General features: G+C 40.4%; 1 long non-coding RNA gene across 1 annotated transcript; it reads right to left on the bottom strand.

The window, feature by feature from the left end:
* Window positions 1–57,015: 57,015 nt before the first annotated feature.
* On the bottom strand, window positions 57,016–184,992 carry LOC140482162 (uncharacterized). The gene is made up of 4 exons (XR_011961676.1): window positions 184,844–184,992; window positions 70,932–71,027; window positions 68,058–68,126; window positions 57,016–57,417 (listed from the first exon to the last, which is right to left on the bottom strand). It is a non-coding gene; the product is annotated as an uncharacterized lncRNA (long non-coding RNA).
* Between the last annotated feature and the right edge of the window lie 39,688 nt (window positions 184,993–224,680).

The raw sequence follows: 224,680 nt of genomic DNA, 5'->3' as shown, positions 1-224,680 counted from the left end.
TCCTCAAGGAAACCCCTATGTAATCTGATCTGGCTCGAGGCATACTCTATACTAAAATAAACCCAAATGAAAACTAGATATGTGAAAGATGCTTTTAATTTTCAATTTGTACATTATACAACAGCTTGACCTTATACAGTAAAAGATATTGAAAATGTTCGAAGTTAGCTAAGTAATCTTTTCATATTAGTGTGCTGTATTTGGACAAGTCCACCATGTTGTCAATGTGGTCAAAAGTGCTTTCTGTATCATCATGCTGAAGTGCTAAACTCTGGAGCATCTCTGTGGCTTTGCTGCTTCAGTTTAGGAAAACAAGCTGGTGAGTAATCAGGCATTCATCAGACTCTTCAGGGTCATCAGGGTAATAATCTCCCTTACTATACCTCAGAAGTATCGGAGGTCATACTGTTTTTTTAAGAGCCCACACTATGTGGATAGTGTCTTGATAGTCACAAAGCCATGTGACTTTCTGGGCTTTCCTATCACAAAGTGGTAGCTTTTTAGTGCCATCCATGTTGGCACAGACCATTACAGTGTCTCATTCCCTGCTTTGCTTTCACAGTTACACATTTCATCTTTATACATTAAAGAGGTGTCTAGTAAAAGTTGGGGGGTGGGGGGGAGTGGAAGGTGGTGGTGGTGTTGGCTGGCAGGGTCAGCCCTAGGCTTTTAGATATTAATGGTTAGAAGGTTATCAGGGGCTGTCCACGGAGTGCTGGCAAAACTGGGAAACTCAAGTCCAGGGATTGACACTCATTAGACATTGAGGGAAATATTACAGTGAAAGGAACAATTCAAGAAAGAAGGGTGGGAATTCATAGACATAGATACGTAGAAGGGATATGAGCAGGAGTAGGCTATTCGACCCCTCGAGCCTGTTCCATAATTCAATATGATCGTGGCTGATCAATACGATATACCCACTCCTCCCACCCCTATACCCCTTTAACTACAAAAGCTATATTGACGTCCTCCATGAAAACATGTAGTGTTTTAGCCTCGACGGCTTTCTGTGGTGGTGAATATCACAGGCTCACCACACTCTGGGTGAAAACATTTCTCCTCATCTCTGTCATAAAAGGTTTACCTCTTTAGACTATGCCCCTTGGTCTGGACTTCCCCATCATCAGGGACATCCTTCTTCCATCTAAACTATTTAGTCCCATTATAATTTTATAGGTCTCTATGTGACTCTCCCTTAATTCATCTGAACCCCAGTGAGTACAATAATAATCGACTCAATCTTTCCTTACATGACAGTCCTGCTATCCCAGGCACCAATCTAGTAAACCTTCATTGCACTGTCTCTGCAGAAACAGTAGAGGACATAGAAGGAGTGTATTCAAAGCTCTCTATTACTGTGGCCTCGAGATCAGTAGAGTGTAGGGCCAGCAAAATTGGAAATTGACAGAAGCCATGGACTCTGTCGATGAACTGGGGTCACTAACAGTAATGTATAGAGGCTGAATGGAAATGGGAGACTGAAGGATCATCAAGTACCTAAAAAGTGACATGAACGATGGGTGAGATAACCCTGTTTCTCAAGCAGAGCTTGAAAGTCTTTACAAGGACACGAGGTTGAAACCTTGCCATCTTCAATCCAAATTTGACTGCAATAACGATACAAAATAAGCAGAGTGGGTGGAGTCAGTTAAAGGTTTTCTTTCAGAATGGAGTAAACTTATTTAAATGAGAGGCCCTGCTAGGGCAATTATATTCATTGAATGATTCAGTCTACAATATTTAGCAACATCCAGAACACTTAGGAGCTGCAACATTCTTAAACTCAGCTGTAGGTATGGAAGGCTGTGATGTGCATTTATTTGGAACACAGTGGCCTAATGACTGAATTTTGTTCCCTCAATATAGCATGAGCATTTTAGATGTGCATTTGGATAAGATTATACACCTCCACCTCCGAGCTTATTGAGGCATGATATTGACCTTGCGAAGTTTGTATGGCTCAGGACTAGCATTAGTGAAAGGGTGTTCTCTTTCTGACATTCTCCACAAGTTATCTGCTAATGTGGACATTACTATAGCTAGAATCCTTGTGGAATTGCTTCAAATATAAATGCAACATCATAAAGCCCTTCAGAGGTTGTCTGCCAGCTTCCAGAGGAAGGTGTAAGCCTGCATCTACAGGCCTTGCTGTAATATTCTGCAGCTGTCATAAGCACCAATGATCAAACTGTCATTTGCTGGACCTGCTCTCAGAAGGACTGAGTAGTCAACTCAAACCACTGGCCATTGACTTTTTTATGCTCGCATCTCATCTCAAGAAGTGACCAGAGGGTGTGAGTGGCACCTCCCAATCCTTGACCTACAAAAGCCTCAGAGATACAACTGATGCCATTTTATTCAGATTATAGCACTTTGTGTCCTTCCCTGCAATGAGAAAAGTAATGCAGCCAACATTTAAAAGGCATCTGGATGGGTCTATTAATTGGAAGGGTTTGGAGGGATGTGGGCCAGGTGCTGGCAGGTGGGATTAGATTGGGTTGGGATATCTGGTCGGCATGGAGGGTTGGACCGAAGGGTCTGTTTCCATGCTGTACATCTCTATGACTCTGGGAGTCTCCAACATTGCTGGCTTCCCCCAGTTGAGGTGCAAAAGCCCACATTGCTTTGAGAATGTCCTTTTAAAAACCTGCTGTGTTTGTCAATTGTAAAGGCTTCCATTCCTTCAACATTCGAATTATATATGACCATCAATGCTCAATTTTAAGGCTTACACAACATATCCTGAGAGCTGCTATGATGTCTACATTATATTTTTATAAACACACGCTCCCATCTCCTCCCAACCATATGGGGATTGTTACTGGGACAGGAGGATTACTTCCTCCAAACATGGCTGATGACACCTTTACAAACTCTTCAGATCGACACTAATCAGAGGTATAGTGCTGATCGTGCATCCAGCAGGGCCAGCGTGAAGCAGACCATCAGCATTCTTAATAAGAGGTTTGAAGCCTGGAACACTTCAATGGGACCTTGCAGCATAGCCCAGAAAAGATGTGCTGCACCAGTGGAGAGCAGGCTGTGTTCTTCACAACCAGAGCTGACAAGGGGATAATAACCTATACGCAGAAGACATGAGCAATCGGCAGCAATTTCCTTAGAATAAAGATGGTGAGGACATTATCCAGGAGGGACACCTGAAAAAGCATTGCAGAGAAATGCATCATTGAGCTCAAAAAGCCAGACAAAAACTAATTGGAACCCACTTCCAGCTTGAATGAGTTGGAGTCGGACTTCCTTCAATTATGTAATTTTTCTGCTGTTTATATGGCACACCCCATTTAGTTCTAATAACGTGTACTTTGTTATTTTTACAGGCCTTGATCTTTTCTGTTGCTGAATACATGTTTTGTCATCCCTCTGATTGTATGCTTCTAGTGATCCTCCTTTCAACTATCCCCACAATACATATCCTACAGCTCGTTTGGGTGGAAACGGTCAATAAAACAGGGTAGTAATGTTGCATTTGGTTAATGTTAGGTGGTAGTGAGTTTTGAGACGATTGGTATCTCAGGTTGAGGTTCTGGATATAAGTTCACTTGCTGAGTTGGAAGGTTTGTTTTCAGATGTTGTGTCACTATGCTGGGTAACATCATCAGTGAACCTCTGGTGAAGCACTGGTGGTTTGGCCCACTTTTTATTTATGTGTTTAGGTTTCCTTGGGTTGGTGATGTGACCTTCTGTGGTGATATCATTTCCTATTATTTTTTTCTCAGGAGGTGGTAAATGGGATCCAAGTCAATGTATTTGTTGATAGAGTTCCAGTTGGAGTGCTGTGCTTCTAGGAATTCTCGCGCATGATTCTGTTTGGCTTTTCCTCGGATGGATGTGTTGTCCCAGTCGGAGTGGTGTCATTCCTCATCTGTATGTAAAGATAGTAGTGAGAGTGGATCATGTCTTTTTGTGGCTAGTTAATGATCATGTATCCTGGTGGCTAGTTTTCTGCTTGTTTGTCCAATGTACTGTTTGTTACAGTTCTTGTGAGGTATTTTGTAAATGACATTAGTTTTTCTTGTTGTCTGTGTAGGGTCTTTCAAGTTCATTAACTGCTGTTTTAGTGTGTTGGTGGGCTTGTGGGCTACCATGATGCCAAGGGATCTGAGTAGTCCTGCAGTCATTTCCAAGATGTCTTTGATGTAGGGGAGGGTGGATATGGATTCTGGATGTGTTTTGTCTGCTTATTTGGATTTGTTGCTGAGAAATCGTCGTACTGTGTTCATTGGGTACCCATTCTTTTTGAATACACTGTATATGTGATTTTCCTCTGCTCTCCTTAGCTTCTCGGCACTGCAGTGTGTGGTGGCTCATTAAAGTAATGTTCAAGGTTAGATGGTTTTAAAGCTTCACACAGCATAATAATTGAGAATTGTGCAGTGAAGTCTCTCTTGATGAGCACCAGTTTGCGAGCAATACTGAACCACTTTATTTTGACCCTTCCATCATTGAATGTTAACCAATGTTTATGAATTTCTGTACATTGCTACATTGCCCTGAAATGCTTGAGAATCTTGTAGGGCACTATTGAACCCTTAGACCGTGAAGGAAACTGGAAATATGAACAGTCTTAATGGCAATGAATCCTTTGAAAAGCTAGTAGAATGAGACTTTACCTTGAGTGATGAGTGGAATGATCACTGCAATGTGGGTGTAGTTGTGGAAGATGTGTACAGCCCAGGCCCTAGCATAATCCCTGCACATTGCATTTAGCCTCAATGTTGTCCACATTTAAGTAAAATGCTTTGGCTGCAGTCATTAATATCACGGGTCAAGGATCCCTGATGTCTGAGGCAGTAAAGAAGTCAGTTGCTTGTGAGAGATGAGTAATGCTTGGGAATCACAGCTTTATTCAGTCATGAATGCCATTCAGCTTTATGGCATGTCTGAAGAGGCTGCTCATCTCTCACGTGGGTGGGATTTAACCAGGTCTGACAACGGGAAAGATATTTTAACAAGTGCATATTTTCAAAAATGTACGATTATTTACAATGATATTTTGAAGGGACGGGAGGAAAATGCTAACTATGCCCAAATGTAGTCACAATCTGTGCAACTGAGCTGGAAGGAGTCTGCTCTGTAGTTGATCCTGGTGATTGGGCCTAGACAGCTCAGGCCTGATGAGAGCTGTTCTGGGGCCTGAAATACTGTGGGCCTTTTCACCTTTAATTCCAAACTGTGGTTTTTAAGTGAGAATTACTATAGAAGCAAAATGCCTGCAGGCCAACTCAATTAGTTGGCTGCCAAAAATTCTATATGGACCAATAGAATGTAACAGCTTAACTATCACAGAAACTCCAAACAGATTAAACTGTCATCTCTTGTGACTACAAAGATAACTGACAACCACTGCTCAATAGCAATCCACCCCTGCAAATTATGTCTCAAACTGCAGACACTTTTTCTGCTTTTCCCTTTGAAGAATACATTAGGACACTGGTTAAAAAGCCAGCTTCAACTCTTCTGGAGTGTACTAGTGGGACAGAACTTCTCTTGTGTGCCAGCCTGCTTTGAGCAGCAGCATGCTGTGATGGTCACAGTTGAAGAGCTACCCTTTAGTTATCCCTGTGTTGCAGATAAAGACCTTTCTCAATCTGAGTGCTGCAAACCAGTTAGAAAGGAAAGAGCGAAGAAAAACCCTCTGGTGTCTCAAATGCTGGAATTCGATCACATTGGCGAGGAAGCAAAACTAGAGAATCTCAACCAATCTGCAAAACTAAGGGTCATGAAACTACCAACATCAAGGAGAGGAACTGGAGTGAGGTCAAGGAGCCTTGGCAATCAAGTGCTCACTAGGTTGTGCTCCAGACTCTAATCTAGCAAGTATGGCTGCTGAGGTGAAAGCCTCTGAGTTGGTAGAGTTTGCAGATGAGCACCTAACTGGTGCACTCCTTGAAGGTTCAGTGACATCCTCCTCAGTTCTGGAAGTGGACCGAGGGTTTCTGGCACTGACCTCTTCCTGGCAGAGTGGGTGCCTGTAGAAGAGAAGGAATTAATTGCATTGACGCATAAAAGCTTGTGCAGGTTTCAAACACGTTAAAATTGATGGTAAAGGCAGGAAAGTGCAAGTTAACACTATTAACCTCCTTGGATTGCTTACGCATTGAGGTCTTCAGGTCCCCATGTGAGCAGTCACACTCTTCTCCAGCCAAATCCAGTACATTTCCCACATACAGCATGGGGTACCTCCTGACTGTACTGATCAGCCTCAACCTCCAACCACCTCCACCTACCAAACCCCACCAACCCTCTCTGTGCCCAAACTCCCAATTCAACTGCCCCCTTCCCCACCAAGCTGATCTTGGCCCTCTCAGCCTGACTGTGGGACAATAACTTCCTGAAATGAGACAAAGAGAAGAGTGAATATGATGGAAGGGGATGGGAGAGCCATTAGTGGTGATGCAGGAGTGAGTAGGAAGTACAAAGGCCTGGCAGAGTTAGGAATTTCAGAGTTTGAGGTGGGTGAGAGCCCTGGGGTGGACACCCTGCATGCAATAATAAGTGTTGTAAAGCATAGGCCTTGGCGAGGCCTGTACAGTGGCACCGTGAGAGTGAATGAGGGCTCTGAGAGTGTGAGGTAGCAGAGACATAATGGCACTTACCATTGTGGAGTGCAGAAGCTCATTGACCTTCTTTCTGCATTACTGTCTGATCCAGGCTGCTGGACTGGTCTAGGCTGGTTGACCTTTCTCCTTTGTCAGTCTGCCGGATGAAGCACTTCCTTCCTCTCCACTGCCTCCGGATCCCTGTCAGTGAAGCAGTGAGTTAACTTGCCTTTCCAATATAGGGAGTGTCCTCTGTGATCATGGTCAAGCCCCACAGTTGGAAGGCCATGTTCCTGACTTACAATGTCTGAGGTAATGTGCAGCCTGGGTTTAAACATGTCGCTGTGTGAATGCATATGACGTTATTGTCAGATGACTGTTCCTACAAGGTCCTGACCACATTTGATCTCAGTGGCAGTATTCTGACCTGAAGGACAACATCCTTCCCATCATCGTGCTGTATCGGCATATATATATGCGCACAGAAACCTGAGTGAAGGCAAGGGGTAATCCCTGCACCTGAATGATGAATCCCAAGGTACATCCATAATTGGGCACTGTGAACCACCTTCTGTTGAGGTGATTAGCAGTATTAGGTCAGTTGCCAACAAGGCAGGCCTAAAGATTGGGTTGCTGCATCTGCCTGTTATTATGTTGGTGAAAAAGGGAGGCAATAGGGGTGGAAAGGAATGAGTGGGCTGGGGAGCATCAAACCCAGCAGCTTGCATCCTTTATATGTGGGATCCTTCCATCTCTGCATTCAGCACATGTTAAGATCTTCCCTCTGATTAGGGCCTGCAGTGATCCCATTAAGAATCTTTGTTTTTCCTAAATGTGTTAAAACTGGCTCCCTCATGGCAAACAAGTTATCTTACAGCAAATATTGTGAGGCCAGTGCTTATTTCAGGAAGCGATACTGCATGCCAATTTCTTGATTTAAACCATTCTGGTGAATGGCACCCTCCTGGTGAACAATGATTGCCAATTTCCTGCCTATTGTGGCTGTTTAATACCTAAAAAAATGGTGCTGTGCTGCTCAAGTTATGGGGCTTGACCTATTGACACTTTTATGAAGGTATTTTGTCAAAGTTTAAATGCAGTTTATTCCAGATGGTATCACATCTTAATGTTACCCTAGCTGCTTATTCAGTCTTGATTGGTATTCCTGATCCAGGCTGAAGGTAGCATTTAAGTACACTATCCTGATCCAAGCATAAAATTTTCCAATTATTTAGATTTGCATCGCTCAGCACACTGAATATTGTCAGCCCAGCACATGCCAATCATCTTTTGCATAGTAACCAGTTAAATAAATTTTCACACTTTGTTTTAATTTTTATTCGCTTGTACCATATGTGATTTAAATGGGCTACAAATGTTATTTTTGGTGGTTATTTAAAATCTTGATCAATAAGCTAAAGTGCAGATTTGAACCAAAATTTAAGAATTTGGACATTATGAATTGCTCAAGAATAAACAGTCCTCTATAAATACTGGGTGGGAACTCCAGTCCTTCTGAAAACGGCGTCAGTTGTGCAATTCAAGTAAAGTTCAGATTGGCAAATTTGTAAAGCAAAGATCAAGTTGTTTGCACAGTAAACAACAAGGAAAGATATAAAAGAGACCTAAGGGGCAACTTTTTCATGCAGAGGCTGCACCCTTGGATGTACCGTGTCAAATGATGACAAAAAATTGAGTATGAGAACCCCACATTGTTTCCTCAGGTATGTCTGTAAGTTTCACTAATGCAACCCAATAAAATGGCCATCAATGGAGCTTGTACATGAATAAAATAATTTGTTGCTCTGCTACTGTGGGCAGCTTACGAGCTTAACCATTTGACCTTACTGTCTTAAGCGACGCTTCAGGAATAATCTATGCATTTTGTTTTGTTGTTTGTTTTGTCCTTCCCCACTATGAAGTAATTTAGAATATTTGTGTGTCAAAGGTGCTGTACGAAGGTTGGCGTAACCTAATTAGAACAGCGACCACATTGAATGAACCTCATTACTAATAAATGAACTTATTTTGCATCTGATTTTTATTTGTGGAATGTATGACTTTGTTAAAGATGCTATACAAGTACAAGTTATGCTGTACCTGCACTTGGACAAAAGAGGAGCAAATCTACATATTATAGAGAAAGGTGCCAAAATATTTTATGCAATCTTGGTAAAGAGTATGTGATGCTTCCTCCTGTGCTTGGTCCTGCCGATAGAGAGCCTAAGAAATTATAATGTAGGAACCCCCTTGTAATGGTGATGAATGTTATCTATCCTGAATTTAACCAAATATAGGTTAGTTATATACTATATGTAGGGACAGAGTAATAAAAAGTGTATAATATGTATGTATTAATATCATTTTTGGAACTTGGATTTCAAAATGGATGTAGGTGGGTGTTGGTTACTTTTGCAAAGAATTTTCTTTAACAATAAGTCAAATGGTCCTTCCAGAACAGTGATTTAAATCTAACATTTTGTCAGAGAGCTAGTGACTGTGGACATCATGTGATGTTAATGGAAAGATGATGATATAGTTGTGTTTGTGACAGTTAGAGTAAACGTGTAAGTCTAATAGTATTGTTCTCCGTTCAGAAGAATCTAGGACAGAGCAACGTTTTTCTCAGTTGAGAAGAAACGTGTACAGAATCATTAATTTCTCTCCTACAGGGATTTGGGGTAGGTCAGGGAACCAGCCATCTCAGCAGAAGGGTTCACTTGGTGAAATTTCCAAATGTGGAAGGATGTTTAATAATCTGTTCATTATCAGAATGGAGAAAATTTATGTTTTCAGGTTTGTGAAAAGTTCAGATTGGCAAATTTGTAAAGCAAAGATCAAATTGTTTTCACAGTAAACAACAAGGAAAGATATAAAAGAGACCTAAGGGGCAACTTTTTCATGCAGAGGCTGCACCCTTGGATCCTAGTCTCTCCTACGAATGGAAATGTCTTCTCCGTATCCGCTTTGCCCAGGCCTTTTAGTATTCTGTAAGTTTCAATGAGATCCCCCTCATCCTTCTAAACTCCTTCGAGCAGTAACCCAGAGTCCTAAACCACTCCTCAAATGACAAGCCCTTCATTCCTGAGATCATTCTTGGCAACCTCCTCTGAACCTCTTCCACTGCTAGCACATCTTTCCTTAAATATGGGGTCCAAAGCTGCTCACAATATTCTAAATGCGGTCTGACTAGAGCTTTATATTGCCTTAGCAGTACATCCGTGCTCTTGTACTCTTGGTTGAAGTTCCACCAACAACTATCCTTTATCTTTGTCATCTTTTCTATTCACTTAACAAAGTTATTTTATCAAGATGGAGGACAAGAAAAATTTCTGACTGTAAGAGCTGCTCCTTTTTTTTGAGGTATTTTAGGTGTTGGAGGTGATTTCCTCGAATTCCAGGAGCAGCAATTACTGTTTTATTTGCTGTTGCATTGTTTTGGAGCTTTGGAAAAAAAAAGTCAAAACAACAGCAGTTTAAAAGGGAGAAGAGCAGACAAAGGAAGCACATGGTGAGGTTATTGCAGGAGAGAGAGAGAGAGAAAACCTGCACAGTTACTGCCTTTGCTGTTTGAATTCGTGTATCGTTGGACATCGGAGTGCATCTGGGAAAATTAACAAACAGTGAAATTCGAAATTGATCTTGGAGGAACTGTTGGGCGAAGTTCGCAGCACAGAATCAGATAAGTTAATTGTTGTTTTAAGTCTGTCCAAAAGAAAGGCTGTATTAGTGAGTATAGTGGATTCTTTCTTGATTATATGTTTTTGGAGATAAGTCTTTTGATTAAACTTAAAGTATAAGCCATAGCTATTAATTTAACCTGGGGCAGTGTTTGTAGAGGAATAAGACAGTGTTATTTTTCTGGGTCTGTAGATTGTGAAGGAGCAAAAATGGCCTTTGCAGTGCTATGTACTTCTTGTCAGATGTGGGAGTTTAAAGAGAGTTTAAGGGTTACTGTGGATTATATCTGTCATAAATGCTTATCAGATCGAGTGGATTGGTTGGAGAGACAGATAGAAGCACTGAGGAATTTGCAACAGCAACAGTATGTGATGGATGGCAGCTATAGAAAAGGGGGAAAGTCTCAGATACAGTCACATAGATGGGTTAACTCCAGGAAGGGTAAGAGAGGTAGGCAGCTAGAGCAGGAGTCTTTTGTGGATATACCCATTTTAAACAGGTATGCTGTTTTGGAAAATGTAGGGGGTGATGGATTCTCAGGGGAACGTAGCACGAACAGCCAAGTTTCTGGTATTGTGACTGGCTCTAATGCAACGAGGGGTACGTCGGCTTCCAAGAGATCAATTGTGTTAGGGGATTCTGTAGTCAGAGGTACAGACAGACGTTTCTGTAGCCAACAGAGAAAAAGCAGAATGGTATGTTGTTTCCCTGGTGCCAGGATCAAGGATGTCTCAGAGAGGGTGCAGAATGTTCTCACGGGGGAGAGGGGCCAGCAGGAGGTCATTGTCCACATTGGAACCAACGACATTGGAAGGGAAAAGGTTGAGACTCTGAAGGGAGATTACAGAGAGTTAGGTAGAAATTTAAAAAGGAGGTCCTCAAGGGTAGTAATATCTGGATTACTCCCAGTGCTACAGGCTAGTGAGGGCAGGAATAGGAGGATAGAGCAGATGAAAGCATGGCTCAGGAGCTGGTGAATGGGAGAAGGATTCACATTTTTGGATCATTGGAATCTCTTTTGGGGTAGAAGTGACCTGTACAAGAAGGATGGATTGCATCTAAATTGGAAGGGGACTAATATACTGGCAGGGGAATTTGCTAGAACTGCTTGGGAGGATTTAAACTGGTAAGGTGGGGGGTGGGACCCAGGGAGATAGTGAGGAAAGAGATCGATCTGAGACGGGTACAGCTGAGAACAGAAGTGAGTCAAACAGTCAGGACAGGCAGGGACAAGGTAGGACAAATAAATTAAACTGCATTTATTTCAATGCAAGGGGCCTAACAGGGAAGGCAGATGAACTCAGGGCATGGTGAGGAACATGGGACTGGGATATCATAGCAATTACAGAAACATGGCTCAGGGATGGGCAGGACTGGTAGCTTAATGTTCCAGGATACAAATGCTACAGGAAGGATAGAAAGGGAGGCAAAAGAGGAGGGGGATTGGCATTTTTGATAAGGGATAGCATTACAGCTGTGCTAAGGGAGGATATTCCCAGAAATACATCCAGGGCAGTTATTTGGGTGGAACTGAGAAATAAGAAAGGGATGATCACCTTATTGGGATTATATTATTATTCCTGATGAAGGGCTTTTGCCCGAAACATCAATTTCGAAGCTACTTGGATGCTGCCTGAACTACTGTGCTCTTCCAGCACCACTAATCCAGAAATATATTATAGACCCCTCAATAGTCAGAGGGAAATTGAGAAACAAACTTGTCAGGAGATCTCATCTATCTGTAAGAATAATACCCTCTACCATAACTACCCTATTATTCTTGCAGAGGGTTTTAACTTTCCAAACATTGACTGGGACTGCCATAGCGTTAAAGGTTTAGATGGAGAAGAATTTCTTAAGTGTGTACAAGACAATTTTCTGATTCAGTATATGGATGTACCTACTAGAGAAGATGCAAAACTTGACCTACTCTTGGGAAATAAGGCAGGGCAGGTGACTGAGGTGTCAGTGGGGGAGCACTTTGGGGCCAGTAACCATAATTCTATTCGTTTTAAAATAGTGATGGAAAAGGATAGACCAGACCGAAAAGTTGAAATTCTAAATTGGAGAAAGGCCAATTTTAACGGTATTAGGCAGTCCTTTCAAGAGCTGATTGGAGGCAGATGTTTGCAGGTAAAGGGACGGCTGGAAAATGGGAAGCCTTCAGAAATGAGATAATGAGAATCCAGAGAAAGTATATTCCTGTCAGGGTGAAAGGGAAGACTGGTAGGTATAGGGAATGCTGGATGTCTAAACAAATTTAGAGTTTGGTTAAGAAAAAGAAGGAAGCATATGTCAGGTACAGACAGGATAGATTGAGTGAATCCTTCAAAGAGTATAAAGAAAGTAGGAGTATACTTAAGAGGGAAATCAGGAGGGCAAAACGGGGACATAAGATAGCTTTGGCAAATAGAATTAAGGAGAATCCAAAGGGGTTTTACAAATATATTAAGGACAAAAGGGTAACTAGGGAGAGAATAGGGCCCCTCAAAGATCAGCTAGGTGGCCTTTGTGTGGAACCACAGAAAATGGGGGTGATACTAAGTGAATATCTTGCATCAGTATTTACTGTGGAAAAGGATATGAATGAATAGGCTGTAGGGAAATAGATGGTGACATCTTGCAAAATGTCCAGATTATAGAGGAGGAAGTGCTGGATGTCTTGAAATGGTTAAAGGTGGATAAATCCCCAGGACCTGATCAGGTGTACCCGAGAACTCTGTGGGAAGCTAGAGAAGTGATTGCTGGGCCTCTTGCTGAGATATTTGTATCATCGATAGTCGCAGGTGAAGTGCCGGAAGACTGGAGGTTGGCAAACGTGGTGCCACTGTTTAAGAAGGGTGGTAAGGACAAGCCAGGGAACTATAGACCGGTGAGCCTGACTCAGTGGTGAGCAAGTTGTTGGAGGGAATCCTGAGGGACAGGATGTACATGTATTTGGAAAGGCAAGGACTGATTCGGGATAGTCAACATGGCTTTGTGCGTGGGAAATTATGTCTCACAAACTTGATTGAGTTTTTTGATGAAGTAACAAAGAAGATTGATGAGGCAGAGCAGTAGATGTGATCTATATGGACTTCAGTAAGGCGTTCGACAAGGTTCCCCATGGGACACTGATTAGCAAGGTTAGATCTCATGGAATACAGGGAGAATTAGCCATTTGGATACAGAACTGGCTCAAAGGTAGAAGACAGAGGGTGGTGGTGAAGGGTTGTTTTACAGACTGGAGGCCTGTGACCAGTGGAGTGCCACAAGGATTGGTGCTGGGCCCTCTACTTTTTGTCATTTACATAAATGATTTGGATACTACCATAAGAGGTACAGTTAGTAAGTTTGCAGATGAAACCAAAATTGGAGGTGCAGTGGGAGTGGACAGCGAAGAGGGTTACCTCAGATTACAACAGGATCTGGACCAGATGGGCCAATGGGCTGAGAAGTGGCAGATGGAGTTTAATTCAGATAAATGCGAGGTGCTGCATTTTGGGAAAGGAAATCTTAGCAGGATTTATACACTTAATGGTAAAGTCCTAGGGAGTGTTGCTGAACAAAGAGACCTTGGAGTGCAGGTTTCATAGCTCCTTGAAAGTAGAGTCACAGGTAGATAGGATAGTGAAGGAGGCGTTTGGTATGCTTTCCTTTATTGGTCAAAGTATTGAGTACAGGAGTTGGGAGGTCATGTTGCGGCTGTACAGGACATTGGTTAGGCCACTGTTGGAATATTGCATGCAATTCTGGACTCCTTCACAACTGAAAGACATTGTGAAACTTGAAGGGGTTCAGAAAAGCTTTACAAGGATGTTGCCAAGGTTGGAGGATTTGAGCTACAGGGAGAGTCTGAACAGGTTGGGGCTGTTTTCCCTGGAGCGTCGGAGGCTGAGGGGTGACCTTATAGAGGTTTACAAAGTTATGAGGGGCATGGATAGGATTAATAGACAAAGTCTTTTCCCTGGGGTCAGAGAGTCCAGAACTAGAGGGCCTAGGTTTAGAGTGAGAGGGGAAAGATATAAAAGAGACCTAAGGGGCAACTTTTTCATGCAGAGGGTGGTACGTGTATGGAATGAGCTGCCAGAGGATGTGGTGGAGGCTGGTACAATTGCAACATTTAAGAGGCATTTGGATGGGTATATGAATAGGAAGGGTTTGGAGGGGTATGGGCCGGGTGCTGGCAGGTGGGACTAGATTGGGTTGGGATATCTGGTCAGCATGGACGGGTTGGACCGAAGGGTCTGTTTCCAAGCGTACATCTCAATGACTCTATCTATGACTCTAAGTCTGCTTTTCATGTCAGTGCCACATAATAAAGAGACAATTTATAGAAACTGTTTTCTTTACAGGGTAGGCATTTAAAATATTATTTGCATGTCTATCAAAGTTTTATTGTTAGCAATTAATATTACCCTACTTTTCAAAAGATTTAGTGCTGAAATTTGCCAAAAATCAGCTACATATCAATTTCAGGGAGATTCATGGAGAGTTTTTCTCCTTGAGCTTTACAGAATTACGCAAATATCCGTTGCTTACCTCATTATGTTTACCCAACCCTCAATGGTGCTGTGCCCATGCTGTCTTGGTGGAAATACTCATGAGACACAAAACCAAAAGACCTGTAGATGCTAGAAATCTGAAACAAAAACAGAAATTGCTGGAAAATCTCAGCAGGTCTGGCAGCATCTGTGGAGAGAAATCAGAGTTAATGTTTTGGGTCCAGTGACCTTTCTTCAGAATTGAAAACAATTCTGAACAGAGCTGAACAGACATTTTCCAGCATTTTCTGCTTTTGTTTGTGGAAATACTCATCACCGCCGGGATCTCCTGGGATTTCTGCTGCCATAGTCAGATTTACAGTTCAACTGTACACCAGGTCACTCATTGCTGAATACAACTAATCCTTCTCCGTGCACATGATGGGAGGGAAACATAATGCCCAGTTCCTATGGGCACATAACTGACATGGGTGACACTTCATTGAAAGGAAATAGAAGCTCACATTCAGAAATGTATTGCTACTTTACATAACCAGCCATCTCATTGACTGTCATTGTAATTGAAACTACAAGAATGAAGCTACAGTCTACCAGTCATTAGTGCCATGTCATGTTTGAATCCTGTTGAGGGGAATGCTACTCTTTCCTAATGCCCACTGTGGCATCACATTTTGTCATTGTTCAGTGTGGGAACACCACATGTTGCAAATCATTCAAACAATTGAAAATATGAACTTTTATCAAACTACAGGAAAAGGAAAGCAAAAAACAAAAATGCTGCATTTGCTTCTTGGTAGAAACAAGGGCTGCTTGCCTTTTAAATAACAAGAAAATTGCAGTCAATAAATTATCACTTTCATCCAATACAAGTCTACTAGATGCAGGGATCAGATCAGTTTTCTATGGCGTGTGGTGCCCAATCCTACAGCATCCTATCATGGATACAGTGAATTCTTTCAGCTTATCTTTCTCCTCAGAAAACTGCTGTACCCAATTCTTTAGTGTCCATCACATCCTGGCCTTGCCTGCTTCAGTTGTGCAGTGCTAAAACCATTTCCACCCCCTCTCTTCCCAAACACAGTGTGATCCAAACATTGGAACCTTACCTTCAGGAGGTCAGCTGTCTGCTCCATTATGGCTCCAGCGGAAAAATGGCTGCAAATTATCCACACAGCCTCAATCAGGGAGTTGTGTACCAGAGTCACAAGGATTGGTTGCAGTAGTTAGCCTTTGTTTCCCAGTGACCATCCTTGTAAGGGATCCAGCCTTTCAAATGAAGCAAGAACATATGGGCTCTCAAGGATGTAGGCATGATTGGCATCTCCCATGATGCCTGGCGCTGACTTCTAAGATAGGCACCAATAATCACACAGATTTGTGTAATGACGAAGTGGAACCACTTTCTGCTGAGGAGGTCAGCTGAGTAATGTTATGGCATTAGTATAAATGTACATCCAGTGTGTAGTGGCTTACACCTGCAGGAAGCCATCTAGATTGGCAAAGCTTAATGCCCAGGCTGCAACGTAGACCTCATTGCAGGGAAATGAGATGAGGCAGTGTGATCTGGCACAAACTGCATCAGTATCAGCCTTGATACTTATGTAGGCTGAGGATTGAGCGAACCCACATAGGATCCCAGTTGATCCTTGGAAGCAGTCGGTTTCATAATAAGTTAGCACAGCTGTCACCTTGTCAACTACTGGGATCAGACAGCTGCTGACCCCTTCACGTCAAAAGTCCCACTCCAGTAGATGGCACAGTTTTGTTACAGAGTCCTGGGATATCCTCAGTCTGTGGCAGCAATGTACTATGCTCAACTGAACGCTTCATGTGGTGGCTATTTGGCAGCTACTAGACCTCGGCTTGTTTGTGTTCCTGTTCCTCCTCTATTTCTCTGCCCCTTCATTGCACCACGGCCACAGTAACTGTAAGGCTCACAATGCCATGATCAATGTGGGGAATATCAGAAACCAGCTAGATAGTTAGTATGCGAGCAGTCAGCATCCATATCACTTACAAATGATAGTCTGGCATAGTCCTTGGTACATGGAATGTATTTAGATGGACGTTTAACAAAGTAGACCTTGTTCTGATGTTTGTAGCATACAAACCAGATTGACATTAATGAAAACTTGTTCCCCACACTATTATCCAGGAAAAGCAGCATAGCATATGAGAGCATATTGGCGAATGCAGTTCAAGGAGAGAGGAAAGCAGCTTGAGCAGCCTGTGAGACCTTGATTGTTTTTGTGAACTGGGGACTGCAGGCATCACTTCATAGGTCACATGTGATTAACTCTGCTTCACAGAGATGATTATAATTAATTTGTAATGAGCAATAACATGATCAGGATTGTTTGTGACAAAGGTTTATATCCCTCACAGTTGGTCACTGCTTGCATTCCATATACAGGAAGCTATGATTATAGATGTCTTCAACCTGTACTGTGTAAGTTCCTGATTCATGCAATTGCCCTTTGAAAGGCATCTCATTGCTCATATGTAAAGCTGTTTCCTCAGACAGGGAAAGCTACTTACTCTGCCCACTCCATTATGGTGGCAGCCATTTTTCATTTCCTTGTGCATTTGTGAATCAGATGTGGATGGAAGGCAACACAGGAGTCTCCTCTGAGAGTGCAATTAACCTCCAAACTTTCATGTTCCTTTCCTCTTTGCATTTCCTGTCAACCCCATAATTCTCAGCCTCCACATACTCCCACCAAGTCTTTTATTGAAATCTTCATTTCTCAACATTGCTCCCTGGGCTGTCAGTCCACCACCATGAGCACTGTCCCCTGATCGAAGTCACGGTGTTGATGACCATAGATGACATCCCCCTCTTCCAGTAAACCATATCCTCTAATGTAGTATCATCTCCCACTCTTATATGTTGAGTTGCCTCCTTCACAATTATCATATCCTTTGCATCCCAGCATGCTGCCGATAATCCCCACCACTGACTTCTTCAACTCTCATCTGTTCTGCTGCATTGACCATCTAGCCCATTGAAACTTCTGGGTCAATGCATAAATAGGAAAATGCTGTTACCTCAAGACATCAATAAAACCCCAACTGCATTTTTACCAGGCCAGAATGTTGAAGGCATTCTCCAAGGTAAGTAGAACAGTGGAGCAAAAGAGCTCTGTATCCAACTTTGAAAGTTGAGTGATTTCCTATCCTGAACTCCCCACATTCCCTCCTCCAAGATCCACTCAAAGACCCCTCATTCTAACTTACCCTCTTTGCTAGTGTGGCATCTTTTGGTACCAACCAGCCTAGCTGCTTCCTGCCTGTTGTGAATGGGCTATTTGTACCTGAGATTCAAAATGTCTGTTTTGCCTGCTTCAACATTACTCCAATTAGTGTATTTGTGCTGGGCTCTACTTGAAGCTGCATGATCTGAGCAAACTGTAATTTGTTCTTCTGAATTTATCATTCTCTCAGATAAATATCAGGTCAATAAAGGCAAAATATTGCAGATGTTTGAAATGTGAAACAAAGATAAAGAATACTGCTAGAAACTCAGCAGGTCTGGCAACATCTTGATGGAGAAAGAAACAGAAGAGTTATACCAAACTTGAAATGTTAATTCTAAGATGGCATTAACTCTGTTTCTCTCTCCATAAATGCTAAGATATTAAGTCAAGATTGCTTTAAAGGTTAATCGAGATAGATTGTAAACTGTTGACGCCTACAATCTTCCAGTAATTGAGACAATGTGTGTGGTATGTTGTGGAACACCCACTCAAAATTATGCTGGTATCTTTGATGTAGTACTGTCAACTGCAAGTTCATTCTTTTTCCGAGGATTTGAAATTTACTACTTTTGGAGAAGAATATAATTCCTTCTGCTAAGTGTAAGGATAGTATGGCATAGACAACAATGGCCTCAGCATCGATCCCTGTGGTCACAGGTCTCTAGTCCAAAAAGCAACTCTCTACCACCACCCTGTATCTCCTACCATCAAGCCAATTTTGTATCCAACACAAACAAAAGTAGAAATTGTGGAAAAGCTCAGCAGATCTGGCACCATTGTGAAGAGAAATCAGTTAATATTTTGAGTCTAGTGACCCTTCCTCAGAACAGAGAAGATTTGTTTTCAATCTTGTATCCAATTGGCTAATCTGAACTAATCTACCATGTGGAGCTTTGTCAAAGACCTTCCTAAAGTCCATATATCTACCATTCTACCCTTGTCTATCTTCTTGGTCATATCCCAAAAAACTTAATTTAGTGAGACATGTTTTGCCATGCACAAAGCCTCATTGAGTATTCCTAATCAATCCTTGCCTTTCCAAATTGCCTGTCTCTCAGAATCCCCTCCAACAACTTACCCACCACTAGTGTCAGCCTTACCAGTCTTTAGTTCCCTCATTTTTCTTTGCAGCTTTTCTTAAATAAAGGCACAACATTAGCCAACCTCCTGCCCTTCAGCACCTCACCCATAGCTATAGATGATTAAAATTTCTCTGCTAGGGGCCGCACAGTTTCTTCCCTAGCCTCCCACAATGTCCTGGGATATATTTGATCAGGTCTCGGTGATTTATCTACTAGCCATCCGTCTCTTGGCTTTCCATTCAATGGCAAAGACACTAGCCTGAATGAAATTGGAATTTTGCAGATTGGAACCTAGGCTCACTTCAGATACAACTTTAATTGTGGCTGAAATGAAGTGCTGTGTGGGATGTTCCTTTCACTAACAAAAGAAACGTAGAAGTATTAGCAATTTTTTGAAGTAAAACAATATCCTCCAGGATTTGCAATAATATACTCTATTACTGCTGCAGGCCTTTTGACAGCATTTCCCATAAAGATCAATCTTTGAAGTGGTGTCCAACTCTCCAGGTTTATGTCTGGCTGAGATGATTATCTATTTCTGAGTGCCTTCTCTAGGCTTGCAGCTTGTTAACTGCATGTTGATTGGACAGATCTTTCTGGGCTCTACCTGCGTGAGGGATGTGACGAGATCACATGCTACATGAGCCATTATTATCAATGAGAAGTCATTGGGCAGCTTGCGTAAACATCTGGTCTTTACCACTCATTTTATATAAATCCTGCATCCTCCCTTTAGAGCCTCAGGTTGGCAGAGGATCGAGGCCTAACGTAACTGATGTCTGGGGTCACAGTGAGGCTGGTTGGAAGATAGGGCAGTGGTCGGCTCTCTGGGTGGGGGTGGGGGGGTTGGGGGGGGCTGTTGTTTCCTTCAACCTGGCAGTCCCTGGCAATACCATGAGGTGACAAGGCCCACACAGTTTGACCTGTCATGCAGATTGGTGACAGGTTTTCTTGCAGCTATGTAAATCACAAAGACAGTAGACTGAGGAACTGGGGAATGACTTCTTTCAGAAGCCCTTGGGCCTCAGTTGAAAGGACTGAATGTCCACTATAGGGCTTCTTGTCTAGAACATAATTCTATTGGAAGCAGGAAGGGTGGTTTCGTTTCAGCCACCTTTATAGATTGTCAGGCAATTGTGCATTTAGCAATCTAAGGGACAAATTAATACAGGATGGCATAGTCAGTGTGACAGATGATAAGTATCAGGTTTTCTGCAATTAATGCTTACAAGGATGGTACAGTTCCTGAGGCAATCCAAGGTCCAGAAGCTAATAGTTTGAGATAAGTCCAAGGCTCCATGCAAAAAGCAAAACAAAACAGTGCAATTTGTAGCGTGGAACCAGAACACATGCTGAAACAAAAGCCTGCCAAAAATAGTAAAAACAGATCAATGTCATTTTAAAATGCTTCAGATGTGGCCAGAACAAGGCATAGAAGAATGATGAATGTTAGTATCTAATAGGTTCTGTTAACGGATGGTGTATGCCTTGAAGTTCAAGGCAATAATGTTGGGCACTGTTTACTCAATTATACTTGGATATGTATTCTTTTATAGTCCTGAATTAAGTTATAGCGTCTCTAAGGGACTGTGTCATATTCATTTGGTTTGATTTAATCAAATTTGGATTTAAAGAAGAGTATTTATACGTAGACATTTAAATTTAAATTCTCTAAGTTTCTTTTAAAACTTTGGTGTAAGTCACATTGTCCCAAAGGAGCTGATTATTTTCTTGTTTTATTTAGCCTGATTTGGTTAATTTGGTTTCCCTGTGGCATACATGGATGTGAAGTCAAGGAAGAATCAGCCAGTGTGAAGGTGGGATTGGAGCAGACATCTAAGGTCTGTGATGAACAATAAATAGTCGCCATTTAAGTCTCAGTTTATTTTCACTAATAGGCTTGGAGGCCTCCTCACACTGATAATAGAAGATGCTGCTGAAAAGTGAGGGTTGGAGGCTAAGATTTACTTTCAGATGGGAGATAAATAAGATTTTTTTAGAAGGCTGTGATTGGAGTCTTTGAAGAAAGCTGACTGAAACCAAATATAAAATGACAGGATATGATGTTCCACTGTTCTTTTGTGAAGTGTAAGCTTATGATGAATAGAGGAATAAAGTGAATGCACAGGCACTCATTACATCTGTATCAGAGAGAAAGCAAGGGATAGCTCTGGCACTTTTGCTTTCTGCTCGAAGCAAGATCAGCTGTGAACTGTTCTCAGGATTTGAAAATGAACAACTGGACAGTGAAGAATGTTTGGATATTCTCTTAAAATGTGTGGATAAAATTGATACGAAAGATGACTTATTGTATAACTGTAAGACTTGGTAGTTTTTTTGATAAATTCAGAAAGCTAGGTGATTCTTCCAGGAAAGAATACTTTAACTGACTATGTGTGAGATTACAGCAATTTCATTTGTAAGTTCTTACATCTATACTAGCTGTCCAATAGTTGGACTGTTAGATCTCAAACATCAATAGTTTCTTGGTTTTAACCAGATTTCAAATCTAACAGAGAGACAGGTTTCTAGATCAGATGTCTGAAGCTGTAACATTTTTTTAGGATAAGTATTCATTTCTGATATGTTTAATGGCAAAAATAGTCTTAACAACTTGAACACTAAAATTGGTCGACATCCCAGATTATCAAAGGAGGTGACTGTAATATTTTTCCACTACATTTTGTAGATAAATCAACAAGAGTTAGTCAGTCAATGGTAATTTATAATAAAAACAAAAAAGTAATTATCGACAAAGTAACGATGGATAGAATGGGATTTGGAACACCAGCTAAGTTCCTCACTGACACTGGAGAAGTATGTGCCCATGAGGAACCAGGGCGCATTATGAGAATCACAATATTGTAGTAACGCATACAGAGCAGAATGTCCTTTAGTGATGGGATGTATAAGAGAAATCACACAGTGAGTGACAGAAATCTTGAAACAATGGTTCCGTATAGTAAATTAACAACTGCTTTAGCCTGTGCCAGACATGCAAACAATGTGCTTCAGATGGATGGAGGCTACACCTATGATCAATTAGATTAGATTACTTACAGTGTGGAGACAGACCCTTCGGCCCAACAAGTCCACACTGACCCGCTGAAGCCAGACCCATTCCCCTTCATTTACCCCTTCACCTAACACTACGGGCAATTTAGCATAGCCAATTTACCTAACCTGCACATTTTTGGATTGTGGGAGGAAACCAGAGCACTCGGAGGAAACCTGCGCAGACACTGGGAGAATGTGTAAACTCCACACAGAGTCACCTGAGATGGGAATTGAACCTGGGTCTCTGGCGCTGTGAGGCAGCAGTGCTAACCACTGTGCCGCCCATTATTTTATGGTAGAAATCCAAAACAAATGGAGATCATCCCCTTCTTTGGAAGTGACTGCAATTAGTTCAATTTTAGCAGAATATTTGAAAGGTATGCAGGTGGAAAAGCATTCATTAAAGTGGAGGATTCAGAAAAGATCAGGAGTGTTTTAAGGTTTCATAGCAGGCATCAGAAAATAATGTAAATTCCCCCAGGGATCTGCTGTCCTCACTTTCTCTCCCTAGGGATGTGGCATATTATAAGAGAGAAGGACAAAGGGAATGGAAAACGTATAGCTATTAATTGTGAAATGATAATCTTGCAACATAACAGCCAAACATATTCCATACTGCTTGCACATTGATAGAGCTTTAAATAGATAATCAGAACTGAAGATGCACCATGCACTTTGCAAGTACACATACTCACACCAGACCTTCATGAGATAACTGGCCAACTGAGAGTGTACCAAATGATAGTAAAGATCAGGATAAGGCCATACATTACAAAATTGGGACTAGAGTAACATATGTGCCAGAAGAAGTTAGCAAATGGAGAGAAGTCACCATACTAGGAAGGTAGGAGTAGCCACAGAGAAATACACAAAACTGGCAGCATATGCAAGCTAATAGAAAGCATTGTTTAATTCAAAAACAACAAGTGCTAGAGATCACCGGAGTCAGACAGTATCCATGGAGAGAGAGCAAGCTAACCTTTTGAGTCTAGATGACTGTTCATCAGAGCTGAAGTGAAGTGTGGAGGGGGACAGCATTTATGCTATGGTTAGGGCAGGGGGTTGGGGATGTGTGGGTGTGGTGGGATGTAGAGTGCAGGATAGAAAGGATGTTGATAGTTCAGATTAAATGATTGGAATGTGAAAGTGGCAGAACAATGGTGTGTCCAACCACCAGACTTAAAGAACAGACAGTCCCACTGGGATGGAGGGGAGGGGAGAGGACATGGTGACAGAAAATGTAACCAAGTAAAGCTAACAGAAAGGGAAGAAGTGACAGTTGAAAGTGTTGAAATCAATATTAAGTCCAGAAGGCTGCAAAGTGCCTAATCTGAAGATGAGATGTTTCTTCAGTTTGCAGTGTGATTCACTGGAACACTGCAGCATGCTGAGGCCAGACATAAGACCATAAGATCGTAAGATATAGGAGTGGAAGTAAGTCCATTCGGCTGGCTGATGGGCATTTCAACGCAACTTACCTGCAGTCTCCCCGTATCCCTTAATGGGCATATGGGCATGCGAGCAGGACACTGTGTTAAAATGACTGGCGACATGAAGTTCAGCATCAAGCTTGCACATAGACTGGAAGTGTTCTGCAAAGTGGTCACCTGGTCTGCATTTGGTTTCCCCAAGTTAGAGTAGGCCACATTGGGTAGTGAATACAATATACACAAGATTGGAGGAAGTACAGGTGAAATGCTGCTTCAGCTGGAAAGACTATTTAGGTCCTTGGATGGTGAGCAGGGAGGAGGTGAAATGGCAGGTGTTGCACCTTCAGTGGTTACATCAAAAGGTGCAGTGGGAAGGGATGGCAATGTTAGTGCTTGATGAAGGAACTAAGGTGTCACAGAGGGAATGAACCCTGTGAAACGTAGACAGGGAAGTGAGGGTCTTGTTTCACTGGTCCAATCCCACAACTCTTTATTCGGTACATCAATGATTGCTTCATGCTCCCGACAGGACCTTGAAAGATTTATTCATTTTGCCTCCAATTTCCAGAAACAGGGAGTGTGGAGAAGTTAATCAGATTCAATGAATCAAGGGATAGACACCTGCAACCTCTTTTTTTTTAATAGTACCAGCTGCTTTATTGTGAGTTTAAAGGCTTAACTATTTGGATGTTAGTCACCGGGTGAATAAGCAAACTGTAGTTGGGTTATAGGTGTGTGGGTGGATGAGCTGGGAGCATCAGGTGGTTGGGGTAAATGGACAAATGCGTAGGGTGGGTTAGTTAGCAGCTGGTTAAATGGTAGATGGGTGATGTGACAGGTTAATAAAATGAGAGGTGGCTTAGGTGGCAGGGTGGTTGAGATGGAAGTGTGTGAGGTCCAGTTGGGTGAACTTGTCAGTGGATAGTGTGATAGATGGGTGTATTAGCAGTGGTTGAGATATAAATGGGTAAGGTGGCAGATAGATAGGGTGGTAAATGAGTAAGAAGGTAGTGGGTGAGATATAGGTGGAAAAAGTGGCAAGTAAGTAAAGTGACAAATGTTGAGGTGGCAATGGGGGAGATATGGGTGGATAAGTTGGCAGATAGATGAGGTGACAGGTAGATAGGGTATTAAGTATTGGATGCTAGTTAGGAGGTCAGGGATTAGTCAAAAGGGGAGGTTCATGTGGGGCGGGGGTAATTAGTGGTCAATGTGAATGGTTATGGGATCAACTCTGGAGTTACTCAGGGACTAGTCAAGAATTTTGCTGTGTAACATTTCCTGAGCTATTATCCACACTTTACCTCCACTCCACCTAACCCCCGACCTTTCCGATCTAGGGGCAGTAGGTGAGTCTCCGTGAGTGTTCACTCGTGCAAAGAATTGGTCGTACTATTCTGTAGCAAGACTGCCATCAGGACTTGCCATGACAATGCATCTGTCCATGTGCCACTATTTAACTGAGAATCACAAGAACCCTCAAGCATGAACATATCCCATTAGTTACCAAATGATGGTAGCACATGTTATTTCATGGCAAGAAAAAGCAGTGGCATTTAGTTCCATTCCAGCAGTAATGCCAATGTGTGTGTCAGAATTTCACAGTGTCCCCCTTTTAATGTTAATTGACAATTTTTTTGTAGTGCTGAAAATGTGTTGCTGGAAAAGCGCAGCAGGTCAGGCAGCATCCAAGGAACAGGAGAATTGATGTTTCGGGCATAAGCCCTTCTTCAGGAATGAGGAAAGTGTGTCCAGCAGGCTAAGATAAAAGGTAGGGAGGAGGGACTTGGGGGAGGGGCATTGGAAATGCGATAGGTGGAACGAAGTCAAGGTGAGGGTGATAGGCCGGAGTGGGGTGGGGGCGGAGAGGTCAGGAAGAAGTTTGCAGGTTAGGAAGGCGGTGCTGAGTTCGAGGGATTTGACTGAGACAAGGTGGGGGGAGGGGAAATGAGGAAACTGGAGAAATCTGAGTTCATCCCTTGTGGTTGGAGGGTTCCTAGGCAGAAGATGAGTCGCTCTTCCTCCAGGTGTCGTGTTGCCATGGTCTGGTGATGGAGGAGGCCAAGGACCTGCATGTCCTTGGTGGAATGGGAGGGGGAGTTAAAGTGTTCAGCCACGGGGCGGTTGGGTTGGTTGGTCCAGGTGTCCCAGAGGTGTTCTCTGAAACGTTCCGCAAGTAGGCAGCCTGTCTCCCCAATATAGAGGAGGCCACATCGGGTGCAGCGGATGCAATAGATGATGTGTGTGGAGGTGCAGGTGAATTTGTGGCGGATATGGAAGGATCCCTTGGGGCCTTGGAGGGAAGTAAGGGGGGAGGTGTGGGCACAAGTTTTGCATTTCTTGCGGTTGCAGGGGAAGGTGCCGGGAGTGGAGGTTGGGTTGGTGGGGGGTGTTGACCTGACGAGGGAGTCACTGAGGGAGTGGTCTTTTCAGAACGCTGATAGGGGAGGGGAGGGAAATATATCCCTGGTGGTGGGGTCCGTTTGGAGGTGGCGGAAATGACGGCAGATGATACACTGTACATGGAGGTTGGTGGGGTGGTAGGTGAGGACCAGTGGGGTTCTGTCCTGGGTTGGAGGGGCGGGCCTCAAGGGCGGAGGAGCAGGAAGTGGAAGAGATGCGGTGGAGGGCATCATCAACCACGTCTGGGGGGAAATTGCGGTCTTTGAAGAAGGGGGCCATCTGGGTTGTACGGTTTTGGACCTGGTCCTCCTGGGAGCAGAATTTTTTTGTGTCAGAACAATATCTCTCATTTTTGTGTTTTTTATAAAAACTGTGGACTGCAAGGAGCAAGAACTGTTTTTTTTAAAAAAAAACAGCAGTTTACCAGGACTACTGTAAACTCTTTTTTTGTGTGGTTATGGGTTCCTGCAACATGCAGACAATCAGGAGCTGAGGTATTATTTACAAATGAAGTTGATTAGTTCTCAGTTAACTGAACAGGTTGGAACTGGAAACAAGCTGTAGAGACACAGCCACCCAGAGCCAAGGTAGCGACAAATGTGTGTGTTGTTGTTCTTCTCAACTGAAGTTGCTACTCTCCGCTTCAACTTGAAGAAGACCAGTTTCTTTTCCTGTGAACTTGACTTTTAAATTGATAAATTAAAAACATTTTCTAAATGAATCAGTTGTTCCATACTTCTTAAACCAATGGAAGCTTCCAGAAAAAGAAAGTTGAACACCAGAGGTCTAGCTAGCCCTCACAGGATTACCTCAGGATCAGGAAACAAAGACCACTGAACAAGACCTTACAGCTTTCCCATCTCTATTAATAATCTGTTTTCCCTATTTGTTTGGCGATGTGGATGTATGCAAAAAGAGGTTACCAAAGGATTAGAGTTTTAGTCAGTAGAGTTATATGGCAATGGTTTGTATTGGTTTGCCTGTAGCTAGTTGAATTACCTATAATAAATAATAATTATTGTCAGTACAGAAACTTGGCCCTTGCTTTCTATCAATCTTGGTCTGAAACTCTTTATATTGTGTTATTCCAGAATGGTGGTGCTGGAAGAGCACAGCAGTTCAGGCAGCATCCAACGAGCAGCGAAATGACGTTTCGGGCAAAAGCCGTATTGTGTTATTGTATACCTTTGGAGTGGGTGCGACTTGAACCCAAGCTTCCTGGCTCAGAGGTAGGGACACTACTATTGCACCACAAGAACCCTAATCACATTTCAGTACTTTTTTTTTAACCACGCTGTTCAGACATGTTATAATGCACTTCCATGGTAGATTGAACATGAACCCAGACGTTCTGGCCCACAGATAGATGTGTACTGCTGTGTCATAGGACCCATAGCACATTTCAGTAGATAGTTCATAATCAGTCTGTTCACAGCTGTTATACCACATCTCCAGAACAGATAAAGACCTGAACCCAAGCCCTACTGGATCACAGCTAGGGACACTACCTCTGCAATACAAGAGCCCTAACATACACATTTCAGTCAATATTTTCTAATCAATCTGTTTAGACATGTTATTATACACAGCTGGAATAGGTAAGACTTGAACCCAGGCCCCCCTAGCTCAGAAGCAGGGACACTAATTAACTAATCGATACACAACATGAGTTTACTTTATAACCTTCAACTATTAACATCCATTTGCAGAATCTATTAGGTACTAACAAATTCCCCTCTTTTTGCAATAAGCCATTTCAATAACATAAACAAACATCATAAGAGGAACTCAGGAAAGACAACATGATAGTACTTCATGTTAAATTATTATACAGTTGTATAAACCAATCTTTAATATACTCCATATTCCCTCCTTCATCTCTTGAAATCTCAATAAGAAGGAATCTCAATAAGATTACAGCATGGATATTTTTGTGGTCTCATTATTCATTATAACACAAAGTGTCTCGCTATAAGGACATGCATCAAATGTTTTCGACAAGCACTTCTTTTTGTAAAACAATTCAATTGCTGATGGCTTATATCTTCCCATTTTCTTTAAAAGCTTTCCTTTCTTTCCAATATATCTTTCATGCCCATGACATCACCTCTCAACATCTTTTCTGAGACACCTTTTGGTACGCCAAATTTGTCCCAGATTAAACAGTTATTAATATGACATTCGATAGGCATGTGTTTTATCACCTGCCTCTAATATAATTCCCACAAATACACAATGAATACATAGTCATATCTGTTATTTCTACCAGCTTAAGTATCTCTGCAACTAAGGAGCTTTTAACTACTGTCTTTATGTTTTTCAATTGCCAAGCTAATGGATAACATCTATCATTTTCCCTCACTAAAAATATAATGAATCTTGCTGTTTTTGAATTACCATTGGGAAGATTAGCACGTGAGAATTCAGTAAAAATGACTAATTTCATCCCTTCTGAAAATTTGAGTGTAAAGACTGTTCTAAACTTAATTTTTTCAAGGTCTTATTTGCTTTCAGCACTTACCCCAACAATAGCTTATTTTAGCATGCTTCTTAATTCCGATACATCATAGCACACACCCAGTCTAGTTAGAGCGCAGACCTGTTTAAATACTCTGCCAAGCTTCTCAACTGAGCTGCTTTTTCCTTGAAGAAAGGATCTGGCCCAATTCATAAGGATCTTAACATGTTCTAGATGAGATTGTTGATTCAGAGTTATTTTCACTTTAATCTGTAGCCCAAACCTATTTATTTATAAGTTTTAAAGCCTTCCTTCTAACTTTGAATCTCTTCAGAAGTGTGTCTTTCATAAATGCATCAAATGCCTTAGATCCTCCGCATCGACCGCATGCATTAACAAAATGCCTTCTACCCTTTCTTCCCAGCTCCAATAAAACTGTGCTGGATCTCTTTCTAGCTAAACACAACAATCTTTAAGTCAAATAGAACTAACTGGAAAATACCACAACCTTAATGCATTGTTTAGCCCCTAAATAACCTTGTTTAGCTTCCATTATTTCACCTTCTATGATTCTAACTTTTTTTGGAGACTTTAAAATTACTTTGTTGAAAATGCTCTCCTTGCAAAATTGTTGCTTTGACATCAATAGATTGACATTCAAATGAGTGTGCCACAAAAGTGCTGCACTAAACCAATATATGGCAATCCAATAATAGGGCAACTGCTCTGCCTAAGACCGCAAGAAATTATAGAGAGTTGTGGACACAACTCAGCTCATGAGAACCAGCCTTCCTTCCATTGACTCCGTTTATACTTCCTGGTGCATCAAGAAAGTAGCCAGCATAATCAAAGGACCCCCCCACCCCCACCCCCCCAACCTCCCCACCCAACCCGGTTGTAGTCTCTTCCACTGTCTTTCATTAAACAGAAGATACATAAGTTTGAAAACGCAAAACAATAGATTTAAGAACAAGTTCTTCCCCGCTGTTATCAGACTTATGATCAGGCATCTCACATATTAGCACTGATCTTTCTCTGCACCTTCATTCTCTGCATTCTGCATTCTATTCGACTATCCTTATGTACTTATGTAAGCTATTATTTGTCTGATTAGCATGAAAAACAATACTTTTCACTGTATCTCAGTACAAGTGACAACAGTGAATCAAATCAAATCAAAATATATTTTTTCCCATAGTTGGAAAGTCTTGTCTTTCTCCTTTGCTGCTATATTGTTCTTTTGATCACCAGAAGCACTTTCATTATGTATATTCATCAAACAAAACAATGCAGGAACAAATCATTGAAGATGCTGGAATCTGAACTGAAAACAACAAATGCTGGAGATCATAATGGGTCAGTCAGCATTCATAGCGTGAGAGGAAGCTAATGTTTCAAGTTGAGATGACTTTTCATCAGAGCTGAAGTGAATTGTGAAGGTGACAGCATTTATGTTCTAGTTCGGGGGGGGGGGGTGCGGCTGGTGGGAGTAGTGGGCGTCGAGTGCTGGGTGAGAAAAGCCATTGATGGTTCAGATTAAGTTGTCGGAATGTGAGAATGGCAGATTAATAGTGTGTTTAACCGCCAAAGGTGAATGAACATACAGTTCCACTGGGTTGGGGGAGGGGAAGGAGGACATGGTGACAGAGAATGTAAAAAGTAAAACTAACAGAAAGGGAAGAAGTGAGAGTTGGTTCAAATTGGGTTGAAAGGTACCATGCTGTGAAGGCCCCAGCTAAAAGTTCAACCAGCAGTCACCCTGACATTGCAAGTAAAGAACTCTTTTGCTCAGATTGCTAGCAGCCAGCAGACTATCCACTAACAAAAGGAAGCAGAAAAACAATGATTCAACTGACCTACGAAACCAAGAATCCTGAAATTGACTGTTTAGCCATCAATCTTTCACTGTTTACTGTTCACAACACTAGTGGAAACCCATATGTAAATCTTTTAATCTTTATCTCCTTCTGGACTCATGTCCTATTTCTGATCTGTCTGTATTTGCTATGCATTATAGATCATAGAGATGTACAGCTTGGAAACAGGCCCTTCAGTCCAACCCGTCCATGCTGACCAGATATCCCAACCCAATCTAGTCCCACCTGCCAGCACCTGGCCCTTATCCCTCCAAACCCTTCCTATTCATAAACCCATCCAAATGCCTCTTAAATGTTGCAATTGTACCAGCCTCCACTACTTCATCTGGCAGCTCATTCCATACACGTACCACCCTTTGCATGAAAAAAGTTGCCCCTTAGATCTCTTTTATATCTTTCCCCTCTCACCCTAAACCTATGCCCTCTAGTTCTGGATTCCCCAATCCCAGGGAAAAGACTTTGTCTATTTACCCTATTCATGCCCCTCATAATTTTGTAAACCTCTATAAGGTCACCCCTCTGCCTCCGAAGCTCCAGGGAAAAAAGCCAAGGCCTGTTCAGCATCTCCCTATAGCTCAAATCATCCAACCCTGGCAGTATCCCTGTAAACCTTTTCTGAACCCTTTCAAGTTTCCCAACATCTTTCCGATAGGAAGGAGACTAGAATTGCATGCAATATTCCAACAGTGGCCTAACCAATGTCCTGTACAGCCGTAACATGACCTCCTAACTCCTGTACTCAATACTCTGACCAATAAAAGAAAGCATACCAAACACCTTCTTCACTATCCTATCTACCTGCGACTCCACTTTCAAGGAGCTATGAACCTGCACTCCAAGGTCCCTTTGTTCAGCAACACTCCATAGGACCTTACCATTAAGTATATAAGTCCTGCTAAGATTTGCCTTCCCAAAATGCAGCACCTCGCATTTATCTGAATTAAACTCCATCTGCCACTTCTCAGCCCATTGGCCCATCTGGTCCAGATCCTGCTGAAATCTGAGGTAACCTAGTTCGCTGTCCACTACACCTCCAATTTTGGTGTCATGTGCAAACATGCTAACTCTGCCTCTTATGCTCGCATCCAAATCATTTATGCAAATTATTATTTCCTCTCTTCTTTAGACCCTAACACACTCACTTTTCTATTAACCCAAGAAAGCCTGATTAAATTGGATCCTTTTAAAACATAGGTTCATCTGTTCTGAGAGAAAGGCATCCATAGGGGAGGAATTAACCTTGTTGCTGCTAGGCCATGACATTGGTGGATAAAGAAAGAGAACCAGTTCATCACTCTTCACCATGCAATTTAATAATTTGGGGTATCAGTCTAGAACTGTAATAACTTGGGGAATTCATCCAGGAGTCTGGTCACTAACAAATGTGGGGCTTGTAGCCGCAATTTGAAGCTATAAATGAAACAAAAAGAATTTCTGCAGTTAAGCTGTCACTTTGAAACCAATTTTTGTAAAAAGAGATTGCAAAGTGCTGGATGCCTGGATGTGGGCAATCCCCTGGACTGGTGTAGGAGGTTTCCCTTGTCTAACTATCTCTGGATCCCTTCACTGATGGGTGTTGCCATAGCTGCTGGTACATAGTGCACATTACTGTACAGTAAGATGCCTGCCCCCTTGCCTGAGGACTGCTGACCAGCAAAGCAAACTACGTCATTGTTTGACGGCACTAGTTGCCGTGGCAAGGTAATGCCAGGATGCCGTGAGCTGGCATGTACCTACTTTGGTTTCCGCCATGAGCTTTTACAACGTTCAGCCTGTTTGGTGCTTTTGGGAAGATAGGAAGCTGAATATTACTGAGATAACTTGGACCCTCAACAATGTGTTCAACAAGCAATAATCTTCCTTAATTGGCAACGCGCTGTGAAAGAAGGTCTGCGATTCTCCTAACACTGACCTAGGCCTCACTGCACTACTTGTCTGATTCTACCACAACTCTTACCATAGCCCACACCACTCAGATGCTATAAAATTTCCCCCAGAGAGAAAGAGGGAAGGGAGAGAGAGAAGAAAGAGACAGAGAACAAAATGAAAAATAAGGAAAAAGCAAAGAGAAAAAGAGAGAATGTCAGGGTAGTGTTGGATTTAAATGAGACAAAATGCACTACAACTGAACTGTTATCTGCGGGAAGTTAGCTCAGGCTGTGAACATAATGAGAGAAAAGGAAGAAGTTGGCTTGCTTTTAATACATAAAGAATTAATTTGGTCTGGGAGAGAGGCATCCATAGGACAGTGATCCTTTTGTAAACTAACCTTCTTGTAACCAACCAAGGAGATGGGTGAATAAAGAAAGGCGGCTTTTTATCTGTCCTCACCTGAGAGCTTAATGTTTTGCTATGAGCCATCTGGAAATGTAATAACGATGGGAACCTTGACTGTTCTGGTCCTCACAATATTCATTCAGAGTCAGAAAGTGAGCGAAGGAAAGGGGAGGAGTAGGATTTTCAGACAATCTCCTAAAGTCAAGCATTCCACTAAGAATTGGACACCGCTGGGATGGGAGGTCCACAATATTATATTGAGGATGAAGACAGATTCTAACTTTGCATGGCTGGTGGGGAAAAGGGGCAGTGAATGAAAGATTCCTTGTTTCTGGGGTGAACAGCTTTATCTGGTTTGCAGTATGAATTTGATGTCATGGGGTTAGGAGCTGAATCAAACATCATGGATAACATCTGAATGCTGTGGGAGGTCCTCAGACATTGTTGAGTTGAGGGATGGGGGTAAACTGGACATTGCTGAGGTAGGGATTCTGATGTTGCAGTAGGGGAGATGAAGTGGACAAGGCATTCAGATAGTGTGGAAACATTGGAAAGACTTTTTCAATGGTTGAAGATGCATTTTGATATCACAGAGGTTTTTGTATGTTCTGGGAAGTTTGTGACATTATGAAAATTGTGACAGTATCATAGAATAACGTGATGGACATTTGAATATTGTGGAATTATTTACCATAAGTCCATAAGACATAGGAGCCATAAGTAGGACATTTGGCTCATTCATTCAGTTCCACTATTCAATGTGGTCATGGCTGATCTGATAAGCCTCATCTCCACATTCCTGGCTTTTTTCCATAATTTTCAGTTCCCTTACTGATCAAAATTCTGTCTGTCTCAGACTTGAGCATGCTTAATGACCCAACCTCAACAACCCTCTGTGGTAAATAATTTCACAGATTGACTACCTTCTGAGAGCAAATATTCATCCTCATTTTTGTCTTAAATGGGTGACCCCCTCACGCTGAGGTTATGCCTTCTGGTCCTTGACTCTCGCACAAGGGGAAACAAACATTCTTCATTTCCCTTGTCAAACCCCCGAAGAATCTTTTTTGTCTCAATAAGGTCTCCACTTATTCTTCTAAACACCAAAGTGTACAACCTAAACTACTTAACTATTCCTCATAGGATAGTCCCTCCATATCCAGTATCAATCTAGTGAACTTCTCAGGAGTGTCTCCAACACCAGTATAGCTTTCCTTAGATAAAGGACCAAAACTGCGAACAAGTATTCCAGCTATTGTCTGACCAGTGTTTTTTTGGTAGTTTTGGCTATTTTTATAGTCTATTCTCTTTGAAATAAGGGCCAACAGTCCATTTGCTTTCCTTATTTCCTAATGAACTTGGATGTTAGCTTTTGATAATTCACGCACAAGGATTCCAAATCCCTCAGTGCTGCAGCTATCTGCAGTTTTTCCACATTGAGTAATATTCAGCTCTTCTATTCTTCCTGCTCAAGTGCATATTGTCATATTTTTCCCACATTATATTCCATCTGCCAAGACTCTGCCTACTTGGTTAACCAGTTTATATCCCTCTGCAGACTATTTGTGTCAACATCACACTTGCCTTCCCATTTTTGTGTCATCTGCAAACTTGGCTATAAGACATTCACTTCCGTCATCTAAGTCATTAATATTGATCATTACGGAGATACCTGGACAATGTGGGAGATATTTGAAAATTGCATGAGAGATTTGGATACTGTAGGGGTTAGTCAGACATTGCAGTGTTAGTCAATTACATGGGCTTACAAAGTCAGCTGATTACGGAGGGTCTGATTGTGTGGAGCTAAGCTTCTTCACCCTGTAGGAACAGTTCTGTTCATCCTCACCCACCAGAGTACACTGGAGCCACTTATTTGATGGATTCGGCTCTTCTCATTCCTCTCAACCTTTGGATTTAACAAGTCATATAAATCTCAACCTCTCGTGTATTTAAAATCAAACTTCAAGAAAAGAGAAGATCAGTCTCCTTACAGTAGCCAATCTATCTCCTGAGGGCATGTTGGCCAATACTTCGCCAACCTCCCACATGCCCACCTCTGGCTCACTTCCATTAACACTGGAAGTGGGCAGGTTGGAGTCAGGTTTACAAATTTAAAACATCTTTCCATTGCTATAATCTTGCAACTGCTTTGAGATTGGAATCAGATTAGCACTTTCTCCACCCATAGAATGGAATGCAATAATAAAGAAGATAGCCACGTGGCCATTCTGCCTAAGCATATTATAGATTATGTAAATCCAACATCAGATATGTTCATAAAGAAATGTTAATTATGTGGATGGCGGAGGTAACTTACAACTTCAAAGACATCTGGGGAGATCTACAAAATGTAAACTCAATGCAGTCACTACATTTTTCATTTAAAACATACCTTGGTAAACCACAATAAATTCAAAAGAATAAAATTAACTATTTCTGAAAGGTTTGTAATGCAGCAGTAGTAAAATGCATATTGTTCACAAATGGGGGAAGTTCACACCACCAGGTATGACATAATTCTGTTTGTAACATATAGAAATTATGTGCATGATGTTGGCATTGGTGGTGTTAAAAAAGATGAGAAGTGACAGTTTACACATCTAGCTTCAATTAACACATTGATGGCATTTTGCCTGGCTCCTTGCAGCGATAATGCTGTTGTCAAATGTGTTTAGTGCACCAAATCTCCTGGAGCCTTCAGCGAGGCAGCAAGCTTCTGACAGATTGAAGGTTCAGAGATAGGCTATCATGACAGATGGAAGCTGGCATCGATGTTCAGCTTTTGCCTATCACTAGGGACCTGCTCCCCTTTATTCTTCAGAGCTTAGCTCGGCAACCTTACCCACTTTTGATGAAAGCAGGGGACAGCATTGTTAAATAGTGCATCTGTGTATGTTAGGCACTTTTGTTAAAGCATAAGGTAGAAGGTCTGTGAAGTGAATAGAGGCCCTCTCTGCTATCACTGCATTTTATGTCTGCTGGTATTTTGACTTAATGCTTAGATGCTGTTATGTTCTCTGATTTTTACCCTTGCTAGCCATGTTTTTCCATCTGCATACTGCAGCCCATTTGAGGTATGATAATCAGTTGATTAGGCAGTGAAGTCGTTTTCCCCGAGGCTCTTTTGTGTGCAAAATCCTCACACTCAATTGACATGTGGACATCATAAAGCTGATGAAATGCAACTGTAATGAACGAGAGGGAGCGGCATCTGCAGCAGCTGAAATGAAGGACTCTTCCCACTCGACATGCTAATTCACAAATCTGCTCTCAACTTGTACTCTCTAGGGATTGGGAATGGATATGAATCTCCACAAATGCATATTCAAATACTGCATTGGCCTATGTGCTGTGAAATTCCTGTGTGGATGGGAGATGCTAATTTCTAGACAGATTATATTGCATCAAATGCAGTAATGATCTGACAGTTCATTTGCGTGGAGCCTTATGATCAAAGTTTAATGCATGGATAGGCGCAGGTGTGCAGTAAGCACCAATGAGCTCACTCAGATAGAACCAGGGTCCACTGTCAAATTATCAGTGTTAAAAAGGCTGATGCATGAGGATATTTGAAAGACATTTAAAAAATTAATGTATTCATATTCAAAACATATTGTAACAGCAGTTCATTAGACACAGCCTACTCTACTCCCATAAAACTGACATACGACCTTTAACATTCAGGAACAGCCATACAATGAACACCCTTACCACACACTCACTCAGCAAAGATAAATGTAATTACTAATATGACTGGAATCAAATCTATTTTGATTGGGTGTTTTCAAAACTGTTGATATTTTAACGTTCAATTGTTGCTCAGAATATATTTATTTTAAAGGTTTACTTTCTGATCATGAGGAAGCATGAAATAAACCCACAAACCAAATAGTTGGAAGAATTAGTTTGAAAAAAAATAGACATCTTGAGAGGTACAATGCAACTGGCAAGTCTAATAGCCTAGCCTCACTTCTGAAGTACAATTTCACTGTTACAATTCTTGCTACATTTCTTTGTTGAACGAATAGTTACAGTTAAGATCTACAGATAACACTTCAAGAATTGAAGTCACTTTTCTGCACCAAAGGTAGCATAATTACTTTTCTTTTTTTTAACAGAAGATCATAATTTAAGAAATTATTCTGCATATTTCCAACCCTGCGTCAAAATATTGGCATTGCATTAACATTTAAAATAAGCTGCTTTTGAAATGATTACTAGTACATTTCAAGAGTGATGACAACATAAATGCTCAAAAGGTTAACCAGATAATTAGGATCAAGTTAACCCACAGTGTACTGAATAACCTTGGTTACAAGTCTCTGTAAAAGATGTTGTAAGTTTTGAAATATTTTACAATTCAGGAAATGTAGCAACAGACAATTTTTAGATATTGCCTAATAAATTGTAGCCTTGTTTAGTTTTTGATTTGAGTGTCAGTATCATTACAGAACTCAAAGAGTTACAGTCTTGCTCCACACCTTCATGATCACAGGTTCAAGCGCTGTGGAAGTGACACTCCAACAAAGATATGTGATGCGTGTAGAAAGTACAATAGCTTACTATTTGAAAGAAAAGCATTTATATTATGAACGTGACCTGTCCAATACAACAGGATCTGGGTTACACTAAGCCTGACAATGACAAGGTTTTATATCAACATCCCAACTCAGACCTCATTGTCTGGCATCACTGACTACTGATCTGCCTCAGTGCTCGCTGATGTATTTAACAAAAATCCAAAACAATTCATCGTATTGTTCCATAAAGACTGAGGTTTTAGAGAGTAACAACCAGGTTGATTGGATAACTCACGAATGATTTTAACTTGTGGCGGAGTTACTTGTTGAGCATTTTTGTTCCTTCACAGAAAGGAATCTATAATTGGAGCTGACTGTGAACTAAATAAACAGGAGAGAGATCAAAAGGAGGGCTATTTAAGCAACATAATGGCAAAAATAAAGAGAATCGTTGATCAGATTTGGTGATTCACCATGTTTTATTTTACCTGAAATGAGCTCATTCAGTCTTGATGCTTTTCTTCACAATGCGAAAGCTTCAGTGGCCAATGATGGTTTTGATGTATAAAAAGAGCAGTGTGTTTTGGAGACTAGAGTAAACATTTTTGATAAAGTGAGGGATGTTCACATGGCAAATTATTTCTGTAGATTACCATCGTCATTTTATAATTCTTATCCATTTCCAAAAATGGGGACATTGCATGTGCCTTGTGCTTGGTTTCCCTTGAACAGAAATATGATAACCCTATGTTATAATGAGGATGATGTAAATATTCTTGTTCACTCCCTCTTCCTGGTTCCATTAGTGCACTCACTTGTTTTGATAAGCTGTACATGATCGAACAGATTCAGGGAGCCATTTCCTGTAATGGGGGAAATCAAGAGTATGGGAAGATAATTAAATTAAATATAGGCTATTGGGAAGAGCGATTGGGAACAAGTTTTCCACACAAATGTTGGTGAAATCCACAATTTCCCCAGTCTTTCCCATCCCTCTCCCCCATTCCACAAAAGGCTGTGAATACATGAGAATAGAACTTTCCGATACTAAGACTGATTGATTTCTGTTAGGTTTGGGCTCAGTTAACCAAAAGCTACTTGTCTTTTTCGGCATGCTGCCAAATGTTTTCATATTCTGCTCTGGATTCTCTGTGTGCAATAACAAAATCTGAACAAAACAAAACTTTAAAATTGAGCTCTTGGTGGTTTTCAAAGCATGTTGGATCTTGGGCTTCATAAATATAAACATTAAGCACAAAAACAGGAATGTTACACCAAAACGTTGCAAAGCTCTGGTTAGATCACATGAGAATATTGCCTCTAGTTCCTGACTCCACACTTATGACAGTGCATTAGACATTTAATAGAACGAATCCAGAGATGAACCATTTTAGCTGTGAGGTTAGACTTGAGAAGCTAGGCTTGTTCTCACTGCAGTTAAGGAGAGTGAGGAGTGATCTGATATTGTACAAGGTAATGACAGGCTTAGATGAGGTAGACAAAGAAAAGCTACTCCATGAGCACTAGGGGACACAGGTTCAAAATTTTGGTCAAGAGAATGCAGAGGATATGAGGAAGAATCTTATAATGCAGTGAGTGCTAATGACCTGCAACTTACTGACACAAGAGTGGTGGAATGGAAAAAGGTCAATGATTTCAAAAGAAAATTGACTGGGCACTTAATGGAGAAATAAACCTGTATGCTGCAGTGATGATGCAGAGGAACAGGATGGCTTAGATGCCTCTACATAAACCACATCGACTTGATAGGCTAAATGTCTTTTTTCTGTGCCATGATGGCAGCATGACTTGATTTATGAAAATCAAGGGACATGGAGCCGTGAAGTTGAAATACAAAACAGCTAAGATGCATTTGAATGGTGGCGCAGGCTTGAGGGGCTGAGTAGCCTATTTTTATGTTAGGTTTTACACATATAAATTCCCCATCTTAAGAAAAATCCATAAAAGCATATCAATGGGGTGGCATTGTGGCTCAGTGGTTAGCACTACTGCCTCACAGCACCAGGGTCCTAGGTTCGATTCCAGCCTTGGGTGACTGTCTGTGTGGAGTTTGCATATTCTCCCCGTGTCTGCGTGGGTTTCCTCGTGCAGGCCAGCTGAATTGGCTGTGCCAAATTGCCCATAGAGTTCATCAAAGGGAAATGGATCTGGATGGGTTACTCTTCGGAGGGTCGGTATGGACTTGTTGGGCCGAAGGGCCTGTTTCCACACTGTAGGGAATCTATTCTTAAGGTAAATTTTTTGTAATAACAAAATCTTGAAATAATTTTATTTTAATATTTGCATGGAATTTAATGTAATGGCTGTTTGGTTATGTTTGAATTCCTTATTTAATTCTGTCACATATCTACTCACCTATGACTCATTCAGTTATAATCTATTCTTGTCTACCTTCCAAAATTATAATAACAGGCCATTCAGATCAGCGCACCATCGCCAGCCAATCTGTGAAGGGAGATTTAGTCTCCGGATTCTTCACTGTCTGGAGGCAAGTGAAATCTTAATATCTGACCAAACTGCTATTTTATTGTGAGATTTCTTGATACTAATTGAAAGGTGCCCATATAATTGATAGTCCAATAATAATCTAGATGACAAGTGTAGATTTGTCGTGTGCTGTTTAAAACATGTTGAAGGCAGAGCTTGTAGAGATCTTGAATAATGAAGTCAGTCTGTAATACACTCCCATTCCAATACCAACATCTTGGGATGTCAATAACAATGCAAGCAAGAGTCATAAATGGATGTAAACTGTTCTCATGACACAGGGTAAAAGGGCGAACAATAACATGAAAGCTAAGTGTTGTCTTGTCATAACACCTCAATATTCATCAACAGTGTCGAATTGATATCACAGATGCATTATTACATACGCTGATTAAACAAACCACAGAACAAAAGTATAATTGCCCAAAGCACCTTTCTTATAATTTACATTAAAGACTACCAGGTTTTTCTTTAAATTTAAGCTATATGTTGGTTTTTTTGGAAGTGCGTCTTGCATGGGAAAAATTGTTAAATATGTTTTGGGTATTGGTGACAAGCACAAACCAGCTTTAGGAAATCATACATTCAGGTTATGTAATGCAGTTTCAATGGCTGACTTCATTAACTTGTTTTTATTTGCTGTGTATCACTGCAGAAGCTTTACAGCCCATTAACTGGGGTCTGATGCCATTACGGTTTAACATTAATGAACTGCAATTAGCGTATGATATGTAATAATCACACACTATTTTAAGCACACATAATAAGATGCCAACAATACACATTTTTATATTATATCCTATTGCTATTGATATTAGTTTGTTACTGATTTCAATGAAATGAGATCAGTGTATTTAACCAAGCATTTCCTGGAATGTTTTCTTTGCCCAGATCAGCTGCATGTTGTAACTTTCTCCCAAAAAAGCCCAACTCTTCCCAAATTCTTAATTATGCTTGAACCCAGTTCTGCAGTTTAACAGAGTGTTTTATTTTGAAAAGCAGAACTGTTGTTAGTGAAAATAAATATTAGGTCATTGTGTTTGATTTCTTATTCCTATAAGATGCCCACTTTCTGTCACAATATTTTATTAAGACCGATTTTGAAAGTAACTGATATTTAATAAATGGCAATCTGAATGAATGAAAATGTGCAAAAAATGAAATTGGTTTCAACTGGATACTCTAGTATGTTAAGATCTGAATACTACAGATAAGAACTGAACAATTATCTAAGCTGTGTCCAATAGCTCCATTTTAATGATGTACATTTATATATATGTATGGTTCATTTATCCGAACTGACTGCATAACTGATTGAAGTATGTGTCTCCTGAGCAATTCAGGCAGGCAACTTCCTAATGCAGTTCCCAAGTGAACAACAAAACTTCGTGTTTTTTTAATGTTTGGCTGTAAAATATTACCAAGATCCTCGAGGGATTGGTGAAATATTTGTACATTTTTGGAAATGGTTAAAAAAAGCACTATTCAAAAAAATCATCCTTAAATTTTCTCTTGTGTATTGTCTTAATTTAGCAACCAATGGATTTCAGATGTGTTAATGTGACTGTTTTAAGTTGCTAACCTCTTCAAAAAATTGTTCCTCTAGATATTGCTCTTGATGTGAAGAACAATTCTAGCTTTTCTCATATTAAGTTTTCAAATATGAATATTGCAGCTGCCTTAAAATAAAATCCTGTATTATTTATTTGTTAACATGAACTGCATTATATTCATTCCTCCTAACATTCTGTTCTTTTTTGATGAATTTTGATGTTTATAAGTACATTGAGTTTCATATAGGTTTATAGTACTGGGGTCTAGTGTTTACAGTGAACACATTGAAAAATTGACTTGCTAATGGAAACTTTTATTCAGTAACCATGGGTTACTGTGTCATGTGATTTGACACCAAGTACAGACAGTGCTGATTAGTAGCATCCAGTTCTGTCCATCTCTGTGCATCAGTGAACCATCTGGTCATTTATTCACTAATAAGCCCCTAATGGCCCAAATATTCATCGGCCTGTCATTGTGACATGGCATAAAATGCCTACATCTTTCAACTTGCTTTGACATGTTGCTTGTTTCACATCAGAACGCGTCACTTACAGGAAAAGAGCTCAGAGGGTAAAAACTTGACCTAATCGGCTGTGTTAACATTGAGACAGTGTCTTTGTTATCAATTCATCTGCCTGCAATCATGTAAATTAGCCATCTTTGATTGACCTAATTTTTTTTGCAATATTTCAAAAAGTAATTTTTGTCTATCAATAATATTTTAAAAAGCAACTTAGTAATTGTTAATTTTCAGATTCAATAATTTTATTTTATGCTTGAAATAGACATAAATAAATCAGTTGTAGTAATATCAAATTATTTACTGGTATTAAAAATTGTCTTTCAACCTGTGAATGCTCTGAAACATAAGGCTAAAATTGACTGAATTGTGACATGCTATTATATGGAGGTTATGTTTTCCATCAAACTTCTCACACTAAATGGCAAGGTTGATACAACCTTAGTGTTATATTTCCAGTGCATAAGGAATTCTCTAACCATGAGTTTTCTTTTTAAAAATATGGATTTGATTTTCATATATTACATGTTTTCTTCTTTCCTTTACAGAAGACACAGAATTTGCATGTGCTCCATCATACAGCAGAAGGCAGCATCTCAGAACTGACAAAATTTTTTTCAACTTTGATCAGGGATCCAGCTCTTGAACCTGATAGTCTAGTTACGACAACAAGGTTAATCATAAATGTTTTCCTCAGTCAAAGGGACCCAGAGGTCTTGCAGGCGGGATGGAAAAGAGAACCATCCTATTATAAACACAGAGAATGCTGGAGAAATTCAGCAAGTCTGGCAGTATCTGTGGAGAGGAAAACAGAGTTAACATTTTGAGTCCCGAACTGAAAGGTGTTCGTTCAAGAGCCATCCTCTTTCCCGTGGAGCACCACAGGAGGCCATGATGCCAGATACCGTTGGCCTAGACTTAGGTTTTGTGCATCAAGAGAAATGCTTAACAGTATCAAAAGAAGGTTAATGATTTTCCATGTTCCACAAGGACAAGTGCCACCATCTCCTCTCTGCTTCCTCACACTCACTTGAGCTCTGCTAACACCCAGTAACATCACCAATGATATGGTATACAACGCTCACCAATTTATGTAGCATCTCTACTCAATGTCTCCTTTTTTTTGGTTTGTTTGTTTAGAAGGGTGGGTGATTTGGTGTGGGTTTACAAATAACGTGAGTTGGCTTACCTTCATGCACTTTGTGCAGAGGGGATTGGGCAGATTGGAGGATCTCCTTCTGGGTCTGACTAAAGGAGCCATTGGCAGGCACAAGCATTGGGTCATGGGGGATGTCGTAATTCCCAACCGCCTGTCCCTCTCCCATGACTGTGTTCATTAACTTCCAGAATGAGCATACAGTGTCCACCAGCAACCACAGGGGCTGGACTGCATCATGTTCCCCATTGAATCCATTGTGATTTAGTCCTGTTCCTTGATTCCTCCCCTTTCAGATGTTTGTTATTGTTACATTGCCCCTGATGGGCTGTATTTCTAATTCATTAATTGGGTGCTTTGTTAATTTGGTACTGGATCTACTTTTAAAAATATAGTTGAGGACTGTTGCCCTGAAAGGATGTCCCCTGTAATTTACAACTGGGTGACTGGTAAATTTGGTGATGGATTTATTTTTTAAAACAGGAGCTGGCTGCTGGCACAGGTCACAGAATGTGGAGAGAATTAACTCCTCTTTCAACGTATTTTGATTTCATCCTGTTTTCCCTCCTTTTTGATTTTTTGGTTATTGTCATACTGCCCCAGTGGACAATATTTGTAATTTACTATTGGGTGATTTGTAAATTTGGTGATGGATTTATTTCTAGATTACAAAGAGCTGAGTGCTTTAGGTGAGTGTGGTGGAGGCTGGAGAGTATTATTTCTCCCTCCCATTTTATTTTGATATTGTCCTTCCTGCTCGTTTTTCTTCATTTTTGGTTCTGGACTTATAATTCTTATTACACGGTCCTAAAGGTCAGTCTTACTTGTGTTGTGTTAGTTTGTTGATTGTGCTATTCTGTCACCCAAGAGCTGTGTGCTTGACCAGACTAAAGGAGCTATCAATTCCAAGTAAGAGATGCATACAACCTGACTGCTTGTTTCTTTTTTGTGGTTATGTCCATTCCAGGGTGTCCGAGGAGACAGAACGCTAGCGTGCTACCTACTTGATGCATTTTGAGAAGATGTGTCCCACGAAGGCTGAGGTGCATCAATGTCCCTTCCAACCCCATTTTGATTTAGCTCTCCCTTGATTCTGAACCAAGTATTGAATGGTGAGACAAGAATCCCATGAGTGAGAGTGTCTTTGCAGCCAGGTGTGTGTATTAGTATGCCATTATTGACTAATCTTGACCAATTATATGCCTTTAAAATTCTGTCACCCACTGGATAGAAACTAGATGATGACCATTTGTGATATGAAAGTCAGACAGGGTACCTGATGACATCTGCTCATTGTGTGCTTCTCTAGGTCTCCCTTCTGAGCATCACTCTCCAACTTCCCAGAGCACATTCCATGGACAGTACAGCCCCTGTCCACAGAGATTGGTATTGGATGTGTTCCAGCCTGTCCACACTTTCATGGCACATCTCCAATACTCTTATAATACTGCAGCTCAATGCTACATTTTGGAGCATACTGGTACCCACCTTTCACTGTAATGCTGGTGCCAGGACATTATGTGGGTAGGGATGGGGATCCAGCTCACAATGCAACCAGAGTGCATTCCAGGGCTTCTCTCTTGATCTCTTAACATTCACTCACTTTGAGTTTGCGTGCATGTCTGGTCTTTTTGCATATTGTCTCCTCAGCCAGAGCTTAAATACCTATTTTCCATCTGCCTTGCCTTGCCTTTTAGCACAAATATAAAGCCGGGCAGGTTGCCAGCAGTGATCAAAGAGATGGACATGTTGCTGTACAGCAGTGTGTGTCCTCAGTTTGTACCAGGTGCTATACCAACAGCAAACACAGCCAACACATTGCATGTGCTTCAACCAAATGACCATGTCTCAAAGTCTAATGAGAGTAATCCTCAGTTGGGTCAAGGATGCGGCCGTCAGTCAGGAGATGCCAACACAGAAAGTCAAGCTCAGCCTCTGAATCAGTGCAGGAGCTTGGACACGGTCAGTCGGTTGCTTGAGGCTGTTGGGGTTGTCCATAGCTTTACAGCCGCGAAGTGGGCCATGGTCAGTTCTGTGCAACCTGTCTGGGACATCACACAAGTCAGCTGGGGAGAGGCACACAGATTGGACAGAGGTCTGGTCAGTTATCAGTCAGGGCTTCATGAGGAAGTGCTGTCTGTGCTGCTGTGAGCATACTGCTGCATTGTAGAATGTTCAAGGTGCTGTTCTGACTGAAGGACATCTTCATCTTCTTACTCAGCAGAATGCTGCAGCTTCCTAACCCATCCAACCCACAACCTCAGTTTGTTCTCTAATTGTCTGGAGCAGAGATTCTGAGGATCGAGAGGCATCCTCTGTCTGGACAACACCTGTACATAACCCCAGACATGACCTTCATGGAATCCTGATGTGGGGGAGGGTGTTGGGGCTGTCATCCCCTATCCCTTATTGACCCCAATGGAAGGAGGTGTTCCATTACAGAAACACAATACAACACGGTGTTCTGACCACCATCTCTAGATGGAGTATGATTCCACTGACTGTCTCTCACCAGCACAGCATTCCATGGAGGACGGGTGATTCTGATGCTCCTGAATCCTCCCTGCATCATGAGGGTACTTGTGGCCGACAATGGGTTCACATCTGCATTGCATACCAGCCATCCAGTCAACTGAGCTAACCAACCTCTACTTAAATGCCTACTCAACAAAATCTGTACCTTTTTTGTGACCATGACACCATCCTCATGGTCACAATTCAGAAATAAAAGCGACTAGAAAACAAACATTGCAGACCAACTTCAACAAACAAACCTCCCAATATTCCATCCAGTTGTCAACTAGTATTATTTGTCTTCCATCCACTTTCTTCTTTGTTCTCTAGAGCAGAACTAACATTGTGGCTGCAGCACACCTGGTTGAAGACTGCAGAACTTCAGAAGAGATTGCAAATGATGTGGCAGAATGACCTTGAAACGGTGTGGCCCTCGAAGGCCCAGCTATGAACTGCACCACCTTGACTATGGAAGCAGCTGTCTGAGCTGTCTAGCAGACAAGAAACTACAAGGTCTTGGGGAGGATTGGGCAGCGGTGAAAAATACATTTACTGTTATCCTGAAAAGGGACACCAAGTTTGTGCTCCACAGAGACATGGCCATTTGTTTTGATCCCAGCTAATGGTAATACTGGACAAGTTAAATCCCAGAATGAATTGGGTTCATATATTCAAAAGTGTGGTGCTAGAAAAGCACAGCAGGTCAGGCAGCATCTGAGAAGCAGGAAAATCGACGTTTCGGGCAAAAGCCCTTCATCAGGCAGGGCTTTTGCTTGAAACATCGATTTTCCTGCTTCTCAGATGCTGCCTGACCTGCTGTGCTTTTCCAGCACCACACTCTCGACTCTAATCTCCAGCAGCATCAGTCTTCACTTTCGCTTGGGTACATATATTACACATTTCTTTCTGTTTACCATGGAATTCTGTCACTGAATATATTCTTAAGAGGCTGCCAATGTTCTTTTAACAAAAGAAAATTAATGTTCATTACACAAAAATGAAAAACCCAAACTGTACAATACTATATAAGAACTAATGGAATGACCTTAATACAAACATTCGAAAGAAAAATTCATGGCTTTTCTCCCAAAAATACCCTTACAGGCTCTCAGACTTCAGTGAAGAGACACCCATATTTCCACACTAAAACTTCTTTCTCAGCTGGCATTGCTATACTTAGTTTTCATTCAATCTATTTTTGTGCATTTACTTGATGCTATTTTCTTCATTTAATGTCTCTCCCCGAGACCCATAAAACAAACTGCTAATTCAGTTACATTATCATTTTACAGGAGTTCCCTGAACTCATACCTTCACGGCCTTATAGGATATCTTCCTCTCTCACATTCCCACAGTTTTATGCTTCTGGAGTGTTTCTCTCAATAACTTCAAAGCACCTCAGAACCTCATCCCATTCTTACTGTTTGGAGATTGCTACTAACAGCACCTCTGCTGTTAAGGGCCTTTTTGTCCTGAATGAACTTGCTTCTCTTTAATTTTGTTGGCTGTAAAAGACAAGTCAACAAATGCCCCAGTTGGTTTAATGGACTGTTATCTGAAATCACATGACTTATTATAAATGCTGTCTTGAACTCAACGTTCAAAACTATTTTCTGACCTTGTCAAAAAATACAAATCAGATCTTCATAGAAGTGAAAACTGAAATCTATTTTCCTTCCATTTCAGAATCATAGCTGGGGAGACAGTGATTACATCTAGATAATCCAGACTACTAGACTAACGTTGTCAGGACATGGATTTGAACCTCAATTTGGCAGATGATGAAAATGAAATTTAAAGATCTGGTATGAAATCTAGTCTAATGGCAGTCATGTAACCATTGTTGATTGTTGTATGTATCCATCTGGTTTAATGTCCTTTAGGGAAGGCAATCTGCCATCCTTACCTGGCCTGACTTACATGTGTCTCGAGACCCACAGCAATGTGAATGACTCTTAACCATTCTCTGGGTATTAAAGGATGACAAATAAATGCTGGTCCAGTCAGCAATATGCTCATTCTTAGAATGAATATAAAAATAAATAGCATTTTATGAACCTTCATGATGCATCTTTATGTGGTGGACCTTAGTAACTCTCGTAATCCGACAGAGAACAATGGTGAAACCTTGCAAGCTTCTTCGGAGATAAGTAAGTGCAGCCCTGATGGTAGCATCTCATTTTGCCTGGTGTCAGGCTGATCTTCTGCAGCAGTGAGGTATTGGATGAGCTAGTATGGAAGCTAAGACATCCGTCATCAGGAACTGCCTCATGGTCGTGTCTGCAAATGAATTGGTCACCACTTCTACAGTGGAAGGATGGATTCCAAGCTCTGTGCACAAAGTTATTGTCAGATTCATTTTTATTCCTGACAATGATGGCAGGCTTTCTGCAAGGCTCAACAATACACAGAGAAAAAGAAAGTGTAGGGAAAGAATTAAGTACATTGTGAGAGGGAGGACTCGAATTGAGGAGACAACCGTTTCCAATGGATTTATGGCCTCAGGTGTGGTAATCTCCACAGGGGTGAGGAATACCCCTGCCAGTTTTACTGATGTTGCTTATAATCACACTTTGTACTGCGAGAGAGAGAGGAACATGTGATGTTGAGTGTGGTGTAATCTGATGATGTAATGTGTCTGTTCAGGTTGAATAGCTGGCAGTGTGTACATTGTAATATGGAGATAATAAGCTATGAATATGGTGTATGAGTCGTGATCGAGATTGTTGGTAGCTGTGTAAAGAAGTTATGATGTGTTGAATTGTTTGTGAGGGTAGTCACCCAGTTAATGGGAAGTGGCATTTTAAGATGCTCTCACTGATCTTGACCACCTGATATCTGCTTCTACTATTTTCTCAGTGTTTAATGGGGATGCCTTTCTTCTCCTATCTACATCCAGCATTAAGGTTTTCATTGCTGCATTGGTGAATCTTAAAACCTGTATTTTGTCATGTTGTGACATTCCTGTGTTTTCCAGAGCACATTGTGTTCTAGAATGTCTGCCTGCCCTCTGATCCAGCCAAGGTGCATCTCCCCTTTGTTATCTACTGGGTTGATATATCTTCAGTTCTGAAGAAGGGTCACTGAACCTAATTATTAACTTGACTTCTCTCTACAGATGCTGCCAGGCCTACTGAAGTTTTCCAGTAATTTCTGTTTTTGTCCCCATTGTTACCACAAGGTGAAGAAGAGAAATTAACTTTTTTAAATTCTGTCAGCTGGCCATAACAAACACTTTTATTACTTGTTCAGTAACTTTAATGTTATGCACTAGAAAATGAAAGAGAAAATTACCAAGGTTTCCTTGAGTGAAAGAAAGATGAAATTTATTACTTACCAATCCCAAGAAAAATTAACATAACTGTGACATCAAACATGCGCAAAGGCAGGAAATAATTTTAAAAGAGAGTGTCTGGTACAGATAGTGGGAAACAATTTATTAGTATCTATAGTTTTGAGGTATTAGATTTTAAACTTGAGGCCGCAGCTGAATAGTTGTTAACTTGTATCTGCAGCAGGAGGATCTGTGGATGTTTTTAAGTATTGATGAATAGTTTTTTTTCCAAAGTTGCTTTTTCCTTGGGTTCTGTTTTCAAAATGTTGGCAGAGAAAGGGCAGGAAGTGAGAGTCTTCTAATTCTTGCTTACAAATCCATTTATAATCTCTTTCTTTGCTGTTCAAAAGGAACTGCTGAAACAGGGTCTGTTTGTTTATCATGGAGCCTGCCTTCATTATTTTTCCAAACTGAGGGATTGAATGTTGATTGTCAGCGTTTAACATTATCATGATGCTTTTAATTCTGCAGACTGACTGTAAGTAGTGTAGATATCCCAAACATGTTCTAATCTCTCAGAATGTTGTGCTCCCTGCTCAGGTACATGGTTACCCAGCACAGTTAGCTCTGATTGCATACTAAAGAAGCTAGCAAGAGTGGATCATATAACACAACCCCTGTATTTGATTTGGGTGTTCTCAAATATTAATCGCACAACATCTGAATTAAGAATTACATACTGATTCACAAAATAAAAACTGTAATCCACTATGGCCTACACTTCTATATATCTTTGCTGATGGTTACAAGACAGTGCCTAGAATTTGCTCAAAGTTGGCAGCTAGAAATAACAAGATTTATTATCTATGTCAGTTACATTTCCATGCACCCCAGCAGGTGCAGAATGTATTCAAAACTTGTTAATTGAAGATTAGGTTGCTCAATTCTATGACAGAAATTCATGAGAAGCTAACAGAATTATCTCAGTCCACTGTAGGCCTCGACCTCACATAGCTCTGTCATCAGCATTGTAATGGGAAATGATCCCAGCCAATAACTTGAGTTTTATTTAAAATTTAGTTGACATGACTCTGTAGTATAGTCAGGTAGAAACATGATTAGAATATAAAGGGATAACCTATTGCTTGGTACAAAATAAACTTGGCTTAGTGTCTGTAAAATCACCATCACTTTTACTGATAACAATGACACTTCAGTTAATCCATCTTATTCTGGTATTGAACAATATCTTGCTACTTAGTAGTGCTTTTTATGTTATAGTGCTTAACAAGGTACTCTGCAGATGCTTTCTTCCTTTTCTTTATTTTCTTGTAACTGCATAAATCAAAGACTACAGTGAAAGTTGGGAATCTATCTGTCACTAAGGCAAAGCAAGTTACCTTCCCCAAGGGTGGGGATCTGCTCTTGTTTGAACCTCAGCTGCCTTCCAGGCTCACCAATCACCTGGCTTCCAGCCCACTGCATTGTCCCAAGCCAACCACCAGTTCATTTAATCTTATTACTCAATGAAACATTTTCTGATTATGCTGATCGTATAAATTATTGTTGCCTTCTTTCCAAGAAGGTTGGGAAATAAATGAGCTCCTACTTTATTTGCCTAACCAGGATTAAGTTACCTTACTTATACAAAATCTACTCATAAGTTCAAAATTACTGGCATTATCTCCTTGCTAAGAGATTATTTGTATTTTATTTTGATTATTGTTTGGGAGACAAGGCAAACAACGTGCTGGAACTGGCACAATATCCTTGCACCTGTGCAGTGGCTTCATGATGGAAACATTGGCCTTGGGCAGCACAGGTTGGTCTTCAAAATGGGATCTTATCCTTCACATTCTATGCCGGTAAATATTAAGGTGATGAGGTCCAATTTCTATTCCACACAGTTTTTTACATTTATATCGAGCCATGGGTCTTTTTATTGCATTAAAGTACTTGTCCATGTTCTCCTGCAGTTCTTGAGAAAGTGGGAGTTGGGCTAAAATGTCATCAGTCAGGAAGGGAGACCCATTCAGGTTTAGTAAAATCAGTTTGTCTCTACCTAATGGTAATACAGTTACACAGAGATGTTGTAGAAAAAGTAATAATATATTAGAGACTTTTAAGAATAATTAATTGAATTTATAAGTGCAATATTCATACTAATTTGATCACACTGATTGAGATATATCACCATGATATCATCATGTAAAAGAGAAATAAATGATTCAAATTATTTCCACAGCCCAAGAAAATGGAGAATAATGGACTTTTGATTATTAATAATGAAAAGTTATTCATTTACATTAAAATGTATTTTCTTAATACAGAATAAAACAAAAGTTTACCTGACCTTAAAGATGGGAGCAATATGTACAAAGCTGATTTGTTCTACCTTTGATATTGTCCTTGACTTCAATTCAAGTCCAATTTTGCCTTAATGTATTTCCCAACTCTTCCTTCTGAGGAAATTACCAGCAGACTTGTATTGGTTGTTTAGGAGAGTGAACGATAACTGGCTGGTAAAAGTAATTTCTCCATTCATCACTCTAACATGTCTCTTGCTGAGTTGCTACATTGTTGTGACTTTGGTGGACTTAGATGGGGCAGAATTTGTTAGATGCAACCAGAAGGGTTTCTTGAAACATTATGTAGTTAGTCCAACTACAGATGGAGCCATACCAGACCTTGTATTGGGGTATGAGTCTGGCCAGGTGATTGAAATTTCAGAGTGGTTGCATTTTGGGAATAGTGATCCTAATTCCATAATTTTTAAGATAGTAATCATTGAAGATAAGACTAGTCCTCAGCTGAAAGAGCTAAATTGGGTGAGTATAATTACAACAGTTTTAGGCAAGAACTGGATATGTTAGATTGGAGGGGGGGGGGGGGGAGGCGGCTGTTTTGAAGATAGATCTATATCTGACATGTGGGAGTTTTTTAAAGGCCAATTGATCAGAGTTCAGGACCAGCAGTTCCCTGTAAGAATGAAAAATGAAGATGGCAAGATTTGGAAACCCTGGATAACAATACATATTGAAAGATTCGTCAAAAATAAGAAGGAAGCATATGTTAGGTTTAAGAAACTGAAATCACAAAATGCCCTTCAGGAATGTAAAGGAAGCAGGAACAAACTTAAACAAGGAATTAGGACAACAAAAAGGGGACATGAAATGCCCTTGGCAAGTAGGATTAATGAGAATGCCAAAGCATTTTAACATAATTTAGGAGCAAGAGGTTAGCTCTACTTGAGGATAAAGGAGGGAATTTATGCATGGAACCAGAGGAAGTGGACAAGGTTGTTAGTGAGTACTTTGCCCCTCCAAAGAGAAATCCACCCAGACCCATTCTCCTACCCTATACTTACCCCTGCACCTAACACTATGTGCAATTTAGCATGGCCAATTCACCTGGCCCGCACATCTTTTGGATTGTGGGGGGAAACCAGAGCACCCAGAGGAAACCCACGCAGATACGAGGAGAATGTGCAAACTCCACACAGACAGTTGCCCAAGGTTGGAATCAAACCTAGGTCCCTAGCACTGTGAGGCAGCAGTGCTAACCACTGAGCCACCGTGCCACCTGGATATCAGCCACATGCAGGCAGATGGGATGACTTCAAGTTTAGCACAGACATGGTGGGCCGAAGGGTTGGTTCCTGTGCTATACTGTTCATGTTCATGTTCAATATTCTATATTCTACATTTGCTATAATTTGTGAAGGCCTTTACCTTGGGCTGTATCTTTGATCCTTCTGATCAAGGATTACAGTGAGAACTTGCTCATAGTGAAAAAAATCAGAAAATGAAAACTGCAAAGAAAATGTGGAGGAAGAATATTTTTGGTGTAAAACAAGAGTTGAACTTTATTCTGCATCTGTTAAATAATGTGAAAATGATGAATATATTTAGCAGGTGGCAAAGGTAAAAATCTGTATTCCCTTGTCCAGCATCAAGATTCCAGGAGTGGTTTATAACCTGTTAAACAACCAGGTGCTTAAGCAAGTCACTTTGTAACCCATAGTAATGGGGCTGTCATGCAAGTGTCCAAACTCACTGCTGCATCCAAGCCATCATATGGTCATTGGGTGCCATTTTAATTTTGGCAGATGAAATGGATTTCTAAAAAAGTATGCACCAAGAACTACCTGACTGGTAAATTACTTTGCTCTTTCTTTTCCATGTTCTTTAGAAGACTTATTCCCACCTAGTAGCCTTGGACATATCTGCTAAATTTACATTGGACAGTCTGCAGATTAGACTGGTAGTTAATTGTTCCCAGGGTAGACAAAATTTAAAATTACAAACAAGCAGAGCATAATTTAATGCATAGCCTGTAGCACATCCTCACAACATGACAAAGTGCTTTGAAGTATTTTGGAACGTAGCCATACCAATTTGGAACCAATTTGAACAGAGCAAGATCCTGCAAATGGCAATGGGACAAATGACCTTTTAGTCTTATCTCTTTTATGGTTGTGGTTTAGGGATACCAGAATCGCTCTCCAGTTCTTCTACAAATAGCACTGTGTAACCTATCAGTCCTTGCTTTAACTTCTTATCCAAATAATAATACACCAATACCACAACTCTGAATTGTCAGCCTAGATCTATACTTAGGTTTCAGTAGTGATTCTTGAAATCATGAGTTTCTGAATCAAAGTTAACAGTACCAGTGAAGCCAAGGCTAATGCTATTAATATTTAAAATGAATGCCTTCTTATTCAGCCTGAGTGCTTCCACTGCAGCCTACCCAGCAGAAAATTGAGTGTTTCCAAAGTATGTCAAATTTCTGTGTGGGAGGAATTCTCTAATGCTAGAAATCAAATTTAAACTGCTTTAACGGATGGCCAGCATCAGAAAATCCAGGTCTGGATTTGGTTGTGGGATATTTCTGTTCACTACTACACCAGATACTCCAGTTACCAATGGAATATTAAAGGAGCAGTAACTGTTGTTTAAGATAATCATAAGGAGATGAATAGTTCAATTCTCTTTGGTGAACAAATTCTTTCAGAATCTCATTTTGTTACCATCAGTCAGATGTGCACATTGAGTGGAACAGTAGTATCTGGCAGCTTCTCAATGATCAAATGACATGGATCTGTGTTGGGAGATGAATGAGCTAAAAGACAGTTTAAATAAATCTAATTTGCAATTTTTACAATAGGCTAACCAGTCAACCACAAAATAAACAGGACTTATTAATTGCATAAAGGCTGTTATCTCAGGATCTGGTAAGATTCAATCAACAATTTCAGATCCAGCATCTTTGAAGTACTATTTAGCTCCATATTATAATAACTTATGTTCACTGACACACAAATAAATTCTGATTTCATTTGTCTTTTTCCACAAGAAGTATGCATATTTTAATTAAATTATCAGATATCGATACAATATTCAAAATTGCATGAATATTAATTTGATACACTTGTTTTCTTTTACTTCTCAACTTTCACCCCTCAGTTGCCCTGCAAACATTGACAAATACCTCTACTTAATCTTTTGGGGTCGAAATTGGATTTTGTTTCAGGGCATAAAATTACTGCAATAAGATCCAGCTATAGGAATGAACTTGCCTGGGTCTAAATGGTGGCTGAAATGCCTATGATCAGAGATTTCGGGTAGAACTTTGTCAAGAGTCCCCAACACTTGCTAAACTTGACATTAGGCCCTGCATCTATGTGAATGAGGGCTCTGAGCAGACATCTATTTTTGAGCCCTTCTGTGAAATTGGATGACTGGAAAGCAATGACCATCCTCAAAAGGTACATTATTTTTCTAAAAATTCCTCTGGAGCCAGACTGAGCAGAAATGTTCAGTTCGACTCTGCAGTACTTGAGACTGCAGTTCCCCATTACGGTGCCAGTTGGCCAACAGTGAATAACACCATATACTGGATTAGTGGTGCTGGAAGAGCACAGCAGTTCAGGCAGCATCCAACGAGCAGCAAAATCGACGTTTCGGGCAAAAGCCCTTCATCAGGAACAACACCAGACAATTCAAAAATCCAGTTGTGATGGAGCCTGGGGATGGTGGTTGTGGTGGGTATCATTGTATCATATGTCCAGTCAGTCCTACTTAACCTGCACATACAATTTCTTAAAGGGTACTCAGTGTCGAGAATGTGGTGCTGGAAAAGCACAGCAGTCAGGCAGCATCCGAGGAGCAGGAGAATCGATGTTTCGGGAAAAAGTCCTTCATCCTGATCTCCAGCATCTGCAGTCCTCACTTTCTCCTGCCTGACTTTCTTCAGCCCCAAACCATTTCTGGATCATCAAGGGGGAGAAATAAATACATGCCATCAGCTTCAGTGGTGATGTTTGTGGTGTGATTGTGATGGGAGATTGGCAAGCTCCACCATAAAAGGGCATTAAACTTGGGGCCTGTACAGCTCAGCTCCCCCCTGTGTGAGTTCACGAAGCTTTTGGAGAGCTAAAATTTTAAACACTTTTAAGAAGTGGTTGTACAAAACTATCAAATTTTTGCGCGTTTTGAGACAATGTTTTGTACTCTCGAGTGATTGTTTTCTTGAATGTACCTATCTATCCATGCAACCAGTTCAAACATCAGCAAGGCACTGTCCACTGCTGTGATTAACAGTATTGTTATGACCAGAGCTTGAATTTGACATCTTTTCAAAGACCTCTTCAATAACCCCTTTACCAAGCTTCACTACCAACCATTCAGGGCAAATCTCTCCTTTGTGCTTGTCAGCTCTGTAGACTGAAAGTCACTTCTGCCTGTAAAAAGTGCCTGCACTTCAGCTGTCAATCAACCCTTGCAGTGTCAGCTGAGAGCATGGCTGGAGCCTGCTGGATTAGAGGGTAGTTACCATAGCTGTCAGACTACTGACAGCCTGACACCCACTTTCAACATTTCCTTCCATTCCCTGTGTAGCATTTTAGAGCTATCTTGAAATGAAGAATACAAATCACAATTTCTCCTGCTCTGACACCTCCTCATTTCTTCATCCACAAGCAGGCCTTTGACCTTAGATAAGCAGTTTTATTATGTATGTATAAAAATAATGAGCATTTCTGTCCAAAGAGAGTTAAAATGGAGTACTTACTAATTGTAGTTTGTTGTGGAGTATGAGGTTAATATTCCTTCATGTAGTCCTGATTTTGTTTCCCCTCTTGGCCCTGACAAATCTTAATGAAAGTTTTTGAGACTTGACTGCAATAATAAGCAGACATTCACATGTCCTCTGTGTCAAGGCTTGAGCATTAAGCTTTTCTTTTTTTTTAACAACAGTTTGCATAGCCTAAAGCATCTATTAAAATCCCTTGTAAAATTCATAACATAAAGAGTGCAGTGCGGGTTATGTCTAAAGGGAGAGAGAGTAAGCTGCTTATTAGCAAAAAGTCAGAAACCCAGGGCCAATTACAGATCACAAAAAGAAGGAAAATTAAATGACAGGGGAAATAATTTTTTTAACTCAATGGGCTCAGGTGAAGAAAAAATCCAAGATGAAAAACAAAGTGTGTTCAAAACATGTAATTAAACAGAACTAGTGCAAAGCAAATGGTAACAGTGTCTCAATAAAATCTATGCAAAACAATCCTTAGCACTTGCTGGTTCGACGCATATAGACTAAATTGGTAGGATTTAGATGCAGTCCCTTAAGAAGAAAAGCAGGGCTGCAAGGAGAAAGACTGAGCTCAGGAGATGCATAAGAAATCTCTGTGTAGAATTTGAAATGCCACAAATTAGATTAAAAATTAGCCCCTTCCCCCTTGAGCTGGTGGAAGGAGAATAAAGTAGCATAAATAACACTAACATTGCTGTTCCTTTAATTATGTCCCTCACTAATCCTTTGTACAAAAGCTCAAAAGTTTTCATGGTGCCACTAAGTTCTGATTGCTGCAAAGTTGGTTTTGAATTTTCGTCTTATTACTTGAGCATTTTATAACCTTTTTTATGGTACTGTATTCAAAGTGCATGAAATAACACTGGTATCTTGAGTACTTCAGTTTACTGCACTCTTGGCACGAGTAACAGATTAAATTATTGCTCCCCATTTACACCAGACTTTCTGCATCAGGGAATAAAATAAATTGATGATTATTCAGGATGCTGGTTTCCCTGACCATGACTTTGCATTGTGGGAAACCATACAAATGTAGTCATTTTAAAAATCCCATTCTATAAGTAACAGTCATAGCTGAATTCACTGTGACTATTAATCTTTAAAAATAATCACAGAAAAATGTAACACACCTCAGCAGTAAATAGAAGAACCAAAGAGATTAAATATTTAATCTTGGTGCGCACAGATGGTTGAGTAGATGCCAGAGGGATGAAGTGAAGAGCTGCAGACAACGCAATATTGATGTATTTATATCTTTATTATTTTGATATTCTTATGCAGAACAGTTTATAAGTCCAAAGCAAGGTAAAATCACCTTAGAGCCCATATTAGCTGTTACTTTTTCCCTCTGCAAATTTTTATTGCATCTTCAAGACCTTACATTCACATGTATATTTTATCAATCTGTTGTAGATTTGATTTCACCAATTGATCACATGGAGAATGTATTACAATCTCCCAGCTTAATTGTCCCTTTGCTGAGTGCAATATGAGTTGAAGGGTTGAAGCAATTTGTCCTTGGACCATGGGGTGCTGTTTGTTCAAGGAATAGGCATTCCTGCTAATTGCCATTTTGGTTGGAATTCTTGTCCCATTGTTGCTGATCTAGATTCGTCCATGAACAGTTAGTGTTGAGTGAACTTCCAGGAACTGCTTCCAAAAAGCTTTGCACAAAAGCAAAACTCTGTGAAGGATGGAAATCTGAAAGGAAAACAGAAAATGCTAGAAATTCTTAACTGGTTAGGCAGCACCGCAGGAGAATGAAACAGAATTAAAAGGTTGAAATTTATCAGCAAAATAGGGACCCTGATATCAGGGTAAAAAGCGAGTCATGGGTCTACACTTGCCTCTAATGTAAGTAAGGAACAGAATGGGGTCTTGATACTACCAACCCAGTCACAGGTATTGACAGTTCCACAGTTTCAGCAGGGGAGAGATGGGCTCAGCTGTGACATACAGGAAAACTCAGGAGCTAGGCTGAGTACATTTTTAAAAAAAGCTTTGAACATTTCAGGATGATGGTCAGAGGCACTCTCTGGGTCAGTCTCTGGAGCCCTGAGTCTGGCCTGAGACCCCTTCATCTGTCTGTAAAGCCCTTAACTTTGTATTTTTGAGATTATTACACATTCCAAGTGAAGCTCGCCTTTATTTCACTTGTTTCTGATTTCATTTGCCACTTTTACAAGTCGTTCTGTTATAACACACGTTTTGTCAATGCAAATTCGCTGTAACATGATTGATGAACTGGGGACGCTGTTTTTAAAGTACGAACTTTTAATATGTGTTGGCTGTAATGCAATTACAAGTGGCAACACTTTCTGCACTGTTTCTGAAGTGCAATTTTTCTATTATTTGCACAAGAATGCAACCATCGCATTGTAGAAGAACTGACTGTACTAGCTTTACATGATTAGATTCTCTACAGTATGGAAACAGGCCCTTCGGCCCAACATGTCCATACCGACTCTTCAAAGAGTAACCCACCCAGACCCATTCTCCTACCCTATATTTACCCCTGATTTGGCAATTTAGCATGACCAATTCACCAAATATGCACATTTTTTGGATTGTGGGAGGAAATTGGAGCACCCAGAGGAAACTCACACAGACACGGGGAGAATGTACAAACTCCACACAGACAGTTGCCCAGGGTGGGAATCAAACCCGGGTCCCTGGTGCTGTGAGGCAGCAGTGGTAACCACTGAGCCACTGTGCCGCCCATAACATCTTTCCAATTTGAGCTACCTCTCAGATCCCAACAGCCCCCTGTCAAGCTAGTTGAAACACTCCTTAACAGCCTGAGCAAATCTACCTGAGAGGATATCATGGTATGTTAAAGTCTAACCTGTCCAGTTTGTACAGGTTCCACACACTCCAGAACTGGTCCCAATATTTAAAGGTTTGATGCCATATCTCTTACACCAATCCTTGTACCACTTCTTCAGTCGAGAAATCCTCCTATTTCTATGCACTCTAATATGTGGCACTGAGAGTAACCCTGAGTTTACTGCTTTTTAGAATTTGCTTTAAATTCAATTCCTGTCTCTGGCAACTGTCTGTGTGTGAACTTTGCACATTCTCCCTGTGTCTGTGTGGATTTCCTCCCAATGCTCCGGTTTCTCCTGACAATCCAAAGATGTGCAGGTTAGGTGAATATGCCATGCTAAATTGCCCATAGTGTTAGGTGCATTAGTCAGGGATAAACGTAGGGGCATGGGTCTGAGTAGGTTACTCTCTGGAGGGTCAGTGTGGACTTGTTGGGCCGAAGGGCCTGTTTCCATCTTATAGGGAATCTAATTTAAATTTCCCTCTTAACTTCTTAATATCTGCTTTCATGATCTCATCCTTCTTTCTACCTAAGCCTTTGGTACCAACGCGGACTAAGTTTAGAAACATTGGAAGGTAGAACCAGGAATAGTCCATTCAGCCCATCTGTCATTGCCTGCCATTTTAGATTGTTGCTGACCATTATCTTCAGTGCCATGCTCCTGCACCATCTCCAAATTCCTTAATGTCCTTCAGCTGAATCTTACATTTTTTACATTGCAAATTGCATCAGGATTTTTGCAATGTTTTCCATCATGGAACCTAGTGAATTTTATCATCATATATTCCCAAACATACATCATTAATTACCTACCCCACTTCTATAGCAGCCCAGTTTCAGCCTCGTCTTCCCACACACCCTTCCCGCAACAACTCAACATTCACTGGGTGTGCTGAAGTGGGTACTGCAGATGCTGGAGATTAGAGTCAAAATTAGAGTGGTGCTGGTAAAGCACAGCAGGTCAGGCAGCATCCGAGGAGCAGGAAAATAGACATTTTGGGCAAAAGCCCTTCATTCCTGATGAAGGGCTTTTGCCCAAGATGTCTATTTTCCTGCTCCTCGGATGCTGCCTGACCTGCTGTGGTTTTCCAGCACCACTCTAATTTTGACTCTAATCTCCACCTCCACAGTTACTGATATGTGCCCCAGACATGGTGGACAAGTAGAAATTGGTGACCCTCTTAGCGGACAGTGCCCTTCAGGTCCTACTGGACAGAGTGGTGTACTGGTAGGACTTACTCTTCTTCAAGACCAGCATTGAAGGCATGACACTAAACCATGTCAATCCAGTCTGAGGTTGCCACCCAGGTCAATGATCTTCTCTATTCGCATAAATCATAAGATCTGTACAATGTGGAAGCAGGCCATTTGGCCCATTGAGTCCACAACAGCCCTCTGAAGAGCATCCCACCTAGATCCACCCCATTTCTATAACCCTACATTTCCCATGACTTATTCACCTTGCCTGCACATTCGTGGACACTATGGGCAATTTAGCATGGCCAGTTTCACCTAAACTGCACATCTTTGGACTGTGGGAGGAAACCAGAGCACCCAGAAGAAACCAACGCAAATGCAGGGAGAATGTGCAAACTGCACACAGACGGTTGCCCAAGGGTGGAATCAAATCCGGGTCCCTGTTCAGTGAGGCAGCAGGGCTAACCACTGAGCCACTGTGCTCTGCAGCATAAGTGCCACCATCTTCGCTCCCATACCCCATATTCGCTCTATCACTGGTACTGCACCCAATTCCCACCAAGGCTCATACTCCAACGTTCTCACTATTGCATGCAACACATGCCCTTTTGCTGTCAGGCATCCCAACCCCTGACACCACTAATGCTGCATGGCCTCTGCGTTGCCTACTCACTCACTTAGGACACTTCCTCACCCACACCAATAGTAATAGCTTAGAAAGTGCCACCCACTTTAATCTCCTGTCATGCCCCTGCCTTCTCACTCTAGAAAGAAAGCAGCCCACAGTAGGGGAACCCGTCAAGATGGGTGGTTGCTGCCTGGCAATTGGAGAATTGAATATAGAGAGGTTATACAGGACATTGGTGAGATCACAGCTGAAGTATAGGGTGCAGTACTGGTCACTGTACTTATGAAAGGATGTTAATGCAATGGAAGCAGTTCCGAGAATGTTGCAGTATGAGGGAAGGCTAGCGAGGCTAGGCCTGTATGATGAGGTGTTTAGAACAGTGATTTAATTGAAACATTTAATTTAATTAAGGTCATGATTAGACTTAACCGGGTAGATGTTGAAAACATGTTTCCTCCAAAGGGCCTTTTTCTGTGATGTAAACCTTTGTGACCCTCAGACTCTTGTGGGAGAATCTAGAACTAGGCAGTTTAAGGATTAGGGCACGCACATTTAAGGCTGAGATGAGAAAAGTTTTTCTCTCTCAGAGGGTTGTGAGTCTTTGCAATTCCCTCCAAAAGGCAGTGGATGCAAAAATATTTAAATATTTTTAAGCTGAAATAAATAGATTGTTGATTTCCAGGAGTTGAAAGATTATTGGGGATATTCAAGAATATATAGTTGAGGTTAAAATCAAATCAACCACAATCTTATTGAATGGTGGAACAGGCTTGAAGGGCTGAGTGAGTCTACTCTTGTTCCTTGTTCGTACGTTTGTTTGTTCCCAAGTCTGTGGTGGTTTAGTTTGCTGCTCCTAGTTAGCTGCATCCCCCTGCTTTTGCTCCATTCATGACTAAGGTGTGCAGTTATCTTTTGCCTATAGGAAGACAGGTCAAGTGTTATTGATAGGCAGAGGGCAGATGTGTAGCGCTTAGAGTCATAGAGTCATAGGGATGTACAGCACGGAAACAGACCCTTCCATCCAAATCATCCATGCCGACCACATACCCCAACCCAGTCGAGTCCCACCTGCCAGGACCCGGTCCATATCCTTCCAAACCCTTCCCATTCACAAACCCATCCAGATGCCTTTTAAATATTGCAATTGTACCAGTGTCTACCACTTCTTCTGGCAGCTCATTCCCTACATGTATCACTCTCTGCATGAAAAAAGTTTCCCCTCTCATACTAAAGCTATGCCCTCTAGTTCTAGACTCTCCCACAGAAGGGAAAAGACTTTGTCTATTTATCCTGCCCAATCCCCTCATGATTTCATGAACCACTATAAGGTCACCCCTCAGCCTTTGACGCTCCAGGGAAAACAGCCCCAGCCTATTCAACCTCTCCCTATAGTTCAAATCCTTCAACCTGTCAACATCCTTGTAAATCTTTTCAGAACCCTTTCAAGTTTCAAAACATCCTTCCATCCAATAGGGAGAAGACCAGAACGGCACACAATATTCCAAAAGTGGCCTAACCGATATCCTGTACTCATAACATGACCTCCCAACTCTTGTATTCAATACTTTGACCAATAAAGGAAAGCATACCAAATGCCTTCTTTATTATCCAGTCTAACTGCAACTCTACTTTAAAGAACCTGTACTCCAAGGTCTCTTTGCTCTCTGCTGAAAAAGCAAGATTCAAACAGGTGAGTGGGTGCTGAATGGGAAAGGTATGTATGAAATAAGGAACGAGTCCTGAGAAAGTTTATTTATCTGCAAGAACTATCAAGTGAAGTGAGCTTGATGTAAGTATAATGAAAGCAAGGAAGTATAGTTACAATGAAACTGAAGGATCATGTGCAGAGTGGTAAATATAGTGATGGTGTAAACGGAATTGTTGAATGTACTGAAATAAAGTGTGGGTGAAAGACACTGTCATATATTTAGAGAGAGGGGGAATGAAGGAAATGAAATCTAGTGCTCACATTTGCTGCCCTAGTAAGATCATCGAAGCACTTCCTTCATCATATTCAATCCTCGGGGTAAGATTCCTGGAACAGGGAGCCTTGGAAATCTCTTTCCTATACCTGGTTGGCATTATGTTTCCCAACCACTGTCAGGGAACACCTGCTATCAACTCTGTTATACCCAAATAAACAGTCAAATTTCAGTGCTTATAACTAGGCGCCTTTATTTTTAGACCTTCTAGAATATTCTGTCAAAGAATAACAAAAGTATTTCGAGACAATCCATTGAGATATAATTACGACAGTGTGATCACTCTCATCACAGAGCCATCTCTAATTCATTTGGCAATATGTAAATACAATTCAGATCATCCTCTTTCACAAGCATCTCCAGGGAGGCTTCAGGTAATCTGACAGCTTGTTCATGACAAATTTTGAAACAAATTTCTTCTTGCAGCAATGAAACAACATAACTAGTGAGAAGCAAATACCACCTTCCTTTAGGAAGTGCATTCCCACATTCTTAATCGGCTGCAGTCAGTGTGGTGACGGTACTCCCATGTGCTGTTAAGTAGGAAATTCCAGCATGTTTACCCAGCAACAGTGAAGGAAGGTGATATAGCTCATAGTCAGGATGGTGTATATCTTGCAGTGAGTTTGGAGATGCTGTAGTGGATTCTATGGATGGTACACACTGCTGCCACTGTGCATTGATGTTGGAGAAATATAATATTTAGCATGGGGTACTGATCATGTGGGTTACTTTATCCTTGATGGTGCTGAACATTTTTGTTGTTGGAACTGCACTCATCCAGGCAAATATTCCTTCACAATCCTGACACGTAGCTGGTGGTTAGACTTTGGGGAGACAGGAGCTGAGTGACTAACCATAGAATACCAAGGGTCTCATGTGGTTTTGTAGCTGCCGTAAGCACACAGTTGGCCCAGTTAATAGCTGGTAGAAAGTCACAGCCCAAGATTGATGGTATGTGACTCAATGATGGTAATTCTATTGAATGTCAAGATGGGGTGGTGATTAAGGAGGTAGATAAACTTTCTATTTTTGGGGATGAACTTTGCCTGACACTTTTGTAGCAGCAATATTATTTTCCATGAATCAACAAAACATTGATGCTATCTAAATTTTGCTGCATGTAGGCACAGACTGATGTTTCAATACCTGTTGAGTTGTGTATAAACTGAACACTGCAAGAGAACGTAGAACATCCCCACTTCTGTCCTTATGATGGAGGGATGGTCATTTATGAAGCACTGATGATCTTTGGGCCTATGATACTATCTGAGAAATTCTTGCATCACTGTCTGAGTGTCGTCTTTCAGTTCTACAGCCATGTTCCCTTGTGTTAGGTGTAACTACAATCAGTGGAGATCTTCCCTCTTGTTTCCCATTAACTTCAATTTTACTAGAAATAAAATTGGTAAATGGGTACACAGAGGTTGGTTCAATTTGTCAGTTCATTCAAGGGCCTCATTAGCTTATTTCAGGGTAGTCTGCTACTTGAAGCTAGTTTGACTGATGAGATGTTAGCAGGTAGCATTGGCTTACTGTAAGTGTTAAGAATCAGGCACTGGGATAGGAAAAACGATGGGATGAGGGTCAGAGGCAATTGTGGATGATAAAGGATTTGGTAAGTCTTGGAGGTGCTCAAACTTTCCTGTAGGTTCCAGAAATCATTCCAAACACACAAAAAAAGTGAAACAAATTATTTTTCCATTTAGGGATATTTAAAGGATCAGGTTGGGAAAAGACCATTTGTATAGTCATAGGGTCAAGAGCACGGAAACAAACCCTTCGATCAAACTCATTATTGCAAACCAGATATCCCAAACTGATATAGTACCATTTGCCAGCATTTGACCCATGCCCCTCTAAGCCCTTCCTGTTCATGTATCCATCCAAATACCTTTTAAATGTTATAATTGTTCCAGCCTCCTCTGGCAGCTCATTTCATACACGCACCACTCTCATGAAAAGTTGCCCCTCAAATCCCTTTTATATCTTTCCCCTCTTACCTTAAACCTATGCCCTCTAGTTTTGGACTCCTCTATCCTGAGAAAAAGAACTTGCCCATTGACCCTATCCATGCCCCTCATGATTTTATAAACCTCTATAAAGGTCACCCTTCAGCCTCCGATGCTGCATGGAAAACAAGCCCAGCCTATTCAGCATCTCCCTATAGTTTAAACCTTCCAATCCAGCAACATCCTTGTAAATCTTTTCTGAACCCTTTCAGGTTTAATAACATCTGTCCTAAAGCAAATAGATCAGAATTACTTGCCTATACTATAATGGCTGTTGCCTCATGTCTAAATATCCTTTCAGTAACTACCCTGAAAGGTCCATTCAGAACTTTATATGTTTCAAAGGTTTACATCTCATTCTTCTAAAATCTAATGGGTCCAGACCCAAGATGTTCAACATTTCTTCATTAATAAGCCCTTCATCCCAAATATGAGTTGAATGAACCTTCTCTGAACTACTTCAAATTACTTATTTTTCAGCAAATAAGTCAACCAAAACTGTACACAACGTTCCAGGTATGGTCTCACCAAGGTCCTGTACAGCTACAGTAAAACTTCCCTTTTTTTATGTTGCATTTCTGTTGCAATGAGTCCTTTGATTTATACTGAAAGATTTGATTAATGCAACCAATAACCTGTTAGTTTTAGTCATTGTTGTTCTCTGTTGGTTGTGAACCTTCCATGTGACACAATAATCTCGGTCCTTTCCTCTCCTGACCACTTTCGACAGTGCACCCATTCTCCATTTTAACCACTTTCCTGCCCTGTTTCTGTCAGACAGGCAGGATTAAAATCAGCCTTGTAATCTTTAAACAAACATTAATGGCTGTTTTCACAACTAATCAGATCATTGCTTTATAATAATCTATCTACTAATTATTGTTAATTGGAGAACATATGTTTGATGCTCAGTGGGGTAGGGCTGACTGTGCTGGGGAATAAAAATGTGGTCTTTTGAGTTGGTGACAGTTTTAACTACAGACTCCTTCGAATTCAATCTGCTTTTGCACTTGATATCAAACAAAGCATGCTGTCTGAAGCCAAGTCAATAGCTGTTAAGGACTCAATTCCTGTTCAGGGGAAAAGCTTTTGCGATATCAATTTATTTGGCTTAAATTTACTTCAAGACAACAACATCTAGCTAAGAGAACATTTTGCTTTTGAAGTTATGGAGAGATTTTTACTTTGATCACTGACAGCAAAATAGCAATCAAGAACCAGTCATCTGTTTTACATGATGTCTGTTTTCATTGAAGTAATAGTAAACAAAATTGGTTCTAAGAAGCGTGGGAGAGATGGATGGGAGTGAAGTGGAGGGTGAGGGTAGGAGTTGGTTGCATAAAATTATTGACCGATGAACTATTGTTCATTTTCTGCTTGGAAGTTGAAGCTAAAATACAGCACCACCTCATCTACTTTGGGGTGTTGCTGCCCATAATGGGGCAGTCATTGGTGGACATGTAGTCAGTGAGTTAATAAACAAATAACATTGAATGATTATTCTGCACATTTGTAACAGTTGTACTTTATGATTCATAAATGCTCTATTTTCCCTTGTTGATTTTTAAAAATGGGATGTAAGCCTCACTGATAAGCCTAGCACTATTGCCAGTTTCTAATTGTCATTTGAAAAGGTGGCAGTGAAACATTTTCTCAAGCTGCTCTGTAATACACCCCAGTGCTCAGAATGAAGAGCACATCATTACAAAGAGGGAACAATGGTGACATTTCCAAGTCAGGATGGTGTGTAATAGGGTTAGGGTTTGGGATGGGGAGCTTGCATGTTGTGGCATTCCTACATGTCTGTTGCTCATGTCCTTCTAGATGGTGGGGGTTACAGGTTTGGGAGTTTTTGTTGAAGGATCCTTTGCAAGTTGTTGTAGTACATCTTGTGGCTGTCAGTGTAAGTGGTGGTGGAGATAATGAATATTTGGGATGGTTTGAAGCTTACTCACTGTTGTTGAAATATCATCCATCCAGGCAAGTGAGGAATGTTGTATCATGGTCTTCATTTGGGGCTTGCAAATAGTGGAAAGTCTTTGAAAAGTTGGTGAGTTGCCATAATAGATCCAACCTATGACTTGCTCTTGTATTCATGTGACTGGTGCAGCTAGGCTTCTGTTAATGATGACCCAGCCTTCCCCCCTAGACAACAATAATGCTTTGAGTGTGATGGGAGATTGTTTGCATCTTCGTTTGTTGAAGGTGAATATTGCCTCACACTCATATGGCACAAATATTATTTGTACCAATTGGTCTATTCCTGAATGTTGTCCAGGCCTTGCTGCACATGGACAGAATCAAGAGTGTGGTGCTGGCAAAGCACAGCAGGTCAGGCAGCATCCAAGGAGAAGGAGAATCAATGTTCCACATAACTTAGTCCCTTGCAAGGTCATTTCAGAGTTAGCAACTAACCACATTGCTGTGGGGCTGGAGTAAAATACAAGCCAGAACAAGTAACAATGACCAATTTCCTGTCCCAAAGGATGTTGGTAAATCAGAACTTTTTTATGACATTTAAGACTTTCATGGTCAACATTACCTCTTTATTTTGGAATTTTAAAATTAATTATGTTTATAATTCTCAGCTGGCAAGGAGTCATAGCTGTCAGGATAATACACCAGGTCCTTGGATTATTAGTTATCGATGTTATCCTACCCACCACCATAGTTCTTACCACTACTCTTCTAACAGCCTTGTCTGCTCAATGAACTGCAAATCCATGAGCATCAGTTCCTCTCTTGTACCTTGCCATCATGGATATTTTTCTTGCTGTAAACCTGACAATGAGTACTACCAGGATACTCCACGACAGCAAGCATCATAGTGGAGTCTGAACCTGAAGAGATGTTTGAGGTGAACAGCAATAGGAAACCTTGCTGAATTTCCCCTGTGAGTTCAGGCACATCTTAGCAGACTATTTGAATCTGCAACCTATTGCTCAATCCTCTTTATCATTTGGTTTGGGCTGTGGGCAGCCATGAGCAGTTGGCTCGGTTACTCTGGGACATTCTGACACTGGATGAATGCCATGTCATTAATTGTCAAGCACAACCATTACATTAATATTTCAAGGACCAGTCAAAGATTTTACAGCAGTCAGACTGGTGACAGTATTGCTTTGTAGCTTCTGCAACCTTGGTTGTAATATTATTTAAAGTGTTGGAAAAGAAAACAAAAAGACGCAAAGTTGCATGTTTCATCTTAATGGGAAACACAAATGTGTAAAACCACCACATTTTTAGGAGAGGCAAATGAAATGTTCACCCAGCGTCTCTTTTCTAATATAAAGGGAGTATTGGATATTTTGAGGTTTCTTACAGCAACCACTAAATTCCTGAAACCACTTGACTGTAAAATTGCTCTCTATAACTCCGCAGCTGGAATGTTATGGAAGTCTGCAGGACATAAAATAGCATGGACCCCACAGCCACATTTGATGTTGGGAAGGATGTTAGCATGAAAATGCTATTTGTGAGCCAGTAGCTGTGGTGACAATCAGTGATTTTAGTTGATTTGATGCATATGTCTTTCAAAGCACAGAACCATAGAAGGGAGACCACAGAAGAACATTTGGATGTATGCACAAATCCAGTAAAAGTCTCTCCCATCTAGGCGTACTCAGCTGATGGTGGTGTTCACCCATATTTAAAGGGACCGCCTTCTTATTTGCGGTGAAGTGCTTTGAACTTACTTTTGTTGTGGAGAAGATTTTGGAAGTACTGCAGCTTGTGTTTGGAGGTCTTCTGTTGAGCCAAAGCATCTAGGAAGAAAGAAAGAGGATTTGCTCGTTTGTGCTCACATGACCACAAGAGGTTATTGGGGTCGTAGTGAAGGTTGATACCAAGAAATATAGCTGAAATTATAGAAATGGGAAGGCTTTCTGTAGAAGGCCCTACTCATAGCAGCCTTTCAGCAGGCAATGCTAATATCCCAACCTCATCCAGGAACAATGGCTGAGACAAATCAGATTCAATAAGGAGGTATTCACTGAACAATGTAATCTTCTGCAACTAGACCCAGACCTTTACACAAAGCTGAGGATGGCACTGCCAGAGATTGTAAAGGTCAGGTTTGCATTAAATCTCAATGTGACCAGGTTAGTTGGATACTTGGTTCAAATATGGAGTTCTGCTAAATATGTGAATGGGTTTGGTAGGTGGAAAAGGTTTTGGAGATGGAATGCCAGTTTGCCATGGTAGTGATTTGAGGAGAGAGATGATGCCAACAGATTTAAAGGCAAAAGGAATAGATGACCTACCAGACATTCTCTAGTATATCATAATGATTGGATTTGGAAGGTGACAGAGGTCCTGTAGATGAGTAAAGGTGATTGGGTAAAGTTTTCTCTGAACCTGAGGAAGCAGATCCCAGGCATTGTTCCCCAAGTTCCAGTGTGATTCTGCAAATTTCCAACTCCCGAGTGAGGAAAGATGAATTGGCTTCCATTCTATACTTTTCTCCCAGCCCAGCTGAATTTAGGGTTTAAAAAGAGCCATTTAACCAGGTTGGAATTGATGGGAATCATGGGAAAACTCTCCAATGATCGGAGTCATACCTGGCACATAGGAAAACGGTTATCTTTGTTGGAAGACAGTCCTCTCAGCTCCAAGAAATCTCAGCAGGAGTTCCTCAGGTTAGTCCGGACAGCATTTCTGAGATCTTGTTGTAGGTTGCTGTTCACATCCACTGCTTCTTTCCATTGGAGAAAGTGAGAATCCATTCCCATTGTTTGATTAGGTCCCCATCATTGGATGTCACCAATTTACTTCCACTTCACCCATACAGTCATAGATTGGCTTCTGCTACTTATTGAATTGAATGCTCCCTTCTTTGAGGAGAGAAAACTGGGAGTTGTGAGTGTCATTACTGGGCTTGTGTGGTGTGAGGGAATGACAACATTTGTGGAGGATGACATTAATGTAGAGGTGTGACAGGGCAATAGCTGAGGGTCATTGTGAGTGTTCGCTGTTTGGGATGGGGATTAGAAATAAAGGAGTGAGTGTAATTTCAAGGTAAATTATTCTGAGGAGTGCTGTGCAGGTCAATACTGAAAAGGTCTGAGTGTGAATGCTCAGCAAGTGCAACTGGTACATTTTCTACTCTCCTTAGCTCATGGATCCTCATGAAGCACTGTCTCCAGGCTGGGGGAGCACACATCATTTGATAACATCTTCAGCCTCTTCATTCTGTGCTTTGGACAGCTTTCCTTACTGCAATCCTCAGATCCACAGCAGGAATCTTCAGGTTAGAGATAAAGACTCAGGGAGAATCTTTCTAGGTCTCCGCTCCATTTCCACAGTCACTGAAGCCTCATAAAATCCATGTCTATGTAATTCTTTGCATTCAATTAGAAATCTTCCTTTTGACAGAATGGGCGGCCATACTGTATGTTTTGCTTAATGGGTCAGGCAGCAAAGAGATCGGCACTAACGCTATAGATGGGTTAAAGTATCGCAGCAAAATCTGCCCATTAATAAATCAGGTTCCCAAACAGAAAATGGCTCTGCAGTGCACTACAAATCTGGGAGGTAAGAAGCAGTGGTTTAGGACAAATGAACATTTCTGGATTGTTACTGTAAATATTTCTCACTGCATGAAAATACAGCTCAAACTTCTCTTGCTTCTCCAATTATAGTCTCTTGGACCTTACTGATTTTCACTGATCCATATTGGTGACCATGCCTTTAGATGTTTTATCCCTAAGTTCTGGAATTCCTGATCCTGAACCTCGACACCATGTTTCTCTCCTATTTTAAGACAGTCCTTGAAATCTAGCTTTTTGTTCAAATTTTTGCTTCATCTTTCCTGATTTCTCATTTGGTGTGTCAAAAATTGTCAAAAAGCTTTTAATCGTATCGCTCTTGTTAAATGCCTTGGGACATTAGATATGCTGCATAATCTAAGTTGGTTCTGCATATGTGAATGACCTGGATTTGGAAACAGAAAAAGTGTGAAGAAGTTTGCAAATGATAGTAAGGTCGGAAAGGTTATGAATTGTGAAGCAGGAACAGTAACAGGTAAAAAGGACTTCCCCTAGGGTAGTTTTAAATGAGTTCTGAGCCATGAAAGTTCAGTGACATCCATGTGGTGGGGGCTGTCTGCAGATTACATCTTGGCAGATGGTGTGCAACCCAATGTTTTATCTCCCTGGTGAAGTAGGGAGTGCAAAAGCAATTGCCTTTGAATTTTTGAATTTAGATGTATCTTACACTGTGGATGTGGCTGTGGGGTCAAATGTGGATGGAAGTTAACATAGCTATCTGTTTTCTTTCTTTCACTTTTCATCTCATACTTTTCCTCATTAACAAAAACTCAAAAAGCAAAATGCTAAATCCAAATTTTGAAGAATCCAACTGACTTTCTTTATTTTCACTACTAGGTCAGGCCTTGATTCGTCTAACTCACCAATAGGGTTTTAAGAACTCACTCCCTGAACAATTCTTTTTGTTGTCCGTTGTATTTGCATAATTTGTTCAAATGACACATTCCCTTCAACAATATCAGAAAGCATGTCTAGCCTCACTTCAAAATCAAATTATAAAATAAAAGCAAAACTCCCATATACTTTGTAGCCATTTCGATGTCATTGCCCAGCGTGCTAGCAATGGATAATATGGTTTGTAGGCCCATGATAGTCACAGCAATCTGTCTCCCACATTCTCTTGCAAAAAAGAACAACAAAACAAAATCAAAACATATCATTTTATCTGGTCAGTAAACCTATGATTATGTGATTCCACAATGAGCCCAATCAGTTAAACAATCGGCCCGTCGTAACAGATTTTGGCATTTTTGAAAGGAGGTGAGAGGACTGAAGATGCAAGATCTATATTTTTAGAAGGAATGCGGTCAGTATCCACCTTGAAGAAATTTAAATTTTGATGGACTTATCTAGAACCAAATGTAATGATTTATTTTTTAGCTGGCGATAGACCTGATGTCTTGCCCCAATATTAGCTTTTAATTAATTAATTAAAATATACATTTAAATTGACTTCAGCACTTTTATGTCTAATGTGATTGTTACAGCTTCTGACAACTACTTCACTGCTGCCATTTTTCGGTTTCACATTGAACTCCCAGACAATAAACACTTGATGGCTGCTCAGAGATGACCTAACAGCATTTTCAATGTTCTGCCTGAATGTTCAAAGGGATTTATTTTCTGTCACTTAAAAAAATAGCAGGAAGTTGCTGCAGTGCTGGTATTTAAGAATATTGCCATTTAAAATACACTGAAATGTTAAGACAGTGAAAGCAAAGCTGAACAGTATTGATCTGCTCGTTGAGGGTTCTGTTAGTTCAGAGTTCCACAACTGACTTTGTTGTCTTAGAACCTTTGGAGGATGCAGCTTAGTAAGAGAATGGATGTGTTGTAGCTATAATGCACCCAAATAATACTTAACAGTGCTATCATTTTTGTTGACAATAAATAAATAAAGAGTTTGTTGAAATGCTAATTGAAGTGTTGAAGTGCTACCCTTTTAATTGGCGTAAAAATAAATGTCATGTCACAAATATGCTCAATTCATGGTTCATATATGAAAGCTATACTTTTCCAATTTTGAAAATGAGATGGCAGTATATTAATTACCATTCTACTTTATTTTACTTTAATAGGTTTTTACTGAATCATATTCTGCAATTCTGCATTGTAAATTTTCAGAGCATCATACAATTTGGACTGTTCTCCCAAGTGGGTAATAACAACTGGCTTGCAGTTTGAACAGCTTAATGGAAGAAACTGAAGACAAATAATGCTGATGCTTTCAGTGTAACTGACCCCTATTCTGTTAGGATTCCAGGATCTGCACTTGACACATCAAGGCAAGTTTTAATACAGATCAACTGAAGGACCAAACTTGCTGACCAGCCTCCTGATCCCTTTATTTATGGCGGGGCTGACAGAGAAAGTCAGCATCCAGCTGATAGAGTGAGAACAAGCCCAACCTTGGCCATAACATACTGCACCTGGCCTATGTTAGTGGAAAATAGGACTTTCATCTATCTATGGTAGCTTGCCAATTAGCCTGCATGCTCAGCAGTGCCAGAACTTAAAAGTGGACACTGCTGGTACTGCAATCAGTCCGGACAAAGGCCTGAATGGATCCCAGACACAGATAAAAAGAGAGGGTTTGGCCAACTTTGGCAGGGGGAGGGAGGAGTTGGAGGGGTGGAACATTGGGTTTTAATGTATGTGCAGGCAGAAAAGATGTGTATCCTATCTTTTGGAGGGGTGCCCCGATACACAAAAGGTTCCTCTGAAGATAGATCCCCACTTCCTTCTACAATGCTAAAATCTTGAAAAAAAATGGGTTGCCTTCTCCCATTGTCTACCTATGCCAATTATATATGGCACAGACAGGGAAGTAATAACAACATCAATTGTACTTTTAGGAAGCTCAATTGTCCCTTAATTATTTACTTGCATACGGTGGCCAGGCTGCCAATCTTATAACCCACCCACAATCCAAATAATAGGGTCAGATTGGGCAGAAGTGCAAAGATGGTAGACTGGGCACCTACCCTATTTTACATGCCCAATCAACTAAAAACATACTTGATGGGGAAATGTAATATCCAGCCCATCATGGGGTTGGGCGTCACTACCTTGAAGCCAAATATATATTTCACCACAACTCTCTACTTTTGGACAATTTCAATGTTGTGCAATGTCCCAGAAAAGACATTCATGTTTCCTGTTATTAAACTCAAAATTGTGTTAGCCTTACTACAGTTTCATCTACTTGTACTTGCATTTTAGGAAATTGTGTAATTGAACTGTTAAATCTGTATCTCTATTCACCATCATGTTTCTTTGCAATCAGTTTATGTTCCTGTTCACTTTTCCTCCCCCAAAAATGTATTGTCATGCACTTATTCAGATAAAATTTGATCTACAGACTGCTTGCTCTTTTTTTTGACGTCCTCTTGAAGTCATTCTCACTGTTTGTCAATGCCAAGCCTCGTCTATTTAGATGAGGTGGTAGAGTAACAGTAATATCATTAAACTAGCAATCCAGAACTACAGGTTAATGTTTTGGGAACATGAGTTTGAATCTCACAACGGCAGCAATGAAATTTGAATTAAATGTAAAGTCTTACAGTACTCTTGGATTTATGACATGGATTGGTAAAAAAAACATTTTGTCCTTTCGCCATCCATATCCAATCTGGCCTATAAGTGACTCCGGACCTACAATAATGTGTTTGACTCTTAACTGCCTTTGGGCAATTAGCGATAAACAGTGAATACTGGCCTAGCTAGCAATACCCAGAAATCCTACTTCTGTTTCTTATTTCATAGAAAAAAATTAACTCATAGAAAGAACTTCATGTGGGCAACTAAAAGAGAAACTTTATGGAATGACTTAAGTAGTTGACTGCTTTTATGTGGCAATGGTTGACTATTTATGGATAAATGAGCTAAAATGGACTAAATGGCACTTCTCATCTGTATCTATCATGTGATCTTATGATCTTCAAGTGGAATGTTTTCACTGTGTTAACCACTAGCCATGCATGATTTGCTTAATTTCATTTCTGATTAGTAAATAAAAATGAGTAATAGATACCTCCATTAAGCATGAAATCGCAATATAGTACCCACATTCACTAGACATATGCAAGCACACGTAATATTTTTGCTCATTATTAGTAAAGTACTGATGAACAAGCAGAGTCTAAGTGTGTTTGTTACTATTTTGGGTTCTTTACTGCTTTGGTTGTTAAATAAGTATAATTCAGTGGAGAGTATTTATTTCTGTTGTTTGAGTGTACACAAGACTTTTCTCTATTAAAATTAATGCATGCACTTAAAATAGTGCTGCCATAACTACAGCAGTATCTGGTCATCAATTTCTATTAGATAATGCTGTCTTGATGGTTGAATCAAAACTACCATCGACACCAGTTTTTTTCCCCTGAAACATCAAATGAAGAGTAGTGTGAAGGACCATACACGTGATTATACATTTGCTGATACATTCTGTATTGCATAATTTCATTATTTCCATCTGCCTTATCTAGGATTCTAACTGGTGAATTTCAGAGAAATGGAACAATTGCTTTCCTCTTGTGGTGGACATCATTAATAGACAATAGACAATAGACAATAGACAATAGATGCAGGAGTAGGCCATTCTGCCCTTCGAGCCTGCACCGCCATTCAATATGATCATGGCTGATCATTCCTAATTAGTATCCTGTTCCAGCCTTATCTCCGTACCCCTTGACTCCACTATCTTTAAGAGCTCTATCCAATTCTTTCTTAAAAGAATCCAGAGACTGGGCCTCCACTGCCCTCTGGGGCAGAGCATTCCACACAGCCACCACTCTCTGGGTGAAGTAGTTTCTCCTCATCTCTGTCCTAAATGGTCTACCCCGTATTTTTAAGTTGTGTCCTCTGGTTCGGCACTCCCCCATCAACGGAAATATGTTCCCTCCTGCCAGAGTGTCCAATCCTTTCATAAGCCTATACGTTTCAATCAGATCCCCTCTCAGTCTTCTAAACTCAAGGGTATACAAGCCCAGTCGCTTCAGTCTTTCCGTGTAAGGCAATCCTGCCATTCCAGGAATTGACCTCGTGAACCTACGCTGCACTCCCTCAATAGCCAGAATGTCTTTCCTCAAATTTGGAGACCAGAACTGTACACAGTACTCCAGGTGTGGTCTCACCAGGGCCCTGTACAGCTGCAGAAGCACCTCTTTGCTTCTATACTCAATCCCTCTTGTTATGAAGGCCAGCATGCTATTAGCCTTCTTCACGACCTGCTGTACCTGCATGCTTGCCTTCATTGACTGGTGTACAAGAACACCCAGATCTCTCTGAACAGCCCCTTTACCTAATTTGATACCATTGAGGTAGTAATCTGCCTTCCTGTTCTTGCCACCAAAGTGGATAACCAGACATTTATCCACATTAAACTGCATCTGCCATGCATCTGCCCACTCACCTAACTTGTCCAGGTCACCCTGTAATCCCCTAACATCCTCATCACATTTTACCCTACCACCTAGCTTTGTGTCATCAGCAAATTTGCTAATGTTATTGCTGATACCATCTTCTATATCATTTACATATATTGTAAAAAGCTGCGGTCCCAGCACGGATCCCTGCGGTACCCCACTGGTCACTGCCTGCCATTTCGAAATGGAGCCGTTAATCACTACCCTTTGTTTCCTATTAGCCAACCAATTCTCTATCCAATCTAGTACTTTGCCCCCAATCCCGTGCGCCCTAATTTTACTCACTAACCTCTTGTGTGGGACTTTATCAAAAGCTTTCTGAAAGTCCAGGTACACTACATCCACTGGATCTCCCTCGTCCATCTTCCGAGTTACATCCTCAAAAAATTCAAGAAGATTAGTCAAGCATGATTTCCCCTTCATAAATCCATGCTGACTCTGTCCTATCCTGTTACTATTATCCAGATGTGCCGTAATTTCATCCTTTATAATAGACTCCAGCATCTTTCCCACCACTGAGGTCAGACTAACTGGTCTATAATTTCCTGCTTTCTCCCGCCCACCCTTCTTAAAAAGTGGCACAACATTAGCCGCCCTCCAATCCTCAGGAACCAACCCCGATTCTATTGAACTCTGGAAAATAATCACCAGCGCATCCACGATTTCCCGAGCCACCTCCTTCAGTACCCTGGGATGCAGGCCATCAGGTCCCGGAGACTTATCAACCTTCAGACCTAACAGTCTCTCCAACACCAAATCCTGGCAAATAGAAATTCCCTTAAGTTCAGGTCCTTCAGCCACTGTTACCTCAGGGAGATTGCTTGTGTCTTCCCCAGTGAACACAGATCTGAAGTACTCATTTAATTCCTCTGCCATTTCTTCGTTCCCAGTAATATATTCCCCTGCTTCTGTCTTCAAGGGCCCAATTTTTGTCCTAACCATTTTTTTGCCTTGGACATACCTAAAAAAGCTTTTACTATCCTCCTTTATATTCTTGGCCAGTTTACCTTCGTACCTCATTTTTTCTCTGCGTATTTCCTTCTTACTAATCCTCTGTTGTTCTTTAAAAGCTTCCCAGTCCTCCGTTTTCCCGCTTATCTTCGCTAAGTTATACTTTTTCTCTTTTAACCTTATATGCTTCTTTACTTCCCTTGTCAGCCACGGCCGCCCATGTCTCCTCCTGGGATCTTTCTTCCTTTTAGGAATGAACTGATCCTGCATCTTCTGCATTATACACAGAAATATCTGCCATTGTTCCTCCACGGTCTTCCCTGTTAAGGTATTATACCATTGAACTTTGGCCAGTTGCTCCCTCATAGCTCCATATTTCCCTTTATTCAACTGAAATATTGTCACTTCAGATTGTACCCACTCCCTCTCAAATTGCAGATTGAAGCTTATTGTATTATGGTCACTACTTCCCAACGGCTCCTTCACTTCGAGGTCACTGACCAATTCTGGTTCGTTACACAATACCAGATCCAGAATCGCCTTATCCCTGGTCGGCTCCAGCACCAGCTGCACTAAAAATCCATCTCTGAGGCACTCCACAAAGTCTCTTTCTTGAGGCCCGATACCATCCTGATTCTCCCAGTCTACCTGCATGTTAAAATCCCCCATAACAACTGTAGTAACATCTTTGCGACAAGCCAATTTCAGCTCCTGATTCAACTTACCTCCAACATCCAGACTACTGTTTGGGGGCCTGTAGATGACTCCCATGAGGGTCTTTTTACCCTTAGTGTTTCGAAGCTCTATCCACACTGACTCTACATCCCCTGACTCTAGGTCCGCCCGCGCAAGGGACTGAATATCCTCCCTTACCAACAAGGCCACCCCACCCCCTCTGCCCGTCAGTCTATCCTTACGATAACACATGTAGCCTTGAATATTCATTTCCCAGGCCCTGTCCCCATGAAGCCACGTCTCAGTTATCCCCACAATATCGTATCTGCCAATTTCCAAAAGAGCCTCAAGCTCATCCACCTTGTGTCTAATGCTTCGTGCATTCATATATAGAATTTTTAATTTGTTACTGCTCTCACCCTTCCCCTCAACCCTTATTTCACTCAACTTTACAGCATGATGCCTTTTCCAGTTTTCTGCCTCCTTGATACAGTTGTCTTTCTTGACTTCTCTTGTTCTAACTACCCCTTCAATTTCCTTTTTAAACATCCAGCTTGTCCCCTCCCCCCCGCTACTTAGTTTAAATGTAGCGGTGTTGCAGCAGAAAACCTGCCTGCCAGAATGCCGATCCCTGTTCTATTAAGGTGCAAGCCATCTCTCTTGTAGAATTTATGGTTACCATAAAATATACCCAATCTGGTTGACCTAATAGTTCACCTCCTGGCAAACTGCTACAAAAGTAACATTACTTTCTTGGATTTAATAAATTAGTCAAATTTTGCTGATGGCAGAAAAATAATGTCATCAGCCATTCAATACGTTTACAGCTTCCCACAGATTTTCCAAGGGATTTTAGTCGAGCAAATTCCACAAGAGATCGAGGACCTGTGCAAATTCACAAGCAGCAATGTGTCTCTCCACAGCTAATTCAATGAAAGAAACATTAATGAGACACAAACACTCTCAATGGTGGTATATTTCATTCAAGCTTAATTCAATGACAGAAGGAAGTAATAGAAAGAGATAAAAGAGACAGAGAGAAAAAGAAAAATGTCTTATTCAGTTTTCTATATTTTCAAAATCTTGGATAATAATTTAAATCTGAATGAATGAGGCTCTGCACTTACAAAAATTGTTTCAGTACGAGAGAGGTTTCTCTTGGTAGTAATTAAGACTTTACCATGCCATAACATTTGCATAAAACAGAATAATTAATAAATAACATTTCATGAAGTGTTTTAACCATTCTTTTCATTATATTTCTATGACTGCATTACTCTCTTTTGGTCAACATAGACTCAATGAACCAGGAACAATGAGCCTGGTGAAGCACACACTCATTGTCCAGCACTAATTGCCCTTGTCAGGGTGCTAGGGAGCTACCTTCTTGCACTGCTGCAGTTCTTGTGATATAGTCACACCCACAGTGCTAAAGCCAAATGAATTCCAGAACTTTGACCCAGTGACTGTGAAGGAGCAGTTATATAGCTAGGTCATATACAGCAAGCCAGGATCATGGGTGGCTTGGAATGAAACTTGCAGGTGGAGGTGTTCCTATGCTTCTGGTGACCTTGTCCTCCGAGGTGATAAAGGTTGCAGGTTTGGGAAGTGTTGGGAAGTAAGCTCGGTGAGTTACTGCAGTGTATACTGTAGATGGTAATGACTGCTGCCACTGGACATCATTGGTGAAGGGAGTGAATGTTGAAGATGATGGATGGGTGCCAATCACACAGAATATTTGTCCTGGATGATGTTGACCTGGCTTTGTAGCCACAATATTTATATGACTGGTCCAGTTCTATTTCTGCCCATTGGAAACCTCCAGAAAGTTGATAGTGGGATATTCAGCAGTGATGTTCAGCAGGCTGAATATAGTTATAGTGGGATATTCAGCAGGCTGATCTGTAACTTGACGCTTATCTTAGATGTTCTCCAGACCATGCTGCACATGGAAATGGACTGCTTTAGTGTCTGAGAAATTGTGAATTGTACTGGGCATTGTGCAATCATCTGTGCACATCCACAATTCGACATCATGGTCAAAGGTCATTGATGAAGTAGCTGTACAGCCATTGATAAAGTTTAACTGTGTACATGCAAGCTCCGGAGATTTCTTTCTGATGTACAAATTAAAAATGCTGAACATTGATAGTGTTCTTCAGCATTATTTCTATTGCCAAATCCACCCATTTTTGGAAACATACTGTGGCTCCCTTCTGTCCTGGGTGAAGTATTATGGTGACTGCATTTCCAACTTCCCTTGTTTTCTTCCCTTTCATTCGGCATTAATTACACAATGAAATTGGGGCAATTTGCTGGAAGAGGTGAAAAAATTGAAATATGACAACACTATTTAGTTCAAATACAATATGAGCCAAACTAGCCTTCAAACGTTTAGGTGCCAATTTGGCTGTTGAAATGTGCACTCTAAATTTTATCACGTTGTCTTCCTTTCCTCCTCTGATATTGTCTAGCTCTTCCAGAAACCTGTGCTGTCTGTTGCTAACAGATGCAGAGTTTTATTTTTGCCATTTCCAACTATGGTTTGTGAGCAAGTTTTCTAATGTGATGGCCTGGCTGCAGTCTAAACACTTTCCAAAACAATTAACATGGGTCTAACTTTTAGCTAATCAGCAGTTCTGTATGAAGTTATCCATTTTCTCTACGGTCTTGATATTCTATACCATACTGGTACTCAGCAAGATCCTGGAAAATCTGGGGGTCATTTTTCATATCTTAGGGGCGTCATTGCCTCCAGTGTGACATCTCAGCCCTTGTCCAATTGAGAAATAGAATTATTGAGGACTAGGATGTCAAACCTGACACTGAGGTCGTGGTTTACCAGACAGCACCTGCTTATTTCTACTTGAAATAACTCCAGAAAGATCGGTATCCATCGTCAAGTCACACTTCATGTAACGTGGAGAGTTTGTGACATTGATCCAGCTCCCTCAGAGCCAGCTGTCAGACTGAACAGGATGTCTGACACTCTGAAATTTAATCTGTCAGCCAGGGCTCCCTGATTGGACCAGATTAACAGCCCCAATCAGGGAACTCATGTTCTATGAGGTCCATCTGGCTGACCTCATAAGAATCACTACACCCCCCCCCCCCCCATCAAACTGAGGACATAGGCTGGTTCATTTTACTGTAGCTCCTCCAAGGGTGTTTTTGCACCAGGTCTGCTTCTTCTGACTCTGTCTTGGATCTGGACAGCGTTTAACACGCTCTAGCTCAACTCTTGTGCCTGGAGCATCTCGAAAGAAATTCATTCTCTTCTTCAGGTGGCAAAGGCATCAAGGTAGTGACATCTGCCGTGTCTATCTCAGATTCTGAAATATCTTCCTCATTTGATGCAGAGGGAGAACCCTACAGGTTCCAGCACAGTCGGAAAGTCAGGCAAGGAGCCAGGCATGTTTTGCTGCTGACCCGTTTGTGAGTTTGCAGCTTTCATATGGTCCATAGGCTTGTTCAGGACCATCACACCTACCCGAAATTTAGATGTCACTGGACCTGACCTTGGGTCAACCATGCCTCTTACTCATGCAGGGCCATTCCTGTGGTTCCTACACCAAACTTCACCCCCTGAAGTAAGCTGTCTCTCTTGCTTAGTAGAGTCTCGTGTCCAGCACTGGTGCTCCTGATATAATTTCACCTACCCCAGGTCCAGGAAGATCAGGTTTAACCTGGTGCAGAGTCTTCTCCCCATTAACAACTCTGCTGGAGCATAAAGTAATTGCATAAGTAATTGCAATTGCATGAAGTGTCATCCTATAGTCAAACAGGAACTGGGACAATTTGGTACCTCATGAAGTTGTAGGCTGTTTCTTTAAGCCTGCCTTCAAAGTTTGGACTGCTCTTTCTGCCAGACCATTAGATGATGAATGGTATGGAGCTGAACTTATTTATTGAATGCCATTTGACTTTAGGAAATATTCTAATTCCCCGCTTATAAATGATGGTCCGTTATCTGTGACCAACACTTCTGGGAGTCAGTGTGTTGCAAAAGATGCGCCTAGTTTTTGTACCATTGTTCCAGTGTTTGATGAATAAACTCTGTGCATGTCCAGCCACTTTGAGGGGGCATCCACAATGACTAAGAACATTAAGCCTATAAAAGACCTGCATTGTTGACGTGTAACTGAGTCCATGGTTTACCCAACTATTCCCATGAATGTGGGGGAGCTGCAGGTGTTAATTTTTTGTCCTTGTTGGCACTCTGGGCACTGCCCACCAATGAGACTATGTCTGCATCCATTCCTGGCCACCAGACATCACTTCTCACCAACATTTTCATTTTGGAAACCTCTGGATGACCCTGGTAGGGTTCAGCCAGTATCTGGCAGCAACCTTTGCTTGGAACAATCACTTTTGCTCTCCATAACAATATGCCTTCTCAATTCTGGTTTCGACAGCCCTTTGTTTTCTCCCATCACCACCAGCTCTTGCAGTTTTGCTAGGGCCAGATCCTTCTGTGCCCAAAGTCTGATATTGTCAGCTATGACTAGAAATGTATCTGGAAAATTTAAAACCAATACATTCTCTTCCAGTAGTGGTACCACTGATGGTGTATCTGCCAGTGGGAAGCATCTCAAGGTATCCGTATTTGCTACTTGGCCTCCTGATAGTGTTCCAACTTGTAATTCTACACACTCAGTATTACAGCCCATTGCTGAATTCAACCTGAAGCTATGGATGGCACTACCTTGTCCTCTTTAAGTAGATGTGGCAGAGGTTTGCGCTTTGTTATTATTACAAATTTATGTCTTTAAAGATATTGGTGGAACTTCCTCACTCCAAATATGACCACCAAATGATCCTTCTCTATCTGGGTATATTAATACTCTGTATTAGCCATATTCCTGGATACATACACTATTGGGCGTTCCTCTCCATTGGGCCACTTATGAGCTAATACTACCCTGATGCCATACAGGGAGGCGCCACATGCTATTACCAGATATTGCTTGAGATGATAACTGTTTCTGCACTTTCCTGAAGACTTTGGCTTGTTTATGCAATCATTTCAAAAGCTGACCCTATTTTAAGAATTATGCAAAGTTGCCAGGATGGAGGGCAGGTTATGTATGAACTTTCTGTAATAAGTCACCAGCCCAATGAAAGACCTAAACTCCAGTATAGACATAGGACCCAGGACAACTTTGATCACCCTCACTTTGTCTCCCAAAGGGTGCAACCTAGTCTTTTCGACTCTGTAGCCCATGTAGGTCAATTTTTCTCCCTAAGATTAGATTACTTACAGTATGGAAACAGGCCCTTCGGCCCAACAAGTCCACACCGCCCCGCCGAAGCGTAACCCACCCATACCCTTACATCTACCCCTTACCTAACACTATGGGCAATTTAGCATGGCCAATTTAGCATGGCTTGCACATCTTTGGACTGTGGGAGGAAACCGGAGCACCCGGAGGAAACCCACGCAGACACGGGGAGAACGTGCAAACTCCGCACAGTCAGTCGCCTGAGGCGGGAATTGAACCCGGGTCTCAGGCGCTGTGAGGCAGCAGTGCTAACCACTGTGCCACCGTGCCATTGAATGCTTGGAAAAATAGTCTAAAGACTTTGTTCAAATTCATTAAGTGCTTCTTATCAGTCTTCCCTGTTATTAGCATGCCATCTAGATAAATGGTAATTTGGGGTAGGCTTTGGAAAATGTTTTCTATTGTCTGCTGAAAAATTGCACAGGTATTGCATTAAAGGCCATGAACTCAGGCAGCATACTTTATGGGAGAATAAACAGCCTCAAATGTCAGTCCACTGGCAACAGCAAAGGGAAAAAAAGCAGCTACAAAGCCAGAGATTAAAGAGAACCTTGAGATTAGCGAGGAAAAGAATAGTGAAAAATTGTCAAAACATTGATACATTGCAAAGCAATGGAGGCAAACTGAAACACAGATCTGGAAAATGCACAGCTGTGAGAAAAGGCCTAAAGTCACAAACTGTGGTGCAGGCAGAGGAAGAGCTCCATGGATCAGAAGAATCCAACCTACTGCTCCTCTAAACATTTTGGAACCAAGGCAGTATACCATGATGCACCCAATGGATTCAACTCAACCATCCAGTGGACAATACTCGCTAATAGCATCCTATATACCATACTGGATGCTAACTGTGGATCCTGACATTTATTTTTCAATAAAGAATCCAATATGCTGGCTACATCTATGATATCCTTTGCCATTGTTTCAACAAATTACCTTTTGGAAATGCATCTGCTCCAGAAATATTTCAGAGAACAATGTTGAACTCATTAGAAGGGATCAGTGGTGCAATATGGACAATATACTGACATATGGAACCATGAAAGAGGAACATGATCAAAGTGCCAGAACAAACCTGACAGTTGTACAGGGTGTAGGCCTAAAAATTAATAGCGAATATGAAAACTTTTTGTCCATAGAAATGACCCCAACCTTTCAGTTACTTGCTATTTGTTCCCATGCTTAATATTTCCACCCTGGGTCAAACCTCATTTTCTGTTTATGCACTTTACAGCCTTTAGAACTCAATATTGATTTCCACTAATTCAAAGCATAACCCTTCGTACATGCCTGGCTGCTTCATATCTGTGCCTTGTTGATTTCTCTCTCAACAGATTGGACCAATTTTTCCTTTTCACACTTACCATTTGCAGCCAGTTTACATCTCTATCACTCCTTTACCATCATTGCCACTCCTTTTGTCTTTTGCTTTGGACAGTCTCACTCTATTCATTCCTTCTCCCTCTCCCAACTGTATAAAATCCATCATTTTCCATCCCTTTTCAAATCCAAAAAAGGTATCACATTGGGCTCAAAACCTGATGAAAGGCTTTTGTCCGAAACGTCGATTTTCCTGCTCTTCGGATGCTGCCTGAACTGCTGTGCTTTTCCAGCACCACTCTAATCTAGACTCAAAATGATGACTGTTTTTCTGCATGGTTGATGCCAGATTACTGAGTTTCTCCAGCACTTTCTTTTTTTTAAGTCAAATGTTTGTCAAACTCACAATCAGACTTCTTGGAAACAATATGTAAGCCACTGGAATCACAGTTGATTGGGATGGCACGGTGGCTCAGTGGTTAGCACTGCTGCCTCACAGCACCAGGGTCCCAGGTTTGACTCCAGCCTCGAGGGACTGTCTGTGTGGAGTTGCACATTCTCCCTGTGTCTGCGTGGGTTTCCTCCAGGTGCTCCAGTTTCCTCCCACAGTCGGGTGAATTGGCCATGCTACATTGCCCATAGTGTTTAGGTGCATTAGTCAGAAGGAAATGGGTCTGGGTGGGTTACTCTTCGGAGGGTTCGTGTGGACTGGTTGGGTGGAAGGGCCTGTTTCCACACTGTAGGGAATCTAATCTAAAAAGAACCAATGCTTTTGAAAGGTTAAAACCTCATAATACCTTCAGAACACTTGGCACACTATGATTCACACTTACTAACTAGAACAGCACTGTGGACAGTATTATTTCAAGTGCAGTAAGATGGCAAATCTAAACCAGTCTACTGTGCCTCTAAATCACTACAGTGAAAGAACAATGTTCTACCACAATAGAAAAAGAAGCTTTAGCGGTAATCTGGGCATGTGAAAATTTTTCAAGTGGGATTATGTTTCAAAATCAAAATCAATTGTAAATCATTGATAATCCTTTGAACATGAGGAAAATTACCTAAATGCTACCCAGAATACAACAGTTCAGAATAAGACGCATGAGATAAAGATTGAATCACTGAATACGTACAAGGAGAATACTAAACCTCAGCAGACACAATCTAAAGGATATCTTAAAATGGTGCTAAACAGGATGACTTTGACCACCTCAAGCTGATTGAAGTATATTCATTCTTATTCACTCAGAATTTACCAGCTACTGAAAGGAAGTAGGAAGAGATAAGGCAATGAACAGAATGAAGAATGTCTTCAAATTTAGAAATTTTGTCTGGAAGAATGAACAGACTACGTACTGAACAATCCAACATTGTGATAATACTTGAAACAGTGCAATTACTTCACTATTATTGATGAGTTTTTAGTCTTAGACTAGACTGGTCTATAAGATTAGTTATATCAAGAATCCTACAGCTTGAGGTTCTTTAAAAAAATTCACCAAGGACATTTGGTGATTATAAAAAGTCATGTGAGGCAGCAACAATCAGTCTGGTAGCTATGTTTAACTCAGCCTTTAGAAGAAATGATTTCCGACTGTATCTTTGCGCTGTAAAACAGTCAAGAACAAAAGGAATCATTATTGTCAATGTCTTTTTTATTAAAGTGATGGGAGTGCCTGGGACAGGATTTATTCAAATGAAATGAGTGAAGTGAAAAATCATCCTTATAGCCATTACTATGGTTGAACTCAACCAATTACTAGTTTCACACCAGATATAATTACCTAATCCACCCCCCACCGCCTCCCCCCCCACCCCCCCAACCCCCCACCACCCACCAAAAATGTATTCCACACACTGGATCCTGCACTTTATACTGCCAGGAAATGGACCACAATTTGCAAATAAATAATTTCAAAATTTCACTGATTTCATTCACATTACCATTTCACCTCAGTACCCTCAAGGAAATGGATGATCTGAGAGAGGGATATGAATGTTTCAGTCATGATTCAAGAAAACAAAGACTTCAATTTTATCCTGTAGATTTTTCCACCAACACAACTACAGCTGTGTAATCGCTATTAGAAGTACCAGAAGTTGGAAGACTGAAACATGGCTTCCACCTCTGTCACACAGATTAAAACCTAACATTAGAGAGAACAACCACACAGAGTAAAAGACAGAGAGGAAGAACTAAGGAACAACTATGCTTGACACTTCAATACAGGCACAGGCCACTATAGTTACTAGAGCTGAAGCCTGGATAGACAGTATGGATAAGAGACCAAACAGGTAGGGGGTATAATAATTGACAAAACATCATAACCAAGATTGGACATGGTTGAGACAGACTATGTTGTCATAAAGCAAACCTATAATGCTTTAATTTCTTTAAACTGGTCTATAAAAGCTTGAATGTACTGCTCAGAAGATGAAAACTATACAAAAGTCCAGCCATCCAGAAGAACACTCACAATGGCAGATAAGAAAGTACAGACATCTCAAAGGAAGTTCAGAACCAGATGAGCAAGTTAATCAAAGTACCAAAGAGACAAACCCTGTGAAGTCTGGGACTTTGGGGTGTCAGGAAGAGGCATAGGAAGACCTATAGAATGTTAATATGATCTGGACAAATAATTATGTCAGAATCACTTGAGATCTAAAAGAGAGCTGAAGCTCCAACCTTGTGTTAAGAGATAATATAAGTATAGATATAGCTGTAAATAAAGATTTCTTGCACAAAAGCAGTACATTTTTGAGAGACTAAGCAGCTACATGCTCAACTATACAATGAAACAAAATGCTTGACTTTTATAACTTAAAAGTACAAGGACGACCAAATGTGTGGGAGCATCACCATCTGTGAGTTCCCCTGTGAGTCACACACCATCCTGACTTGAGACTATATTGCTGTTTCTTTCACGTGACTGCATGAAATATGTAGAAGACCCCTTACAGCACTGTATGCAAACCTACATCAGATGGACTGCAATACCCTTCAACAATGCAGCTCCCCATTATCAAGGGCATTAAGGGAACGTGGGTCTTGGTTGATCTCAGGTTGGTCTTGTCAACAATACATATTTCAAGAAGATTTTAAAAATGATAAGCTCATTAAAGCCCAATGTAGATATTTTAAAAAAACCCTATCAGTTTTGTATGGATGATGTAACTGGTAAAAAAATGGAAATGTCAAACATTGCTATAGGTAAATCACCAGGTGTATTTTAAGCATTTACTTTTGCAGCTTTTTTGCAGCTTAGTGGGCGGCACGGTGGCACAGTGGTTAGCACTGCTGCCTCACAGCGCCAGAGACCCGGGTTCAATTCCCTGTGTGGAGTTTGCACATTCTCCCCGTGTCTGTGTGGGTTTCCTCCGGGTGCTCCGGTTTCCTCCCACAGTCCAAAGATCTGCAGGTCAGGTGAATTGGCCATGTTAAATTGCCCGTAGTGTTAGGTAAGGGGTAGATGTAGGGGCATGGGTGGGTTGCGCTTCGGCAGGGCGGTGTGGACTTGTTGGGCCGAAGGGCCTGTTTCCACACTGTAAGTAATCTAATCTAATCTTTTCATTGAGGGTGTTGGGAGTGGGAGTGGGGGCTTAATAGTCTAAATTTGGATTGAAAAAGAACTGAAAACAAAACAGGGACAGTTATATTACTAGGAACAAATTGTAGGTCTCCAAACAGTTAGTTGAAAATCACACAACACCAGGTTATAGTCCAACAGGTTTAATTGGAAGCACTAGCTTTCAGAGCGTCACTCCTTCATCAGGTGATGACACTCCGAAAGCTAGTGTGCTTCCAATTAAACCTGTTGGACTATAACCTGGTGTTGTGAGATTTTTAACTTTGTACACCCCAGTCCAACACCGGCATCTCCAAATCCAAAGAGTTAGGACATAGAAGAGCAAGTATGTTATCGGGGATAAAATCAGTCTAAAAAGTACAAAGAAAACAGATGTCTTAAATGTGTTTGGACAACTCTTTTAGCCATACACAGCAATAAACAAACTCTGGACTTAGTTTTAGAGATTGAAATTGGACAGGTAGAAGGAGTATCAGTCGGGGACCTAACTGTGTGTGTATTGACTGTTATGTTTGCCTTGGCTAATTATACTTCAAGAATAATTAAATGAATGTAAAGTGCATTTTTGTACAATTTTTTTCTTTAAATCTGAAGAAGAGACCACAATTTTTATTTAGGCCTTTTATTTAGGCAGACGTTGACTGTTACAAAGTCTTCCATTTACCCATAGTTCTCATTAGGAGTGAGTCACACTTTAAAGTGTGCCAGTCCACCATCTTAATCACTAAACACCAAAAGGTGAAACACAGCAGGAAGAGAAACATTTTTTGTATCTATCTTTGAGATGCTGCTGCAGTGTCAGCTTTAAAGAGTGCGTGTTCAGCCCTTAAATGTCATCAGATAGTACATGCTGTTTACACCATATTTATCAAGAGCACTGTAAACTTTATTAGAACTAACTTTCAGAATGAGTTCAGATACATACTTCCTGCTGAGCCTCATAGATTCATAGGGCTGGGTATAACATTCTTTTGATTAAGTTGAGTTACATCAGGATTGTTGGAGGGTTTATTGCCTTGAGGCCCATTGAGTTTTCTTGTCATTGCTGATCAAACTTGTCTCAGCAATCACTGACCCTGTACCCAGCATCTTTCACTTCAGATTACTGCCCTATCGTATTACTAGCTGTTCCCAGAACAATCTGATACTCAGTGGATATCCCAGAATTCACTGGCATCCCTTGTGCTGATGCCACATCTAAACACCTGCCGTGCACTATCAGTCTGGATCAACCCCATACAGTTGCTGATATTCACCCTACACATGGCAGACAGGGGACATCAGTGCTCCCACTTATGTACACGGTCAAAGAGATCCTGCTGAAAGGGTTAATACACAGCTGGGACTTCTTCCTCCCCAGTGGAGACCAATATACATGATCATGCCAGCCTGGTCCAGGGTTGCCACCCTGGTTGTGCAGTCTCAACCGTCTGGAGGAATACGCAGCATAGTAGAAGGAAGGTCAATAACCTTGTCCAATCCTTCAGGAGAAATGCCACATCTTCTCTCCAATATCTCACCCTCATTATATCTCTGCTGCTTCACTCACCTCCCACCAAGGCTCATAGATTCGAAGATTTGTGGTACAGAAGGAGGCCATTCGACCCATCAGGTCTGTTCCTGACAGAGCTACTCAGCTGGTTCCATTCTCCAGTCCCATCTCTATAGCTCTCCAAATTCATCACTTTCAAATATATATTCAGTTCTCATTTGCAACCTCCAATGGAATCCAACTCTCCCAGGCAGCGCATTCTAAATCTTGACAACTCTCTGAGTAAAAAGAAGTTTCTCTTCATCTCATTCTTAGCTTTCTTGCTGATAGTCCTGAAATTGTGACCATTAGTTACTGACATACCAACTCATGGAAACAGAATATCCTTCTTTAACTTGTCAAAATTCTTCCTAATTTTGAACACCTTAATAAGGTACCTCTTAATCTTCTCTCCTCCTAGAAGGATAAGGCCAATTTCTCTAATGTTTCCTTGTATCTAATACCTTCTATTCCTGGTATAATTCTGATAAAACTCCTTTTAACTTTCTCCATGGCTTTAACATCCTTCCTTAAATAAGGTGCCCAGAACTAAACATAGTACTCCAAATGCGGTCTGACCAATGATTTGTAGAGGTGCTTTACAACATTTTCTCCACTCAGTCACCCACTCCAATCCCTGACACCACTGAGCCTGCACGTCCTCTTTTGTTTGGGATGCATCTACACCTGCATCAACAATTATAGCTTTGTCACCCACTTCCATCTCCCATAATACCTGCAGCTCTCTCATTCCAGGAGGAAAACAGCCCGCAGAAGAGTAGAAAGAATCAAGACAGGTGATGCGCTGCCCGTCATTCAGCTCCTCACCCCAAATGAGTAGGTTATCCTGATTCAGAGCACCTGAGTAGGGTCTGGTCTGTTATCAGAGATGCTGTTGACTGACTATGTAAGGAACTCTGATGGAAAGCTCTCCCCCTGGACTTGACTGAGGCTTTCTGACAATCAATTCAAGTCTCCTGGCCCTTGTCACCACTTCCATATCAAGAATGTTTGGAAGATTGTAGTCAATGCTGCTCCTGTCTCTACCCTAGTGTTCTCCAGCAGCTGAGGATTCAAGTGGTGACTTTTAACATTGAGCGGTGGAATTTCTTATTCATTATTATCACTGCCTCCTGTACTGCAACATTAAATTCATCCTTTTATTTTTGTAGATGCAAAGCAGTACTGCAGATCTGCCCTCTGCCTCTGCAAGATTTTCTTCTTTGTTCCTAATCAGCTCCACTATTGTTCTGGATTTCCTTTCATATTCCTGGTATTTTTTTCTCATTCTCCTTCTTTGCTGTTAAATCCTTTTCCAGTTTCCCTCTTTGCTCGCTCTAATCTGTGGCATTGTCACAGTATTTCATTCTGCATCTGATGATTGTCATAAACATTCTTTATCTCTTTTTGTTTTAAACTATTATTTCCTTTATCATTCATACCACTCCGGCTTTTGGTGCTTGTGAAGCAATGTTATTTCAACAGAAAACAAAAGAGCCATTAAATTTCATTGCTGCTGGTATAAAATTACTTGCATCAAATTTTACAACTGATTAAAGTATTAATTACAACTAAAATATTAAATCTAATATGATGTATGAATGACTGTAAATTGATATATTGACATTATTAGAATCAATGATGTTTTGTTTTGATTATCTGTTTTATGTTTAAAATCATCAAAATCTGCTTCTATTCATATCTTTCAACCAGATTAATGTCTTAAGTCTGTATATTTCCTTTAACAGTATTTTTTCTAATTAAAGCCTTCATTTTATTTACTTTCTCAATCTCTTAAAGGATATCTCATGAGTTCCCTTATATCAGTTGCTAGGAAGAATGAAAAAATGTGAGAAGAGAGTTTAGGCAGTTTCTACTCAGGGTTCAGTACAGATTCAAATACTATGTTTGGCTAACACAAAAATCCCAACAATCACCTTCTCTGGGACTGGTCTTACAAACCTATTACTTGGTTCATTTTATCACAATACTGTATGATTCATTCCCAAAACATGACTAGATCTTCCTCCTTCTCCTCCAAGCTAATAATGTTTTATCCTTTTCTTCCCCAAATACAATTACGTGCATGCCTTTCCTCTCTCCCCATATTGGATTGTGTGTCTTAATTGCCCAGCATCAATCCAATAAATGCATTATATAAAGTAATAAGAGATAAGTGTGTGGCCAAAATGGTTATATAGTTTGAACTGTGAAGGAGTTTCTGAAATAAAGAGATTAGGTGTTTTGCCTTTTTTAAAAAATCCTTAATTTTAAGGGAGAAGTAGTTATAATTGGTTTAGGTTTCTTTAATTTCTTTAAATTTGCTTTTTAGAATTTGAACGAGCCCCTTAGTAAAAAGGAGGAAGAAATTCTGAATCTGGGCTGTCATTTTAACAGCAGGGTACCTTAGTCAAATAAATTCTTGCAAGTGCATCTGCATTCAAGATATGAGGCAGCTACTTTGCTATTGCATTAATAAGTGGTGCTGTCCTAATTACCACCATTTGACAAATGTGTAAGGTACATTTTAAAATTAGTAGGTCATAACTTCCAGTGATGATCTGTAAAAGATAACATAAATAAGTATCATATATAGCCAATACTTTCAAATGATTAGGTAGTCACTCTTTCAAGTAAACCAGATAATAATATACTACCAATCCTGAATATGTGGGAGCACAGCAATAGAACCATTTAATTGCATTGTAGTTCTTTTCAGCTTTTAAAATTTTTCACACTAATGAAGTGTCATACAGAAAAAAGTTGTATTGATTTTTCCGCCACACAGCTTCAACCACAAATATGTAATTATCCCTTTTATATCTGGCAGGGGATTAAAGTAATCTATAGTGCATAGTCTTTGTTCATCCCTGATGGGTTTCATGGTACTTTTACCCTTTTCAAAATATGCTATCTTTTGATGAATGAACTTTAGACAAAATGCTGCCCTGATTTCTCATTTCTTCTAAAGCAATGTGGTGTCCAATTTGCTTTTAATGTTTTCTCAGGTTGTTGATGCTTTTTTCAAAGCAATCAGGGATAAAAACATTGGGGACTCCTTTGTAGTTCCCTCATTTTACTTGTTTCTTCCATAGTTTATGATTCCTCTGCACGAAGTTTTTTACCCACTAATTTTTACTAAGTATTTAGAAAACCGCAGCATATATGCAACAAATCAGCTTGTTCCATCACCAATGATTTTGAAGGACCATTTTGTCATTTACCTTTAGTGCTTCATTTGTGCATTTAATCTATTTTCAAATTCAGGGGAGCATCTATTTAAATATGTGCACACTATACAAGCACCAGATATTACCCAGTTGTACTCTAACTGGAACTGTGGTTTAAAAGGAATGTTATTAGTTGGTTTGTGAATTGTGAAATGACTAGTTTGCCACCTTTGAATGGCACACAAAGTACATTCATTACATGATACCCCGTGTGCTGTAGGTCAACACTTACTTTTGTGGACCAGTGAATGACAGTGCTACCTCGGTGAAGATGTTGTATATTCTCGCATGTGCATGTGCTGTTGTGATGAACATCTATTATTGCACATGAATAACTGCTCACTGTGGATAAATATATGACAGAACCTTGGGCTTATTTTCCTAGTAGAGAAGTGATAGAGGTCGATGACATCAAATCTTTGCCTTGTATGCACTTGACACACAATTCTGCCTGGTTGGAGATGTTTCTCCTTAAAAGAGAGTGAACTATTTAATAGTATTTAATGACCTGCTAGTGACACTGTCACACTGCTTCCAATTTTTCCATTCTGTTGTTACGGCTTCCAAATCACGTAAAACTTACAGTACCTAAAATTGCTATAGGTCGTCATCAGCACACCTAATGTGAAAAAATCAACAAAAATATGATGGCCTCAGCAATAATGGGAACAGGGTGCTAAGTTCATGTGTGATGATATGACTCCAATCCTATTGGGAAGTAGTACAATAAAATTTAATCAAGGTATTTGCAAGACTACATGGTAACTATCCAGTTTTTGGTTTAGAATTCCAACTTCGTTAGTGATACCATTGGGTTCCAAATGGGAACACACATGTGTGTATGGGGCATCACATTCATGCCCTAATTTTTGCTTACCACTGCCATGATTTGTAACCTGTCCAGTCCTGTTGGAAATGAAGTGGGCATCAGGTACAATTTGTATCCACACGGATTTTTGGAATTATGGCATGGCTGTGAATATCTCTCTCACACTGCCCTGAAATCTGATATGTTGCCAACCTCGATTATACCCTGCAAGGGGCCAAATAGTATTGCAAAAATAGAAACAGAAACTCAGAAGGTCTGGCAGCACCTGTAGGATGAGCAATGCCTAGAAGAACACCACGGCGCTCAGTAGTTCATCCCTAACACTCAAACCACATCTCGTTCTGACACAGCTTCCAATTAGGCCTGCTGCACATATCACTCTCTGCCACTGTACATCTGCAACAAATCAGCTGTGGCAGGTACATTACCCAATCAGATTGATGCACTAGTACTGACATTCTGTTTCTTTTTTGGAGGAGGTCACCCACAAAGGAGGGAGTTCCAAAGGACTGGCAGAGGACCAATGTGTTTGCTTTCCCTCAGCCCCTCAAAGGGATGCTGCGCTGGTTACTGGGCACCAATGCCAATGTGAGTGTTCTTTTAGCTGCCAAAGTCATAGTGGATGATGGTAAGTTACTGCCTTCTCCACTCACCACCACCAACTTCCACCCCCCGTCCCCCGAATCATGAAAGGTGTCATGACATAGAAGCTACTAATGATGGGATGAGGCTTTCCTTTGCCAATACACACTTCTTCCCTCACCCCTCCCCTCCTCCCATGATGCTTTTGTGCATTCCAATGGTTAAGAATTGCCTCAGGTAGAAAGATGAGAAGAGAAACAGACTTCTAAAGGTAAGATTCTGGATTAGTGGTGCTGGAAGAGCACAGCAGTTCAGGCAACATCCAAGAGGACAGGCATCTATAGACTCTTTGAGAGTCAGAATCTACAAGTAGTGAGGCCCAATGGACTACATCCAGGACTGGGTGATAGGTTATTATGTGTGGAATCTCCAGAGGCCAAGCTCCCAGATCAGTTCTACTGCAAACTTGATGGAACAAGAGGTCAGCAATCATGCTGTACCCCCCCCCCCCCCCCCCTTTGTCAGTACTCAGAGGTTCCTCAGGAAGGAAATGATCCTTCCACAGCATACTGACTCATGAGAAAATGAAGGAACATTAAAAAAGAGCCCTTGGGGGAGTCCCAGGTTCCACAGAACACCCATTCTCAGCATTGGCTTTATGGGCAGTAAGGTATGGTCTCTGAAACTTACTGCTTAATGTGGAGGGCCAATCAACTGCCAAATGAAACTTCATTCGATGCTTTTTTGTCCAACACTCCATCAATACACTCGCATACAAGGGACACACATTGGATCTGAAGTAGCAGGTCGGTGTCATACCAAAGGCTTTGTCTTGCAGACCAAATCCCTTGTGTTAAACATGCTCACACCAGGTTCAGGTCAGGCTCATGTTTGTGTACATTGGAATCTCACCTCAGCTCATCATGGAGTAAGATACATCTGGTAGATATTCTGCCAACATCCTCTGTCCTGGCAGAGCTTTACAGAGCCTGCTTGGTCCTGGGCAGCAGAGAAAACCTATCTGTTAGCCTCACTAGCAGAGACCCTTGTAACATATTACATGATAGAAATGAGGTGCAAGCTACATTATTATGATAGACATTGAGACTATGAGGAAGAGTTTAGTTCTTGCTCCTTCAAGATCCAAAGTTGTTGCCTTGCCCAAGTTGTTGTGACATCATTTTACTGCACAGAATCTAATACTCATCTCAGTATTGACCTTTTCAGACACTTATACTCTGATCAATCACACTTATGCTCAATCTAAAAATGCCATGCATTATTCACATTTTGCGACACGATTCGTTTTGACAGTCTCCATAGTGCAAACACATCCAAGGTGAGAACCTCATTTAGACCAACCACAGGAAAATGTTGATGAATGTGCACACTTAGACTCTGGATGTGCTCCCCTATCTTTAAGAGAGGGTCAGTTACTGGTTAGTTACATGGAGCAGTTTGGTTCCATTGGGAAACAGGGAACCCGAGAGCCCAACTGTTTCACTGTCAAAGTAGGGATCACTTCCAAAACAGCATTGCCTGACTGCTTCATAATGTAGTGTCTAGTGGCTGCTGTCTCAGCTTCCACTGTAGTATAGGCAGAGTATTCCTGGAGATTATGAAATTCCTGTCTGCTGCTATCCTGGTTTAGACTGCATCCATCACAGACAGGGTCTGCAGTCCAGCCGTCTGTTCTCCAGCAGTTTATAAAGAGTGCTGAGGTGTTGTGATATGGAAGAGGAATTGAGCCTGTGCAGGAAAAAATGTGATCTCTTTCAAGATTCATGCTCCTGCCACTGTCATTCCAACAGTGGGCAATACTACCTCTCAGTCAGCCAGCACAGACCACTGCCAGCCATGCCCAGGTGGCACAATCCTAAACACCGAGCTCAAAGTCTAGACTTGCTCCAGCTCATCCTGCAAATCTGCAGTGTCCCCAGCCTTCCACCAGACAAGCTGCAGCTTCTGTGGTAACACTGGGTAGGTGCACTAGAACAGGCAGGATCACCCAGAAGTCATTCATTAGCGAATGCACTACACCAATTAGTTCTTTTCTTTTGCCTTATTGATCTATTGCTGTATGAAATTGTCGAGTGAATGTTTCTGTGGCTATCCATTATTGAGTGATGTGGGCCACAACTTCTCTGCGATGAGGGTGAGGGGGTCATAAATGGATAAATGTAAGGGGATGGTGTCATCATACTGGGGATAGAGAAGCTCATTTCAACACAAGTGAAGCTCGCAAAATGGTCCCTCTCACACTACTGGCCTTGTTTTGTGCTCCTCTTCCTCCCAATGGGATCTTTTCATCAGACAGGAGGTAGTGAGTTTTCAGTCTTATAGAGTCATAGAGTCATACAGCATGGAAACAGACCCTTTGGTCCAACCAGTCCATGCCGAATATAAACTAATCTCACGTGCCTGCTCCTGGCCCATATCCCTCAAAACTTTTTTCTATTCATGTATCTATCCAAATGTCTTTTAAATGCTGTAATCTACCGCTTTCTGAGGAAATTCATTCCACATGTGAACCACCCTCTGTGTAAAATACATTGCTCCTTATTTCCTTTTTTTTAAATCTCTCTCCTCTCATGTTAAAAATGTGGCCCCTAGTCCCTCAGTGCAAGACTAGGGAAAAGACAATTATCATCAACTCTACCTATACCTCTCATTATGTTATAAACGTCTTTCAGATCTCCTCTCAACCTCCTATGCTTGAGTGAAAAACTCCCAGTCTATCTAGCCTTTCTTTATAACTCAAACCTTCCATGCCTGGCAACATCCTGGTAAAACTCTTCCAAACCCTCTCCATCTCAATAAAACCTTCTGATAACTGGGTGACCAGAACTGGACATAGTAGTCCAGAAGGGGCCTCACCAATGTCCTGGACAACCTCAACATGACTTCCCAATATCTATACTCAATGGTAACAAAGGTGAGAATGCCAAATGCCTTTTTAACCACCCTCTCTATATGTGACGCAAACTTCAAAGAATTATGTACCTGCACCCCTAGGTCCTTCTGTTTAATTGTTAGTTAATGAAGAACCCAGCACACCACCTTGGGACATCCTTGATGTCCACAGTAGAAATTCCCCTCAATACTTATAAGAGCAAAACCTTTACTGTGGGCAGTAGTCTTTGATACTGGTGTGTCTGGCGAAGGTGGTGGTGAAGGTGAATCAGCCCAGTGGTGAATGGTGGCGCCTGAGGATTGGTGACTCTGATGTGGTGGTGGTGCTTCTGAGTCAGCTCAGAATTCGTACATAGATGGACGTCTGTTTTTAAGCTATAGATTTTCATTTTCTCTTATTCTTAAACTATCAAAATGGCACCTGATTATGGTGACAAATGAAAGCTTTTCACTGCATTTTATTGTATTTCACTATAAAATACATGTGACAATAAATCAATCATTCATTCAATGGTGTGCTCCACCCTGTTACCAGTAGCTCTGTGACTTTCTGACATTGTGTGATGGGATAGTGGAGGAAGATCATGGGCCATGTAGTGGGGGGGGTGGCTCATGTTACTGCACAGCCATCTTGTGTTATGTCTTGAAGGCCCAAATATGGTGGGTGTTTCAGACTGTTGCAGGATATAAGCATTATGAATGCTACTGGGACAGTAGACATTCAGCAAGATGAACCTCTTGGTATTGTTATAGACTAGACCAGACTACTCAAAACATTTTTAAGCAGGCAGCCCAGACCATAACTTTGCAATTTGTTTTGGTAAGTGTACAGTGAAAATTACCCGGAGTAAGTTAGCTAGGTTGACTATCAGGTTTTAAAACAGACAAAAATTTATTCACAAAATTACACAATGAAACACAAAGAACAGAATAAAGAACCCCTCCAGAATGCAGTCTATCCAAACTCGACTTAGTTATGCTGTTCTGAACATTCACAATAGTACCAATAAGCAACTCCTCTTAAAAACAGTAAAAATGGAACAAATGCTTACAGCTTGAAGTTAGAAGGACAGAAGGAGAGAGAGTTTAACAACCTGTTTCCACACAGCTCACTGTTGAACCCCTAACTAGTTCTGGATTGAGCTGACCACTTCCCTTTCATTATACAGGTCACTTGTAAAACATGACCACTTTGGCCTGAAGTCTCATCTGTTTACATATAAACAAAAGGCCTCTCAAAATCCTTTTGCATCTGTGTACCAAACTAGTCACCTTGGAGCCAGGAGTGTTTTATGACCCCTCTGACAAAAAAACCAAGGGCACAGTATCCTTGAGTAAAGGAACAGCTTTTAGAAAAACGTAACTAGCTTTGCAACAGTATACTCACATATCAATTAGACATTGACTGAATGGTAGCAATATTATTGGACTTTAACACTGTACAATTTTCCTTCAGGCCCCAGTTTAACAACAATCTAGAGCCATGTCTATGTATCAATGTCTCTGTCTCAGATCTGCTGCAATGCTCCAGGGAGGCTCAGTACGAGCTGGAAGAACAGCATCACATCTTCTGCTCGGGGACTCCACAGCCTTTGGGACACAATACAGAGTTCAATGATTTTATAGCCTGACCACCTCCTTCCATGTATTTTCCTCACACCGTCATCTCAGGAACTTGGCATGACATGGATTGCTTTCAGCCCAACCAACCCATTTTCACTCACTCATATCATCTATCCAATTTTTCTTCTTTCCTTGCTGATTGTCAACAATTCCTTTGTCTGCCAAACATTTTTACTCTCTCTCCCTCTGTCTATGGGCTCCATCTCCACCCACCCGCTCACTGCTTCCTTCCTCCCAACCCCACTAATATCCTGTAATCAGCATAAATATGACTTTTTCCTAAATACTATCAGTTCTAAAGAAGGGGCACTGGACTTGAAACATTAACATTGTTTTCTGTCCACAGATGCTGCCAGACCTGCAGAGTTTTTCCAGCAATTTCTGCTTCTTTAGTTACTTAGCTTGCCCAATTGTAACGACTGTGTCTTTCTAGTTTCATGTCTTCTTTTAAAATATGGCATCAGAAATGAAAAAGAACTATTTTAAAATAAATGTTTGAAAGAGTGTCTGTAGTTTTGAAAGCACGTACAATGATACCCATGGCAGGCATTATAAATAGCTGTTTGAACAAGTAATAATTGAAGTTCAGATTGTAAAACAATCTTAAGTCAAGGATATGTACTGATGCAGCTCTTTTGGCTATGAGAAGTTGATTATTCTGTGGACTACTATGACAGATCTTTTGCTTGTCAACAACTATGCCATTGGTTCTCAAATGGCTGGGCAGCTTGGAGCTGGAAACAAGTTACAGTGAGAGAGAGAGAGAGAGAGAGAGAGAGAGAGAGAGAGAGAGAGAGTGAGAAAGACGCATGCAAAGGTTCAGTCAAAAACTCAGTTAAAACTTGAAGAAAACCAAATACCTTTCTTGTAGCATTTCTTGGGAACTGTAATTTTGATTTGGTGAATCAGAGATATTTTCCAAATGAATCAGTCACTCTGTACTTCTTACAAACCAATGGAAAAATCCAGAGGAAGACATCTGAACAAAAAGGTATTTGGCTGGCTAAAGTCATGTCAACATTGGAACTGGGGAGCAAAGATGACTTGACCTGACTTTCCAATTTTTATACCTCTACCAATAATTTATTTTCCATATTTGTTTGTCTGTGTCTGTGCATGCATGTGTGTGAGTGCAAGGGGGAGTTTATAATGGGGTTAGAGTTTTAATCAGTCACGCAAATAGTTTATACCTGTTTATCTATATCTAAAGTCCAATTATTTGCGATTCGTAATAACTTGTGGTAAGTACAGAAATGTGCTTTCTATCAACCTTGGTCTGAAAGTCATGTAAATTGGAGTATGTGCATACTTTATTTTAAAAGAACTTTAACATTTGCTACAATTCTGGAATAGTGGGGGTTTGATTTACAGCACTGTACCTAGTGGGTTGTAACACAATACTTCCACATCCCTTTAATTAACTGCATCAATTTAAATTTCATCTATGCACATTTTTCAGCTTCTGCCCCAAGTGTGTCTTCTGACCACCAGAACTGTGAAGAGATGTGCAAGTGGGCTGACCCATACAAGCTGAGTGCTAGAGCCATTCTGAGGAGAATTGTCACAATTCTTAATGATTTTGATACTGACTTGTGCCAGAAGACAGGATCTGTCACTCCTATGTAGATGAAGTAGATCTTTTAAAATATGACCAGCACCCCAGGAGAAGCTATGATGAATTTGAATAATTTACTCACACATGTTATTCTGTTCCAAAGACGCTCAATCATATGCTGCTGATGAGGGATCTGGCTGCTTGTGGCTTTTTTTTTGTATTCACGGTAGTTGTCCCACATCGCATTTTCCCTGCTGTTAGTAGCTGCTAAAGAAAACAGCTAACTTTTTCACATGAAGTGAAAACCTGGAGCTTTCTCCCGCAAGCAGCTACTGAAACTCGGAGTCAATTGAAAATTTCACAACTGAAACTGATAGATTTTTCTTAGGCGTGGGAATTAAAGGTTACAGAACCAAGGAAGATAAATGGATTTAAAATACAAATCAGCTTTAATAGGATCAGATACAGGCCATTCAGCCCCTTGTGCCTACTCCACCATTTTAGATCATTGACTGGTTTCACAAACTATCCCCTTAATGTCAGTGATAACTCAAAGCTATGAATCTCTGTCTTGAATTTACACAAAGGCTAAGCTACCACAGCCCTATGGAGTAGAGAATTCCAAAAATGTATCACCCATGTTCTAAATGGCTTGCATTTTATTCTGAGACTTTGCCCCTTGGTTCTAGACGCCACAGACTGGGGAAAAATCATTTTTGCATCCATTCTGTCTCCACTCAAGAATTTTGAAAGTTTCTATAAGACTACCTCTCATTTCTCAAAACTCCACAGAAGGTAAGCCCAGCGTCCTCAGTCTCTCCTTCTAGGATAGTCCTATCATTTCAGAATCAGTCCAGTGAGCCTCCACTACATTTCCTCTCTGGCAAGTATATTTGCTTAAGGAAAGGGCACCAGGACTCTACAGAATTCTTCAGGTGTAGTATCACTAGTGTTCTATATGATTTAAGCAAGACCTCTTTGATGCTTTAATCAAAATCACTTGTAATAAAGACTCACATTCCTTCTTAATTACTTGCTAAACCTAAATGCTAGCTGTCAGTGACTTATAAACAAGAACAGCTAGGTCCCTTTGAACATTAACACTTTCCCATCTCTCACTGTTTATGAAATACTCTGCTCCTCGGTTCCTCCTTCCAAAGTGGATAACTTCACATGAATCCGCATTATGTTCCGTCTGCTTTGCTTCTGCCGACTCAAGTTCCCACAAAGTTTTGTATCTTTTACACAGTTGGAAATATTACAATGACCCCCATATTCAACTCATTGATGTAGATTATCAACATCTAATTGAATGCTTACAGTGAATGTTTGAGACTTGGAATATTTCTGATGGGATTGCCTTAATTTTGTTAAGGTTACACTTGAATGAAGTATAAATCCTCATTTGTGTATGTGATATTTTGCCAGTGAATTGATTATCATTAAATTCATCTGAATGCCTGACTTCAAAAGATTTAAACTTTTAGAAGTTTTTTTACAGTTGCTTCAGAGTTGTGCCATCAAATAAGGCAAAGAATTCAAATCAGTTAGCTAAATATAGATTGTGTTATGTAAATAACATCATAGCTCAAAAATTACAGTGATATTGAAAGTGATGGGATGAAAACTAGTTTAGCAATTTAATTTGTTGTCCATTGGTGTTCTTTTAATTTTAAGCATATTAACAATCACTTCACATTACAGAACCCAAACACTGTTGTAAAGAGAGATATGTTACTGAGGGATCGTGCATCCATCAGGGCAAATGCAACGAATGTCAGATTTCAAACAATCACAAAAATTTATACCATAAGTTAAAAGGGTGCTGATTGATTGGCATATTGACTCATGGCAAAAATAATAAGAACCAACAAAGTAAAACCTGAAAGAACTGCAAATGCTGAAACTCAGAAATGAAAACAGAAATTGCTGAAAAAGCTCAGCAGGTCTGGCAGCATCTGAGGAGAGAAATCAGAGTTAATGTTTCGGGTCGAGTGATCCTACCTCAGAAATGACAAACAACTTTGGCAACATGTCTTTCTTTTCAGCAAATTAGTTGCTGCAATATCTGTTTGATATCTACTGAACTGAAATGTGTGCAGGTGATGTTTAATCCTATAAGTAATACTGTAGGCAAGAACCTGTTAATCCATTAACCACCCAACTGCAATGGCAGATTGTGGGATGACTTATCAGTTTATGGAAACTGGTATTGAAACATAGAAAAATGTCATTATATAAAAATATGATCATAATAATTCATGTTTGAAAATATTGGTCAGAGTCAGATCTTCATGGAAAACTAACAGCATTGAATAAGATACATGGAATGAGTTTCATCCTGTTGGAAAGAGCAAAATAATTGTTTGCACATAAAATAAAATTGCAAAGCTTAAGTGGATATTAAGTGCATTGCATTAAGAATAAAATGAACAGCACCACATGATAGTCTAGAGCATAGAATTTGGAGATGCAGTGAGACAGGCTTGGCATTTAGGAAAAAAGGGGTATGTGGTCTGGAAAATCAGGAGAGGGAAAATTGAATTGAATGTGTGGGAAATTAAATTGGAAAATTAAACTGCTATCCCAATTGCAATTATAATCTTCCTGCAAAAGTCCCACATTTAACATTTGAGATGAATTTCAAAATAAAAATAACAAAACCTGAATCTTTGCAAGACAATGTCCTCATAGCTTCATGATGCACATAGAAAATTGACATGAAATGGCAGCAATTCAGACAGCTCAGCAAACTAAGTCCGTTGGAGGAAAGAAGGGTTCTCTATTAAAGTCTCATTATTGAGCACTATAGATTGTACATGGTTATGAATTGACAGGGAGGAAATGTTTTTACTATTATCCTCTGTAATGTAGTGGGATCATTGCAATAAAGTCCAAGGGATTAAGAGCTCACATTCCCCTCCCTTGATATGAATAAATAAGTTGTTTTCTTGTGCCATAAACATCTCCTCCTAATATCTCACTTCTAACTGAACGAAGGCCCATAGTTCAAGATCTGTCGCAGCAAATTATTAACCTTCACATCCATTCAGGAACTGGAAGTATCAAAGTCTTTAGGATATTTCGTACAGAGTTTAAGTACTTAGGTAACAACCTATGTTACATACAGGAAAAGTAGAAATTATGTAAATTACCATGCATGCTTTCCCCGTGTCAAATCATTTTGTTCCATCTTACAACAATTTTTTAAAAAGCATGCAATGGATATTGATCATTTTATTGTTTGAAATAAATGTCATGTAAATGTTGAAGACATTTAGCAAGAAATTAAGCATGGTCAAGGATTCGTATGTTAAATATTGACAGGATATCTTGCCTATAGTTCTGACAAGTTAATTCAATGGGTGTCTGGTTGGAATTATTGGTCAGCACCCAGAAATAATATCCAGGAACAGTCCTCCCAGATTGCATCCTATATCCTAACCAACTTCAAAATGCACAAATATTTAATGCTCATATATACTGAAGGCCTTTTTTTAGATTTATTGTGAATTATGTTGGAGATGTTGGAAATGATTATCAGTAAAGTAATGGAGGCTTCAACAGTGCTAACATGGAGAACATGCTTATCAATAACCAGCTCACTGGCGCTCAGTTTGCACCTTTGAACTCATTATAGTCTTGGTTTAAACATGGACAAAACAGCTGAATTTCAGTGTCTGGCCTTGACATTAAGGCCACATTTAACTGAATAGGTCATCAAGGAACTCTAGTAAAACTGTTATTAATGCAAATCAGTGAGAAAACTCTTCTGTAGTTGGAGTCATACCTGGCACATAGGAAGATGGCTGTGGTTGTAGGAGGTCAGTCACCTCAGCTCCCAGTATCTCTGCAGGAGTTCCTCAGGAGAGTGTCCTTGGCCCAATTGTATTCCACTGCTTCATCAATTGACCTTCCTTCCATCAAGATCAGAAAATGGAATGTTTGCCGATGACTGCACAATGTTCAGCATGATTTGTTACTCCTCAGATACTGAGAAAGTCCATGACCAAATGCAGCAAGATTTGAACAACATCTATCCTTGGGTTGACAAGTGGCAAATAATGTCAGGCAATACCCCTTTCCAACAAGAGAAAGTCTAATCATCTCATTGACATTCAATGGTATCACTATCACTGAATTCCCCACTATCAATATCCTATGGGTTACCATTGACCAGAAACTCGACTAGACTGGCTATATAAGCACGGTGGCTACAAGAACAGGTCAGCAATGTGGAATCTTGCAGCAAGTAATTTTTTCACCTCTTGATTTCCCAAAGTTTGTCCATCGTCTCCAAGGCATAAGTCAGGAGTATAATGGATAACCTCCCACTTACCTGGATAAGTGCAGCTCCAACAACAATGGCTACATGGGAATACCATCACCAATATGTTCCCTTCCAGCTACTCGCCAGCTTGACTTGGACTTATATCACTGTTCTTTCAATTATCATTGGGTCAATATCCTAGAACCTCCTCACGAATGGCATTGTAGGTCTATCTACACTAAAAAGACTAGAGCAGCTCAAGAATGTGGTTCTCCACCATGTTCTCAAGAAAAACCAAAAATGAGCAGTCAATGTAGGCCCAGCCAGTGACACCCACATCCCATGATGAATAAATAGAAAATATGCAGGTAAGAGAACATGCTCATAATTAAGGACAAAACTCAACCAAGGTCAACAACAGCTTCCACCCCACTGGCCTTTTAAGATTGCTGAGTCTCTGACCCACCATGTTCCTGAAGTCAAATCCTGAAATGCTTGTATAATTGTCTTATTAATGAACTAAGTACATTTTCATTGTTAATCTTAAAAATTGAAATTGTCTTGTCTTGTGGATGAAAGTTTAAAGAGTTTAGGCCTATATCCATTGGACTTTAGAAGAATTAGAGGCGATCTCATTGAAATATATGGTAAAATCATAATACACAGATGTGGCCTCATTACTGCCCTAGATAACTAAAGCAGACCATCCTTACTTTTATGTTCAGTCACTCTGATAATAAAGGACAGCATCCCATTCACCTTCTTGGTTACTAACCTTCTGTGTTTCAAGCACTAAACACCTAAATTCCTCTGCACTTCAGAATTCTGCTGTTTGTCTCCATTTAGGTAATTCTCTGCTTTTATTCTTTCTGCAAAAGTGAACAACTTCACATTTCCCATGTTACACTCCATCTGCCAGATTTTTACCCAATCATTCATACTATCTACATCCATCTGCAAACACTTTACGTCTTCTTTACAACATACTTTCCTACACATATTGGTATCCTCTTTGACTTTAGCTACCATGCCTTCACTTCCCTTGTCTAAGTTATTGATGTAAAGTGTAAAAGCTTTGAGGTCCGAGCACAGAACTTTGCAGGATTCTACTTGTCACATCCTGCCAATCAAAGACCTATTTTTACATATTCTCTGTTTTCTGCCAACTAGCCAATCTTCTACCCGTGCTAACATGTTCCCCACTACATCATGAGCTGTCATTTTCTACATTAACCTTTGATGTGGCATCTGAAAACAACGTCTTCTGAAAATCTAAGTAGGGTGCGTTTAAATGAATTAAACATGATTTTCCTTTTATGACTCTTTCCAATTACTTGAGTCCTTCTAAGTACTCTACATCCTTTATAATGATCAATTCTAACATCTTTCAGAAGGCAGGCATAAAGTTAGTTGGCTTATAGTTTCCTGTTTTCTGCCTCCATCCCTTCTGGACTTAAGTGAATCGAAAGAATTTTTGTAACTAAACATGAACACATCCATCAGCTCAGGCAGGTGGTTTTGTTGGCATTCAACCGAGTGGATTGTGTTACGATGTTTGCAAACTGGTGTGGCTTTTTGACTTTACTATAAGATAAATGACAGCTTTTAAGTGCCACCCATTGTGGCAATGATCATGATAGTAACGCATTCCTTGCTTCATGTTTCACCATGATGTGGTCCAACTTTAAACATTTCCAAGCAATCTGGTATTCATCCATTTTAAAAATGTCCCTTGGCACAAACTGGGTGAGGTCACTTTGCAGCCAATCATCTGTCATTGCTGCTGGAGCAGCCACACCCTCATCATTTATCAGGCAGAAGGTGAAGCTATGCTTTGCCTTGTCTTCCACTGTATAAATTCCTGAATGGGCTGTACAGGGTGAATACCTGGAAGATGTTTCTCCTGTGGGGGTATCTAAAAACTGGTGGACATGGAAGCAGTCACAATCTGCTCCACCAGACCACCAGATCATTCAAATGTAAGAAACCTGTGAGGATGTGGAGTAAGCGTGCCGACCTGCTAGTAAAACTGAGACTACGCAGTTCCAAGACCCTCCCTTCCTAGCTTGCTCCTAGCAAAATGTACAATCTCTGAAGAACAAGATGGACAAGCCCAGATCACAACTCAGCTTCCAGCACTCTGCTTCACAGAAACCTGGCTCAACCTATCCATTCCCAACTGCTCACTTCAGGCTGATGGTTTTTCTATCCATCGTATGGACCATACAGCGTCCTCAGATAAGACAAAGGATGGAGGGGTTTGCTTTTTAATCAACAACTTGTGGTGCATGGACATTGCAACCCTGGGCAGCCATTGCTCCCCAAATCTTGAATTGCTCACCATCAATGGCGCCCCTTCTATCTACCATGGGAGTTTACTGCTATTATACTAACTGAAGGCAAAGATTGAGGAAGCTCTGGATGTAAGTGAGGACTGCAGATGCTGGAGATCAGAGCTGAAAAATGTGTTGCTGGAAAAGTGCAGCAGGTCAGGCAGCATCCAAGGAGCAGGAGAATCGACGTTTCGGGCATAAGCCCTTCTTCAGGAATGAGGAAGGTGTGCCAAGCAGGCTAAGATAAAAGGTAGGGAGGAGGGACTTGGGGGAGGGGTGTTGGGAATGCAATAGGTGGAAGGAGGTTAAGGTGAGGGTGATAGGCCGGTAAGGAGGTGGGGGCGGAGATGTCGGGAAGAAGATTGCAAGTCAAGAAGGCGGAGCTGAGTCTGAGGGTTGGAACTGAGATAAGGTAGGGGGAGGGGAAATGAGGAAGCTAGAGAAATCTGCATTCATCCCTTCTGGTTGGAAAGTTTCTAGGTGAAAGATGAGGTGCTCTTCCTCCAGGCGTCGTGTTGCTATGGTCTGGTGATGGAGGAGGCCAAGGACCTGCATGTCCTTGGCGGAGTGGGAGGGGGAGTTAAAGTGTTCAGCTACAGGGCGGTTGGGTTGGTTGGTGCAGGTGTCCCAGAGGTGTTCTTTGAAATGTTATACAAGTTGGAGGCCTGTCTCCCCAATGTAGAGGAGGGTGCAGCAGATGCAGTAAATGATGTGTAAGTATTTGGTACTTACTGTCTTTAATTTCCGATATGGCTAGGAAGAACTGTTTGTTTAGTGTATGGATTCTTCTGTGGATGAAGAACAGTAGAGGTCCTTTGCAGGTCTGTAAGAGTGTTGTCCTGAGCTGGGGGAGGGTTGACTGCAGGGAATGTAGGTAGCGGCGCATGGCTGCAAGTGTGGAGCGGAGGATCCAGAGGGAGGTCTGTTGATGGAGGCTTCGGATTTGTTGTAGGTGCTGGTTGTCATGGTTGGGTCCAAATTTTGTTGGTCTGAACGTAGTCCGGAGTCCGTGCGGGATCAGTCAGTTCTGTAGCCAGGTGCTGAGGAAGGAGATGTGGCTGTGGTAGCGAGTCTGTTTGAGGACGTGGTTGAAGAGCTGCAGGGCAGAGGAGATGACCTGGGGTGTGCAGTGAGAGAGGGACTCACTGAAATATTTGAGGAGGGAGGAAGAGAACTTCTTCAAGGAAGGCATCCTTGCAAGAGGATTCGCAGTAGGTTAAAATCAACTAGGAGAAAGTGAGGACTGCAGATGCTGGAGACCAGAGTTGAAAAGTGTGTTGCTGGAAAAGCGCAGCAGGTCAGGCAGCATCCAAGGAGCAGGAGAATCGACGTTTCGGGAATGAGGAAGGTGTGCCAAGCAGGCTAAGATAAAAGGTAGGGAGGAGGGACTTGGGGGAGGGGCGTTGGGAATGCAATAGGTGGAAGGAGGTTAAGGTGAGGGTGATAGGCCAGAGAGGGGGTGGGGCTGGAGAGGTCAGGAAGAAGATTGCAGGTCAAGAAGGCGGTGCTGAGTCCGAGGATTGGGACTGAGATAAGGTGGGGGGAGGGGAAATTAGGGAGCTGGAGAAATCTGCATTCATCCCTTGTGGTTGGAGAGTTCCTAGGCGGAAGATGAGGCGCTCTTCTTCTGCATCCGCTGCACCCGATGTGGCCTCCTCTACATTGGGGACAGAGGCCGCTTACTTGCGGAATGTTTCAGAGAACATCTCTGGGACACCCACACCAACCAAACCAACCCAACCGCCCCGTGGCTGAACACTTTAACTCCCCCTCCCACTCCGCCAAGGACATTGCAGGTCCTTGGCCTCCTCCATCACCAGACCATGGCAACACAACGCCTGGAAGAAGAGCGCCTCATCTTCCACCTCAGAACCCTCCAACCACAAGGGATGAATGCAGATTTCTCCAGCTTCCTCATTTCCCCTCCCCCCACCTTATCTCAGTCCCATCCCTCGGACTCAGCACCGCCTTCTTGACCTGCAATCTTCTTCGCGACCTCTCCGGCCTCACCCCCTCTCTGGCCTATCACCCTCACCTTAACCTCCTTCCACCTATTGCATTCCCAACGCCTCTCCCCCCAAGTCCCTCCTCCCTACCTTTTATCTTAGCCTGCTAGGCACACCTTCCTCATTCTTGAAGAAGGGCTTATGCCCGAAACATCGATTCTCCTGCTCCTTGGATGCTGCCTGACCTGCTGCGCTTTTCCAGCAACACATTTTTCAGCTCGAAGCTCTGGATGTGCTGTACTGCACCACTAACACCCTGGAGACGGAACACCCCGAGACCCTGTTTATTGTAACTGGTGACTTCAATCAAGCCAATCGATGGAAGATATTGCCCAAGTGCCACCAGAGCATTACCTGCCCCACCAGGGAACTAAACATTTTGGACCATGGCTACACCACTGTGAAGGATGCCTGCCACTCCATGCCCCGCCCTCATTTCAGGAAATCCGAGCACAATGCTGTGTTTCTTCTCCCAGCTGACAGGCAAAAGCTCAAGCAGGAGACCCTCCCCCCCCCCCCCCCCCCCCCAACCCCCACCCAGCAGATAGGCAGAGGATCAACTCCACTGCTGTCTGGAATCAGCTGATTGGGCCATGTTCAAACAGTCCACAGGTACCTTGGACGAGTACGCCACCACCACCATCACAGATTTTATCAGCAAATGTGTGGAACACTGCATACCAAGGAAGTCAATCCGGGTGTTCTCCAACAGGAAACCCTGGATGAATCAGGACATACAGAACTTGCTAAAAACCAGGTGTGAGGCCTTCAGATCAGGATACCCACTCAAATATGAGGAATCCAAGTGTGACCTTTGCAGAGCCATTAAGACAGCCAAGGACCAATACTGATCCAAACTAGAGACACAGACAGACACCTGACGATGATGGCAAGGACTGAATAACATCACAGGTTCTAAGAAGAGACAGTGCAAGATAGCAGATGATGACACATCCCTCCCAGATCGTCTCAACGCCTTCTATGCACTCTTTGAGCAGAATTTTGGCAGAGTGGTAACACCTATTCTGATAAGTCCTGACATACGTATCCCAGCAGTCACTGCATCAGAGGTCAGATCAGTTTTCCTTTGTGTGAATCTAAGGAAAGCGATGGGACCAGATGGAGTGCCAGGCTGTGCACTCAGAGCATGCGCAGATCAACTAGCAGAGGTCTTCTTGGATATCTTCAACCTCTTCCTGCAGCAGGCCACTGCCCCTGCCTGTTTCAAGAGGACCAACATCATCCCTGTGCCTAAAAAGGCTCATGCAGCATGTCTCAATGACTACCGTCCAACGGCCCTAACTTTGGTGGTCATGAAGTGCTTTCAAAGGCTGGTCATGGCATTAATTAACGCCAGCCTCCTCACTACTCTTGACCCATCCCAGTTTGCTTATCAGACCAACAGATCCATGTCAGATGCCATAGCACTTGCCCTTCACTCCTCCCTAGAACATCTTGACACCAAGAACAGCTATGTAAGAATCCTACTCATTGACTGCAGTTCAGCCTTCAGCACTATTATCCCCTCAAGACTGATTACTAAACGAGTGATCTCAGATTATGCCCCACTCTCTACAACTGGATCCTCAGTTTCCTGACCCACAGGCCACAATCAGTGAAAATTGCGGACAATATTTCATCGTCACTAACACTCAACACTGGAGTCCCCCAGATGTGTGTACTCAGCCCCCTACTGTACTTTGCCTAAGACTGCCTCACCAAATACCAGACTAATGTCATTTACAAGTTCGCTGATGACACCACCATAGTTGGTCGAATCTCAGATGGCAACGAAACAGATTACAGATGGGAGGTGAAAAACCTAGAAAAATGGTGCACTGAGAACAACCTAGCTCTCAATGCCAGCAAAACCAAGGAACTCATTATTGACTCTTGGCGGGGTGTTGCTCATGCCTCCCTACACATTAACAACACAGAGGTGGAACGAGTGGAGAGTGTCAAGGTCCTGGGAGTGGTCATCAACGACAAGCTTTCTTGGACTCTTCATTTGGACGCACTGGTTACAAAGGCCAAACAACGTTTCTTCTTCCTTAGGCAGCTGAGGAAATTTGGCATTACAGCGAATACCCTTGCTAACTTTTATAGGTGCGCCATCGAGAGCATTCTGTCTGGATGTATCACTACCTGGTATGGCAACTGTACCATTCAAGATTGGAGACAGTTACAGAGAGTGGTGAACTCAGCCTGGACAATCACAAAGGCCAATCTCCCATCTACAGAATCCATCTACCAGGCCCGATGTCAAGGAAAGGCCGTCAGCATTCTCAAAGATCCATCTCACCCTGGCAATGTTTTTCTACAACCACTACCATCAAGGAGAAGGTACAGAAGCCTGAACAAATGCACCAGCCGATTTTAAAACAGTTTCTACCCTACTGTTGTTAGAATACTGAATGGACCCACAAACTCTGAGCATTCGCTTGTACCTGTGTTTTTGTTTTTGCTGCTGTTTACCTATTATTTGCTGATCTATGCTATTTAACTATGTGATCTGCCTGTATTGCTCACAAGACAAAGCTTTTCACTGGGCCTTGGTACACGTGACAATAAATTCAAATCAATTCAATAATATAAAGATCCTCCTTTTAAGGCAGAGATGAGGAGATTTTGTTTTCTCTTGGAGGGTCATTAGAGTGTGGGGTAGCATAGGGATTTCAAGGTTAAAGGGAGGCAGACAGGCAAGTGGAGCTGAGACTGCAAGTAGATCAGCCTTGATCTTATTTAATGTTGAACTAGCAGGTTTGAAAAATCACATGCTCTATTCCTGCTCCTGCACTTCTATGGTGCCCTGCATGGTTCTTCATTCACCACGCATAAAATAAATGGGGAAGTCAGGAGACCAACTCAACATCATCGCAAGCAATTTTACTCTCAACATTCATTGCTTTCTGAAGTTAAAATACTGGCCTTGTTTTGTGCAATCATCTAAGACCAATTTCACATCCTGTTTGTGCTAAAATGACAGTGCCACGTATGAATGAGAAATTCTTTCGCTGCATCACGTTTCAAACATATAGATACAGTTCTGAGAAATCTTTCCAGAAGGTGTAAATCCATTCAAAATATGTTTCCTGCTTTGTTAGAGCAATTCTCAATTTGGAAATTTATTTTTAAAAGCATTCTTAATAAACTACTTATTACTTTTAAGATGATGAAATAACAAATGTTTCAAGGAAACGGAAGTACAAGGGGAGACTGTTTGACATATAGATAAATCAAGGGCTGTTGGAGTAAATTTAAGCCATCCCCAATCTCACAGACATATTTGAAGTTGGGAAAAGAGACATGAAAACTGAATGGAGGCCAGTCTTCTGTCTTCGCACCAACCCCTGACTTGTGTCCCCTATTTCAGTGCGTTGGAAGGTAACAAGCAACCCACATACCCTTAAGCCTAATGAAGCTTAATTAAACCATTAACTGCTACTTAAGGATTTTGTTCTACTCTGTCACAATTTTTATTTCAGTAAGACAAGAACATGGCAAACAATGGTCAGGAAGGAGGGTCATACCAATCAGTTGTACACGTCCAAGACTGTACCACCCTCCTTGCACCTCCTGCCCTTGCCTGTCTATGCTGACTCTCATCCCTGTCCTTCATTTGCCTCACAAAGGTCTCCCAGCTGTCCCTGCCCAAAATCCTTGCACTTATCTGAAGTCCAGTATCCACCTTTACTCCTTCACTGAGACTGCTTGTAGGCACAATAATATCCACTATTGTCTTCTGGTGAAGCTGCCAGTACAGAGCTGCCAACCAGTCTGATTGGTTGGCTGTTCTCTCGGCGGAAGTTCCTGTTCCTGACACTTTGAAGGGTGCCCCCAGTGTATTATCACTGCAGGACAGCCAGAGTTCATGTTGGCAAGATGTTGCTTGCCTTTTACACTCGGTGAGTGTGACAGATAACCCATTCTCCTGAAAAATCCACCATCATGTATCAAATTTTCTTGCAGTTAGACATTGGGATTTACCCCAGTGAGATTTCAAAACTGAGGAAGAAGTGCACTTATGCCCTTTTCTATGTTTTATTATTTGGGAAGCAATAGTCTTGAGCAGGTTCAAGAATTCTGACATTTCATTATAACTAAAAATAAGCCTATTGAATTTAATCAATTATATTTAATCAAGGATAAATATTTAACCCAAAGAAGTACAGTCTTCATGAAATATGTGGCAGAGGTGGTTTTTACTCAACTTAATATCAGTTGTTTAATCTATCCCTGATTATTTCCTAAAGAAATACTAGTTTCAAGATAAGATTACCTTAATATAATTGCAACCTCACAGAAATGGTAAAACAATGGAACTCACATACAGGATTAGATTTGTTCCACATGAACTGTTCTGACTTTACAAATCAAAGTGATTTATTATGATTTCGCTACATAGGAAAACAGTTGATGACTGTTATCGTGAATTTGTCTTCAATGCCCTTTATGGGTATATCATTTGAACATATTTGTTAAAATATTTTAGGACCATGTTGAAAGAATGAGCTTACCATCTTTTCTGCATGACACAAAATAAGAGGAAGGTAAGGAAGAAATGATGAAGTGTGAGTACCCTGACTGTTGACATGAGGACATGTAGGGGGTCAGAATGATATTTATTGATGAAACTCTCAGCTTCCAATCTGCTGCACTGAGTGCACATCATGCAGCTGTCAGGAAAGACATTGTTGAAAAAATGATGTTTTGGGACAATTTTCAGCTCTCATTTACAAAGAGTACTGAAGCAGCAAAAATTAGTAACAGATCTCACAATGTATCTTATTTTGACATGATGCTTTAGACCTTTGATCTGGAAAAGAACAACATATGCATCATCCATGAGTTGCTGAAATCCAACAGAACCTTCAGTAAGATTGCTTTAAACACTGTTTATAGCTGATCTTATCACTGAAGCCTTATATTGTACATAATCAATTACAATGGATGAAAGACTGCTTCATTGGCAAAATAATTGATTTGTTGTAACTTTGGTTTTTTTTTAGTTTTTGATTTTGTTGATTTACACCATTCCTTTTTATTTCTCTTCCATGCTTCTCAAAACCATATAACTACACTGAGCAGGGAAAGCAATGTGTAAAACTGGGGGAGGGGTGATTGAACAGGCCTGCTATTGCGTTATCTTCAGTTATGAGGTACACCTGCTGCCAGCTATATTTCAGGGTACTTGTTTTAAGGAATCAAATATAAGATCTAATACTGTTGTGAATTTATAATTTTACTATTGATTTTGTTTTGTTTTACTACAGTCCTTGGCAACACTAGCATAGGAGGTGGGATCTGCATTTCTCAATGGACAATACATACAAGGAATCTGAACTCCTCCACGTTGCAACAAAAAACTTGTCAGGAGTTAATTTGCACGAATAGTACGACAACACTGTACATTATGAAACATAACTGACTGAACTTGACATATACTATGGTTTGCAAATTGCCTTCAGCTCACTGAGAAGATTTGACTCCATTTATGAGCACATGCATGCACAGAACTGGAAAGCAGTCACCATTCTTTGAATATTAGGACAGTATATACAAGGCTACTCATTTGCACCATCAAAACATGCTGTAGTAAGCTGACAAAATATGTATCTGTTCCATCAAACTGCCAAATACTCTTTAAAATTGATGTCATTGGAATTTCATTGTTAGTGATTATGAATGATGCAGCACAACTGTAGGCAGTACTCAAAGGAACTAGTAGAAAGTGAGGACTGCAGATGCTGGAGATCAAAGTCGAGAGTGTGGTGCTGGAAAAGCACAGCAGGCCAGGTAGCATCTGAGGAACAGGAGAATCGACGTTTCGGGCATAAGCCCTTTACCAGGAATGAGGCTTGTGGCCCGGGAATTTGAGAGATAAATGGGAGGGGGGCTGGGATTGGGGGAGGGGGGGGGAGGCAGCTGAGAATGCCATTAGGTAGATGAAGGTGAGGGAGAAGGTGATAAGTCAGAGAGGATGGTGGAGCGGATAGATGGGAAAGGTGGTGGACAGGTCAGGAAGGCGGTGCCGAGTCGGAGGCTTGGGACTGGGATAATGTAGGGGGAGGGGAAATGAGAAAACTGTTGAAATCCACATTCATCCTGTGCGGTTGCTGGGTCTCAAGGTGGAATATGAGGTGTTCTTTCTCCAGGCGTCGGGTGGTAAGGGTTTGGTGATGGAGGAGGCCCAGAACCTGCATGTCCTTGACGAAGTCAGAGGGGGAGTTGAAGGGTTCAGCCTCGAGGCTATGGGGTTGGTTGGTGTGGATGTTGCCACTGAATACTTCAACTCCCCCTCCCACTCCATCAAGGACATGCAGGTCCTGTGCCTCCTCTATCTTCAAACACTTAACACCCGATGCCTGGAGGAAGAACGCCTCATATTCTGCCTTGGGACCCTGCAACCGCCTGGAATCATTGTGGATTTCAACAGTTTCCTCATTTCCCCTGCTCCTACATTATCCCGGTCCCAAGCCTCCAACCCAGCACCGCCCTCCTGACCTGTCCATCACCTTTCCCAACTATCCACTCCACCCTCTTCTCCGACTTATCACCTCCCTCACCTTCATCAACTTATCCCATTCTCAGCTACCTTCCCTCCCAACCCCACTCCCCTCCCATTTATCTCTCAGCTCCCTGGCCCACAAGCCTCATTCCTGATGATGGGCTTATGCCTGAAATGTCAATTCTCCTTCTCCTTGAATGCTGCCTGGCCTGCTGTGGCTTTCAAATACCACACTCTCGTACTCAAAGAAACACCAGGACTGGATACATGTTAAGAGAAGGAATACCAAAAGTTGTGTTTCTATGGTACTTTTGCAAGTCACTCAGACTGCCAAATAGCAGGTAATTTTGCATTGATGGTGGAGCCGGAGAGGTTCTGATGAGGTAGAGCCAAATGTCATCAGCAAACACGTGAAAAGCAACTGTGCTTTCAGATAATGTTGCTTCTTGTATTGAAACTTCACGGAATCAAAGACTTTTTACGGATGCCGTAGGAGATTATTTGGTTAATTACATCTGCACTATTCTTTTGAATGAACAATTCTCTGAGGATCACTCCCCAGCCTTCTCTCCATGATACTGTATATTTTTGTTTATCCGATAACTCTCTAACCTCCTTTTGAAAGCCTCAGTTGAACATGCCTGCACCACAACTGGCAGATCCTGATGATTCGATACATGAAAAAGTGTTTTCCTCACATCGTTTTTGCCATACAAAATCTTATATTTATATAGTACATTTAACATCATAAGATATCCTAATGTGCCTCATGTGAGCATTATATGACACCACATTGCATGACAGGATGTTAAGTCAGATGACCAAAGGCTTGGACAAAGAAGTGATTTTAAAGGAGGAAAACAAGATAGAGAGGTCAGCCTTCTCAAGAACACAATGGTGCACAAGAAAAAGGGAGCAGGAGTAGAACGTCAAGCCAGTCTAATTTTGAATATGATCCTGGTTGGTCAACTCCATTTCTCCACCTACTCTACAGATTCTTGATTCATTGAGAGACAAAAATCTGCCTTTCTCAGCTTTAAATGTATTTAATGACCGAGACCTTTCGAAATAGAGAAATCTAGATATTCACTACCCTTTGGGTGAAGTAATTTCTCTTCATCTCATTTTTTAATCATTAGCTTTTTATCCTGAGACTGTCCCCCTTTGTTGTACACCCCGCTGGTCAGTGGAAACAGTCACTACCCTATCAAGCCCATTCAAAATCTTGAACGTTTCAATGAGCTAACCTTTTATTTTATCTAAACCATAGAAATTATAGACTCATTTTACTCAGGCTTCCAAAGTAAGTACTCCTTAAATATGGAGAACAATTGAACACAGCATTCCAGATGTGGCTTCAATTAAACCCTGTGCAATTGTAGAAAGATGTGGTGCTGGAAAAACACAGCAGGCCAGGCAGCATCCGAGGAGCAGGAGAATTGAGGTTTCGGGCATAAGACCTTCTTCAGGAAGGGCTTATACCCGAAACGTTGATTCTCCTGCTCCTCGGATGCTGCCTGGCCTGCTGTGTTTTTCCAGCACCACATCTTTCAACTCTGGTCTCCAGCATCTGCAGTCCTTACTTTCTACCTGTGCAATTGTAGCCAGACTCCTTTATCCATTGTTCTAATTCCTTTGCGATAAATACCAATAAACCATTGGCCTTCCTAATGGCTTGGTGTACCAGCATGCTAATCATCTGCATAACTAATATTTAATTAGAGGATACTTCTCCTTATCCAAGACTTGGTGCCAAATAGCAGTCTGATACTTCTGCATCTGTGGTGGAATCAGATAGATGGTGGTGAGGTTGAGCTGAATATCATCAGCAAATGTGTGAAAAGTAACTCTGTGTTTTCAGCACATAGTTAAGAAATATGAGGGGGCTGCTAATCAATAAAATGGTGAATTAGGAATTCCTTCTTTCCTGAATGCTGGTGCAAGAAGAAAAAGATTTGGCGGCAGCCAAGGAACAGTGGAATGATACCTTCCAATATGTGCTTTATGGCTTTGTTACATTCAGTGTTGATAGTTCAAGGTATATGGCAACGGGAGAAATTCTGGATGTCATCAGAACTTTGTGGATGGTATCAATCTGTGTGAATGTCTTGAGAACGAATGCTTGTTCTTTTTTGCTTGCTTGAGTCCTTGCCAGTATTCCTCACCTCCAGTTACCCTTGAGAAGGTGATGGTGAGCTGCCTTCTAGGATCATTGAAATCCTGATGTTCAAGGGGCTGCCATGATGCTGCCAACTGGCAAGTTCCAGGATTTTAACCCATCAACGGTGAAGGAAAAGTGATATGTTTCAAAGTCAGATTGGCATATAACTTGGAGAGAATTTATGTTCCACGCACTTGCTGTCTTTGTCATTCCAGATGGTGGAGGTTGAGGTTCTGGGATGTGTTGCTGAGGAAGTCACTTTTAGGTAATAATACACAATGTATCTGTATTGAACATTGGTGCAGTGAATGAGTATCTAAGGTGGGGACACAGTGGCAATTAATCAGGTTTTTTTGGTCTGGATGGTGCCAGACATCTTCAGTGTCGTTGCAGCTGCACTCATCCAGGCAAGGAGAGTGTCCCATCACACTCCTGACTTTTATCTTGTAGATAATGGAGAGCTATGAAAAGTCAGAAGTAATCCATTCAAGAAAGGTCAGAAAAAATACTTAACCAAAACATTGAACTGAAGGAATGTATAGCTTTGCAAAAATGATGACAGGTCAGATGATTGGTCAGAATATGATGAATAACAAAGACTAGAATTAATCAATTAATTAATCAATTAATCAGGGGCAGGAAAGTAGACTGATAGAAAGCTAGCTAGGAATGTAAAAATCGATAGCAAGAGTTTCTACAGCTATTTAAAAAAGAAAAAAAAAGTACAGAGTACAATAACTATTGCCATGAACAAGGGGCATGGTTTCCTTGATGATCTTGCATGACAAGGAAGCTCATAGATTTCGGGTACACTCCAGACTTTCCAAAGGAGCCATGATTGTAATCTATCCTGCAAGAAATGCAGAACGCTGCCAAAAGGTAAGTGTGGAATAACATCTGATTGTGATTTCCACTCCTTAGCAAATCCAGGCCATTGATCCATTTAATGTCTGGGAGAAAGCAATCCATGAGGAAAGGCATCTTCTTTCAAGATGGCCTTGTTGTGACTAACCGAGGAGACAGGTGACTAAGGCATGGGAGACAGTTCAACCATCCTCACGTGGAAGCTTAACGGTTTGAGGTATGCAGTAACTGTAACAAATTGGGGTGCCTCAGTTCGAGGCTGGATGTTGCAACCTACCAGCAGAATGTGAATTGAAGTGGTTCAGGTTCCATGACTGCTACGTTGTACAGGAAGAGTGAATGAGTCACTAGCTCCTTTCCAGTTCAGCCACTGAACAATATGTCTCTCCCACTGATGCCATCATCACTTTTATACCTTTAACATTGGGTGGTCTTGAAGGCCCAAAAATGACTTTTTGGATTAGTATTTGTTTATCACATGGCTAATTCATCTCCACTGATTCGTCTGCTGTCCAACCATTTAATTAAAACAATTGGCTAGAGGAATAATGTTTGAAAAGTCCATGATTACTCAATAGAACTGTGGTGGGTACCTGCTGGCTGAATAAATGCCCTAATCAAGTGCACTATTTATTTACTCAACTCAAAAACATTTGCCTTAGTCATTCTGAGATACTCTCTGAGATCTGAAATCCTGAACCATTGTAGCAGGGTGTAAATCAGCTACATTGTGCATATTCTTAATTGTTGTCTCATTAGCTTTTAATTATGCAGGAGATCAACCAAGATATCACAGTGGAACACATCCATGTCCTCGTGATGAAGATGGAAGAGGATGAGGAGTTATACTTCCTGTGACATAGCAAGATTAGAAGAAAGCTTATTGATCATTTAAAATTAGATTTCATACCTATATATTTATATTGTGCAAAATGTCAAATGAATTGTAAAACAGCAAAGAAAGAAAAAATGCAACTGCTGGGATAATGAAGCAAAAATAAAAATAACTGAAAATTCATAAATATGTAAGAATCCAAACATGGAAAACACGGTTTAATATTTCAACAGAGACCATCCATGAGAATTGTATCAGTAACATTTTCACTGTCCACGCCTTTTAATCTTATCATAGAATCCCTACAGTGTGGAAACAGGCCATTTGGCCCAACATATCCGCACCAACCCTCCGAACAGTAGCCACTCAGACCCATTCCCCTACACTATTACTCTATATTTTCCTCAATAATGCATTAAACTACACATCCTTAAACACTATGGACAATTTAGCTGGCCAATTCACCAACCTGCACATTTTTGGATTGTGGGATGAGATCCATTCAGACACAGGGAGAATGAGCAAACTTCACACACACACATACAATCACCTGAGTCTGGCCCCTGGCTCTGTGAGGCAACAGTGTTAATTATTGAGCCACCATGCTTCAATGGCTTGTGAGATTGGTGCCAATTATTTTCAAGTATCGAAGCAGTTTTACTCTGTGCACTTAATACTGCAGCAATAGAGCTGGGAATGTGTAGTCTCATTTCAAATAGCAGCTTAAACAACTTCTAGAGAGAGGAGACCCTCAGTCCAGCTGAGAGCTCAGTCCTCAGAAGACAAAGGACAAGCTTCACCTACTACACCACCTAGTCCCTGAAATGATTTATCATAATATCATGACTTGTGTTTCTGCAAGAAGGCCACTGCTAGATAAGAGATAATGTATGTACTGTTTATACATAATAATTTAATTGTACATTTCAATTTAACAGTAGGGTGGCTGGTTCCTTTTCTGCTTACAACTGAAAATTCCATACATTTGGGGACCACATTACAATGATACAATATAACGAACATAGAAAGGAAGTGTTTTAATCTAATTCATATGTGGAAATTATTTGAATGTAGAGGAACAATAACAATTAGTGCAAATATAATGTATGGAAACAAGATAATAAAATAATTTGGTATTGACATTCAAAGAGAATAATTATAGACAGTTTTCAGTTCAGATTTTTCATTTTGAAGTCAAAACCTTCCCATGCAAGATTAACGCACTGGCAGCAATTCACAACTGCTTATGCGACATAAAGCATATAGATACATAAAATGATTTCCTGATATGCTTCTGTGAGCCTTTGTAATCCCAGTAATTCAGCAGTGCCATTGAAATGCCTAAGTGCCAAAATCCATTAAAACTGTTTTGTGTCTTCTGCTTATTTTTAGAAGCAATCAAGTTTTAACTGCTTGTGAAAAAAAATTACACAGTCAAGTGTGTTTACTTCACCTTTATAAAGCTCCTTTTGTCCGCCCAATTAATTTGTTATTCCTGTCACTACATGTACTTTATGCTTCAAAAACTGTCACTGCTGCGTCTGCCTATTTTAGTAAAATGCCATTTAATTGTTGGAGCATTACACTCTAACCAGAGCTACTCTATCAGTCCCAGATGAAACGATCTCTTGCAAACAAGCTACAAGGAATTTCATGTGTGTTGTTATAGTCTATCATTATTAACTGTCTCTTGTTGGATGGAAGAGGTGGTTCTTTGCAAACAGCTATTCATCAGAGCTTGCCAAACCAGCTCACATCTGACCTCTACTGCGATAATGCAGCATCAAGTAGGCCAACTACTCAGTTTAGCAGTGGAGCAGGGAGCACAATCTGGCTGTAAGATTAAGTGTGCTGTTTCAGGTTTTCATTCCCATGAGCTTCTCTGGCTGATGTTGTATTGATTGTGAAGTTTACCAGTAAGTATCACAAACAACAATAGCCAGTTCAACGATTGGTGATGCCTGAATTTGGATCCCCTGTGGGGGCACTGCTTTCTAGGCTAAAGCATTGTCATCATGATGTCTGAACACAGGTTGGAAGAGTCTAGGAGCAAAGTGAAAGAACTATAACCTGAGATCTTAAATAAGATTATTGTAAGCCAGTTGTGTGAGTAACATGGATTTAATTATCTCACTGAAGCTGGTAGTAAGCCTCCTGACCTGCGAGGCTCTGCCATCCCCAGAATATTTTTGAAGTTATCCATCATATGTATTTAGAAAGCAATTTTTCTGATAAATTATTAGACTGTCTTTTCTTTAAGAATGTTTCTGCAGCATTGCCAAAAAAAAGGAGCTTGTGGGCAAGATAATAAGCAACCAATTAAAATTGCATTTTAACAACCAACACAGACTTCTAATGTGTAGCTGCTTCAGACCGTATATTTGGACTATTTACTGAAATCTGCCAAATATTAAAGCTAAATCATATCTGTACATCATAATAACAATAATATTCATTTCTGTCCTCATTTTCTCCCTTTAAAGATTTCCCAAGGTCAAGTTGCTGGTCCCTCAACTAACTCTGTGGGAGATGTTGGACTCTCAGTGCATGGTTTTTCTGCTTTATCATTCAAGGCAATGAGTTGCAAATTGCTGATTTTTATTTTGCCAAATATGTAAAGGCTGGCTTCTCCAAAACCCTCCATTTAGCAGCCTACTCGATTAAATAACGTCTGATTAAAGAAATGCTAAATAGCTCCACATGGTCAGCTCAAAGATTTCATTTTTGGCTAAAATGCAATAGTACTACAGATAATGCTCATACCATTCTTAAATAACTCTTTACTTAACTTAGATCACATTAATGTATTAAACAATATTCTATTAGTCTTGATACCCTTTCAGAAATAAGTGTCCTGTATGTTTATTGCTGCTTTTATTCGTCATATGCTATGGCGACACTGAGTCAAACAGAGGATTTCTCACAATTTCTACCGTTTGACAGCAGCATTTATAAGCATTCAGTTATCCTAGTGTAACTTGAAAATAACATCTTGGAAAATTGCATAGTCTTCATTCTGCATGCAAAGATCAAGTAAGTCATTTCACACAATGCACTCATGAAACACTGGGAAATCAGGATCAGGATTAGGATAATCCCAGAAATTAGAATCCACAAGCCAAAGGTTTGTAAGCTTTTTTTCTCAGATAATTAAACCTGAAAATGATAAATTGAAAAGATTTCAGAATTAGTGGGTAATTTTACCAGATTTTCTATTAATTTTTAAACCTAGTTTTTAGGTTTCCCAGATTTCAGAAAACCCAGCAGGTAAAAGGGAGCAAGAAAGGCCACACATCAATACAGGTCAAAAGGAGGAGTGCGGTCACCCAAGCCCCACAAACCTTTACACTTCCATCAGCCCGTATAATGGTTAACTGTCCACCTTCTCCAAAGTCTCACTGCTTCACAATCTCTTAATCTCTGAAAGTCCATTCCTCAACTTCCTGCTGTGATTACTCTTTTGCTAACTTTCCATCTGATAGGTAGGCAGTATGTCAATCAGGCATACTGTCAAGTCAAGACAAAAACCTGCTGAAAACAGTATAAGACATCCCATTATTAATTATGGCAAAATGCTGGGATTGTCATTCAGAAATCCTAACCACCTCCCCCGTCCCAACTCTCTTCACAACACAAAGTAAATATCAGGACCATAATTTTGGAAGACTTTTCCAAAATCTTTATTCTATATTGTGAACATTTGGTTTAAACCTATATTGATGAGCTTATAAAACCGTGTATGTATTTACTTATAGTATTTCCACTATTTGAAATGTAGTAGCCAACTTATTATACTATCTGATGTTAAAGGTTGCTGTTACCTTCCTTTTAAGTATAAAAAACCATAAGGTCTGCTTGGTCCAGTGTGGTAACGGAAAACTGCTTCTAGGTCTAACCAAAATGAGTCTTTTGTAGTTAACAAGATACAGTTTATTGCATTTTACTTGTTTACTTCTGTTGTTGTATTGATAGGATAGACATTGTTACAGAGACGTTGAAGAGGACCTGATGTTAGGTCTTAAGGTTCAAAACAACAAATGACATACCAGTATCAACGAGAAACTAATGTAGCGAGTAGGATGGACACCAAACCCTCAAGGTTCTTCTCAGTAATGTGGACCAAAGAATCCTACAGGCATAGAAAGTGCTGAGCAAGTAACAGTGAATGCTTTAAATGTCACAAAATAGATAATTTTCAGAAACTGCAGAACACAGTTAACTGTATACAAGATAAAGTTTCAGAAAAGCAAGGAATCAAGCCACTACAAGAGTTTAATGAAATTGAACAATTTACAACAGAAGAAAAACCTAAGAAATCCTAAGCTGTTGTTCCCACATGTCTATATTATATCATAATAGTACATAGTGCTTATTGCACTGCTTAGTATTATCCATTTCCAACTTGTATACATCTGCCTCCTCTCCCAAACTTTATTTCATGATTAAGATGGCACATTTGTGCATAAAATTAAATTTACCATTGCTCCATCTCCCCCAAATCTCTGACATTATATATGCACGGTGAACTGGAGGTCTCAATCTGGAGGCTTCTGAACTGTGTTCTTTTTGAACTCAGAAAACTGGTACTTCGTTAGGTGGACAACCACTGCATTTGAATGTCTGCCTGACAGTCTCAAATCTGTAGGTCCCTTTAAATCAGATTTAATTGCCTTTAATTGTTTGAATTTCTCTCACTGTGAATATTTCCCTGCATAAACAGACAATTTCTTCTTTTCAGTATCTTGAATCTTCAAAACAAGCAATTTCTTCCTCATGGTATCTTGAATCATTGGACTTTGGTCATCTCTTCTCAATAGTGGTTTCCAGGAAATTGTGTACACTCCTGTGTTAACAGTTATTTATTCTTAATCGGTTTGTAGATCTGTGCGAAAGAATTTTGAATCCAACATTTTGATTTATTTGGATTCTCTCATTTACCCTCAGTGATTGCATTTTTGTTGGAACTAACATGTGCATTTCCTTAGTTCTGGTATTTGAGAAATAAAAACAGAAATTGCTGAAAAAAACCTCAGCAGATCTGGCAGTGTCGGTGGAAAGAAAACAGAATTAACATTTTGGGTCCAGTGACTATTCTTCAGAACAGATTGAGGCTGGGAAAAGGTTACGACTGTATATAAGCTAAAGAAGGAGTGGGAGGAAGGCTAAGGAGTAAACATTAAGTGGAAATGGAGCCCAGAGAGAGAGAGAGAGAGAGAGAAAGAGACTCTTTTCCACTTCCCTACTCCTTCATTAGCATATATGGTAACCTTTTCCAAACTACAATCTATTCTGAAGAAGGGTCACTGGACCTGAAATATTAACTCTGTTTTCTGTCCACAGATGCTGCCAGACCTGCTGAGTTTTTCCAGAAATTTCTGTTTTTGTTTACTGTTATTTGAGGATTGTTTCTGGCTTGACACAATTCAAGGAAGATAAAGAAGTCAAATATTCTGCTTGAATTTATATCTTCTGAGTCACCTCTATCAGCATCTACCATCAGACTTGAAACTGTCATCGTTGTTTGTACACAAAGCTGTGTACTCTTTGAGTTACATCAGATATAGATACATCTGAACTAACCATCTCATTGTTTGTTTCTCCTTGCAAACTTGGCTGCCTCTTGCAGCCTGAGTGTTCTGTTAATAGCAATGGAAAACATCTGTGCCAGGCCAGCATAGCCATAGGTTCTTGTTGACAGTGTGAAATAAATTTCTTAGGCCAACACGCCTAATCTCAATGGATTCTGTTTCTGTTCCTCCATGAATCTAGGCAGCCCTCTGAAGTCTTTTACCAGCTGTTGTTTGACTGGTTGCTCCTTGAGTCACTGTTCCTTGACTAACTGTTCCTTAACTTTATTAAGTTTTAATGGTTTCATCATTTGAAGAAATTGAGGTCAAGAGATGCCTTCCTACTCAAGAGCGAGTATTCTTATTGTGAAATACATATACGTTTCTTGTACTTGATGTCTCCTTTTTGTGGAGCTCCTTGTAGTATACGTTTAATCTTGAGTGGTATGCCTCATGAACAATTAGTTGCACTGTTTTTTGCTGTAAATATGTTTTCTTAACCATAGTTCGCTATCTGATAACATGGTGGCACTCACCCTAGAATCAAAAATTATTTTGTTAGATTACTATCGACATAAATATCAGCTTGCAAACATTTCAGGACTGGATCACCTATTTCCCCCAGGAATATTTCAGGTTTTTCTTCATGTTGCAGACTTTTCTCTCCCATCAACCACTGTGTTGGGTAGCTATTTGTCTTCCTGCTTTTCAGAAACTATACCATACTTCTGCACATCTTCTGAAAGTGACCACTTGTATGACAGATAAAGCATACGGTTTTACTTGCTGGCTACTTTCTATGCCTGACAGGCTTGTTTGCCTAACGTTGCTGACTAGGACCTATTCTGTCTGATGTCTATTCCATTCACTTCACTGGTTTCTCACTGGCATTGGCAGGTCTTTTCTTTATACTTTAAGTATTGAGTGGACTCTGTTGATCTCCTGTGCCAAAGTTGAATTTCTCCTCCTAGACTTGATCTGCATTGCTTCTGGACTTCTCCTTTTCTCACCATCCAAATAGTTAGGGCTTCTTTGAACAGCATCAAATCAGACAAAGACTCATCAGCAATTCCGACAACAATTTGTCTCTCATGAATTTTGACTTGGAGTTAACATAGACATGGTTTTCCACTAATTGGTACAGACCACTAATGTAACCATCTATAGATTTCCCAAGATACTGAACGCTTCTATTAATCTTACTCATTCAAGAATATTATTAGTTCCAAGGTTGAAGTAATCCACAAAATTTTTCAGTACCCTGTCAAAAATAACTTTTGTTATTTTTATTCATTCATGAGCTACAACATCATCAGCTGTAAATAATGTATTTACTTATTCAGCTTCTGAATTATTATCTAATTTGGAAGCCATACCGCATCTCAGAAGTTTTTTTCATTGAAGAGCTAATTGGTGTTTTAATTGGCCCATCACTGCTATTAAATCATCCTGACAATATTACTTCTGATCCTGAATGCGTTTATATATTTTGGACACTTACAAGACTTTTCTTTCAAAGTAACAACAGTCCTGCTGTCCTTTGTTATCACAGTGCAGGATTATTTTGCATTTTGCGGATAAAATGGAGGATTGCCTCTTTATCTGTTTAAGATAGAGATTACCACTTTGCTTTTAGCTTCACTGTATGAATCCAATTGTTTGTAACTTTAATAAATAATTTCTGCTTTCATCATGGTTCTATGGAGCAATTCTCACTCCTTAGAATTTAGGTAAATGGTTCTAGCCTTTGTTATAATGCTTATGAAGGATTCTCCTGACCTTTCCATGCCCAGAATAAAGTCTCCCAGACTTTCTTTCCCCATTAGAATAGGTCGATTTAGTCCTTTAATCTGCGCAATGTTATAATTTTAAGTTCTGGCTTTTCAATATGTCTTTCACAGCCCCTTATTTTAGTTTCTGTCTCCATGACTTGTTGCACCCTCCCACTGTGGTAACACCATCCATCTGTGAGTTTTTAAAAAAAATTCTCATTTTTCTGACCTTGAATACCTTGCTATTTTAAAGTTGTCTCTGGTCCACCAGAGATTTTAAGCTTGCCTTACAAAGCCTCCAATATCTATTCATACTCTGCTGAATTCTGACTCAGGATACTCCCACAGGCAGTTGCTTGCAGTGTAGCCTATTTCTGCTTACCAGCTCACCTTTTCCAGGGAATCGCTAACTGTCTTGGCACAACTCCTCTCCTACAAAGTTTGAAACACTTTTACCATGTACTCGAGTATTCTTCCTTGTTGAACATTGCCATTCAGGTTTCTCTTACAGGGTTCTTACATCTTCAGCTCTTTCCCGCTGATTACTGTGCCACTTGAGCAGGAAACTTTAAACTGAGTCTGAAGGTCTCACATCACTGCTCACCATTCAGTTGGAGCTGTCAAATCAAACCTGCACTCCTACCTACCCAGTTGTGTGGGTATGCCAGCTCATTATACTGGATGAACTGAAACTAATGATGAATGCTCTTGCCATAAACCTCTTGGTCGGTGTAGTAGAAGAAAACCACTGCCTGGTCTATCTAAAAGAGTGCCTTGTAGTTAACAAGATATAGTTTATTGCATGTTATCATCTGGTTACATGTTACATTGATATGGTAGATACTGTTACTGAGGTTTTGAGGAGGGCCTGATGTTACTTCTCAATAAGTTGCTCTGCCCTCAAGTCAATGTGACTTGAACTCCTTCCCTAACAGCATTAGGGGTCTATTTACAGCAGCAGTTCAAGAATAAAAGAGACCTAAGGGGCAACTTTATCACGCAGAGGGTGGTAAGTGTATAGAATAAGCTGCCAGAGGAAGTGGTGGAGGCTGGTATAATTGCAACATTTAAAAGGTATATGAATAGGAAGGGTTTGGAGGGATATAGGCCGGGTGCTGGCAGATGGGACTAGATTGGGTTGGGATATCTGGGCAGCATGGACGAGTTGGACCGAAGGGTCTGTTTCCATGCTGTACATCTCTATGACTCTATGACGCTATGTCACTCACCACAACTTTCTCAAGGGCAGCCAGGGTGAATGATAAATGCTAGCTCAGCCAGCAACATCCACATCCCATGAATGATTTTGTTTTAACAAGTCATCATTGTGGTGATACTCCTCAGTAGAATTCAGCACCATATACAACAGTGTTTGAACTAATAAATAAAGGCATACATTTTCATCAGGTTTACCACTGCAGTCATGAAATAGTCAGAAGCAAAGTACTTAAAAGTTTATAAATAAGAAAAGAAAGTAAAAATGACTTTACAATCTTGGCAACAAACAATCTCATACAGGTTTTGAATTCTATAAATGTTCACCTAAAGCAGAAGTGTATTCAATTAAGACAGAAACAGAAGGGGATGTGTATGCTTATTCATTCTGGTTGAAGTCAGTGCTGTATATAGAGGGCCCCATGCTCAGGTCACGACTATATTTAGACCACCTTCATCTCAGTGTAGTCCAAATGTAACTTGGTACTTCAATCAGACAAACTCCAGCTTTGATGTGTTTCTGTACAATAGGCCCAGGTTATGTAACAAGAAAATAATTTCTTAGAGCGTTTGCTAATGATGCACAGGTTGGATAATCTGTTTCCTCAAAAGGGAAAGGTTCTGCCATTGTGATTAGAACTGCAAGTAATGATTTATTATTAAGTGTCCAGCACTGGCCATTGCCAGTGACAGTAGCTGGAGCAGAACATTGCCCTAGGCATGGCTGGCAACAATTACAAATACAAACATTTGCACCCTTTCAAAACTCTCCATACCGGTCTCTATTTGGCTTGTCAAGCATTATCTTTTCCAGACTGAATAGTGGTTTGGCACCAGCTCAACCAATTGTAGCAGGAGGGCTACCTCTCAAATGTCTTTTTATCAAAGGAAGAATTCTGGTAAAAACACATGGTATAATATTTAAAGCAAATGTCAATGTATTCATATTGGTATTGAAATAGCCATACAAAACACTCACTATCTGAGCCAGCTAAGGAAAATGTCAGTAATAACAGATGATAAAACAGTATTTTGTTTTATTAATATTACTGATTTAAAATACTTTCATTAAGAAATACTTTCATTAAAAAATTGCTTTTGTACTTTCAATTAATGATAAAATTTGCAAATTACAACAACAGATGCTCAACATTAATCTTCTAACATTTGCTGCTTTTGTGGAATCTTTCTATGCACACTTTGGCTATAAACAGTGACTACACTTTATTGGTTGTAAAGCAATTTGTGACAATCGAAGAACATGGAATGTGGAATATAAATGCAAGTCTTTTCAACGTTTGATTTATACTGTGAAGGTTGTGGTTAAACTTATTGCACAGAACTATTAATGCAGTTAAAGCATTAAACTTGAATAGCATTGCTTGAAATGAATGAGGTAGAATGTAATTTGCAGTCCAGCAGAAGAAGGTGATGGGGGGTATGCTGCGTAAAGTTAAAAGGGATAGGAATTATTTTCACATCTACAATTCCCTAAATTATTTATCTTAAATATTTATTGATCCATCAAGACGGGGACATATTCATTGTATCCAAAACCCCCGAATGAAGCAAAATAAGGTCAATGGTGCATTATCGGAGGCCTGGGAGTAGATCATCAACCTTTTCTGTTGATCGTGGTACAGGTCATTTTAGGGAGAGGAATTATGAAAAGAAACAAGTGTAAAATGGGCAGAGATAAGCATTTAGAGAATTTTTTTTTACTAACAGTACCCTATAATGTCCTTTGAATCTGGTGTTTCCCATCTTCTTCACACTGAATGTGATAAATCTGCGATGCTCATGATGGGTATTTCCCCAGGTGGTTGCTAACATAAATACAATATTTATATTTGAATACAGAGTTGCTGAGAGTCTATATGAAATAATTGTATGTAATTGAATATCCCCCTGGCAAAATTGCACACTGTATTTTTACTGACAGTTTTATGCTCACTCAAATCAGTTTTAATTATCGTATTGTTCTCAGGCTGACACTTCTCCCATTAGATCTCTAGTTATCCAACTCAGTGCCACAGATTTTCTTTCAGCTGAGAGTAACAGGATGACCTTGGTTATGTAGTTGTACATAGCTTGCTACAATTATGAGGTTTTTAAGATTGCAATGTTTTCAGACTAATTTAATGTAAAATGAAAGGGGTCAAGTGACCTGTTCAGAATTCTGCCTGACAGCAAGCTTGGGTGCTTGATTGCTAGAGGTTAAAGGTGACCGAGATTGTCTTCCTGGCAAGAAGATGTGAAGTGGCTAGACTTGGAGACAATGGCAGCCTGGATGCAAACAGTGGATAGACTGCAAATCTCTAAAGTCCCAGAAACATGTTGAAAATGTCAGGTTGTAAACTGCTGCTCTTTAAACTGTTCATTTATTACCAAAATGAATGACAACTGAGCTATCAATGAGAGTTAATCATCTATGTCTGGATACAAGTCTCATGTAGTTCACATTTCCATGAAAGTAGTGTTTGCGAAGAGAGAATTTTAAAAATTATCCCTGAAAACACACAGGCACAGTTAGTCAGCCAAGGACTGGAAGGGAGAAAATAGCTTTACAGTTCACCTCGTGGAAATGCACAGTGTCTCAGTGGTTAGCTTTGCTGTCTCACAGCACCAGGGACCTCAGTTTGATTCCAGCCTTAGGCTACTGGCTGCACATTCTCCCCATGTCTGCGTGTGTTTCCTCCAGTTGCTCAGGTTTCTCCCACAATCCAAAGATGTGCAAGGTAGGTGAATTGGCCATGCTAAACTGCCCATAGTAACCAGAGATGTGTAGGTTAGGTGCATTAGTCAGGGGTAAATGTAGAGTATTAGGGGAATGGGTCTGGGTGGGATATTCTTCAGAGGATCGATGTGGACTTGTTGGGCCAAAGGACCTGTTTCCACACTGTAGGGATTCTATGAGGTAGAAGTTCACAATCAAATCACTAAGACTTAATTCGTGAGGAGTTAAAATTTGCTTACAAGAGTTGCCCAAATTTGGCTGGAGGGAGACATCTTCAGAAACATTAGCACTGTGAAAGACTGTTCTAAATTTAAAAAATTCCAGACTGGCATAGAAAAGGAGGTAAGGTTAACATTTAGAAGCAGAGAACCATTTTGGGATGATTCTGGGAGAATTGAATGTCAACTTAAAAGAGCACAGCATATGCCTGTCAATTATGCTTGTGGATCATGCTGAGAACAATAATGGAGGGGTATCAAGTTACTTGGTTTTGTCTGATAGAACTTAGCAACTTGGTCTGGCATAGGGAGTGCTGCCCCCCTTCTGGAAATAGGCTGTAGACCCCTCAGCTAGCAGTCAACATATCTCTCATATACCCCTCAGTAAAGTCAATTCTTCTAGAGTAAATCTTCCAGAGACTGTGTAGGGAACAGACAGCTTTGAGAATCACCAGTTTAATCTTTCAATTCCACTCTTTTCTCCCTTTCTTCATCCTGTAAGGGTTATGGGATTACTATCAGAAAATTTGTGTCGCAGAGCAAACTTGTATTTCCAGCAGAAGTGGTTAAGTATTGCCTCAAAAGTCTTGGCAGACCTTCCACAACAACAAACAGCTAAAAACATTATACAGGCAAAGTAAAACTAATCTTTGGTTGCAATAAACAATGTGTTCGCGTCAATGCTGCCTCACAGGCAGAATCTTGCTGAGAAGTCATCACTCTTGCCTGCTAGATGGAGAGCTAGTGATAGACCTGCCCTGCCTGTTCTTGGGAAGGCCCATTGAACCAGAGGTGAATAAAGCAGAAGAGCACCAGTGGGCTTTTCCCTGGAATCAAGAATCTAATAAGGCAGAAATTGAATCTAACTAGCGCTGCTGATCGAACTTGTGTTCAACAACGCCACAGCAGGGTCTTGGGATCACAGTGCAACTGAGGGGGGTGGGGTAGGGGTCACAGGATGAGGGTTCTGTAGCAATGTTGAGGGGTGGTTCTCAGCAGAGCCATTCCCTTCCCAAAGGCCAGTCCCTTGATAAGATACTGATCGATGTGCTCTGATTGAGGGAACTCCCAGCCATCCAGCCCAACTCCCCTCAAATCTAGCCTCAAGAGTCTTACAATCTCGTTTTTTTGCTGTACTTTTCATTTTCAAATATTTTATTAAGGACTGAAGGTTAAGGACCAAAATATTTTCCACATACAAATTCATTTGGTTATGAAATATTCATTCCTTACCAGTACTCATTTCATTTCTGGAATCAGACATTGCAATAATGGACTATCTATGATCACTGTGAGGACATGGAGTACAACTGACATACAGCCACCTCCAGGATGTGAGATATTTATTTAGACTTGAACAGCTCAGGCTTTCTTTATGGGTCTATTTTATAGAATCACTGCATCTGCTCCATCTTGGATGGAGAAAATTTCCTCCTGCATTTACTGTTCAAATCCTGCCCAAAAGGTACGCTTTCCTTCAATAAATTAAAACAAACATTAAAGCAGTGCAGATTATAGTCTCAATGTAGTTTTATATATATATAACTTATTTTCAACATAACTATTTGAAACACAGAATTCTGATTTACCAGAGCTATTCTATCATATAGAATTCCTGATGCAGGCATAACACTTTAATACATAATCCTGATTCAAGCACAAAGTGTTATCCAATTATTCATGTTTTCATTGCTCAGCATATTGAATATTGTCAGTCCAGCACATGTCAGTCATCTTTCTCGCACTAACAATTTCCCATGAAAGATCATATTTTGTATAATAAAATGTCTAATAATTTGAAATCAGTTCCAGGAGCAGCTCAAAATGCACTGAGGATATTGTGAATAGGCCTTTCAGTTTATAAGAATTTGATAGAAAACCTAATCCAAACATTAACATTGGTCAGAAAACTAATTACATATTCTTCAGGAACTTGAGGATTTTCCCAATTAAATGCAGTAGTTTCAGTGGATGCTTTCCTTATTCTGTACCAACAGGATTTCCACAAAGTTATACTGGTCATTAAGAAAACAAATAAGTAAATTCCCTGAAAATGCAACTACTTCTGTTTGCTTATTTTCATAGATGCACGAGTTAATAAACAGAATCTAAACTTATTCTTGTTATATTCCACTTGTAAACATATGAAAGCAAAATATTGTAGAATTTTCCATGGAATGGACATCTAGGCAAAAATCCTGGAATCATTTACAAAACAATCAGTTGTATAATTATAAAACGAAGAATTATAGTTGCTGTTAAAAACAGCAGATGCCACAGGGAAGTACTGAATGTGCAAAGGGGAACTTAATAAGGAACCAAAAGAGAAAATGCTGGAAAATCTCAGCAGGTCTGGCAGCATCTGTAAGGAGAGAAAAGAGCTGACGTTTCAAGTCGAACTGACCCTTTGTCAAAGACTCGAAATATCAGCTCTTTTCTCTCCTTACAGATGCTGCCAGACCTGCTGAGATTTTCCAGCATTTTCTCTTTTGGTTTCAGAATCCAGCATCCACAGTAATTTGCTTTTAACTTAAAATGAAATTAGGAGAAAAACAAAAGGGTGACAGGAAAGAATGATAGCAGGTAAAATAAATGAAAATCTTAAGTTATTCTGCAAGTGCATTAAGGGTTAAATGATAACTCAGGAAAGAATAGGGCCCATTAATGACCCAGAAGTAATTTGATTGTGGAGTAAGGTAGAGTTCTTTGTGTCAGTGTTCACTAGTGTCAGAGACAATATGGGTGTAGACATCAAGGACTGTGATATACTAAAAGAAATTAGTATTGACAGGAAGTTAGCACAGACAAGTGGTAGGGCAAGCTTAAAAAGAGACAAATCTCCAGAGTCGTATGAAATGTATCCCAGGTTTTTGAATGAGGCAGGGAAAAATAGCAGATGTACGAGCAATAATTTTCCATTCCTTCCAGGACACAGAAAAGGAGCCGTGAGACGGGAGAACAGCCAACATGTTACCCTTATTCAAAAAGGGAGCAAGAGATAAACCAGGAAATGACAGGCCAACTTCAGTCGTAGGGAAACTATTAGAAGTTATTCTGAGGGACAGAATTAATCTGTATTTGGAAAGGTAGGGATTAATCAAGAACAAATGGCATGCTTTTGTTCAGGGAGGTCCAATTTCATGAATTTTTTGAAGAGGTTATCTGATATCCAAGAGGAGGGTAATGCATTTGATCAATAATCTACCTGGATTTCAGCAAGGCTTTTGGTAAGGTCCAACAGCAAAAAGTGCAATACACGGGATCCAAGGAAATTTGGCAAATTGGATCCAGAAATAGCTGTGGCAAGACAAAGAGGGTGTGTTTTTGTGACTGGAAGCCTGTATCCAGTGGGGTCTCACAGGGGTCAGTGTTGTGTCCCTTGCTGTTTATGGATTATATAACCAAGTTAGACTTGAATGGAGGAGGTTTGATCAGCAAGTTTGCGGGTGATATGAAAATTGTGGGGTTTTAAGTAGTGTCGAGGATAACCTTAGAATACGTGAGGTTACAGACGAGGTAGTCAGATGAGCTAATCAGCAGCAAATGGAATTCAATCCAGATAAATGTGAGGTGATGCACTTGGGTAGGATTTACTAGGCAGGGGGATGCATGATGAATGTTAGAACTATGGGAAGCACTGAGGGTCAGAGGGTCCTTGGTATGTGTGTCCACTGATCCCTTAAGTTAGTGAGACAGGTAGATAATGTAGTTAAGAAATCTTATGGGATACTTGCCTTTATTACTGAGGCAGAGAGTTTAAGAGCAGGTGGTCTTGCTGGAACTGTACAACAAGCTGGTTAGGTCACAGCAAGAGTATTGTGCGGTTCCTGAATGCACAGGAAGGATGTAATTGCAATGGAGAGAGTGTAGAGGAGATTTACCAGGATGTTAACTGAGCAGATATATTTTAGGTATCAATAGAGATTGGGTAGACTGGGGTTGTTTTCCTTAAAGTAGAGGAAATGGGGGTGGGGGTCGGGGTGGGGTGGGGGGGGGGGGGGGGGCACATGATTTAGATGTATAAGGTTACGAGGTGCATAAATAGGGTAGATAGGAAGGTATATTTCCCTTTGGCAAAGGTATCAATAACCAGGGGGCATAGATTTAAGATAAGGGGCAGGAGGTTTATAGGAGATGTGAGGAAAAGGTTTTTCCCCAGAGGATGGGGGGAGTCTAGAGCTCACTGCTTTTAAGAATGGAAGAGTCAGAAACCCTCGTAAAATTTATGAATTATTTGTAAAAGCACTTACGCTACCAAAGCATACAACGCAATATTCCTGATGAAGGGCTTACGTCCAAAACGTCGATTCTCCTACTCCTTGGATGCTGCCTGACCTGCTGTGCTTTTCCATATCACCGCAGACTTGCTGATCAAACCTCCTACATTCAAGTCTAACTTCTGACTCTGATCTCCAGCATCTGCAGTCCTCACTTTCTCCCATACAAGTCCATAGGACAAGTGCTGGTAAATGGGATTAGAATAAGGTCGGTGGTTATTTTCCACCAGTGAAGTCTCAATGGGCTAAAAGCTCTTTGCCATGCTGTAGAGCTCCATGACCCCATGACTGTAATAGTATGAGTGTAAAGAATGAATTAAGATGAATTGAATAGGCTTTCTAAATATTAAATGTCACTGTGGTGAATGGAAGTGCTTATGTGCACTTTCATCATTTTTAGTATTATATATCTGGATTTGTAGCATATAGCTTTTGTTGCTCTATATTGCTCTAATTTTCCCCTCCTTTCATTGATTAATATACTTCACATTGAATCTCAATGAAAATCATATTGGCTGTGTGAAGTTTGTACATTACCCTGTGTCTGCATGAGCTTCCTCCGAGTGCTCCGGTTTCCTCCTACAGTCCAAAGATGTGCAGGTTAGGTGGATTGGCCATGCTAAATTGCCCATTGTGTCCAAGGATATGCAGGTTAGCTGGATTAGCCATGTGAAATGCAGGGTTGGAGGGATAAGGTAGGGGGATGCATCTGGATGGGTCGCTCTTCAGAGAGTCAGTGTGGCCTCAATGGGCCGAAAGAATCCCTTCAGTGTGGAAGCAGGCCTATGATTCTACGATTATAGGATGTGAAGGAAGAAGCTGCAGACACTAGTATAGAATGAGAATCGGATAGGTGGGAGCTCAAAAATGTATTTATTTTAAACAAAAGAAACTAATGTAACTTCAGAAAGGAGACCGTAATGTTTTTAATTGGTGTTGTTACCAAACTACGTCACTATTATTTGTAAAAGAGGCCATTGTCAGATATTATTGCTGTATTTCCCTACCTGTTCACAGTAGGCTGTGTAACTAACACAGCATTTCTGAAATGTTTAATGTGCACCACATTCTTCAGATTTGTCAGCATGAGTTACAAAGAATTACTAATCCACAGGTTAATCAAACATATATTAACAATAAGCAGGTGAATGAGAGTGCAACATGTTTCAGGATGGCCAGTGATTTGCAATGGTGGTGTGTTGAAGGGGGGAGGTCTACACTTCTCTTGTGAAGGAACAATCCTCCTCCTAGCTCCATAAAAGAACTAAATACATTTCTCTAGAAGGATTTAACTAATCTATCTCCTGCTAGGCTCAGCCTACTGAGAAAGTTGCAGTCAATTGTTTGTTAAGGTCAATGTTCAGATTATTTCATTCGTACTCAATCTACACAATAAATGAAGGTCCTGCTGACTTAGATGTGTGTTCCTGAGGCCTTCAATTTAAAGTTGCAGCCAGCAGACTGACTCCAGAGCACTCCATGCCCCCACTTCATTTCAAATATTTTCACACTTGACAGTCACAGATGGGAGAGGTAAAAGTCCATTGTGCTGATAATGGGCTTAATGTTGCTATATTTTCATTGTCTTTCAGTTTTCCTTAGCTCTCCATTACTATGAGTACCTTTGATTTCTATGGCTGATGGAGTCTATCATTTTTATAAGCATCATGCTATTAGACATGTTTGGGAGAATGAGGCCCCTATATTTTTCATAATGCTGTTTACATTTTGTGATGTTAACCTGGATTGATGATGCCTGTCATTGAACAGTTACCCATTAGGGCCTTCATGCCCTAATGATATTGCTATCATAACTTAACATACACGTTTCCAATTTATTTTATTCTGGAATTGATTTCAACCCCCTATAAGGGGGTAGGGACCACCTAAAATTATAACATTGAAGAAATTTCAAACCCTCCTCCATCCTGCCCCAAAACTATCAACTCTCAGCATCAAACAGAGGAGGAGCAGTTAATAAAAACATGACAAAGGTGTATTTGCCTCATGTTCTCAACCTTCTTATTTTTAACCATTTGATCTCCCATCCACTTCTTACGGTCCTCAAATATCTTTGGGAAGCATTTCAAAGCACTGAGATAGTGCATAGAGCTAACCCAGGACCCTGCACTTTGCAATAAGATGGTAAGGACAATGGGGTGGTGGGATTTGATTTTGGTATTCAGTTTATTGCCAAGCTATTTTCATAATTTGTATTCTGGATGCATGCACATATCCTCCTCAGTAGTGGTATCCTTCGAGAACAGGCTGCTAAGTATAAACATTTTTCCACAACTTTGGCATCAATGCCATCAGTGGTGATGTCAAGTACTTCAGAATGTACCTGATGCTGTCTGAAACATAACTCAGTCTTGGAGACACTGATTTGAAGTTGGCAAAACTCAAGAAATTCTTTGCAAAGGCTTGAATGGTTTCTTTGCTGCAGGGAGCTAGGTCACTTTTATTGCATACAGAAACTCTATTGTCTATCTCTGCTACATTAGTGGAGGTATACAGTCTAGAGTATACAGATGAAAGTAAGGTCATCTGCATTGTGGATGTAACTGCATGGAGACCAGCCTGCAGAGACAGGTTATGTCTTTCACATGGATGATTGATTGCAAAATCCCCAAGCAGATCTTCTGTGGAAACCTGTCTCAGGCAAATGAAAGCATGGCATAAATATTCTACGGACACCCTAAAGAAGGACTTTAAGAAACATTTGCATTCCTGATGATATCTCTTGAAGAAAAACTGCAGCCTAGTGGCCCACTTGGAGGCAAACACTGGAGTTTGGTTCAGCAATTTTCAAAGACTACCTACACCAAACTCACATTATCCAAACAGCAGAGTTGGTTCAGCTGCCGGAGTTACCCTGAGCATCAGAATCAAGAACACTAACCATCAGTTTTGTGGCTGACCAAGTGATCCTACATCGGACTCTTCATTCATGATAAGGTGATGAAATTATTTACAGTTTTGACACACATGACCAACTTCAAGGAGTTGACTGTGATTTGCAAGCATATCCAACCTAGAAACCCTACTTGTAAAATCAGATGAGTATGGCTGAATCCATGAGGCAAGTGCCTTTTCAATGCTGCCTGTCAGACCCAAGCAGCAAAGTTGGGTTTCCCTTGGCCAACAAGCTTGTCTGCCTCACTGCCCCCCATAAAAGACTGCCCAAATGCAGGTTCCATCCAAATCAACATCTAACTTCACTTAATCATTATCTCAACCAAGTAATCATGCACTATTCCATCCATGAAATCTCTTGGCCCACAGTCTCTTTAACAGACACCGTTCACTTCGCAACACAGAGGCTCACAACTAAACTGCAAACTCCCAGTACTTCCTTGCCTGGCATTTTCTCAGATGAATACTTATACTACAGGCTTTCCTGCTTATCAGGCAACCAACTCATCAAGCTGGCAGTCTGCAAGGTAGGATTTCAATCCAGATTTCAATCTCAATCCAGATTTCCAGCATCTTCAAAGAATTGCTTTTTATTTATTAATTGAGCACTTATTTTTGCACTTAACTAATTCTCACTATTATTTTCACTCTCGAGGGACTATATTTCAAAATAACAACAAAATATTCCAGTATAGAAGGTATTTGTATATTTTACATGGTTTGTCCATTTAAGGCAGAGATGGGTGGAATTGGTGAAAGGTTATAGGGAATAGACAGGAACAGAGAGTAATTAGATAAGCCATAATCTTTTTGTCTGACATATCAAGATTGAGGAGCTGAGTGGTCTGCTCCTGCTCCTAAGTTGTATGTTTGTATATTCTTCAAAATCAACCTATAAATATACAAATATTCCTTTCTTAATCATGTTGAACCTAACGTCTGACTGCCTTCACAGTGTACACATGAAAAAGGCTTTCCCAAATGGATACTTAAGCATAAGCCTCTGTAATCTTTACATTTGTAGAGAAGAAATTCTAAGACCTGGCTCAATATTTCTTTCAAAGGATGTGGTTCTCTCCTTCTACAGATATTGCCCAAGGATATTACCCATTCAGATGTAAACAGCAATTTGTTAATCTGTCTTTGGCTAATCAAGCAACCATAAAAATCTGCCATCTTCATATAGATTCTTGTCAATTTTTGTGAAACTCATTGGGATTCAGTGCTATCATGACTCTGTTTTTGTACATTTGTATCTGTAAATAACATCAGTAATTACCTTAATATCTCACCTCCATCGATTACATTTTGTAAATTGATCAATAAAAATGAAAGGTCAGCTTTGAAATTCAGAAATTTATGGTTTTAGAAATACTCTAAAGTTTAAAAGTCAAAGTTTATTAGTGACATCTCTGAGTCATGATGACATCTGAGAACAATTACCATAGAAAATTCAAAGTTAAAGAGCTAGGTGTTTGATTCGATGTAGAGTCATAGAGATGAACAGCACGGAAACAGACCTTTCAGTCCAACTCGTCCATGCCAACCAAGTATCCTAACCTAATCTAGTCCCATTTGCCAGCACTAGGCCCACCCCTCTAAAGCCTTCAATAGTCATGTACCCATCTAGATGCCTTTTTAATGTTGTAATTGTACCAGCCTCAACCACTTCCTCTGGCAGCTCATTCCATACATGCACCACCCTCTGCATGAAAAAGTTGCCCCGTAGATCCCTTTTAAATCTTTCCCCTCCCCCATTGGAGGCTGAGGGGTGATCTTTCAGAGTTTTATAAAATCACGAGGGGCATGGATAGGGTAAATAGATAAGGTCTTTTTCCTGGGGTGGGGGAGTCTAGAACTAGAGGGTATAGGTTTAGGGCGAGAGGGAAAAGATATAAAAGAGACATAAAGGGCAATTTTTTCATGCAGAGGTGGTGCGTGAGTGGAATGAGCTGCCAGAGGAAGTGTTGGAGGCTGGTACAATTGCAACATTTAAAAGGCATCTGGATGGGTATATGAACAGGAAGGGTTTGGAGGGATATGGGCTGGGTGCTGGCAGGTTGGACTAGATTGGGTTGGGATGTCTGGTTGGCATGCACCAAAGGGTCAGTTTCTATGCTATACATTCCTATGACTCTAAGTTCAACTTTTCATCTCTAGACTCCGGCAGATACAAGTCTTGCCTTTCCAACCTTTCCTTGTAAAGTAAGTTATCTATTTCAGGTATTTGACTAACATATCTTCTCTGAATTACTTCCAGTACACTTACATCCTTTCCTTTATAAGGAGACCAATGCTGTACACATTACTCCAAAAAGGTCAAAGTCCTGATCCCTATGGCACACCACTCATCACAGCTGGCCAAGCAGAAAAAAACCATTTATGCATATTTTCTGTTTCCTGCGAGCTAGCCGATCACTTATCCATGCCAATATGTTACACCCCACACCATGAGTTTTATTTTTTGCTTCGATATAGCACCTTTTCAAATGACATCTGGAAATCTAAGTACAGTACATCTTCTGACATGCCAGCAATTCTTTGCAGAATTACATGCTTTTTTAAAAGTTTTATACTACCTTTAAAATTTTTAATAAATTTAAGATACTGCGCCTCCCCTTGTATTTCTTTTCTTTTTGGAAAATAATTATTCTGTATATTCTGAAATACTTCTTCAATGTTTGCCAGTGTAACTCTACTGATCTTTTCTTAATCTAATCTGTCCATTTGCTTTAGAACTTTTCTTTCATGTCTTCGTAACTGCTCTAATCGTCAGTGCTGGCCTTGGACTCATCTTCTCAGCCTCAAACATCAAATTCAATTATATTAAGATTGCTGCTACCTAGGAATGCCTTTACTCTTGGATAATTGATTAATCCTATCTCATTGGAGAATGCCAGGTCTAGTAATGGCCTGCTCTCTGGTTCAGTCTAAAATGTACTATCCTAATAATTTATCCTGAAAACGCTCTGTGAACGTTTCATCTGGTCTTGCCCATTTAATTTTTCCAGACTGCATGCAGTATATACTCCTCCATAATCATTGTCACTATTTTCTGACAAATTCCCATTATTTCTTCCTTTACATTTGATCAAATTGTTGTCATGCTTCACTAATGTCGCATGCTAGGTCAAACCCCCACAATTCCCTTAGTCATCACAGAAGTTAAAAATGTTATTGATGCGTGCAAACTCCACAGTTTATCTGTCAGACAACAGTCAGGTGAAAAGAAAACATGGACCAGATTTCTCTACTAGACAAAAGCTGCTATTTATTACAAATAAACTGATTTGAAGCACTGTTATGAGCTGTTGACATATAACTCAAATAGTTAACACTGTAATTCCTTCCAACCCTCCCACCCCCAACCCACATACACATACAGACAGATGTAGTACAACAAAATGGATATTATTGGTGGAGGGAAAAAGAAACTGTGGAAACAGTTGAGCACCAGTCCTCAGGATTTGGTGGAGTGTTTCTTTTGTTTCCCAAGTCATTCAGTCTCTAATATTTTTCTTCAGGTTCTCTGACTTCTTCACAGAAAGCATAGAGAAACTGGTTCATGCATTATAAAGTTTCTGACATATTGGTTAAAAGCAATAGCTTACAGCAACTGGTGGGAGAAAATAAACTGTCTTTCTTTAAGCTTTACATATTTTGTCATAGATAGGCACATACCATCTGTCCTTTTAGCAGTCCAAAGGCTTCTGCCAATATCGTTCACAAGCTGTTCAGCTATCCAGGAGCCAGTTAGATAGTCGTTGTTACGCTGATGGCCTTTGGCATTCAAAACTGGTCACAACGCCACAAACCAATCAGTAGCCAGTTGCCGACCAGATCTTAATTTATACACAGATCACCAGAACTGGGCCATCTGTAAATACCTTGCCCAATGCCCAACAAACTGGAATACACATCTCCCTAATCAGTTTCTGAGGCTCATTCATTTCTCTAACCTTATTTGCTCTATGCCACTTGCAGGTGGTGTGGTAATATTGTAGCGTTTATTATCTTTGAGGTCCTGCTTCTTAATTTGGTGCATTGACCCTCAGACTGAATATGTAGAACCTCTTTTGCCCAAATTGCCATTATCTAGACGGACCATGGTGATTGGATCCTTCACTCCCACTCTAAGTTCCTCTCCAACTCTGAGCAGATGTCTTGAACCTTCTGGAACCTTGGTCATTGTTGCAGAGAACAATGTCAAATCCTCTCACCATATTAGCACAGCCTTCTCTTTTGACCCTCTTACTGAAATGGTTTCTTGTACCACGGTCAGTAAGCCCATCCATCTTGCAGTCTTCACTTACCTCAAAACAAGCTGAGAAATCTCAAATCTATTGGAAATTTGCAAAGATTGAAAATCTTGTTCTCCTGCTGTCTAGGTCCCCTCACCTTCTTCACCTGCAGTCAAACCCTCATTTTTCTTGGCAGTCAGCAAATCAGAATACCCTGTTGTAAGGGCTGTGACTTCCTCCTGGAATAAAATATCCAGGTAATTTTCCCCTTGCTAGATGTGTTGTAGTGCACGTAGTTCAGCCTCTGGTTCACAAACTCTGAGCTGAAACTCTGTAGAAACAATTATTGCAAATTTGCTTGCCCTGAATCATAGAACATAGAACAGTACAGCGCAGTACAGGCCCTTCAGCCCTCGATGCTGTGCCAATCTGTGAAACCAATCTGAAGTCCACCTAACCTACACTATTCCATTATCATCTATATATTTATCCAATGACCATTTAAATGTCCTTAAAATTGGCAATTCTACTGCTAGTGCAGGCAAGGCATTCCATGCCCTTACTACTGAGTAAAGAACCTACCTCTGACATCTGTCTTATACCTATCACCCCTCAATTTAAAGCTATGTCCCCACATTCTAGCCATCACTATCCATGGAGAAAGGTTCTCACTGTCCACCCTATCTAATCCTCTGATCATCTTGCATGTTTCTATTTCCCTCTCAACCTTCTTCTGTCTAACGAAAACAACCTCAAGTCCCTCAGCCTTTCCTCATCAAACATTCCCTCCATACCAGGCAACATCCTGGTAAATCTCCTCTGAACCCTTTCCAAAGCTTCCACATCCTTCCAATAATGTGGCGACCAGAATTGTACGCAATACTCCGAGTGCAGCCGGACCAGACCTTTGTACAGCTGCAACATGACCTCATGGCTCTGAAAGTCAATCCCTCTACCAATAAAAGCTAACACATCATATGTCTTCTTAACTACCCTATCAACCTGGGTGGCAACTTTCAGGGATCTATGCACATGTACACTGAGATTTCTCTGCACTTCCACACTACCAAGAATCTTACCATTAGCCCAGTACTCTGTATTCCTGATACTCCTTCCAAAGTGAATCACCTCACACTTTTTCACATTAAACTCCATTTGCCACCTCTCAGCCCAGCTCTGCAACTTATCTATATCCCTCTGTAACATGCAACATCCTTTTGCACTGTCCACAAGTCCACCAACCTTAGTGTAATCACCAAATTTACTAACTCATCCTTCTATGCCTTCATCTAGGTCTTTTATAAAAATAACAAGCAGCAGTGGCCCCAAAACAGATCCTTGCAGTACACCACTGCTAACTGAGCTCTAGGATGAACATTTCCCATCAACCACCACCCCTCTGTCTTCTTTCAGCTAGCTAATTTCTGATCCAAACCGCTAAATCACCCTCAATCCCAGACTTCTGTATTTTGTGCAATAGCCTACCATGAGGAACCTTATCAAGTGCCTTACTGAAATCCATATAACACCAACTGCTTTACCCTCATTCATCTGTTTCGTCACCTTCTCAAAAACTCAATAAGGTTTGTGAGGCACAAGCTACTATTCACAAAACTGTGTTGACTGTTCTTAATCAACTTATTCCTTTCTATACGATTATAAATCCTATCTCTTACAATACTTTCCAACACTTTACTCATAAATGAAGTAAGGCTCACTGGTCTATAATTACTAGGGTTGTCTCTACTCCCCTTCTTGAACAAGGAGACAACATTTGCTATCATCCATTCTTCTGGCATTACTCCTGTAGACAATGACGACATAAAGATCAAAGCCAATAGCTCTGCAATCTCCTCCCTGGCTTCCCAGAGAAGCCTAGGATAAATCCCATCCAGCCCAGTATTCTCGTCGACATCATTGTCTTTTTCCTGTGTGAATACTGACAAAAAATATTCATCTAGCACCTCTCCCATCTCTTCAGACTCCATGTACAACTTCCCACTACTGTCCTTGACTGGCCCTAATCCTACTCGAGTCATTCTTCAAATCCTGACATATCTATAGAAAGCTTTACGGTTTTCCTTGATCCTACTTGCCGAAGATTTCTCATGTCCCCTCCTGGCTCTTCTTAGCTCTCTCTTTAGGTCCTTCCTGGCTAACTTGAAACTCACAAGCAAACTAACTGATCCTTCACATTTCAGCTCCATTTCGGAATGGTAGGCAGTGACCAGTGGGGTACCGCAGGGATCAGTGCTGGGACCACAGCTTTTTACCATATTAATGATATAGAAGATGGTATTAGCAATAACATTAGCAAATTTGCTGATGATACTAAGCTGGGTGGCAGGATGAAATGTGAGGAGGATGTTAGGAGATTACAGGGTGACCTGGACAGGTTAGGTGAGTGGTCAGATGCATGGCAAATGCAGTTTAAATGTGGATAAATGTATGGTTATCCACTTTGGTGGCAAGAACAGGAAGGCAGATTACTACCTAAATGGAATCAATTTAGGTAAAGGGGCAGTACAGAGAGATCTGGGTGTTCTTGTACACCAGTCAATGAAGGTAAGCATGCAGGTACACCAGGTAGTGAAGAAGGCTAATAGCATGCTGGCCTTCATAACAAGAGGGATTGAGTATCAAAGCAAAGAGGTTCTTCTGCAGCTGTACAGGGCCCTGGTGAGACCACACCTGGAGTATTGTGTGCAGTTCTGGTCTCCAGATTTGAGGAAAGACATTCTGGCGATTGAGGGAGTGCAGCGTAGGTTCATGAGGTCAATTCCTGGAATGGCGGGACTACCTTATGCTGAAAGACTGGAGCGACTGCGCTTGTATACCCTTGAGTTTAGAAGACTGAGAGGGGATCTGATTGAAACATATGAGACTATTAAAGGATTGGACACTCTGGAGGCAGGAAACATGTTTCCACTGATGGGTGAGTGCCAAACCAGAGGACACAGCTTAAAAATACGGGGTAGACCATTTAGGACAGAGATGAGGAGAAACTTCTTCACCCTGAGAGTGGTGGCTGTGTGGAATGCTCTTCCCCAGAGGGCAGTAGAGGCCCAGTCTCTGGATTCATTTGAGAAAGAGTTGGATAGAGCTCTCAAGGATAATGGAATCAAGGGTTATGGAGATAACTGGATTAGTGGTGATGGAAGAGCACAGCAGTTCAGGCAGCATCCAAGGAGCTTCGAAATCGACATTTCGGGCAAAAGCCCTTCATCAGGAATAATAAGGCAGGAACAGGATACTGATTAAGGATGATCAGCCATGATCATAATGAATGGTGGTGCAGGCTCGAAGGGCAGAATGGTCTATTCCTGCACCTATTGTCTATTGTATCTTTACATAACCTTCTTCTTCTCCTTGACAAGAGATTCAACTTCTTTAGTAAACCATCGTTCAACCACTTCCTCCCTGCCTGACAGGTACATACTTATCAAGGACACGCAGTAGCTGTTCCTTGAACAAGCTTCACATTTCAATTGTGCCTATCCCGTGCAGTTTCCTTCCCCATCCTATGCATCTTAGATCTTGCCCAATTGCAAATAACTGCCTTTCCTCCAGCTATAATGCTTGCCTTGCGGTATACTGAGGAACCTCAATTAGGTAAAAACAATGACTGCAGATGCTGGAAACCAGATTCTGGATTAGTGGTGCTGGAAGAGCACAGCAGTTCAGGCAGGATTCCTGATGAAGGGCTTTTGCCCGAAACGTCGATTTCGAAGCTATTTGGATGCTGCCTGAACTGCTGTGCTCTTCCAGCACCACTAATCCTGAATGAGGAACTTCAATTATCTGGCAATCAATTAGCTGAATTTTGGATCATCCAAACAAGATCACAAGGTCCCGATGCTTGGCTAACTATGTTATCTGGCATTCGATTATCCGGCATCCGATTAACTGACTGAAATTCTCCCTGTCCATGTCGTTCGGATTATCAAAGTTCTTCTGTATACCTATTCCTTTCCATCGTTAAAGTAAACGTAACCGAATTGTGGTCACTATCACTAAAGGGCTCACCTACCTCCAAATCTAACACCTGGCCAGGTACATTACCCAGTACCAAATCCAATGTGGCCTCGTCTCTTGTTGGCTTGTCTACATACTGTGTCAGGAAACCATCCTGCACACATTGGACAAAAACTGATCCATTTAAAGTGATCAAAGAATAGGGTTTCCAGTCAATATTTGGAAAGTTAAAGACCCCCTAACAACTACCTTGTCACTCTCGTTCCTATCCAGAATCATCTTTACAATTCTTTCCTCTTAAATCTCTGGAACTTTTCCGAGGCCTATAGAAAACTCTCAGCAGGGTGACCTCTCCTTTCTTGTTTCTAACATCAGCCCATACTACCGAAGCGGACGAGTCCTCAAACGTCCTTTCTGCTACCATAATACTGTCCTTGACTAACAATGCCATGCCTCTTCCTCTTTTACCACCTTCCCTGTTCTTACTGAAACATCAAAACCCTGGAACCTGCAACAATCATTCCTGTCTCTGCTGCATCCATGTCTCTGAAACGGCCACAACATCAAAGTCCCAAGTACCAACCCACGTTGCAAGTTCACCCACCCTACTCCGGATGCTCCTCACATTGAAATAGACACACTTCAAACCACCTTCCTACCTGCCGGTACACTCTTGCGACCTTGAAACCTTATTTATGACCTCACTACCCTCAATCTCCTGTACAATGGAGCTATAACAGGTTGCCAACACCCTGCTGAATTAGTTTAAACCCTTCCAAAGAGCATTAGCAAATCTCCCCCTCACCCCACCCCACCCCCCAAGGATATTGGTACCCCTCTGGTTCTGGTGTAGACAATTTCATTTGTAGAGGTCCCACCTACCCAAGAATGAGCCCGAATTGTTCAACTGCTCTCCCTTCCTATTCCTCGCCTTGCTAGCACGTGGCATGAGTAACAAACCAGAGGTAACAACTCTGTTTGTTCCAACTCTAAGCTTCCACCCTAGCACCCCGAATTTCTGCCTGACATCCCCATTGCTTTTCCTACCTATGTCATTGGTGCCTATGTGGACCACGACTTGGGGCTGCTCCCCCACCCTCTTAAGGATGCTAAAAATGTGATCCAAGACATCATGGACCCTGGCACCTGGAAGGCAACACACCGACCGCTAGTCTCACTTGTTCCCACAAAATCTCCTATCTGTCCCCCTAACTATGGAGTCCCCAATGACAAATGCTCTATTCTTCCCTCCTCCTTCTCTTCTGAGCAAAAGGGTCAGACTCTGTGTCAGAGACCTGTACCCCATGGCTTACCCTTGGTAAGTCGTCCTCCCCAACAGTATCCAGAATGGTATACTTGTTATTGAGGGGAACAGCCACAAAGGATCTGACTGCCTATTCCTTTTCATGACCCAACTGTAACCCATTTTTCATTTACATTTTTCCTGTACCTGAAGTGTGACTACCTCCATGTAACTCCTCTCAATTACCTCCTCAGCCTCCCAAATGATCCAAAGTTCATCCAGCTCCAGCTCTCTAATGTGGTTACACACATCCAAGAGCTCCCAGATTCCACAATTGTAACACATCACCTACTCTGACATCCTTAAATGCTTCAGTTAACTGCTTAATTAATTTATCAAATTATTTGTTTTCCTTGTTTATATATTTTATTGACCCAATCTCCAGGTTCTGTATTATTTTACTTTGAAATAGACCTTAATCACTTACCAAATCATGTCCACTGGAGTAGTGCCAGATGATTGGAGGGTGGCTGATGTTATTCTCTTATTCAAGAAAGGAAATAGGGATAACCCTGGGAATTCAGACCAGTCAGTCTTACGCCTGTGGTAGGCAAATTATTGGAGAGGATTCTGAGAGACAGGATTTATGATTACTTGGAAAACTATAGTTTGATTAGAGATAGTCAGCATAGCTTTGTGAGGGGCAGGTCATGCCTCACAAACCTCATTGAGTTCTTTGATGATGTGATAAAACACATTGATGAAGGTAGAGCAGTGGATGTGGTGTACATGGATTTTAGCAGGGCATTTGATATGGTTCCCCATGGTAGGCTCATTCAGAAAGTAAGGAGGCATGGGATAGGAGGAAATTTGGCCATCTGGATACACAATTGGCTGGCCAAAAGAAAACATAGGGTGTTAGTAGATGGAAAGTATTCAGCCTGGAGTTCTGTGACCAGTGGTGTTCCACAGGAATCTGTTCTGGGATCTCTGCTTTTTGTGATTTTTATAAATGATTTGGATGAGGAAGCAAAAGGATGGATTAATAAGTTTGTCAATGACATGAAAGTTGGTGGAATTGTGGATAGTTGTGGAGGGCTATTGTAGGTTGCAACAGGACATTGACAGGATTCAAATAGTCTGATTAATAGCGGGTGGATTTCAGCCTGAAAAAGTGTGAAGTGATTTATTTTGGAAGGTCAAATTTGAATTCAGAATACAAGGTTAAATGTAGGATTTTTGGAGGAACAGAGGGAACTTGGGGTCCATGTACATAGACCCCTCAAAGTTGCCACCCAAGTTGATAGGGTTGTTAAGAAGGTGTGTGGTGCGTTGGCTTTCATTAGCAGGGGGATTGAGTTTAAGAGTTGGGATGTCATGCTGCAGCTCTATAAAGCCCTGTTTAGACCACACTTGGAATATTGTGTTCAGTTCTGGTCACCTCATTATAGGAAGGATGTGGAAGCTTTCGGGAGAGTGCAGAGGAGATTTATCAGGATGCTGCCTGGACTGGAGGGCATATCTTATGAAGAAAGATTGAGGGAGCTAAGACTTTTTTCACTGGAACAAAGAAGGATGAGAGGTGACTTGAGAGAGGTGTACAAGATGATGAGAAGCATAGATAGAGTGAATAGTTAGAGTCTTTTTCCCAGGGGGGCAGAAATGGCTATCACAAGGGGGCATAATTTTAAGGTGATCGGAGGAATGTTTCAGGGAGATTACAGAGATAGGTTCTTTATATAGAGATTGGTGGGTGTGTGGAATGCACTGCCAGAGCGGTAGTAGACTCAGATACATTAGGGACACTTAAGCGACTCTTGGATAGGCAAAGGGATGATAGAAAAATGGAGGGTATGTGGGTTAGTTCAATCTTAGAGTAGGATAAAAGGTTGGCAAAACATTGAGAGCCGAAGGGCCTGTACTGTTCTATGTTCAGATACTCATAAAAATGTTCTCCTATCGTAGTGAAGGATCCAATTCTTACATGATCAAAAGGTTAGAAAGAGCAGAAGAGCATTCTTTTCCTCCTTTATGAACCCAGACACTCATCAAGTGCCAACACTCCATTCAAAATTGTATTTAGTGCTAAGTCACACTTAGATGCCCCTATAAATGTGCTTCTGAAACAAGGCATTAGCTCAATCTACAGATAACGGTAAACCACTTTTAATTGGTTTCCTGAATTAATTAACTTCAGCAGGAGATAGAGGGGGCTTCAGTCACCTTGCTTAAGCCTGGATGAAATTTAGAATTTAAATAGTTATTTACAGTTAAATAATAAAAGTAAAATGCAAATAAAAGATTTTAGGAAGAGATTAAAAACTCCTTAACTAACTAATCTCCCATACCTCTGCTTCGAATCATAGTCAGACCCAACTCAATCTAAAAGGGCCGTATCAGATGGAATTTTCACTCTGGGGAGGTGAGAGTGTAACGGAGGCGAAAGTGGGACTGCAGATGCTGGAGATTAGAGTGGTGCAGGAAATGAACAGCAGGTCAGACAGCATCTGACGAGCAGGAAAATCGACGTTTCGGGCAGGAGCCCTTCATCAGGTGGGTATAATTGAGTTAGGCCTGCCATCTCCAGGGACAGTTTGGAGGTGACTATGGGGCTGGGCAAATGTGCAGGCTGCCATACAGTCATAGACTCATAGAGCAATACAGCACTGTAAGACGAGCTTCAGCCCACCATGTCTATGCTGATTAACAAACACCAAACACCAAACTACACTATGCTATTTACCTGTACTTGGCCCACAGGCAACTATGCCCTGGCATTTGAAGTGCTTGTCCAGATGCGTCTGAAATGTTGAGAGGACCTGCCTCCACCACCGTCTCAGGCTATGCACTTCATACATCCAGCACCCTCTCAGTGAAAAATGTTTTCCTCAGATCTCCTCGAAACCATTGCTCCCCACCTTAAACTTATGCTGTCTGATCTTAGACATGTCTGTCATGGGGAAGAGAGTCTCACAATCTACGTTGTCTATGCCTCTCATAATTTTGTATACCTCAATTCACTCTCAGCCTCCTTTGCTCCAAGAAAAACAATCCCAGCTTATCAATTCTCTCCTCAAAGTGGAAACTTTTCATCCTCGACAGTATCCTCGTGAATCTCCTTTGCACCCTCTCCAATGCAATCATGTCCTTCCCATAGTTTGGTGACCAGAGTAGAGTCATAGAGTCATAGAGACGTACAGCATGGAAACAGACCCTTTCGGTCCAACTCGTCCATGCCGACCAGTTATCCCAATCTAATCTCATCCCATTTGCCAGCACTTGGCCCATATCCCTCTAAACCCTTCCTATTCATATACCCATCCAGATGCCTTTTACTGCACACAGTATTCCACCTTTGGCTTAACTAATGTTTTATAAAATTGCAACAGGACTTCCATGATCCTATATACAATGCCCCAGTTAATGTAGGCAAACATCTCATATGCCATATTCACTACATTGCCTACCTGTGCTAACACCTTAAGGGATCAATGGACTTGTCCCGAGGTCCCTTTGTTCGTCAGTACTCCCTAGTGACCTGGGTACATGATATTACGCATGATAGAGGGAGGTAGGAGAGATGGTGCTATTGAATTATTAATAAAAGAAACTATCATTGTAGTAATAAAGGAGGACATTCCAGAAATCACTTCAAATGTATGTGGGGCATGAAGTGGCATAGAAGCAACAGAGGGTATGGGGTGGCATAAGAGGTAACGTAGTGTTAGGTAGCATAATGTGGCATGGGGGTTGGTGAAGGGATAAGGGACAAGGGCTGGATGGCCTAACATCTTTTTTATAAAACAATGTAATCCTTCTATCCAGTCCAGATTACTATTTTGATGGGTTTCTGCAGTCCTCCCAACTCTGAAAAAATCAAAATAAAAGACTGAAAGAACTGCAGCTGCTGGAAATCAGACACAGAAACAGAAATTGCTGGAAAAACTCACCAGGTTTGGCAGCAACTGTGGAGAGATAGCAGAAATCTGAGTTCGGATAAAGGGTCACTGGACCCGAAAAATCTGCTTTTGTTTCTGAAAAAATCTGACCCACTGTCTTTGTGATATCACTAGGTCACTAAGAGAGAACCATGTGTGCCTAATGTAACCTGGCTTGTCTCATTGGATATGTTTGGTTTTGTTTAACTAGTTGAATTTAGCCATTGAATGCATAATCATTCTACTAAAACATTTGTACAGTTTGCAGCAGGACTAAGACTGCTATCTAAGTGATATTATTCAATAGTAGGAGGCTTGCAGCGTGCCATGAAACATTTACAATCAAATGATCCAGCTGACATCATACACCCAAAGCATGGAGGTCAAGTAGTTTATATTATTCAAACTCGGAGATTTATGTTACTGCCTTGAACTTATTCTTTATTGTTTGTTATTTCAGAGTCTGTAGCAGCAAATAGCAACCAGTTTCACAGCAATCACTGAAAGTCATTGTGAAAGAAGTATAGTTGAAAAATACCCAAGGGAAATATTTTAGATCTTTCTGATAGATATAGATCTACCAGGTTGACCTGATAATTCTCAGGCATTTTATTTTTTTTGTGAAATATGTGCAGTGGCACAACTCACTCATTCACTGATCAACTCACTCATTCACTCGCCAACTCACCCACCTACACACTCAACCACTCACTGATTCACCAAATCACTTTCTTACTAAGCCAATCATTTATTGAAAGATTTGAAAGAATTGAAAACTTAAATGAATAGGGTAGCTATTGTTCTGATTTCTCTGTGAGGACTGGGGGGGGAGGGTGTCCTTTTTTCATTTGTCTTATTCTACATTTTTTTGAGATTTTCCCTGGAAATGCTGCATGGCCAAATTTCAGCAGCTGCCAGGATGGGAAGTCCTAGGTGAAAATGTGCAATTTAGTCAGGATATAGAGGCATCACAAGCCAGTGATGATGTGCTCATTAATACTGCTGACTGGAAGATCTGAATTGTGGTGTTGAGATTCCTCATTATAAGTACTTCCATAATAATGCAAACAATGAAACTTCTTATTAATTTCTTCATAATTTGTTCCTTTTAAACTTTTAATTGTGAGGTTGAAACACTACTAACTCACTTTGATATAACACATAATCCTGTCACATCTAAATGATTGCATGACACATTTATTACCCAAGTATGTGGCCTTTCAGTGAACAGCTTGATCAATTTAATTCCATTTTTAAGACACAGATCCTTCCATATTCCATGTTAAACTTCTCTTTCATTACATCTACCTCTTCTCATCACTTCCATTGCTTACTATTTCTATTTTGCTTCATTTATCTTTTATAACTTTGTTAAATGCCACTGCCCACAAAATGTCATATATTTGGTTGACAAACTGGTTCAGTTTATAAGGTGGTATTATACCATGTATTAGAATAGTATACATTCCCCACCCTGTTCTAAAGGAAATAACAGCCTTTTATCACTTCTGAATCATCAATAACAATCATTCTCATAAACAAGAGCTTAATCAAACAAATGCTAAAATACTCGATTTTGTTAAAAGTAATTTAATACAAGAATGCTCAAGTACTAAGAATGTGTATCAACAGTATAATTTAACCTGACAATATAGATAATGTTAACTATGAAAACAAGGTTGAAGAGTTTTGAAAACATTTTCCCATATTTGATGAGCGAATGAATAATTATAACTGAGTTGGAGTATGTGTGTCTATGTCTGTGTCTGTGTTGGTGTCTGTGCCTGTGTGTGGTTGTCAGTTGCCACAACAAAGCTGGAACAATGTCACATAAGGCCATGGGCATACTGAAATTATACATCAGATGACAGCATTGCAAGGAGATTTATACTATTTTGTTATTGGCATTGTGCTGCGTGGAATATCACATATGATAACAACATTACTTTTTTTTATCTGCTTCTATTATTTTCCAACAGTTCAACTCTGTCACGGTGAATACAGCCACAAAGGCAAGGAAGCAGAACTGTGGATTCCATCTCAGTGCCAATGTTCCACAGTGATTGGCCATTCAGAGGTTTATCTCTGCCTGAAGATGGATATAGGTGAACCAGACTCCTGTCAGTTTTTCCCCAAGAGGAGTACACAATCCCACCAGCAGCCACATAAGGACTGATGGAACTCATCACACACATTGTTAAAGCATCAGCCTCTGTCAAAACTCCAACCTCCTGTCACAGTGATGTCAGATGAGTGCCCTATTGCTTAATCACCACACCACAGAAGAAATGATTTTGGAATAGTCCCTGAAGTAAACTCTGTTCTTCACGCTTTTTCACTTTAGTATGCTGTTTATTTTACCTGTCTTTAGTAGTGATAGACCATTACAAATACCAGATCTGAGATACTGCATGCACTTATACTGAGTGTTCACAGCTACATTTCCACAGTAAATCTAAACCAGGTTATTCTTTTTAACAGCCTAGAATGATATCAAACAATATATTTTCACATAGATCACGTTATACAGGTCATATGTGTACATTGTATGAGCCCATGCTAGTGTTAATTACTTACTTCTTGCTAAAGTTCCCCAAAAGAAGCTGCCCAGGATTTGCTCCAGCCTCTTTAGTAGGTTGGAACATTTTTCATTGATGACATGCAGCTAGGTGTGGCATGTTTCTACTATACAGCAGGACAATGTGTCTTATGTACTCTCACTTGAATGTACTCTCCAGCTCTCCTTGATAGGGGGATGTGGAAAGGATGTTGCCTCTGGCAGGAGACTTTCAACTTAGGGGTAACTGTTTAAAACCATGGTGCGATCTACTTTTGACAGAGATAAGAAGGTTTTCTCTTTTTCTTTCTCCTGGAGGATTGTGAATCTTTAGAATGCTTCGCCTCAAAATACTGTACAGTGGAGGCAGAATCTTTGAATATTTTTGAGGTAGAGGTAGGTAGACTCTTGAAAAGCAAATGGGGTGAAAAGTGAAATAAAAACAGAAATTGCTTGAAAACATCAGAAGTTCTGGCAGCATCAGTGGAGAGAAATTAGAGTTAATCTTTCAGATTGAGTGACCTTTCCTCAGAACTGGGATGAAAAGTGGTTGGGTGCAGACAGGAATATGGAGTTCAAGTTAAAATCAGATCAACCATACTTGAAGGGCTGTGTGACCTACTCTTTATCCTAATTGATATATTTGTATGTTCAGTACGTTAGAAAGCCTGATGGAAAGGGTGGACAAGTGGCAGATGAAATGAATTACGATAAGTCTGAAGTGGTTCTGAGGAACAAACAGGATGTGCAAAGATTACTAGGTACATGAACTACATCCTGTTTGATATGTTCTGCCCAACATTGGCAATGGCCTCAGTACTGTCCCTTCTATTGGAAGGTAGGATGTTCAGACATGCCTGCACTCTTCCCCTCCCCCATCACCCCCCACCCCCCCTCCAAATTGGGTATGGCTACCTCTGGCTGCGCACCATTTTTGCCTGGTAAGTGATAAGGAGTGTGTCAGGAATGCAGTGCAATTTGTTTCTGAAAAGTGGTTGTCCTAGTTTAATAACTGGTAGAATACGGACACTGTGAGACGTGGATATGAGGTCTGCAGCAGTGCCAAAATGTGTAAGGATGAGATGAAGCCATGAATTTTCAATCTGAGATCCAATTCAGAGACTGTTAATTTATTTCACTCTCATATCAGTTCAGACATTAACACTGTATGTACCTATTGAGGGATTTCATTTCACTTACACATAGGGTGGAGAAGCTGGAATTGCGCTTAGGGTGGGGAAGCTTGAGAGGAATTTTTGACAGAAGTTTTCAAAACCTTGAGGACAAATACCCAGAATAAAGGCAACATTAGGAAAAGCTCAATTATGACCTTCAAAAATGTTGAATAGCTTTCTTCTGAATTCTAACCATTCTATGATTCTACTGCACAATATAGGTCAGAGAATGGAGAGTGATAATTTGACTCTCCTGCTGCAAGTGTTAGGATGTAACATTTAAAGATATAGTCACTGATCTTGATCTCTTGTGTAAGGCTTTGAATTTCTTGCAACATGCCACCCAAGTCCTCTGCATTAGATCCTGACATCACCTCTGAGACTATCTTCTGTCACTATCTTTTGACTATGTTTATGGAGGGCCTCGTGCCTTCCTGATCTTCTGGGGGTGGTATGTGGGCTCTGTTTACCGGCTCCATTCAGCATTGCAAAAACTGATGCTTACTGTGTCCATTATGTGCCATACTTAAATGTTCCCAAGATTAGCTTTTCCACCAGCACCTGCTTCAGCCAAAGAGCACCCAAAGTAAAGCTAATGTATAGTTTTGAGCTGGGAAGAGCAGCTTTAACTGATGGAGGAAGTTACAATTTTGAGCCCTTTGATGATGGATTCAGCTAATGAACAGCACCGTTAGAATTGGCTACATGCACCAGTCATTCTAATGAGCAGGTAGTATCAAGTTGACATGCTGTCTACATTATACCAAATGGGCATAATTAATTGAACATAGCAATTCCATGCCCATTATCAGGGTAAAAAAATTGATTCCTGAAGAAGGGCTTATGGCCGAAACATCGATTCTCCTGTTCCTTGGATGCTGCCTGACCTGCTGCGCTTTTCCAGCAACACATTTTCAGCCATTATCAGGGTATCCAATTTAACCCCTTTGGCACGTTAAATTCAATTATTTGTCACTCAGAATGAAATTAACCTTTACTCTCCCTGTTACACAAATTCTGGTTGTTTTCCTGGTTATAGTGAGAGTTGTTTTCAAATTATAACAACTTATTATGTTATGGCAAAAAGAACACTTACTACAATCCACCCCATGTTGCTTTAACTCAGGCAGACAACCTACTGGCTGATTACGGTTAAATACAACACATCTAAATACAAGAAGATTGCCAAATGAGAGACACTGTCACACTTGTTATTTATAAAAGCACATTACTTGTTCTGACTATTAATCTATTGTCAATGTAAAAAACAAGCAGTAGTCACAGTTAAACATTGCACCGGGAGTAATCAACAATATCCTCTCTGTGGGACCTTAGGTGGCCAAACAATTGTCATGCAAGCTTTGTTGTGAGTAATAATCTGCCCTTTAATGACGAAATGATGGACCTGCCAAGCACTAGCTCCTGCCATGGACTGCCTGTATTTCCCTCCTGCCAGGCAAAAAAGATACCCATCTGGGAGTTATTAACATATCCTCATCAATTCAATACCGACTTTAACATAATCCATATTTGTTGGAGGAAGTCCAAGAACAGCTCGAGAACAGCAGTCATATGTTGCTGTGACACATTTCAACCAGTAAAGATAAAGCATGCTTGGGCAGCTAAGCAATTCAGAAATGCAAATATCAAAAGTGCTTCTCTGACTAGATAAAAAGGACAAATCCCTCTTGGCAAGACATCTGAGTTGCTTGTTTTCTATCCTGAATTCTCCAAATGATGTCTTGTATAGTTATAAATAGAAGATCAAAGCTTGTGTCATCCCCATTATGTCTCTAAATGGGTTATGTGGAAAATCTGTATTCACCACTGAGTTTGTGTCTCTTAAATAGCTGGTACTACATTTCCTATTCGACAAATTGATTAAAATAAAATGAATGTCAAGCTAATGCTTGATTTAAATTCTCAACAACATCAACATATCTGGCTTTCAATATCAGGGATGGTTCTTCTTCAATAATCTCTGATTTCTAATGTAGACTAAAAATGATACTAAACAACAATGATCAAAAATAGCCTGCACTCAAATATTCAAGGCTAATCACAGATAAGAACAGTTGCTTCAATTTCTATAATAATAGTATAATTTTATCACAAATTTGTAGTAAACATATGTTTGACTTGAAAGCTTTTTTCCCCGAAATGCAATATGCAGGTTTTGATCCATTTACCCTGAGATAATGTGAACAATTAGACACTCAGCATTCTTTTTGGCATTTCTCCAGCAAGAACTGTGAGCCAATGTTATTGCAGCTTTCCCAGAGTGTGCTAATAAGATAACTGCTCCCTGTTCTCAGGCTGTAAGGCTGGTGCTATCAGTTTAAAACCAAAAAAAACACAGCTACTATGAGCTAACTTAAACCGGCACCAATGTCTTCCTTTTATTGAAAGCTTTATATTGTTTCTTTCTTCATAAAAATTATTTCACATGGATCTACATTATTTTTTGACACATTATAATGTATATATATATATATATAAAATGGGATGGAAGTGGAATTTGGCTAAATGAAGAGTTGTTGTCTATCCCTAATTGCTCTTGAGAAGATGGTGATAAACCACTTTCTTGAACTATTGCATTTCATGTGTGAAAGGTACTCCAAAAGTATTGCTAAGAAGGCAGTTCCAGGAACGTTATGAACAGAGAAGAAATTGTGATATATTTCCAAGTCAGGATGGCATGAGACTTGGAAGGGAATTTTCAGGTTGCCACATTCCATTCTATCCGCTGCCCTATTCTTTCTAAGTGATAGAAGTTACAGCCAGGATTTTGCCAATAGAGCAGATGTGCCAGTGTCAGGAGGAACATGTGTGGTATCTGAATGCATGGCAGGCAGCAGAACTTCCACTTGGATTTGACCATCAGCATCCAATTTCAGTGCTGCCAGTGAGCGAGTCATTAGACTGACAATGACAAGTGGGTCCTAGTGCTGGCAGTTTGCATGCAGCCTGGATTTTTAAATGCCCCGGTTACTATTGCAATAAAAAACAACTCCACTTCAATCCATTGGCACACCTGGCATTTTGATAAAATCACTGTAGTCTCCTGGCACCTATGCGCTAGTCATTCTGAGGCACTGTAAAAGTGTAACACCATATCACTGAGATGGCACAGTGAGATAGCCATCAAGCCATGTCAGCGCTTGACTATTAACGGCCTTCTGAAAAGGACCAGCAAGCCATTCAATTCCATCAAACCACTACGAAGTCTAAAAGGAATTAGGTTGGACTGAATACCCAATATCGAGCGAGGCAACAGAAATGACAGCAGCAGACCCAGTTCTGAAGGAGGGTCACTGGACCTGGAACATTAATTCTACTTACTCTGCATAGATGTTGCTAGATCTACTGAATTTTTCCAACAGTTTCTGTTTGTATTTCTGAAGTAATTTGCACTTTTCTTTTCGGGCAGGTGACATGGTGGCTCAGCGATTAGCAGTGAATAAATACCTCAAAATAAAGTGAATATTACTACTGCTTGACCTAGAAGTATAGAACCATTAATTAATACAGCTTACAAGAAGGTCAATTGACCCATTGAGTCAAATGTTAAAGAATAATCCAGTTAGTCCTATCATTTCCCCACACTCTTGTAACTTTTTTTTCTTCTGCTACATTTTTGAAAGCTCCAATTGAATCAGTTTCCACCACTGAATCAGAGGGTCCTTCCAAATACTGACCAATCGTTGCATGAAAAGGTTTTTGTTCATGTCTCATTAGGGTTTTTGCTAATCACTTTACTCACTCAACAAAAATGTGCAGGAGCGCTCCTCTTGGCTTCCCCTGGTCTAGGGAGAACAGTCCCAGCTTCTCTAGCTTATCTGTACAGACAATTCTATGAACCTGTGCTGATAAACATTGATCACTTCAGTACTAATAAACTAGAAAGCTTTGCCTTTCTTGAAAGGCATGGAACTGTGGCTTGGATTCACTTGGCCTTTTAGGTCACAGAAATAGGTCCTGGAATTTGTTGAATACTGTGACATGGTAACATTATCTTACTCACCACTTTGCTGTTACTTGTCCTTGGTGAAAGTTAAGAAGTTTCTATCCTAGAGCACAAAATGTCAGGGTCCTGCTGGATACATCTGTGCACTGCTGATTGATGTTGGGTTAGTCTCTAAGAAACCAAGAGCATGTTGTTGATAGCCATTGTGATGTCAGCAGCTGGCAAAGCAGTGCTTATGGTTAAGGCTATCCTTGGCTAGCTTAAAGCTAATGGCTCTACCACTACTTTCTTGGTGAGCCTTAGCCTGTGAATATAATTGCTTCCAGACAGTTCTAGCTCGCTATACTGGAGGTTGGTTAGCTCAGTGATCTGGAGTAATACTAACAGTTTGGGTTCAGTTCCCACACTGTCTTAGGTTACCATGAAGGATTCTCCTTTTCAACTTCTCCCCTTGCCTGAAGTGTAGTATCTCTCAGGTTAATTCACAACCAGTCCTTGTCTAATGAGAGAGGAGTCCAATGGTACTATGGCAAATTTACCTTTCGATACCTATGCCTGGTTCTTAAATGTAACAATCTAGAAAACAATCATTGTGTGCCGATCACCTCTGATATAGGCAAATTGTTCCCAGAAAGCTTTGGTTCACCATGCTCTCTAGTCTTCTAAAGGATCAGGGATATAAGGCTAAATCTACAAAAAAAATTGAATATTTCCCTTTAAATATTGCCTAAAAGAATGTTACTGATCTTATTAAACGTGCACTGCCCAAATTAAGCTTTAGCATCATAAAATTCTAATTATTTATTACCATTTGAGAGCAGTGTTCAGGAAAGGTCCACCTTGGGAAACTAGCCAATGTGCAAGTGGACTGTGTTTTTGCTCTTTTAGTTGACCCCTGTGCAACTGAACCTGCCAATGGATTAAAAGACTCAACAGGTTGAATGGTGTGTCCCTGTCATCATGTTCCTATATCAATTATCTGGTGTTACCTCTCTTAATTCAATAGAAATTTCCATTAGTGACTTTTGGGTCTTGTGGACAAGGAGTTAAAATGAATTGAAAATTCAGCTTAAAATTTCACAAAAACACAGGAGAAATATTCTCTTTTTGGCCCACTGAACAGACATCTGGGGCCCAAACTGTGCAGGCAACTTCAGCTGTGCTACAACATCAATGTTTCTCTGTATCTGTGCTGTACTGTATACGATTCTGTCAGGGGAGTCATTCCAGGCATGAGCAATATTCACCAAACTAACTCAGTGAAAGCTTTGATAAATTCTCACTGAGCAATAGCACAAATGGCAACACTTACACTATTCTGTCCTGGTTATTGAAAAAAAGAAAAAGGAAAAACTTGAAATTACAGGCTTGTGAGTTTTACCTCAGTGGTAGGGAACTTATGGGAGAAGGTTCTTAGGCATAAGATTTACTCACATTTGGAAAACAAATATGGACTTATTAATGATAGGCAGCATGACTTTGTGCAGAAGTTGTATCTACAAACTTGACTGAGTCTTTTGAGGCAGTGACAAGGATAATAGATAAGGGCAGAGTGATAGATGTTGGCTCAATAGACTTTAGCAAAACCTTTGACAAGGTTCCTCATATCAGGCTGATACAAAAGATGAAGTCACACGGGATCCATGTTGAGCTGGTAAGATGATACAGTCACAGAAGACAGAGTAGCAGTAGAAGGGTGTTTTTCTGACTGGAGATCTGTGACCAATGGTGTTCCACAGGGATCAGTACTGGGACCCCATATATGTACATACATACATACATATGATTTAAAGAAGAATTTAGGTGGCCTGATTAGTAAGCTGTCAGATGATACAAAGATTGAGGGAGCTACAGATGATGAGGAGGATTGCCAGAGGATGCAGTAGGTTATTGATCAGCTGGAGACTTGGATGGAAAAATAGGCAGATTATGTATAATCTGGTCAAATGTGAGGTGATGCATTTTGGAAGATCTCACGTGGGAGGGAAGTATACAGTAAATGGCAGGACCCTTAGTAGCTCAATACAGAAGGATCTAGGCATATAGGTCCACAGTTCCCTGAAAGTAGAACACAAGCAGATAAGGTGGTTAAGAACACATATAGCATGCTTGCCTTCATTGGTCAGGGCATAAAGTATAAAAATTGCCAAGTCATATTTCAGCCATATATAACTTTAGTTAGGCCACATTTCGAAGAGTATGTACAGTTCTAGTTGCCAGAGGATACAGAAATAGTTCATCTGGATCCTGCCTGACTTGGAGATTACTAGCTATAAGGAGAGATTGGACAAACTTGGTTTGTTTTGACTTGAACATTGAAGGATGAGGGATAATCTGATAGAAGTTTGCAAAATTATGAAATGCATAGAAAAAAAATGGATGGTTGGATTCTTTTTCTCACGGTAGAAATGTTAATTACTTGGGGACATAAGTTTGAGATAAACAGGGATAAGTTTATTTTGAGAGGCAGGTTTTTTACATAAAGGGTGGTAAGTGGAGGAGGTGGAGGAGGTTACAATAGCAATGTTTAAGAAGCATCTTGACAGATATGTGAATAGTCTGGGAATAGAGGAATACCATAAAGAGGTTATTGGTTTAGAAAGGCATGATGTATTGGTGCAGGTCTGGTGGGCCGGAAGGCCCGCTCCTGTGCTGTGCTGTTCTTTGTGCATTTACTCATGCTTTTCAGGACCACTGGACAATTCAAAGGGCTTTACAGCCAATCAAGTGCTTTTAAAGTACAGTTACTGTTGTCATTTAGGAAACATGATAGCCAATTTATGCACAAGAAGCTCCCACAAATATCAATGAGATAATACCTAGATAATATGTTTTTGTGATGGTGATTGAGTAATAAATATTGGCCAAGACACTGGGATAGTTCCCTGGTATATGTTATGGTCATGTCATCTTTTGAGATACCTTGGCTACCGTGATTGCCACCAACCCTTCTTATTTTTATTGCTGTTAATCTGAGGTATGGAGGCTGGTTAGCTAAGTTGGCTGGACAGTTGGTTTGCAATGCAAATAATGCCAATGGCATGGATGCAATTCCCACACCGGCTGAGGTTACTATCAAGGAATTTCTGTCTCAGCCTATCCTTTCTCCTGAGGTCTGATGACCCTCAGGTTAAATCACTATCTCTTCTGTAATTCTGAAGCAATTCTGTATAATGAATTCCATACAATCCCGTCTAATTCCGTGACTAAAGTATGTGATATCTTGAATCATAGAGTGTGTAAAGCCTAACACAATTATTGTTTAACCCTATTTAGTTTCATGTTCCTCTCAAATGACAGCAGCCTAATGGCTTGGCAAGACTATGCGACTTGACCTTTGGTCTGACTTACTGATACCAAGTGGGAAAAGATATTCACACAAAATCTTTGGCAGAATAGAGGTTTTATCTTGTTGATCAGCGGATGTTAATTATATAATACTGAATTACGTGACCCACCTTATGTGACCTCAAGCTAGACTTGAGAAGAAGTATACATTCTTGTTTAGCTACATAAAACATAACACATTCAACACTGGAACACTCCCCTCATCTCCCTCAGGGACTGTCCTTTCTAACCTGATGGTCAGAAGTTTTCTTAACCCTTTCAGTTACTAATTATGTCAAACAACATCTTCCCCCAAGCTTTTCATTGATTATTAAAATCTTGATTTTTTTTTGAATGAGTGAAGTAGGTTTACCTTTTGGTCTATCACTACTCCATCTTGTCTCTGAATTTATAAATGGCTGTTGACTTGGTTGGTTTGGAAGCTTGATGCTTGAGTATAAAACTTCAAATTCAGTTCCTGGCTATATTGGAACCCCGATTGATCTTTGATTTACTGAGTCCCCTTTACAGATATTCTCTCATTAAATTTGCTGTTGAATGTTTGTCTCCTTTGGAGGATTTACGATCCTATGATATTTCATTTTCTCAAATTGTCAGAGAACATAATTGTGTTTCTCAAAGAAGTAATCTTCTCCTGTAAATGTTGCAACATGATAGACTTGGATGTCATCCTTCAATTTGCATATATGTTAATTTGGATAACATCAGGTTCAATCTAATCAGATTCAGTTATAGATTCTGTGGTTCCAATGTTACTTTAAAGTTTTTCACATTCTCTGTGAATGCCCCACTTTCTTACCAAAATTGCATTGGTGAGACAATGTTGGACACTCTTTCTGTTTGTCTGTTTTTTTAAACTCCAGGTCTGGAAGAGTGATGTCTGGCATCAAGGGATCTTAAAGCCTTTTGTATTGATCTGTCATTTGATGCTTTGGTGTCTTTGTAGCTGATCTGCTTGAACTAAGTAGATTTTCTGTTCCAATCATTTTCTGTTTTCAAATTTCAGCTTCTACTACCATCTTTCTAATGTGCAATCCTGTTTTTAATGTAACATATCTGAAAGAAATACCTCAGAAATTGCAAAGACAATTCTGTCTTGACTGAGTTCTGGTTGTAAGTTATTATAAATTACAAAATTCTGGAAACATGCAAGTTAACAAAGTTGTCACCAGCTTCACCTGGAACCTGGAAGTATTCTTGTATTAAATTTTGCTCTGTCCATTGAGTCTTTGCCAGTGCAGACAAAATGGGCTGAATAGCCACCTTCTGTGCAGTAAGAATTCTGTGATTGTGTAATTAATGTAAATGCATTTACAATATTGTCAGAGGTATCTGTTTTGTTACAAGATTTGTTTTAAAATATGGTCTGTTACTGGATTGGCAGAATAAAGAAATGCATTCAAATGTTCTTCACTAGATCTCTTCTGTAATTCTGAAGCAATTCTATATCATGCATTCCATAAAATCCAATTTATTTCCCTGTCTGAACTATACGTGATCTTGAATCTTATAGGGTTTAAAGCCTAACACAACAACTATTAGTTAACCCTGTGATGACATTATGGCTTTAAGAGGTGTATGTTGTCCTTTATGAAGAAAGGTTGAGACAGAGGTGAGAGCGGATATGCACAAAGCCAACAAAGTAAACCATTAGTGAGGCATTGGGTTTTTATTGCAAGTTGGAACAATAGAAGCAGCTTGAATGGGTGGGGTCAAGCTCACACAGATTCAGGATTTTTAGTTTTAGCTTTTAATAATTGCTCGAGTTTTGAAACTGGATGTGAAAGCTAGTTATCCTCTCTCTGTTACAGCTAAAATCTGGGGTTCCCTTCCTGCTGCTAGAATTGCATGTGAGACAACCTATTTTACTGAATTTGCCTTTGTCAAGAAGTGTGTTAAGGGATGTTACTATATTGGAACAGTTAATTAATCATAGTTAATATACATATTATTTTGTTAAGCATTTAAATAGAGTTGCAGTTAAGCCAAATCGATCCTTTCATTTTTATTTTGTCTCCATTTTAACTGTAGTGTAAAAATAATGCATGTTTTGCTTAAAGTTGAGTAGTTTGACCAATCAACTTACATCAGGAATGCAACACCTCACACTTATCCTCAAAATAAGAAAAAGTTAGGGTCTGGGCCAGCTTCTTAATATATTTTGAGGGGATTTAGTCTGGTCCATAGCAACCCTATTTAGTATGTGTGAATAAGACAGAATATTATCAACAGAAGAGAGTGGCATTTTCTGTTGTATTTTGTGATATGCAAAATCTATTAGTAAGAGAAAATAGAGACATTAATGATAACCTCTCAAGAATTGCAGACAATTGACCTAAACTGTACACCAATCAAATAAGAATATATTTTGTAAAATGTACTGAAAATCTAAAACTTAAAAACATTTAGAAATACATAATTACATTTTCAGATACACTAAACTTATTTCCAAGATTATCCAGATTGATTGGAAACTGTTGTTCAGGGATAACATTCCTATCTCTGAGTCAGCAAATTGTGGTTTCAAGTCCCCCTTGCAATATTGTCCCACATAATCTGGTTGACATTCCAGTACTGTGCTGAGGAAGTGCAACACTTCCAAAGGTGCTGCTTTTAAACTGAGGTTTCATCTACCTTCACTGGTGGACTTAAAGGCTGCAGCACTGGATGTACAGCGCCTGTAACTTTAGCACTATGATTTCCAAGATGATGTCCAAGCTTGTGTCCATACTTCTAGAGCTACATTTTCAAATCCTGATGGAGCCAAGGATCCAGAGGACAAGAAAGGCCTGTTGCCCTCAGGTTTTTGTAGGGCAGGTGGGAGGCAGCTCTAATATTCCATCCAATCTATTTACCACGGTAAATATGTTGGTTAGTGAGCGGATTGAAGTCTCATTGGGAGAACATATTTAGATCTTAAAGGCTGCAAATGCTGTCTGGGGAAGACCCAGATACAACCTGGGGAACCAGTCATGGGCAGCACAGAGAATTAAGAGGGAGCCATGGAAGTGTGAGTGTTGGCAGAGTGTGACCCCAGCCATTGGTACATTGATGCCATCGGGGCAGCAGAGGTTGCAGGGTGAGTCAATTAGGAGATCAGCAGTCTTGATATTGTCACCATTCTAATACTGTGTGTCTGTAGGTTTAAGTAGTTAAAGAAGATAATGGGGGCGCAGGGTGGATACCTGAGCATAAAGAAGGATACAGGTGACAAAAGAGGCTGGATTTTGGGTCCAGTTGAGAATCAACAATCTCTACAGGAGTGCATTGACCCAGGCTTGAGGATAGCAACAGGGAGGAGTAAGGGTCAGAAAAGACCTTGTGGGCTACACTCTCTATGTTCACAAAGTCTTGTGCCCTTTTCACTCATGATTTCATTACTCACTGGTTATAAACTCTGCCAGTAGTCACTGACTTTGAACCTCTTTGCTTCTGGCTCTTTCCAAGAATCAGTTGTGTACATTGGTGAGATCTTACAAACAGTTGCATTGCCACTGCATTGCACAAAATTTCTGATGCCCAATTTTTCAGAGTTGGATAGTACATTCAATTCCAGTAAGAGGCAGCTTCATAGGCACAAAGTGCAGAGAATTTTTCTTCCATTGCTGGACTCACTCTTGGTTCAGAGGATCATCAATCGTATTCATGTAACCATCAAGGCACCAAATGACCATCCAATGAGATTTATTAATAGGAATGATAAGCCATTACGCAACCAAAAGAAGAACTTCATGTGCGTTTTGCTAGAATTACCACAAACATGGATTCTAGTTCTTAATACCTGAAACCTTTATGGACTAATGTGACTTTTAGAAAAGGAAGTGGCAGATTTCATCACATGACTATAAATTAACACAAGCTTTGTGAAACCAATGTATGATGTAAAAAAATTATCTGCACTGATCCATGAGGTAGCTGTAATGAAAAATGTATTATTTATATCAATATTAAGATTGTTTTGGAATTTGGATTTCAAAATAGAGGCAGATACATGCTGATTAGTTCTGTGAAGCTGTTTTTACAAGAAAGGTTCCTTGTAGACCAGTGACTACATGCAGCCCTTGCCAGAAAGCAAGTGACTGCAGACTCCTCTAGTATTGAGGGAAGGATGTTTGTACTGTTGGGTTTAGGACAGAGAGTAAAGGTGCAAGGACATTCATTTTGCTTTCAGTTCAGAAGAGTCTGAGTTTAAGCAAATTCAGAAAACATCAGGGTTGAGTTTAGAAGTTTCTAACCGAGGAATTTCCAGGAGTTCAGAAACAAGTTGCCTCAGCAGCAGGGTTAGTTTGTGAAACTTCTAAACCAAGAGTGTTTGGTTAGAAATGTGCAGATTATTAGAACTGAGCAAGTTTTGGTTATCATATTTGTGAAAAGTTCATGTAGACAGGTTTGGAAATAACTTATCAGATTGCCTTCCAGAATCTATAACAAATGAACTGTAAGGGGTTAGTTAAGCTGAAACTTATGAGTTGATTTCGGAGGGCATTATTGCTGCATATAATTCTCTGTAATGGAAAATGTTGGGAAATAGATTAAAACTTTGTTATGCTGTGCATCTTGAGATCCTTCTAACCATCTTCCATATTTAGATAAGTCTTTCTTATTCTTTTCTGTAATAAACTTCTGTTCTGTAGTTAGAAAGTCTGCAGCCTCTTGTGAATATACCTCAATGACTAACCACCACAATAATTAAATAAATGAACACATTATCCAGCAGGCCAGGTTACATTCAGGGCTCTGACTTATCCAGTCATACCATCAATTGGGATCATAACAAAGCAACAACATCTGCTGTGGCATCTAGAGTCACAGGCAAAAGGATTGATCTCATCCACTTTGGTCTAACCAGGGGAAAATAATTGCTGAAATACTTCATCATTAGTGGATGGCCTGAACACATTAAGGAAATTCCCAAACAAATTTATTCTTCTTGGCCATATAGAGATGAACTAAGGCTATTGAGAAATGTCATTTTCAAATGTGTTCAAATATTTATTTGCAAAATCTTATCTCAAGATCTTAATATCTCATAACCTTCATCCCTTGCTCAACAAGAATTTATCTACTTCTGCCTTAAATATATTTAAGAACTCTGTTCTTGACACATTTTCAGGAAGAGATTTCCAAAGATTCATGACTCTCTGAGAGAAGCAAATTTCCTAATCTATGCTTAAAAAGGGCATAATTTGTAAAAGGTAATGCCTAGTTCTAGATTTCCCAAAAGAGGAAATAACCTCTCTATTCTACTCTGTCAAGACCCCTCAGGATTTTATATATTTCAATCAAACAGCAGTTAATTTGTCAGCAACTATGGGACTGGCAGTATGTAGCTTGCTGGACTAAAGGAAATTTGCTAAATTAATCTGTCATCACCATATAAGCTTTGGCTGTGGTTTTGAAATAAATCTGTAGCAGTAAGCCATCCATGGAACTGCAGAACCATATCCATTACATTATTTGTCCACTGAAACATTATCTGATGTGCAAAGAAAATGCATGGAAATACTTGTCTCTTATTTTTAATCTGTACCCTTACAGATATTTCTTGTTGAAAATATCCTATTCCTTGGAGCAAAAGAGGTGGGTGATGGTGGGAGTCATATTGTGATAGTGTGTGTATCTGTGACAGGCAAGCTTGTAGCTTCAAGAACTCTGAGTGTGACATAATTCCATATGATATCATGGCGTCATACCATGTGACATTCTTGCATAAAGTTACAACCCAAACTTGAATAATCTGAACTCTACTTTGGAATTCATTGGGAAAGGCCTGACAATCAGCCTCTTCAGTGATGAGAGCCCAGACTACATTGAATTCTGTAATAGAGATGTGATGTATTTCACTGTGTGAAATAATGTTCTGATACTGCTGTCCATGGTTCCATTTTTCTCTGGCACCTCCTCCTGCACACTAGTGCCATACTCATTACCAGTGCCACCTTTTATATGTGTATGCACCTATATGAATGCTCCTGCCGACTCGAGGGTATGCTTCTAAGGTGTGTTTGTGTTTTTTCAGAATTATCCTATGGCTGTAATGGCCCCAATATTGATTTTGAAAATGTAATTCATCATGTATTTTAGTCTGCGCATCTGGGAGATGGAAGAAGAAACCAAATGAGCTAGGCTTGAAAAGTAGAAACCTCAGTAGAACTGAGGTTACCCAAAGCATCAGTCTGAAGCATTCGTGAATGGGCTGTTGCACTTTGTAGAGCATTTTACACTCTCCAATCACTATTTCCACATCAAATGCCCATTTTGCTTTGCCTAACTTGCTTTTATCAGCAACTTCATTCATGTCCATAGCTATTTCTTCCATGGTAATAGGCATGCGGAGCTATGGAAATCCACTTCACAAAATATCCTCCTGTGAGCATTAAGAGTCTTTTACACTCATAAAGACAGTAATACCAATTTGACACCAATTACAGCATTTTTGACCTTAACATTCCAACACATTCCCTCTCTTCATCTCAGACAGCAGAATAAGCAATAGGAAGGAACATCCCCCACCTCCACTGCCTTAACGAGCCCCAACCATCACCAATCCCATTAAAGGAGGTGTTTGACCACTTTTTGGATTTGATTCATTTCTGATGTCTGTTTTTCAGTTTAGAAAAGAGTTTGTTGGCCTGTAGCTTAGAGTTTGTGAAATCTACAAGAAGTCATGGGTCACAAAGTGGTTTTGACTTTCGGGGCTTCTATGATCAGCCACTGGCACTGTAATTTCCATTCTTCTTAGACAGCAGTATGAGAGGGCGAATGAACAGAGGTGACACAGTGGAGGGCAAACTGCTTGAGATGGAGAGGGTGGACTTTCTGGGGAGAGAAACTCTATTCTGCCAATTTCCATCATCTTCAGCAAGAGTCTATGTCCACCTAGAGACTTATGGGAACAATTCATTGAAGTTAACCTCCAGAGGAAGGTGATATTTCTATTTTGCACAGGAAGTGATCACAGAAATCTGACACCTATTGTAGGCAGACCTCAGAGCAAGATGACAATAGCATTACCATCATCCTGAATGTCTTTGTGCTGAAATCCTTTCAGGCTGGCGCAGAAACCAACTTCAACTCCATCAACTACTGTCTAAGTATGGTCGCTGACATTGTACATTCAAAGGAAGGATTATACATTGCAATCTATTTTGACAAAGGAAGCAGGAAGAGCATGTATGTGGCTTTGCTATTATGGGAGTGTCTCCCTGATGCTTTATACCACATTTTGCTTTGTGGATATTACATGTAAATTCAAAGATGTGTCACAACCACAAAGGGTTCCTCTTCTTCAATGTACAGCTGGGAGGTGATCATGCAGGTTTATGCTTGGCATTGTAACAGCAGGCATAACATTTTATTCCACCAGTCTCTGTTCCAATTGCATTGGATCTTCTGGGAGAAAGCAGAGTGTGATTACTACTTGAGAAGATGTACCTGCTGATCACTTAACTCAAGACTGTTTGGTCTGCTATACCCTAAACAATCTGATCACTGTGATGAAACAGTCCTTGCCACCAGGTACAGGAGAGTCGCTGAGGAAGAGAAGATAAGACATAGGAGCAAAAGTACACTGTTCAGCTCATTGGTTCTGCTCTACCATTCAATGAGATCAGGCTGATGTGATAATCTGCAATTACTCAGCTTTCCTGCCTTTTCCCATAACCCTGGATTCCCTTGTTCATTAAAATCTGTCTATCTCTGCCTTGAGTTCACTGAATGACCCAACCTCCACAGTCCTCTGTAAAGAATTCCACAGACTCACTGCCCTCTAAGAGAAGAAATTCCTCCTCACCTCTGTTTTAAATATGTGAAACCCTTTTTCTGAAATTATGCCCTCTGGTCCTAAGCCCTCACACAAGGGGAAACAACTTTCCTGCATCTATCCTTTCAAGGCTCTTTAGAATCTTGGATATTTTCAATAGGTCACCTTTGATTTTTCTAAACTCCAATGAATACAGTTCCAACCTACTCAATTTCTCCTCATAAGACTGCCCCTCCATACCCAGGCCAGACTTCCTCTCTAAGGAACCTTCCCTGGATTTCCTCAAATGCTAGCATTACTTTCCTTAGGTAAGGGGACCAAAACTGTTCACAGCCTTCTAGTGTCGTTTGAATAGTGATTTGTATATTTTAAGCAACTCCCTATTTTTATCCTCCATTTTCTTTGAACTTGTATGCCAGGTTTTGTGTACGAGACCTGCCAAATCTTTCTGTGCTGTAGCTTTCTACAATTGTTCTCCATTTGAATAATGTTCAGTCCTTCTGTTCTTCCTGCCCAAGTGCATGACCTCACATTTTCCCTCAATATACTCCATCTTAGTGGTATGGTGTAAAGACAACAATCTCTCCCCCACTGTTAGAAAATAAAGGTGCTGGTCATCAACATCAGGAAGTTGAGCAAAGGAGATGCCCCTGTCTGTAACAATGGTGCTGAGGTGAAGATGGTTGAAAGCTTCAAGTTCCTCGGAGTTACCATCAATAATCTGTCCTGGTTCATCCACATCGATGCTACATTCAAGAAAGCACACTCATGCCTCCACTTCATCAAAAGGCAAAGGAAATTCTTTATTCTGTTCTTTTACCCTGATGTGCTTAAATAAGAAATGGCTGCATGGATAACACACAAAACAATACTCTGCACTGCATCTTCTTACATGTGACAATAACAAATTAAATCAATTCTATCATGTTTTGCCCTTATTCACTTAACCTGTTAATATCCCTCTGAAGACACTCTGTGTCATCCTCACCACTTGCCTTCCAAAATATTTTTGGGTCATTCACAAACCTGGCAATAGTGCATTCACTTTTCTCATTCAAATGATTAAAACATATTGTAGATAATTTTTCTCCTACACTGATATCCATGGCACTCACTAGTTATGGGTTTCCATCCTGAAAATGTCCAACTTACCCCACCTCTGTCTTCTATTAGATGGCAATCTTCTATTCATTTTAATATATGACCCCAACACCATTTAGCTTACATTGAATCGCTGCAGTAACATGATGGACATCAACTCTAGCTACTCCTGTAGTTGTCATAAAAGTTAAAGCTTATGAAAGAAAATCCAAAAAAAAACCCACAATATTCTGACCCAGGTTTATTTTTTTTAAAAATCTGATTATTAGCTTCTAGCTACAGGTAAAGAATTAATTAAAATAAAAACAGCTTTTATAAATTCCCCCTTACACATTCAGACAGACCAATATTAATAGGAAAAACAACACATAGGTAGAGGGAAAATTGGCAAAACAGTTCTGTAATCTTTGTTCACAAGATTTGTTGGGCTGGTTCTCACTGATCCAAATGTTTCTCTTTGCCCTTTGTTTTTATGAATGCTTCCACTGGTTTGCAAGAGGCACAGGGTGGCTAGTTCATTATGACAGATTCAAAGTTACAAGTTGCACTAACTGTTGAATAAATGTGTGAGCTGGTTTTCTTCTGGTTTAATGTGGTTTACTGCAGAGAACTGAGAGAGAGGTTTTTGGCTGCTGCAGACTGGCTGATTTCTCTCTGTCTTGTGCACAGTCCAATGTGTTCAGCTACGGGACAAACAATTACCTGGATGCAAAGTTTGTGAGAAGATTTGTAGCTCCGGTGCTCGTTGTTGAGGTTCTGCTCGCCGAGCTGGGAATTTGTGTTGCAGACGTTTTGTTCCCTGTCTAGGTGACATCCTCAGTACTTGGGAGCCTCCTGTGAAGCGCTTCTAGATAAATGCCGGAGGAAACATCACAGAAGTGCTTCACAGGAGGCTCCCAAGCACTGAGGATGTCACCTAGACAGGGGACAAAACGTCTGCAACACAAATTCCCAGCGCGGCGAATAGAACCACAACATTACCTGGATGTTGGCAGGCAGGGGACCTTTGTCATTGATAATTGGTTCCTCATCCACAAACCAATCACTTCACTCATAAACAACCCTTCAGCTCCAGTTACTCTGCACATTGCTGGAATCCACAGCTACACAAACAAAGTTCATAATAGGTGTCAAATTGCTTACTTTCAGAACATGCAGCCATCGTTGCAAATTCCTGCATTTTAGAACAGTTGTTTCTCATTTCACTCCACTGTTAATAAAAAGTACAAAAATAAAAAGACATGGGCATCAAAGTATTTTGCTTTTATATTAACAGCAAAAGTAATAGCATATCAATCCAACCTTCTTCACTTGTGCCTCTGCCTAACAGCCCTGTACCATTCACCTAATGGTGATGGTCAATGCTCTTGTATTCATAGTGACTACGATCCTATTTTTTAAGTTTTGTACGGATCTGCCAAGTCTACATTGACCATATGGTAAGTTTGCAGAAATTGTTTCCATCAAACCCATGAATTTTCTCTGATGTAGTAAATTTAGTAGGGGTGGGAAATGTATTCAGTAAGATATTGGAAGATTTTCTCCATAGCTCCTAATGTAAATGATTAAATTGACAGTTCTATTAACTATTTAAAATCGACACACAATCACTAAAAAGATGTCCTCAGTTTATTTGTTATCTAAGTGTGATGGCTAAGAATGATAAATGGAATAACCCAATGTCCCACTGCTATGTAATGGGTACTTTATTTTTACTGTGACAGTTTAGGAACCTAAATTGTCTTTCATTTCATGCATCTATTTATGCCAAAGATAGCGTTCTGTGAAAGGACATGAAGGAACCAGCTCCTACTGTCCTGAAACCAGTTACCAAACGATAAATATAAACAACCTCCTTCTTTACTGGAAGAACTGGCCCTCAAACAGTGACTTTGCATGATGGCAAGGCTATAATAGGAAACTTGGAAATGGAACACCAAAGATACTATGCTTTATTGCTCCAGGGAGAAATGTAATTGAGCCCCACTGTCATAGACAAGTACCACTCTTAAGTGCTGCATATTTCATTACTCAGATTTACTTTTTGTGGAAGGCATTAATTTCCACAACTTTTTATTTACTGGAGAGAAAAGTATGAAAGACATTTCAATGCTCCCCAGAATCATACAATACTACCTTAATCGTCACTAGTGAGGTCTGTATATTTATTTTTAACTGACCTGTTTAGACACACCTTAGAGGCAGTAGGACTTTAACCTGAACCCTCTGGCTCAAAGGTAGCAAGAGTACCACTGCACTACAAGACTTTCAAGATGAGGTGTGTGTTTACTTGCAAACATTGATTACCAGTTTACAGAACAAATATGTATACAAGCCAAATCATGTATCAAGTGTATCATCCAGGCGCCCTGACCTGAGAATTACTGAGGAACTGTAATCATGATTGGGTAATGGATACAATCCAGTCAATGAAGGGCAATGGCAAGGATATGTTTCACAATAATTTACATTTTGTGAAAAGACTTCATTCACTTACAATCTGCTTGACACAAGGTTGACTGCATACATATTAGAAACAACCAACATTGCACCAAATCCAAATAACATCCAAATAAAGTAACGATCTTAAGAAAGATATTTGCAGAAAATAATAATGCCACTCCTGAAATAATGAACTAGCATCAGTGCCATTGTGTACAGCACCACATTGATATACAAATCTAGTTCTGCATTTTAACACCTTCACTAACTGCAGCACAGTATGCAAACAGGAGTGAATACAGACAGACCAATTGCCAATATAGCAAAGTAAGTCCTATATTGTTTAACAGATATTCATTACTGTATGAGTGGAACTTTATTGCACATCAATAATCGAATTTAAGTGATGGCAATACCAGAGTCAATACATCATAACATTAAACCAAAACAAAACAAAGGTAATGGGTTTTCCATGCCCATAAAGGTCTTTACAAGAATATATTTTACAAACATAAATATGAGCTGCTAACCTTTAGAAATTTTCAGTTTAACAATAAATGAATTGTTAAGTCTAAAGGTTTACCATTGGCTGGAACCTTATACAGCTGCTGGCAGTGGCAAATGAGATATGCGGAAGCATTTGATCGTGCAGGAAGATTAATTTCAGCTTCCTGATGGCAGACCAAAAATAGGATATCAGCATTGAAGTGGATTGAAGGCAGGTCAAGCTCTGATGGGAAGCTCTGAAAACCTATTTGTCACACATTAGCATGTCATACACTCAACACTATTTTGCCAGATTACATGGTACTTTTGCAATTAGTTCACCAGCAAATGAGAAACACATGACTTCAATTTTATAACTGATTAAAGCTAGTGTGCAGCAGATGATGTAGTTTTCCTGGTGTATTTAGACTGTGTAAGAAGGGGAAGTGGTGACGTAATGATAATGTCACTGAATTAGTAGTTCAGAATGCCAGGTTAATGTAACATGGGCTTCAATCCCACCGTCACAGATAGTGAAATTTAAACAAAACAAAAATCTGGACTGAATAAGAACTTCTTTTCCTTCATGAGCAAACTTATTGGATCATAGGAGAGGGGATATTTGTTGTAAGAGATGTCCACAGCTGACTCCTGAGATCTATTTTGGGAAATATGCTACCCCAAGCCCTTCTTTAATACTAGTTCACAGGGCTTACTAATATTAAGTAGTGAATGATTAACTACTCTTAAATCTTCTGCAGAACAGACACATACTTGAGTACAAAGGGTAATAGGTTACATTAGCTGAAATCTAGTTAACTACATTAACACTAGGCCAAAGACATTGTTACCTGCCCGAGGGATTGGAACTCTATGCCACATAGCTGCACACTGATGAGCAACTAACAACAAAACTGAGTAGCTTCTCCCAGAAGTAGTGATTTAAATATGAGTGAGTGGAACTATTCCAATGCTTCTGTGTTAACCCTTTCTGGCCAACTGTCTGATACAATATCTATAACCAGGTTTTTCCCTTTGTTTAATTCAATATACATTTGGTAAACAAGAATATCAAGTATATCCCTTATTTCCTCAAGTCTCTGAATGTACACATTCTTCTTGACTTGTGTGAGTAAATAGTTGTTTGCTTGAGGATGATCTACTTATGTGTTGTTCTTTATCTTTCTGAGCCACTAGCTGATCTTTAACAGCTTGATTTCCTTCACTGAAGATGTTTATTGTAGATTGTTCTCCTGTTTGGAGGATATTTAATTTACTCAAAGCATGCAATAGAAGGCAATGTGGTTGGTGAAAGAAGCAATTCCCTTCTTTTGATATTGTCACAAGGTAGATTAAGGTGAAGATCTTCCACTGTGACACATATTCCATTATTTTCAGTGTGCAGTATTGGTAATCTCTTCTCAGTGGTGTCCTCTGGACAGATCATTATCATTATAAGTTCACTAATTGCATCAGGTGGTGGTTCTGCTGGAGCTGTTTGGAGGTCAAGTTCTAGAAGGTTTTCACAGGCAAAGCACAAGACAACAGCTGTTTTCCGCCCTGTGAAATATGTAGTATTTTCTATGTTAGCAACGTAGAAGAATTGTTTAATACCAACACAGTTGGTCTCATTCACTGTGAGCTTCTTTCTGCCAGCATTCCTTTGTCTTCTTGTTTCTGACACATGCCAAATTGATCACTGGTAGATTTCTTCTTGGATGAATGGAATCCTCCACTGAATTTTAAAATTTTAGGGCATGACATGTTTTCCAGCCCAGATGTGAAGACTTCTGACTCTGGATGACATAGGCATGGTCTGCAAACTGAAATTTTTTATATCTTAAATATTCCTTTAATCTTAGGGGTCATTTCACCTGGCCCATATAATATCAGATTTTTAGGTTGAAACTTTGTTTCTTTCAGCCAAGGAACCTTATCAAATAATAGTGATTTTATGTTAAGCTGGAATTGAGTTTAATTCCGTTGACGTAGATGAGCTCTGTCATGTCTGGTTGAGATGGGTTGCCCTAGGAATGGCTGTAGCATTTCTTCAATAAGCTGTATCTTATCATAAAGATGCATTCTAATGGAAATGTATCTTTGGAGTCATGAGTTTATTCAAACAGTATTTGATGTAAAATTTTAGCTTCAATGTGACAGTAACCAACACTGTTTCTGTTGTGGAAATATTTCTCATTTTGAAAACATTTTCTTGCAAAAGTTACATTCTTGTGCTGGAGTCAGATATTGCTTCTGCTTTTCTTTGCTGCATATCTTGGACAGTAACTCCTATCTTCAATAGATTTGAACACTTTTTGCACAATCCAATAATTGTTTGGAGAATTTCTACCTTCTAAAATTATCAGGTTCTGATAGACTACTGTAGTAAATTTGTTCTTCTGTTCCCCAGATGTTTTTTCTGAAGTTTAAAAATAAAACTCAATTTCTAACACAATCTGGATAACCTTTTCACATGTGAGTTCTTCCTTTAAAGTTGGTAAGTTTGAAAGAGATGAATTAGAAATTTTGATAACAAGTCTGTCCCTAACCAGTTCTCGTTGTAATGTTTCATGTTCACAAGTTTCAGACAATGGAAAAAGATCATTGATGAAGTTGTCAACAGATTCTCTCTATTGAATTGCTCTTGCTGTAAGATAATTAGCTCTTAAAGGAAAATAGTTGTCAAATAAGTTTCAGACATTATCAAAGATATCAGTATCTTCTTTTACTTTTGTCTATTAATAACATAGCCTGATATTGGTCCCACAGCATAAAGCAGCATGTTGACTTGTTCTGCTTATGATTTGCTGTGTAAACCTGAAGCAATCTTGTATCACATGAATTGTTTCTTCCTTGCCAATTATATTAATTTTCTGTCTTAAATATCTGTAACATAGAATCTGGGTGGAGGTGTAAAGACTTTCTTCATTTCTTTGTTAAATTCAATTGTTCACTTTAAAAAATGAAAGCTTATTAACGTTATTTGAATTCTACTGTATCTTCAGCCTTTCATTGTTAAATTTGAATGGTGGTTTAAATTCAGTTGCTACATAGGTTGTTGGAGAACTTCCAGCTGTAAAAACATTATTTGAAATTGTAAATAAATTTTAATTACCGATAAAGCTAGATAAGATCTTCTAATAAATCTTTCCTATGTAATTAGTTGTTATTTAGTAATGTTCTTGAACTTCTTTCTTCAAATCTTCTTTGATATTTTTCTGTGTTTTGAATTGCAATCTCTACTGAAAAGCTGTTTCTTTAATAAATCTTTTAAAAAATTTAGAAATGTTTCCAGTATTGTAAAATCTAAAAATCTTTTAGTAAGTAAAATTTTATCTTCTCAATATAAACATTTAAAATGGAAGTTTCACACTTCTTGTACTTCTTCTGTGTATATCTGGATCTTTTTTGACAATATAGAGAACTCAAGCCACTCCATCTTTTTCACATATTGTTTTTCACCTTTATGTCTCTCAAAATGATGTCTGTCCTTTTTTGCTGCATTGTTCAATTAAAAAAATGTTTTGCTCTTAATCTCACTAATGATGCCGCCAGTTTGAAGGAATTTTAAATAATGGCCTCCCCAATAATTTATTATGGCATATATAATAATCTTGACCGCACTATTAACGATGCTCATTTTAAAAGAAAGGTTTTTCTGAGTTCTACTTTCTGTTAGTATTCTGGGACAGAATGGAATCATAATATTTAAAATACTGAAGGGATTATTTAACCCATTACATCTGTACGGCTCCTGAAAGAGCTACCCAGCTAGTCCCATTTTCCAGCACCATCTTCGTAGCCCTTTGACTTCAACACTTTCAAATACATATCCAACTCTCTTTTGAAACCTCACATGTGATCCACCTCTACCATTCTCCCAGCTTTACCTACACTCCAAATCCAATCAATTCTCTAAGTGAAGAGGTTTTTCCTCATTTCACTCCTAGCTCTCTCACTGATATTCTCACATTTTTGTGAAGTTTTCTCTTTGTTTTGGTGTGCATTCTTTGTATTCCTGGTGTTTTCTTCACTTTAGACAACAGTCCACACTGTTGGCACCATTCTGTAAGCGATGTCTAGCACCTTGTTCTGCTGGGTTCTTCTTTGGGTAGATTTGTTGCCACAAGTCCTTGTCATACTAGTGTACAACTTACTACTGGTGAAGGATTAACCACATAAGAGGCATATACCTGAGTAGTAAGAAGCAGTTCATTACATAATATTAAGATAACAGGTTACATTAGCTTAAAACAGGGGTGGGCAATTAATTCTTCCAAGGGGCCACAGTAGAAACCTGAGGTGGGTTCGAGGGTCGAACCAACAATAAATTGAACATAATTCTGCTCAGTATTAATTTTCTCCCATTGTAAAAAGTACTAAATTATATAGTTTGCACTGAAACTTATAATCAAAGGAATAAGGATATTATGTTACAATAAAGATATGAAATTGTGGAGTAGATTAAATATAGAAGAAATAAACAGTAAAAACAATAATTTCAGTATTTCATTTTATTTTTAACATGTTAATCTCACAAACCAATAATGAAAAGTATTACAAACAACAAACAACTCTATACAAAAAGCAATAAGTGCATTTGATGTTTTTCAGTTCATTTTACTTGTTTCATGAGAAAAATCCAGTGTGTTTTGGGCTTGAACAAGTGCACTGAAATCTGGGTGAATGTCTGAGGTGGATATGCGAAGGACAGCTGAGAGGTGATCATCAGTGATAGAGGATCTGTATTTGGATTTGCTGAACTTCATCACTGAGAATGTCTGTTTGCATATATAGGAAGATCCAAAGAGGACTAGAATCTTCTGAGCATGCCTCCTCATGTGTGGAAAGTTCTCCTCTTTGAGGGAAGAGTAAAAATCAAGCAGTGAGACTGACCTAAAGTACTCTGCCAGAAGTGTGTCAGACTGCAGGTCAATGAGTTCAAGTTGAACATCACTAGGTGCATTCTCCACATTGCATGTAAATGGGGAAAAAATCATGTGCGTTTCATTCTCAACTGTTTTAAAGTCTTGAAATCACCTTAAAAATTCGCCATGCAGTGCTTCTAATATAGATTATTACCTGTGGAGGTGCTCAGCTGAAGGTGCGGCTTCCTTCAGTGTTGGCAAGTGGGTGAGAATGTTGTCCTCGATTTGGCTTGAGAGAAGATGCAACTTTCTCATAAAAGCCTTCACCTAGTTGTACATTTCATGCACAAAAAGGCCCTTGCACTGCCGTTTCACATTTAGTTCATTCATAAGTACAGTCACATCAACAGCAAAAAAAGGTCTGCAATCCAGTCTGCATCTGAAAGCTGTGGAATGCCATTCCCTTTCTTCACACAGAAATCTTGAATCTCTTCTCTCAGGTCCCATACACTTTTCAGCATTTTGCCCAGGCTGAGCCACCTGACAGCTGTGGGTAGCCTATGTCACGATGTTCAGTCTCATTTTCCTCCAAAAGTGCAACAAACTGAGTGTGATTCAAAGCACTTGCCCTGATAAAGTTAACTATTTTAGTTACAACATCAACCACATGGTTAATTTTTAACACTGACTTACACAACACTTCCTGATGTATAATACAATGCAAAAATACCAATTTCTGTTCAGGTCAATTTCTGTCACTTTATCCTGCATTCTCTTTAAGAGTCCAACATTTTTTCCCATTAGATTTGGAAAACCATCCGTTGTCACACCCGCCAGCTTGTCCCATTTTAGTCCAAACATGCATTTACCTCCGTGAACAAATCATTACCAGTTGTTGTTCCTTTCATTGACTGCATGGCTGCCAGCTCCTCCGTGATTTTAAAGTCCGTAGTTATCCCACGTAGGAAGATGAGTAGCTGGGCTGTGTCACATACGTCGCAGCTCTCATCCAAAGCCAAGGAAAAAAAGTCAAAGTTGACCGCTCTGTGCTGCAGCTGAAACTCCAGATTTCTCGCGATGTCCCCAATCCATCTCGTTACGGTGCGTCAAGAGAGGGGCACATTCTGAAATGCCTCCTTTTTCTCCGGGCATATTAGTTCTGCAGAGTCCAACAGGCACTCTTTAATAAACTCTCCATCAGAAAACAGTTGACTGTTTCTGGTGATTTTGTGGGATGTGACATAACTTGTCTTGGCGTGAGCTGACATTTTGAGGGCTAGCCAGCAAGCATCACTTTTAGCTGTTCACGCACGCACATACACGCGCATGTGCGTCCATACCTAAATAAAAAAAAACATCCTTTTCAAAACAAAAGCAACACAGTTGTATTGCGTGCATGGTGTAAATACTTTTTCATTTATGTTCTAATTTAAGATTGACCTCATGCGGGCCGGACAGGAACGACTGAAAGGTCGGATATGGCCTGCGGGCCGTAAAATGCCCAGGTCTGGCTTAAAAGGTCCAAATAAACATGTTGGACTCTCACCTGTTGTGGTGTGACTTTTAATATTAGCTTAAGACTGTTAACTATGTGTCATGGAAATTAAATTGACTCGACTCAATCATTAGCAAGAGCAACCAAAAAGAGCTTTATTAATCTTAACCTCTGCATTGCAGAGGGGCAACCTGCACTTGACATCAATGCCTTGTGCAAGAGCCCTGAGCATAATTCATATACTTGTCTTATACTGTTTCTTATCACGCTCTCAAGGACAAAGGCTGTGAAGATATTCTTTTCATTTTCTTGTTGTGGGCATACTGTTCTTATATTTTTCTCTTGTTGAATGTTTAGAAAGTTCTGCGGTGACAAGCTGTCCCTCGACTACAGACTTCAGCAAAGTGTCAGAAAGTTTTAATTTTAGTAAAGCATTATCTTTCAGATTTCAGAGTAAATGTTAATTTTGTTAATTTTCCATTACAGTATGTTAACACTAGATAAGAGACAGTATTATCTCCTAGGAGATAGTAACTCATTGATGATACATTAGTCAGAGTGTGGTGCTGGAAAAGCACAGCAAGCCAGGCAGCATCCAAGGAGCAGAAGAATTGACATTTCGGGCAAGAGCCCCTCATCAGGAATGATTTTATATTGTTGATATGTTGTTGAAGAATGCAGAACAGCTGCTAACAAAACCCAGACTGATTTGTCCCATGGACAATATATATTCTTGAATTAGCTTTTTAAAACAGAGATAGATAAGTTCTTGATTAGTAAGGTGATCTAGGGTTATGGGGAGAAGGCAGGGGAAAGGGGTTGAGAAACATATCGGCCATAATCAAATAGCAAAGCAAACAAGATGGACTGAATGGCCTAATTCTGCTCTGATATTTTATGATGTTACAGTCTTTTCCAAAGCTTCTGAGTTAATCCTTTCAAGTCAGCTGCTTTGTACGTAGATGTTGGTGATGGTAGTGTAGGGGGACCAAGGTATGGCTGACTGAGGGAGGGTGGATGGGTTGCAGTGGATCTAGAAAGGCTCATGGGAGGCAAACAGATGAAGGTGGACTACACATGAAAGGTTAAGACAATAGGTGAGACATGATTGTTGGGAGATCCAGAGTCATACAGAGAAGGTGAATGCTGAGGTCTTTTGAGTCGAATATAACAAGAACAGGTGACAAGGACCAAGGTGGAAAGGTCAAAGGTGACTAAGGAAGGAGTGACAGTTTTGTTTATCCAGTTGAAGGGGGAGGGGGTCTGCGGGAAGGGGAACATGAGCAATTGGTAGCAGCATTTGAGGTTATTAGAAATGGGCTGTGGAAGGGAGAAGGAGGCTCTGAAAGTTTCAGAAGCAGCTGTAGTCTCAAAACATACATGCAAATAGCCAGACTGAAAGAGTGATGCTGCTGAATTAGAGGGAAGGAATACCTGTCCCACAGCATTTAAACATGCTGTCTAGACCTCAGAAGACGTGTGGCAATGGTGGTGTTGTTGATTTACTTTCTGCTCAATTGGCTGAGCACCTCATCTAATTGGCTGGCTGTCACATCATTGTGTATGGCCAGTCGTCCCATCTTTAAACAGAAGTCTTACTTTTTCTGATCCTGGACATTGAGCAGCACGAGAAGATTCTTGCCATAGTTTTAATAATTCTCAATAAATTAAACATATGACTTCAGACCGACAATGTTGTCTACACTTTTCAGGCATCACTTTGGGTAGGTCATTAGTATGGGACTGTGTGCTGGACAATACAGAACATGTCCACTATTATGCCATCTAGGCTGTAATGCTGCTTTCACATTGGTACTGCCATTATCAACCTGAAGACTGCAGTTAATGCTTTATTTAACTGCTCGCAGCTGAATATGACTCAGCAACAAGGAGAGCAATCCACCAGCATTATCTAAAAATAATCAGCAATTACTTCATGATGAAGAAACCTAGAGGCAGAGGAAACTATGGCACAGAAGGAGGCCACTCAGTCTATACCGTTGTTGATTGATTTCTCTTGGCTGTGTCACTGCATTTTGTTACAAAGACAAAGGCATAGGGTGGGATGTAATTTTAAAAGTCATTTGCAAAAGAAACAAATGGGGTGTGAGGGAACCTTTCTTCACAGAGTGAGTAGTCAGAGATGGAAAGCACTGCCTGAACATGTGGTGCAGGGAGGTTCAATTGAAGCATTCTACATTGGTTAAAGGACTGTTTGAATAGAGGCAGTGTTTAGGCTTATAAGGAAAATTCTGAAGAATGGCACTAACTCATATCACATAACACATGGTCAGCAAGGTGGCACAGTGGTTAGCAGTGGTTAGCACTGCTGCCTCACAGTGCCAGAGACTCGGGTTCAATTCCCACCTCAGGCAACTGTCTATGTGGAGTTTGCACATTCTCACTGTGTCTGTGTGGGTTTCCTCCGGATGCTTCAGTTTTCACCCACATTGCAAAAATGTGCAGGTCAGGTGAATTGACCATGCTAAATTGCCCATAGTGTCAGGTACATTAGTCAGAGGGAAATGGGTCTAGGTGGGTTGTTCTTCGGAGGGGCGGTGTGGACTGGTTGGGCCAAAGGGCCTGTTTGCACACTGTAAGTAATCAAATCTAATCTAATATATTCAAAGAGTTACTGCAAAATGCTTGGGTCAAATGGCCTCCTTCTGGGCCATAACAATTTTCTGTGATTCTGTAAGATGGTGAATAAGGCACATCATGGTTGGAAAAGAGCCACTGGCCATTAGTTTAAAGGTCAACTGGCAGTGCGCAGCAGGTCAATAGAGAGGTAGCATTAAAAGGCTTCAGGAACATTGTAAATATATTGAATGAGTAGCTACTGCGGATGGAGGAGCCATCTCCATTCTTGACAGCCCAAATCCTCCCAATGTGTTCACCACCTCCTCAAATATTGGTACAGGGAATGAAAAGCCTATGTAACCATCTATTAGGAACAATGACAGAAGCATGGGCTGGAGGTACCACAGCCAATGATATTAGTGCCTCAGGCTGAAAGAGACAAATGCCACAATACTAGAGTCTTCACAATCTTAGGTGAACCGATGATTCCCAGTTGTGTGCTTTCACCTTTATGAACAAATGAAAGCATAATCCAGGTGGAAAACACCAAATCCCTGTCAGCAATATATGGTATTTCAATAACTGAGTCATTCCAGCCTGTAGTAAATAGGCCAGGTTAAATTCCTTGGCTGTTTTAAGCCAACAATGCCAAGAAAAATACATTTTCTTTAATTTTTATTTTAGTTATAATTATTCATTAATATTACAACTTCTTGCAAAGAAATAATGCAATAAAGGAAAAATCTTTAGGCAGTCAATAATTAGGTATCATTATACATTCCTTTAGCACTGAAGATTATCAGTGATTCAAAAGTATTATGAAGCTGCTGTTTAGTCTAAGATCTGAAACATCTTTCTCGTTTAAATAATTTTTCAAAAAATAAATCCCTTATTAACATTACTTTATGTTAGGTGGTTAGGTAATGTTGACAGGGAAGCTTTCCATCGGACCTGGGTCAAAAGAAGTGCATCTCAGTACTTCAAAGAGTTATAACTCTAGCAGTTTAAAACCACTATTTATTACCTGAACTTTACAATCAGGCATTATTAATCTTTACCTGACACTAAAGTATGTTAATATATGACCACACAGATTCAAAGGCAGAGTTCCACAAGCTTTATCTGATGAGGCATGTCTGCCTGTCAGTTAATCTTTTGCTGACTGTAAATAAAAAAAATTGCTAAATGGGCTGCCTAAAGTTTCACTTAAACATTAGCATTACATACATAAACAATAGAACTACTGTAACCTGTGGGATAACAAACACAATGTTACCTCAGAGGAAAAGAAAATGTCCTTCTATTCACAATATAAAAACCTACTTTATATTACTCGAAAAGGTAGTGCACAACAGCACAATGGAAAGAATGCAACATTGTAAAATCTTAAAAGTAAATAGTGACATTTCAAAGAGATGGGAACTAATGGAGCAATGAAATCTGTTCTAGCAACACAGAAAACACCAATCTTTCAGCACTGTACTGCTTGAAGGTAAGCAGCAGGGGGCTCATCAGTATCAGCCTAGTATTAAAGCTGCTCTACCCATTTTAGAATGATTTCACCAAGCTCACAAACAAAGCTACCTTTTGAAATGGACACCACAGTTTTAGTAAACAACATCAGCTGTGCTAACAATTTTTCATGAATGAAAACCCACACTTATCAAAACTACAATTGTTAGGATAAGTAATGTACTTGCAGCCTTAACTATGTTCTAATTGAATATGATATTGCATTTCACTTCCTAAATCCAAAATTATAATCTGCTAATAAGCAAAACAATGTGGATTGGCAGAAATAATAATTAAGGAATTTCCCTAATTCCTATACTTTAACAATTTGGGGGAAACACCTTTAATTCTTGTGAAGAAATACTTTGTTTATATATATTTATGTTTTCTGTGATAAAAAATAAATTAATTGAAAGCACAAAAATTCTAGCTGCAGGTTACAAAAGTGGTTACAGAATGAAACAGCATCAAATGCACAGCACATTAATTATTGAACATCTAGATTTTGCATTTTTCTAAATAAATGAACATGCTTATCAGAGAGAAATAGTTAAAAGGGATGTCAGTCTTTTTTACATATTGGAAACATTGTCGTATCCTTAACAAAGAGATGAAACTTTAAAGTACGAAGAACCACAGAAAAACCTAGATCATTATAAATGTAGTATAATATTTTTGCTAATTTAGGAGACCAGATCCATTTATGGCATGTTCCACTGTTTAATAATGACATTTAGCTATGCATTGATTTGAAATACCAGTGCTAGCCTCATTGCGTTAACATAGATAATTATCATCATGCATTGCAGCTAATTTGGAGCTTCCGTTAGCTGGCTATCTTTTCTAGTTTTTTTCTGGTAATACACTCTCCAGTTACAGCTATTATCTCAAACTCTCTGCTTTTCTCCAACTCACCTATGCATCATGATACAATTTCCTGTTTATTATTTTAGAATCCAGAATGGATAGCAATAGAACGCATTCGTAGAGACTATTGTGTTTGTGAAAAAGACTACAAATGCTAAAAATGACTAGACATGTATTCAGAAATGTTCTTACCTTTTATTCCTGTACTTTATTATAATATCTACAATTTCTTCTATCTGGCTGTCTGGTAGTGGGATTGGGTGTCGTTTATGTCCATTATATTCTCAATGATGGTGTTTTTGTGGCCAGTTACTCTTGTGTGTTCAGATCCAATGCTAGCAGGATCAAGACAGCAAAGATTTATGGCACTGGGTCTGAACTGCACCATAGAGCTTACCCCTCAGCCCCCACCCCCCCACCACCTCTACCCCATCCCTCGACACCGGGCTTGATTTTGTGTCATTATCAATCAACTAGATGTTTGAATTTGTATTATCTGCAATTAAATATAAATATTTTATATATTTCATGCAGTTTACAGCACAGAGTGTACAGATTTGAATTTATTTATCATATATGTATTGAGCACGAGAGCTGCATTTACAGCTAAAGGATTGATGTTGGTCGATAGTTCAATCTGGGTCCCCTTGAAGGTGTGTTTGCAAGTTTAACCTGAGTCCTCCATGAGGAGGAATGAAACCGTCCAGGAATTGGGGATTACAAGTAGACACCCCAATAACACACTTAGCAACAGATCTAAAAGAAAATCCATGGCATTGCCTACATGTTGGAAAATGCTCTATCTTCCCATTCCACCTCCCCCTCCTTCTGCCTACACCCCAGCAATGGAGAACGATGGAGATTTAAGGAGTTACTGAACTGATTGTAAATTAAAACCAAAAATGTCAAAGTAAAGTTTTGCACAAGACGGCCTTCTTGATCAATATTAACAGTAAAGGAAGTTCTTTCTCTATTCATATGAATTATTTATCAAATTCGAAGGGCTTGATTTCAGTAATATTGTAGATAATAAATTAACAGCAATGCTAGAGATTTTCAACTAATTAAAATATATTTCTTCATTTCTTTTACTTCAAAAGGATTATGAAGTAGGTACCTAGGAAAGTAAATGTAGGATGCTGCAGTATCTAATACACATGGGATAATAAATGGCTGACAGCAAGCTAAGCTTGAGTAGTTTATGAATGTCAGATGAACCCCAAGATTGAATTACTGCCTTGAAGTCACTGGCGGACATTTATTATTTGATGTAATATATAGTTTTTAATGTTATGCGACAGACTGAGCAGGGTAGAGGCAGCGTGAGGTAGATGGAAAAGTAATAAAGATGGTAGTGATCTAGGAGCTGCCACTACACTGTATCACATGACTAAAAGCACGTAGGAGCAGCTTTCTCAAGCAGATTATGGTAAAGTGGTACCCCATGCTACATACAACTTCTAATTATTGTACATCCAACAAAATTCTTATTCACTAGTGCCCTAAAACCATCTTGCTTCTTTATTTTTACAGTAAATTTATTGTTTATTGGAAATTATTTTTGTAAATACCATTTGTACCTGTGAATTGAGCCAGTATCTAAATCTGTGTTTGGAATACGTAGTGTTGCTAAATGCCTCAAATGTTATATTATGCACTGAATGTTGCTTCCTTGTGTTGTTTAAATCTAGTAGCAATTTGATATTCGTTCAGCAACAAGTGCAATATTCGGTTGTGAACCTCTATAAGGGATTAACACTGCATGTATTGAGTACTTGAAAGCAATCATAAGTACTTCAAATTACACAGAATAGTACAGAAATTGGTTATTCAGCCCAACATGTCACTATTGATGTCCACAAGTGTCTCTGGCCTTCTTGCTTTATTTCACTCTATTAGCTTGTCCTTCTTGTCCTTTTTCTCACGTCTAAAGACATTTTATGTACAGTTCTCAGCACAGGTTAATGTAGGTAAAATGCTACTCACTGGGCCAGCCGAATCTCAGAGGAAAAGAGCAAATAAATTGCCTTCTCCTGAAATATGCTTCTGTTCTCATGTCTGCAAGATCATGCCAAACAAATTATCATATGATCATATTTCATTACCAGGGCTGGGATATCTAATTCTTTCAAATATTTATTGCATGGCATTCCATTTTACCAAATTAAGAACCCATTTATAACTTGGTTAGCATTGTGCTGTAATAATAAATGCTATTCTTCTAATAACCATGTTCTCAAAAAGAAATGACTATGAATAAACAACTACTCATTTATAACAATTTAGGTGCACAATCAATTTCCATATCGACAAGTTGTGATGGGACAGTGACAGCTATTTTAAACAGATACATCCAGTTGAAATTAATATATCACCTTTAACATTAACTGTTGTCCAGATCTGTGGTTCCACAAGAACTATTTTTTTAATCCTCAATTCTGTTTGTATGGCTTTAAAAATGAACATATCACCACTCTCTTATGCATAGGAAACATGAAATATATTTCTGAAAGATAGTCTAGCTATGGTGAAAGATAATTAATTTACTAGGATCTGATGAAGGGAAATGGAGCTAAAAATCGGTGGTGTACCTTCAATCCTGAAACTCAGAAGGCTACCCTAATACCTGTACAAGCAATAGTTGTGCAAGCAGACAAACCATAAAGCAACATAGTATAATGTGCTTTCTTTCATCATCTATATTCGTGACAGTATTAGATTTTTCCTTTTGTTTACCTGGCGTTGGTTCAATTGAAGTAGGCTAATTAATTAAGTGAGCAAGTTACACATATAACTGTATTGATTGCAGTCCCAGACTAACTCAAAAAGTTTTCCTTATTGCACTCAATTGACAGGTTCTACATAATGTGCTCCATCATGATTTATCCCTTTCCCTTTGCTGCCTCGCCTAAGTCTTATTCTGATATATTTGGCAATGGCTTTATCATAGTAATGTGCGGTGTCCTTTTCAGTCAGCACTGCATGGGGTTCCGTAAATATCGAGCTCTCATTGTTGTTATTTTTAATTTTTTAACTGAATGTCATAAATAGAACAACTCTTTTGTCACAAATGCTACTCGATTTGAATGTATAACAGTTATAGTTCTAAATAATATCGTACTTTAAAAATCTTTATTACATTCATTTTTAATATATATAGACATCTTAATTTGAAATGCCCCCTGCTATTCTACACTGTGTAAATACCTGAAGTGAGCTGAATAGCTATCATGGGCTATTCTTCTTTAACTAGCATCTTGCAAAGGGTTCTGAAACAACTCCTTTACACATTATTCAGGGGAACCTATGAATTCCACATCGAAAAACAGAGTCTGTAATCAAGACAGAGGAAGTTGGATTAACATTTCTGTACTGATGTAAAGTCAAATTCAAAATATTAACATTCTTTCTCTTTCAGATGCTATTCAATTGTTGGGTATGGTCAACATTTCCTTTTTTTAAATATTACTATTGGCAGGCATTATTCAATTTTGATAGGATTTTACATTTCAATGTAATACTTTAGACAATTTTTAAATAAACAGCTGCAAGTCCTGAACATATTTATATTAAATAAGAAAAGTAGGCATTTTCCTACCTTAGCTGAAAATGTGTTGCTGGAAAAGCACAGCAGGTCAGGCAGCATCCAAGGAGCAGGAGAATCGATGTTTCGGGCATAAGCCCTTCTTCAGAAAGGGTCCTGACGAAGAGCTCATGCCCAAAACATCGATTCTCCTGTTCCTTGGATGCTGCCTGACCTGCTGCGCTTTTCCAGCAACACATTTTCAGCTCTGATCTCCAGCATCTGCAGTCCTCACTTTCTCCTAGAAGATTTTCCTACCTTAGCACAATATTCAATGACTTATCTTCATATGTACAATTCAGTCCAGCAGTGCTCTTCCTAAGTACTACAAGCCATGATGGACAGATCAAAAGTGAAGTTACGTCGTCTATTTCCTGGATGAATAAATTGTTAGCACCTTTTGATTTGAAATGTTGAAATCTTTACATTTTACATTATATGCTTCTAACTTGTTTGGAAAGATAGGGAAGTAAAATCTATATGGAGAAAGAACTTCTCCCTTGACAATGGATGACAGCTTCATAAATGAAAATACGTAATATACCTGCTTGTTCATATGTCATATAGATATTAAGTGCCAAGGTTTGAAGTATTTCCAGCACTTCTGTCCACTGTGTGTGGCCTTGGTGCAGCTATTAACTGAAAGTTAAGTTAACCAGATTAAAGGCTTTTCAACTTAAGCACGTTTGTTTAAGTGATATTACCATCAGTTAATGTGATGTTGTAATGATCTTTTGCGACCTATGGTAATTAAACTGTGAACACAGGCCTTTAAGCAGCAAAGCCGGCTTTTTCAATTGTTACATTTCGTCTTTGTTTTATCAATTCTACTTTGAAGCAAAATATATTGCATCAAGTCTGACCATACAAGAAAAGGTAAAGACAACAGTAGTTGAAATAAGTAGCTTACTTGGATATTAAATTATAGCCTATGATCATGAATGCCTCTTTTTTAAAAATCTCTCTGAAAATAGATAAAAAAACCAAATAACTCAATAATTGTCAAACTGGACAGAATTATAGTAATTTTCAAAGTTTACAAATCTTTATGATGTCTGTATGTTTTCTACTTCCCTTTTACATTTACTCCTGTGGAGAGACACAGTCTAGTTTGATTCCTAAGAAACTTTATTTAAACACTGTCTTTCTGCTGAGTAGGGAGTGCTGGTGATAAGTGATTCATGTTGGATTTACTCTCCCAAAATGTAAACAAAAGCAGAGGAGTTCCTTTCACCCTGCTGTAAAAGAGCTTGAACTTTTATGACAACTTTTATGGTGTCAGATCAATCCTGCTGCTTTTGGATGAAAAGTCAGCATAAACCTGGAGTTATCTACTTAGCAGAAAGTGTAAGATAAATAGCAGCAAGCAAGCAGGGTCTTACTTTCAGACAAAGATGCTTGTTTCTGTAAATGTAAAAGAGTACACTAAATAATCAGTCTTTTTTATGCTTAATTTGCAAAACTGTTGTTTTGCCCAGTCCAAACAGAACAATGTGTTTTCTATCAGCATGACATTCCAGCCTTATCAACCTGCTTACCAGACACAGGCCAGTTACCAGCCAAGGGTGATTTTGCACTTAAGACGGGAAAGAATAAACATGATTGTCTGCCTGAAGAATACAACCAAACATGCCTTTTAAACACACTGAAAGTGTAATTGAAATTGTTCTGCAACTTGTCCTCATGTTATGTATATACTTGACATAGAGGTGAAAGTTTAGACTTTAATTATATGCTGTCGAGTGCATGGCACCATTTATCATGTAAAAGTGATCCTATTAGAATACTATTGAGTTGGTGACATTCCTTTACACACAAACTAATGCCCAGTTCACAGGAAGATTGAATTTTCTTCACATTTATTAGGCCAAACTGAATTCCATCTTCTGCTGTGTTTACATCGCACCTTACCTCAAACCTAAAACGGCACTGAATAGCATCAGTTACAGTCTGATATATGTATTGTATTGTGGAAAGCAATATAAAATCAATAGGTGTGCCACCATTCTGCTTCTGCAATAGTGATGTTTTGTTCAAATCTATTTTACATGTACAATGAGGTAAGCATTTTTTTCACTCTGCAGTAAAAAGTACCTGTCCTGTTTATATGAAGCATTTTATTTTAAAATTACTGTAAATGTACACAAAATAAATATGAAGTGCCCTGTAAACAGGGCATTGAGAGCTAACACATTTAACATAATAATAATCCAGAAAAAAGGCACAAAATGGAGGTAGGTGCAATGAATATGTCATGTGATAATGAATTCTTCCTGAGGTTAATCCCAGCAATGAAATCACAGTAGAACTGGCTAGATCTGGATGAAAGCTTACAGACGTAACAATAAAAATGGCGCCAGGCAAGCTATACTGTTTAGGAATGTCAAAGCCAGCTGTTAAAGATTGTGCCACTTCGGTAAGCAGACACTATTTCTGTGCCGACATTCAGTAACTCTACATTTTGTGTTAAGAGATAGAACAAAAATAAACCATATAGCAAAATCACTGCAAGAAAAGTTGCCTTCACATCCATGAATTGTCTGCCTGTGCTATCTCTCAGAGCCTGCAACATCAACAAATAAAAAGCTCTCAGCATTCTCTCACACCAATTAGAGCCATTCATCCTGACTGGAATTGATGTGTGTGTCTGTGGTCACACAGTTAATAGTAAGTTGTCAATTGAAAATAAATAAGAGGTTTATTTTATACTATTTTTGATCTAATCATATCTTTAAATTATTGGCTGTGCAGTAGAAAAGCTGCTGTCAGTCTTTCACACACAGTCTCAACATAATGTGCTTAACATTGAGGAACGGCAGGAATTCAGAATTCTAACCATTTGGATAATTTGCACATGAAATGAATAAAAATATACTGAGATGTTGTTTACAGAATCACAGAGTCTCTAATATCTGCACTGAGCTCGAGGCCACTAGAAATTACAGAATGATATAGCATTTGGCATATGGGTTGATGGTAACCAAGACTTATTACAATAGCAGTACCAACGAGTTCCTTAAAACGGCTGATTACCACTAATGGAAGACAAATAAAACAGATCTTTGAATTTATCAAATGCTTCCTTAAATATGTTGGAAAGCAAAAGCAGATGGGTCAATGCCTCTTTTTTTCACACTCCCTTAGCCTTGTCATTGACCCTGTATATTCCCAGCATTAGGCACAAAATATGTCTCCATCATTAGATTGAGTTACACTTAATTAAAAACCCTAGTGATGTCTATCACATAGGTCAAATTGCTTCTGCTGATAAATATAATAATTCTGGTATGAGTTGCTTTAATTTGCTGTCTATTTACTCATGCAGTAGCAATTAACTTTCATTACATTATTTTGTGTGATTACATTCTTAATTGCTTGTATTAAGCATCCATTTGATATTTATTAATAACCATACTCTAAAATCAGGCACTGTGAAAATACAAATTGTTCACAATTTCCATACCAGTAATTACAAGCAAAAGCTTAACTGTAAGTTCTTTCAAATCTGAACTATGCACTGATTATACAGATACAAAAGGATACCACTCATGTGAAAAGGTTGCACCATTCACTAACTGTTTCACTCATTTAAATGGCAGCATATCCAGTTTATACAATACAATTAATTCCCCCATCTATTCTCAGTTGTAGAATGAATTATTTGGATCTCATTCTGTGCTACATTGTCCAGACTTTTTCTAAATGATATATATCATTCATTTATTTTGCATATGCATTCAATCTGTAATTATTAAAAGTAATGCAACAAAGTATTTTGGTGGTATCATCTTAATGCTGCTATTATACATTTTAAAAACCTCATAGCACAACATTAGAAGGGAAACTATAAAAATTCATAGAGATCCAATCTGTTGTTAAGTTTCCTTGAAGCTTACTATAGATTTGAAAATAATTCAAGACTGGCATGTCAAAAGTCAATGATGGCTCAAAATCTCAGCATCTAAACCCAGCTAAATTGATGCCAATCCAGATGATTGCTGTTACAGCGGGCAGCATCATTAGGCTTTGCTTTCAAATTATCTATCAGCCTGTAGGGCTGAGAGATGCTTGCAACGCAAGGTTAGAAGGAAAATGATGGCTGCATGTTGATGCTTCACAGACCTCATGATAGTTTCCGTCTGTCATTATTTACGTCTGACTAGACGCGTCATGTCAACTACCTAGAAGGCAATTTTAATATGAAACCCTCTGTTTCTCCTGCTTTTCGCACAACCAGAGCAAGATACCATTATTTCTCTGCTTCACTACACTTACGTGAAATCTACTTCTGCTTCCCAGAACAATGAGCATTAGACTAACCGGTGGTTTGTGAGAATATTGTGGGAGCTGAATTGGTTAGCTCTTCTTTGCCTGGATACATCAGCAGTAGGCTAATATTATGAGTAGCTAGCACTACTTATATCTAGTCTGCATTGATTAATGCTAGCTAGCATTTCTTAAAGACCTGGCACATTGTGTCTGGAGCTAGTACTAGCTGTCATGGTTACAGAGGATCACATCAATGAGTCAGTAAAAGCACAGCAAGGGAAAGTGTGTACTCCAAAGTTTTCAGACAGTGCACCAGAGGGCAGGTGGACGTATTGGAAAGCCTGATGGATGGCCTATATTTGTGGGTCATGGGGAAAGAAGCCCTTCAATCGGATGTGGGAAGAGATAACCAAAGGGGTCAATCCCTGGAGTCATGCCCAGATGACATGATCAAGGCCAGTGAATATCAGAATCTTATCACATATATTACCAGCCCTCACAACAGTGCAGCTGCACAGCATGCAACAGGACGTCACAACATTGACAGCCACTGTGCTGAGTACTGTAGGCCCATTCAGAGCAATCTAAGCAGCAGAAGTATCAGCAAGTTTCAGCAAGTATATTTCTACATTTCATGTGACAGCATGTTGTTCTTCATTTGTGTGTTTGGATTGTCACTGTGTTGATCAGCCTTGCAGTCAAGGAACATCCCTTGTCCAATAGTCACCCTTCAGATTTTTGTGGTGTCTCAAATGTACACATAGCAGACTGGTGCAGAATGAAAGTATCATGCCTGCTGCCAGCAAATCTGACACTGATCTGCATGACTTGCTATGGGCACCACGGGTTGAATCCCTTTCAGACCTATATGGATTAATGTGGTGGATACAGAAAGGATTTTTCTGCTATCTGGTAGTCTAGATAAAAGGACACAGTCACACAATATGGGGCATGCAATTTAGGACTGAGATGAGGAGAATCTTTCACTCAGAGAGTGGTAATTGTTCAGAATTCTTTCCTCCAGAGAGCTATAGAAGCTCAATAAGTGAATGTGTTCAAGATAGAGATAGATAAATCCTCTAGATAATAATAATCTCAAGAGATATGGGAATTGCACAGAAATAATGGCATTGCATTGGGTAATCAGTCATGACCTAAAACAGAAGAGGAGGGTTCAGGGTTTAAGTGGCATACTTTTGTTCCTATGCTCTTATGTGGCAACTGCAAAGCAATGTGCACCCTATACCATGGGGAATCCTGGTATGCCAGGAAAACTGTGTGCTTATTCAACTTAGGTTCCTCTGCCAAGAGGGAATAAAATGCAATTAGCTCTCCTTGACTACAAAGACTACCTTAGACAAAAAAAAGGCACAAATTGCAAGATGTTTTAAGTGTCTTCAGTTTCAACTTGAGGAAACATTCACTGCAATTGTCAAGAGTGTGGTGCTAGAAAAGCACAGCAGGTCAGGCAGCATCCGAGAAGCAGGAAAATCAATGTTTTGGGCAAAAGCCCTTCATCAGGAATGAGGCTGAGAGCTTCGGGGGTGGAGAGATGAATGGGAAGGGGTGGGGCTGGGTGGAAGATAGCTGAGAGTGCAATAGGTGGATGGAGGTGGGGTGAAGATGATAGGTCAGAGGGGAGGATGGAGAAGATAGGTGGGGAGAAAGATGGACAGATGGGACTGGTCATGAGAATGGTGCTGAGCTGTAAGGTTGAAACTGGGGTAAGGTGGGGGGGGGGGGGGGGGCGGGGGGGACGAGAAATGAGGAAACTGGTGAAATCCACATTGATGCCCTGGGGTTGGTGGGTCCCAAAGCAGAAGATGAAGCATTCTTCCTCTAGGCGTCAGGTGGTGAGGGAGTGGCAGTGGAGGAGGCCCAGGACTTGCATGTCCTCGGTAGAGTGGGAGGGGGAGTTAAAGTGTTCGGCCACGGGGCAGCGGGGTTGATTGGTGCAGGTGTCCCAGAGATGTTCTCTAAAGTGCTCTACGAGTAGGCGTCCTGTCTCCCCAATGTAGAGGAGACCACTTCGGGAATAAGTGACATGTATGGAAACTTCGGATGTGGAAGGCTCCTTTGGGGCCTTGGTTGGAGGTGAGGGAGGAGGTGTAGGCCCGGGTTTTGCAACTCCTGCGGTGGCAGGGCAAGGTGCCAGGATGGGAGGGTGGGTTGTTAGGGGGCATGGACCTGGCGAGGTAGTCACGGAGGAAACAGTCTTTATAGAAAACGGATGGGGGTGGGAGGGAAATATATCTCTGGTGGTGGGGCCCGTTTTTAGGTGGCAGAAATGGTAGAGGAAGATGCGATGTATACGGAGGTTGGTGGAGTGGAAGGTGAGGACCAGGGGAGTTCTATCCTTGTTGTGGTTGGAGGGTGTTCAAGGATGGAGGTGCAGGATGTGGAAGAGATGCGCTGGAGGGCATCATCAATCACATTGCAATTGCCATTTCACAGCCACTGGTAATACAGTATTTGCCCTACTCTGAGATTGCAATTGTGGCTGATTTCAATGGGGATACCCTCACTAAATGCAGATCACTCAATATCCAAGGAACAGCCCTGTCAACCCACATAGGAAATCACAAAGAGTCCAATAACTTCACATCAGTGGTCATTGTCTGTGAATGCTCAACTTTATCCTTAAAAGGACAAATTAACTTCTCGCTTCATTTACTGCTTAATTCATCATTCCCCTTCACTCATCCACTAATAACCTCCACCAAGCACAACGTAAACCAGTGTTCATCCCCCATCCCCACCAACCACCCCCCCCCCACCCCACCACCTGTCCCACCCCACCCCATCCCCTGCCACCGCCACCCTACAGACATAGCACTGCTGCAAGCAGTTTTGGTCTCCTTACTTGAGGAAGAATGTTCTGGCTGAGGAGTGAGTGCAATGAAGGTTTATCAGACTGACTCCTGGGAAGGTAGGACCAACAGATGAAGAGAGTTTGCATCGGTAGCACTAATTACTAGAGTTTAAAAGAATGAGCAGTGGTCACATAGAAACCTATAAACTTCCAACAGGACTAGACAGGCTAAACTCAGGAAGGATGATCTCAATGTTTCGGAGGCAAGACCCGGGATAGGCCACTTAGGACTGAGATGAGAAGAAATTTCTTCACCCAGAGTGTGACAAGTCTGTGGAATTCTCTGTCACAGAAAGCAATTGAGAATGAAGCATTCAACGTTTTCACAAAGAAGTTAGATCTTAGGGCTAAAAGGGATCAGCGGGTTTGCAGAGAAAGTGGGAATCCAGTAATGAGTTGGTTAATCAGCCGTATTCATATTGAATAGGGATGGGAATGCTCAAAGGGCCTACTCCTCCTCTGATATCTCTGTGTTTCTTCTCAAATTCTTCCAAAACCCATCCCAACCCTTTTTCTGTTTAACAAGCTGCACATCTTTTGCTTTCTCACCTCCTCCACTCCCATATTGCCACCCTGGTCTTTCCATCAACTCAGCTCCATCCTTGAGCTTTTCTCCTTTCAGATAGGCAAGAACTGTCACCTGGTCAACAACTGCCCTGGGAGCCTGAAGCACAAGAGGAATTAGAGGCAAATAAAGAAGAATCCCAATTGCTCAATCCCATTCCTCCACTCACTAACTCAGAATGATGTTTAGAGGGTCCAGGACAAGGGTAAAGGCTGGCAAGAGATCCAGCTCCCTGAAGGGTGGTATGGTTCATGTGTTTTTGTGTAGAAGGGACTTTTGACAGGCAACATACAGAAGAAAGCTTTTGGAAATGCTTGCAGCTCTGCCATTGTCACAGTGAAGGGTTTTGGTGCAGACAGGATCCCATTTGGTAGAGGATATTACCTGGCTTGTTAGCCAACCACTCTGAGGCAAAAGTGAGGGCACACTCCACTTGAAGACTTGAAGATCCAATCTGATGTCACCTCTGAAACATGATGTCAAAGTTTTCACTGCAGTACAAGCAGAAGCCACCCAATGTGTCATGGTGCTGTTGAGGTCAGGAAGTTTCAGCCAGTTGCTGTGTAAGCTCAGACTGCTGGCACCAGAGTTGGGGTACCAATACTTAACAGAACGTTTGGATCTTTCACAAGTCCAACAATCTGTGTGTGATCAGATTACTAGGATTGTTAAGGTTCTACCTCAGGGGAATGACAGTGGCTCATGGAACATGAACTGCAAACCTAACTCTGGATGGCAGCATGCCTGCTCCCATCATCGTAGCAGTATGGTGGCTCAGTGGTTAGCACTGCTGCCTCACAGCACCAGGGACTGAGCTCAATTCCAGCCTTGGGCAACTGTGTGGAGTTGCACATTCTCCCTGTGTCTGTGTGGGTTTCCTCCAGGTGCTCTGGTTTCCTCCCACAGTCCAAAGATGTGCAGGCCATGCTAAATTGTCCATAGTGTTCAGGAGAGTGAAGGTTGGTTGCATTAATCATGGGAAATGTTGGGTTGGGGAATAGGTCTGGGATACTCTTTGAAGGGTCAGTGTGGACTTGTTGGGCCAAATGGCCTGTTTCTACACTGTAAGGATTCTATGATCATGCCCTTTCTGTTGCCTGTCAGATAACCAACCTAGACTCCTGCTGCCCATGCCAAGAATATGCTGCTCAAAGCTGGAATATTTCGACCCCGAGGCACTCATGGATTTTCTCCAAAGCTACCTGTAGTCTTCCCAAGGTACTGAGGATGTCATACAGTAGGAATAGGAGGGTGATAAAGATATCCATAGGATAAACACTAAGGGGATGCCCATGAGTGATTAATTGTTTGCTACTGGATTGGTTTGATTTATAATGTTAGTATTAAGTGATTGGTTATTTGGTGTCTTTCATCATTGTTGCTCAAAAGACATTGAGGTAGTCTGTAACAGAACAGTAATGTGTAGGAATACTGTATAATTTTAGACTGAGTTTATGGAAATCTCAGTTGAATGAGACAATCGTGGACAGCCTGGTTGTAACTAGGATGTGCTGGGTTTATTTTGACCTTTTCTCCTCCTCTTTCTTGAATTGTGAGCTTCGTCTTTGCTGCCTCTACATCATCATTCTTTAACACGGAGACATATGGGAATTGCACCCACAGCGTACATGGCTAGGTGAAAGTGACCAGAAACCTTGCACTCACAATCAAGGCCTTCTCCACATGCAGCATCCCTCAGTCTCCCAGTTTCGCTAACTTTAATCCAGTCTAGAGACTAACTAGTATTTCCACAACCTCAGACAGAACCAGGACTATTCTGGTTAATCAGCAACTAATCTGAAAGCAGTTGATTATACTGTAAGACAATAAGCAATAGGAAAAGGAGGAGGCTGTTCAGCTCCTCGAGCCTGTTCTGCCATTCAGTAGGATCATGGCTGATGCAACATTTCTCATGTCCATTTGATTCTCCTGCTGATCAAGAATCTACCTATCTCAGCCTTAAATATACACAAGAACTCTACCCCCTCAGCTCTGTGTGTGAATGGGTTCCAAAGACTCAAGGTCGTTTGAGAGAAGAAATTCCTCCTGATCTCAATCTTATTTTGAGGTGATGCCCTCTGCTCCTAGACACTTCGATGAAGGGAAACATCCTCCCAGCATTTACCCTGTCAAGTCCGCCGAGTATCTGACATGTTTCCATGAGATCACTCTTATTCGTCTAAACTCCAGTGAGTAACAATTACAGCCTGTTTAACCTTTGCTCCCCTCCATACCAGGAATCATCCTAGTGATTTTTCCCTGAACCGCCTCCAATAAAATTATATCTTTCCTTAAATTAAGGGACCAAAACTGCTCTCTGCACTCCAGATGTGATCTCACGAGCACCTTAGACCATAAGACCATAAGACATAGGAGTGGAAGTAAGGCCATTCAACTCATCAAGTCCACTCTGCCATTCAATCATGGCTGATGGGCATTTCAACACCACTTACCTGCACTCTCCCCATATCGCTCAATTCCTTGCAAGATTAAGAATTTATTGTTCTCTGCCTTGAAGACATTTAACGTCCCGGCCTCCACTGTGCTCCATGGCAATGAATTCCCAGGCCCACCACTCTCTGGCTGAAGAAATGTCTCCTCATTTCTGTCTTAAATTGACTCCCTCTAATTCTAAGGCTGTGCCCACGGCTCCTAGTATTTCCACCTGACGGAAACAAATTCCCAGCGTCCACCCTTTCTAAGCCATGTATTGTCTTGTGAGTTTCTATTAGATCTCCCCTCAACCTTCTAAACTCTAATGAATACAATCCCAGGATCCTCAGCTGTACATCGTATGTTAGGCCTACCATTCCAGGGATCATCTGTGTGGTTATCTGCTGGACACACTCCAGTGCCAGTATGTCCTTCCTGAGGTGTGGGTCCCAAAAATGGACACAGTATTCTAAATGAGGCTTAACCAGAGCTTTATAAAGTCTCAGTAGCACATTGCTGCTTTTATATTCTAACCCTCTTGAGATAAATGACAATATTACATTTGCTTTCTTAACCACAGACTCAACCTGCAAGTCAACCTTTAGAGAATCCTGGATTAGCACTCCCAGATCCCTTTGTACATTGGTTTATGAATTTTCTCACCATGTAGAAAATAGTCCATCTCTCTATTCTTTCTTCCGAAGTGCAAGACCTCGCTCATGTTGAATTTCATTAGCCATTTCTTGGACTATTCTCTTAAACTGTTTAAATCTTTCTGCAGCCTTCCCACCTCCTCAGAACTACCCGTCCGTCCAACTTCGTATCGTCAGCAAACTTCGCCAGAATGCCCCAGAAACCTTCATCCAGATTGTTAATATATAAAGTGAACAGCTGCAGCTCCAACACTGAAACCTGTGGGACACCATTTGTCACTAGCTGCCATTCCAAAAAAGAACTTTTTATCCCAGGTCTCCCCTTGTCCCGTTTCAGTAAGATTTCCCTACTCTTATATTCCAATGCCTTTGAAATAAGGGTCAACTTCTTGTTAGCCTTCCTGATTACCTGGCTATCTTTAAACTGGTTGGAGATGTGGCATTTCTGTACACATGTCCAATTGTGCATGTTTAAGAGAGGGCTTTAGCTACAGAAGCAAGGTCAAAAATGGGAGCATTGTTATCCATTAATTTATCTATTCAGCCTCCTTGCACCACATATTGTTAATGCCCATATCACCACTTGCACTAATACCCTGATCAAATGAGATTTGGCTCAAAGCCACTACTACGTTGACACTAAAACAGCACCTGTAGTACCGAATATACAGTCCAATTTTGAGAGCATTGATATCTCCAGAAATACTCATTCAAACTGTTTAGACATGGGATAAATGTACAGTTGAAAATTAAATCTAACATTTACAAATGTGCATTTATTTTCCTTACACTGAAGCTAAGAATGCTATTATGACATGGTACTTCAGCTAGTTATTTCCAAGCAGAGTGTAGAAATCATTTTTCATTTTTCTTGGAGGAGTGTTCCATTGATCTGAAACAGGGGCCATAAAGTCAATTCCTGCCCCACATGGTGAACTGCCACCATATGTGGGTTTTGCCTCGAGCAGGGTATTGTATTTGATGCAGCAATGCCTATGTGAGACGCAGTAATGTGAAAAATAGAAAGGGATAATGTGATATCGAAATATTCAAGAAATGTTTAGCATAAGTCCTTCTAGATATATATCACATTCACAGCACTTCAGTTTCTGGGCTAAGGTTAGTTATTTCAATTACTTGTGAGAATGTGAAGAGGATTTCAATATTAAATAACTATGCCGTTAAAGATTCTTCATAGGGCTCATCTGGCCCAGATCATTTTGCAAAATTTAAGCAGGGAGCATCTTCAATGTGCCCCAAATGTAAAATAAATATCCTCACTCATTGTTTGTGATCCTGCTACAGGCTCCGTGCATATTGGAGCACTGTGGCAGGAGTAATAGAGAGGGTCTTTAGGACTGAAGTCAAGGTGGACCTGATCTCTTTGCTCCTGGATCTGCTTAATTTACCTCCCCTGGGAAAAACCTTTTTAACATTCTCACTTATTGTGCAAGGAAGAACATTCTGATGTGTGAGTGTCTGAGAACCGCCGCCCCCCCCCCACCCCCCACTCCCGGGTCTGTCAGGGTGGTGTAAGTTAATTGTGGAACACATTCCCTTAGACCTTCTTACCAACATGGTGCACCAGAAAACATACAACTTTTACAAGACGTGACAGCTCTTTTTGAATTACTTGGAGCAGATCTGTCCTCCATTTTGATTAGGGCTTTTGCCTAGCCATGATGGTTTCGTCTGATAAACCTAAAGCCATAAGAGGAAGAATTTCAAACAAATGTGGGTTTAATCATTAATGCTCTCAAAGATTGAGAGCTATGGTCTTGTTGTGTTGAGCTGTATTATTTATTTTTTTATTTATTGATTTGTAATAAGCGTAGTTTTGATTTCCTTTGTAGAGTAATATAGTGGTTGGTTTATTGTTTATTGTTTCTTTTGATGTTATGATGCTATATTTTCATGTTTCTGTAACTTTCTAACTTTGTAAAGAAATGTTTTCAATGAAAATATTTTTTAGAAAAAGTATTTCAGTTACATAGTTTAGTACACTTTCACGAACCTGTCATGCTTCAAGCAGCTCCAGTTAAGATAGAATCTGAGACTTTTCTACTAACAGGTTACCTGTGCTGAGATGGTGCTTTTATCACGATTATACCTTTTAAAGGTATCCTATATATTATCTGACAGCCATAACACAACACATGGAATACTGACAGAAGTGTGGACTATGCAACATTGTTTAAGATGCTCACTCAATGTCCCAAATGAAAATCTGAAAGAAATGCAAGCATTTATTTAAATATGTTGTAAGATTGAATATACCTGAAAATATCTGAATTTGGATGGTTCTGAAAAATTGGCATTCAGAAGCAGCTGGTACACCACTAACCCATTGAATAATGTTGAAACAGTCAGGAAGCAACCTTTGCCAGTTCTATTTAAAGAGATTTTGAGCTCTCTTGTGATAAATCTTTTAGGTTCAGGCCTCTAGCATGCTTTAGGTAACTGGCAAAAGAAACAATGTGGCATGAAAAAATCTTGTCTACACAGCAATGTTTAGGATCTGAAATACACTGCTGAGCGTGTGATGAAGGCATTTGACATAAGCCAGCCTTTAAGAAAACCTTGTGACAGCTCTGACTCACTTGGAGGATGGTTAGAAAGTTGAGACCTACATTTCAGAGTGTACTGGTGACTGGTAATGAAAGGCTGCTGCAAGGATAGTTTGCATGCAGGGTCAAGCACCCAGCTCACCGACTGGATCAAGTTGCACTTGTTCGCTTAACACTCAAACACTTAGCACCCACCTCCATGCATGCAGTATCCACACTTTGTCTTGCCTTGCCATGCTATGCCATGCTTGTTAACACATAGATGTTTGAGCCAGAGCCTGAGTTCTCCCATATCGATGAGCTTTTTAGTGCAGGCACACAGACAGGTTGCCTGTCAGGAATCTGCCTGGGGAATGGCAGGCTGTGTGGCAATCTGCAGCCTGTACCAGTTACCTGTGCAACAAATACATATATTCAACCAAATGGTTATGTCAGAAAGTGGGTACGGACTTGTCCTCAGTCCAGACTAGGGGTGCCTGCAGTTGGTCACAGGGTCAATCACTCATGAATACCGGCTGTACACAGTCCAGCAGACTAGTCATGGCTAGTTGTGCACTTGAGTTGATCATGGTCAAGATATATTTCCGACTGCTGTTCCAGCAATGCAGAAGACAGCAGTCAGTAGTCTAGGGTCAAAACAAGAATTCAGGGCAATAATGTATCTTTAGTTAGGGAGTTGCAAAGACAGCAGATAGGGTCTGGCCAGTCATGTCCAGGAGCTGTTCATCAAAGTTGGTTAGGCATCTGGATTGAATCCAATGCTGACGGTCTGTGTGGTTAGCAATGGAGAAGGTACAGGGAGGCGGTGGTGTTTGGAGCAAAGGGGACCCGTTTTGAAATTAGTTTTTTTAATCATTCATGGGACATTGTTGTCACTATACAGCCAGTATTTATTGTCATCCCTCATTGCCCAGTTGAGAGTTGAACTTCTGTGCAACTGGCTCCTTCCCAGAAGTAACGGGTAAGCTGTGTGGGATCTCTTAGATTTGCAGCCAGAAATGTATCAGCACAGTAACAATGTCATCTGAGAAAAGATTTTCGCATTGGGTTTTATTGGTCCCCAGTAACAAGGGCAGTAGGATTCAGGAATATAGCTGGTACTATCGACAGCACACACATGGCTCAGAGAGGGCTGTATCAATATGCTGCAGGATTCATCAACAGGAAGGGCTTCCATCCATTTTCCTTCAGGTGAATCTGTGATCATTGTTACCACTTCCTGGAGATGTGCCCTCTACCCTGGCAGCTGCCATGGCTCCTACATCCTTCTTGGGGCCTGGTGCATTTGAGGGTCCAGGAGCCTTATAAAGCTGGGGGAAAAGAGCAAACCGCTGCGATCATGGCTCATGACATGTTTACACAACCTTGAGACTGATATGGAATGCAGAAACTATGCTGCTTATGTCTCGCCCAGGGTCTTGGTGGAGCAGATTCGATAGAGCTGTTGAAGGTGTGGTTGAGTTATTTGGAACAGTCTAGGGAGTTCCCTTCCAGTATAGTCTGGGCAGAGTGTGTAGCATCATCTTGGTGTGCTTTGCTTTGCATAATTGGAGCAGGCAATGATGTGATGAGCTGGATGCTGAAGAACTGGGAGCAGTATTCCAGAGAAGAAGATGAGGACACTGAGGAAGATGAGGTCCTTCTTGCACAGGGCAGAGCTCACCAATGTGTGAAGCTACAGGTGAGGCAGGAGTTGGTTCACACCCGATCCCTGTAGACGAGAGTTGGGGCAGCAGACCATTCGGGAATATTAAATAGTCATTGGTCATCATGCCAGAATTAGTTTTGTGTTCCGTTTTACCCCACCTGTAAATAAAAGCTTATCTTTGGAATTGTCTGATTGCTTGCTTGTTTGTGATGTTCACCTGGAAAATGACAGGATGCAGGTCTACAGTTGCTATAGGTGACAGAGTACAGGTGACATAGAGAAGGTGTTCAGACAGGATGTCACTAAGCACAGGTAAAGTGTGTGGCATTATGGTTAAACAGTAACAGGTGTGATAGAATGGGATCATATGTGCGAGGGAGGGTTAGCCATGTGTTAATGTACAGCATGGCAGCGTGGCTACTGCACCATTAGGCTGCCAGTGAAGGTCAATCTGAGATAGCTGAAGATGTTTGGGTGCACTTTGAAGATGGCACTGGTGCCAGGATGTATGTCTTCTGTCAGATATCTGCTGGGTACTCAGTTCTTCCAGGAAAGCCAGGTGACTGAATAAGGCCAGAATCAGGTAAGAGGGACATCAAAGAGATGAGGGTGATTAGTTAATGAGGTGAGTTTGGTACAAGCAATCTCACTTGGTCTTGCTACTTAGTCAAGTCACTAGATAGTGGTCCAGGCCACTGCTGTGTCTCAATCAAAAAGGAACACACAGCAGTACAAGATGATGGCCAATGATGTGTGCTCCATAATTTCATAATGCATTGGGAATGATTAATGAGCATCTGGAGATAAAGAGCATAGTTTTCTTTCAGTTAGAATATCAGGACTTTATTTTATTTTGTTTAACTGAAAAACCTGTAGATTGGAAAGATTCTTTGCAGTTTGCAGAAGTCCTACCTGAAGTTAAATTTTAGAAACAGATTCTCCAATTCAAAGGCATTTATTTGGAAACATTAGCACATAGGTTACTATGTATAAGGATGTTAGTTTAAGAGTTCCAGAGTTTAAGAGTTTAAGAGTTCAGTCATACTTATAGATATGATGGAAAAGAGAATTGTCTCTGGTGTTTGAATACTATATTGTGATAGTATTTGGATAAAATTGAATGTATTTTTATTATTTAATTTAAAATCTTGTGTTACATACTAATTGCTTGATTTATGCTATTTTATCTTCACTCCTTTTACAAACATTGAAAAAGGAGCAGGAGGTGGGATTCAGCCTTTTGAGCCTGCTCCACTATTCAATATAATCATGGTTGATTGTCCAACTTAGTTCCCTGCTCCCACTTTCTCCCAATCGGCTTTGATCCCTTATGTCTGATTTCCTTCCCACCTTTTGCCTCTTTGTTTTGTATGTTTAAAATGCTATTAAGGTTCTTTATTGTGAAGACTGAGGCGAAATGTCGGAAATAATACCTCCACCATGTCCTCACCCCCAGCCTCTTTTCTAAGGGGTCTAGCTACGCTTTGGCCTCTTTCTTCCTTTTCTATACTTAAAGAAACAGTCGTACTGCCCATTATTTTAATATTTGCTAGTTTATTCTCAAAGATTGTTATACTGCCTGCGTTTACAATACCTGTGAGGATATTCTCATTGATTGCTACACTGGCCATTTCCATATTTTTTGCTAGTTTACCCTCATAGGTTATTTGCTTCTTTTTGTGGTCATCTTCTGCTGGTTTTTAAAATATTACCAATCCTCTGTTTTCCCACACGAATCATTTTCTTTTTTTGATTCTGGTGCAGTCCTGATGTTCCAGTCCTCACCAAGCCAACATAGTAATGCAACAGTTCTGTCATTACTGCATTTACATGTGTGAGTTGGAGACTTTCTACCAGTGTTTACAGGATTATTTTGGTTAACAAACTTCTGTTTTATCATTCAAACCAGATCTGCAGCATTGTGTACATATGTTTCAATGGAAGAACACCTTTTCAAATAAAAACAAAACAAACAAAATATTATCCATCATGCCAAATCTCAGTCTGGGATTTGACTTTACCAGTAATAATATCAGCTGTGACCTAGCACTCCCGTCAAGGAGGTCCCTTCTGCTCAATCTCTTGATGATCATTCTCATCTTCATCTCCAGATTATTGTTGTTTCCCACATTTATTGTGCATCCAGTCCATTGCCAGGCTCCACATGGGAAGTGTACAGCATGCCACAATATTGGGGGACACCCTTTCTGGCTGTACTGCAAGGCATTGCTAACATTGTCAAGTCCCCAGAACTTCACCTAAATGGAGACCTATGATCTGTGGCACTATGATACTGATGAAAGTATGAGCAGCATTTGGGTGGCACAGTGGCTCAGTGGTTAGCACTGCTGCCTCACAGCACCAGGGTCCCAGGTTCAATTCCAACCTCGGGTGACTGTCTGCGTGGAGTTTGCACATTCTCCCTGTGTCTGCATGGGTTTCCTCCCACAGTCCAAAGGTGTGCAGGTCAGGTGAATTGGCCATGCTAAATTGCCCCATAGTATTAGGTCAATTAGGCAGAAGGAAATGGAACTGGGTGGGTTACTCTTCAGAGGGTCGATGTGGACTTGTTGGGCCGAAGGGCCTGTTTCCACGCTGTAGGGAATCTAATCTAATCATCATTCTAATTCAGTCTGTGGGTTTTGTACATGTATTATCAGCTATACTTGGAGGGGCCACATCTCCCAGCAATTCCCTGTTTGCCCAAGGAGGAGTCAGGAACCAAAAAGTTCTCTAATATGTTAGCATCATAGTAGCTCCCAGGATATCTAATACAAGCCTCTAGAATCTGGCACCAAATATTACAAATAACCTGAACATTAAATGAGTGGACGTCTTTTCTGTTGACAAGCTCTGCAGGTTGGTGGTAGGGCACTGCCCAAAGCAATGTGCTTTCACTTAATGTACCCTACACCTGGAGGAAGCCAACAATGGTAGAGAATCCCAAGCTGCTTGTCTCTCTTTATCATACACAGGATGTGAAGAGCTGTGAATTAGAAAAAATGGCACCAGTAACATCTCAGGAAACAAATGGACAAAAAAACTGAACTGTGGAGGAAAGATGGCAGAGAAAGTCCATCAAGATAGTATTCAACTAGGTGTGGTTTCAAGCAGCTCTTGGAAACTGAGTCCATAGGAATCGGGAGCAAGCTCTCCATTGGTTAGAGTCATATCAATCAAAAAGGAAAATGATTGTGACTGCTGGAGGTCAATCATCATGGCACAAGGACTTCCTGAAGCAGTTCGCCAGGTTATCGTCAAAGACCCAGTCAGCTTCGATGGCTTCATCAATCATAAGTGCCTCCAATCATAAGTCAAAGATGTGGACATTTGCTGATAATTGTACAAAATTCAGCACCATTCACGACTCATCAGAATCTGAAGCAGTCTGTGTTCATACGAGAAAGACCTGGACAATATCCAGCTTGACCTGGTAAGTGGCAAATAGTATCTATGCTACACAAGTGCCAGGTAATGTTCATCTCCAACAAGAGGAACTCAAAACATTTTCCTCGACATTCAATTGCATTACCATCACTGAAAGTCCCAATATCAACATCCTGGGAGTTACCATTAACTAAAAACTGAAATAGGGCTTTTGCCTGAAACGTCGATTTCGCTGCTCCTTGGATGCTGCCTGAACTGCTGTGCTCTTCCAGCACCACTAATCCAGAATCTGGTTTCCAGCATCTGCAGTCATTGTTTTTACCACCTTAAAAACTGAAATAGACAAGCCACATACGTACTGTGGCTACATGATGACTCCAATTGCCCTTTAGAAGGTTTTCAAATTCAAACAATTTTACTCCACTCCTGAAGAAAAAATTAGAAATGTGGAAGCAGTCATTTTGACCCATCATTGTGCAGTTAGCTTTGGATCAAAGATAGCAACGTTTCAACTTCGTGTTCCTATGATTGACTTGCAGGCTCTGCTTGAAGCACAAGACGGTGTATCCATCCTTCCCTTTTCTGTTACTGTCCCTGGGACCACTTTGATCTTCTAGCTTCCTACACTATCCTCTCCCAAAACTTCCTTTCTGTTCCGCTCCTTCATAAAATCAGTAATGATTCCAATTTACTCCCAGAGCCCATGGCTTTCCAAATTACCATGCACTTATTGATCCTACACCTTCCCCATGAAATGGCCAAAGTGATGGTGACCTTTGAAAGCCCTGCCTTCCAGCTCATCCGCCCCAATCCCACACCTATAACTCACATTGTCCCCTTTCACCTTAATCATTTGCTTAGTAACTCAGCACATTGAAGCCCATCACAAGTTTGAGTTGCCCACACTCCCCAATAAGCCCCCTTATCATTATTGAGCAAAGCTCCAAGACTGACAAGATCCACCCCTTGGCAGGACACTCCTCAGTGAACATGGCCTGACTCCCAACTGATGACTCCAGAGACCCCGAATGATGTACCTGTACTGCCCGACTTGCATGTGATCTACAGTACTGATCGTAACCCAATCCCCAAACCTGAAGAACATGGACCCCTGAAGTCTGTTAAGACCAGCGTCCAATGTACTGTGTCCAACAACTTGGGCTGCAATCAGAGAAGTCCATTGACTGACTGTAGTGGCACCCCATGACTGACTGTAGTCCTCCATGACCCCATTAAGGACTACTCCCTTTTGACTTTCAAACACAGCCATTTGGTTGAACCACATACACTATGTTTTGTAGTAAGCTCTAGGTATGACACTAATGCCTCATATTGCTGTACAGTGGCATGTTCACCCCTTGACTGATCAGTGCTCCCCACAGTGATACACTTCCTGTCTCTACCTCTATTTTGAAAAGCAATGCAAGCTTTGTGCATGCTAGCGTGTTGGCAGCATCCAAGTTCGTGCAAAGTAAATGAACTCTATGAAATCAAGCCAAGGGCCGCCATATACATCCTATTTAGATGTGAGCTATGCATGCGTGTTTCCATGCACAAAAGGATCCGACAGAAGCATAGAAGTTGGTGTCCTTGACCTCCAAAACCAAGGGTTGAATGGCTGAATTAATGTGAGATTTAGACTGAGAGTAGGCACATAAATATAAGCATGGTGTGAATAAAGGAGAACCCTAAAGCCTTCTATAGGTATGTGAAGAATAAAAGGATGACAAGGGTAGGAATTGGGCCAGTCAAAGACAGAAGTGGGAAGTTGTGTGTGGACCCTGTGGAGATCGGAGAAGTGCGAAATGAATATTTCTCATCAGTTTTCACTCAGGGAAAGGAGAATATTGTAGAGGAGAAGAATGAGATATGAGATATTAGACTAGAAAGGATTGAGGTTAGGAAGGAAGAGGTGATATTAATTCTAGAAGGAGTGAAAGTAGACAAGTCCTCTGGGTTGGATGGGATTTATCCAAGGATTCTCTAGGATGTTAGGGAGGAGGTGTTGGAGCCTTTGGCTTTGATCTTTGAGTCATCATTGTCTACAGGACAATGTACCAGAGAACTGGATGATTGCAAATGTTGTGCCCTTGTTCAAGAAGGGCAGTCGAGATGACCCAGGTAATTACAGACCAGTGAGCCTTAAGTCTGTTGAAGGAAAAGTTATAATACTTTCCAAAAGAGATAGGATTTATAATCATCTAGCAAGCAACAATTTTATTGCAGATAGTCAACATGGTTTCGTCAAGGGCAGGTCATGTCTCACAAACCTCATTGAGTTTTTTGAGAAGGTGACCAAGCATGTAGATGAGGGTAGGGTAGTTGACGTGGTGTACATAGACTTCAGTAAAGCCTTTGATAAGGTTCCACATGGTAGGCTGTTGGAGAAAATGCAAAGGCATGGGATTGAGGGTGATTTAGCAGTTTGAATTAGAAACTGGATTTCTGTAAGAAGGCAGCTAGTGGTGATTGATGGAAAATATTCAGCATGGAGTCCAGTTGCTAGTGGTGTGCCACAAGGATCTGTTTTGGGACCACTGCTGTTTGTCATTTTTATCAATGACTTAGACGCAGGCATAGGTGGATGGGTTAATAAGTTTGCAGATGACACTAAAGTCGGTGGAGTAGTGGACAGTGTTGCAGGTTGCAGGGGGACTTGGATAAACTGCAGAATTGGACTGAGAGATGGCAAATGGAGTTCAATGCAGATAAATGTGAGGTGATTCACTTTGGGAAGAATAACAGGAAGGCAGAATACTGGGTCAATGGAAAGATTCTTGGTAGAGTGAATGTGCAGAGGGATCTTGGAGTCCATGTACATAGATCCCTAAAAGTTGCCACCTCAGTTGATAGTGCTGTTAAGAAAGCATACGGTGTGTTAAATTTTATGGGTAGAGAGATTGAGTTCCGGAAACATAATGTCATGCTGCAACAATACAAAACTCTAGTGCAGCCACACTAGGAATATTGTGTATAGTTCTGGTTGCCCCATTACAGGAATGATGTGGAAGCATTGGAAAGGGTGCAGAGGAGATTTATCAGGATGTTGTCTGGTTTGGAGCAAAGATCTTATGAGGAAAGGCTGAGAGACTTGGGTCTGTTCTCACTGGAAACAAGAAGGCTAAGAGGGGGTTTGATAGAGACATATAAGATGATCAGAGGATTAGATAGGGTAGACAGTGAAAGCCTTTTTCCTAGGATGATGATGTCAGCTTGTACGAGGAGGCATAGCTACAAATTGAGAGGTGATAAATTTATAACAGATGTTAGAGGCAGGTTCTTTACTTAGAGAGTGGTAAGGGTGTGGAATGCTCTGCCTGCCAATGTAGTTTAACTTGGCCACGTTAGGGAGACTTAAACAATCCTTGGATAGGCACATGGATGATGATGGGATTGTGTAGGGGGATGTACTTAGATTAGTTCATAGGTCGGCGCAACATCGAAGGCCAAAGGGCCTGTTCTGCGCTGTATTGTTCTATGTTCTATGTTCTATGATTGATGGTTTGCTATTGATAACTTGCATGGGTGAAGAGTGGTAAAAAGGTAGAGGAGGATGGTTTTCATGAAGGGATATTGTGGTGAAGACAGAGTTAGTAGCTCTGATTTACAAATTAGGAATCAGTACTGTCTGGTTTCTTGGGAAAGTAAAGGAGAAATGTAAGTGGCACAATAATGAGATGAATTGGGGGTTTAATGAGATGAAAATGCATGGAGACAAAATACTTGCAACTCAGTAGTGAGATTCTAAAGTCACTATTTAAAGCTTAAGGGGAAATTCAGAATTTCTTTTTCAACTTCAAGATTCCAATGTTTTCATTCTCTTGTGTTTTCCAACTTTTTTGTGATTACCATGCACTCCAGAGAAGGGAAATTTTTCCCTCTTGTTCTATATTAAACTCAGAATCTCTTTAAATAGTACCTGTGAAATTTGCCTGCGGGATCCTACTGGTGCAGGACTGCACATTGCTCTGAGTGATCCTTATCACAAATCTGGCCTCTTCCTCCACAAGTCTTCCCTTCATTCAATGTATGACTTGTCTGAGACCACAGGCAGTGCGTCAGGTACTCAGTTTCCTAAAGGTAGAAGTAATGTTTTCCTTCCACATTGATCCTCAACTCACCTTTTGTCCCACCCAGACCAATGGTGTCAGATGGCTGCACGGGTCAAATCCTCTCATTAATTGACCCAGGACTCCTGTAACAATCCTGTAACAACATAGATGCCAATTTAATCAGAGCCTTCATAAAACAAACAAGTCTTGAAACATGCTCAAACAATGAATTTGGGAAAAGGAATTCTGATGGTTTTCCTCCCAGAGCATCAATTACTTTGTGCAGTGCTCATAGGGCTAATTGTTCATCCCACCTATAACCACTTGGTTGCAATGACATGAGCGAAAATCCAATGTACTCCTACATGTTTTCTGACATCATGCAATATAACCAAAGACTTCTGCTCCAGAACTAGCCATGCACACAAGCATAGCTGTTCCAATAAAAGTATAAAACTGACATTTACCCATACTACCCAAGAATGACCCACGTACAATAAAATGGACAAATACAGGGCTACCAACATCGGTGTATTATTCTCAATCTCAATAAAGGGTTGGAATGTGTCATTAACATGCCATTAAACAGCATCTGTTCAATGTTAAACTGCTCACTGATGCTCAATTTGGGTTCCAACAAGGTCACCCATCTCTTGACCTGCTCCTTAGTCCAAACATGAATAAAAATGCAGAACTCACAAAGTGATTGTCCTTGCCATCAAGACAGCATTTGATAGCTAACTGTTCCTCCTTGACATTCAATGGCATTAAGATAATTATCAATATCCTGAGGGTTATAACTCACCAGAAACTGAACATGACATTCCAAGTTAATACTTGACTGCAACAGCAGGTCAGAAACAGGAATAAGATGACAAGTAACTCACCTGTGGGTGGCACAGTGGTTAACACTGCTGCCTCACAGCGCCAGAAGACCCGGGTTCAATTCCCGCCTCAGGCGACTGACTGTGTGGAGTTTGCACATTCTCCCCGTGTCTGCATGGGTTTACTCCAGTGTCCTCCCACAGTCCAAAAATGTGCAGGTCAGGTGAATTGGCCATGCTAAATTGCCCATAGTGTTAGGTCAAGGGGTAAATGTCGGGGAATGGGTATTGGTGGGTTGCGCTTCAACGGTCCACCGTGGACTTTTGGACCGAAGGGCCTGTTTCCACACTGTAAGTAATCTAATCACCTTTTGAGTGCTTAAAGCCTGCCAAAGAAGTTGCAGATCTAGTACAATGTGGGACAGTGTGAGGTTATACACTTTGGTAGGAAGAATACAGACATGGACTATTTTCTAAATGGGGCAAGACATGGAAATCTGAAGCAAAAATAGACTTGAGAGTCCTAATTCCGGATTCTCTTAAGGTTAATATGCAGGTTCAGGTGGCAGAAAGGAAGGTAAATGCAGTGTTAACATTCATTTCATGAGAGCTAGAATACAAGAGCCATGCTGAGGCTGTATAAGACCGCATTCAGAATATTGTGAATAGTTTTGGGCCTCGTATCTAAGGAAGGATGTGTTGCCATTGGAGGGCGTCCACAGTAGGTATTACAAGAATGAACCTGGGATGGAGGGCTTGTCATATGAGAAGCGGTTGAGGACTCTAGGTCTGTACTCGATGAGTTTAGTAAATGATGGGTGATCTGACTGAAATTTACAGAACACTGAGAAACCTGGATAGACTGGTTATGTAGATATTTCCATCAGTAGGAGAGATTAGACTCGAGGACACAGCCTCAGAATGAAGGGTGACTTTTCAAAACTGAGATAAGGTGGTATTTCGTCAGCCACAGGGTGGTGAATCTGTGGAATGTATTGCCACAGAAGGTTGTGGCGGCCAAGTCATTGAGTATACTTAAGACCGAGATTAAGGGGATCAAGGGTTATTTGGTGAAGGCAAGAGAATGAGGTTGAGAAATATATCAGCCATGATCGAATGGCAGAGCAGACTTGATGGGCCAACTGGCTTAATTCTGTACCGATATTTTATGGTCCACCATCTACAAGGCCCAAATCAGGAGTGTGACAGAAAATCCCACTTGCCTGATTGCGTGTGCAGTTTCAACAATACTCACGAAGCTTGACACCACAAGGCATCCCATCTAACAACTTCAGCATTCACTTGGTTCACTGTTAATGCACAGTGGCAGCAGTGTATACCATGTACAATATGCACTGCAACAACTCACCAAAGCTCCTCAGACTGTACATTCTAAACTCACAATCTCTACCACCTAGAAGGACAAAAGAACCAGACACATGAGAACACTACTGACAGCAAGTTCCCCTGCAAACCATCCTGCACTATCCTGACTTAAAACTATACTGCCATTCCTGTATTGTCGATGGGTCAAAATCCTGGTACTCCCTCCCCAATAGTACTGCAGTGTACCGATATCAAATGGAATGCAGTAACTCAAGTAAACAAATCACTAATCTTCAAAACAATAAAAAATGGACAATAAAATGGCTTAGCCCGTGACACCCATAGCCTGTGCACGAATGAAAGAAGATTGTTTTGGGAACACTATGCTTGAGTACTGTTGAGAAAAGAAGTATTTTGTTGACACGTTCCATCTTGCACTCGTTAGGACAATTCCCAAGAATGGGGAAATCTAACATTTTAATTCAACCAAGTAACTGACAGTCATTCACTTCTTCATTTCTCATGACAACGTCCTGACCAATCAGAGTCAAGCTGCCTGGCTTAAATTTTGAAACACAACCTTGAAATGGTACTATTGCAAATTGTAAGGATGTTGGTAAACTTGAGAGAGTGCAGAAATAATTTACAAGGATATTGCTGGGACTGGAAGGTTTGAGTTACGATGGGAGTTTGAATAGGCTGGGGCTTTTTTCCCCTTGAGTGTCGGAGGCTGAGGGGTGACCTTATAAAGGTTTATAAAACATGAGGGACATGGATAGCGTGAATAGCCAAGGTCAATAAAGAAGCTCTGGGCTGCAATGTTAGAACCTAATTACTGACCCACATTTCCAGGGAGCAAATTCCCAATTCTCCATCCCGCTACAAACATGGAATTACAGAATTTAGTCTATAACTTCATGGGCTAAAAGTGAGAAATGAAAAATCTCCATATGTGAGGCTGAAAGTAAACCACTTTGATTCTTTCAGTGGAAACTGTTTAAGGAGCAGTTGTTACGAGTGATACACAGGCAAGAAGGGGTAAAATTAAGGAACCTTGGATGATGAGAACAGAGGAGCTTCTCATCAAAAGGAAGAAGATAGCTTACGTAATGTGGAGGAAGCAAGGATCTAACACAGCTTTAGAGGATTACAGGCTTAATAGAAAGGAGCTCAGAAATGGACTGAGGAGAGCCAGAAGGGGGCACAAGAAAGGCTTGGCAGGAAGGATTAGGGAGAAGCCAAAGGCATTTTACTCCTACATGAGGAATAAAAGAATAATCAGGGAGAAGGTAGAGCCAATCAGGGATAGCGTAGGGAACTTGTGTGTGGAATCGAAGCAGATAGGGGAAACCCTAAATGAGTTTTTTGCTTCAGTTTTCACTAAGGAAAGGGACCTTGTTGTGAATGAGAACTTTGAGGAATGAGGAAACAGGCTTGAACAGATCAAGATAGAGGAAGTTGATGTGCTGGAAATTTTGGCAAAATTAAGATTGATAAGTCCCCAGGGTCAGACCAGGTTTATCCTAGGTTGCTCAAGGAAGTGAGGAAGGAGGATGCTAAGCTGCTGGCAAAGACCTTTGCTTCCTCACTCTCCACAGGAGTCATAGCGGAGAACTGGAAGAAGGTGAATGTTGTTCCTCTTTTCAAGAAGGATAATAGGGAAATCCCTGGCAATTACAGACCAGTCAGTCTTACATCTGTGGTCAACATGGTTTTGGAAAGAATTCTGATGGATAGGATTTATGACTATTTGGAAAAGCATAGCGTGATTAAAAACAGAAGGCATGGCTTTGAGAGGGGCAGGTCATGCCTCACAAATCTTATTGAGCTCTTTAAGGAGGTGACAAGACAGGTTGACAAAGATCAAGTAGTGGATGTGGTGTATATGGACCTCAGCAAGGCATTTGATAAGGTTCCCCATGGTAGGTGCATTCATAAAGTCAGGAGGTATGGGACACAGGGAGATTTGGCTCTCTGGATTCAGAATTGGTTGGCTGACAGAAGGCAGAGCAGTTGTAGATGGAAGGTATTCTGCCTGGAGGTCAGTGGTGAGTGGTATCCCACAGGATGCTGTTCTTGACCCTCTGCTCTTTGCAGTTTTTATAAATGGCTTGGATGAGGAGGTTGAGCAGTGGGTTAGCAAATTTGCTAATGACATAAAGGTTGGAGGTGCCACTGATAGTTTCGTGGGCTGTTGCAGACTAAGCATGACATTGACAGGATGCAGAGCAGGGTTGAGAAATGGCAGATGGAGCTTAACTTGGATGAATGCAAAGTGATGCATTGTGCAAGGTCAAATTCAAATGCTGAATATAGGATTAAAGACAGGATTCTTGGCAGTGTGGAGCAACAGCGGGATCTTGGTGTTCAAGTGCATAGACCCTTCAAAGTTACCACCCATGTGGATAGGATTGTTAAGAAAGCATATGGTGTTTTGGCTTTCATTAACAGGGGGATCGAGTTTAAGATCCGTGAGGTTTTGTTGCAGTCTACAAAACCCTGGTGAGACCACACTTGGAATATTGTGTCCAGTCCTGGTTGCCCTATTATAGGAAAGATGCTGAGGGTGCACAGAAGGTTTACCAGGATGCTACATGAACTTCAGAACTTGTCTTATGAAGAGAGAGATTGACTAAGCTCGGAGTTTTGTCTCTAGAGAGATGGAGGAAGAGTGGTGACCTGATTGAGGTGTACAAGGTAATGAGAGGCATGGATTGACTTTATAGCCAGAGACTTTTCCTCAGGACAGGATTGACTGCCACAAGGGGTCATAACTTTAAGGTATTAGGAGAGAGGTATAGAGGAGATGTCAGAGGTAAGTTCTTTACACAGAGAGTTGTGAAAGCATGGAATGTGTTGGTGTGGAAGTAGAGTCATTAGGGACATTTAAGTGACTGCTGGACATGCATGTGGACAGCAGAGAATTGAGGAGTGCATAGGTTAGGTTATTTTATTTTAGATTAGGATCAATCCTCTGCACAACATCATGGGCTGAAGGGTATGTTCTATGCTGTACTTTTCTACGTTCTATGTTCTTTCCATAATTACGAGCAAAATCACACATTACTCAGTATCAAATACTTAGCATATTGTACAGCACAAGGCTAGATTTCTTTGAGCATTCATGTCACCCTTTTGTAACTCCAATGGCAGTCTGAGAAGTTAGAAAGTAGGCCAGGACCTGGGTAGAACAGGCTCTATTACATTGATTTCTTACCTGGCTAGAAACTGGTGGGAGGTGAGGGTTGGAGCAGGAAGTTCCATGCTTGATTCCCTCTTTCCTGACCCACATTGGACCTGTTATAAGTTGAGAGATTGTTATAAGTTTTGTTGTTAAAAAAGGACGAAGTGGGTGAACATAGAATTCAGGTAAGTTTCCTCCCCGGGTAAAGGCTGGGCACCCAATTTCCAGCAATGCATGATGGGCCATGTGGTCAGCAGCCTTTATTGTGCCTGTATTGTTTATGTCACAATATTATGATATGATTTTAAATGTATGTTTTTATTATTTTAAAATTATGGAAAATGTCTCAGGAGTTCAAAATACTAAATGTGTCACAAATGAAAATTCAATTTTTCTTGTTTACTTCAATGACGTTATTGATCATTTTGATGCATGACCGAAGGATTGGGAACAATCCTGTGTGGTTTTACTAAAGCAAATGGTTTTGATAAACAGAAGAAGCAAAACCAAAGCTAGTTCTTAATGTTAACACTTAAACAGTCAGCATTCCCAGTTGGAATTTAGGCATAAGCGGAAGTCGTCATCATGACCTTTATAACATTTCAAAACTTGATATACTAAGTAGAGCCGAAAAAAATCAGTAAATCTGAACAATGATTTCAGATAATTAACTCAGCTAGTCTAAATTAGTTTAGTTTAATCTGGATTCATGTGAGTTAATATTTAAAAACTTTAACTCGAAGAACCCCCTAATAAACCCTGAAGTCACGATCAATTTGGTGACAAGCTGTGAGTTGTGGGTGAGGGCAGATTTTTTTTTGTCTTTAAGAAGCCCTCGCCAGAGATTATCCTCGACATAACTTGTGCTTCCAAGTAAACCTGTTGGACTATAATCTGGTGTTGTGTGATTTTTAACGCGCTCGAAATTCCGGGACGGTTTGCGCTGACTTAACCGCGCACAAGCTGACAGAAGCGCCACAGGCTGATGGTCTGGGCGTTATTGGTTGATCTCAGCGGAGTGCTGCTAACAAGGAGACAGGCAGTTGTCCTCACCAGCATTGGTGGTGGAGGAGGAAGGGGAACATCAGCCCGGATCAGGCTTACTGTCTAGTGACCACCCGAATAGTGTGCAGATAGGGACTGCGCGGAGTCTCAAGGTCACCTGTATAACATCCTGTTACAGAATGTCGAACGCACTCAGATGTTAGCAAGGATTTCTTCATGAATACTGATCGCTGGGCGAGGAATTGTAGATTGCCTAGTCCTCGTGGAATTGTAACCCAACAAATAAAACAGGCACCTTCAAAGTGTGGAAAGAAAGCTTGAAAGAATAATGGAGTAAAACGAAATTTGAATAATGAGCATGTCAATTTAATTCAGTGTCTCAGATTCATCAACCCGCCAGTAAGCCTTTCCTTTATTTGAGGCAATTTAGGAACGGTGAACGTCTCAGGCAAAGAGAATAAAACAGAAAATCATTCGAGGAATCCTGGCGACTTTTAATTCTAGCTGGCCATGAAAGATTGCATTGATATTGCGCGTCAACTCAAAAAGCTTAACATCGAATAAAGTACGCTTTTCAAAACAAACTTACTTACTGTTGTGTTGGAGGAACTTTTCTAAAAAGAAAACAGTGTAATCAAATAACTTCACCATTTAGGTTACTTCTGCTCGAAATTTGATTAGGTTTTCTTGAAAACGGCAGTAGTAGCGATACCAATACTGCCTGACAACTCTGTCCGACAACAATGAATAATCTCCGCAGACTGCAGGAATAAACCTTTCCTGCAACTGGCATTGACACCAAATATTAATAATTCTAAAAACTTCAAGCAACACGAGAAAGATAAACAACAAATTGAATAAAGACATTGTCATTTGCTCATATCCATCTTACAGTGCCAGGAGCGGAACATAGTTTCACTTCTAATAGTGTACAACTTGCCTTGAAATGCTATTAAAATGGATTTACGTGAACTCTCGTATATTTCAGTCTCCTTCCTCCTTTAACTGTGTGTCCTGGGCATACTTGTTCCGTATGTTTACGGGTTGATGGTGCGATTTTTAAAATAATAACAGTTTATTTATTGAATTTCCCTCCACACATCCTAAAATATTTTCCCCATTTCTCATCAGGGTTTGATGTAGGTCGTAACTACACCAATGGTTAATCTATTGTGCGTTTTTCTTTAAAATTAATTAGTTTTTAATATTCATAATTATTAACATCAGAAGTTACAAATAACGGTATTAAAATGAATAGCCAAAATATTAATTCACATTATGAGGTTTTAAAGTATTAAATGGTTAACGTATAAATGATATATAACGTATAAAGATATAACGTATGATATAACGTATAAAGATATATAAATATATATAAAATAATAAATTTAGTTGGGGGAGTAGATTATTTGGTGTATATTTTTATTTCTCAGTATTCACCAGAGAAACAAAAGCAAATGCAAGTAGCAATTTATAAAATATGAACACTAGGTGGCTCTGCAGTATTCTTAGGCCCATCACTGATTTCAAGGCTGAAGAATGCCCCCGCGAACTGCTGGAGTGATTACATTCAACATAAAAGCCAAATATTAGGCAGTTCCCCTATAGTATATTCATTTTTTTAACTTCTTGTTTAGGCATGTGTCTTTCCAAATAAACTTAATCCAAGCCTGGCTTCTTTCTATACCCCCACCCTACGGTTATTCACAGAATTTACATTATCGTTGGGCAAAATACGAAAACATTTGTTACAAGCATACTGAATAAGTAAATCAAAGAAAACTATTTTCTGAGAAATATATTAACGAGTCTATTAAATAGCAGTCACTGCATAATGCAGATTATTATTTACTTGGCATTTGTTCAACCAGTTTCAGTGCTACATCTGTTAATTGAAAAAAATCCTTACCTAAATATTCACAAAACTGGTTAATGCTTACATCAAAATAGGTCACATGCTATCTGATTTTCTTAATCCCATGATTTATAGCCCACTTTTCCTCTCCATTCATGATCAGTGATCAAAAGCGACTAATAAAGATTCTAGATTCTTTAATAAATTCCCTGTGAGCTAAAGTCCAATAGCACTGTTCCCAAAGAGCACTAGTCTATTGGCGATAGCTATGTTGCAGATAGACTAATCATTTCCTCTAAATGTGAAAATAAATATGGGATAGTCCATAATAGCATTTTGTTTTATATCAATAGCTTAACTTTATGAGGGCTCCTTCTTGAGTACATTCCTAACAGCATACAACACAGAGGAGGCAATTCTGTCTAATATGTCTCTGTTGGTTCTTTGAAAGACATATGCAACTAATTCCACTCCTCAGTTCATTTCCCATAGCTATGCAAATTTTCCTTATTCAATCAAATATCTAATTTCCATTAGAAATTGTACTTGTATTTACCACACTTGCAAGACAGTGCATTTCACAATGTGACAACTTGTTATGTTCAAACTGTCTCCAATTTCCCCTCATCAACTGACTTCAGTCTGAATTCACAGGTTACTGATCTACCAGCTAGTGAAACAGTTTCACCTTGTGTATCTGTCAGCTGTTCATAACACACTTGATTCAGAGTTGCAAGGCTGTGGGTTCAAGTCCCAGTCTGGAGAGCTAAGCACAAAATCTAGGTTGACACTCCAGAGGCAGTATAGATGGAATCTAGTGCTGGCATTGTTTGTGCAAGATGTTAAACTGGAATCCCATCTTCCCTGTTAGATAGATATATAGGTCCAGTTTCAAAGGAGAGCTTCCCCTGTTTTAATGGTCAATGTTCCCTTTAAGGTGCCACACAGCAACTTCAAAATCCCCACATTGGATGTGCTCAAATTGGCTATTTTATGTTGCTGAACTAAAATGAATATAAGGGATGCACGCTTAAATAAATCACTCCTGAACTCCAAGAAATTAGAGAGAATATTGGCTACTAATTACTCATTGCCTTTTGTGGAAGTTAACTGTGCAAATGATTTGTGCATTTTATACATTTCGGTGATAACTATATGATAATCGCTGTAAAGTAGTTCGTGATGTCATGTAAGATTCTTAGATATTTGCGAGTCTTGTTTTAATGTATCAAAATTCTGACAATCTCTGTTAAATCATTTAAAATTCTGTCATCTAATGGAACAACTTTAGCTCTGCTTGACTCACTATTTCTTGTGGTACAATTCAATCACTTGTCACAGAAAGGAAATTTGATGGACTATTTCTGTGTGATCAACAATTTTGTTTCTTGCAAAATATCATAAATCAGTAACAGTTGTGTGAAAATAATGTTCTTTTGTTTTAACAGAAGTTTAGAAAAACTAGTATTATTTAAATTAAGATCTAAAATTTACAAATATGAAACTTTTCCGTTAAAGAGAAAGATAAATGATCAACAATTTGGCAATTTAAGATATGGTTATACCTCTGAAGAATTATAGAAGAACACATTAGAGTAGATTGTGATATTATTCTCATAAAATTAGGTGAACCACAATGATTTCTAAATCACTTTTATAAATTAATCTGAATTTACAGCCCACTCCTCTGTGATCTACCAAAACATAATTACACTAAATGATAAAACATAAGTTTGACAATATGATGATTTATTTACTTGAAGTTATTGATAATACAAACTTTAAATAGCTTTTAAGCTATGATGTTTTACTTCTTGAAATTTAATTTTAACAATTCCAATTTTTTCTAAAACTTTGTTAAAGGCTGTTCTTTTTTGTATAATACTTTCCCTAAACCATTAAGTGTCCATAATAGCACTTACAATGATCAATGTCTTCCTGATAGATGATTCAGGTTTGGCTTAGATATTTACTATTGTACAAAGGTGTGGGTACCTACAGAAGCATGTCAAATATCCTATGTTTAGGAGAATAGGCTAATATCTAATTACTTAATGGCATAAACTAATGAGTAACAGCCATACTCCTCCTGATCTGAACTGGATATCACTTTTTCACATGTTGTGCTTCTCCAGTCTTGGCAAAGGTACACTGGAAAACAATTGGTGAGGGATGATCAGGTAGTAATTGTTAAGTTGCTTTATTTCACCAATAGTAAGTAATACACAAACTTGCTTCAGTAGTTGTATGTATCACTTCAAATGGGTAAACACAATGGCCCAGTGTTAATGGCCAGCAGAGAAAAAATAGCATTTACTGCTTAAAGGAATGGCTTAGTGATTTCTGTGGTGTGGATTTCTCCTTTCTTGATATCAGTTTGAATCTGGCTCAAGTCACAGGAATCTCCAGGCCTCCAGCAATAGTGATGTCATACAGTAAGTTAAGCAATTAATCACATTACAGTATTCTCAGAGACCACAAATCAAACAAAAAACATAATGTTGGTTTCACTTTTAATTAAACTTTCACCACAAGTGAAATAGATAATTGGACCTAAATAGGAATCTGAAATATCAAACAATAAACTATTAACAAAAAATATTTTAAAAAATATGAATCTTTTATTATAATAGTGAAATTTGGGAACCCACCTATAAAAAATAGTTTCTTAAGGGTAGTGAGATTGTTCAGCAATAATTATGAACTTAGCACATTGTCAGAGTAAAAACAGTTCTTATAGAGTCTTCGATAATGTGATGATAACATTTTCGTGCAACCCCACATTATAGAAAAATGATGCTTTAGAAACAGCACTTAAAGTGTTCTTGCTGTAATTGCATTACAGACAACACATGGTTTAAACATTCGCACTGTAGAAACAGCGACCCCAACTTGTCTATTGTATTTCTGTGAATTCACATTGATGAAACGCATGTTATAACAGAATGACCTGTATTGGATTGCCATTCCATTTTACAGGAAAATCCACATCCACATATGAATACGTAATGTTTGTTTTTTTTTAATTTCTCACCATAGCAGAACTGCTTGCAGAAGAGCAATCATGTTGAAGTGAAAGGAAAGTTAAAAAAAATGTGCCCTAATTTGGATGGCTCCAGAACTATTGATTGGAATTAGGAGAGTATCTCTATCGTTTCTAAATGTAGAAACATTTCTTCAACTGAGATCATTGTGCTATTGCTGCTTTTATGCTCCTAAATGTTTCTGTAAGATATTGGTACTTTTCATTCTTTTATGCTGAGAGAAATGTAATTCTTTTATTCTAACAGAGATGCATATAGCTTTAATGATTTACTCTGGCATTTCCTCCAATTTAGATGTTGTTTTGGAGAAAAAATATTTTTAAATGATAATGACTGGGAAAGCAAAATACTGCAGATCCTAGGAATCTGAAACAAAAACAGAAAATGGAGGGGGATCTCATCCAGTTTGGCAGCATCTGTGGAGACAGAAACAGAGTTAACGATTCAAGTCTGATACAATTTGATAGAGTCTAATATAAGGGAAACAAGGATGAAGGAAAAAGGCAGAAAATTAGATTGGACAATTATCAAATGAGCTATAGCCTCATTAAATGACGCTGCAGACCCGATAAGCCAAAAGGTCTACTTCACCTACATATTTTGGGCTTATGACTCTTGAAAAATAATGATTATGTTTCTGCAGTAGCATCACTAATTGCAGTGGAGTAAATTGTAGTTGATAAAGTATGGCGCTGGAAAAAGACAGGTCAGGCAGCATCTGAACAGCAAGAGAGTCAATGTTTCAGGCATAACACTTCACCAGGACTGGGCAGGGGGAAGGGCGATGTTTATTTCTCAGCCCCCTTCTCCCTCCCCAGTCCTGACAAAGGGTCAGGCCCGAAACATCGATTATCTTGCTCCTCAGATGCTGCCTGACTTGCTGTGCTTTTCCCAGTGTCACACTTTATCGACTCTGACTTCTCCAGCATCTGCACTCCTCACTATCTCCTAGTGAGATACGTTGTGCCTTAGTTTGGTATTCTGCGTACTTCCTGGAATTTGCCTATTGGAGATGCTGTTCATTTTTGGAAAGTTGGAAGAGATTCACAAGTTTATCTCATTTACAATAATTAGTTTACGACTTCACAAAGTGGGCACTGTGACCTTGAGTGAGGTCTCAAGCTGAGGCAGTGATACTGTTATGTAGTTCTGACCCAGTCCTAACAATGTACATGGGACCTCCCATTCTAACAATTCTCAGTGAAGGATTGTGACAATTTTGAAGCCTCAAAATGGGGTCACAGAAGAACTAAATTTGGAAAGCACTGATTTTGAGGAGTCCTTTAAAATGCTTTGGTATATGCTATTTATGGACTTTCGACTAACTTCATGTATTTGTCAGTCGCCATTCTATTGTTCCCATTTTGTGGGTTTGAACAGGCTTGGAGATTATAATAGTACACTTAGCATCAGTATTCACCAAGGATGGTTAGATTAATATGTCGATATTCAGGGGCATGTAAAATATTAAGAAACAGGAGGGATGGGGTATCTTTAAAGACATTAAGACAGATAGGGGCCTGAGGATACTAAAGGAGGTGAGAGAGGGGATTGCTGGAGCCTTGACAGAAATCTTTGTCTCATATTTAGCCATAGGCGGTATCCCAGAAGACTGGAGAATAGCCAAAGTTGTTCCTTTGTTTAAGAAAGACCACAGGGATAATTCAGCAAATTATGGGCTGATGAGCGTTACATCAGAGAGAGGAAAATTATTGGAGAAGATTCTAAGGGACATGATTTACTTGAATTTGGAAAGCAGTGGACTTATTAGGAATAGACAGCATGTCTTTATGCACAGGAAGTCTTGTCTCACAAACCTGATTAAAAGTTTTTAGGAAGTAATGAAGACAATTGAGGATAGGGCTGTGGATGTTGTCCAAATGGATTTGACAAGATCCATCATGGTAGGTTGGTCCAGAAGATTAAGCCACATGGGATCCATGGTGAGTTGGCAAGTTGGATACAAAATTAGCTAGGTCATAGAGGGCAGAGGGTAGTGTGGAGAGGTGATTTTCTGACTGAACGTCTGTGAGCAGTGGTGATCTACATGGATCAGTGTTGGGACCTCTGTTTGTAATGGATAAAATGATTTAGAGGAGAAGTAGATGGTCTGCTTAGTAAGTTTGCAGATGACTTGAAAATTGATGGAGTTGTGGATAGTGAGGAAGTTGTCAAAGGAAACAGTGGAATGTAAATGAGTTGAAAAGTTGGGTGAAGAAATATTAAATAGAGTTTAATCCAGGCAAGTGTGAGGTGTTGCATTTTGGGAGGTCAAGTGCAAGTGGAAGGTATGCAGAAAATGCCAGGAATCTTAAGAGCATTGATATACAGAGAGATCTTGGGGTTCGAGTCCATAGCTCTCTGAAAGTGGCAATACAAATGGATGAGATGGTAAAGAATTAATAAAGAAGGCAAGCTTGCCTTCATTGGTTGGGCATTGAGTATAACAGTTGGCAAGTCATTTTGCAGCTGTAAAAGACTTTGGCCACATTTGTGTCCCATTCTGGTTGCCACACTCTAACAAGGACATGAAAGCTTTGGAAAAGGGTGCTAAAGAGGTTTACCAGGCTGTTGCCTGGATTGGAGTTTATTAGCTATGAGAAGACATTGAACAAACTTGGATTGTTTACATGAGAGCTTTAGAGACTGAGTTGCAATGATAAATGTATATAAAGAACAAGGAACAAAGAAAATTACAGCACAAGAACAGGCCTTTCAGCCCTCCAAGCCTGCACCAATCCAAATCCTCTATCTAATTTATA

This window comes from Chiloscyllium punctatum, chromosome 10 (genome assembly GCF_047496795.1).
Source record: "Chiloscyllium punctatum isolate Juve2018m chromosome 10, sChiPun1.3, whole genome shotgun sequence".
Taxonomy (NCBI): Eukaryota; Metazoa; Chordata; class Chondrichthyes; order Orectolobiformes; family Hemiscylliidae; genus Chiloscyllium; species Chiloscyllium punctatum.
The sequence above is the reverse complement of the archived record's forward strand: the minus strand, read 5'-3'. Positions and strand labels throughout refer to the sequence as shown.